The sequence below is a fragment of the Bombus bifarius genome, unplaced genomic scaffold (assembly GCF_011952205.1).
Source record: "Bombus bifarius isolate JDL3187 unplaced genomic scaffold, Bbif_JDL3187 scf7180000008148, whole genome shotgun sequence".
Classification (NCBI taxonomy): domain Eukaryota; kingdom Metazoa; phylum Arthropoda; class Insecta; order Hymenoptera; family Apidae; genus Bombus; species Bombus bifarius.
This window is the reverse complement of record NW_022884475.1, coordinates 232615-520972: the sequence shown is the minus strand read 5'-3', so window position 1 is coordinate 520972 and position 288358 is coordinate 232615. Positions and strand designations below refer to the sequence as shown.

Genomic DNA, 288358 nt, shown 5'->3' with positions numbered 1-288358 from the left:
GAGGAATGGAGTTAATAAATCATACGAGTTTACGTTTGATAATGAACCTGGAAGGTTGGTAGTTGATTTATATTTAAACATACTGTCGGCTGTGTATACTTGGGATATTCTGTTCTTTCACCCTAGTTATATATTCACATATCATAGTACCAGGGGAGCGGTGCTTGCAATTAATGGTTCTAATGGATGCGAAACCCTTGGGTATGAGGTCTGGGCCTTTATGAAAAGCAAAACCGCAAATCGTATGTGACAAGGTGAACCGAAGCGGAGTTATGACATGGAAAGCGTCTTTAATGGAAATTTCGGTCACTGGTTTACTTCGTTTAATAATTCACTAGTTATTATACAAATTGATTTAATTATTAAAATTAGGAACTTGCTGGAAAATAACTGTTGGCAGGAAAATTGACAGCAAATTATTGCTGTGTAATTTATTAAAATATTACCTTTAATAGATGTAACGTAAAAATTCTAACATAATAAATATTATAATATTTTACCACTCAAGTTTACTTGCAATTTTCTTGCAGTTTTCATTTATAATATCGTAGAACGATTTCGAGTCGTCTAGTTATTTTATACAGTTTCTAAAAATATGGAAATAGATTGAAATAAAAGTCCTGATCTAAATGTTGAAAGAGAGAAAGAAATGAAACAGAGAAGAAAATTGAACGAAAAATAATGGGAGTAATAGAAACATAGTGCAAACAAGAAAGCTTAAAATATTATTCTCGATCATGCGTTTAAAAAACCATTGATGTAATGTTACTTAATTTTGTAAAGTATATATTTTCCATCTAGTATTCTATAAAGTATTCTATACATTTTTAAAATAATTTTAAATATGTATTTCTCTGTTTGATAAATAATTTGTGACTGTGAAATGTCACAATTCTCAATATCAAAGCGATCTTAAGAATAAACTTCCAATCCACGCTTCATACAGATCAAAGATCCATAAATAAATTACCTCAAATTATCACAGTTTATTTGCAAATTTCATTTGAAACTTATTTCGTGCGAAGGGACTAATTTTATGGAACAATAAGCACTAGTTTCAGGGTGTGTATTTATATATCGCTATGATAAGTGAAACCTTTCTCGGGTAATAATGACGTCGGAACGATTAACACAGTTCAGATTTGCAATTTACTCGTCGATATGACTGTAATTGTTGATGATGAACACATAGAGTTCAACGCCTCAAGCGACTTCCTGACCCGGGAATGTTGGCGGAGCTTGCGTCGCTTCACAGCACTTCGTCCTACAAATTCAGTCAAGAACTCCAAGAAAGTTCGTTCGCTATCGCAACGCTTCAAAAATTTGCAATTTTCTGCCACAGTGCATTCAAAACGCGACGCAAATGCTTCTGGTTCCTCGTTCCTGCATATGATCACGGTGATTCCAGAGAAAATCAACAAATAATCGAGCCTTGAACGTTCTACGCTTGAAATTCGCCATATTTATTTACTACCACGATTCTCTGGAATTTTTATTTTCAATTTAAAGATCTTTTAATGTACGTAAAAAACTTCGAGCATTCGTTTTTAAATTCCATTAGCGTTGAAACGAAAAATTCGATTAAAAACGAGTAATAGAATTTTCGTGGCAAAGGAAAGAACAAATCCAGGATATGGAGTAAGCAGTATATTTCTCTGCAGATGAATTCTTGTTTCGATTCCTGTTTTCATTAGTTTTTATACCGTTGCAGTGACCTACGAGGTTCGAAGAGCTTGAGGGGTAGAATTGTTAGCGAGAGCTAGAGGATGTAATAAAAAAAGAAATTAACCTTGCAAGATATTTTGAGAAAGTGTTTGACATACTTTATGCACAAACATTTGACGAGGTAAATTTCATGCTTTGAATAGTTTGCTGTTAGGAAACAAATTTGATCGCCGGTAAAAGTTGGTGTTAATGGAGAGCGGGCTGTTTGCACGCTTCGATACGAGGCTATCAAATTGGAATTTTATCTGTCAACATATCAAATTTAGTAGAATCAAATTTGTTGAATTTTAAAATAATTTGTTTAGCTTCCCATACGATCATTTGATAGGACTATAGATGTGTGCAATCAGTGATTCTGAATTTCACATAATATTTAACAAACGAAAGCAAACACGTGCCTGATTTGTGTAATTAGAACAGAATTCCCATGTTAATTAAAAAATTTTGCAAACGTATGACGATGGTGTACTGTACCTTTTCGTGTAATTATTCGAGAAATTAAAAACTCTTAACTCTATATATTCTTAACACTAGAATTACCGACGAGGCTAAAGTGTTGCATTAGAAATTCATATACAAGAAATCAATCAAATTAAGAAATCAAAATGGAAGGTACATGAAAAATTACATAACGCAAGAGGAAAGCAAGCAAAAAGGAAGTAAATCCTTTTAAATTTATAAAATTACTACGAGAAACTATGAATAATTGATAATTATATTCATTTTTACCATTTTAGTAGCCCTATTATTAAGTTTTTACCTAGAATATATTTTCATGTATGAAATTTACAACTTACAATGTACAATAATACTATGAAACGAAGCAAAGATCGTCTACTGTATCATTCCCCTAAGATTATATTAAATCAATTGGATATGTCAATAATAAAATATTTCAGAAAAGAAATGTTTTAAAAGTTCATCTTACAGTATAGTATACTCTATTTGTTTACTTTGTTGCTTCTCTCGCACCTTCGTAGAATGTTTTTCGGCGAATCGCTGTTCAATAAAAATCACTCACCTCCTCTTTGCAGAACAAATCACTCAGACAGCCTTCAGCGTTAAGCTGCTTTTCGAGCGACCAGCTAAATTGCTTGCCCCTAAATAGGCCGAAGCATTAAAAGTTTCGGGCAGCTCCGCGCGACATTCTCTTCCCCGTGAAGCTCAACGATCTGTGTCAAGGTTGGAGAATCTTATGGTCTCTAGGCTGAGAAGATAACCCTCGACGCAAGTTCAGACGAAACAAAGAGCAAGATCACTCGTTGCATCAAGGCAATCCCAGCTTTAAGAGGAAACATCACGAAAATGTCAGATGTCCCGAGCTTATTCCCAATTTTTCTATTTATTTTGACATTGCGTAGTACCAGCATTTCCTCTGGTATAACGATACTATTATTGAAGTAGTTTTATTTAATGATCAACGACAATGTTCGGAGAAATATAATTTTTCTGGTGGATAAGATCCTTCGTGCAGAAAATCCTTATTTAAAGAATTTAAAAATGAAACTATTATAAGATAGTTATAAAATAATTGTAAGAAATTTAAAAAAGACAAAGGTATATATTCTTCCTTTGTACGGAACAAATCATTGAAATTTGTTTGGTCCTGGATTTTACACTTTTTAACCAATAGCATTACATATTTTGTATACGTGTCTCTAAATAGATTTTCACGGACACTTTTAATTTTGTTATATGCAACCTTGTAGTTCTTTGTACGTCAGCTAACAGGTATGAGAGGTATTTATGATACAACAGTTATGAAACATGATACAAAGTATGTGCTTTTTCTATATTCAATAAGGTGATAAAAACATTCAAACACAAACGCAGGCATAAAGTGATGCTGTACGAGCCGAATTGCATGCAGCGACCTAATTTTTCTGAAAATTAAAGTAGATTAAAAAAGAAGCTGTATCAGAATATTCCGATGAAGCTTTTAATTGGAACAATTACTAACAAATTTACGTATTTATTTTTTTCAACATTTACAGGTACATAGTAGTTTAAAATAAATTCCAGTAGAGACCTTGCATGTTATTCAGCTTGTACAAAATCACTCTTTACTTCAACATTTTTATCTTCGTATCATTCTATTAGATAAAAATATTTTTTATCAAGCACGTTGAATTTGTTACAAGGTCTATTGTCTGATAGACAAAATGAACTGTAAAGTTATTAAATTGAAGGTAATCTTTAAAATTTATTTAAAATAATAAGCATAAGCTTCTTCATCTCGTAAATAATAATATTTACTGTGAATTAATTAAGCTTCTATCTTTTCTAGGACGAGCTAATTAGAACGAGTTGAAATCGCTGTACATCGAGAAATAATTTCATAATTTGGTATTCTATCTGGTTTTCTTTCCGAACAACAACGCGCAAGGAGTTCCTCCTTCTCTCTCTTTTCTCTCATTCTTCTTCTAAGAGAGAATCCAACCGAAGAGCATCGTAAATCAAATCGTAAGGATTCGCAGCCCTTCAAAGGGTGCTCGAGCTTTCTCCAAGACAGCGTTGTCATCGTGGCACAAAAGCATTTTCTCGGCGGCGAGCTAAAAATCCATTTAGCTTCATTGCAGTTTTGAGAATGGAATCAGGGAAAGAGAGAAAGATAGAAAATGGTGAAAGACTGAATTCGCGATAAACGCAGACAGAATGAAACGCGGAGAAAGAACGAACTTTCGCAGGACGAACAGTTCGATGTCGTTTTTCAGTAATATTTGTACTATTGATCGGATTCTGATTTCCAATCTATCCAATGTCGATTTTTGCAGGAAATCGAATTCGATATTGAAGCAGCGTGTCTGTTGTTTTTTTATTTACCAATGCATTAGGGATGAGTAATTTAATAAAAATATGGAAGTAGAAAATTGCGCGTCTTTGTAATTAAGGAAATAATAAGAAATCGGAGAATTTGTTTTCAGATATCAATGAGTGGAATATTAATAATAAATTATCATTGATTCAAATAACTATAAGAAATTCTTCTTTCTCTGGAGTCATTAATAATTGATCTACCATCTGTCTTTTTTGCCTTTTTTCTTTTACTTCTTTCACTTCTTGTTATTTTAGTATGATAATTCTGTTAGCACGGAATTACTACAGTAACTGGAAAGAAACAAGAAGCAGCAGTTGACTTAATGTACCTATTTAAATGTTTCAGTAGCCTCTTATGACTGCTGGGAATCCTTGGAAAAGTTCTTCCTAGGGCATCGAGGAGAAGCATGCTTTATTTCTTTCGAGGTGAAGTTCATCACACGTTCGTTCTAATCTAAAGTACACTATCTTCCACAAGTATTTGGACATTGGTGATAATTAGATTATTGATTCATTGATGATTAACTTTATCAAAGTGTGCAAATTAAAACAGTTAACAGAAAAGCTCTATATGTATATTATACTTCTTAACTTATTATATTGATGTTACTAATCTTCCTATTAACTTAGAAGAATTTTTTCCAACTGATATATAGCGCAAAAATGAAATATCCTGAAGATAAATTTTAAATTTTAAACAATAAAACATCTTCACATTTGTTTGATAATAACAATTATCAATTTTATTACTGCGCACGAAACTTTATTATTGTTGTAATATCTTATTATATACAGTTGCGATAATAGTAAAGAATAAAATTGTTACAGGTTTCCTACCTGTAATTTGGTTATCAAATTTTCATCGTAAAATCTAACTTTTTTTAGAACTGTAACCAAATTGTAATTAAATTTCTATTGCACGGCCTAATATTCTTCAAAATCATTCCAATTTTGTCATGAATAAAACCTATCAGTATATAAAGCGCACGGTTTAAAAAAATATCTCTTCGATACTATATTTGATACCTCTTCAATAGTACCATTTATAAAACCATCGCCACTCCTTTCCCCTAATCCCACTCAATATTCCAATAAATTCAAGTCACTTTAAACTTTCCACTCACCACGTTACATTATCGTACGCTTCGAGTTCAGTAGCTCCTTCTTTTCTGTCTAGTATCTTCGTCTACGATTAAACACGTCATGTTAGATTCTTGCCAACGTGAATCAGACGAGACAATTATTCGATTTTGCATCACGTCGTCGTAAATTCTCGCGAGCTGGATTCCACGATTTGAACAAGCCTAGTGCACGTTTTCGATGGCGCACAATTTCGTATTATTTCAGGATATTCGGATACGCGTATATGCAAACGGTTCAATCAACGTAAACGGGACGAGAGATGGAATGTTTTAATCGAACGCACATGGAACGACTGTGCTGCTAGTGAACGCAGCCGAGCTTCTGATGCAATTAAACGCGAATTATTATTGCTCCAATTTCAATTAATCCTGGCAAAGGACCTCTCATACGCCCCCGCAGGTCATCGAGCTCTCACTTCAGGTCAACGATATCGGCGCGTCCTGTAGCCGAGAATACGGGTCACGCTATTCGGGTCAACGGGAAACGTCCTTCGTTCCTTGATTCCCTTTATACACTTCCATGGTGTTCATGGTTATTTCTGTACACGAGGCTGCAACTGCACACGTTCAACGGCTCTCCAACGTCGAGCAGCGTCTAATTCGTCGGACGATCTTCCTCCCTCGCACCCACTTGTTCCGCATTTATTTTTAAAGGCATCCACGGACGTCATACGGGGACGTCTTGATTTGATGATCGTCTCGCGTAATGAAAAGCTCCGTTCGAGTGACTCGTCCTTGCTGTTCCTCCTGCTTCTGGCTACTACGCTCTGTATTATCTAGAAACTCTCTTCCTCCATGTCGATAATTGGCAAGGACTTCAGAATTCGTTATAGTGAATGAGAAATGAGGATTTCACGCGATTATTGCGATTGCCGGTAGTACATATCGAGTGCTTAGGATTATTTCTATTTTCGAGTCGTTCTGATGAGGGAGATGAATACGTGGTTTAATCCTCCATAGGTAAATATTCTAGAGAAATACTTTTGAATTTCTTCGAATATTTTTTTCTTCTTTTTTTTAAGTGGGGCAGGTTGTAATCATTTGATAGAGTAGATGATTGTAGAATATAGTAGAGACATCGATAAGTATTCCAGAATCTTTTCCGGTATTTTAAGACTCTCCAGTAGTAACAATATTAGGCTTGGACATGAGCCATCTAGTTTTTCTACCAACAATGAATGTAAAAAATCATATTTATTCAGGAAGAATTAAAAATAACATTTAGATTGATTATAAAAATATATTATACATTAGTTTCATAGCTAGATAGATTTTAGTTGATCTAATTTATAAATAAAGGGGAGTAATTGATCCATCCTACGTCTTCAATTACGAAATCATTCCTTCTTCTTCTTACAATATTTCATCCGAGCTGGACCATTTCAAAGTTCTTAAAATTGCTTATTAAATCAAGAATATATACAACGAGGCCGCTGAAATTTCCTGGATTCTCACAAGCAATTACCAGCGCAGGTGGGATAAAACTCCATGAAGCTGTGTCATCACTTAAAGGTCGTATATTACGTGTTTATTTTATCCGATGGGATAAAGACCGTAAGTACATTTCCTGATTCCACGGATTGAATTTCAGTTTCGCGTCATCTCCATTTTTACATTATTTCAGGTAACGAAGGGATAGCCAACAATTTATGGTTTGTATAAAATCAACCGGGCAAACGATGAAAGCATAAACGGTTGTTGATGCAAATGACGATATGACACATGGACCTGTGCAGTTTTGAAATTTACAGTGGTAACGTTGTGGGAAACGAGCTGAACGAATGCCAAGATCTACATGTCGAAATAACGACGCGGGTAAGAATATTCTTGTTAAGAGGGCGAGTTACGCGCGTGCTGGAAACCACATTTGTCGCAATCCCAATGAAAGTTAAGAGCTCGTTGAGACACTGTCGCGATCATCCACTACTTGTCCACATCAAATTGTATATGTCTTTCTTATCTTTCCTTACATTGTCATCAGACGTAAACATAATTCGATTATTTTCTATTCGTTCCCTTGTGTATAAATAACTTTGGTGTCTTTTTAATTGGCTTTCTAAGTACATTTAAATGGACGGAACATTGACTTATATATCGTTATATATACATATTTTCATGAAAGTTAAGAATATTTATTACTACGTTATGTAAATCATTTGATGAGTCAAATGTTTGAAATATCTCTTAGTCTTTATAAAACATTTACAGTGAATACAGCATATGTCCTTGTCCAATGTTCTAACTGTATGATATAACCTTAAAACATCCTCTTTGCTGCAAAGATTATATTGTTTTAAACGTACACCAATGCATTTCCGATTAGCATGTATATTTCGTTTGTTAAATTCGTAAATTTAAGCAGTTGAATATTTCCATGACCTGCAGTACGTATTTGGAATCATTAACAGTGACAATATGCAGCTAAAACAGTATCTCTCTGTTTCGTCGAGTTATCTAAAGTAAACCATTGAACACAGAAATAATTAGTGTCGCTTTCTTCATTTATATTTTTTTCTGTCTGCGCCATGTGTTCGATTTTTACATGCGCAATGGTTACATCAAAGCTATTTAATGAGAAATTGTTAGTAAACGAAAATTAAATATTCATTAGACAAGGAAAGCATATTGTTTTATATTTATGCGATTTATTTCACAATAAAATGATATTGTAGCGAGAACTCGGAAATTTCACACAGCTAGCTGTATTTTCACAAAGTATCGCGAGAGTTATCCTCTGGTTTATTCAAAAGTTATAATGGATGTCAACACACGCATTTTGACAAACACGATGTTTGACTTCGTTCCAAAGCGACGACGAAAACAAAGTTGTCACGTGATTTTTGCATATTTTTCACTTCCACAGATTTTCCGTGGGCGACGAATATTCATTTTGCAATCAATGTCCAATTATATTATATACTACGTTGGAAAATCGCTTCTAACAAATGAATGAAACGCCACTTGAAAACCATCCATTACCGTTTCGAATTCGCATAAAATTGCAAATTTTTGAAGCGTGCTTTTGCTGAATTGAAAATTCTGTTGTATTACGTATTAATTGGAAAATTGTATACCACACTATGTATTAATCGAAAGTTGTACCGCATTAAAATTTTCTTCGTGAAATATTTATTCTGACGTTCGATACGTTGATACAAAATCCATTTCATCTCCTTTATTCCTTTGTTCGGTACTAAAAGCACTTATTAATAACATATACGAGTGGAAAATCTAGAAATTTTTACAAAGATACCTTGTGTTAATTGTAAAGTGATTAAAAATAAAATGAAAGTTATGAATTTGAGCTGCTATAGAACGAACACTTTTAGTCAAACTAAAAACTTGATGTGTGTGCTGGAATTTCGCGTGTTGTATTTTAAAAAATGTAGAATGTAATTGCTTTAGCAATATCGTAAAACTGATAAAGTAAATATGCTCAAACTCTATAAACAAAATAATTCGTAATTGTTGAATAGTTTACGATCTTGAAACGGAAATTAATTATAAAACGTAAATTAATATTACTGCGATAATTTATTTATATCGTTAATTAAATCAGAATTTGCTGCAAGCGTATTCAGATTATTATATATTCAATGATCTTTAAATAAATCCCTCTATAAAAGAAAGACAAATAATGAGCTACATATTAATTTTGCTTTCAATTGTTCAAAATACAATTCTGCTAAAATATCGGCTTGCATAGTGTTTTGTGAGCGTTGCATTGTCGCATTATACATATACGTACGTATAGTAATGTACGTGTAAGGTAAAAAGCCGCGGCCTAATGCTACGGTCAGAAGGCTTGGTAATTACATAGTTAACTAGGAGATGTAGATTATCTTGAATGTTTTACGATGACACACGCCTATTGACCTTAACTAAGTACATACTCTTATTCTACCACCGAAGGAAATGCAACATTCCTCTTCGTATTCTCTCCTTTTTACCACGAACAGGATAGCTTGTAAAAAATTGTTGAGAAACCCGTATTTAATTCTCATTTGATATGGTACAAATGATAATGATAAATAATGACAAAAAAGATAATGACAAAACTTGTTACTTAATAAAAATATATTTAATAATTTATTTTATAAAAATCTATTTAACAATTTATTTAGTACATATTTATTTAATAAAATTTATTTCATGATGAGTTAATGATTTAATAAAGAGCTCGGTTAACAACTGTCCTTGCATTATAAGGATATAAAAGTTAGTGAGAAACGTAATACTCTGGTTGGAGAATTGTAAGTCGCGCGGAAGAAAACGTGAAAGCGTCGCATTTTACTGTAAATACATACAGGAATTTCGCTATTGCTCCTACTGTGGCTATTCCATGCTGGTCTCTGAGAATATTTGAATCTTGAAAGATAAAAAATTACATATATAATACACATTCCAATTTCGTACACGTTTAATATTCCAAATAGGCAGTTATCTAAAAAATATTACTTTATACGCGTTTACATAAAATAAAATGTTTCTGGAAAATACTTATAAACCCACTCGGTCAAGTCCCGATTATATTTGAACTTGAAAGTACTGTTTTCTCAATGTACATATAAAGATCTACAATTTATCTCACTTAGGAATTTATTGAAAAGTATAGCTTTTCTTCGCTGTCTCCTTTTAGAGATATTCACGAGAATTTATCTCTACCTTAAAGATCATTAAAAGGTATAGCTTTTTGTTTTTTTTTCCAAGTATTCCCGAGATGTTCGAACCTATTTACAATATACTTGATTCCATTACTAAATTAATATTGTAGTGTCCCCGTCAACGAACACGAAGGACCGTTATATTTTTTTCAAGCAACGATCACGTGATCTCGGCCGAAGATCATAATTTTCACCTCTTCCCAGTGGATATTTTACGAGCTTCATGCATCAAGGTTTAGCGTTTAACGGGATATCCGGGAGTCGTTGAAAGATTCAGATTACCTAGCTCACGGTGTGCATTATGTAGTTAAATGGAGCGACCTGTTTTAATCTGTGCCTAGAGAAATTTTTACAATTTCACACAATTTCAAATATCATGAGTCTTTGTTATCTGACGAGATATGACATTTTGAAAACTCGAAGTATCTTTAATCAGAAATCATTTCAATACTTTGTAACTCGCTTTACGTGATAGACGCTTGTTAACATTTTCCCTTTTGTTTAAGCTTTAAGATTTATTCGCTACACACTGTAAATATAAATATACATATATATCTTGTATTCTAATATTACAATCTCCGAGAGATGACAAGACACGATTGCACAGGTACATTTAGTTTGGTGATTAAAGCAATCATATTCAGGGTTAGTTGCAACTTCGGTACCAGAAGTTGTAGAACTAATTTCGTCCTTTGAGTATGGAACAAAGACCATTGTCATACGATAGTGATAGCTACATACGTGTACATGAGCATTTCGGGTCGTTAATTATGCGAACTCGTGCGAGAGAAGCAGCAAGATGCATTTGTTAAAATTGTATTTACTTACAAGTACTCTCTGCTCGTTGTTAAGTTTTAAAGTTAGAAATGCTTAATCTTTGCTTACAAAGTTAAGTATTCGAAGATCCAAGTTAGATCAATAAATGTTGAAAGGAATAAATAACACGAAAAGTAGTTACAGAAAGTTTCACAGTATAGAAAAGTTATTCGATTGGATTACCAAGTATAGGTTCGAATTTTGTTTGTCAGATATCTGCTACTAGAAATTGAATTATTCAGACCATGCGTGGATTCTTTCTTCCGAATTCAATATTTGTCGTGGTATCTAACGGCAGTTGTTATTTACCAGATCGTCTCTGTACTTTTCTTTTTCTTTTATTTGCCAATTTGCTCTTTTTTTTTCTTTTTCGTGTTCAAAAGATATTCAACTTCCTTTAAAAAGGTAGACGGTAATACCGTCTACATAGACATAAAAAATGGCCTTTCCGTTACAATAGATCTTCTTTTACATGCAGTGACTACAGAAAGTATTTGCACATGTCATCATTTTCTAATAAAGCGTTTTTTACCAGATTCTGCATTTCATTTCCATGATATTACGTTTTTATAGTCATACGAAGATACAAGTTCGTATAAATACGGTTCTATCATATTAATATTCTCAATTCATATTCTCCGCGATTGACATAAGTACTCGTGCTTATAAAAAGCTTTAATCAACTTCATCAAGCTAACAATATTTATCCATCGTAAAATATCGTGCCTTCCTAGAAGATATCTAAGTCGAGTGGAAATTACGTTTGTGTAAAAGTCATCCGATTTTTCCTGGCTTCGTTTAACGAGTTTCAGCTCTTTAAACACACGTTTTACTGTGCTATTTATTTAAGACTAAAACTCTGGAAATTACGAAATTATTCACGGATCTACTGTTTTTACAGTTTTCCTGTCGATTTGATTAAACGCACTAACTTCCACCACCCTGCTCCTTTTCATTTCATATGCGTAATAATATGGCGTTAAATCTTTAATATATATGCAAATCATTATTGCTTTTCTGCTAAGTTACAAATTTCTTCTTCAACTTATTCCATGTATCAATCTCTTTATAATAATTCAAATTAGTACTATAATTATTTTGTGACTGACGAGATAGAACGGTAAATTCCCTTATTTATTAACTAAATCCAAATGTTGTGAGATTCTTTCATGTTACAAAAGTCTATATACCGTATTATTTAAAAAACTGACAATATATTCATACGAAGGCAGGCACAATGTTTACTAAATAAATTCATCTAATTGAAATTAACGAAAGATTGGTACAGAAAACGTAAAAACTTTCGTATCGCTTAATAGTTATCTTGCGTACTATGGATGATTCGCTCAGAAAATTTATGGAACATTAATTAAATAAAATCACAGAGATTTTGTCACCCACTTCGTTTACTATTACAACTCCCTCATAGTATGATATTAAATTTCATGCAACATAATTTCCAAAGTCCTAGAACAACCTCGAACTATTCCCGTGGCATCAAGATTCGTGAAAATCTGTTGCGCGTAATATATCAACGCCTCACCCGCGTTGCCTATATCCGTTGAACAGCCAAACTCGCTCGATAGTAGTAAGGCTCCTCCTATTAGGTTTCGAATTAATCATCTTCTTCTGCGAACTTCTGCGAACGTTATCGTTTCGTATATCGATATCAACGTGTATTGTCATGGATGTTACTAAACTTGCCGTATCGAAACTCAAGGATAATGCGGTGGCAATTTTCTTGCTATCGGATTTTCCAGCTGCATCCTCTGACGCCATCGCCCTTTCTAGCTAGCTTAGTCCGGAGTTATAATCATCCAGAAGTCTATTCCATGCAAATTAGCTATATGATGCGAACACGTCGCGTCCAGATAATGTAGCAGTGTTTCTGTGGCCTAGCTTAGGATACTCCGTCCAAGACAGATGTTCCTTGATGACACTATGTATAAATTGTCCGCAATATTCTCCTGAAGTGAATTTCATATCTGTTAGAGGTGTTTTAACATTACAACTCGTTCCATTCTAACCGACCAAAGGATCAAGCGGAAGTTGCATAAATGCGATGTTATTAACGCGTTGACAGCCACACTAAATCTATACTAGTTCACAAAGGTGTTTGAACGTTTATCGTAGAGGAAAAAATAGCAAGAACGGAAGAAAAAGTTATTGAATAAATCCTTGGACTCGCTTTTCATAACCGCATTGTTAAGAAAATAGAATTCGATAATGTAAATTGATTGAAAATGCAATGTTGGTAGTGGATCTTTCTAATTATTGCTCTATGTAAACAAGCGTGAAAATCACATAGAGAAATGAATTTTGATCCTGTTTGATGCGTTATTGCCTTATCGTATTATTCGCATCAGAATGTCTATTTAATGTATAAATTATCGAGCATGTGATCTCAATCATCAGTAGCTAATGTATAATATGGATTTCTCGGCAATTAACGATATCTCAGCTGCGTGCATCCATATCTGTGAATTGCGGCCAACGTGTTGAAGTCATTGGTTTCATATACAAAGTTATAATAGCGGGAAAATTGCTTTTCCTAATTGATACAGTTATAGCCTATTCAATTTGGCTATATCTAATGGCATATCTCTGTTTAATATAAAACAGTTTTAAAACTAGTAAATGTTTATATTTATGCTGTAAACTTTTTTCACACTAATAAAAATATCATGAATAGACGTAATCTGGCTCCCCTCTCTCCCAAAAAGATACTAAAAATTTGTGAAATATGAAAATCAGATACTCTGTACCACTTAATATTTGTTAAATACTAATATTAAAAAATATATGTAATATTTATCATAAACATATATTATTGTGCTATACATTTGTATACTTCCGTGTTATTATTAACACAATTATTTTTTATTAACTACCGTAAACAGTTCACAAAAATAAATAAATGAATCCTACGCCTTTTATGAATATTTAACATACAGTTGGGTTACTCGAACATAGCGTAAGGTTTGAATTTCATCATTCTCGGTACATGTCCGCGTTTCTTATCTGATAATGAATATATACGAGAAGGCCAAAGTGAAGGAAATTCTATTCTCTTAATTTCGCTCGGTATACATTCATAAACATCAACCAGGGCAACCTTTCCTGTTACATTAGCGATAACAGAAAATGTGTCAGATAAAAGTTGAAGGTGGAAGGTTGAAGATAGCCTCACTGGGGATGGAGGATTTCCGGACGTTTCAAAGTACCAGTTATTTCCTTTAACGGGACACTATATTTCTACCTTTTTATTTCTGTTTCCCTCTTATATATAACTTGTAATTATGTTATCAATAAATCTACTCTATCCTCTATTTTATTATTTTATTAAAGAAGGAACAATGATAGTAAATATGATAGTAAATATTGTAAACTGTATGTGTAATTAATGTATAACATCTACAATATTTAGTTAAATTTAATTCATATATGAACATTAAAATTAACTGGCTGCCATAATTTAAATTTCAGCGTGCTTCGTGATAAATGTAGATGAAACAGATTGATATTTTCGACTCCCTCTCCGTTCCCCACATCTCTCTCTTTCTCTCTCACTCCCTTTCTCTCTCACTCCCTTTCTTTCTTTCTCTCTCTCTCACTCACGCCCTTTCTCTCTCTCTCTCTCTCTCTCTCTCTGTCCCTCTACTAAGAGTATTTTAAATTCATGACGTGAGGATTCGTCCAGAGAATTGCTTTCCTTTGCATTTTTATCCATTTCATTGTCATTACGGGATTCTTCGTTAAAAATTTACATTTCTGATAAACATTTTGCGACATACGACTCCAAAATGTCAAAAAAGGTAGCAAATATCTAATACGTCTTCAAATTAACAGAGATCTATAATGTCTCTAATAAAATTTCGGAAGATGACAAATTTTCAATACGGTTACAAAGTAACAGAGATTTAATTTCAATAATATCAGAAAATATCGCAAACTTTCGCTATGAATTTAAATTGACAGAGGTTCATGTTCAACAACCCAAATACTAATCAGAAGGTATCACTGGTTTCCGATTCGGTTCCAAACGAACACACAGGGAACTTCATTTTTCGAGCTATAACCACCAGAGAAATTATCCGGTCGCTTGTCCGAAACCGCACGAAACTCCAATCCTTTCCTTGGTTATCGACTCTCTTCATCCGGAATCTTCGTTCCAAAATGTCAAACGCAAACAAACCGTATCGAGCTTGCGGCGCCCCTTTGCACCCTTGGCGGTACTCATGGCTTTACCACGACGATTAAATTTATTTCTCCTGTCTGGTAAAACGGATCGAAACGGTGTTGAATTATTGAGCGGGTCAGACCGCAGCTATATCCGTGTTTGATCGGATGTACACGTAACTCTGTCGCATCCTGTCCTAAGAGTAATTAGTCAATTTTAATCGGGCATGGGCACTCGGTCGCATTTTAATTGTATTCAGTAGATCAATTTGGAGATTCGAATTGCTAAGGGAGTCCAGTTATAGAAAAAAAGTTGGGTTTGGTTGATTTGAATTTTGTTGATATAACGCGTTCTTGGATTTATTGAGAGATAATGTTGTAAAGTATTTTATTTGTTAATTGTGTATATACACTATTTTGAGTGATGTAATATAAGGTTTTTATATAAGTAAAAGTATTAATACAATTTCTTATTGTTAAATCATAAAGAAATACAAAATTTTGGTTAGATTTAAGGTATGTTACTGGCTTTCCATTTTTATTCCATGTTTTATTCAATAAATAGCAATAATAATTTTATGTTATATAATTTACAAAATTAAACTAGCTTATTAGTTTATTTAAAGATAATATTGTTGCAGAAGTGACAAATAATTACCAGAAAACATTCATTCATGAATTAAGTAATTTCACTCAAACAATTGTGGATCTCGTCCATTCTACACTTTAAGCGGCCATATCTATCTTCTAACGGGTGGACCTCTCCTTCCATAATTTAATCTCCAGTAACTTTATCCTTGCATTTCTAATACTCGAAATTCAGTGACTTATAGTTAATATAGTTCCCTATAAATATTCATGCCAAAATTCTAATTCTCACAGTAAATATATGCCTCCAGCTATTATTAGAATTTTCTGACCAAATTGTCATTTCATTGCAATTATATCCTGTATTACTAACAGTTAACTATTCTGCAATTATTTGAAAGGATCGCAAAGTATTTCATGAATGTTCGATATAATTTTTATATCTTGGTAGAAGTGGCAAAAGTACAATAAAATGAAATGCTGAATTCAATTCAGAATTCGTTGGTTGCAAATTTTGGTAGTTATATCTTTTTAGTAGTTATATTTTTTAACAAGGTAACGTCTGTGTATACGATAACAAGATAAGTCTTGTGTATCGACGAAGAGTAGGCAAAAAATGTAGAATCTTAACTAGAATATACAATTCCATTCATTAGATAAGAGTAACAGAGTCACGTTATCATTTATTCAAAAATGTTTTTAATTACAAGAAATTAGACGCTTTAAGGATTTGAAGAAACATTGTTAAACAGAATGAAAAGTTGTTTAAAGAAGAACTTGTGAGGTTACTTCAATAATCAGAAAAGATATATTATTTAACAAAATGTTAAATTTTTCTTAAATTACAATCTAATATATACATATAATACATACATACGTACATACATGTAACTGTAGAAATTGTGTAACAGGCCTTTATTTGGAAAAACCCTTTCATGTCGACACCGCAATAAAATTACAATTTGAATGTCACTATATACTTTGAGGTGAATATAGAATTAGCTGATGTAGATAACTCGATAAATATTTATATCTCGAGCGTGGCATCAGGTGTAGAATTGTAAAACAAAGTTGGGACTGTGTGAGGCTGATGTTATCTTTAAGTTTTGTAAGCTTTGTAGTGGAGAGTGAAATTGTGGTATGATTTATCCGACAGAGGGAAGATTATATTGGAGATTGTAGTTACTGGATAAAACTTTCTAGTGGAAATCCAACTTCTCTAAAATGTCTCGATAATTGACGTACTTTAAATATTTTGTCTGTGATTTCTGCAATACTTTCATATTATTATTAACTAAAATTTAATTCGTTGTAAGTTTGTAAGCAACGATAAAAATCATTAAAACTTCAGACACTCGAGAATAAAATTTTCTTATTTATGTTGAGCAAAACTGTGATAAAAAGGAATGACTTGCCATTTTTACATTATTTTTCTCCCGTCTCTTTTATTAAGATCATTAAAATTGTTTTTCGAAGTAATATAAAACTCCTTTGGAGTATATAGCAAATATAGTTGTAGGGTCGTTCCTTGTCAAGTCGAAAATATCGAAGCTTATTTTTTTCAAATTACTAAAGTCTTGATTGTAAAGAAACGTTGCTTTCATTTGAGTTCATAATATGCGTAAATAAAACATGAAATGTTTATCTTTGATATTCTTTCCTTATTTTCATTTGTTACAATTATTTGTCAGTAAAGAGATAAAATTCTTTAAACATATTTTCTAAAAATAAAGAAGTACAATTTCTTATTGTTAATCCTTGCCTTTAATACCATTTTTCTATATTAGGATGTTATAGTAGACCTTTCCTTCATTTCAACATTCTCTTTCTAAGTAATATAAATATAAGAGCATGACAGATCCCATTAAAGATCATGCGGCAGTGCTAGAAAAGGTCATTCGCACACTGTTCCCGCCACAGGACAGCCCGGGACAGCCGCGCACCACCTAGACTTGGACAGTGGAGTGGCGAGAGAAACTAGAGGTTGCAGAGGAGATGCTGGATGCGACGAAGAAGATGGCCTCCCGCAACGTGGCGCCGGGCCCGGACGGAGTCCCGGGACGGATATGGGCAGAGACGATGGCGATCATGGCCCCCAGACTACGTCACCTATTTACAAGGTGTTTGAGGGAGGGAGTATACCCTCGGATATGGCGCATGGCGAGGCTGGTCCTGCTTCGGAAGGAGGGACGACCGACAGACTCGCCGTCCGCATATCACTCGGTATGCCTATGGATGAAGTGGGCAAGCTCTTCGAAAGAGTCATTGCCGCCCGTCTGGAGGCCCACATGTCAAGGCAAGTGCCCGGTTGGCACGAAAGCCAGTACGGCTTCCGGCGAGGCCGCTCGACGATGGATGCGGTGAACCGGGTACGAGAGATGCCACGGACCATGGTTTTCCGGGGTGAGGTAACGCTGACAGTCTGTTTAGACATAGTCAATGCATTCAACACCATACCCTGGGACGGGATATTAGAGGCCCTTGAATTTTTCGAGGTGCCTCCTTACATCATTCGTGTCATGCGGGCCTACCTGAACGACAGATGGGTCGGCTACACCGGCAAGGATGGAGAAGAGTGGTGGCCCGTTGAACGCGGGCTTCCGCAGGGTTCGGTTTTGGGTCTGATTCTGTGGATCATTGGATACGACACGGTGCTTCGTTGTCCCATGCTCCCAGACTCAGGCATGGTGTTACGCAGACGACACATTGGTCTTGGCCGGAGGACGCTGGTGGCACGAGACGCTGCGCCACGGAGAGCTTGCCGCCGCTTGCGTGATACGGGCTATACGAAGGCTGGGCCTGAAGGTGTCCCCAGTCAAGTCGGAGGCCATATGGTTTTATGACTACCGACGTAGAGGGACTCCTCCGCCCGACCTGTGTCTGGACATAAGCGAAGAGGAGGTTGAGGTAGGACCACAGATGAAATACTTGGGCCTTACCATCGACAGTCAATGGACGTTCGGGCCGCACTTCAAGCTCCTGGTTCCCAAAGTAACAACGACAGCCAACGCCCTATGTGGGCTGCTGCCGAATATCGGTAGGGCAGAAGTAGGAGTGCGCCGACTGTATGAAGGAGTCATCCGTTCTCGGGTCCTGTACGGGGCTCCGGTGTGGGCAGAGGATCTGATGAAAAGTCGATGCAGTCTATTCTTGTTGACGAGGCTTCATAGAACCGGGAGGAGGCAAGGCTTGAGACTTGGGAACGGTGGCGCAGTCAGCTCGCCGCCGAGAATACGGTGGGGGCACATCGGTCCGTTGGAGCGGTCCTACCGAACTGGGAGGCCTGGAGAGATTGTGGCGGGCTTCCACTGACGTACAGAATGACGCAGGTGCTCACCGGGCACGGTGCGTTCGGGGAGTTTCTGCTAAGGATTCGGTGGGAGGTAACTAGTACGTGCCACCACTGCGAGAAAGAGGAAGACACGGCACAGCACACGCTGGAGTTCTGCCCGGCGTGGGAGGAACCGCGCCGTGTCCTACGACTCGCCATCGGCGAGAGTTTGGCCCCCGAAGCGATCGTAGAAGCCATGCTGAGGGAGCAACAGGAGTACATCGCCGTCCGCTCCTAATGCGAGCAAGTCATGCTCGCAAAGGAGCGCGCCGAGAGAGAAAGGGTGAGAGGACAACACCCATCGAGAGTGCCGTCACGCCGAAGAGGGTCTGGTCTCTCCTTCGGATTTGCACGGCGGCCCAGGCAGCTTGGCGTCAGGAGGAGTGGTCCCTCCTAATGGCTCAATCAACCAAGGATGACTCCCGATTACACCATCAGGGAGAAGACGAAGGAGTGCCCCAACGGCAATACCTCTCCTACCAATCGTCAGGACGATCACCGTGGAGGTTTTAGCCGGTACGAATCCGGCACTACCCGGCGCCTATGAAGGTTTCCTCCACGAAAAGAAAGCATCCCATTAAAGATCGCTATTAATCTATCGGGAAGGAAGAATAGAAACTATCTCCGAGTTTCTCCACAGTGTCATTATCCAGTACTTTGACATTCAACATTGCATTATCTATTGCAAACAGCTCCTTTTTGATTCAATGAAATTTGTATTTTCCTAGGATAAAAATGAATAAAATCATTATATATTTATCGCGTGCGAAATAAAAGAAATATCTCCTAAAGTTTTTGCCATTTGATATTGGATAAGTTATACAAATACTGAAGAAGATTCATCATTCATATGATTAATCTATCTTTTCTTGTATCTATTGAAAACAAGATAACCATTAAATCGATAGGATTCTGTAAATCGTCATATGATAAAAATGTTTATAACTGATTTCTTTGCAAGTATATTATTATATTATAACTGATTATAATTTCCATCTTTAATCTTTAGAAGCATAAAAATCTCTGTTAATTTATATCGCTTTTCCTTTGAATTAATTATTTATATAGAAACTTTCTTTCTTCTTCCATCTTTTTATTGGCGGAAATAAAATAAAATAACAATTTTCACATTATTAGTGTTACTGTACTGGCACCACTTGATTTTAAACAATTAATTAATTTAAGTAAAAATTAAATTTACTATCAGTATAGTGTTGTGTTATTGACATGTTTTACTTGCAAACATAACGAAAACTCATTTCTCTTGGTTCTGTTATATCATATATTTATCGATATTTCGATAAACTATTATAGACATTAATTAATTTTTTTTATAAATTATTCTTTAATGATTTCGATCCATATTTCACTACGAAGTGGGAAAAGAAAATTTATTGAAAGTATGCAAGAACGAATAGACTTCTAGATCATGTTATTGACATTTGAATGATATACAGATACGTTGGAACTCGCACAGATTCCTGGAACTCATTCGCGACATGACCAGATCGGTGAAATCGAATGATTGCGGACCTCGAGGGACTCGATCGAGTCGACCACAGACCGATTGTATACTAACAGAGGCTACTCGGAATTCATAGAGTTTGTTGCAAGTAACCATGATCCTGTTAGAACTCGATATAATAATTATAAGCATGAAGGACGCCAAGAGATTCAAAATTGACGAAATATTGTTTCGAGATATGACAAAATCGCTGAGGTTTTAAGATCTTTAGAAGATGTAAGAAGATCACTGAAAATTACTTTAATCGCGTAAAGATTATTCTAAATCTTTGATCTATTCTAAATCTAAATTTGTTAAAATCATCGAAATCTCGTATTAATTATTCTAAGTCACCTAAGATTTCCCAATATCACTGAAATCTGGAACAATTTAAAAGTTACTGTGGTCACTTAGAACCCGACGTGTGAATCGTCACGAATTCTTAAGTTCTGATATAGACTGTTTTGGATTCCTAGGATTCAATATAGACTGCTATACATATGTTAGAACTTGATATAGGTAACTCTCAATCCTACGGAATTTAGTAAAATATACTACGGATCCATTGGAATGCTGTGGATGGCATGTTGTGGATCGGTTGGAAGGTAAATAGATTCAATTCGATGGGTAGACAATTTGGAATCAGTAAGATGATATGCAGAGTTCTGTAGTAGTATCTTCCGAGTTTTAGTATTGTATTTGCAATGATTACGAACGTTACTGAACACATCTATCGGAATTTATGTAAATCTATTTGATAATTTGACCTCTAGGATCTCAAATCCTAGAGTTTATCTGGGTTTTGATATCTATCTTGGATTCAATTCTGACTTTATGACGCATCTACCTAGTGCATAGATTTTAGTTGGAATTTGAGTTTTAGATCTATATTTCTGAGAACCCATTCAACCATTCGACTATAATATTTATTGTGATAATTCAGCTTTTAATTATCTGTTACATTTGATATATTAATCTATTAAACGAATCATTAATCAAACGCTTATCGAATTTTATCAAATATAGCGGGTTCATAGATAAAGAAATTATTACAAAAAAACAGTTCTGCAGTTAACAGGACACTAATTTGGAAGTAATTTCAAATTTATAAAAACCAATAAAAGCTTTGGAACAATTAAAAAAATTTTGGAACGTAACAAGTAAAATATATCGGATTTCATGGATTACAGAACACTCGATATTTTCAATATCATTGCTATCAAATATCACGTAACTTGTGGGCTATGCTATAAATATATACGTTTATTTTTAATGCCTTATGTTTACTTTAACGATTGTTTAAAATATCCATCATAGGTACGAACTCAAGTTACCCTGATCTATATTTTTCTGCCTTCCAGCAGCAATATTAATGTTTTCGACCGAAAATTCTATACCTGCACGTTATAATGAATTTAGCCAATGTTTGGGTAATGGTTTCGCTCGAAACAAGCCTGCTTAATGAACGTATTCCCAGTCAAACCAATACGGCTATATACACGTGGTAACGGTAAAACGTAATTATCGGATTTCTGTTATCGTATCTAAATTTCTGTTTGTTCATCGCCATGCGATCACCTGCATCTGTGCATCCACGGACACGTAAAACTAAATATTTAACGATGTCAACGGAATAACGATGGCAGCGCTAAATAGTTGCACGATCTCCATCAGTGAAAAATATCGTTAAAAGAAAGGATTTTGCTTTGTAGAACGAGTGATTTATTTCTTAGTAAAAAGTCCCGACCTTTTATCTACATGTGTTTGATATAGTTCGATCGATAGGATACCACACACAGTCTCTTAATTAACTCCTAATTACCATGTAGATACTTCGTGTCCGATAATTAAACTATCTTCCTGAAAGAAGTGCTTTTCCTTGTTAAGTTACAACCGCAATTTCTTTTCGAGCATTTAACTTCGAAACTTCTAATCTTTATTTTTGGTTTATAGCGAGAGTAACTTATTTAAAAAAATTATCAATTTTGAGGTATCTGAAGGAATTCGAAGAAGAACGTAATAATTCGAATGCTGTTGTAATTTCTCGAAGAATAGATAAAAATAAGGCAGAATAAATAAATATGGATACTTATGCCAATTCATACATTCATAATCTAAACGGAAATTTGTTCCATCTACTAAGTGTATACTAGATAGTATTCTGATCAGTATCATCCATTGTATTTCAAATATATTAACCACGAATAAACGCTGTACGATTTATAGATAGTAGAAAAAAATTTCCATCGTTAAATGGATGGCTTCAAACCGATTTTTTGATAAATGTATTTTTCCCAATGCTGTCACTCTTCGATCAGAACGACTACATTATATTGGAATGTCGCGTTTCAAGTTTCATACAAAAATGAATCGATTAGCATTTATATCGTAGGTTCCCAGTAAAAATCCCTGACGACACCATATGTCATTCATCATAGTTCACAATACGCGTTCTATTTCTGCGATATTTTTGTTTCCCGTAATACAGACACACGTCGGTGTTTCGTGTTTCGTCGCTTTCGTCCGACAATGAATATATTCGCAGAATATTGAGGTCGAAGATTGGATTAGGCAATTTGTTCGTGACAGGCCAGCAGTTATTTTTGCGCCACGTAAATCATTTCGATAAAAAACTTATTTTCTTTTGTCGGCGAGCAATCGAGATAAAATCGACATCGGCGAATAAATCTTAGTACTTTGAAGCCAAGAAAGACCCTCGAGTTATCAATTATACTTTTAGCGCGACAATTAACTATTCAATTTTTATTGTCGAAAATATCGATACGGTTGTGAAAAAATACAGTCGCTCACAAGAAAATTTGAGCATTTACCATAGAAAATTTCCATATTCGTATTGTATGGATTGTATGAAACATTTTGATGTTCCATTAGTAATAAGACTCCATTATAATAATTATAATAATTATTATAATATTAATTATAATAATTATAATAATTATTATATTGATAGATTTTCGAGACGAGTTTAGTTGTAGTGCCAATGAAATTTCTAAATATTTCGTATAACGCGCACGATATATACATGAAATGTTTCTATGTACAAGTGTACAGGGTATTCACGAGCCACTGTACGTTAAATAATAGGGAACTTCGTCTATTGTGTTAGTCGGGTTATAAATAGACGTCGACTGATAAATGAAACTGATGTTTAAATGTTACACAATCTCACGAGTTTGCTCTAATTACACGTACTGGAAAGAATCAAAGCAAATCTAACGGCATTCCGATCTTTGCAAGCAGTGTGAATGCTATTCCGATTTTCCTTGTTCCGGACACATAAATACTCACGAAAAACCGTGCCAAACATCGTTTAATCAGCAACGGTCTGTACGTCACGGTGCTTATTTACTAGTCTAACAAGCGTATTGCGTATAATCGTAATATTTCGTTTCGACAAATATTTCGCGTACGCCTGTTTCAAACTCGTTGAAAGCTAAATTAATATCCGTGGAAAATATGGAACGTTGGATAATCACAAAAAAGGAAAGGATATGACGTTTCATCCTTAAACGTAAAAAAATCATCGCAGAAATTTTTACGAACGTCATTTTAATGAGATTTTAAAACGTAAAGTAAGAATTTATTCACCTCGTTTCCATTAGAGAATCCTGTCTCTTCGAATCTCCATTGAGCTCGCGATGAAACATCAGCGGATCGTTCAATTTGCTCGTCCCTATTCCAATTTTAAATCTTTCGACTATTTCAACACTTACCCTTCTCCATCTCCATAACATAATTTCCGATTATACAATTATAAGGTTATGAAATCAAACTTTTCTAAGGAATCGAATTAAACCGGCGTCCTTTTCCCACTGATCTACGTCCTTTTCTACTTATCCAGGACCCGTTTCTTTTTCCTCGAATGTCGCTTGTTTTCTATAGGGAACAAAAAGTAATAGTGGCGCAACAGGGACGGGGAGAGGGTCGACGAAGAGATGAAAAGAAAGGGAAGCCAAGAAGAAAGATGCACCCCTATTCCAACGACTGCTTGCTGCCCCATTACGTAATCGACGTGCTTTCCTTCGTTCCTGCCTTTTTCGCTTCGGGATCAGAGATTATGAAATTTTTTCCTTAACAAATCTCCCGTAACATAGTACAGTGAATCATCAAAGTATCTCGACACTCTTTGAAATTTTCTATGCGTAGGATTTTAAAACGTAGCACCGCAACGAGACACGACTTTCGTAATTATATTGAGAAATTTTGGAACGCATCTGAAAATTTATATAGAAGTCACAAGATATTTATTGAAAGCGTACACTTAACAAAGCTCACCAAGCTGTTTGAACAGTCAATTATTCGGTATGGTATTAATAAGCCATAATATTTAGTGAAATTACTTTTAGCACTAATTGTATGTTTAGGGCTACTATTCATGATGTATACTAATTTTCCGCAATAAGTGTCTTGTTACTTCTATGTACACTTTCGGATTAATTTCAAATTTTATTATTATAATTACGATAGTCATGTCTCGTGACAGTGCTGACGAAATTCGAAAAAGTTTCGTAGAATGCATATAATACATTCGTAAGAACTTGTTGTGATAAGTGTTTGAACAATCTCGTGATCCATTATAAGAACGGCAATGGCAAATCCGAGAATGACGCTCGATTTTTCCTTCCGTCGCCTCTCCCCTTTCCTTCTCTCCCTTGCCCCTATGTTCTCTCCTTTGAAATGACGAGACGTTACTGCAGACCCGATTTCCGAGAATGGTACGCGTTGCAAATAACCGGGTGTAAATAGCACGAGAGCAAGTCTATTAATTAGAGGGAGAGCCATAGAGAGACAAGTAGGGAGAAACTCGTTTATTGCTTTCGATCGGGCGGCTCTCTTTAATAATTTCGAAGTTCGAATTATTATTAGTCTGCCGATTATTTAATCACAATTTATGTGTTTCGCGTTTTGTTTCTAGATTTTGTAATTTCAAATCTCCATTCGAATCGAAATCTCCCTTCTTTGATGATTAAAAATTAACGGAAACGTGAATTCCTTAGTAACCTGATTTTTAAAATGATTAAGTTTCATCCTCGATTTATTTTGTCGTAATTAACGAGATTTCTACCTTTCGGTATTGTGTTCGGGTGAATTAGCCGATTCTGTAAGTGAAATTTTAGAAGGGTAGATAAGTTTAAATTATTTGGAAATGTTCTACAATATTCTTTTTAAATTTATTATACTATTTGTTTCGAGATATACTGTAAGATTTTTATGCATCCACAGGTAATTTGAAGGTATAAAAATGATTAAAATGATCACATAATTTATAAAAGTACAACAAATTTCTCAAATATACCTATATTTAGTACAATTAAAACAATTAAATAGTACAAAAAGAAACAATTAGTCTCATTATTGCGAGATAATGCTATTATTGCATTATTGCAATATTGCTAGACTAGCAACTGTATTATTGCTAGATGAATAAATTTTTCGATTAATGAAGGAAAGTGTCATTTATTACTTCACTGCATAATATAATTAAATTATATGTTCTCTTTTATGAGTCGACTGCGATTCTTCTAGCTGTTATCTTGAATCGAAGCAGTAAGGTAGGAATGGGGCGGAATAATGAGTCATTTTAATTAAAACAGTACGTCTGAGTTAAGTGGACAGAGCTTGTCTTTTCTAAAGTATCGAAGAACTTCACGTCGCTTTCGAATATATTCGCTGAATAATTTAATTGAGGCGCGAAAAAATTACATTATTCTTCGTTGAACTTCTTCAATCGAATTGCTTCGTCAGTCATACGTTATAATACGTTACAATCTAGTACAACTACACAAATAAAATTTTGTTTCTGACTTTCAACAGGGCATTTATACTAAATATCATCAATCCTATTATTTATATACATATGGTCATGCATAGATGTATATATATACTCTTCAAAAATGAAATAGTCGTTTATTGAAACTAATTTCCATCATGTTTATTAGACCATAATACTTTCCACATCTTTTATATTTTCTTGTTATTTTATTACAAGCTAGCTTCCCGTCCGCGCAGTATTTGAATATATATTTCTTACCTTCTGTCTGAACAGACTTTGGGAGTTGACTTTCGAAAAACGCTGAAATACGTGTTTGTTTATTTTTAATGACATGTTCATATGCCGAATAGTACATGCCCAACTTTAACAATTTGTAAGAATGCGTATCCTTTAAAAAAATGGGTATCTTTTATTTCTATTTTATTTATGTTTAGGCTGGGCGTTGATGAGTGTATCAGTTACTTTCGCATTATATATTATTATATTTATTTATCTATTCTATCCATCTATCTATCTATATATATATACAGATCTATTATTCCTTTACACTATGCGTGTCTTAAAATGTAAGATATCAAATAAAGTAAAATGTATCCCATTAAATATAACATGTAGGTGTTCTAACACCTAAATAGTTAAAGTGTTAAATAACTCTTATCTCGCGATCAAGAATCTCCATTCAGAATACATCTCTCGTTGTAACAAACTCCAATCGTCATCCTTTTCAGTCGCCGACTTTCCAGTATCAGGGAGAATAAGAAAAGGAATGAAGAAAAAAGAAAAAGGAGAAAAACGAAAGACAGAATCTACGCGAGAGAAACGAAGATCGTTACGGTCCATTAACGCTTGCAAGAACTTCAATGATCCATCGCAAATGGGACTCTGGTTGGTATTTTCAGCGTAAATATCACGTCAGAGGGAATCCAGCCTGTGATAAATTATTCGGAATAGGAGACAAAGTAAGGATGGCGCATAGGTCTGTTCATTTCGCCGATATTTTAATTATCGACTAATCGCGTTGAACGGCCATTCCTTGCGTCGATTTCGTCGCGTTACGTGACTTTTCGCGATCCGAATCGCCGGCCCGAATTTATAATTAGCAACGAACTCCCTCGGGCACGTATGGTTTCATTTACAGATCGGCCTGAATGTAGTCCAGATGAGCTGTTATGCTCCATCGCTACGCCAACACAGATTCTGCCCGGATAAACAACGAGCGACGTGATCATTTCTGTCGAAGTATCGTGACATGAATTCGCGGCCATTATCGTGGGATTTCCGTGTGTCCACAAAATGTTCTGGGACCTTGCGATTGATCCTCGTTTGGAATGTTAAGATGAAAGTCATAAAGATCGAGAGGCTGAATCGTTGATGGATTCATTTGCATTGTTAGAATTTTTTATAGTTTCATGTATTTTTATGAATACCGATGATACTTTATGACGATTCACATAAAAATTTGATCTGTAAAAGTTGAATGCTCGCATTGTGAAGTGAAGGCACCATGTTTATATTATCTACTATGTAAACAGGTAGCCTCTAGTGTTGGAATACGCAAAGGATTTCCTTCAAATTTTGATTTATTTATCATAGATGTGTAAGACAACATTCTACATCGCATTATATTATATCATTGTAATACTCACTGATAATAAATATCGTCTATTACATGCATAAGTAAGTTATGTAAGTTTTCGCAGTTCAACAGTATCTTCCACCGTATCGATTGTGTGAGATTAGCATCAGAGTAAAAGATTTTGAGTGGATTATTAGAATCGTAATACGTCTTCAATTCCTCTTGTGTGCTTTGAAAGAGTAGGCTATTGTCTGGAAATGATACGAGATATATGTTCTTAATTTTCTTTAAGGTTCTTTTTCAAATATTCGGGTTCTTTACATAAACTATCTCTGGTAACGCCATGCAACATTTTCACGTCGGTAAGGCAAGTACATTTCACCTAAAGCTGTCATTCGCACGTTTCTAGTATATCTTCTGTTTTTATACAAGTATATATCTTACAACCGGTCTAATATATTTTAATATTGTATTATAATCTAGTTTATCTTACTTTGTCTTCAGTCTTGACTTAGTAGAAATTTTTTTCTTTTGTTCGCATTTTGTATTTTGAAAACTTACCTTTTTTAGTCGTCCAGCATTTTTTTTTCTTTTTGTTACCGCAGTTTCTTTTTTTGATAGTTTTATGTTGTTTCTTACTATAAAACTCTAGTGCTTTTCTTCATTACTTTTTTCATTGTTGGAATTCCTTTTTCACTGTATTTGCGACGTTTTATCATTGCTGGAATTTTCTCTTTGACGTTTCCTTGGCTTTTAATTTCTGAAATTTCTTTTTTTGGTATTCCCATGTTATTCACTATTGCCTTTTTTGCACAATTCTTTAAAAAATCGAAGACTTCTCACTTTAGAATCCCTATAGTATAATAATAAATTTAATAGGGAATAATATCCCTATAGTAGAAGCATTGTCTTCCAAATATCCAAATTTTTCGATATTTCAATTTTTAACTATGTTATTATAGCGTACATGAAGATTACTGAAAAAATTTCCAGAATAATTTGGTAAGCGTCACAAACAATTTTTAAGAAAATCTATATGCAAGAATATATAAAATATTGATGGTATAATACAAAATAAAGCAATCTTTTACTTAAGCTCAGTTTTTCAACGTTATTTACAAAAATGTGACATTGTGCAAATATTTACAATCTAGTGATTATGTAATTCTTTATTAATTTTAATCTTCAAATCTTCATCGAGGGCTCGAATGCTTGAGAACAATAATAAAAGAAAAAATATTTCTTATTCGACGAAGGATGACGTGAATAGGATCGATAATATCTGAAAGAGATGTTTGTGCTCCATTCCCTGGTTCAATATTTTGGAAAAGGGCGAAGGTAAATGGATTCCGCGTGATCCGAATCCTCGAGTAATCGTGATCGATCGGCTGCTCGCAGCAATGTTAACAACGAATGACAATTCATGCACGTTACAAGAATTCGATTCCCTTCTGTTTCTTCATGTTTTAATTACATCATCTGATAATTTCTGCTATGAAATTAGTCAAATTAGTGAAAAAACTTGACTCCGCTTGAGAAGACAATATGGAGATAAACCATCGAAAGAAAATAACTCAAGGAACTTCTTTCTTGACGTCTCTAGCATCTCTTGTTTCCTTTGAAATCTTTCAAATTCATCTGTATAATCCAGTATATGAAGACTTTGTGCCGATTTTTAATTTCACCTTATACGAGTGTAATAATTATTTAACTACTCTACTACTAACTAGTCAACTACTCCCTTCGATCCAGATAGATTCGTTTACATCAGTCACCTCTTACCAATTTTTTCACCTTCATTTTGTCTGTCCTGAGCTAAAAAAACTGTCTACCCTTGAATAACCATGAAAACCTGTCTAAAACACGGGCGCCGATGAAATATGGATCTTTCAGCCTGTGTGCGACACTTCCCAAGAGTATCGAGTATCTCGAAATATATTTCTATTTGGATCCAAGATGAAGCGTGAAGGGCGCAATCTAAGAATGAAATATCGTATAGACTCCTTCTGGAAGATTTCATCGAATTTTTCTGTTTCGTATAACTTTTCCCATATTCCATGAAATTTTATACTTTAATAATTACATTACTCTTTAATAATTTTCGAACAAAATGATCTTATCGTAACTTAAAACAGAATTTTAATATGAGTTTCACTTGTGCTACTCCTCCGCTTATGTATTTTATCCTTTTCTCGTATATTTTAATAATTGGCTACCAGTTTCATGATATTTTGGTAAATTAGGTTAGTATTTGTAGGTTTATTTGAACGAATCAAAGCCTGCATTATGATAATAATTTATCAATAAAGTTTCCATTAAACGATTTGGACCCTTTGATGCATCGCGCATACGCGCAGAACTTTCTTCGGTGATAGATTATTTTATTTCTAGCCACACAGTACACGACGTTATGGTTTAATTGAACAGGGAAAACAAATTTGATTTCACAGTAAATATTTGTATTGTAGTTTAAAGTTTGTATTTTTATCAGAATAATGTTATGCGGAGATGTTGCTGCAACGTTTATTTAAACTTCATCATTTGCTTAGGGGTGAAGATACTCTAAACGGTTATTTTTAGCGATGATATTTTTTTTTCGCCTACGTTAGACGTAGAACACATATTTTCTTCAAGTATAAGGGTTTCAATCGCACAATCCTTAGGTACAAAAATAACCAAGACGCAAATAAACTGTACTAATTATAATGTTTACCCCCCACTATATAGACATATAGTGTGACTACAAAGAAAAAAGGAAACATATTTCTCCGTGATGTTTTATGCGTGTAAATCAATCTTTTCTTGTTTCACTTTGTTAATCTAAACTTTTTACTATATGATCTTGTTCCTTTCATGTTTCTTTTATTCGTATATATTTGTATACTAATAATTTCTCGATGAATGAATTTAAATAGTGTCTCAACATTGACACGATTTCTTCGCGCTTTATATCAATAAAGCCAAGAAAATGGAGCAGTGTTTTAAAAAGAACGACGACATGCCGCGATCGAACAGCTACCGAAAGGCTTTTATGATAATGTGGCGATGTTTAAGAATCAAAAATGGCCAGTGGGAATCATAGGATGGTAACTTAAACCGCGAATATCGTCTAAGCTTCATGCATACCAGAAATAGAATCTGGGTTTACAGTAGAGGCAATAGCCTCTTTCAGAATTGAGCGCGGACTGTCAACCCTATTGTGGCTTCGATAGTCTCTGCTTTCTTCCATTCAGATCGTCTGGTTTCCCAGGACGTTGTAATCGAAAGATAAAAAGAGAGACAGAGTCCGAAATTAAACCCTGCTCGTGAAATATATTTAGATTTCACCTTTCGTTTGAATAAATATCCATAGCGATCAAGCAAGTGATAAAAAGTTTAATGAATGCGCGATCGTCGGGCGCAGACGGCGTTACTTGAAAGTTTCACGCAAAAGTTTTCAATTTATCGAGAAAAGGAAGGGATTTTCAATGTATAATTATCAGCGATTATCCAAGGTTATCGAGTATGAAGCGATTATGAGTAATAAGTATGTAATTAGCCATGGATAGGGCAGGGTGGAATTTAAAGGGTGCAAGTTATTGCACTCAATATCACTAAGTTGTGTAAAATGATTTCCTGACAGCAAACAAAATTCAGTTTTAGTACACGTTATTCTACTTCAGGAAAACGATTATAGACAGACTTCATTGAATATCCTATTCACAAAAGTAAAATTACTTTATTTAGAGCTGTTTGAATTCCAGTAATCTGACGTTAAGTGGACAGCTAATAGAAAGTAGAAATTATTTTATTTGGCATTTGTTGTTCCTTTCATATGAAGAAATCTCAAGTTCATTAGAGAAGAAGGTTATTTTAAGACAAGTAAAGTAGTAGCTTTACACTGATACAATTTCAAGCTGCTTTAAATAATCTCGAATTCACATAGCTTGGCTAGCTTTAACCTAACGCATAATATCTACTCGTCAGATCGATAAAATTAACATATTGGGATTACTTTCTACAACAAACGAAAGACATTTTCTTTCGCGTCCACTAAACAAACACTTGGAACTCGGCCCATTTTCCAGAACAACGAGCGCGGGAGGAAAGAAAATTCATTTTTTATTTGAGTATAAAGAAATCCTCGCACACTTGTTAGGAACGGCTCGATTTTCGAGGCAAAATATTGTCCCCATGGAATCCCTTGAACAAAGTTCAAAGCGCACTGCCGCTGCAAATTAGTAAACACGGAAGTTTCGTGGCTTTGTATATTCACTCGGTGGTGGCAGTGTTCTTGTTTTCGTCGAGAGACGTTGAAAAGCGTCTAACGCGTGACTCGTTCGCAGGACGAAAACGCGGTTTCACTCCCGGCCAGTCCTAATTAACGCTGCTTTTCGAACGCCACTCTAAAGTCCACAGGGTTAATTAAATCCTGCGCGTCGATTATATTTGTCTCGCGGTTCATTCACTCGTTCGACATGTAACGGCTTGAAGAAAATGAATTTATCGCAAGATCACCCCTTACTGCGTCGACCTACGACTATAAGGTTGTCTCGAAGCCTGTTCTCGTAATTGCTAAGATAATAAACGGAAGGAATTATGGGCGACATGACTCAGGGAGCACAACGCCTTTGCTTTTCACCCATTCGTTTTCGAATATCTTTAATTTAACGAGGGTTCAACAACCAGACAGGTTGACGCCGAGGATTAAACACACCTTTAATCGCGATCAGATATACGATTCTTTCCCTCTTTGAAATCCTCTGACGCGTAACGAATGATAATCATTTTGAATGGAAAAAGAGTTATTCTAGCATGGAAAATTGTTTGTGTCCTGATTCCCTTTATGCAGCTAATAAATTTGAAATACGTATTATAACGGTTGTAGCGTATCTCTCTTTGATTGTTTTATTTTGTTAGACTTTTCTTTGGAAGTATTGTTTCGTCTATCATAAAGAGGCTAATGTTTTTACGCGCTTCGACGAGTTCCTCTTCTTTTATATTAATGTTTAATATATTGTAATTATAATTAGATAAAACGGAGAAACGATGAGAACGTGTTATGAGTTATACATTTCGCTTGTCGTACAGAAAGTGATATTTTATGGGAGCCTCCATGACGGCTGCAATTTATGAGACCGATGTACGATCGTAATGAATCGACTCGTATTTTCTGGATACGTTTCATATTTCACGCAAAATGAGGGGAATAAAGAATTCTGGTATCAGACTAGGAATATCTTGATCTGATTTTCTCATTGAAACCTGAGACTTTGTATCTATCCTTATTACTTAGCAGTAAGTCGCATGATCAATTCGTAACTTTTGGAATAGAATAGAAATTTTATTAGTTTACAATGGCGTATTTTCTTGAATTAGATATTTGTTATCTTTCTTATTGATATTTCTCACTTAGAAAATTATCGCATTACAACGGACACAAAATCTGAAATAATAATTAATTTGCAATAATACGTGAAATAATAGTTAACTTTAACAATTATGATACAATAATAACAAATAATAGTAAGGAATGGGATTGACAAAATAGAAATTTGTTCAATCACAATCGAATCATTGAGAATCGATCTACTAATCAGTTAATTCATGAGAACAAACCATCGTAATTTTTAATACCTTTTATATTAAAATTTAGCTATCGAAAAATCCTTATAGTATAGAGATATACAGGGTGGTTGGTAACTGGTGGTACAAGCGAAAAGGGGGTGATTCTACGCGAAGAAAGAAGTCGAAAATATAGAATAAAAATTTTTCGTTTGAGGCTTTGTTTTCGAGAAAATCGACTTTGAATTTTCGCTCGGTACGCGTGCGGTACGTTATAACGGATCTCGCTGTAGATCGTTGTCTCGATGGAAAAGTTAAAAAAAAAATTTTTTTTAAATTTTTTATTCTATATTTTCGACTTCTTTTTTCTCGTAGAATCACCCCCTTTCCGCTTGTACCATCAGTTACCAACCACCCTGTATATCCCTATATATGTACCCAATAGAATATATCTCTAATAAAAATTTACTGAAATATTGACACATATAAAAATAACATAAATCAAATATAATCTCCTTTCACAATCTTCAATTTTTTCGAAAAAGTTCTCCAATCACGACAAGCTCTATTAATAGTTCAAAAATGAAACATTAAAAATCCGGATTCCCTTCGATTTGCATCTTCTTTGCTTACCTCTATTTTGCACCCCACAGGTAGATTTTCTCGACCGCGTCGTTCAATAACCCAGTAGGTTGACGACCGGGCTTAAATTCCGTTTAGTTTACAATCGGGAATACGACGCTTCCCGCATGGTTGCGTTCTCATAACCTTCATTAAATGCGAGGATATATTCGCGACAGATCGTCTTACTGCGGTAAGCTCGCGACGAGGGTTAGGCGTTTCCCCTTGCCTACGTGGTTTATGCCATACCACCCCTTCATCCCTCGAGTAACTTGTTAAAAAGTATAAAAAAAGTTTGTTTTTCTCCGTCACCGCCGAAGTCAGTCGTCAAGGAAAAAGAAGATCGGCGAACTCTTCGATTGCGTTTCGTTATGAAATTACCGTAGACAATGTTGTCGCTGCTTAAAGATTAAAGTAGAAAATGATGGGAAAACTGTAAGTTTATTGAATTTATAGGCAACGTCGAAGCGAGGGAGTATCTGGTATTTTAACTATGCTTTTAATATTCAACGTTAATTTACGTAATATCGTAATTACTTAGCTCTAAGTATTTTCTTTTTATATACGTAATCGGGCATTTTGCGAATAGTTACTCTCTGACATTTTGGATTAATACGTTTTGTATATTATTTTACTACTTATAGCACTTTTGTATATCGTATTAGATATTTTACATACTTTATTATGAACATGAGGGATTTTTTTCAATAATCAAATATTTATTGATTTACTATTTTTTAAAATAATTGAGTGTTGTGCAAATAATTCTTTTTGAGGGTTTTTAAGAATTTTTAGAGAAATCGTGATATAGGTTGTTCAGAAAATTAAAATATTATTGCACGTATAACTGCAAATACTATATTGTAAGACTTCTAGAGAATCTATTAATGTGTATAAAAGTGACATTCAGATAGTTGACGAAGATTTATTTCTTAATCACTAGTTTCTTTTCGCAGCTAGCGAATTGTATATCTTGTATATCTTTAAAGCAGACATTGTCATGGAACAAGTACCTACATTTTTCTAACCGTAGAGGATCGAGTTTGAAGATTAAAAGTGTTCTCCAAAGTGTCGACTCTCATGACTTGCAAGCTATTATAGGCAGAAAAAAAAACTTTACAGACACAACCTTTTTGTTCAATATTCTCTCCAAGGATTTAGAGAGAACAAATTGATATTACGATAATATTTCGTAACATATATCCTTTAAACATTTCTCTTTTTATTAAAAGTAATTTAAGAAACAAAGAATATTTGTATTCATAAATTAATTTGCAAAATAAATAATAAGTTATAAGAACGAAATGTTCTTATTTATATGCCTGTCGATGTACTTAGGTTTACGGGCGTTTCTTATATACCTATCTCTACGAGTACCCGTCAAATTGACGCATAAACGAAAATACGCATTTTCTTTAAAAAATCGATTTATTCAAATTAAATCTGAATTGAACAATATTGGGCTTCACGTTTAAATAAATTATTAATAAGTAAAAAGTCTTTTTTTTTTAATTATCACGGAAATGATAACAATAATATTAACGGTATAGGGTAATCATATTTATTGAGCACATGTTTTACAAATATACTGAATTTTGCATATGCATTTTCCGCATACGATCTTTTTTGCAATATATACAACAATTATTACTTCTATTTTTTTTTGTAGTAGGCCACTTGGCAACTTTTTCGCACTTCTGACGTCGAAGGTGACAGAAATGAAACGTTTGATCTTTGGCAAAATATGAACTCCTTTCTAGATATTTTCGATTCGGTGCACTCTTTACATAATATCCACGCGTTTATCGCTGTCAAATCTAAAATATTGAAAAAAACTTGAAGGAGCCATCGGAAACTCCCTGCTTTCGCACTATATTTGCGTGCCATCTGGTCAACGACGTCCACACCAAACTTTGTTTTATTATAAAAAGCAATGGTTTCTGAGACACGTTTATAATTGTCTTCTACTTGTATACCCGTATGTTTGGTGCTTAGAAGGAGGACTTTTACGTTAGGTTTACTTTTATACACAGTAAGCGTGCAGTTTTCTGATTTATATAAATTTGAGTCATCTCGTCCTTTTTCCCCTTGAGCATCGAGTCTCATCTTTCCCTATGTAAGGAAAACCATTCAAAGTATATTTTGTTTGGACGTAAACTGCTAACCAAAACTTAATGCCAAATGTATGAGGCTTATTCGGTATGTATTGCGTAAACCTGGATCGAGCTTTCGTTGAAAATAATTGTTCATCTATTGAGATATTTTCATATGGCTTGTAATAAGCCTGGTTATTACTTATAAATCTGTCCCACATTTCGGATATCAACGCAAATTTATCTGTTTGTAATCTTTCGGAGACTTTAAATGATCTCATTTTATATGCGCCCCGGGCATATAAAATTCCTAGAAAACTACGCACCTCAGCAACTGTGATTGTCCAGTCTTTTTTCAAAACTCGATGCGCTTCAGTTTCAGTACAATCTTTTATGTGTTCCATTATGTGTCTGTCAATTATCAATTCGAAAGCACTAGTTACACAACCCGACATAATATTTCTCTTAGCATAGCCAGTAGGCCCTGCGATATCCTTAAATATCATACGAACGGGCGTCCTACCCCTAGATCCGCATGCTTTCAGTTTTATGCACTGTGTCCCGTCAATTGCAATTTCAATTTCACCTATTACATTTTAGGATGTGCTTGAAATGCTTGTCCTTTCATCCTCGGAGTCAGAACTAGAAAGAATACGCATCCTTTTCTTGTTATGACACACTTTCAAGAAGTGTTCCTCTTCACTATCCGAAGATCCTTCTATCTCTCCACTTTCAATGTATTCAGAACTTTCACTGTTAGCTTCGCTTTAGCCTAATTCATACTGATCTTCTTCGGAGGTATCCTCAGAACAATCTTCATTGATGTTAACAATTTTGTTCAATATCTTATTATATCTCCTGAATTTACTCATGATTGCTAGAAAATGGGGATTGGTCAAAATAAGAAAATACTGTACCCAAATTCAATTATCCTATTATAAATACTTACAATAAGCAGAGATAATAATGGGAAATGTCTACAATAACTGAAATTTTTGCACACTGTCTTTGAAAAGCGGATTGTGTATGAAATCAGCTAGCCTGTCAATTTGACGGGTTTCGTAGAGATAGGTATACTACATACAGATTTAAAAAATTAAAAAGCCTAGAAAAAAATAATTTTGTGCATAAATTCTTTAGATGAAATGATTAATTTACGATGCAAAATTCGAAGTTTAAAATCCGTCAAATTGACTAGTCCCGTAAACCTAGTGTTAAGAACATTGATCCGCTATCTTTATAAGTTTTCACTCTAACGAGATAAAATCAGCACGAAGAATTACGAAAAATATTGAAAGAAAGCACGAAAAATGAAACGATTCACGTTGAAAGATCCATGATCATCGATTGAACGACAAAATTAGAATTCCCTCCGTGTCTTGCTTCTTCTGGTCCCGCTTACCTCAACCGTTGAAAAGATCACTTTGGCAGCCTCTTTCTCGAGCAGTTCGAGCATTCGCGTTTCCGCGAGCCTTCTTATACCTTGGGAGAGGGGCTGTTTACTCGGCCGCGAAGCCTAGCAGACAAAGCTATCGATTACTAGTCGACTACGTGTCGTTAAATACGACACACCGGGTTTGGCTCGAGCTTGATAAGCTGACAACTCCTTGTCAAAGGCGGTGACGGAGTGCGATGAGGGCTCCCTTTGAGTCTAGGATGCAGATACATGTATCTGTGTCCTGTGTATATCGGAGGAAAATACGGTGTTTAAGGTGGGTGCACATTGCACATGTGCAACGTCTTCAGTGAGGTTCAGCGATTCTTTTGTGTTCATTATGTCCTGTTCTGTTCACTGTAATATCAGATTTTAGGTCACAATGCGGAATTTCAAATTACAATTGTATACCTTCTAGATATAAATTTTGTTTTCTGGTTTCTTGAATTGGATGATTTTTGTATTTGTAATGTTAGGATGCCCTTAGACGATCAATAATATTGTCAATATAATATCGTCAACAATATTCTCACCGAAAATGCGGTTTGTTAATAAATATTGACAGTCTTCTATTGACAATACATATTGATCCTTTCAGTTCAGAACCTTCAAATACTGACAAATATCATAATATATATATATATCACTTTTATATTTGTTATTATATATATATATATGTCGGGTTTACATTAGAATTAGGGTTAGGGGCGTGAAACGAATCTTCGTTTGGATTACACGTTGTCGTTATGCAATAGAGAAGACATTGACTAATGCAAATACGATTATCATAGAACCAGACAAGTAACCGTGGTAGTTAGATACTCGAGAACCTAATGACAATGATCCTAGGTTCAATAACGAATCCACGGTCGACGGGATGATAGATGAACGTGCTCACAAAATCTAAGTCGGACGCGTAATATTCACTAGTCGTAAGGGGTTAGTCTTTTCGTCGATGAGATTGCGAGAGAGAATGACTTTCCCGTCCCGATGATGCCACACAGGAAAACTATAATGGGGTGCGTCTAAGGACACGAGATCATCGGATTCGTCAAGAAAAGCCTTCGTTCAGAAAGTAAGGGAAATTGGCGTTGCTAGTGGGAGACGCCGTTCGTTGAAAAAAATAGGTCTCCCCTATCTTCCCGTAGTTGGGACAAAGACTGTTTGTCTGTTTGAAGGACTTTAGTTAGCTAAATCTTAAGATTTATAACGGGCCCTCGAGCTAGCTGAACATGTACTGCGGAGACGCATCGACATCTGGCAATCATCTTACTCGAAGAATAGGGTCTGCGTGTGGCGAGCTACGGGACAGAGACCGTTGGAATGTTTACTGTCGAGTGTTACAACTATTTCCTTTTTAAGGAGAGCTATAGAATTACTCCATGCCTTTATTAGACAAAGCGTTCATCCCGTGACCGCGGCTACGTTCGGCGACTGGCTGTCGCCTCGAGCCCAAGCTCATTATCATAACTCTCGAACAATTACAATCGGATTGAATAACTACAATTGTTTAATTACAGCTATAGTAGACTCTAGGTTACAATGTTGCGGGATTATCCAAAATTCCAAAGGCTCAGGTGTTCTTTCATCTCCGACATATATATATATAACTTAAAGATTAATAGTCTGAGCGCATTCTTAGAATTCTGATCTTGAAGTTTTACATTACTATCGTATATCGGATGTGAAGTTTATATTTAACGGTAGTTAATATTTAATACTTCTGAATTTTGCTATCTCGAGCTCTGTATTCGTTACTTATAAGTCATTCGTTATTTAGTATTTATCTTCGAAATGTGTTTCTCTGAGTTCCATGAAGTATTCCTGTATCTTCACGGAGTGATCTGTGAAGTTTATTATGCGATTACATCAAGTAATACAGTAATTAAAGATGGGCACTTTTATCGTGATTTTAATCTAGTTTGCTAGTTTTCTATCTAGTTTACTGGTTTGCTAGTTTTCTATTTAGTTTGCTGGTTTGCTATTTAGAATTAACATTATAATATGACGGGACTTTACATACCGAAGTAAAAGTATTATTTACAAATGCAAATTAATCAACGGATTATTGATCAATGTGCGAAATTCAAGATCACGTAAAATGATTCTCTCTTTTATCACACGTTGCTATTATATAAATGCGGGTTGCAATAATGTGGAGCGTATTGCACAATCTAGAATAATAAATAAATTTGCATTTAAAAGCTAATTTAATTCCAATTTCCTTTTTCAAATTTATGTTCATTTTAAATGAAATAAACCAAGCAGAAGCATACCTAGTTAACCCTCTGACAGTGTAATAAAATGAAGAAAAATTAAGAAAGAAATCTATCAAACAATCATATTTCTATCGCTATGATTTCTCATAATTCTGATATCAATTAGGATTTTTCTGGAATATGAATATTAGTAATAACCTCAGTTTCTTTTCTATTACACTGTGAGAGAACTAAAACTATTTTTCATATTTCTTATATTATTATTTATCAATTTGTCCCCATTTCTTTTACTAAGATAAATTGACAACTTTATAAAGAATAAAGTCTTTACCATTTTACAAATTTATTAATTAATAAATAAACATAAGATTAGTGATTTCAAAAGCTAACTTATATAATCACAAAGATGTATACCCCATGTCTCAAAGATTGAACAAAAAACACAATCAGTAGAAATGTCAACCCACCGAAAGTTCCCTCAACTCTGCTTCAATCAAACGCAGATTGCAATATAAGGATTGGTTAAAAATTGTGGTTTCTGAGAACCACCGCGACGGACTTTGGCTCGAGTGTTATGTACACGTGCAGCTGTGACCTGATTTATAAACTTTTTATGATCACATTTGTTTCATGCACGGAAACAGATTTTCGTTTCTTTTCATAGTTTTATTCCATTTGCTGTTACGCTTGTTGTCCAAGCGCGTAGTAGAAACATGTGCTAGATATTTTCAGCAGTGTTGAAACCAGCCTGAAACAAGCTTTGGCCCGTCTCGATATCACTAATATTCTCGTAATATAGCCGAACATAACTTTCAGATCGGAAGTTCAACAAAGTTAACGGCAGAACGACCTACCGTGAACTTTACATCGTTTCACCCGAGTTATCCGACTGTCTCAGGTTACCGTCAACCAACTTCCGTTGAATTCTCACAAACTGTGTTCTATTCTACCTTGTACTGGTTGTCCTTTGGGTGATTTTGCCACAATGATTTATTCTTCTCTTGACTAGTCGCTTTGTAATTACTGAATTTGTGTCTAACTGAGAAAGTCACATGTGTTTTTGTTCTCATGTGCCGTTCTTGCATAAAGTGTAAGAAGAAGTGTGACACAATGTGTCAGAAATAAATGCATATTTTTACAACTGAGTGGCTGAGAATCCATAATTCATTCCATAAATTAAAATGCATAGCGAGTTTTTAATTACAAACATCGTTCTTTGTAATTCTTTTTGGAATTGCTGACTATTAGTTGCTACTTTTTTATAAGAAATTTATGAAAACAAGATTTCTTCTTTGAGATGTTAAATATTAATTACGTCTCCGGATAACACAAAATTAATAATTCTATGAAGAATGAAACTGATCAATTTGGGCTTTGGCAGGATTTACAATTGTAATTTAGCTTCTGAATAGAATGTCAATCTTTTTAGTCATCAATAAAATGTATAATATAATATAGATATAAAACTTTATTTTTCGTAAATCTTCCAATTTCAAAATTTAGGTACATGATTAATAAAATTCATAATTTAGATAGATGTTCAATTTACACAGTGCAAATGATTTTTTTTCATCTTTATTTCATCTTTTGGAAACAGATGGTACAAATATTAGTAAGTTACAAAATGAAGTAAATTTGAAAAAATATATGTACTTGCTAATTACATTTTTCTTTATATTCTACGAAACCTTATATAATTTTCTGCTTTCCACGAAATCTTCTCAATTTTACATTCTACTTCGCTGATCCTCTTTATCCTTACAGAACAAAATCGTTATCGTACTCGGAACAAAATCTCTTAGTTAAATTCTCAAGAATTTTCATGCTCTAAATGTTAAGTCCAGGGAAAAACATATTCGGCGGTCTGCACATTCGTCTTATAGATTTCTCGAAAGTCAGTGGAGAATAAAGAAGGGAAACGTGTCCCTCCTGTAGGGGAAACACGAGTAGAATCCAGTTTGCGTTACAGGGCTGTGTATATAGAAGGATGCACGAGGTCTTCACGGGGCTCGCGATTGAAAATCCTCGACCACTACGGAAACGATTTTTCTCTGTTTCTTTACGACCCTATTCTTAAGGTGAACAATTTACCAGGGTTTTATCACTTCCTTTATTTTCCTTAATATCTCTTTCGTTCGGTCATTTTCTAACAATAAAGGAATATGGAAAGAATAAAAGATTTTCATTTATAGTTATACGACTTTGCAATAATTATCGTAGTTGAATTTTCTTAGTACGCTGAGAGAAGTAATTTTCCGAATCTCTGGTCTTTATTTAATACTTCTTAATCGTTCCTCTTTTAATGGTTTTTCTAAAACGAAGGAATATTAAAAAAAATTTCCTATAATCAAACATCGCTTCTTTCTCAATAAATTTATGAAATAGAGTATCTATCAAGGTTATATCTCGTAACTATACATTTTCATCGATGCTATAGAATCTGCTGGAGAGCTGAAACATTTTACGAATGACTATATAGAGATAAATTGTGGGAAGAATCAGAGTATACATAACATGAAGACGTTAGCAGATGCAATATGCAGAAAGATATACGCTCTTAATATAAATTACTGCTGCAGATATCGAGATTTTTTTTCTAATTAAATAAGTAAGCTAATTATTTAATATATAATTAGATAATTTTGGAAGGGAGAGTTCTACAGGAACTATCTTTTTTTCTCAATTTCTTTTACGAAGTTAAAGTATTACACAGCTACTTTTCCCTCGAGATGTAAGAGAGCAATGAAATAATTCTCTTTGTCTCTACATGTTTACAAAAAAAATCATGTAGAATTACAATCTCCTCATTTTTTTATTTCTGTCTAGTTACTCCTTATCGTTATTACTGTTATGGTCAAGATTTGTTTCGTAGAGATCAAGTAGCTATTGAATAACGTTATGCAGTCACAGTTGTACGACTGATAAGGAGAGTATCGGTCATTTTTAAAGACCAACCTTATTACTTCCTTCCAAAGAGTCGGTGGTTGAATGCAACTTTCTCTATTCAAAGTTTCCCGTGAGTGATGCAATATTTTATCGAATAAAGCGTGTGCACAGTTAAAACGATTGCGACCGCACGTGCAATTTCCGTGCTTTCTTCACCCTATTTTTATAGACCTCGCGGATGGTTTCGCGACACGTGTTCGCCCTCCTTACGACACGCAACCTGGAACAAACACGCGTGGAACTGCTCGAGTAACGGAGAAAAATTGACGTCGTCTCGGCGATCCCTTTGGCCATCGTCTTGGACGTAAATTACATTCATTGAAATAAGACGTTTGGTCGTGTGTATTTGGCGAGCACGTGTAATGTTACCTGCTTTTTTTTCGAACTTTAGCATGAAACGAGTTGCCATTCGTTCGTAAATTAAGTTTGATAATTACACTTCACATTTTATAAAATACTTTTTGCTGTTTAAAATTTATACTGCCGTTGATTTAAATATTAATAACACTAGTGTTTTTAGGACTTCTTATAGAATTTTGTCGTGCAAGTTTTCACTAATTTGATGGTAAATTACATTAGGCAAATTGATAAATTATACATTATAATTTATAAAAATGACTTTTGTATGTAGGAAAATTTGAAATTAAATATGGTGTTAATCAAATATTAGTGGTTTTGGGATATTTATTTTCACTGTCCTTCTAAATATTTCAAAAATATTGATTATGATAATATTACAAAGATAATATACTAGATAATATCTAGATAATACACTAGATATTATTACTATGCCTTTGGATTTATGACTTATTTTTAAGAATCTTATTTCCCTCGGACTACAGGTTGTTTTCCTTTCTTTACATTGTTGCAGTAGAGTGCTTACTTGTAGAAACTAAAAATAAATGACGCAATGATAAAGAAATTGCAGACAGACGTGTCATATTTCCGTCCCGTAATATTCATTTGGTGTTATTTGGAAATCTTTTACTAAGCACATAGTAGAATAGTTTCAGAACTTTTAATTTAAAAAGCGATAAAAATACTTTGGTTAACAAAACTAAAATGGTAAAGATAGAATTATATTTAAAAAGAATATTAAAAAATAATATAATTAATATAATTAAAACAATATAAAATAATACGTAAAAAAATACGAATTATTTTTCCAGAAAATTTCTTTTAAATTAATAATACCTATGAAAATGAGCCATACTCATATTTCTTCTCTTATATCCCTTAGAATGCTCACTCTTCATTACTACAAAACTACTTTAATTTTGTTTTAAACTTGTGTTTAATATTTCCTTATCCATAATTATTATTCTAATATTTTTCATATGTCTTGGTCAAGAAATTTATGACCATTTGCGAGTAATTCAAGTACGTGTAAGGTTTTCGACGGAATATTTTGCATAACACAGATTACTATTTATTGAGGAAACGACTCATTCAATCCTAGCTTTCGTTTATTAATGAGTTTGCTCAACTCTATTCGCTTATCGGGCGGAATTGATCATTCTTATAGTGGTACGTGTTTCGAATACGTTTTCATGGTTGAAGCTGAGTAAACACCATCGATACAGTTGGAGAATAGAACTTGCGTATACGTGCTTAGCTATGTTAGTAGATTTTAATGGAGTTATTAAAAATGGACGAATAAAACTCGAATAAAATATATATACGTACTATTGTGTAATAGTGTACGTGAAATGTGTAACATTCAAAATATGGAATTTATTGCGATAATATACGGTAACAATTTGTTGCTGTGTTAAAGCAATATACATTTCAGAAAATTTTTCATACGAAATTATACTTAAATTTATTTGAATCCTCTTACATGAGTAACTTATGGTACTTATATATTTGCACAAAAGCAACTAATTTATGGTAATAAATTTGAAAGATGAATTCCAGCTATTAATCTCGAACTTTTTCCTCAATTTCAATGTTATAGACATAAGGTGCTAGGAAAGTTAAGTCGCTGTACTTCGTGCAGCTAAAGATCCAAATATTTTTTCTACTTTACTCATTAACTGCATTTTAACAAACAGAGATTGTCTTCTATATTTTATGTACAAAATATATCCTAATTTACAAACCCTAATCCCAAAAAGAAAAATTATTTCTCTTTTATACTATTATAAATCTTACTAGTCAACGTATGATTTTTAAAACAAAGTCAAATGAATCATTCGTATATTTTTACCTCCAATCCTCTGTGTATATATATAAATGGAAACTTACTTTCGATACCGATATATAACATATTGTGAGAGGATATGGTTCGTGAAATAAAGAAGAGTCGACCGATAAACAAATTTTATTTCTGACTCAACTACCCTTTACTCAGAGATACGATGAATATTAGCATCTGAAACACATTTCCATTGCTTAAATACTATTTTTGCTCAACATGTAACAACACGTCGACGGCGTAATACCATCTAAAATGCATTTTCCCGTAAAGGTATGTAAGTGGTAGGTGGCACGCTATAAGACAGAGACGAGCGGAAGATAAAATTTAATGTTACGATAAAGAGAAGGCGGGTACAGTGGTATTGTCGTGCATGCATCTAATCGCTAGGCAACCTTCGGCCTAGATTAACAATCCATTATGCACATTTCCTCTTTCTGACAGTTTCTCCGCGGCAACTAACTCGCTTGACAAATTGCAGCGCGCGCGAACCCTCAACGAGATTCATTTCGAATAGCTTTTATCTCTTGTGATTGAACGAGAGTTCGACGATTTAACAGGGAGATTACGCGCACTACCTACTACTTCTACCAACCAGAGCAGATAAGATTCAACGAATTTGAATTCTCAATGGATTTTCTCCCTTTAACTCGAGGTAAGTTCGTTTCGCCCTGTTTTAGAGAATCCGAGCGTTTTTAAACAATAAATTATGACGAATCCTAGGAGTACTCCGTGAAAATTAAATTTAGGCGTGGAGTGAAGTTGGAGCAAGTAGGTTTACGTAGCTTTTGTACGTTCAGTAAAATTGAAGGTGTTTATTTATTAGTTGGTTTATTAGGAAGTTAAATATTCAAAAAGTTGATTCGTGAACTTTTTAGGTAATTGAATGATTATGCTAATTCTTTAGAAAATAGATTTGAAATGAAAAATTTGAAGTAGAAAATTGTTAATCTCTTGTTGTTTTCTTTTTCATGTGGGCGATCGAAGTTCTAAATTTGGAATGTCTAAAATAAAATATTGCTTGCGTGTATTGTTTATTACTAAGAAGCTGATAAAAACAGCCTTACTTGCCAAATAATATATTATTGTTCAGTAGAATTATACTGATAAATAACTCATTTTTATACTTAACTTTTTTAGATTTTTAAATATATTGCTCTTCTAACAAACCGACCGTATAATTTATATTTAGTAGGTAACCTTTTGTTTGGAGAAGTGAAGTTGAAGTTTGAACTAAACTTCGTCACAAGTACAATTTGCTTTTATTGAATCGGTACTACATATAATCCGTGCCATAGTACGAAGTTACAGCACAAAGGATTAAAATTATCGTAGGAGTAAAACGCGCAGGAAATTGTAAACACAGAGATTGCGTAGTCAATGATTCTCTTTAAATCAAAGTTCTTTGAAGAAGAAGAAAAAAGAATTAATATTAGCATAAAGTTACCAATACCAATGATATTATATTAATTCCACTGGCCCGCAAAAAAATTGCGAACATTACGGTAACATTTATATAAAACACAACGGAACACCATAAAATCAACGAAAAAGGTAATTTCGGAAAAATCTTGGCAGTGTCAAAATCGATATTCGGGGCGATTTATTTGATCCTCGATTCTAAGCTTGTCGTAGAATTGACAGATGCACATAAATATTAACGGACGTCCAAGGGGATGGGAACGACGAATTGCGTGGTGACGTAATACAGAGGGGGATTTCGAGGGTCAGACTGAAGGGAGGACTTTCATTGAATATTTTAACTGTCTTCCGTAGGATCGCTTAATTAGTAAACATGATAGACTGAGAAAAAGGGGAATAAGGTACGATCGATGTAGAGATACATCGAGTGGGTTAAAATCATATCGACTAGAATAACAAGAGAAAAGAAGTCGAAAGAAAGTGCTAGAATATACTCTGAAACTAGAGATTTTCGACAAATATCTCCTAAGTATGGATCTTCGGCTCGATACTATTCCAATATGCATTTGTCAGGAGGATGTCGATAAAACTGCATAGAAGTCACCAATTTACGGAAGAAACACCGACGGAATTATTGAATTCTATTTCACCGAACGCTACACGTTAGAAACCTCAGGAAAAAAAACGTGGCTTCAACGCCTTCTGCGCGAAATTTCTTCTATTTCGAAAAAAATTTGTCGCCAGTTTTTTTGGAAAAAGTCGAGAACCTAAGCTTGAATTTATCAGAGCGAGAAGGGAGAGAGAGAGAGAGAGAGAGAGAGAGAGAGAAATAAATTAAGAAAAAAAAGATTGAATAGGCATACAACATGGAAGAAGAAAATTGAGTGGAAAATGAGAAGTCGCGGTTGCTCGAGCTACAGCGGTGAGCAGTGTTGGATGTTGGATCACTGAAAAAGTTGAGCAACTTTCAAACAAAATCGAGAATATTTTAATAAGACTGTCTTCATTTTGATCTTCTGAGAGTTCTCAACTTGAAGCATTCATATCTTACTTAATTAATCGGTACGTCCCTTGTCTTAGATTAAATAATAGTAAAATGGCGGAAGATAGAGAGTTTGACGAGAATTTTAACAATGTGCTTCGAGACTAGTTCGTCCTACACCCTTCATTTTCTCTATGATATTCTCTTTATTTTTATTAATACTGTGTGCGACCGCGTGAACGAGAATCGATTGTGTTGCTTCCGCTAATTTAAATAGCAATTAGACGAATGCGCGAATTGATTGGAGTTTTTCTTCCCTTGAGTTTCTTCCCGTAATTGGGTGAGTTGCGATCGATACAGTTCTTTTTTCATTTGACAGCCTTGTCAATAATTACACGAACGTGTATCAGCAGGAATGATTTCCGTTGATTTCATTGTCGTATCGTTACACAAACGCATCGCGATTATTGCAAACCACGTTTGGGTAATTCCCGTACATAATTACACGAAACGCTCTGATGTAATAGAACGTCGCGATAATTGATAGCGTTAAACGTCGCATTAGATTTAAGATACCGTAAACATACAATAGGGAGATTTATCGAATTCGAGTTCATCCACGACAACAAATGTTAATACGTGTAACGATATATTGACTGACAAGGTATTTTAATATGGATCGAAATAATTGTCGTAAATGCCGTGGAATTTATAGTTAAAAATGTTGCACAAGATAATTGTACGCCGTTGTGCACTTGTCTACGGTTGTTTTAAAGTGTTATATGCACAATATTAAGATTGGCAATATATAATCTTATTAACAATCTAAGTAACGATATATTAGTTGACAAAGTGTTCTAGCGTATGTTTAAACTATTGTCGTAAATGTTACACAAAATAGTTAATTTCATATCAAACCATACTACACTTATTTCAAGATTCAGAGTCAATTACACATACAAAGAAATTAATTTTGAAATTGACGCGAGTCACTTACGGACTATTACATTTAATTGTATTGGGTAATTGCTTATTTATTCTAACCAAGATAAATTTCTAATTTTATCTTCGCGAACACGAACACTTGTAAAACTTGTACCCAGCTATTTACAAAAAAGCCCTAACATTTGTTGTCCGTCCTTTTTACTCTGTCATTACATCCACCTCACAATTACCTTCTATTATTTCCTCATAGAAATATTACCTGTTTGACACACCACTTGATCAGATCTAAAAGTAATTAATCTTTCTACTTGAAACTCCTCGTTAAATGACGAATAATATCTCTTAAAAAAAGAGAGAGAGAGAAAACACTTTTAAAACTCACCATTGGTCGAGGGCCGCAATACGGACGTTCACGGTCGCTCGTTGTTCGAAGTTCAAGGAACGTCCGCTTTAGTTTGTGGCAACGAACGCAAGAGAAAAAGTCGTTTACCAATCACTTACACAACTTTCGTAATCGCAGTTCTCACCCCGAGTGTTGTTGTTTATGTTGCGGTTACACAGTCGAGCGATGGGATTCGACACACATAAGGGACCGTTGTTTCGCGGTTGCACGAAACGCGTACGATGGAGTGCGTCGCGACGCCGCGTGCTGACTGAAGCCGTCGTTTTTCCTTCTGGGACCACAGAATCGCCAGGAGGGGGTCGGGTGCGTCTACCGGCGCTGGACGCCAACAACCCCTCCCCCCACCTCCATGTTTTCCGTCCCCTTTATCCGAGCTAGGCGCAGTCTACCCCTACTATGCTACCCCTACTGGCGCGAATTCAGATCCACGTGGTGCGCAATCGTCGCCCGGTCGACGCTCATAACTCGTCGAAACGTACTGTCTGTTTTACTTTTCTCTTTCAGCAGAGGATTCTACTTTCCTTAGTTAAGAAATAGTATCGTTGGATTATAGATAACTATAACACAGTAGAACCTCTGTTATTCGAATTGATTGGAGATCAACGGTGTTCGGATAAGAAAATTTTCGGATAATAAGAAAGGTTCCTGATGTGCATCTTCATGTATGAATTTCAGAAAAGGAACATAAATATTAATAACAATACAAGTAATGGAATTAAATATGATTCGATTAAAGATTTTTGAGTGACAACTCTCTTCAGCTGCTAAATCACACGACTTTTTCAGCAGATTCAATTCGCTACAGTTACAAAACTTTGTTCCTCTTACCATCTTAACTCTATTTTAAAAGCTTCAAATACTTCAAAATGTCGAGGAATATCATTACTACTATTATATCCATGTCTCAATTTATTATTCGAAGCACACATAACATTAGTATCATGGTCAATTGAAGGAGATTTATTACATTGAAACCATTCTACCACGTCGGTATTATCACAGTCATCGAATCCTGGTATTGTATTCAATGCAGAAAGAGCCTCTTCTACATGCTAATATTAACTTCTATTTCCTCCTGTATGGTGTCTTCAATGTATTTCGCTAGCTTTTTTCACGCTCTTTTTAGTGTTACACATTTAAAGTCCACTCAAGCATATACCACCACATAATAAGAATTATTTTTTAATCTAATCGGTGATGAAGTTATTTCCTCTTTTTGCTAGTAGTATCGTTGATTGTTAATGCGAAACGTATTCGGATAATAGGGACTTCGAATAATAAGTATTCGTATAATCAAAGTTTTACTGTGTTATGTCAGATTATTAAAATTTAGGGTATTTATTTTGATTTTGTATTTTGTATCTTGCGTTCTTCGTGATAGGGATCAGTAGTAAAATTAAATTACTAATTCCAAAATTATTCATTGAAATTAAGTGTTAAAATGTCTGATTTAGCATTTTTATCATTTTTCAAAGGTTTATATTGAAATATCTGAAATTCTCCGTATTTTTTACTTATCGTTCAGAGGTCATGCTAATCAATAAAATAATATAAATCTAAATTCATAGAGAACTAACAATTACAGAATTATTTTTTAAAATTTATCTCGGAATTTACAAAAATTTATACTGTTTCCTTGCAACATATAAAATGGAAATAAGACTTTTGTTTAAGATGTTGAGATATTGTTTCTCTTTTTGATTATGTTGTATTAAAATGAATCCTTTTAAAATGTGTCGTAAAATATATCTATTGAATAATGCCAAAACCAGAAAATCAATAAAATTGTATGTATCAGATTTTTCCCTTTAGATTTCATATATAATATTTCAAACATTTCAAACTGAATGTAGAGAAACAAGACAAAGGTAAAAGAAAATAATAAAACTTTTAGTATTTTGTGATGTTGCAAACATTTTGTTACATGAATGTTTATACAGAGGATATTGACTCTGGGTGGGATTTATGTTTGTTATATATGAATATGTGATAGAAATGAAAAAGAATGAAGTTTCTGGAGGAATGTAGGTATGAATGTTAATGTGCAAGGATGAGACATCTTAGGGGTAAATAGAGACTTCAGGGTGAAAGTTTAATGAAATAGTCTTCGAAGAACTATCTATTGTGAGGCAAAGGCAAAAGAAAAATACTGTAATTATTATGTTCATATATTATTACATATCGTTAGGATATACATATTATGTTTCGGAGGAGCATAAATTGTTTCATAGATGAGGGCAGTGGTGACGACGTATCTCTCCTTTTACGTTAATTCTTTAGGATGTCATTACTTCGTTTTACTAGTCAGAACCTTGTTTAACATCAAACATTGCAAGAATGAACTAAATTAAAACATACAAGTCACCCTTCAATGATGTCAAAAAATCCATTCATAAGCAACCCTTTAATTCTATGCCTTTAATCCACAAATTCGAAACCCCGCAATAACATAACACCAATCAACAAACAATTATACAAATATACAAGCCGCCTCTCAATGATGTCAAGTGTGTCATCCAAAAAGCAACCCTGTAATTTTACGAATTTTCTTGATCAAACAAATTCTAAACCGCGCATGATATAATATGAGTTAACAAACAAACAAAAGAGAAGAAAGATCCAAACCGAGATTAAAAAACCAGACCGAGAGGCATAAGCCACCCTCAAACCTCCGAAACCACCCGAAAACCATGAAAAGGAAAAGAAGAAAGAAACCTAACCTAAAGGAACTAAATTAAGACACACAAGCCACATCAGCTGCTTTTTGCGAAACCGCGGAACACCGTTTCAGACTTTCGTTACGGGGATAGGTTGAAAAGCTGTGGCTCTTGTCGCATTGTGCGCCGTCGAAGCGGGAAACGTTGCGCCCTTCGTCGACCATGCAGCCGACGACGATCGATCGGTGCACCGTAGTATATGTGCAACGAGGATAACGCTTTGCCATGACATCGTCGAACGAACAAGGATGGTAGAATACGCGCCTCGAAGAGGGCGAGGAAACCAGCGAGCGGAATACCGCTCGTAAATATCGGTGCTGAGTTCACGGGCTGTGACGGAGGTCAAGTGCTTGGCCATGGTTGCAGTCATTGGATAGTTTGAGGGCCACTGGATCACCGTACTCCGTTGTTCACCAGGAAATCGCACACGCTTTTCCTGCAATTTCGTGAGTGTGTCGTTCCGCCCAACTGGGTTATTTGTATGTACTATATACGCGCTAATAAATTAGCGGAAAATTTTTGACCGGAGACATCGCGCGATCAACTTGCTGCGGTTGATTGTCGAGACTGGAATTGAGAGTCATAGGGAGAAGAATGCGATCGCTTTTCAGGGTTTATTCCGCAGCGGTTGTAAACGCCGTGCATTGAACTTCGGCTAATGTATAGTTGGATTGGGGCTTCGGGTTTACTTTGATTTCGCTATTTGTGTTCCGCGGATTTTACGAAATGGGAACTTTTATGCTGTTTTTGTGGTCCTTTCGGATGTGTTGATAAATATTAATACTGTTTTGTTTTATTTTATTTGGTATCGTCTGCGGAAATGATTGTATTGTACTTTGTGTTGTATTTTAATAGTAAAACTATCAGAGTGGTTAAAATGAACGATTTCTATGCTTTTGTAAAAATTTCATACATTTATAGCAACACACTTTTGCGAACTTGGATAACTTTTTTGTAAAGTACTGAAGTTACCAGAATGGTTACGATGATCAATTCGTACTTTTTTTTTAGTAGAAATTTTGTAGATTTGCAACACGGTTCATGTTTAAAGACTTTAATAAGTTTTTGCAAAGTATATAAATAAATACTTGCCTTTTTCCTTTCATTGATTCCTTTGATACGAATTCTAGACTATAGTGAATTATAGTGCTGTCACTTTTTTTTGGCGTACATTGTTGCCTTTATCTTATTCCAAGAAAATTAATTGGTTTTTATAATGATACAGTTGCTTCTATATCATTATTCATCCACAAGATGTATTAATAGCTTTTGTTGTTAGACCTGTGAAAATCTATGTTCGCCGTACAAATGTGTTGATTGAACTAAGTGCAGCAGATCTTTAGAAAAAGTGTTAGATTTACGAACGTATCGTGCAGTCAGGAATTAAATAAAACGTGGAAAGAAAATTAGATTGGATCGAATGTACATCAGTACACCTTTCCGATAATTAATTAAGCTTCGTATTCTCTTGGTAGATAAAAACAAAATGTTTGATACTCGAATATAATCAAAATTAACATGGGTATGTTTAAAATATGCATGTAGTCGAAATCTGAGAATATTTATTTTAATATGTCCATAATTATAATATGTATATCATTAGAACCTTGACAGGATTAACAAACATTTTTCCTCAAAGAAATTGGTGATGATGGAATAAAGTAACCATTACAAAATTTTCAATTACATAGAAATATCATTTCATTGAATCATACCTCAAGTTACATACATACGATTGACGAGCTTCTATTTCGATTCTGAAGCGTTGCTTTAGAATATTCAACTAAAATCTTTAATCAAACATGAGATATTATTGCATAATAATACAACCCCTATTACAACTCCTACAACCCTTTGTAGTTGGTTGATACAGAAATTCTACATTTATGTACCTATTCTTCCGAAACCTTATTTTATTTTCTTATCACTGCGGTAATATAATTTATCTATATATTGCATATATATATATATATATATATATATATATATATATATATATATATATATTGCATCTATATATTGCAATTATTGCTGTTTAGTTTTTAAATCAAAGTAAAAATTATAATCAATTACAATTCTCCCAAAAATTGTTCTAAATACAAAATAAATATTTACCGTACACAAATGAAACGGAATTACTCTCAAGAAACTTCCCGGTTAGAAAAATTCAAGTAAACTCAGCGGTCAAATTCCACACTCTATATGCATCCTGTATTCTATTCTCTTGCGTACACAATAGCCAAATAACGAGTCGGGATAACGGAGGAAAGCTTGTAAAAGCCCACCGAAACAAAACGCGGAACCTTTTTGCCTTCGTTCTTCAAGGGATATGTTTTCGCTCCCTGTTGGAAGCGTATTTTCTATCCAATTATGGTTTACGAGATAGCTCTTTCGAAGTAGCTTTTGGGATACTATTTCTACATATGAAACGAAACTCACGAGCAATTCTTGATTTAACCTGGATCATGGAGCCAAAAATTCTTCCGTAATTTTGCAAGAAATATTGAAGAAGACAGAGACAACTGTGGTGGAAGTGTCCTGGGTTCTTCTGCATAATAATTTATTTAATAATAATACTAATGAAATCGACAAATAACGAGTGCAGGTTATAGATTTTTGTTGTACAATTTTATTATTTTACATAGAATAAAATAATCAGCTAGCTTGGAATTTGATTAAAATTGACTCATAGAATATCATTTCTAATTACTTTCTTGCCAAATTTAATACTATTATGTAAGGAAATTTATTAGCACTGGTAGTCTGGTATCTGTGATTTGTAAAATCATGCTAATGAGTTTAATTGTACAAGAAAACCTACGCCTAGGCCGACTAATGGTCAATTTCCTTTGGGCTATGACTCGCTGTCGTTTGTTACTACTACCAATGAAGTACTTAAGCGACGGGATTATAGGCGGTCCCTCTGTGTTTGCCCTTTCTTCCCTTCAGTGGGGGCTTTTAATAATTCTATCAGAGGTCGTTTACTTGTTTGGAACGAAGGTGAACGCTCCTATAGGAAAGGGACGCGTGGTTCGCAAGAGGTTTGGAGATTTGCAATAGTAGAAGTACAGTCGATTAGTTGGCAGAAGAGGAAAATTAGGCTGCCGCTTTATGATGGACTGAATTTATGTGGTTGTATTAGAGGTACTTAGTGGGAATGTTTTATAGCTATACTCTTTGACGTAAATGTCGTTCAGATTAATAAAGTTGCTTGTATTTAAGTGACTCAAGCTTGAGTTTGAAATTAGTTGAATTCAAGTTTCTATTCATATAAGTTAAATTATTAAAATAAATAGCTTGAATTTCAATCAAATTTCAAATAATATCAAACCCTATCTTTTTAAAGAAAATGGGTAAAATTAATTTACACTATAGCGATATGTAGTGGAATAAATCTAATAATATATATCACGATATTATTGTTTTATTGTCATAAAATGTAAACGTGAACCTATTACTCATGACTACACTTGTATGAATCACCACGACCATAAATAAGTATTCTACATAATTGTCAATTGCAAGAAGAATTCCAATAAAAAAATGTTACCACGGGACATTTCATCTTTTTTATATGAATAAACAGTCAGTTTCATTTGACGTCATAATCTCAAGGCATGAGTTTGACACAACACGATCAATTTGTCGATGTATCCACGTTTACGATTTTGTCGTATCTTCTCTCTTTTTTCCTTCCTCGTCGTCACTTTCGTCCTCGTCGATGGACAGATCCGAACCATCGTCCTCTGCCTTCTCTGCTTTTTTTTCACCATCGGACTGATTTAGACGTTCGTTTTTCTCGCTTCCGTTCGCGTTATCCGGACTCTTCCTTTTCTCTCCCTGTTTCTCGAAGTCGTAATCATCATCGTTCTCGACCTCTACCACTTCTTCCTCGGCACCAGATCTAAAACGAATTCGTTCGGTTTAATTACTTAGAACGGCGGCCCTGGCAACGACATCAAGATCAAGTTAATAGTACTAATTCTATTATGATTGTCCTTCGGGATGGTTCTATGAAGTTAAATTTCTAAGAAGAAGAATGTTCTGGGAAGCTACGCTTCATATTCCTAATATAAAACTTTGATGTGAAATTAATAATCAGATTATTAGACTGTAAATGAATTATTACATTGGAAATATTGGAATGCTATTATCGATAAATTATGGATTTTTCTATGTTTGCAGAAAATTTGAAGCAAAAATATACGGGACATATGCTGTTAGCAATAGATATAGTAACATACACTAATTACGTTTATTGGGAAATTCTACCTCTTGCTTTATTTACTGTATTACGATATGAAACGCATATGATGCGAATCAAGCAATAGATTAACCCAAGATAATTGGAATAAACAGATCTTCTTTAAAAATACAACAATCGAAATCCTTTCATTCAATTGTTGACCGTGGCATTTCCTCTCTTAAGAAGGATGACATTTCCAAAAGGCTACTCTATAAAGTATTCTATAGAGTATTTTGTTTTATTGAGCTTAGATCATTATACGTTGAACATTCAATTTGAGCTTCAAACTTTCACAATACGCGTAATTGAAAGAGTTTCTATGGGTATTTCTCTTACATACAAACTTTATTTCGGGAAGGTAAAAGAAAAAAGAACTTAGTAGAATTACTCGTCACGCCTCCTGCCGTGTCTTCTTCGTGATCTCCTTCGCGATCTCCTTCGCCTTCTTCTGGATCCACTCCTGGATCTCCTTCGCCTTGAACTTCTCCTCCTCCTGCTCCTACGTCGTCGCCCCCTGGCGTCCTGTACCTCGTAGTCTTCGAATCTAATCGGCGTTCGACGAGGCTTTCTGTCCTCAACTTGTGAAACCGTGCTGTCCGACTTTCTATCCTTACTTTCGTAATTGCCTTCGTTCATGAGATCCGAGGATACACGGAGAACTTTGTACGCCGCGTCTTTCGGGATCAGATAACCGGATTCTACGCCGAAATCGATTGCCTTCTGGATGTATCTTTTCATTTTTCTTATTCCTATAGAGAAATAGGATTTTATAATATATTTGATAAATATAATATATGCTCTAAATATAGAATTTTTAAGAATATGTACAATTTTGAGAAATGTTTCGCGTGTATTTGGTATTCAAAAATTATTTTCAAAATTATTGTGCTGCATTGAATAATGGATAGAAAAAATAATGCGTTGAAAAAACTCGGTTTTGTTGAAAACAAAACTAAATGGTTTGTATACAAGACTTGTTGTATTAATCAAATGATGCTGAATCAATGATATTGGTTTATCGAAAGAAAACGTGACTTGGAACGTGAAAGTTATTAATTTCGGCTAAATGGTAAGTTGTATGTTGAAAAAAGGGAACGTTTTATTTCTATTAAGCAATAAGTTACATATGAGGTGCAGTATGTCGGATTATCATTTAACTGCCTTCGATAATAATAATGCACTGCTGTGTTAATTAATCATTTTATTGCCTTTATATAACGGTGCAATAAAAGGTAACAATACCCATTGCTCGACTTTCGCCCTCATTAAGCAATTGCCATTATCCTCAGATCATAATAAATATTACTCGACCTACGATTATAGTTAAGTTAATTAGTAAGTAACAAATAATGGTATTTAGACAGGTGTGACTCATTATATAATTTCAGTACGTCATTAAATTAACCTAGATACTATGCCGATATCACAAATGTGACTGTCTTAAGTATAGCTATAGAAAGTGTAAAATATAATTATTGAATAATACAAGAAAAATCTCGAACATAATAATGATAGTTTATTTTTTCTGCCTCTTAACTATGAAAAGGCACAGGGTTTACAATTGTTATCTTTATTCGCCTTGAACTCTCGACCATACATCCTTCTAATACATATATCTCACACTCTTTTTACCAGACTATTTAACTATTAACCTAGCTATCGATATAGAGTATTCTACGCAAAAAGCGTAAAAAGAGATCTCTACTATAAAGGAATATAAAAAGGTTTAAAAGTTATACATAGAAAGTATTTATAAAAACAATTCTCATTAAACACCAGTCTAATGTAAACAAAGTATCAAAGTATATCCATCATCCATAAGATGAGAAACTCATAATAGCTTGTAAAAAGAAAATATATAATAAAACTTGAAAAACCTATAGTATCGATTTAAAAAGTTTATACAACAGTAGATTAAACGTAAATAATCTGCTAATCTGTTTCGAACAGTGCATCGTCTAGAATGTAGGAACAATTTCCATGACTTTCATTGCACTAACCTTCTCCTCCATTGCCCCTATACATGCATGACGAGAGGGTGTGGTCCTTGGAGGTTTGGCGTCGTTTCACCCGGTGAGTGTTGGAATTCCTTGCCGAACCTTTCCGTTTGTTGGCCATGTTACCGCCAGGTCGAGAATCTAGGCAATCCAAAACTTCCTCACGGCGTTTCGGCCGCTTGCAGTACCGACACCTCGTACTGTAATTTCGCAACGCTTCACAAGCTTCCTCTTTGCTTCCGCCAAGACGTAGGAATTTGTACACCAGCTCCGAGATATTTGGTTTACGACGTAACTCTGAAACGCGATAAACTAGTCGCCGCGCTAGATTCCAGCTATACTTAGACAAGGATTTTCTTTTTCAAAGCTTCCAAGCTTTACGTGTAATTCTTTCGCAAGTTCAGGTAGAAACGCGCAGGAGATGCAAGAGAATTTGAGACGACTGCTAAGTGAAAATTCTGACGCATTGCAGGTTGTTTGATATTGAATGTAACTTTTTTTTAAGAATTTTGTAAGATTTAGAGATTTATTGGTATTCTTAAAGAGCTGTGGTAGGATATGAGAATTCTATGAAATTCGACCGAAAGCTTCTGTTCTTGAAAGTCCAAGGATGGAAACTGGAATGTGTCTATTCTAAACTTTGGAAAAAAGGTATTTCAACTTTAAATATTTCACTATTTGTGGATCGTCAAGCAATTTCAATATTACAGAGAAGTTCTAATCCAGAAAAGTTACAGAAAGTTAATCCGAGTGATCTTAAGCTTAAATGTAAAATTTCTAATCTTTTAAATCGAATACATACTTTAGAAATCCTCGTAAAACGTAGAGTCGATTATTTTTAGGCTGAGAATACAATGTAAGAATATACTGAATTTTTCTCCAAATCAAAAATATCTATATCGGAAGTCGCGAAATTTCCAGTATAGAATAGGATCTCTAGGCTAAGTAAAAGAAATTGGCAGTTGTTTCAATTGGTCAATTCGATTTGAATAATGAAAACGCTTGGAAGGTACCTTGGAATTTGCGGGAGAAATTTTTAATGATGTTCCACGATGCTTGTTGCAAATATCAAACGAAGCTTGGCGTTTCAGTTCAAAGAAATCAATTGAAAAACGACGGAAGAATTACAAAGTACCAGACGTGGGTGTCGTTACGAAATGTAATAAACAAAATAGAATATATTTTCAAGCGATGAATGGCTTCTTTTGTGGCCATTGCTGACAATCAAAGAAATAGGTCAATAAAATCTGCTAGGCGATAACGTATCTTTATTTTGAAAAAAATATGTATTTTAGTCTCGATAATTCCCCAAATTAATATTCTAATGCAATTTCATTTCACCTCTTTCATCGGGAAAAACAAAAAAGTGTCGAAGAATATAAAAAGTCGTCACTTCTAAAATATATAGAGAATACGCTACGTCATCATTCCAATGAATTTCTCGTGGAAATAAAACAAGGATTTTGTCATCTCAAATCTTTTCCAAGATCATCACTCACTCATTTTGTGATGGCTTCGCGCATGAGGACGTCTCTTTATGTGGGCCATTTTTTGCTTACTGATGGATGTGAAACTCCTCTGGACGTCCGTACTTGTTCCTCAGCCGCCGTTGTTTCCGAAGGATTTCGATAGTGCAGCCGAATTTTTTCTAGGATTTTGATCGGTCGTGGCGCCGAATTTTGTCTAGGAATTTTCAGGACATTGATGAAAAGAAGAGAGGCACGACCGACGGTGCCAATCCATCGGTTCCTTTCGCCTATTCTTTTTTTTCACGGAACAACGAAATCTCGTCTCGTCGACTACATTCACACGTTTGCTGTTCTCTTTACGCGTTTCATAAAGCAGGCGTTGTCTTCTGCCTACTTTCTCATTCATTTATTTTCTATTTATCACTCGAAGTTGCCGAAGAATCATTTTCTTTGTCATTTTTTGAAACTTGATCGTATTAAATACTCTACTTTCGATTTCTATTTAATTTCGATTAAAGAAAGATCATGAAATATATTAAGAAAGATAATAAAAAATGATTAATTAAATTGCTATTACACAATATTATGTACCAATTACTGTACCGATTGTAGTAAAGCTCATAATTAAATTAAACTTGTAATTACAGAAAATGAAACTTTTTTTTTATTAACGTGAAGGAAATCCGCACGGACACCAGACCGCTTCTGGGGAAAAGCGGTGTGATAGTGCCGGACTCCAACAGACTAAAACCTCCACGATGACCGTCCCGGCTGCGATCGAGAGGGGCCCGGGAACCGATGTGAGCGACACACCGCACCCCCCCCCCCCCCTACGCACAATACATCCCCTAATGGAGCGGTGTGCGGCCATGTCACACCGCGCTTCGTCGTCGGAGCCGCCGTGCCAGGCAGTCCAGTTCCCCTAACGGACTGCTTTGCGGCCCCGAGACGCTGAGCTGCCAGCGCCTAAGTTTGAACCCTACCCGGGCCTCTGCCGCACCCTCGCCGGCCGATCCTCTCGGGGTGGGAGTCCCGCACCCTCGCCCTCTCCGCAGCCTCTTTCCGAAGCATAACCTGCTCACAGAAGAAGGTCACGGCCCTCCTCCCTCTCTTGTTTACCAACAATGCCTCGAGGATCGCCGGAGGCGAGAGGTCCCATCCGATTTCCACGATCGCGCGGTCGCCTCTTTCCTGATTCGGTGCAGGTACTCACCGAAGCAACCGTGTCCGGTGAGCACCTGCGTCATCCTGTAGGTTAGGGGAGGCCCGCCGCCGTCCAACTAAACGTCCCAGTTTGGAAGGACGGCCTCGAGTACCCTTAGCCCAGGCGCACCCGCTCTCATGTCAAGGCTCACGCACCATTTGTCGAGCAAGGCCCGCCGTGCCCGAACCCTAACGTCGGCGTCCACCGGGCCGACCCCGCCCGACAGATGCCGAGTGTGGAGATAAATCTCGCGACACCTCAGGGCCTGCAATTCGAACGGGGGAAACCCGGCGAGCACCGCCGCTGCTGCCGCCGAAATGGTGCGGAAGCCCCTCACTACCCTGATGGCCACCGTTCTGTGTAGCCTCCTAACCGCTAAGAGACTGCGACGATTGGTCATCAGGTCGTCCGCCCAGATCGGAGCTCCGTAGAGGAGCCTCGATCGCACCACGCTGGCGTACAGCCGGCGCACTCCGACGCCGGGCACGCCCAGCCGAGGCAGCAAACGTCCTAAGGCGTTCGCCGTCGCCTCGACAGACGGTGCCAGGCGCTCGAAGTAAGCGCCCAATGTCCAATGGCTGTCGAGGGTCAGGCCCAGATACTTTATGCTGGTTCCGACCTCGATCTCAGCTCCCTCCAACCTCAGGCGATAACCCGCTGGAGGCGTCCCGTGATCGGCCCTGCGGCAAAACCACATTGCCTCGGACTTCTCAGGGGGCACTCTCAGTCCCAATCCCTTGATCTCGGCGACCACGCAGGCCACCGCCAGCTCCGCCAGATGAACGATTCTACTCCACGCCGTGCCCCAGACCAGCACCAACGTGTCGTCGGCGTAGCACGTCAGTGCCGAGTTCGAAGGCATCGGCGTCCGAACTACCGCGTCGTACGCGATGTTCCACAGCAAAGGACCCAACACCGAATCCTGCGGGACCCGGCGGTGTACAGCCCTCCCAGTCATCCATCCGTCCCGGACGGTGTGGACGATACTCCGGTCCCGGAGGAACGCCCGGACCACACCCCGCAGGTACGCCGGTACCCGATGAAACTCGGAGGCCCGGCATATCCTGTTCCAGGGGATACTGTTGAAGGCGTTGAGCACGTCCAGCGATACGGCCAACGCCACGTAACCACGCAGCTCGGCCCCATCGACAAGGGAGCGGACACGGGCGACAGCGTCGGCCGTAGACCATCCTCTCCGGAAGCCGAACTGGCCGTTGTGCAGTTCGGGAACACTCCGGGACAAATGCGACTCGAGGCGTGCAGCCACCAGTCTCTCCAGCAGCTTTCCAGCCTCGTCCAAAAGGCATACCGGCCGAAAGGCGGAAGGCGAGTCCGGAGAGCGCCCCTCCTCCCACGAAACGGGAAATTCGCCCCGAAACAGGCATCCCTCGAACAGACGCATTAGTCTCGGGGCCAAGACCCCGGCGACGTCCTTCCGCAGGCGGGCCGGGACTCCGTCGAGGCATACACGAATCGCAGTATCGCGTGCATGTCGCGCCTCAGCCGGATCGCTCCCGCCTTCGCGTCTTCGTCGGTCGGGGATCCTTCCAACCAGGCGACGGCTATAGCAGCCGCCGCCATGAAGTCTTCGTCGCGGTGACCCACCGCCCACCGCGGAAATCTTCTCCTTCCCAGTGGGCCGATGGGCCTGCCCGCACCTAACGAACGGTCGCCCATCGCGCCGCCAACCGTCACCTTCATCAAGATGTAGAGGTAGTCCGAGAGGGTCTCCTCCGAGGACACGCCCCAACCGGAAACACGGCGGGATGCGGCAGGGTTTGCCCACGTGAGGTCCATTATGGGCTCGACCCGCCACGCCACGCACGTGCTGGACGACCCCTGGTTCATAAGCCGGAGATCGAGTGCGGCTGCCCAATCCTGCACGTCGCGCCCCCTTTCGTTGGTCCTGCAGGAGCCCCATGCCGTTGAGTGGGCGTTGAAGTCCCCGAGGACCAGTGACGGACAGCATTCCGTCCGGCTGATCTTGAGCGACACGTCAACGGCCACCACAGCCAGGTCGCCCCATTTCACGGCCACAAAGCCCCGTCCCCGCTCGATCGATGGCGACCGAACTGATCAGACCCCAGCGCCCCGTGACGCGTCGGGAATGTTGTACGGCTCGGCCACCGCTGCCAAACCGATCCGTCTCTCCGCCAGGCTCTGGAACATTAAGTCCTGAGCCCGGCGGGAGCGGTTAAGATTGCACTGCAGGAGCAGTTGTCCTTCTCCTCTTCTTCCGTTCACGTCGGGGAAGGCTCCGTCTCCATAACCTCCTCCGGGCCGTTTCCCTTGCAGTCGGTGCGTCCGACTTCTCTGTCTTCTCTTCTGGCCTTCGTGACGACAGTTGGCGGCGTCGTTTCCTTCCTCGTTGCCGCGTCCCCTCCGTCGCCTGGAACGGTCCTTGTCTCCTGTGCGGCCCTCTTCTTACAGGCCGGCGGTTTGCATGCCGGTGACCCCATACGGTGCGACGCGGGCAGCCCCAGGTCCGCGCATACCGGACACTTAGGTACTCGCGCCGAGCAGTCCCTGGCGCGATTGTCCTTCCTCCCCGCACCGGTAGCAGCGCTCCGACCGGTCGGCCATCGATGTGCAGTCCAGGCGCACGTGACCCGACTCCATGCACCTGAAGCATTGGAGTGGGCGCTCCGGCAGAGGGGAAACCCTCGCCGCTGACCAACCAATGTTAATCCTACCGCCTGGTCGGGCCTCTCCTCTTCTACTGATTTTCCTGGCCGCTGTTAGCGGGCAGCGTAGCCACACCGACCCGAGGCCCCGAGGAGCGAAGCATATGACTCCCACGTTGATCTCGTCGGCGCGACAGCCCCCGACCTCGGAAACGGCGGCTACCACCTCCTCCGGGGTGGCCGAGTTCTCCAGTCCGGTCACTCTTAGCTCGGTCGTCCTTCGCGTTACGGTTACCTTGGCGGGCAAGTCCTTCAGCGTGGCCGCCATCCGCTCGGCCAGACGTCGCATCCCTATACGTGAAGCCCGAGCCGTCCCTCACGGTGAGCGATACCGCGGCACACCGTGGGGGTCGGGGAAGGCCTGGCACTTTCTTACCGCGCGCGTCCCGCCACTGCCGGCCGCCCTCTCGGGCGCCAAGGCCCCTGTTCGCAACATCAACGACAGCAAAGACGACGACACCCGTCCCTTGGTTCTCGCGTTCTCGGTCGGCGCATGGACCGTTCGAAGAGGTTGCGCCGCTGGTTTCCTGTTCTTTCGCCTCGCTCTCCCTCTTCCTCGTCCTATGATGGTGGTGAATCCTACCTCGTCAGCCGACGACTCCACGATCGACCGCGAGGTGTCTCTCGCCGACCGCAACTGTGCTTGCACGGTTCTTGCGGCGGCGGCAGCGTTCGTAGCCGAGGGGATCGCTCCCCCTGGCATTGTTTCTCGCCAGCACTCCTCCAACTTACGGAGGAACTGGATCTTGAGATCCTCTAGTAGATCTCGAGGTCCTAGACCACCGAATCTATCCGTTTTCTTAACTTTTGTATTACTCCCCAACCCGTCGGGATAGCGGAAACGGCGCGACGCTGACCAGGGGTGGGGGGGGGAGGACCCATAATCGCTCCCGTTGAGGCCCCGGGAGTATTTTCTTTCGTCCCCCTCGTTTAGGTGATCCCCACCTCCTGTCCTTCACTACCTGTCGTTGTTACCACCTTTGGCTGCCCTCTCCGTGCCTTTCTTGGTCAGCCGTTCCACCGTCTCTTGGAGACGACTGACTTCTCTCTCCAGAAGGCGCACCCTCCTCCGTAGGTATGCGACGTCCTCCTCTTCCTGACCGTGGGTCGGTTCCGCGTCTTTCACGTCACTTGCTTGCTCATTTCGTCACTCCGCGTGTCGTCACCGCCGTCGGCACCGCCGCGGATGGTAGAGGCGGCGGCGGCCACAGTGGCAGCCTCGGCGTCGGTGTCGGTGTCCGGTCCGCACCTTGCTCCCCTTTTCTTCCTTTTATCGGGAGCCGGCAGTAACGCGGAGTCCGGATCCCTCACGGACGCGTCGCCCCGCCGCGAGCGTCGTCCCGCGCCTCCGCCGCGACAGTTGGCGGCGAGACCCCCCGGTTCGCGTGTCTCCTTTGCCAGACGCATGAACGTGTCCGGGGGTCTGGCGGCCAACCCTCGGACAGCCACGGGTACTCGATGACGACGCAGCGGGGCCCGCTTTACAACCCGCGGCTGCGCCGGTACTGGAGTATCCCTCCCCTACACCGTAAACGAGTTTTTGGTTCGTTTTACTGTCCATAATAATTCATAAAGAGTCGCCGAGGTCGTCAACAAGGGTTTCCATCCTGGTGCCACTCACTCGTTCGCACCCTACCCCGGTCAAGGCTGGTGCAGGGTGACGGGGAGCCCCACAAGGAGGTGAGGTGAGTGGTCTTGGCAGATACGCCAACCGGGCTCACCAACTTCTTCGAAGTTCTCCGCACCGGATCGGCAAACTGGCGGGTGCCAAAGGTGCTGACCAGCCACCACCCGGCTATAGGAGAATATCAGATTTCCCAGGGCGTGGTCCTACGCCCTGAGAACCCGTACCCGCCTCGTGCTCCCCACAGAAAATGAAACTAAATTAGATCTATGCACAGAAGAATTTCAGCTTCATTATCATTTATATCTATCAGGACAAGCAAATACTCCACAGTTTCTCATTTAGTTTCCTATTTATGCAATTTTCAATGTTATTATACTATTACTTACACTAATATTATTACTCCTCCTATTTCGCATTAAGTTCTTGGCCTGTCCCATTATAAGCCAGTTCTTTGACATTGCAATATCCAAACTGTTTTCCATCTGTTGACTTTTCTGTCTATTTTTTTGTGTGCACATACACATTGACGGAATCATGGCGACAACTTCCGATTCGTGGAACCCGATCAACCAACCACGATCACGGTATTGTATAGCTGGCAAAGGGTGATGAGGGTCAAACTCCACGACCCGAGATCGTCGACGTCGTCATAAATTCTCGAAAAAATGCCGACTTGCATGGTAGAGAAAATCTCGTTATTGATTTTGAGAGTTCAGTCAATCAATACAAAGAGTTTCAAATATAAAATCTGTTATTTATAATTAGTATAAATCTAGAATCGTATTTCACGCGTTTTGTGATGAAAAGCTTGTCGTTGCTTGCACTGTAGTACAAATTTTAAGACATATATATATTTTATTCTAAATTCATGGTGAACGTTGTTGAAATTTTCAATGAACGTAAAATTATACTAGATGGTAGAATTGGTTCTTACACGATCACGCCGATGTCCTGCGGTAAATTTATACAATTCCAAACATATACTAAACTGCTATAGTTCTAAGAAATACATACTAGAGATGGTCTTGTTTCGCTAGAATTACCAGAAAATCGCCAGAGTAGCTGATATTACATATACGATTCAAAATTAATTTTATTTGAAATTTATATAATTACAAAAGGAATTAAAATTGTATACATACTAATAATACACTCCTAGTTAAAAGATATCCAATAAATCTCTATAAAAAGCTTCTTCTTTTAAATTTAATATTTCAAAATTGTGTAGAAATCTTTTACAACATTTTCTTCACTTTTTTCTAAATAAATTCTACAATAAATAGTTAATCCAAATTCTCAATTGTATCGTTCTCGTTATTTTCTTCATAGGAGGCATCCAACTTTTCTTCGACGATTTTCCCTGGATTTCCGGATGATCCGCTGCTATTTCGCAAAGCATCCTCTCGACTAGTCGTCGATTTCTGTCGTACTATCGCCATTCTTTCGTTGATTTCTTCGTTTTCGCTCAATTCCGCGTTGTATGCATCCTCGTTGCTCGAGTCTGGTTTATTCTCTTTCGAATTCTCATTATCTCCTTTTTTTGAACGGGAAGACTTAGCCCTGCGATTTCTGTGATCCTCTTTTCCCTTGTCCACATCGTATTTGTACGAGTTTCGCGTATTTCTTATTTTCTTCTGAGTCTCATCGATTTTGTTGCTCGGGCTCTTGGACAGCGTTGATATTATTAACTTATCTCTGAAACAGAACATCAAATTATTTTTCAAGCATTTCGTCGTTTTGTTCGTGAGTACCCATTGCATCATTTTGCTCATAGTAGGTGAAGTTTATAGATATTTTGCTGTTTTGTTCGTAAACACCCACTTGTTTGTTTTGCTATCCATAGACCATAATATTAGATCACTTTGTCGTTTTGTTTGTGAATGTCCGTAGTTTTCTTGTTATGTAATGAACTATTTTATCGACGAATAAGACTATAATAAATATTTTAAATAAAATGAATCGCTTTTCAGTAATTATAATATTAGAAGGATAATTTAGAAATTACGATTACATGGAAATATTAACATTGTTAGAGTTTACAAATCTCTATGTTCGAATCTCGATTTTGTTTCAACAAACCGGAAGATATTAGCTATTTTAAGAAAAACTTTAGTACAAAACTGAAATAAGACAACATTTCCCAAAATCAAGATATTTTTTAACGATATAAAAATATAATTAGTACGATAGTGATCTGAAAAACATAGTAAGATTTAAAGATGCATTACTACATTGCGGGTGTTTATACAATTAGAATTATGTAGATTTACAATATAATTATGAAGTTACAAATATTATAATTGTATAAAATTCATATATAATATGCAAAAATATAGAAAATAACAAAAATATGAGAATGTATAAAAATCAGCAATCTAACCATTAAAACAGAATTCTAACGATTTTAATATTGGAAAAAGATTTTAGTTAGTATTCGATTAATTAAACCCTCATCAATTATTCAAACTTGACAAAACATCATTAATAGTAGAAAAAATTAACCAGCAATGAGCAAAAAAGACCTCATAAAAATTAACTAATGATCCGTCACAAAAAGTGCATACCCAAAGATATTTGCCCCTAATTTCCAAAGCTCTTGTAAATCCACAAAAAGCAAAGAATAACATAAGAAGCACATAACAGCGTTTAGATCACTAACTTTTTTCCTTTCCTAGTTCTCCTTTTTCTGCTCTCCCGTGGAGTACGTTCCATGGTTTTCTTCCTGGGACTCTTCTTCACCTGAATCGAATTTTTCGAGGTCTTCCTCCTTTTTCGAGGCGGAGTTTCCGGATTTGGTGTATTTTCACGGCGTGTGATGTTCTTCGTGTCCCAAGGAGGGGTCAATCGACGCCGTTTCTGGGCATCGGCTATCGGGTCTTCTTCACCTCTTCTGGCCCTCCTTCGTCTTTTCCGTGATTCTATGTCACTCTTCTTCGATTCTATCAACGTTGGAGATACTCGTATCACTTGTCCTTGTGGACCAGCAGGAATTAGGTAACCGGATTTCACGCCGAAGGAAAGTGCCTTGCGGATGTACTTCTTCGCTTGCCGTTTTCCTAAGGATTAGGTAAAAAGTTTGTCGCGCTATAGAAACTTTATAAAGGTTAATAGAATCTGAAATGAATGATGAAATTCTGTAGATTTAAAAAACTAACTATAATCGAGTTACATTGATATAATAGACGTGTAAATTGATTCGGTGCCTTTAGATTTATCCGTCGCTAATCTAAATACACGTATTTCCCCGCTTTATGGAAATTTTGAAACGCGTCATCTTTGTTTATGTTTTATACGTTATATTTTGATGACTAAATTTATATTACGTGATCGTCAGGTTGATAAAATTTCTTCTTACGATATTAGATACAATTAAAAGAATAAACTGAGTTAAAAAATATAAAGAATATTAAAAAGTTCCATTTTTAGAGATGTAGTTAATTTTTTATGACTATCAAAACTAAAGAAAACTTAAAAGAAAACTTGTACAAAATTTGTGTATAGTAGTCTTTCTATTTCCTCGAAAGTATCCCTGACAAAAAATTGATACCAACGAACAAGGCCTCGAGCTTCTAGCAAATACCGGGATTAGAGAGCATCCAAGCGATACCTTCCTCTATTCCGGCCTTGATGTAATTGTTGATGACCTGAACGAAAGATTTTTTCTTCAGCAAGGCTCTAGTGTTATCGATCGTCTTCGCGAGAGCAATCGGTTCCATGGAAACATTCGAAACGCTGCTGTTGTCAGAGCTGCTGGCTACTGAGCTATTAGTGGCCTCCATCTCTCTCGACAAGTTCTCCACGGACGTTGCCACGGATTTTGTGTACTCTGAGTCCTGAATGGACGGCGAGCTATCGCGATGGGGCGAACTATCGTATGAGGACTCTCGTGTATTTTGGTATTTCCGCATGCTTCCGTGAAACCTGCCGCCTCCAGGGATTTTTTGCTTTTTTCCTGAAAGAGATTCATAATTGTTATTAATGTTCTACGTGTTCGAAAGCTGTAATATCGTGTGAAATATTCCTTTTTCCCACAAGAACAAGCAGTCTAGAAGACTAGTGAATGCTCTATCGAATGGAAATAACTACATTTTTTGCGTTTCAAGTTTTGCTCTATTAAATAAATTTCTTTATCTTTTTACTGTGCGGAAATTATCTTAGATCTATTCTATTATTCAAAGATTAATTTGTATTATCGCAAAATTTACTACTAGACATCGATAAAAAGAAACTTCTGAGGAAAAAAGAAATTAAATCTTTTTTTTTACACGCAGCTCTTTTATTTTCATTTCTAATAATATTCATTTCAATTGTTTCAATTGAAATGTATTGTATCTTCTTGGAGACTATAAGAAAAATAATATTATCGACGAGACTCGTTATGACAATTCATTATGCATAATATAGCACCTTGGTTATGTTTGCTGTTGAGCAGCCTGTACACCATTTCTCGTACAGTCGTGGGTTGATAAAGAGTCTGTACTCGGCGTGGAATGTTTTGTCGCTTAGGACGTTGTTGATAGCTATAACGTGGCCCTATTATTTGTTTCTTCCAGAGTCGGCCTTTTGATTTCCCCTTTGGCGGTGCCATTATTCAGTAATGACACTTTTTTTTTCGTCCCGTGGATTGCTTCTCGCTGAAACAGCGGAGTTGTTGTCGCCGTTGAAAAACACTCGTTTCCTTCGGTTCATCGATTAGCAGCTACGTCATGTTGTATAAAAAGATGTCACATGTTTGCGTTTTTGTTCAGTGCCAAACTTTTGTCGAGTTTACTAATTCATTCTTAAAATATTATTGTTTTTCGAAGATATTATTCGATATTATTCGATTATTTCGAAGATAACAATAAAATATTGGAAATTTAATATTTCTATGCAAAACAAATTGTAAACATTGTACTATATATATAGTACAATATTTAGTATATTACTATTGTACTACTTTTATTACTACTAGTATTATGCTATATATATATAGTACTATATATATATACAGTACTATATATATATAGTACAATAGTACAATGTGTGCGTGTGCGCGCGTGCGTGCGTGTGTGTGTGTATGAATATATGTGTATGAAAGTACTGAAATTTGTTTGATGTTATTTGGACATTGACATTTTAAGCTATTTCAATTTTGGAGGGCCTTTGTGCAATGGTCTTTGATACTTAGGGTCATTTGAATATCATGAAAGGTCATATAAATCGCATGGGTACTTAGGGTGATTTGAAGATCACAAGGTTCATCGAGATCGTGTCGTTGCCAGTTAGATCAGAGTTAGTACGTAACATTGAAAATTTGGTGCTGAAGATTATTTAAAGGTCATGAAGGTTCACCGAGTATTAATCATCAGCATTTCATGCAATTAGGAAGTGCCATATACATCATGGTGAGAATTTTCTGGATACAGGCTACTTGGAAAATATATTTAGGCAATAACTTGCTTGCTGTATGAGTTCTCCAAGTAATACACAGGAAGATCTGTCACGGTCCACCATCCACAAATCCTAATCATCCTTATTCAATTCCAATTCGAAATAGCTCTCACAAGTCCAGTATATATATCACAGATTTATTACTCTTACTGCGGCCAAATTTCACAATCGTGAAGACGTCAACCTTGGCTTGCTCAACTTAGCACCCGATGGATCTAAGTGTAGCGAGTCTCGAATCGTCTCGATAAGGTTTCCTTATTGCGGAATTAAGGATGTCCTGTTTTGTAATTTCGTGACTCTAACTGTCGTATTTTGCAACGTGCACGTCTTTTTTAATTTTAATGTATCCAATTTTCGTCATCATCATCTGAGGATTTCGCAATTATAAAATGAATCAAGCAACACTATATTGCCATCGGCGGTATTAGCAATAGCGCACTATCGTTCTTGTCAAATATCCAAGCTATTCCAGAGTTTCATCAAATTTTACAAATCCAAAATTCACCCCACTTATCCTTGACATAAACGTTGTCGAATCCCGCAACAAGAGATTCTGCCAACCTCGCTATCGCCTCGAGCTCGTCGTCATCACCGTAGAGGCTATCTTCATTCTACCTTCGTGCATTATAACACTCATCTCATAATGTTTCCTCCGTTGTACATAGTATTGAAAGTTAATTCGACAACAATTTCCCTATCAGACTTTCTCAAAGAATCTCCCCTTGCAGATGATCGTCGAATTTTAAATTTTATACAAGTTATCTAAAATTTTGATATATAAGATCTGTGATCTATACATCTGGTTGTAACAATCTGATCACTAGAATGCGGATATTTATGCAGTCATATTTTGGTAAATGCAAGTAAAAGAATGGAACTTAGGTAGAAAATAGTTTTATTCTATTTTGGATATTTTTCATGTTTTTTGCGTATTATCTGTATTTTCTACATTTTTATTTTTAACATTATTTAAAACAATTTTTTGATCTTTATTTGAAACTACCTTTAAGTTTCCCATAAATGCATAAAATTGACAATATTCCTAATCACTTAAAGATTATTACATGTATTATACATGAGAGCGTCTTTCTTGCAGAATCACTGCTCGATTTATTGTACTTTAATCGTTGTTCGAGCAGTTAGCTCGTTTGCTACTTTTGGCCAGTCTGTGTATCGATCAACTGTCACGTGGACGAAAAACTTTCAAGCTTTGTCCTTGACTATGCAAAGCCACCCAGCGCCCCTAGCGAATTTAACGTTCTTCGCGCTCGACTGGCCACAAGGGAGAGTGTCACGGCTCTGTGAATGCCTCGCCGTTGGGATTGTCGCGGATTTCTGTCTCGTTCGAGTTGGAACACCAGTCAAGAACGCTTGATGAAACTCGTCCGTGTTAAAAAACGATGCATTTGCTTTAATTCGCCCTTCGCGGAAACGTCGCTCGATTGAACAATGAATTATAGTTGAAAAGCTTCTTGATAGGTCGATGATCGGTACGGTGTTAGGATGAAAACATTCTAGTTCAATGATGTCAGATAAAACAGATGGGGAAGTAATGGATCGAACGTGCAGAATTCAAAGAGAATGGAGGTTTATTATAGTGTTAGGAAGTCGAAGATTTATTGCAAAATAAAAATTCTATTGCTAGGTTAAGTATTGGTGTATAAGGGCAACTGACTTTAAGGGATGGTTAAAGGGAATCTTTAAGAAATGGTTAAAGGGATTCTTTAAGAAATGAGCCAACTTTTTACGATTTGAATCGTTCTCCCAAAACGAAAAGTATATTTTTTACATATTATTAGTTTTTTCTATAGTCTCAGGAAATTTAAAAATTGTCGTAGAACGTATCAGAGAGAGAGAGAGAGAGAGAGAGATTATTCCCTTCTTTTTCTATCACATGTTAGATACTATGAAATCTGTGAATAAATAAATATAAATATATGTTGGTAAGCAATTAAATCATAAGATGTGTCAAATTAATTATACTATGTTATGTCAAATATTATATCATTTTAGTCGTGCACTATAAAATTTCTTTTACGAAGAAACGCATCGTTATTTTCATTTCTTCTGCGAGCTCGTAGAATATCGAAATATGTCTCTCAGGAGCAGTTCTTTTTGTACCTTTCCTGAGAAACTAGTATGTATTCCATTTCTATATCGTGGAAGGCCAATAACGCTCGAAGGGTTAAGAAACATTACCAAATATAGAGAAACGTCTCCAGTTACGTTCTTACATACGTATATTGCAATAACTATTCCAAAAGGAAAGAAGGAAATGCTAAATAAAATCGAGGCGTTCAAATGAGGGCCAAATTTAAGAACAGCAGATTTCCTTTGATGTATCGGCATTATCTTAAATGTACATAAATATTAGCAATCCTTAGTTATTGTTCGTCATTCGTGTCTCCGTCAAAGAAAATTCACATTAGCGAACATTAGCGAATATTAGGCAACATTTTGAACAGCGAGTATGTACTCCAGTATACAATTAAAAAGGATAGCGAGCGTTTGAAGTAGTGTTGATACATTAAAGACAATGGCAGTTCATTTTTGTTTTTGCACGTTCGGTGGAGATAAATGGCTATTCATCATTTCTACAGATCGATGGTAAATGCTCAGGTACACGTTTTCATTCACAATCATTTATCTGACACGGATATTCAACAATGATGAAAATTTTCATAAACGTTTACGAATGTTTATGAACGTTTGTTAAAAGCACGCGTTTGATGGTTATCCGACATTTAATATACGAAATTATTTTAAACAATTGCAAATACAATTATTCGTAAATATTCGCAAATGTTTGTTAAAATGGATATTCAACTTTTAATACATCCACATAATATATCTCACTTCAAACACTCGCAAATGCAATTATTTACGAATGTCTGCAAATATTTGTCAGAAGCTCTTGTCACTTATAAATACTACAATGATACACAATTATTTAATATAGTTCGCACACACTTCGTGTTCCCATTGATACAAATACATACTCGCGAACATAAGCAAACATTCTCAAACATTTTACACGAATATCCAGCTCTACATCCTCCGTTCTAGAAGCCGAGTGATTCTATGTACGCTTTCTTTTCGACATAAAATACGTTTTGAAGGACGTGTAGCAACACACGAACGAAAGAAGTTCGCCGTGATAGCGAAAGCAATGTCCCGTGGAAATGTCTTACTTTCCTCTTAGAAGGACATCGTAAACTAGCGGTTGCAGGTGAACAACGAAGAAAGGAGGGAAAGACACGACGTAAGAATCCTCCAGGGAGGCTTTTCTTCTCCCTAAGCCGAGACATTAAAGGGAGTCTCGCGTTGCTTCTCACCCTTACGGTCGAGTTAACGTTTGCCGGTTTGCAGCTTGTGAAAATAGGTCAAGCATCGAACGATTGTCCGATCCGACGTCTCGCGTCGTTAATGGCTTGATGCAAACGTCGTCATGCCTCGTTTGAGAATGGAGTGTATATATGGTTGGATTCGGATGATTATGGCAGTGAAAATGAATTCGTGAGTCGAGGATGGATAAGAGGTTTCGAAGCTTACAAATATAAGACGTGTTAATTTGTTGGAAATGTTAAGTGCGAAATTTAAGGAAAATTTAATTTAGAAAATTACATAGGTGATGTAACAAACACGATGACATTTGACAAACATTTCTAAACATTGTTTCCATACGAATAATCCATCATTGACCATTTACGATCTCTTGAAAAATTTTTTGTTCATTCGCAATCCACAAGATTGGAAAATTTTAACATTGCAAACGTAGCAAACTTCGTTATCAGGCCGATGTTCATAGTAAATAATCTTTCTCCAATTCCGTTAAATACAGCCGAAAATACATCATCTATCATAAAACAAACTTTCTGAGCAAACTAATATGTGAGAAGAGATTTCTTGTGATTATGAAAAAGAAAGTGATATCTATCTCCATGCTTTCTGTAAAGACAGGATCGATAGAATATAATTATAGTGATTCTTATGGAGGGAAGTTTAGCAACTTTGGTGGGAATTGGGTTTGTGTAGTCTTCTGTGTGTGAAGATACTAAGGCGAACATTTAGGATCTTCGACAGGAATCGAATTTGGGTAGTCTTCTGTGTATGACGGTACTAAGGCGAACGTCTAGGATCTTTGATAGAAATTGAGTTTCAGTAGTCTCCTTTGTGTGTGAAAATATTTAAATGAAGATTAATGGTAATTGCTAAATTGATTGGACTTTTTTTTGTATTAGAGAAGGGCGAACAATTCTTTAAATTAAAGAGCGTATAACAGGCGTGTAACATTCAAATTAAAACATTACATTTTTTAAGAAAATTATATACGCAGGAACACATTTCAATATCTGATTCATAAAGTAAATAAAAATGTCTCACATTCAGTGGGGACTATGGTTTGTATTTTCTTAAATCTTCTAATAGATCAACTTTTTTAGTGTTAAACAAAAAACAATTTCTGGTATACATAATTTAAGGTGTTTTATTGTTGAAGTTCCCATCTTATTTCGTCTCGGTGACTGGTTGTTCGGGTTTCTCGAGATCGGGTTGAATTGGCAGTGGAACAAACCTTTTGACGGCCCGATCCAAAACGCTCTTTGCCGTCTGAACTGTAGCTGTCCGGATGACACCATCGGCGCCTGGATGAACCTTGATAACTCAGCCCAGAGACCAATGCATGGAGGGCATGTTGTCCTCTCTGAGGATGACGATTGTGCCCTCTTGGATGCTGTGTCCACCCTTGCTCCATTTATTGCGGTTGGTTAGCTCGTTCAAATACTCCTTATGCCAACGGTTCCAAAAATGCTGTTTAAACTGTTGGATATGCTGCTATCTGGAGAGTCGGTTCGATGGAATGTCTCTGAAATCTCGATCACGTAAGCACATTAATGAATCGCCAATGAGGAAATGTCCGGGAGTGAGGACTAGGAGATCATTTGGATCGGTGGAGATGGGAGTTAGCGGGCGTGAATTGAGGACTGCTTTTATTTCTATGATGAGAGTATTCAATTGTTCAGAGGTGAGTAACTCGTTGCCGACTACACGCCTAAGGTGGCGTTTGAATGACTTCACCGCTGCTTCCCATAGCCCACCGAAATGCGGGGAATGAGGGGGAATGAAGCGCCATTCGATTTGTTTGTCGGCTAAAAATGCGGTTACTTTTTCTTTGTGGTCGTCCGATTGTAATAAATCATGAAGCTCTCGTAATTCGTTGTTTGCTTCTATGAAGTTGGTGCCGTTATCAGAATGGATGGTGGAGCAATACCCTCGTCGAGCGATAAATCTACGAAGAGCGGCGATGAAGGCTTCGCTAGTGAGATCGTCAACGAGTTCGATGTGTACCGCTTTAATTGCTAGGCATACGAAGATGGCTACGTATACCTTTATCTGACGACGGTTACGATCTCGTTTTTCCTTGATATGGAACGGGTTGAGTTGCGTGAGCTTACCCTTTATCGCCGCGTTCCGATCTTTTTGGAGTGTACGAATTTCCTCGGAGAAATGGATGTTTTGCAACAATTTTATTAGCTAATCGTGTGTTATGCGTAATTCGGTAACGGTTAGGGGTGCCGCCTAGGGGTGTCGAGCAACGCTCGACAACGGATTGGTTGCTGTTTATCATTCAAAACGTTAATCTGCGCTGTGATGACTAGATCATTGGATAATGATTCGGATGGTGCTGGTCTGGTATGTTCGGTCGTCAACGGAGTCGTCGATCATCGGAGTCATTGGTTATGTTTTCGTCTGTCACTGGGAGGTGGACTTGGAGACGCGGCTGTTCGTGGTGTTTCCGATCTGTGGTCTGTTGTGTGCCTTTTGCGACGAGTGGGTGATGAGTAGGATGGCAAGGAGGGTGTTGTGGATCGGCTATTTGATGGGGAAGATTTCGGGCTGGGCGTGCTGGAACGAGACCCTGAATGGTGTTTTGCTCTATACAGCAACGTATGATGTCGTTCACCGCAGACGCGGCATGACCCCGCGAAACAATGCTTTTTTGTGTGCCCTTTCCCGAGGCAGTTGAGGCATAGTGATGCTCCTTTGACCTCCCGAATGCGTTCGCGAAGGGATTTGGTTTTGAAGGTGTCACACCTCCAAATGGGGTGTGGTCCTTGACAGGTGGGGCATGTCGGAGTCACCTGTGTCGCCGTAAATGCATGCCCTCGTAGTGCGCGTTGACGGACCGGAGTGGTTTGTTCCGGTGATTCTCTTGTTTGTTTGACCGTGGTGATCGGTCTGGAGCTTCGTGCTAATCTCTCTAGGAAGTTCAATAGTTGAATGTACGGAGGCAGCTCCTTATTAGGCAGCGTCATTTCCCATTGTTTTTGGATGCTTGATGGGATTTTCGATAGAATGAGGCTGTTAAGTACGGCGCTGGTATCGGGGTAAGAGTCTCCTAATTTGTTTAACGCGTATATGTGCTGTTTGAATGTATGGACTAAGCGCCTTAATTCCGTTGGAGATTCTTTGGTTAACTTTGGATAATCAATGATTGCCATGCCGTAACTGACAGCTGTGTATCGTGGACATTCGAAACTCTCCTTAAGAACCGTTATAGCCTGGCTGTAGTTTATATTACTAAGGGGTAACGCGTTTAAACAATCTGCTGCTTCTCTTTGCAAGGCGGACTGCAGGTAATGAAATTTCTGTACTTCCATGAGATTAGGATTTTTATCGATGGTGGAAGAAAAAGTGTCATAAAACGTGTTCCATTTCTCTAAGCTTCCGTCAAAAGTAGGCAGCTGAAGATCTGGTAATTTACCAACTATCGGATTTAAACTAGCGAATGATGCACAGGTTGGAAGGTTTATGGATGTCGACGGCGATGCTGCTTGCGCGTTCCTCAGAAGATTTTGTAGCTTTATGTCTACGGCGACGTACTGATCCCTTATTTCGAAGCCGCGCGCTTGTTCCTCCTCGTCTAATACTTCTAACTCGAGTTGGATCGCTTCGAATTGACTCGCAGCTTCGGTCAGTTGTTTCTCGTAGTTCGTTAACAAGGAGTTTTGCTGACGCCCGGATTGTTCGTACTCGTCCAGTCGGTTCGATACGTATGTGAATCGGCCGCTACAATAGCCTCGTCTCCGACGCAGGGAGATGAGTTGGTCTTCGCTTGCCATCGTTGCCGAGGATAGGAGATGGTCGATATAAGGAACGAGCTTACCTTACTGTCGTGCGGCGTGAGGTCGCGTGTATGCTTGGCGAGGAACGCCTCGTTCCTTCCCGACGGCCACTCCTTTGGTTGTGTTGTTAAGTTGTGGAATTCGTTGGTTTGATGTTCGTCCAGCTGTGGCGGGAGGCTGCGTAGTTGAGTTCCTTTGCCAATGGGTTGTGCTCCTTCGAATGTGACACACCTGACGTCACTGGCTTCGATGTGGTGGTAACACTCCCGCTGCTGGTTTAATGTATTCACGTGGCACTGTGTGCTCACTGGCAAGTACACCTTTCACTGACACGTGATCCGGCTCGAAGGACCAAAAATGTTTCGACCATTCGCACGTCAACGGGAGTCGTAAATTCCCGTTACGATTGGATAATCGACGCCACGAAATGATCGATCCCCTGATTTCTGTTGCGATAATAGGGGTGGTTGAATTGACTTTACACTGAATTAACGGATATAATTAATGTTTATTCCAACAACTTCTTGACTAGAAATATACAATTAAATTCGATTGATAACTAGAGTAACAAGGTGTTGTACGCGACGCACGCTTAGATGTTGAAAGTTCAAAAAATGTATAAAGACTGACTTGATTTGTTAAGACCAAGTTCTTGTTGGGAGAGTGAGGGAAGGACTTCTTTGATAATTGGTTAATTTTCTGGATTGGTGTGGAAAGGTGGAGGAAGGGTGTTAACCGCCCCGAGAGAAAATTGCTAGTGTGAAACATCGTACATGAGAAAAACGAACTTCTCCTATCTTTCCGTAATAAACAATAACCTTTGGACAGTGACTTAGTGCAGATGTTTGGTTCGGTCTGAAGGACCTTAGAAATTCCTAAGATTTATGATCGGCTCTTAAGACTATTGAAGGTACGCAGTGAAGGCGTGCGGACATCTGGTTGCCATCCTGTCAGCGGTGTGTGGCCTGGTCTAGGTAGAATGTCGCCCGACGTAACAAAGTTTGTAATGATCTAATTTGATTTTTGGCCTGATTTCCTCAGTTCCTTTTAGTCATAGGTCTCATGCATCTGGTATGTGAAACACGCAACGATATTGAATTATTCTCAACGAATCTCAGCCAGCTCGATACACCACTTACTCTTTCGTCTAACCAATAAAGCTATCAGTTCGTGCACGTTTCCTTGACTATGGTCGTTCAGATGGATTGAAGAGTAATTGAACTTGACTCTTCATCTATGTGTCGAGGTCTGTCCTTGAATCTTACAGCAAGTTCATGGCACAGGCGTGCAATAAATCACCATGACTTGATAGACTATAGCCACATCGTGAATTAACCGCGAGAGCCTCAGTTCCCCTTGTATTTTACAGCGAAAGAGCTTTTGCCTATCGAACGAGCGTCGCCTGCCAGCAGAATCTGATCGATCGATAAAAATTCAAAGTCGATCGTCGCAGTGATTGCATAATCTTCGTGGACGTGTGACAAATTCACTGGGGATGGTTTCTGAATTGTATCAGAATCGTTCGTTAACATTAAAACTATTTACAAATTTAATACCTACAAAGTATAATAGTTGTACCAAAAAATTTAAATGATATATGGGAAAATATATAATTTTTAGAGAAAGAGCAAGTTTTTATTCGTATACTTTACATAAAATAATTTGAACCGCCTAAAATGCATCACTGTCGACAATGATTCAAAACGTGGAATATATTTTCTTATCATTTATATTATTTTATCTAGAAAGAGAAGATATTTCTATATATGTGTTTAAATCAAATGATTAATTCGACAAATTTGAAGAATCAATCTACATAAACTATCAATTAATAGGGAATCCTGATATGATAATAAATTTGCATTTCTGCCATTTACCGAATTTAAATTGCAGTAGAATACCAAAACGATATGTACAATACTCGAATACTCGAAATACGTAACATAATATCATTATCTCAAAATAATCATAATTTCAAGTATAATAACATCCTAAAATTACGTTACAACCATTGAAATTCAAATCATAATAGCGTATCGAAAACTAACGAATTTGTTCTCTGGCTTCACATACACCTGCCTTCGTTCAATAAAGCCCCATTAACAAACTAAACAGTCTACAAACGCAAAATAATTTGTTAAATGACATAAAGTACAATCTATTAAATAATGATTTATTAAATTGTAATCTATTACATTATTTCGTTCAATACGAGTAGAGTATTACGTGTGATATTACGTTGGAGCGTTTCTAAATGAAACTAAATAATCGCCCACGAAACAATGGTCACGAACGTAACACGAAACGAAGAAACAAGCACGATATTTTCGACGTGATGTAATAAAACTCGGCGAAGTTTGAACGTGCTAGATCGTGGAAAAGTGAGCGTAATGACAGGAACGCGATGCGGGAATGTCGTTAACCGCCGATTGCAATTACAGTTTCCCATTTAATTACATGGAGGATGTCTGCAAGTGTTGCGAACCCGCGGCATTTTGTCTCATTACGGTCCACCCAGGAACAGGACCGTAAACTGATGCCCAAATTACATACCCAGCTACGACTACTGTACCTTGCTATTTCTTCATTATCCAATTTTATTTGGACAAATAATTTAACTATAATACAATGGATATATCTGTTGAGTCGCGGGGATAGATTTTTCACTTATGAAGTGTTAAATAAAATAGAATAGAATAATGATAAAGTGAATACAACTACAAGAAATATTTACGCACTGTTTATTTACTTATTTATTTATTTATTATAACATTTACATACTATTTAAGTAATTCACCGTACTTTCTATTTCTCTAGAGATAACAGGATAAAAATTCCTACGGAAATATATTTAATAATACATTATTAATAACAACAACAATTTTCGATGTACTCAATGATGCTCACTCAAAATTCTTACTCTCGATTCCCTTATTTCTCGATTAAAAACTCTCGTCTCATTCAAAAACAATATGCCTGTCGTATTCATACACTATGATATTAAACATTCTAACATCAAATCTCATATGTCAATTATTATCCCTAAACCTACTTTTCAAAATTATTGTTGTGCTTTCCCAATCTTTACGCCAATTACCATTTCAAAATCCATCTTCCAAAATTATTATTCCTTATTTCTAAGGATCCAAATCTAAGGATCTCCTCGATCCAAATAGCCTTCACTCGTATCTATTTTCTATAACAATAATGATTGATATTCTATAACAATAACGATGCGATATTTTGGAGCCAGGCCACATGATACAGGAAATATCAATGGACAGAATTTATTTGAATAATTTTTCAATAACACACAGGAAGATCAGTGGGCGTTTAAGCTCGACGTACATATATTGCGTGCAAGGATCGGTGAAACGTAAAATCTCGTTTACCCGGTTCAGTTGGGCATGAGAAGCGCCGAATTTTCGATAATAAACGCGTAACTTTTTTCGTTCAGGATTCCACAATTCTGGAAATTCCATCGGTTTATAAATTTTTTAAATTTTCATCGTCGACATTTTATTTAATATCTTGGTCAAAGGAGATGGAAATTTCATTGTGAAAATTAATCTCCGGATTAGTTGTACATTGTTCCAAATTTATTTTTAAGAAGATCCTCCTTTAACCATAATACGATTCTCGAATTTATATAGTAGATTACTCGTTACAATTTTTAGTAGATAAAACAAATCTCTGACTATATTCCACTGATTTAGTCGTATTCATAAAAATATGAATTTGCATTAAAACCTACAATCTATCGGTAGGTAACTGTTACGTCGCGTGGAACATCTGCACTCCAGCCGACGCTACCTGGCAGCCAGCGGCCCACCTCCAGTCATCCTGACCCTCAATAAACTCAAGGACCCACCATAAAACGTTAACTTTTAGCTTCATTGTTTCCACATGTTTGCCAGTCAAACTGCTTGTCCGGAAGGAATTTACCATTCTAGAAGTATTTTCGGTTTATGTCCGGGTTTCGGAAACGTCCTTGAGTTTATTAGGCGCTCCTGAAGAGGCACTACCCGCTAGACCTAAACGTTAGATTCATTTAGTTATCTAAATTAAGCATATGCACTTACTTATAATACTTATAAATTATACCTATCTATAATAAGTATTAACTTATTGTAAATAAACAGCCATGTCACTGCGCCACACCAGAAAAATTACTGAAAATTCTCAACGCGAGAATTGATTGTAATTTCAACAAATAAATAAATAAAAAAAAAATTAGGCGCTCTTAAAAATTACGGAGAAAGCGGGTAGTCACCGAATGGGAAAAACGAACATATGTCTATCGAAAAAGGCTGATTTTCCCCAAGAACGAAGTCACCCCCCGATCCGCGTTGGTGGGAGACTTCCTCATATCCTTTTTCATTAGCATGGGTCATAACCAATCGGCATCGTGGATCGTTACCCTCACTTCCTTGACGAAAAGTGTGAACAACGAATCCGCGTTTTTCGTTCAAAGGGCACACCCATACCAAGCTTTCTTTCGGAAAAAGATAAGAGCGAATCGGTCAGTCTATCAACTCAAGTCAATCAGTCTCGATCAAGCATCTTATCAAGCAGTCAACAAGTCGAATACAGTCAGTCGACAAAATACATTATCATACGCGACAACACGAATAGAGTCTCAGGTCGTACTCATTCATAGTCATCTTATATTAAACATTCATTTTGTATTACATCGAAGTTGTTGGATCGTGCAAATATATATAATAACCTGTTAATAGCAGCGTTATCTTCAATTTAACTATCCTTATTATCTCACAAGAAATAAGGGATCGAACGATTCGTGGCGTCGATTAGTTAATCGTAACGGGAATTTACGACTCCCGTTGGCGCGCTTCTTCGAGATTGCGTCTCCCCGCGAACGTGCGAAAACAGTAACAAAAACTTGATATAATTGAAACCAAAAAATGGATAATTTTCCGTTTCGAAAATGACATAAGATACGTAGTACACACAAGATAAATAGATCCCAGACATCATTTTAACGTGCCAAATAGCCGACGCACGGAAGTCGCCGAGTCTAGTTCATTTCTCATTGCCGCGGATATATCAAGGCATCAATGTCAAGCTTTTATATGGTGCAAAAAAAGGGTGGTTGATTCCGGTAAATGCACTCTTAGTTCCCTCTTTTTCCGATGAAGGAAAAAACGAAGATACACGACGGAAAATTTATGCGGGCGACAAGAGACCCAAGCACGTCACCGACATGCAAATGAGCTTTTTCGCTTAGGCCCGTTCCATATACTTATTTTTTCAGACACGTCAATTTGTCACCTCGCATTTTCGCTTCCAATTATTTTTGTGTCACATTGTCTCTTTTGAACCGCGAACGTCGATTTACAATTGGAGAACTGCTGTACGATACGCTATCAATAAAATATCATGAAGTGAAGAAAGAGAATTATATTTTTCTATACTGTCTAGTATCTGTTATATGACAGTGGCAAAATTTTGCCATGAATGGACCCATATGTCAGAACCATATCGTGGTATCCTTTATTAAAAAGATGTTTATATAACTATGAAATCTCCCCTCTAGGTTTGCTATAGTTATTATGTAAATATATCAATATTTTTCTTATATATATATATATATATATATATATATATATATATATATATATATATATATTGACTTCAATAATATAATAATTCAATCATAATTGACTAAGTAACGACTTCAAAGTTATTTACAAAAGTTTTGAATACTCCATAGCAAGGAAGATATATCGTAGCTATCAGTTTGATATTGCGATACCAATTGTTCGCTATACTAGAAGGTCATGCCAGGAGAAAATTGCTACGAATGATGACTCGCCCTATACTTTGATCCTATCCCTACATTGTTATATATTTTATCCCTCAATTTTCCACGAGATGAACGAATATTGAGACTACAAAATAGTTTAGAGAGGGATCTATGTTCCAATAAAGAAGAACGGGTCGTTGACAATGGCTATGTTAATAAAAGAAGGGTCTCCAAGGGATGTATTCTGTATAAGATCATAATCACATACCCTGTTGATATATTTAAAGTTGTGATTGCTTCTGTAGTAAGTAAGAAACATAATCGTTGACAATAACTTGATCAAATTCATTTACAATATTATCTAATAGAATTCTGACACTCCTTACTACTTACTACTATGATAAATACATTCGGCCGAAGCCTGAAGTAAATAGATGTAGTTCACTTAGTCAGCTAGTGAGCTAAAACTAGCTTTTTATATTATTATATATTATTCTTCTAAATTATTTTTAGGCACATCCGATAAGCACATCTATCAGATCGTCATGTTTATAATCTCCAAAGCTTAAAATCGAAATAATTTAAATATGAAAATATGAAAATCTTTTAATTCAACTATCTAAACTACTTGGAAGCATAAAAATGAATAATTTGAATTCTAAAATATTGAAACATTCGAATTCATCCATTACTAGGTCACTATCTCTAAGTCAGTTTCAATTACAATTTGAGTTTCCAAAGCGTTCGAGTATCGCGATGCTCGAATACAACGCCACAGTTTAAAATTGAACTGTTATATCAACGTTTATCGAATTCGATGCAAACAAAGCAATGGCAGATATTATTAGTTCTCAAGTTTTACCAGAAGCAATTTCAGTTATTGTCGCGTCGTATCGTCACGTTTCTCGTCGTCGTTTCAGTCTATTTGTTGCAATGATAAAAAGCGAAGCTAGCATGTTCTTCAAGTCGTGCCACTCGTCAGTCCTTACTCGAACTCTTCGCCTCCCTTTTCGTGATCCTTTACGGAAGAGACATCTCTTTGCAATCATTTATTTGCCACTTTTCTTATATCGTCTCCCAGTAGAATGTTTCTTTTCCTTCGATAGCAACTGCATTATTCGTTGCAGATCTTATTAAATTTTTGACAACAGTATGTTGAATGGCAACGATGTCTCGACTCTCTTTCACATTGAACCCTTACGATTCGTTCCTTCAAGCTTCACCTTTTCTGATCGAAAAGCACGTTGTCCTTGTCGATGGACGATATGATATTCGCGAACGTGAATTTTTAAATTGGACGTGAAATGTCTAGCATAATGTACGACTATGAAGAACTGTGAATATGCAGCAAATATTGATACAATTGAAATAAATTGTTTTGATCATTGAATTGTATCTTTTGGTTCAATTACTCGCAGATTAGTTACTTCATAACTGGCATGATCACTCATTTAAAAAATTATTTCACTTATAAAATACCAATATATGTATAATGTATCTCTGTTGTATAGCGTACTACGTTAGTTTTATGGTGTAAATACTATTATTTATAACCATACAAAAAAACCACTTTATGCAAAAATCATCTCATGCTATCGTTTATATATATAGTTGAACATATATTTGTAGTAAAAATCGATAAAATTTACCAAAAGTTTCTGTATTTCTATCAATTAATCGGTTATCGATTTCCCTAAAGTTAGACTTCTCCGTTAACCAGCCAATATTGAACTTTAATCAGCACTTTATACGAATCACCAAGACCAGTATATAAAATTATTTTTTACCTCTCACGTAAAAGGAATAAAAAAGAAGAAAATGAAAAAATGTATCGTATAACTTTTTCTATTAACAAGAAAAATAGAGAAAAATAAGGAAAGGAGAATTCACGTAACCCTTTCATTCTCCGTTCCATGAAGTATTCGGAGCTATCGCATTCAAGGCGAATTTCTACGCACGATCGAAGAAGAGTGCAATTTTCTTGACAAACGCGATACCTTTAACGATCGACGAAACGTACGGTAATTTTCTTGCTATTTCATCTTGTAGCAGCCCCGTGTGGCGTTCATTATTAGCGATATAGCGAGAACGTTCGTTATCCGCCCGTTCCTGCAAACAAGATCACTCGTCTGGGGTGGTATCTGCATGCAAATAGTCTAACAATCGAGCTCAAAGCATTGTTTTGTACGAATGTCTTCGATTAACATGCTCCCTGTGGAGATCAGCGGGCAATTTTCCTGAAAAAGTGTCCGTAGAGGACAAGACGAGTCAGCGTTGTTTTCTGAGAGCAACAGTTACAACTTTTGACCCATGAATTAGGGTCACATACAAATATTTCATCTTTCTAAATATAATACTGTATTACAAATTGCATATTAAACTTGACTATCCACATTTCTAGTAGATCAGGCACTTGTCTATCTATATTTATAACAATTCTGAATTATAATAAAGTCAAATTAACATTTCGAACTTTCCGATTTTTTAACTTATTACATATTTTTTTAATGGAATTTAAATCAGACTATCACGGGAGATAGGTAGTTTATGATTGATAGTTTATTTTCATCTTGTAAATAACTTCTATACATTTTATTGCGTGTTTCGTATCGTTATTTTGAATAAATAAAAAATTCTGATTTAATTATTTTTCTAATAATCTATGCTAATGTAGTAACTGATGGATTCTTAAAGTAAGGACAAGTGATGATGGTAGAGTTTAAAGTTTAATGTATTTTAATAAGTGATATTCAAATACAAGAGGAATATAAATAGAGTTTAGTATAGTTTAAATCAGCGATATTCAAGAACAAAAGGACCGATTATAATATCGTCGCACGTCGATGCACACTGTGTCCGCTCAACTCACGCTCTGCTTCTCGACTGCCTCTCTGGCCGTTGCAGCATTCTTGTGTCTTTTGCTAGGCCCACCGCACACGTGTTCCGCAGACGCTCGTAGCCAGGGTCACGTAGGTCTTTTCGGCGAAGCTATTTATTTGAAGGACCCGATAACGCATTGATGGAGCCGACAGCGCCTCGGCTCTCGCGACATTGTCTATAGTTGGCTCGACGTTTCTTAGGCCCTTCTCCCCGATACTACACTAATCTGTCTAATATGATGTAACTTTACATAATTTTTGCTATCACGTAGAAATCGCTTGTTCCCCACAATTCTACTGGAAAAGTGAAAAACGTCGGAAGTTTTGTGTGGTTTTAAGTTCAATGGGCAAAGGCTGTGGAATTTTTTAAGATGTGGAATGCCATTAACTAAAATGTAATTAATAAGTTCGCCGATTTGAGAAACTTTGATGGTTATTGTTTTCTTCTATGAGATACGATTTGTAATTTGAAAAGGAAATAATTATACACCATGGATTCCGGAAAACGTAGTTTTAACTGGAACAATGGGAGAATGAAGGTTAAAACTGGTAGAAAATTCATTACGTAGGATGCGTGGGATGAAAGAAAATGACTGCAACATCAAGTGTGAAACTCGAACGAAAACCCTATTCAGTATAAACATTTACACCATCGTTTGTGTTCTACACACATTTCTGAAGTTGAAATCGCATTTTGCATACCATTCTGCATCTGTTTTTTATTTTTTCAATGTTCTGTTTGAATTTTTGCTTTCAAAATAATTGCATGAATTTAATACTCAGTGGCTCATGAAAGTACATATTTGAACTTGTAGAGATCTTTCATAAGATTGATATGTTATGTGTGTTATAAGAAACATATTGAAATTTCATTAGTTTTGAAATGAGGCACAGTTATCATAACTATATTGATACAATTTGAAACTAATCTGAAAATGTATATGCTCAAAGATAATGAAACAAACTTAAAAAATCATTCAGAAATTAAATTTATAATTCACGTCTTTATTATTTTATATGTATGTATGATATATGCGTGGTGCATGAAAACTCTATTTATTCTATATTGTAACAAAAATCTTATAAATAATACAATTATTTTAGCATTTGTGTTATTAAATTTCCTATTATATTCGTTATTCTTTGATTTTATGCATTTCATAAATGAGATTCATATTTTTACAAACTTGACTGAATTTCCTAACTAATTCTATTAAGTCTTTTTAATACTGATCAATTAATTTTTCCTTTGACAATATAGATTAATTATGATTTATATGAGACCAATGGTTCTGTAAGTCACTGTATATGCAATCCAAAGGCTAAAAAGCGGAATTCGAAATTTTATTAATCTTCTTTTAACGTTTTATTTAATTCCCGGTTGAAAACAAGAATAGGGCTGTTTCGAGAAAAATTTACACAAATCACTACCAGGAAAAAGTTGTTGTTCTATTTTATCGAATTTTCAGTAGAAGTGAATTTCTCGTCCTTTGTTTTTCCAGAAATTTCTGACAGCATACGTTTTCGAATACAGAAGCGACAAGTGTAAATTTCACTTGTACAGTATTCACTTGGCAAGTATCCTGATTTCAAGTTCTCTTTGTTTTTCGATAATATAAATTTCTCGTATATAGAATAATTATCGCTATACACAGGGTCCTTCTGTTTTCGCCAGGTCATAACTTTGGCTCGTAAACATCTTTCTGTAAGACGTGTAACCGCAATAAAACTACGGAACGTGCGAACGTAAAATCATTGCGCGACTTATCCAGTTACCGTGGATGTCCTTGAGAACCTCGATTTTAATTGTTCAATTTAATTTTAATTTTATTTAAATTGCTACAGAAAGTGTCTATATACAATCATAAATATACTTCATAAATATAAATAAATATATAAATATTTATATATATACACAAATAAATAAAAATATGATAAATAACAATTTATCGGGAAATAAGGACTGTGCGAATACTTCTTTAGCCTCTGTAAAAACTTCCGCGTTGTAATATTGTTCCAATATTATCAAAAAGGAGAAAATTTTTGAAAAGGGTTAGTATTATTTTAATATCGTTAAACAAGGAAATATTGCATTGGCACGTGCTTGACGCTCGATAAAATGTGCGCTTTCACGGTTTTTTCACCTTTAACCTAGATCTGAAGTCACTCCTATATATTTTTTCTTCATTCCTGCGCGTCTTGAATAGCACACTAGCACACGACATTCTATTTGACGATCCAGTAAACATTTAACTCTTCAGATAGATACTAAGGAAATGCAACTTAAAATAATATAAAAATTCACAGAAATATCAGTAATTTCTGTGACGTGATTTTGATTTCAAGATCTAAGTAAGAAACGCAGAAAATAAGAAATTTTCGAGAGAAATAATAGACGTCTATACGCAACAAATAATTGCATGAACAATGACGAGGGTCATAACTTGCTCATAAAATTAGACCGTAGTAGCATTAATAACTCGATTATACGTGTACTAGTCCAGGAAACTCTATGCCAAGTAGCAAATTCCTTTTAATCGACATATTCTCTTGAAGGGTGTAAAGGGTGTCCTTATCATCCCTTCCGGTCGGTAAAGAATCTCCTGAATTATCCATAGTAGCTGAAAGAGTTGCTTTTCCAACACCAATCCAATGGTGAAATCGTGTCTGATCAGTGACCGACTCATACTATTGAAAAATTAAATCTTTATCAATAAACAGTATCTTTTAATTAATAATTTTTAGTTTTCATTAAAGTAACTTTTTAGTAAGTTTTTGTAATGATTATCTGTAAGATATTAGCATTATTAATTAATACGAACAAGCTGTATTTGATTATATACGGATTAAATATGGATATTAATAAGGAATTTTTAAGTGATTTCTTTCTAAAGATTTGGAAAATCTGCGTTATCATTAGATTACGGATGTATAAGAAAAATGCTTTTAGAAATACAATTAAAAAAATAGAATTTAAGCAGGAATATGTTTCACTCACTCAATATTAGACTAAAATTACTATAGTAAAGTTCAGCCCTTTCAATTTCTTTTCATAAAACATTTCTAAAACATAGTTTAACTGATAATTTGTAATGCAACCTCATAAGTAATTGACTTTTAACAGGAAACTTACACACAATCGAAAAATTTAATTTTGATATAAACTACAACTATACTTAATCGGTAATGTTACATATGATACGAAAAATAAGAGTTCCAGATGACGCCTAACTCGCCAGACACGAAAAAGTATTGCGTATCATGTTTATTCTGTACCTCCTCTGTTCTGATATCAACTCTGCTTTATCAATCTCCACACCAAACCTCTTTGCCTGACTTCTGATCGATTCGTTCTACTGCAACACCGCTCTTACCGATAGCCAAACTTGTTGTAGCAGCACTGGTTACGTTTCCATGGAGCTTACCGTCGCTCATAGATTTGATCAATACTTCCCTTAATCGTGTGCCGAGCATCGTCCAAGTCGTGCTGGCCTTCGTGTATCGTGTACGCGTCCCGACGTTTTCCTCTTCGAATCTTTCAGTCCGTGACATGTCGTCGAAGGATCGATAGCGTTGCATGTATAAAAAAAGAATATGTTGTTACTTATTCTCCTGAACCTGCAAAAAGCATGAACGACGCGCGATCTGTGTTCGTGCAATCGAACGTGTAGAAAGAAACGTGACGACAAATCGTTGGGAGGTGTGCCGGATTTCGCGGTTCTTCTTGACAGACTGTGAAGATGAAGAGGCAGAATGTGAGGACTTTGTCGTTGGTAGTGTGTACGTTTACTTATTTGCTGATTGGCGCGGCGGTTTTCGATGCGTTGGAGTCGAACACGGAGAGGAAGCGCTGGGAGTTTTTATCGGGTGAGACTTGTCTCGTTGTCTTCAAGTGTAAATATGCGAATTTGTTGTTGGTAGAACATTGATATGAAAATAAATGCTATATGGAAAGTTGATGATGAAAGTTAAGGGTGAAAATGTATATAGAGGAAGGATGGAGGCAGAATATATAGAATTTGAAAATTCTATTGGATAAACTTTGCTTATTTTCACGTGTAAATATTTGAGTACGCGATTGGTAGATATATCTGTGAAAGACAGAATGTGTGTTATATATGGATCGTTCGTGATGTGAATTGATAGTGAAAGTATGGAGAAAGAGGTAGAATATATAAAATTAAAAGTTTCTATTGGACGAGTTTTGTTTCGCTGTTCACGTATGTGAATGTGAGAAATGCTTAGAGTAAGAGATTGGTAGGAAATGAATAGGCAAATGAACAATATATAGAACACTGATGGCGAGCGATAAGGCCGGTAGTATATATAGAGGGGTAGTATAAATACACACGCACATATCAGCTGCGTCGGGGTTGATATTTTCACGTGTCGATGTTTAAGCGTGGGATTAAGGTAAACGTATAACGTTGAGGGTTGAAAATAGAGAGATAGGATGCACAGTATAATATTCAGCGCTGATATTTTCATAGATGAATATTTATATAATAATTAGTAGCATTTTCCGCTTGTGAATATTTAAGTATGTGATTAAATATAATGTTAAGAGTTAGGGATGAAAAATAGCAAGGAAGGGTAAATTTGGGGTAGCTATTCTCATACCTGCAAATTTTAATTCTCAATTAACAGAAAAATATGTAGTCAAGAATAGTAGAATATATACATTAATAATAATAATAATACTATCGAAAATTGTGGTTATGTTAATGATTTTAGAGGTTCGTCGAAACATGATCAAGAAGTACAACATCACGCAGGAAGATTACATAATGTTGGAAATTGTTATAATAGAAAATAAGCCACACAAAGCAGGCCCTCAATGGAAATTCGCTGGTGCCTTTTATTTCGCGACTCTTGTGCTTGCTATGATAGGTGAGTGATACCCTCAAGCGTGTTTGCTACGTGTTTAGAATGTTTATTTTGTGCAATAGAAGTTAAATATGTATCGTAGATAATCGATATCAAGTTACAACCTTGGAATCTTTAATGTGTATGTATTTATAAAATACATAATAAATTCCTATATTCTATATGACACATAATAATCCTAAGTTTTTAGTTGATAGAGCATTATTCTATTCTATATTTATTATTATTCTATATTTGTATTACTCTAGATAAATTAATTTGACATATTCTGCATTATTTATATCAGAAACTTTCATATTAAGAGTTTTTATATTTGTCGAAGATGAAAGGACATCGAAGCCTCCCCTTTGGAACTTCGGGATAACCCCCCCCCCCCTAACACTGTAATCTAGAGTCCACTATAGCTGTAATTAAACAATCGTAGTTATTCAATCCGATTGTAATTATTCGAGATTAGTGACAGTGAGCTTTGGCTCGAGGCGGCAGTCTGTCGCCCAACGTAGCCGCGGTTGTCACGTAAACTTAGGAGTTAGTTGACGAAAATAAAAAAATAGCTGAGTCGTAACACAACTATCGTCTTTAGTTCACAGCACAGGTTTACACAGATCGGAGAGATGTTCACTGTTCGGTAGTTTTGTCTATTTCTCCTCAGGTGTTCTCGTCTCATTACGGAGGAAAGCTCGGTGTGGGTGCGCCCTTTTTAATTAACAACGCGGATTCGCTGTCCACACCTTCCGTTAGGAAAAGTGAGGGTAACGATTCACGATGCCAATTGGTTATGGGTCATGTTAATAAATGAAGATAGGAGGAGAAAGCCTCCTACCAACGCGGCTAGTAGGTAATATTGTTTATGGCAAAAACCAGCTTTTTCGTTAGTCGAGTATTGGGTTTTTCCCATTAAGTAACTACCTGCTTTCCCCGTAATTAGTAAGGACGTGTAACAACCTAAGGGCTATTTCAAGGACCATCCATAAACAGATAATAGAAATAATAAACTTAAAAAATTTAGGTTTATGGTGGGTCCCTGGGGTAATTGAGGGTTCGGAAAATTTCTTTTTTAAAACCAATAGTACATTAAAGTATGACATTCGAAGAATATTGTATAAAATTTTCACGGAGAAATATTAAAAAATACGGCAATGGCAGCAATTATTCGGACGTGTCTCGGAAAACAGTATAATTGCGGTGCCCCTCAGAACTTGGTGGTGTATCATCAGAAATCAAAAAGTTAAAGTTCGTTCGTTAAGTAACAGTTTTCCCCAGGTAACGCTGCGAAGATTTTTTCAAAATTTCAATTTCTCACTTTTTTGGAACACTTTGAAGGGAAAAACGCGATTTTGTGCGAAAATTTGCGGCTAATTTGTTATTTTAAAATAAAAATAATTAACAAATTTGAAAAAACTCTACAGTGTTACCTCGCAAATTATATACAGAAATAGTTTTTAAAATTTCAAAAGGATCCGTGCAGTAGTTCTGAAGTAATTGGGGGCACCGACTTTGAAAACGTGAGTTGTGGGGAAAACGCTTTAAAGTTTCGAACACTAAAAAATCTGGTATAAAACGTTCATAAGTGAATTTTATCGATTTACCTCGTTTGTACTTAAGTCGTTAAGTACTATAAATAGATCTGGGGGTAAGATTAGGTATTATATAGAGAAAAAAACATCTGCGAAGTAACAATAGCACGCTCGGGTCGGGTAGGTAATATCATCCGACATGTATAAAAATACTCCTAACTTCGTCAATTTTGCTCCAATCAACTTGAAATTTTGACACAATATTCTTAAGATGTTATGCATTCAATTAAAAAATAAAAAAAAATGCAAGAAGAAAATTTTAAAACCTTACACCCCCCCCCCCCTCCTTAAAAGAAATATTTGTGGCGGCACGCGACAATAAACATCCCAACGGTTTCTGTCCCGTGGCTCGCCACACGCAGACCCTATTCTTCGAGTAAGATGATTGCCAGATGTCGATGCGTCTCCGCAGTACATGTTCAGCTAGCCTGAGGGCCCGTTATAAATCTTAAGATTTAGTTGACTAAAGTTCTTCAAACAGACAAACAGTCTTTGTCCCAACTACGGGAAAATAGGGGGGACCTATCTTTTTCAACGAACGGCGTCTCCCACTAGCAACTTTCCCTCGAGGGCGGCTAGCATCTTTTTCTAACCACCGATATGGAGATTGACCAATTAGCAGCAACGCCAATTTCCCTTTCTCTCTGAACGAAGACGAATCGGATGGTCTCGTGTCCTTAGACACACCCCATCATAGTTTTCCTCTGTGGCATCATCGGGACGGAAACTCACTCTCTCGCTTGCGACCTCATCGACGAAAAGGTTAACACCTTACGGTCAGTGAGTATCACCAAAGAATCCGACTTAGAGTACGTACTCTAAGTGTACGTACACCTACCATTCCATTGACCGCGTATTCGTTAGCGAACCTAAGACCATTGTCACTAGTGTCGCGAGTGTGTGACCGCCGCGAGTTTGCGTCAACTTTGTAACCTCTTTGTTTGTGTCAATAAAAGTCACTTCCGTGGTGTAAGAAGATGGATAGCTTCAGTGAAGAATCATTACCTATCCCAAGCCCTCACCGTGATAGCGACTCGAGCCCGGACTCGGATCGTGACTCGACATCAGAAGTGGGATCCGAACATATGTTGTCGATGCGGGATCATAAGAGCATCGTGCGTGAACTAATCCGGTCGCTAACAAAGAAGAACAAGGGACACAGGGTAACAAGGATATCGTTACCGCGTTTTAACCCCGAAGCCGCGGACGCAGATCCAGCCGCCTGGTGCTCAGTCGTTAGTCTGCTTATGAAAGACAACCCTCTGAAAAACAGCGCGCTATATTCTGCTTTGAACCGTGCCCTAGAAGGCCCGGCAGCGTATTGGCTTATGCAAATAATGGATAGCGAAGAGGTCACATGACCAGCTTTTAAGGAACAATTCATCGCGCACTTCGCTGGCCAAGAAACAGCAGCCTCGTCGCTAATCAAAGTATCCAAGGAACTACAGCGGGAGAACGAAACATCAGGGGCATACGGAAACCGTCTTGTTTCCCTCCTGTATTCGAAGTGACGAAATTCAACAATGGAGGAAGTAGTCACCGCCACCGTTCTCTATCTAATGGGCTCGCGCGATCGACGCTTTGAACGACTAGCACTCACGCGTGATATTAAGTCGGTGAAACAATTTCGAAGAGAGATGCAGCCTTTCCTCTACGAGGAGAGGCGGACGTCTACGTCACGGAGGCCATCATCGGGCTCCGGAAATAAACGAAGCAGGTCATCCGCCCCCCGGAACAAGTGCCGCCACTGCAATAGTTACGGACATACGATATCTGAGTGCCGCAAGAGGATGTAACATCAATTCATATTAGAGGCAGGATGTGTGCAGGTTTTCACCGCGTACCCTCAATTACCCCAGGAACCCACCATAAACCTAAACTTTTTAAGTTTATTTCTGTTATCTGTTTATGGATGGTCCTTGAAACAGCCCTTAGGTTGTTACACGTCTTTACTAATTACGGGGAAAGCAGGTAGTTACTTAATGGGAAAAACCCAATACTCGACTAACGAAAAAGCTGGTTTTTGCCATAAACAATATTACCTACTAGCCGCGTTGGTAGGAGGCTTTCTCCTCCTATCTTCATTTATTAACATAACCAATTGGCATCGTGGATCGTTATCCTCACTTTTCCTAACGGAAGGTGCGAACAGCGAATCCGCGTTGTTAATTAAAAAGGGCGCACCCACACCGAGCTTTCCTCCGTAATGAGACGAGAACACCTGAGGAGAAATAGACAAAACTACCGAACAGTGAACATCTCTCCGATCTGTGTAAACCTGTGCTGTGAACTAAAGACGATAGTTGTGTTACGACTCAGCTATTTTATTTTCATCAACCCACCCCTAAGTTTACGTGACAAGGATGAAGTTGGAACCGAGGAAGGACTCCCGACGCCCGGAGGAAAGCCGACCGGCCGCATGGCCAAAAGCATCGTGCTTTAAATGCCATAAGAAGGGACACCGCGCCTCATTGCCCGTTGCAGCTATTTCCTTTTTTTAAAGAGACTTATAGAATTACTCCATGCCTTTGTTAGACAAAGCGTTCATCCCTTGACCGCGGCTACGTTGGGCGACAGACTGTCGCCTCGAGCCAAAGCTCACTGTCACTAATCTCGAACAATTACAATCGAATTGAATAACTACGATTATTTAATTACAGCTATAGTGGACTCTAGATTACAGTGTTGGGGGGGGGTTATCCCGAAGTTCCAAAGGGGAGGCTTCGATGTCCTTTCATCTCCGACATATTTATATTCTTAATCATCATAAGATTTTATTTTAATTTATTCTATAAAATTTCAAGGGTACGGACACTCAACGCCAGTTACCATAGGAGGAAAAGCATTCTGCATGGCATACGCCATGGTAGGCATTCCTCTCGGTCTGATAATGTTCCAGAGTATCGGTGAACGTCTGAACAAGTTCGCCTCTGTAGTCATCAAACGAGCAAAGACGTATTTAAGATGCCAGAAAACAGAAGCAACTGAGATTAATCTAATGCTCGCGACTGGTTTACTTTCGAGCATAATTATCACGACTGGAGCTGCTGTGTTCTCGCGTTACGAGGGATGGAGCTACTTCGACAGCTTCTACTACTGTTTTGTCACGCTGACTACCATCGGTTTTGGTGATTACGTCGCCTTACAGGTAAATTCGTCTAACAATAAATTCAATATTTCATCGAAATCTTATCAAACCTTTGTCAATTCGTATTAATAACCCTGATATTTTATCGAAGTTTCATAAGAAGTTAGAATTTGTTAATTTTTAGCAAGAACTTTTTTGTTGCTTGAATTTTATTGCTTCGTTATTATTAGTTTCTCAATTCATTTTTGTTGATAGGAGAGTATTTCTCCTTCAATTCGCTTTATCTTAATATTTAAATTTAGCAAAAGACTTTTGTAATATTTGTTTGTGATGAAAACGTTGCAGAATGATCACGCACTTTCCAATAAACCTGGATACGTGGCCTTAAGCTTAGTCTTTATACTATTCGGCCTGGCCGTCGTCGCTGCCAGCATAAACTTACTCGTCCTCCGCTTTATGACGATGTAAGTACATATTCCCTCACCCCAAAGCGTGCACATATATCTCACTTGTCCCCTTTTACTTATCGCCATTCTGTCTTCTCAGGCCACGCAGTAAATGTAGGTCACGTCCAAGATATTACTCTTCAAAAATTTATGTGATATCTTTGAGCACATTTCCACTTATTTCACTTCTTCAATGATCAAAAAGTAAAGAGGGTTTCTTTTAACAAAATTTCAATTATTCACAGCCAAATTTTTTTTATTAAAAACTTCCAAAGATTGAAAAGAATTCTCCAGTTATATTTATAACATTACACTTAATAAGAGAGTTCTATCCCTAGATATCAAAGAAATATCAAAGTATTGCTACCGATTGTATGTTCTCAAGTCGTATGACTTGAAATTTTGAATCTTGAATTTTGAAGCCCTGAAAAATTCTGAAATTTCTAATCTTTCTTAATTGTTAAATAGGAACACGGGTGACGCTCGCCGCGACGAAGAGCTTCAACCAGCTTCTCATCACGTGTTAACACTAGACGGTGAGGTGGTCGCTGTAAATGGAAAATTATTAGCTGGCCACGTGCCCATAGTTCACGACACGGATGACTGCGTGAGCGTGTGCTCGTGCACGTGTCTAGGACCACCGAATTCTGAGCTTCTGGACCAAGGTTACCAAGGCTACAGGCCTCCTTCAATCTCGAGCCTTCGCGTGAAACGTGCATCCGTCTGATGGAAGGAGTTCCGTCGTCGCAGTTTACGTCGTCGATTATCGAGAGCTGACAGCAGAGAACTACTTGGTATCGACGTGTAAAAGATCGACTCGAAAATTAATATAACCAAATGGATTTAAAAATCCGTGAAGGAAACAATGACATTGGAAATAATTTCATTGGTATAGTTCACAATGGAGATTTTCAAGTTGATTCAAATTGGACCGATGTTCGAAATTGTGTTCTTATAAGATCTACCTTATAACGTTATAACGTTCAAGGACTCGTTATCGATTTTTGAAGACGTATTTTGAAGACAGCCAGTGGAGTTTGTTCTGTGGAGGTGACTTTAGAATTGAACTATTGAATTGTACTTGGCTCATGTTGTAACATTACGAATAGTCGTAAGAAGAAGGACGTTCAGAGAATGTTTGATCGTTTGTAGACGATTTTGTAACGGTTTGTAACGGTTTGTAACGGTTTCGTACGTTTCATATCGTACCACGGACCATTTTCTCCCGGTGAATTCCGAGAGAGTTTCAAATTCTCTAGAAAATTTAAGAATTCGAATTCGTATTCGGTGTTTATGCTGTGTCATATGTATTGAACGATTATTGAAATTATTGAAGATTGTAGATTAGTCATGAAGGTTGCATTGGTATTAGAAATTGTTGCTTAGAGGATTGCTTTGTTCCGAAGATAAGTTGGGTTTCTTCGAATAAATTTTCAAATTAAAATTTTTTATGATTTTCACTACCTATGTTGCATGTTAATAAAATCTTTTACATTTTACAAAAATCTGTTCTCAAAGTGTACGTATATGATTTACATAAATTATGACAGAAGTATTTGCCTAGATTTTGATATCCTTCAAAAATGTTATACGGACAAAACGATCCTCGTAAAAGAGAAAATAATTTGTTTGATGAAAGTTGAAGAAGTAGAGATCGCCGTTTCGATCTCGGTTATTTGTATGTATACTGAATATATAAAACGTAAACAGAACAATATCCAGGCCTCGTTAGCATGATTGTTAAATACATATATACGACTCGATGTTTGTACTAATAAACGTAAAAGCTGGAAAATGTGAAAATTTCACGTAAATCGTCAATCGACGAAAAGAAAAAGTCGATCCTAGGAAGTAGCTTAATTTTGTAGCTACGAAAATTGTGATTGTACAATTTTCGAGAATTGTAACTTGAACTTGAATAACAATTTTATCGTACTTGCGATGCGAAAGAAACATACATATATCTCAGCGTCGTATTTTTTAAACCTAAGATTAGAGAATATATCAACCGACAAACAGGAATAACCGGGAAGACTGATAGTTGAATTAACTGACTAGTTGTTATCTTTTTAACACAAATTTCTCTAGGCGCCTGTTTTAACCCTCCAAAAGTTAAAAAGTTAAGAATTGTAAAATATTCATGTAATTTTAGTATTTTTATAATTCATTTATTATAGTATCTACGTTTGTCTGTTTAATTTTGTAATTATGTAGTATTTGTGTAAGCGATCGTGAATTTTGTAAAAGTATACGATAAATAGTCGCTTATTTGTTGTTGATTAAAAGCATTCATGTTTAGTTTAGTTTAAACGTGAAACGAAATTTTTGAAGACTAAAAAATGATATATTGTGAATATTTCAAGTAACTGCAGGGTGGTTCCTAAGTATCTTGTATTTTAGATGTTTAAGATATTACTAAAGATACTGAGATTTTAGAGGGAATTTTTAAACATTAATTTCGATCAGTCTCTATGGCCAACAGGAAAAATTTAGATTTTCGAAGATTTGAATATTTCGATAATCTAGATATCTGTTTAGATGGTTTAAGTATCTAGAGATATAAAACATAAGACAAAAAATTTTTCATTTTAAATATTACAAATATTTCATTGAAGCATGTTCTAACATTTTACAAGTGAAGCTAGATTATTCAACGCTACTTCGTAAATATTTAGTTTCAGAATATAGGGTCATAAATTTATCAAAATTTTCACAGCATGCACAAAGAATAGAAACATGGATAAAAGGACAACAGTTTACTTTTAATAATCATAATTATAATAATTAAATATATATACAATATAATTAATATATATACAATAAATTTGAAAATAGCATATTTTTCGTTTCAAACTAAAGTAAGCCAGAAACCAAATAAAACTTATTTCGATGAATTTGATTATTCTGGCTTCAGAGTAACTCACATACGTATAAAAATATTTGCCAGAAAAAATGATGCTCAAAAATGAAAGTGCATTAAACATAGCAAGCAAACTGACTGGAGGGTTAAAACGAATTCCAAAATATTTTATGTTTTATTGTTTCTTACATTCGAACTTACAGTTGCCGGTACCATACCATATCAATGCTTCTTTTCTTCCCAACGACGCGTTCTGTTTTCGTCAATTATCGATGATTGATCTGAGTGATCAACACACGCACAAAAGCAGTTACGTATCGTTTAATAAAAATAGCGACAAAACCACGATCGATCCTCATAGGAACATCGCTGCACAGAGTAAACGATAATGTGCACTCATTTGTATACATGTACCTTAGTTCATAGGCGCTCGTCGTATTCTAAGACGGTATATGATTGGGTATATTTTTTATCGTCGAGAGTTTTTTAATAAACGACAGTTCATTATTTTCTTTCTCACGTTCATTTCTTCCCTGCCTGTTTTCACTTACATCGATTCAAAATTTGCAAACTTCGGATCGGGATTTGAAAATCGTGAAAACCCTTCAGGTTATGAATTTTGATCCACAATCGAGGAAAAGCTGGGTTATGATAGAAATAAGTCAATATGGAAATTATTTTACGCTAAATTATATTCGCGGTGTACTCGAACTGTGTGAAAATAATCAAAATTAAAGTTTAAAGTTTACAGTTCATACTTCAGAGTTCGAAGTTTAAAGTTTGGGGTTAAAAGCTCAAGATTCAAGGGCGAAGTTCCAAATTTAGCGTTCAAAACTTCCGACTAGAAGTTCAAGATTTAATGTTACAATTCCAGATTTCAAATATCACATTTTAAGTTTCAAGTTTCAAATTGCTATATTACAACTAATTAGACAATTTGTAGCAAGAGAAAAGCATGGATTCCGGCGTGAAGCCCCATATCTGTGCCTTAAAAAATAGTGACAAATACTACATGTTCGGTTCAGATGAGGACATCACGTGTAAAAATATATGGATAAACATGTTCCAAATCAATGGGAAAACACCGAGGGCGAAAATATTTTTCGACAGTATGGCGCACGTGTGTGCCGAGAGAAGAAGGCATGCTTTGATACATTGGTGGATTATTCATCCTTGCAGTAGTTGGAGGTACCTATGAAATTAAGGTTATAAACGAAAAAATAAAAAATATTTTTAAAAAACGGTTAAACAGATACAGCTTGCACTAAAGAAATTTTTTAGGTTTCTATGGGACTTGGTAATGACAGTGGTATATATGGTTGGCTTTCTGACGATCCCATTTTCCGTCAGTTTTATTGTTATGGGTCACGATAGAATTCGAATGGATAAATTCAATTTTTTAATCTACGCTTTCTGCTGGATGGATATAGTATGCAATTGCTTCACTGGATATTACGACAAGAAACTCATGCAGGTGGAATTGGCTCCCTTCAAGATATTCATGTACTTTCTTTATATATATCTTTTTAGAATGCAGAATTTGCATATAGAATATTTTGTATTCATTTAAATTTTAATTGATTTAAATATCATGTGATATTAAGAAATATCTAGTATGAAAGTTGATTGATTTAAGAGTACAAATAACATGATTTATTCTCATAGGAACTATTTAAAAACCTTTCTTATAATGGATATCCTTTCTTCATTGCCATGGGATCACATAACTTTGCCATGGCGAAGTCTTCCTGGAAGAGAATCTAATCATTTAGTTTCTCTACTCAATCTCTTACCTTGTTTGAAGCTGTCGCGTTATGGCTACGTTAATATGCGAATCTCCGAGCTTTTTAGCGTAATCTCCCTTTTTTAAATTTAAAGGAAATTTTAAAAATTTATAAATAATTTTAACTGCGCGCGTACATCATTGTTACGGATATCTTTATTCGGCATTTTAGCATTTCGAAGTGATGCACTTTTATTACGAACTATTTTCCACCTTCATGCTGGGATTTTACATAATGTACTGGTCTTCGTGTCTGTATTACTTGATACCAGTGTTAGTTTTGCACTTCAGTAACTCTTTACCAGAAGTAAGGGATGAAAAATATATACTAGTACCTATTCTTAGATTTCAAAATCTAATTAATAAATAATGTTTAATAATATATTATGTTCATGAGTGAAAGTTCATAGCATTGCATCTTTTTTTAAATTAAAAAGATTAATGAAGTTAAACAAGAGGAATTAAATATTTCACTTTTATTCAATATGAAGAGTAGAGAAATAATTGTTTCTAGTGATTGCAAATAATAAAATTGCAACAAATAAATATTATTACAAAACGATAATATTAAAACACAATTCGCGTGAGATGAAATTTCACTAATGATAGCCTCTAAGAATTGCAGAAATGTAGATAGAAAATTTATAGTAATATAATTTTATAAACGTTATACAGGAATGTCCTGAATGTTGGATGACAGGGTTAGACAGCAGCAGCATACCTTCCAGGTTTCAATATACACTCTTTATCGTCGTGGAGAAATTAGCAGCAAGTGGTTACGGTGGTTTCGTGCCAAGAACAAGCGGTCACATTGTACTGAGCTTTGTTCTTATACTCATTGGTAGAGTGCTCGAATGTTACATTGCAGGCAAGATATTTTCTAAAGAATCACGTAGACGCATATATCTTCAATCTCTAAATAGTATATGAATCTCATTTTAGTGATGCTGATTCAAATAAAAGCAGGAAAACAAGCATCGGAATCGAAATTTCAAGAAATAATAAATCAGTTATGCGCTTACACGAGTCAAAAACAATTACCAAAGCACATGAAGATTCGTCTTCTGGCTTATTACTATTATCGTTTTAGGAATAGTTACTTTCGCGAAAAGTCTATCTTATCTAATTTATCAGGTAACCAAATATAATTTACTATTTCATTCGTTTCTTGATTAAGATTTATAATTAATTAATAAATCGTTGTAATCTAGAACAATTACGTCAAGAGATTGCGCTTCAATCGAGCCATCGTTTAGTCCAAAATGTAGCAATATTCAAAGACTTACCCAAATACGTTTTACGATCCATCATAAAGAATTTGAAATTCGAGCTTTATCTACCGAACGACGTGATCATCAAAGCAGGAGCTTATGGCGATTGTATGTTCTTTTTATCTGCTGGAACTGTCGCTGTACTAACACCCACTGGCAAAGAGGTATGTGTATCCTTAACATTTCTAACCAAAGAAAAATTTAAAATTTCCATTAAATCTAACTTAAACTTTTAAATTACAGTATTGATTTAACGTGTCATATATTAATTTGCCTCTCTATTTATATCTCTAATCCCTAAACGTGTTTATACATGCTAATATGATTATACACAAATTAATAAGAACATATTAAAAAACATTTATTTACAATTTTATTATCGAACTGATACCATTAGATTCCATTTCTCCCGAAATACTTTATTCCGTTCATGAATGTCCTTCCTCTTCGTACCTACAATTTTCTCCTACCCTATAAATGTAATTATACACATATCAACAAGAAAATATCAAACAAAATCATTTTCTTTCAATTTTGTTGTACCATTCATTGTTCAAGTACCATTAAATTCCATTTTGTATACGTTACATTTCATTTTTCATAAAGGTACTTGCCCGATCCAGATTTTACTTAAATTTAACACACCAGAAAGATCGAACCCTTCCCTTTAAAATGCTTTATGATTTAAGGTCCTACGACTTTTCATCTTTAGAATACGTCAGTTTAAAATGAATGATAACTTGCAGCATTTCGCTATCGCTGTCCTTCTCGCACTCTCGGATCTCTCTGTCGCACGCGGCTTTCCTAACCTACTGCACACATGCTCATGCGCGCTAATTAGGAACGTGCACCGTACTACGCGCGTAAGCACGTGCAATAACTAGGTCACGTTGTTTCCGGGAATTTCGGTCATTTATCTTTTCGCACAAATTCGTACGCATCGCTTTAAATCGCTGTATCTCCGGAACCACTTGAGATATCGACTTAAAACAAAAAGCATTCTGAAGTGTATGTTTCCTGCTATCTTTCAAGCTACTTTGCATTCAACTGAAGTGATTATTGCGGTAATTTGTTGTTGATTTCTGTGACTACCTTTTTATAAGATGAATAAATTGTATGGCAATTAACGAATGAATGTAATGATCAATATTATGGAGCATAGTTAAAATTATATGATGTCTTTATAAAGACACTGATTGTGAGCTAATAGGCGTGTTATAGTTTTCTCACATATTAATTGAGATTAGGATAAAATGCTTGTTACTGATATATTTTTGTAATTACTTTTGATTATTTGAAGGAATTTCGCAGTAATTATAAAATGAGTACAAAAATCGATATAGAGAGATTTTTTTTGCAAAAAAGGTATTCGATGTGAGACACAATTCTCTTTCAACTCCTTTCTCACTTTCGTTTCTTAAGATTCAATTTTCTCAAGGCAGTAATGAGTATTCGTTATTTTCATCATTCACGAAGCTAATTTCTTTCCTTTTTCTTTTCTTTTTTTTTTGTAGATCTGTCACCTGGACGACGGAGCCCATTTTGGAGAAGTAGCGCTTCTAGTTGGTGAACAAAGAAGAGTCGCAAGCGTGATCGCGATTGAAGTGTGCGAGGTGTACCGTTTGGATCGCAAAGATTTTCGAAAGTGCATCTCCGTGCACACGGAGTTATTCGCGAAGATCGAGAGACTCGCGACCGAGAGGATCGAGAGAGCTATGATCATTGAAGAACACCATAAACGTCATCTTAAGCGAAGTTCTGTTCAAGCTGATAGAAAAACTGTAGGACGTTACTAAAAAGAGAATAGTTCGAATAATACGTAATATTATACTCAATAATAATAAATGTTAATATAGTAATTATGTTAATAATTCTTGTAATTATTAAATAAACAATGTGATATAAAGATTTAGATGCAACAAAATATTGTTAGAAAAATTCACATACCTATTAATTACGAGAAAGAATAATCCTCGTCAAGAAGTCGCTGATAGCAACAAAGTTCCTCGATAAGAAAAATAATCATGCTAATCGTTTAATCATATATTTAAGGATCTTATATATTATTATTGTCCATACAATGTTTGTATAGTGGCATTCCTTCATTTCTACCTTTATTTTATATATATAATTATATATATTTATATTATATTAATCGTTACCTACGGTATAACTTACAAGTACTAAAATCACTAAAATCTTTAGCACTGTCGCGATGTGTGTGATGATACATTAGAAACACGAATTTGTATGATTAATCTAATCTTTCTTTCACGTCTTTCATTTTTCTCTTTTTTGGCGAATTTTCTCGTTTCCTCGTATTTTTCTCATGTAACTTACGCTTAAATCCTTCGTCGGTGTATTCGTAGCAACAATCGTAAATCGTAGCTGACTCGTTAAGAGTTTTCTTCACTCTCTTTAGTTTATATAAGAATATTAAAACAAAATTTTTTGAAAAGACTTCTGTTGATTCTACGCGAGGTACGTTCCATTGCATATTTTTGTTTAACTTTATTCTACAGAAATTAAATGAAATGCGTTTCTCAAAACTGTAAAACACGTAGAAAAAGAAGTGAAATGAATTTCAAAATTACTCGTATAGAAAGATCCTATTTTCACTTATATTTTCCAAAACGATTAAATTCACAAAATTCAAGTTCTAAATAACTGACTGAAATTATTCATTACACGAATCAATAGTTCTATTATATTATCTTAAATCCTTAATTATTTGCGTATACAATTATAATATATCATTGTAACTATCATAGCCATTCTAAACATCACTATATGTTAATTATCATTATCACACTACCTTTGTGTTACAAAAAGAAAACGCATTGATATTTGGAAAATTGATTGGAAATCGACGAATCAACCGGTCACGATCGTTTCTACGAATTTTACAAAGTTTCCATAAGGAATTGTCCAACGGTCTGTAAGATAGGTTGATTAAACGAGTACAGTACGTAATACAGGGATAATTATATACATGTCCAGTGTATAACGTGTAAGTGAATATGTTGCCATTGTATAGACTTTAAAATCACACGGTACAAATATAAATTATTTACTATAGAATAGAGAAAATCTACCGAAACAACTTGCTTGACGTTATGTACCTTTTGTTCTTTCCTTGCGTTATCACTTCTTGTAATAAACACGATACATTCTTTTCTACGCTACATTTTCTTTAGTCTTCTTTTTTTTTGTATTTTTTGCTTGTTACCGATATGCAATCAGTAGGATATATCTATGTAAACTAGGAGAATTTATGTTATTTATACATTTACTAAATAATGTCGTGTTGCTACGTTACTACAATCGTGTCATGTCTAGTTTGGTCATATCTAAAGGATTACGGAGGAGAAGAGTACTCAATATCTTTCCATTATTCCTTGTTTCTTTCCTTTCTTGCTACGATTCCTCCGGGTAAATGAAGAAAACGATAATAAAGGTTTACATGCTTCATTTCTTTTAAAGCAATACTGTGATTGTCACAATTTCCAAATTTTATCTAGATCCTACTGTACATAAAGACCACACATGAGAAAAACATGACAAGTTCATTTTTGTTGATTTTCTCATTATTTTGTTACACGTATTTTAATATAAAATTTTAATATGTTTGTTATACATTTTTTACGTCTATTTTAATATGAAATAGTTCAAAAAGGGCATCTTGTGATAAATGATAAATCTATAATATTTTGTACGAAACGAACAATTATGTTGCTCTAACTTCATTAATATAATATCGAATATACAATAACATCGAATTTTGAAATTGCTCTTCTATAGAAGACTTGCTAAAAAAAATGTGACTTGAGTCATATTTCCACTTGTGGTCTTCATACGTTTGATACGTAATTAGGAAATAATATACGAATATATATTTTATTCGATAAGGAAACGTAAAAAATTGGAGGAATAGCTTTTTCACACTTTGGTACGATCGTCTAATATCTTTTTCTTTTTAATGACTATCAGTAAATTTCTGCGATTGAAAATCTTCAGACAATTCGTTCTGCTTCGCGTATACTACTATTTTTGTATTTACACTAACGGTAATCTGTATGTAAAGTTCTATTTAGCACTCCTTCCTCGACACTTTCGAAGGGCTTCTAATAAGGCACTGTCATTTACTGTGACTGAAACGATCAGACGAAAGAAGAATATCCTTTTTTTCCTACAGTTCCGTGGATTCTTTCCATTATCGAGTAAAACTTACGCTTACAATATATCTATAATATTTATATATAATTATAAATGCTTTTGGTACCTTCCTTCAGAATTTTGATACGCTACAAGCTACTGATATTTTTGCGACACTTCAAGATTAAAAGCATAAATTATCTTTTACCGATGTTGGAACGAATTACGCATACAATTTTCCAATGATATGTAACCTTCTCCCACTCTATATTGAAATTAACCCTTTGTTGATTGAACCTTCCTGAACTTCTTTTTTGTCAATCAGTAATAGAAATACATTTTTTCCTATATTTTTGTGAAGAAGAGACAGTATATCAAAATTGGTATCAGCTTTACCAAGAAGAAATATGTCGTTTCTAACTTGTTAGAATATAAAATCGTGTAAGAAAAGGAAATAATTTTATATAAGAGTTTCACGCTACTTTTTGATAAGTTCGGAATTGACAAACTTATGCTCTTATTCTCAAACATCGAGGCTTCACGATAGATGATACGCTATACATAGTAACAGTGTGTAGTTAACATTACGATTAAAATGTTCAGGAACAAATATATAAATGTAGCACGTTAATATGGTGAAAGAAGGTGCGTATCGTGATTGAATTACTGATAAATGCTTGTAAATTGTTATTAACCTCTAACGACTTAACTGTTCGATCTTCTTTTTAACGAGCTTTGCAAATAAAATTTTAACCACCAAAACCTTTCTAATTTTATCGATATGTTTATTAATCTATTATACAATTTTCAGAACGAAACTACGTAAAAGCGCAAAACTTAAAGTAATTGAAACGAAAACATTAGCAAAGAGTCAATTTTCCTTTCCTTTTTTACCAATTCTTCCCATTCTTACTCATTTTACGAGCCAGCATATTGTCGTCACGATGTTGCACCTTCGCCATCCTTAATCGTCGCTATGATAATCGTAAAATGTTGTTCATTGACAGAGGATTGTTTTGTGTTATGGCAATATATTGGAATATCGATAAGGGATATAAGTAGTAACAGTATCATAGAGTATATAAATGGTGTACTGCGTAATAAACTATTTATATTTTACAACGTAACGTGCGTATATTTGTATGCTTCATACAAATAGGTACAAGTTCCCCCTCCCCCGAATTCCCTATTTCTTCTTTTCTTTTCATTTTATGCGATCGCTTAATGCGATCTATCCCCTTAAAAAAAGAAAAAAAGATATAGCGATCTTAACTCGTTCTTTCGCGACATTTTCTTTGTTCCCCTGACATGTCTATTTTACGAAGCTCTTTCACTTACAGAATCAGATTGATCGATACATCGCGTTGTCGTATGGATTCATCGTGACGACTTCCTTGGAACCTTGCGAATATCTTTTATTCTATCCTCAAGAGCTTAAATTTTTGTTAAAATTTAACAGAATACGTTATTATCGCAAACGTATGATTTTTGTTTTAAATCTAGAATTAAGATATGTAATGGAGTTTTTTTAGAATTTTGAATCCTTTTATTTCTTAACTTAGAATACATTAAATGATAAAACAAAGAGAGAATTTTAGAATATTTGATAAATTGTCGAATTGTTTACGTTAGAGAAAAATAATTTTGCAAGAGTTGGATATTCAAAAAAAAAAATCGTTTAGAACCTAGGTTTACTCATAAATTGCTAAATTATTTTTCCTCGACTATATCTTCACTAGCTATTTCGGCTTTCAATTTCTGTATTTCATCGCATGATTCCAGATTATATTCTGAGATGGCCAACGACTGGAACGCGAATTAAACGGAAAGTAAAATGAAAAGAAGAGCAAATGTTATCGATCGATTAATCGATCGAGATGCGCTTTCTCTCGTTCCCCGGAGGACAGCGATCATTCCTATCTTGATATGGCTTCGACCGACTAGGATTCCAGCGTCAGATCGTATATACATACATAAAACGAACAACGACGAACGACGACGTTGAAACAGAATTAAAGGAAAAAAAGAAACAGCAACGATAAAATCATTTTATGTCTCGTTGTGCAACTCTTTCGTTCTCGCGCTCTTCCGTCTCGCTGTTGCTTAATTATATATTAAAAGTATCTATGTATAGACGTTCTAAGGCTTTGGCAGTGAATTAACGTCACGTTTATGCGGCACGTGTTCGAGACAGAGGAGTTTTGTGTCCTCGAATCGGATCGAATGACCACGCGGCCTCGTCGTCGTCCTCCTTCGTTTCTTTAGTAACGATACATTTGAGAGCCGAGTCTTCTTTTTTTCAGACGTCTCTTTTGCATGATAATAGTGAATTTGACAAGCTACAATTTGTAGATTGTAAACTTTTCTTTCGAAGTTTTACGATCCTACATCCTAGAATTTTTAATAATTTTACTATCCTGTGCCGTCGAATCTTTAGTAATTTTATAATCCTATGTCGTAGAATTTTTAATAATTTCACTACATCATGTCCTGGAATTCTTAATAATTTTTCTATTCCATATTCCATCCAAGTAGGATAATTAATAGTCTCATAATTTGAGAAATTTATTTTTTTTTTCTTCTCAAAATTCATCAGTGCTGAAAACTTGTGACTTGTCAAATTTTATTAACAATACTAATTGAACTATGCAAGAGAGACCTTATCGTAATTGCTCTGCTTTGTTCATCGGGCTCGCAGGAAGCAAACGAAACTTTCTTAGACGAGATTCTTCAGAATGTACCTTCGCCTCCTTCTCGATGTGTTCAGGTGAGGCCCTCTGGAAGGAAGCTGGCCGGCTTCGGTACAGGATCGGCAGCAGAACTTCGCATAGTATTTGTGCGTACAGTATCTTGCTTTCACGATCAGGTCACACTTCGCGAAGAACGAGTTGTCCTGGCAATTAGGGTGAATGAAGATTCCTAGGAACAGAAAAATTATTTCTTGAACTCTAATCAATTTCGTTTCTTTCATGACATAATAACGTCATTTATCAAAATGTTGAAATTGTTGAGAATTTGTATATTTTGAATTGGTTGAAGATAGTTGCACTTTCTTGCACAGTTGAACTTTTTTTACTGTTGAAATAAGCTTTTATTTTTTAAGAGAGTTTTTATCTGTCTAATTATATGTATATGTCGGGTTTACATTAGAATTAGGGTTAGGGGCGTGAAACGCATCTTCATTTGGATTACACATTGTCGTTATGCAATAGAGAAGACATTGACTAGTGCAAATACGATTATTATAGAATTGGACAAGTAACCGTGGTAATTAGATATTCGAGAAACTAATGACAATGATCCTAGGTTCAATAACGAATCCGCGGTCAACGGGATGATAGATGAACGTTCTCACAAAATCTAAGTCTGAATCTTTATTGATAAAACGTGAAATAATCACAAACGTAAAGACGTTACTCTGTAGTTGATGAGATCGCGAGAGAGAATGAATTTCCGTCCCGATGATGCCACAGAGGAAAACTATAATGGGGTGTGTCTAGGGACACGAGATTGTAACGTCAATTCACATCAGAGACCAGGCCACACACCACGGACAGGATGGCACCCAGATGTCTGCATATCCTTGGCGCGCACCCTCAATAGTCTTAAGTGCCCACCAGGGGCCTTGGCATTTTCATAGTTAAGGTCCTTCGGACCAAGCGAGTATTTCCTGTCTTAGATTTCCCTTTATGTTTATTGTCTACCACGTGTTAGCTTAGAAAGTTAGTTTTCTCCACATCTGGTATGTTCCGTTGGCAACTTTCTCGCGAGGGCGGCTAAAACCTTTCCTGGTCCACCAACCGTCTTATTATCCAATCGGAAACGGTGTCTACTGCCCTCACTTCCTTAACCAAAATTGTCATCAACAAATCCGATAGTCCCGTGTCCTTAGACACACCCACCCCTAGCTTTCCTCAGACACAGTATCGTCAGTAAAACTTCACTTATTCTGTATCCTTAGAATAGTCAACATATCTATATCGGTCTCTACCCTTATAAGTCGCGTACTTAATGTATTGTTGTAACTAAGTCTTACATAACGTGGTTGGAGTGAATTGTGATTTATGCTAATTCAGTGCGTGTTACATTGTGATTGGTGAATTCACAATAAAGGTTGATTAAAACAAAGTTAATTGTTGTGTTACGACTGAACTATATTTTATTTTCACCAACCAACCCTAAAAATTACGTGACAAGATCATCGAATTCGTCGAGGATAGCCTTCGTTCAGAAAATAAGGAAAATTGGCGTTGCTAGTGGGAGACGCCGTTCGTTGAAAAAAATAGGTCTCCCCTATCTTCCCGTAGTTGGGACAAAGACTGTTTGTCTGTTTGAAGAACTTTAGTCAACTAAATCCTAAGATTTATAACGGGCCCTCGGGCTAGCTGAACATGTACTGCCGTGACGCATCGACATCTGGCAATCATCTTACTCGAAGAATAGGGTCTGCGTGTGGCGAGCCACGGGACAGAAACCGTTGGGATGTTTACTGTCGCGTGCCGCCACAAATATTTCTTTTAAGGAGAGCTATAGAATTACTCCATACTTTTGTTAGACAAAGCATTCATCCCGTGACCGCGGCTACGTTCGGCGACTGGCTGTCGCCTCGAACCCAAGCTCATTATCACAAATCTCGAACAAATACAATCGGATCGAATGACGACAATTGTTTAATTACGCCTATGATAGAATCTAGATTACGGTGTTAAGGGATTATCCAAAATTCCAAAGGCTCCGGTGTTCTTTCATCTCCGACATATATATATTATTATTGACAAGTTGAATACTTGAAATTCAAAAATTTCTGTTTCTAGAAGTTATAGTTGTTTCAAAATTTACGTAAATAAAATAATGGTAAATAAAATATTATTTTAAAAAATATACTGGTCAGTAAAAATTAATTTTGATTTCAGCTTTCGGATACTTTCGTCTGTACAGTATATAGAAAACACAAAAGTTTACCAGCAACTTGTATATCCACCATCGCAAAAGCAGACGAATAATCGTTGTTCGCTTCGCAACGGTATTGACCAGAGTCTTCTCGATTTGCGTCGCTGATCACAAGTCTGTTCAAATCTGGAAATAAAATTTCACACATTTTTTGAACAATTTCTCTGCTGAAAAAATGAATTATTCAATAATGCTAGATAAATAGAAGTACCTACCAGTAATTTGAATTCGATTGTTTTGGTGAATCAGCTCGTTATCTTTGTACCACAATACTCGAGGAATCGGATATCCATCGACGTTACAAGCGATAGTAACGTCACTACCTTCTGGGAATTGGTTTTGTCCTATCGATATGTTGGCCGTGACAGGCACTGCGAAATAATTGATTTCACATTAAGAAATATTTGTAAATGAAATTGTCAAGAGAAAAAAAGAAAGAAAGAAAAAATACAGAAAGTAATTTGAGTATATTATAGATCGTGTGCTTACCTCTTTTTATCGACGTTTATTATTAACATAAACATTGTACATAAATTGAACATAATCATTACTAGTAAGAACATGCATGCAAGCAAATTAAGCATGGTCAATATAACATATAATGAAACCGAAGCATTCGCAGTCGTTACAAAAGAAGAGAGAAAAACCAAATTGCACTGTGCTCTCGAAAGATATGCGTGTCACTTCTGTTTAACATTATTTCAATAAAAGTCAGCATTAATTTTATCTATAGGATTCACAAATTTTTACTAATTGCAGGAATAACGAATTAAAAAATTCTAGTATTAAACAACACCTTTCTTCCATTTCATTTTATTATTATAAATAATTCTATGATATGAATTTGGAAAACATCAAAATCCTAATTGATAATATATTTAATATTTTGACAATATCTTTCAGTACGGTGCAATGGGAAAACGGGAAAAGACTACAGTAGAGTACCCTCTCACCTCTGAACCTTGAAGCAAAGTCCAAAGTAGTATATCCAATAGGATTGACCGTAGAAATATGTGTTTGTCTGGTCGTGTACACAAATCCATAGTCAGTAGTTTGAGTTCTGTTAGGTCTATAGGGATACAGAATATTCTCATCTTTTTTAGGAGGATCGACCAGATACTTGAGATATTGTTCGTATTCGGGATTGATGTTGTACACTGGACCGACAGCTTGTAATATTACCGACCAAGAGGCAGCCCTGCCAATCGCGTTAAACGCTTGACATGTGTAAACGCCCAACGTGGGCAGCGTGACGGTTCGGATCAAAAGCGTGTAGTCGGAATCCTGTTCGTAAATTTCCGAAGACAGCGGTAACATGCGATCGCCTTGCCACCAAGTGACAAAAGGTCTAGGCCAACCCCACGCGTAGCAGTGCAGAGATATGGGGGAGTTCATGGTTACCGTCACGCTAGCGTTAGGCTCTCCAATGATAGCCGCAGCCAGTTCTCTCGGCTCTGTATAGTGTGTAAGAGAAAACAGCATGCAGAAGAGAAGAACGTTGAATACCATCACCAATTATTGCAAAGAAAGGTAGTTTAAAAGTAAAGCTAACTCTGCCGCGGTTTATGGATATATTTGTGTTTCCATTTTCTTCTTGTTCTAATTAATTGCAATTCTTTTTAAGTGAATAGTTAAAACGTGCTATTACTAGTAAACACATGGCAGAACATTTCTACATAAAATTGGTTAGATCAGCTACTAAAAGATCAAGTAAAGAGATCAATCATTAAGTCTACGATGCACGATACATTCATCATTACAAGACGTCAAGACAGTCTTTATAGTACTTAACGTATAGTACGTACCTGTGACCACCAATTGGTATTCCACTCTTACCGGTGGTCCTAAACCATTGTCAGCTGTGCAGACATAAGTTCCTCCGTCGTATCGGTCTAAATTAATGATTTGAAGAGAACCATCGAGCAATATGCGACGCCTGCTCTCTGAAGCTGCAATCTGGAGTCATTAATCTTTGTTATTATTACAATTCCATCTAATATTTAAATTTTTCAATACTCTAATCCTTATCTAACGTCATTTATTTCTAGTCTTTTATTCTTACAAAGGCAGGATCCGATAAAATTTAAAACAATACAAATCCTTTTTTATAATACTTGTGGCGGCACGCATCACGGAACTTTCCAACGGCTTCGTGATACAAAGCGCTACGCCGTCAAAGCGCAACACCGACGTGCCCAATGTGCCATCGATATCTTCACGCTCTTTCCGCCGAATTTCTCGGAAGAGCATACACGTGCCAGCCGCGGCGGCACATCTAATGAACGCACGCTAGTGGGGATATCGATAGGCAACGAAGGGAAGAATCAGTTCGATCTGAAAAAAGGACATTCTACCCCGAGCCGCGAAGCGCGAATGGTAAAGAGAAACGAGTCGGCTATTTTCGAGAGATCAGTCAATCGTCGCTGTTGTTAATCGTCGTCAAGCGTCAACTGTTGTTAATTGTTAATTGTTATTCATTGTTATCGAGTGATAGAGTTTAATAAACGTTATTGGTTGAACATACTTGGGTGTACCTTCAGTACCTATTACACCATACACCTCAAACTGGTGACCTCGACGTGAGTTAAAGCTAAAGAAGTGACTGTGATAGTGATACTGAGACTCTAAACGTCGCGAATTAAAACAGCTGTGCGATGGCAAATACCGACGGGATCGTGAACGGCACACAACGAGCCTGCCAAATAATTAACATGCCCCCGCTGCAGCCTTCGGAAGTCACGGCGTGGTTTACGCTTCTGGAGATGCAATTCGAGGACATGGATCTTACGGACGACAAGCGAAAGTTCGCGACCCTCGTCAGGTGCCTCGGCGACCGGTATCTGTCGCATATCGAAGACGTGAAGAGGATACCAGAGACGGAACAATACGATAAGTTAAAAAACGAGATCATTCGAGAGTTGGCTAATAAAGCCGGCACGATGTCACGCAGGCTGCTGTCTGATTGGGCGACCGAAAGCCGTCCCAATTCTACCAACACCTGAGAAGACTAGTCAGTCCCTCCATGCCGGACGATTTCCTCCTCACACGCTGGAGGGAGCGACTTCCGGAATATCTAGACATCGCCCTGGCCGCGGTGGATGAAACGGACGTAGAAAAGTTAACGCGGGCGGCCGACCGGATCTGCTAGACACATTCGTTGAGAAGACAGAAGGTCGCTGTTACCGAGACCGAAAGAGCGGGAAGCGAACGGCGAGATCGCCCCCCAGAATCGTCGGACAAGCTCTCCAGAATAGAGGCACAAATCGAGGCACTGCGCCTCGACTGGCGCCGCTACCAACGTCCAAACACGAGACGGTACGGACCGCGCCCGAGAGAAGAGTCACAGGACTCCGGTCTTTGTTACTATCATGCGACGTTCCGAGCATGCGCGAAGAAGTGCCGTTCACCATGTACATGGAACCAGGGAAACGAGGCCGGCCATCCGTAAACGCGGCAAGCGACGACGGCCTAACATCCCGTCGCATATTTGTGAGGGACAGGAGCTCAAAAATCTCCTTCCTAGTGGACACCGGCGCCAACGTATGTGTATTTTCACGCAACAAAATACACGGGCCCGCGAACGAAGATACGTACGAATTGTTCGCGGCTAACGGGTCACGCATCGCGACCTACGGCACCATCCTAGTGTCCCTCGACTTGGCATTGCGTCGAGCGATGAAATGGCGTTTCATTACAGCGGACGTCGACACACCCATCATCGGTGTGGATTTCCTCAGTCATTACGAATTGCGGGTGGACGCGAGGAATAAACGCCTTATATATTCTACTTCGAACCGGTCGACGAGAGGATACGGCCATGACTCAGACAGCGTCGATCAAGACAATTATCGGAGAATCGACGTATCACCGACTCCTCGCCGAATTTCCGGATCTAACCCGCCCACCAGCTTTCGGACGAGAGAAAACTCGGTACGGTGTGGTACATCACATCGAAACCACACCAGGCCCGCCTGTCTACAGCAAACCCCGCCGACTCACACCTGACCGACATAAACAGGTTAAGACGGAGTTCGAAGTCATGAGTGAGCAAGGCGTGATGCAGCCATCGAGAAGTCCATGGGCATGGACTTACACGTCGTTCCAAAAAAGGACGGAGGGATTCGACCGTGTGGCGACTACCGGCCGTTGAACGCCCGCACCATTCCGCACATAGAGGATTTCGCACAGACTTACATGGTAAGCGCATTTTTTCTAAAATCGACCTCGTTCGCACTTACCATCAAATTCCGATTGCACCGGAAGATGTCGAGAAAACAGCCATAACAACACCGTTCGGTCTGTTCGAAGCGACCAAGATGATGTTTGGGCTTCGGAACGCCGCGCAAACATGTCAGAGATTCGTGGACGAAATCATACGAGGTCTTGATTTCGTCTACGCATATATAGACGATTTCCTCGTAGCTTAGAATGACGAGCAACACCGCGAACACTTGCGGGTCCTGTTTAAACGCCTCAACGACTACGGGGTCGTTATTAATAGCGCGAAGTGCGAATTCGGCGTCCGCGAAATTCAATTCCTCGGTTATACTGTAACCGCCGAAGGGATAAAGCCGCTGGTTGGTTAAAGATCTTCGAAGATACCTCGGTATGATTAACTTTTACAGATGTTTCATACCGAGAGCCGCGCATACTTTCCGACCACTCAACGACTTATTGAAAGGCACAACGAAGCGCAACGCGTCTATTGAGTGGTCCGAGCATGCCGAAAAAAGCTTCCGCGAGTCGAAACGCGTTTTGACCGACGCGACAATGTTAGCGCACCCGATCCCCGGCGCGCCCGTTAGCCTCGCGGTTGACGCATCCGACTACGCTATTGGTGCGGTATTTCAGCAGCGCGTCAACGATTCTTGGCAACCACTAGGCTTTATGACGAAAATTCCATCCCCCGCGCAACGAAAATACAGCGCGTAGGATCGGGAATTGCTGGTGATGTACTACGCGGTTAAACGCTTTCGACATGCCGTCGAAGGTAGAGAATTCGCGATTTATACAGATCACAAACCCCTAATTTACGCGTTCAACCAGAACCTCGACAAGTGTTCGCCAAGATAGTTTCGACATCTGGACTACGTCGGACAGTTTACGATCGATATCCGACATATAAAAGGGGTAGAGAAACATATTGCGATATTACAGCCGAGACCGTGCGACCGTACGTACCGGAACCGTTACGGCGCATCGTATTCCAATCGCTATATGGACTTTCCCATCCGGGGATGCGTGCTACGCAAAAATTGGTAAGTACGCGCTTCGTCTGGCCGTCCGTAAATAAAGATTGCCGAACGTGGACGCGTGTCAGAGCAATAAAGTCACCAGGCACGTATTCTCGCCTGTTGGAACGTTTGGAAAGTTATATTCGCAATGATACCAGTATTGTCTAACATGTATCGATCGTTTTTCGCGTTTCGCGAAGCCATTCCTATCGCCGATATGGAAGCGCCAACCGTGGCTTCGGCCCTCCTTTCTACCTGGATATCTCGTTTCGGCGTACCTTTGAAAATTACGACCGATCAAGGACGTCAATTCGAATCGAGGAATTATGCCGGTTGCTCGGCGTCAAACATCTGCGTACAACGGCCTATCATCCAGCGTCTAACGGGATAGTAGAACGCCTACACAGACAACTAAAGGCGGCGATTAAATGCCACGACACGAGCAACTGGGTCGGAATTCTGTCGATCGTCTTATTAGGAATGAGAGCCGCGATAAAGGACCTAAACGCAACGGCGGCCGAAATGATTTACGGCAGCGGCATACGTTTGCCGGCGGAATTCTTCTTATCAACTAGTCAACGGGCCAACTCGGAATACGCGAATCGGCTGAGAGAACGTATGGAGAGGATCAGACCACACCCGGTTACGGCGTAAAATTTTCGTTTTCAAAGAATTAGAGACGTCGCCATACGTGTTCGTGTGCCATGACGCGCGATTGGAGGACCATTACAGCCACCGTACGATGGGCCGTATAAAGTTATACAGAGAGGCGATAAGACATATACGGTAAAAAATAAATAATCGCGACATAATGGTTTCCGTAGGTCGGTTGAAGCCCGCGTTCGTCATTCCCGAAGATTTCGAGCAAAGAACCGCTGAGACTCGCAACGTGCTAATTCCGGTAGACCAAACGAATGTTTGTGACAATAACCGACAATAACCAAACGACGAACGAAGAAAATACCCGGAATAGATACATTACGCGGTCTGGGCGAAGAGTCCGATTTCTAGATCGGCTTCAGGCAGGTTTCGGATAGGCGTTAGGAACCGGCGAACGTGCACTGCTTTGTAATATTTATATGTTTTTTATTTACGTAGCGTTATCACTGGTAAGGGGGTACTGTGGCGGATACAAAGCGCAATGCCGACGTGCCCAATGTGCCATCGATATCTTCACGCTCCTTCCGCCGAATTTCTCGGAAGAGCATACACGTGCCAGCTGCGGTGGCACATGTAATGAACGCACGCTAGTGGGGGTAACGAAGGGAACAATCAGATAGATCTGAAAAAAGGACATTCTACCCCGAGCCGCGAAGCGCGAATGGCGAAGAGTCGGGTATTTTCGAGAGATCGGTTAATCGTCGCTGTTGTTAATTGTTAATTGTTATTCATTGTTATCGAGTGATAGAGTTTAATAAACGTTATTGGTTGAACATACTTGAGTGTACCTTCCGTACCTATTACACCATACATCTCATACTTTAATAATATCCCTAACTTTAAGTTTTATCCAATTTCATCAATTTGCAATCGTTTTTCCGATAAATTCAGGATCCGATAAAATTGAAGATTATAGACATGAAGACAGAACGCGTGTTTTCCTAGAACTAAGATTATATTTTATAATTTATAAAAAATCTCACCAGCATTGTGCCCTTCCTCCACGTAATGGTTGGTTTTGGATGCCCGAAAGCAACACACTTCAATGTCACATAGCCACCCTCCTGAGCGCTAACGTTTGGTTCTTCCGGTGGCTTGATCGAAGCTGGTTCCGAACCAACCGGCCGTGCAGTGATTACCGGTCGTGGAGTAGTCGATAGAACTTCATCGACAGCCGGTTCAAGACAGGAAGCGCCGCAGCCATTGTTACAACATTTCATTTCTCCGGCGCAATCAGCGTCTGTGAGACATTCCTGTTCGCATCTTGTGCTGTTCGATACGCTCGGACAGCGGCCTGGTTTCGTAACTAAATTAAAAACAAATTATTATATTATATACAGTTAAATTATGCAAGTAATAGTAATTGGGAAACTATTAGTTGACGTCATTCGTATAACAATTTTTCGTCATATATTTAATAGGTTTATCGTGAATGTGAGCGGTAAATTGCAAAGTTAAATCATGGCAGGAGAAATTCATTTAGTCTACGAGATAAAAAGAGGAGCACCAATTCTAGATGTTAATGTCGGTTTGTTTCTTATTAAAAGGAAAAAAATGTTTAATTACTTTACTATGTAACTTGTCGTCAGTCGAAATCGGCAGACTTTCGTTAGAAGAGGGAAAAATTAACAAAGTTAGGATGGATATGGTATTTGGATTCTTGTAAGTGGATTTGGTTATGACTGGATCTGAAATCGATAAATGAAAAGAAGATTAAAAAAGAAGAGAAGGTTCGAATGTTTCCAGTTACCTGATCTACAAACTCCTCTGTATTCGGTGCCATCCTCGGTACCAACCAGAGTAATAGCACATTTGGTGTCATCGGGACAAACCTGTGTCCTGCAAGGATCCACGCAACGACATCGTCCGCAATCCTGAGAATCTACGAACTCCTCTTTGCCGTAAGGACAACGAATCATATTGCATTCCTCGCGAGCTTCCGCACAAGGATCCTTTTTATTCTCTTCGGAGTCGATCTCGTTAGTAGCTATGAAAACACCCATTACAGTCACAGCAAAGAAAAATACAAACATTCTTACAATAGAAAGAAAAAAATATAAAAATGTATACAAAAAGTAATAATAAAAGAATAATAAAAAACATATTGCGGTGAAAGCAATATTACACAAATTTTGAAGCTTATAACTAGGAACAATAATAGCTGATAGGATAAACGGTTGAGAAATAAAAACTGTGGAAAAATAAGAAGCAGAGTTTTTCAGACAAACAGACAATGTCGCTTTATGACTCGGAAGGAATATTTTAAAGTAAAATGATTAAAATTAAACAGTTAAATTAAAATCCATTGCTTTGTAAAAGAGAAATAGAAAATGTGATTTATCGTGCTCTTCCCCTCCAGATAGAAAAAGGATGTTAGGGAAAGGTAACAACAAAGGATTTGTAACAACATTGATATAAAACATTAAGGCTACAATGTACAGTGATATACAATAATGAAAATGTGTTCACCATGTTCGAAGCTCAAAATATTAAACGTGTAACAAAAATATCGTTTAGATCGTTGGGGAACACCGTTCCTCGACTTACTCGACTTACTGGTAAGACAAGTGTTAATGCAAGACTCGAAAGTCTTGAATCTGTTACGATTTCCACCACATCCAGTATAAATGAACCCTCGACATGTTTGTTGTTCGTCGTCGAAATAGAATCGCTTGGTATAATCATGTCGACCCGAAGCACAAGATCCTGTGTCGACCGGTTCTTTGCAAATCGCTGGATCATCATTGTTCAAAATTATTGTTGTCGCGAGCTAATTTTATTCTCTCGAAAAGAAATTCCCGATTTCTTTTCAAAGATTTATTGATAGAAAATTATGAGAAATTCTTTTCGAGTAATATTCTTTCGAATTTCTTTCGCGTTTCGTTTAAAGATTTCGGAGATCGTTTACGTTGTTAGTAAGTTTGGGTGGAATTTTGCGTATCAAACGAGTGGAAGTACTTACACAAGCTTGAGAGGCTGGTACCGTTTCCAGGTGGCACGGGTTCTTCGTGATGAATGCAAATCGATTCACACTCTGCCATCGTGCTGAATCTATTCGCGTTGCCTTCACATCCGCCGTACAGAAATTCGCGACAAACGCGACTGACATAATCATAGTAGTATTTGGCGAAAGAGCCTCTACAAACGCCAGAATCCACTGGTAGATTACACATATCTGTAAAAAGAATTTTTTAATAAAGATTTAATAAAGTTGCACAACAGAGGAATCTTTCAAATTATTACTCAATTTCTTTGGAATACATATGATAATCTGTTGATTAGACAATAGAAAAATTAGACAATAATTCATGAATATATTTTAAATAGAATCAATATTTATTAATCTGTTTTATATAATCATTATATATCTATATAATATCACTGAATTTTATCTTACTAAATATCCTAAGAATAGTAAAAAGAATTATAAAACGATAATAAAACCGCTTAAAATGTCTAAAATCTCTAAAAATACAATTTTACCCCGAATCTTGTTTAGAATTTGGCTATAGTTATATCATAACTAATAACGTTGATAAATTGCTGTTAAATTAAGTTTCATTACGAAAGATTCAAATGTAGCTATATCTATAAATCCATTAAAATTTTGTCATCATCTTGATGTCTAGAATCGATTCTATGCATATATCTGTAGATATTTTTCCGATAAATTTTGTAATATCCTGTATATAGAGCTATAGTCCTACAAACCATGCTGCCTGAATAGTAATAAAAGTAATAAAATCACTACACATACCTTGACCATGGAATTTTCCGCAAAGACGTTCACACTGTTCTTCCGTCTGGAACCTATTCGCGTTTCCTTCACAGCCGCCATAGATAAACGCCTGACACAACTGATTGTGTGAATCATAGTAATAAGCGGTGATATCACCATTGCAAGAACCAGGATCGACAGTCTTGTAACAAATCGGATTCTTCGAGACAGTTTCAACTGATACAATAGGTACGACAGTAACATTTGCAGGTGTTTCTGTTTGAACATGTTTCTGACACTTCCTTTCACAGGATTCTTTATCCTGGAAACGATTCTTATTACCCTGGCAACCGCTATATTCGAATTCGTAGCAAGAATCTGATTGATGGTCGTAGTAGTGCTGTTTAACGACACCATTGCAGGGACCAATGACTTTGGGTAGAGTGCATGGATCTGAAGAAAGAAGTAAAAAGAAAAAAGTATGAGAAAGATACATAGTGTAACCATTAGAGCAATTAGTAGTAAGTATTATATTTAAAGTAATTATTTCTCCATTTTTCTCAAATTATAATTAAACGACTTGCAATTTGTAAAGTTTATTTTCAGAATTTCGTGTCTTTTGTTGTCAAACTTGTTACTATAGTGCAAGAGAATTTATTATAGTGATTATGGTAAATTTAATATTTATGGTAAATTTATTTACAGTGATTGAAACAAGAAAACGATGATTACTTAATTAGAGCTTAATGTAGTAATGTAATATAACTAAAACAACTAAAAGGATAATTCATAACTAATAACTCACAACAACTCGACAACTAATGGCTAACAACTCTCTCGCAACTAACTCGCAACTCGCCCCCAACTCGCTCGCAACTAACTCTCAACTAACGAACAATTAGACTAACTGACTTTCTCCACCAAGACATCCCTTTATCATCATAGTTTTCGTATTCCCACAACACGCACGCGTTCCGCAGTCGTCCATGACCGACGATGGTCACGTACGCCTTTCCAAGTAACTATTTTTCTAAAGAACATATTGATGAGCCACTTGGCCCGTTGGAATTTTCCCTCCCTTCTGGCCTATGAGTACTTCCACCTTCTATCTGCACTGTATTTCATCGGGTCTTTCTTGATTAATCTTTCCACGATACTGCATTATTAATTCTAATTTCATTTTCTATTTCAAAGTTTCACTAGTTAATAATATTGGTTGAATTGCGCAAGAGAAAGCGCAGTCACATATGTGTAATGTGTAATGATACAAACCTTGAACATCTCCACATCGATATTCGCACTCTTCGTGACTGTCGAAATTATTTCCATTGCTCTGGCAGCCGCTATACACAAATTGCTTGCAGACACCATCGCCGCTGTCGTAGAACCATTTGACGTGTTCTTCGGAGCATTGACCAGTATACTTCGAAAGGAAGCAGAAATCTGGAAAATTTTACGTATTAAACTTTAAATTCGCATTTTTATGTTTAATTCATGTAATCCCAATGTTCCATTTTATCTGCAAATATTGGGGTTGTATTAGACAAAATATCCGATATTTTAGCTACAAAAAATATTACCTGGTCTAAATCCGTCCTCTTCCGATGGTGTGATGGTGCTAGTGGTAGTTTGGCACCTGTTAAAGCAATCTTGTTCGGTAACAAAATTATTCTCGTTCCCGCCGCAACCACCATAGTAAAATTGTCTACATTGTTGTTCGTACGAATCGTAGTACCATCGTTGAGTATAATTGTGGCATTCTCCCAAAAGCGCGGGCAGGAGACAGGTGTCTTGTTCTGTGTTTGGACAAAGATAGCATAAGAAATCTGCCTTGTTTCAGCATATGATACCGAGAAGTAAAAAGCTCAATAAAATCCTTGGAAAATCACTAAAATATTATCCTGAATCTCGAATAATCGTCGGGAACAATTTCTTGAAAAATTCTGTAATAAATCTCTTTCGTTTTCCTTTCATTCGTTTTAAAGATTTATTGAACTTCTTTCCTCACATTTTGTAACAAATAAAGCAACATACAACGTATATAACTTAATTTATTGCAAATATATTTATGCGATGGACGTATATTAAGAATATATTTGTTTTTGCAAAAAACGCACATTCGAGTGTAATCCGTAAAACAATTTACGTGCATGCGGTACGGTTGACATCGAGAACAATTACACAAGAAAGGAACAATAACGGTAATACAGCGAAACTGACACGGAAAGCGTTAATTAAGTTGTAAGCGTTAGATTATTTTTTGTTAATTTATACTAAAAGGAATATGTTGAAAGATACTTTATAATTTAAAAGAACCTAAAGTTTAGACAAAACAGAGAAGAGATAGTTGTATGTTTAAGAAATATGATGAAAATAAGATGAATGTGATTAGACGAAGTCTTACCAATTTTAGTCGGGCAATCAGACTCGCATGCGTCCCTAGATTCGAAATTATTTTTATTCCCACCGCAACCGGTATAATAGAATGGCATGCACCGATTCTCCGACTGATCAAAGTACCATCGAGATTGCTTCTCGCCACAGTTACCTTCGGCTCGTGGCAGCAAGCAACTATCTGTTAATCGCATTAATTATTATATCATGCAATATTAGATTGTAGTATATTGTCGTTAACGATCTGCGGTCTTTTTTTCTAAATTAATGCACGATACAGAGTGCTAAAAAATATTAAAACAATGAAAAAAATGTACGTACACTTCAAGTAATAAGTAGTTCAAACTAGTAAATCAAAACTGAAGATAGAAATTAGTTAATTTTAATCACGTTTTAATGATTAAAGTTTTAATCAAGTAAAATTCAATTTTTACGAAACATTTAAACGCTTAAAATTTACAAAATACACATAATATGCAGCAATCTCCAAAATAAAATACGCATTATATTACTTAAAAAGTGGCATAAATCTTTAAATTCTTTAATATAATTCTTAAAGCATATTTAGTATCGTGTACAATTATTTCTACCATTATATATTTAATTTTATGTTTCACTATTTTGACAGATTAAATAAAGGTCATAATTATATAATTTATTGTAAGTCGTAAATTGTTGTGTTATTGCAACTATCTTACGACCTTTGAAATATAAGCATTATTTCGTGCAGCTACCAGTTCTATTTCTACATTTCACCATAAAAAATATCCCGTTTAAAATTTTTCCGTTAAATTCTCTTATCACAATCGACCAATTAAGAAATAAGACAAATAAAATCAGTGCGTTCATGAAAGAATAAGAAAAGCTCGATTATTTGAATTTTAAAGTCATACGAATTAACCAAATTAAATGACTTTCCTTCTTTCTTGTAATACCATCAATAAAAAATCACCGACGCGATCACTCATAAAATATTAATGAAAGGAAATCGCACTACTCCATTGAGAGAGCTCGTTCGAAGCCAGACAAAAGCTATCGAACGATCGATCTCGAGACGAGAACCGCTTTGCGGAGGACATAATACGACAAAATCAAGTTCCATTGATTGGATTGACTCGTAGAACGCTACGACAGCTTGATATCGCGTGCAACTTAAATGGAAAGGGTGCTTTTAAGTGCATACTGTGCTTTGATAAAAGGCAATGCTTCATATAATCGATTACGATCAATAGTTAGGCAGAAGAAATAGAAATTTGTAAAACCAAGATATTCAAATTACAATCAACACTTTTCTCGTTAACCCCTTGACATCAGTCACTTTGAAGAAAATACTTTACATGGAATGAAACCTGGCGAGAGATAATAATTTTCACGACTATTTCTCGGAAGCTGTCATGGATGAAATTTCATCCCATGCGAATTTTAGCGTTAGTTAAAACCCTGTTATATCTTTTAGGCATATTCGATACAATCGAATTTTTCTAACGTTAAAATGAAAATATTCTTATTGATACACGTTATCCCGCGATTTAATTTCGTTTTAAATATCTTCTTGAAATAATACAAATCCTTTTCGTTGCTGAAATAAACATTCGATGATCACAGCAGAGTTAACATTAGTTGTCAAAGGGTTAATCGTGTTTTGTGCCAACAAATAGAGACAACGACAAACGAACCATCACCAACGACAACATCGAGAGTAATTTCTCAATTATCCAATATTAAACCATTCCTCAAATATCAATGAACGAGAAACGACTCTCTTTCTGAATATTGCTAGCGATACTGTTATACAAGAAGCAGATAAGCTTGTTCCTTTGATCTCCCCGTTTTCTCTTTTCTCTGCTATCCTTTTTATTTGATCACTTTCTTTTTCTTGGATTCTTTTCCCTTTTTTTTCTTTTTTTCTTTATGATTGTTTCTTTTTTGCTTTTTCTGATACCTTTTACGGGGCAGCGCTGCTCACAGGCAGCACGTGTAAGGAATCTATTGGCATTGCCTTTACAACCGCCGTAAACAAATTGGCTACACATCTGACGCACGGTGTCATAATACCAGCGTAACACAGAGCCCGGACAAGGGCCCGGATCTTTCTTCAGGCGGCACACGTCCGTCAGTTTTACTGGAAATATGTATTTTTACGGATTACTCATAGAGCTTTGATATATTTGACGATGGTCGGTGCCAATTTGGTGCTTTTATGTGACATGTGGTGCCTGAATGTTTGCTGAGATCGTGTTTGATGTTTGGTTGAAAATGTAGATTCGGATTGTTGGCGTGATATTTTCAGACGAATACTAAGTCGCCAGAATTGTAGTACAATAGAAAATCGTAGTTCATATCCATTTAATATATCCGAATGTATTTCGTTGTATTGTATTGTGGAATTTGAACGAACTATCTGGCGATTTAGTTTCAATTATTCTTCTCAATTTCTCCGATTGACCGCAGCTTGAAAATTGACTACCAATCAAAAAATTCTGTTCACAGTATGTAATAAAAAATAATCTCGCGTGAATTATCTCGTCTAAATAAATTACTATTAAATAAATTAATAATAAATCTTTCCACTCCCATTGCTAGCTGTACTTCTGTTCCCTTCACGTTCGTCAGAAAACAACTGTAAAAAAGATCGCTCAAAAAATGAAAATCAAAAACAATTGTCAAAAAGGTTGCCATACGAAATATACGTTCTTCGATTCGTTCTACAAGCAAAACAATAGATAAAAATCTGAAACACTTTCAAACGAATCTGGTAGGAAAGAATATCTAATATGAAAAATGGGTTCAGGCAGTAGAACGAGCATGATACGTGCGAATGTCGAATCAAGAGAATTGTGCTGGAGAACGTACCTCGTGTCCTCCCTGGTTGCAAGCATTGTTGGTGGCATGCGATTTCCGTCGCGAAGTTGTTATCATTTCCTTTGCATCCACCGTAGCGGAATTGCTCGCAGGCTTGCGATTCTGCGTTGAAATACCATTTAGTGAAGTTGCCTTCGCAGGGACCTGGCTCTTTCGACTGTTCGCACGGATCTTCATAAGTAACAAAATGCAAGAGAGCATATTAGCAATGAAGTAGCAGTATATAAAACATAAACTTAACTTTTACTTTTTGGAATTACAGAAATTGTAAATTGAAAATATTTATTATCATATTAAAATAATGATTTGTCGTAAATGTTGTCAAACATTGGTAAAAACGAGAAAGGAATTTTAATAAGAATTGGTGAAGTTACCCAAATCATCGGGAGTGACACAAAGCTCTTCACATTCTTCTTTCGTTTTAAATTTATTCGCGTTTCCGAGACAACCGCCATAGACAAATTGACCACACTGTTTCCTTCCAGAGTCGTAATACCAAGTAGGGAAGTAACCCTCGCAGGGCCCAGAGATTTTTGGCAGGTTACATGAATCTGCGAAATGTTTTGACTTCTAATATCTCGGATATAATTAAAATATGCAATGTTTAAAACTATAAGAAAAATTTAACTTGTACGCATAAACGTTGCAAATATTGCGCAAATATTATAATGTCACAATTATTACAGAGAAGGTGCATATGTTTTCTAATAAAAAACTAATTCCCTAAAAATATATCATTTTTAAATTTTTCTTAAATATCCAATTGTATTTCAACGTTTTAAATGAATTTGAATTTTTTTTTGTTTTATGTACTTTACCTTTTCCTTTGGGCTGCACACACACTTGCTTACATTCTTCTTGCGTCTTGAATCGATTCTCGTTGCCCTCGCAACCTCCATACCAGAACCGCGAGCAACCACCATACTCCGTGTCGAAGTACCATTTGACGGTGAAGTCCCGACATGGTCCTCTATCTTTCTCCAAAGCACACGCTGCCCCAGGAGTAGATGGAACAGACAGACAGCCCTCGAAGTTTTCTCCTTGAGCTTCTTCCACCCCATCGGGACAACATCCATACTTCGAGGTGTCACAAGTGCATCCAGCGAAGTTTGGACCCTTTGCTGGAGTTCTTCCATCCGAGCAGCACTTGAATTCTGTATTCTCACAACCGCAGCCTGCAAGAAACGATGCGGTACTGAGTACATTTTGAAGTTATGTTTCTCCACAATATGAAGTGAATTAGAATTAATTTGTATAAGGAAGAAAGATAAAGATTATAGATTTGTCTATTTCTGGTTCCATTTACATCTGTATTTCTATTTCTATGTATTTTTATGCTTTGATTATTAATAAGGATCTTTTCGCAAGGAAAATTCTAATATTAATAATTAATAGTAATAATTAAGTTAAGGCAGATATGAGTAAATAAGAATTTTAAACTTCCCTTTACCACGCTACTATATGTATATCAGAATTAACATGATTTCAGTTTTTGGCCTAATTACCTTGTCCATGAGGTCCTTTAGCGATGGTGACACCATCAGGGCAGCAACCAAATTGATACGTATAACACGGACAGCCCTCGTAATTTGGTCCTGTGGCCGGGGTGAAGCGGTTAGGACAGCAACCATTAGCTGTATACTTGCAACCGCAGCCCTCGTTGTTTGGACCACGAGCAGCGGTGCTGTTATCTGGACAGCATCCGAATCTCGAGTATTGACAGCCACAACCGTAGAAATCTGGACCGCGAGCTGGAAGTATGTTGTCTGGACAGCACTTGAACGGTGTCGACAGACAACAACCCTCTCTGTTTGGACCATGAGCAGGAGTGCTACCGTCATCGCAACAGCCATAAGTACTGTTTTCGCAGGGCATGTGACAGCCATAGTTGTTGGGACCCAGGGCTACATGTGATGTGTATTAGCTGGTAATTATCTTAGAAAATTGGAAGACTGGAATTCTTTTTATATTTAATTTACTCTGATATATCACCAGCCTATTTTTAGAAAATTAGCGTGGTAGGATTCTTGTTTCTTGTTTTCTTTTTAGTTTATTTGAATACAATATTAGATGTTTTAGAAAATTGACATAACGGAACTTTTAGAAGAATTTATCTTGGAATAGAAATATTGAAGATGGCGTAATATGTGGGAATTGGAATTAAGTACTTTTACAGATAATAGAGCAAACCTAATAGAATCATTTGAATTTGTAAAAGTTTGACTAGAGAACTACAGAAATTTTCGAAAATGTATATTTTGAGATTTTTATATAATTATGCAACATACCTGGTGAGACGCCATCAGGACAACATCCAAAGTACGATATAGTGCAGTTCTCTGCATTTATAACACCGCATCCTGCGAAGTTTGTGCCAGTAGCAGTCGAAATACCATTCGGACAACATCCGTAGGTGGTATTTGCGCAATCTTCCTGTACTGTAGTTGTTTCATACTCTTCTGTGAGAGGTGTGACAGAAGTAATTTCCTCTTCGCAACCTGTAGTCATTATATTAACCAAACATCTCAGTATGATTAATAACATTTAAGGATTTTTAAATATACGCAGTAAAAATTACAATGTACCTTCTTCATTTGGTCCAGAAGCGGGCTTAATTCCATCAGGACAGCAACCAAATTCAGTGACATTGCAGCATCCGATATTATTCTTTCCGCTAGCTGGAGTCTCGTTATCCGGACAACATCCAAATCTGAAATATTTATTTAATATCATTAACAAATATCTAAAAATTAAATAAATATAATATATATTAAATATCGTACTAATTATTGCAACAGAATTTCTCATATCAGTATATTAAACATTAAATATTATTCTTATGGCGCTTAAAACATTATGTAGATTCTACTTACTGTTTCTCTTATCAATGTGTTTAAAATATTAATAAAACCTATTTTCTGGAATATTGTAAAACATAATAACTATCGCGATATTTAAAATATTATGCTAACTCTGTTTCGCTGCAAGGTTTCTTGCATCCTTCGAAGTCGTTGCCCTCAGCAGCGATAATTCCATCAGGGCAACAACCGAACAACGTTTCCTCGCAGTGTGATTCGGGGCAACCTTGGTTCTCCGGACCAGTGGCTGCAGACACTCCATCCGAACAACAACCGTATTTAGTGTCGTTGCAAGTCTGTACCGTGGGACATCCTTGGCCAAACGGTCCTTCAGCCTTAGTAATTCCATCGTAACAGCAACCGAAGGGCGAGGCCTTACAGGTCTTCTTCCTCAGCACTTTGCACACGCGATGCTTGCGCGTGGTTTCTTCTGGGCCAATGGTCGTCCAGAATCCGAATACTGAAAGAGAAAATTCATCCTCGTGTATTATTTAACGTTATTTTGTTAACCGTTTATTATTTAGATAATAAAATTAATATTCTAAAATAAAATTGGTCAATGTTTTTATAATTTTTATTGTATGTACTTTTATTAATACATTTTCATTTTATGAAAGTTTCTTTTATCTACCTAATCCATCTCATCGAATCTTTTAATTTACACTAATTAATACAAAACATATCAATGAACTAAATGTACTTACGTCTGTCTATCTTCTCAGTTACTTCCGATTTTGCTTCCTCAGTGATCGGTGTCAATCCAGAAACAGTAGTATCAGTTACGCCAGACACAGTGGTTTCACCGCTCTCAGTGGTTGCACCAGACTCTGTAGTTTCTCCTGATTCGGTCGTGGCGCCAGATTCGGTGGTTTCGCCGGAAACTGTCGTTTGTTCTGTCATTGTTTTGCCAGGTTCTGTAGTCATACCAGATTCTGTTGTCATGCCAGATTCGGTAGTTTCTGTCGGACCAGATTCCGTGATTTCGGTAGTTGCTCCAGATTCTGTTGATTCTGTCGTGGCTCCAGATTCTGTCGTGGCTCCAGATTCTATGGTGGTTCCAGACTCTGTTGTAGCTCCAGATTCTGTCGTGGCTCCAGATTCTGTCGTGGCTCCAGATTCTGTCGTAGCTCCAGATTCTATCGTGGTTCCAGATTCTGTCGTGGCTCCAGATTCTATCGTGGTTCCAGATTCTGTTGTGGCTCCGGATTCTGTTGTAGCTCCAGATTCTGTCGTGGCTCCAGATTCTGTTGATTCAGTGACTTCCGTAGCTCCAGATTCTGTTGATTCGGTGATTTCCGTTGCTGCAGATTCTGTCGTAGCTCCAGGTTCTGTCGTAGCTCCAGGTTCTGTCGTAGCTGCAGATTCTGCCGTAGCTCCAGATTCTGTCGTAGCTCCAGGCTCTGTCGTAGCTCCATATTCTGTTGACTCAGTGATTTCTATTGGCGTACTTTCTGTCATTACACCAGATTCTGTAGTTTCTTCTGTAGCTCCTGATTCCGTAGACATCGTTGGTTCTGTTGATCCTGATTCGGTACTTTCTTCGGTGGCACCTGATTCTGTTGTTTCTCCAGTCACACCCGTTTCTTCTACTTCTGATGTTGTTTCAAACGTAACTGCTGATATATAAAATTAATAATTAACAGCAACAATACTTAGTTAGTTCGGAGTTCAGAATGAGAGGCAAAACTTTTAGAAAGAAAAAAGTAGAAGCCTTTATGTGAAGAATTTGTAGTGTACTTTATCATGTAGATCAAAAGTCATCGTATAATTAAATTGCACTTGTACCATTAACATATAATTAATTGTTAATATAATTGCGTTGTTATTTAGTATTTCAAAATATTTAATTGATGGTGTTTCTAACGTAACATTTCTGTTTATACAATAATGGAATTACGATTTACCAGATTCCTCGGTAGGGGTCATTTCTGTTGAAATGGTCTGCTCAGTAACCGTGCTTTCGGTTTCCGACGAAGACGTGGTTGGGCCCGATTCAGTGGATTCCGTGGCCTCGGTTGGTCCACTCTCAGTGCCCTCCAGCATTTCGGTAGTCTCGTCGCTCGATCCAGTTGTTGTTTCTTCAGTTTCGCCAGACTCAGTTGTCATATCTGTTTCTGAATTATTTTGTGATATTTTTCAAACAATGTAATTATTCAATAAGATAATTTCACAATACAATTTGTTGTCAATACATTAAATTTATACCCCAATTAAGGCCAAAAGACTAGAACTTACTATATTATCGGGTTAAAAAGGAAATGTCTTCAAATATTATTTTTTCGGAATACAGATAGACATTTCAATTAAGCAATTTCTTTACCACGCTACAATTCTTAAGAATGAAATCACATCAACTCACCATCAGACTCAGTCATCGATTCAACTGTCGATTCGTCAGTAGAATCCATGGTGGATTCGATCTCTTCGGTCACGCCGATTTCCGTTATTCCAAATTCCGTTGCAAACAGTTCACCATCTTCGGTAACCTCGTTGGTTCCACTGCCTTCGAACGTCGATTCAAACCCTGATGTGTATGTGTATATATCCGTGAAATCTGTCCCACTTCCTTCACCCATTTCCATTTCTCCAGGAGATATGTCGCCCCTGGTATATCCGGCATCCCCTTGCATTTTATCATATATGTCGCTTCCGGTAGTATCACTCGTATCTGGCGAGCTCAGAGGAGTTGCTTCCGTAAGATCTAACATTTTACTAGATTTATCCTAAATCAATAGGTAAAATTACATTTTTATGTAAATCGGGAAAATCATAAAAGTAAATTGAGAAAATAAATTTTAATAACACCTGTACTAATAGAAAAATGATAAATTAACATCACATTCATAGGAAAATGAGATATAAATGTAACGATGGATGAAGAAGCTGTGAAACTAAGTATTTGATTAACTACGACCAAATTTCACTTACGCTAGGTATCAAGTTTGAAGAGACAGTCACGAAGTTTTCATCCTCGTACACTTCGCACTCTTCGTCCTCTTCAGTGAGATCTGGGATTTTCTCTGGTTGCATTGGTATCACCTCGTCTGAAAACAAGATTTTGATTAACTAAATTATCCTTGATTATTGTTTATTTCTGGAGAGAAACGACACTTACATTAAGAACACTGAATACATAAATTAATATAATTAAATTAGTTTAGGTGACTTATTAAAACACTAGAAAACCTGATTTTTTAATTGCAGCATGAATCAATTTTCAACTTTTCTAGACTTCTCCCAGATTTAGGACGTACCTTCCTCGCAAGCTTGGTTGTTGCAATTTTCCATGGAGAATATGATCGTATTAGAGTCGCAGTTGTTCATTATGACCGTCATGTTGGCTTTCATGCAAATCACCTTGCGATTCATCGTGCCACCACCACACGGTTTCGAGCACTGGAACACGGTAAGGTGATTAATGGAAGAAATTTGAGGCGGACGCTTCTTGTTAGGTTCGCTACAAAGCCGTCGAAGATATTGAATTTCTTCGGCGACCGAGGGAATAGGACACGATGTATTTCTCGCGGATATTTCACGTCGCTAACGAGATTTTCGAAAAAAAAAATCAGCCTCTACACTTGTTGTCAACGATTCCGTTTGTTCAAGGAGAAATTGAAGAAGACTAGATGGCTAGATGAAGCATTATGAAATTATTTGAAAGAAACTTCGTTTCTCGAGTTATCCGTGTCAATGGTATTTACTTAACATTAGAACACCATTTTTTGGTTATACTTGCATTTGTCTCTATCGTTATTTTGTTATACATCTGTTCTCTTATATTTATTATTCATCTTAATAATAATCCTTTTATTCGTTACTTTTTTTTTTAAATAAATTTTCTCATCTTTGATATACGAAATTATTCTTGAAACTACATACTTAAAATGAATGGTCTTCGTCAGAATCGTTGAGAAAAGTTGAAGAGGAGAAAACCTAGGGAATAGTCAAGATTATTTCAAATATATACATTACCTTGCTCCACGGACCAGCGAACCATTCACCTTTGCACTCTTCCTTGGCGGTGCAGCTCTTCGTCTCGTTGAATTTCTTGTCTGCGTCGCACTTCTCGTCTGGCACTTTCTTCACCGTTTCATCATCAAACGTGCCACAGAACACCTTGCGTGTCTGTACACCTGACCCACATTTCGCTGAACACTATAGGATCAAAATAATTGTGTGTCAAGTGTGACTTGAATAATGAATTTTGTTGATTTTGTGCCATTATATACATCCTTTATGTTAAACTAACATCAAAGGGTGTATTAACCCTCTCGAGGCGGACTTTTATTTTAATAACGAACGCAATAATATGTATAACAGTACAAACTATAATCCTTTTAAATTTGAAAAAAGTATCGGATTAAACGTTATTTTTAAAGTTCATTTTGTTTCATTTTCGTAATAGGACGTTCTAGACTTGTAGAAGTTGTAAATGTCTAGAAAATGAAGAATAATTGCAGTTCCAATTCTTCAAGAAATAAATTTAATGTCGCTATATAATTTGAAAAGCTTTCCAAGAAGAAATGTAATTGACTTACATCGCTCCATTGAGAGGCGAACCAGAGGAATTCGCAATCCTTTTCAGCTTCGCAATCTCGCGTCAATTCCGGCTTCTTTTCAGCGTCGCATTTTTCGTCCGGATAAACGGTCCCATCTTGAGTAGCGCAGTACGTGGTCCTAGTCTCTTCAGTCAGACCACATTTGTCGTCGCACTAAACGAAAAGTGACCAGAGTCAGGTGATAATCGCAAAGAACGTCCGTGACACGAAAAGAAATGGGACACATTTCATTTGTACGTGGCTTTTGTAATATTGCTTGCCAAAAATATTTCTATGAGAAGCTTCTACTTTTTCGCGGGGAATATTTTTAATGGAACGCGGTGATCTTCGGGTGGGTATCGCGTGAAAAATTACGAGCTTACTCCACTCCAATCCGACGTGACCCAGTCGAGGCCGGCGCAAGGTCTCAATTCGCAAGGTTTCTCAGATTTGGGAACCTCTCCCTCGCAGGCCTGATCCTTCAGCAGTTGAATCTTTCCGTTCACCTTCATGTAACACGTCACTTTTCTCGTTTGCTTCCCCGGACCGCATAAATGATCACACTGTCCAAAAGATAACAAAGATTTTTATAGAATTCTAATTAATAGTTTCATTGTTTAATAAGTTGCCTAAAAATATATTAGCAAAGTGATATAAATATATGCTAAACAACCACACTGTCTGATAACAGAGAATAAACACATTTATAGAGTTATACTATAATTGATACTTTCAGTGATTGACAAGTTACAGAAAAAATGTATTGGGTGCGGAAATTGATTTGGTGTCTGGATTTAAATAATTTCTTCTTTAATTTCATATATTTGTTCGTCTTTTGAAGAATTTTGAAGAAGTATTATAACAATGTCGCAAGATTTACAATCTTTTAATTAAAAATATAAAAGTAGAAAAGCAGGCATGATATATAAAGATATACGAAATAACATTATAAAAACGCTATGAAGTTAACTAGGTGAAACAAATCTCTGATTAGGCTCCATTCTTTTCATTGCATTCATAAAAACACGACTTTCTTTCAATTTCGCCATTTAGTGAACATTGAAAAGATCAAGTTGGAAAAATAAGACGTAAGTTATTCGTACCGGTTTCCAGGGTCCAACGTGAAATTGTGGGCACGTCACGTTCTTGTTACACTCCTGTTTGGTCGGTCCTTTTGGTCCCACCTTCTCCAGACACTGACTATCGTCCACCACCGTAGGGATTCCACCAGAGATGACCTGTTCGCATTTGATCCCTCTGCTCTGCTCACCTCCTTCGCCGCAATGCTTGCTACAAGGACCCCACTCGCCCTCCACCCACACAGGTGGACATGGATCCACGTTACAGGCGTCGGTTGTATCTGGTTCCATCTGTGGATCGCAAAGGCTCTCATCCACCGGTTGCCTGTCCCTTCTTCGTACGCAGGCCACTCGTCTCGATTGATAACCTTCGAAAGAGAATTATTCAACATGAATATTTATAAAGCAGTCATTGACCTATAGAGATTTGTAAACATTTTTTACTAAATTTTTAAAATATGTTATTATTTGGGAAATTATTTTATTAATACTATGTTCCTTATTGCAATTGTACGCTGTATTCTTTTAATGAATATTGATTTTTCAATAACTGAAACCTAATAATTACCGTATTATTGATTTTATGAATAAAATATGAAGGTATTAACGTTGTCAATATGCGTATAATAAGTGAGACGATACAATATAAAAGTAATCTAACAATTTAAGAAAATAATGTATCTGTAATTCATAATTTGCCTTCTAAGTAAATAAATTACGATAAATGATACTTCGAAACTAGAAAGCAAGAACTGCTTTTATAGTTAGCGAAAATACAACAACTTTCACCTTTGGCGATCTACTGATTCGATAATTCAATATGCGATGAACACAGAATGATCTGTTTCAGGTAGGTTAAATGAAAAGCATATTAATTAATAAACGTTCATCAAACGCTGAGTATCCGTCCGTTCGTAAATTACTCTATCAAATTTAGAACCGATGGAAACGCGTTCGGTACGCTAGCCGGACGGGCTATCCGGTTATTGATTACATTCACCGTGTATTTAGGTAACGGTATTAATTTTGGAAATATTACCTCCGCCACAAGTCGCACTGCAGCTGGAAAATTCATCGGTTATCCATGTGTAGCTATCCGCATCATTTTGCTGCGAGATTCTCTTCGGTACGCTATACTCGTAATGCACGCCGACATTGTGGTCTTGATACAAAAGCTGTCGAAATCAATTCGGCAAATTATTCTTTCTCTTATCCGATATAATGTAGTATACCCATCTACTTATTCGATTGATCATTTCTTAACAGTATTTTACATCGATTATTATATTATTATATTACATCTACTATTATTATATTGCATCGATTATTTTTAGTACAAAAGAAATTATGCTCGATGAAACATTGTAGTCGTATTTCATCAAATTAGCTTCATAAACCAAAAGTGGAAAGAGAAATAAAAAAAATTATGGACAAGGCTCCATTTCACTATTTAGCGATTTCACTTATTTTATTGGGAAGAATTTGCACTTTTTTTTAACTGGATGACGTTGTAATTTGCTATTTAAGAGCGATGCAGCCACTCACCACCACGTAAATTGGTTCACTCGTCGGCCCTAAGGCGGTAATGGTATCGGGTGCCGAGAAACCTTGCGGATCTCTCGAATAATGGAATATGGTCCCGGCAAATTTTAAGCTTCGTGGAAAATCTATCCTCCAGTTTCCATTTAGATAATAATTGCCTGAAGTGTTTCTAATAGCTGCCGGTATAAAATGTATTAAAACATCAACAACGACAGGAGTTTCATCAACGCCTTATTGGATAATCATAAATGGTAATCACTTATACTTAAGATATTTCACTTACCTAGATAATTGTTCGACGGTTTGATTTCTTTTATTATCACGTTTGTTGCAGCCTGCGGGATTAGTATAATATCGATGTATCCTAAAGAAAATTTAATAAAATTGGTAATCTTACGATAAAGTTTGTTTCAGTATGATGAATCGTGTTTCATTTACCAATCGTATCGTACAATAATATTAAAAATATAAAATTTCTCAGCTTACCCACTTGAAGATCGTCGGTATCGAATAAACCGGAAACGGTGTTACAGTTGGACCCATCACCACCGCATTCCCTGCATGCATCCTCCTTCACGTCGCTTCCAAGCATCATGTCACATCCGACGTGCTGACAATCAAACAGAAATTACGTGCCGGTACAGTAATGTTCCTCGCTAAAATTCCAATGGAGTTGTTTTGCCTAAATTCAAATGCTCCCCAACAACAAACCCATTCTACAATATTCAGTATTTAGAACTCAGCGTAACCTGAACCTGACAGAAATAGTACTTAAATAGATACAGCGAGAGTAAACGAGAAATATTATTTCCCTTTCTTGTTCTCGCTAAATCTACTCTTTTTCATGAGCTTTCGTCGTTCATTCGATTGTCTCCCACAGACAAAACAACTCGACGTGCACGAACGGAAACGAATTCGCGTTGGTCCCGCTGCAGTGAATCGAGGATCGTTAACTCACCATGCATTTGCCTCCGACACAGACGTCGTTCTTCTCGATCTCGCATGGCGTCCCGTCGATCACCATCTGTTTGTGCCTGTAGAAGAAACGCTCGCCGCGCGGCATGCAATTCAATTCGCACTTGTTCGGCCCGCCGGTGTACGGAATCCAACTGCGAACGATTTTGCGCGATTAGTCTCGCCGTGGGCCGTTTTATGGCGCGGAAATCTGGCGATCGTCATCGATCTTCTCGATAACTAGCTGTTCTCCTTTCTGAAGGTGCTAGCAGTTTTTTGAGTCACGATTAGGTACTGAGTTTTTACTTCTTTTGTTTTATTTTTATTTTATTTCATTTTTTAAAGATCTTCGTCTATCGACCAAAAATGTGTGTGTAGAATCTTAAAATTAAAAGATAATAGAGAATCAATTTTAAGTTATGATTCTCTTGCTCGATCACCTTTTATCGTGTTTGGAATAAATATAAACACATGACATCAGCGATCAATCTCGTTTCAAAGTATTATTGTTTAAGAAGATCGGTCACCTTCAACTGTTTAAATGGATCTATATACATATTTATTGCGTCTGCTTTCTTGGCCGCTATAAAATTAATATGAGTCGTATAACTCGTAACAAAAAACGTGCACCGGCTCTGTAATGAATACTGACGTTAAGTGCAAAACAAGGCTATATAGTTCTACTAGGTCAATTCTAAATTCGTATTCTAAATTGAGCACTATAATGGAGGTTCGAATTTATTACTATTTTCGTACTCGATGAGAGATCTGAAACTTTTGATAAAATAAATGAAGGTTTCACAGGAGAAGAACATGATAAGTATATTTTCGTTGAGTTTCGAATTTTAAGACTTCTTTATAACTAAACTTGTTATTAAGATAGGCAATATTCCAATATTATAACGACATTTAGCTTTAAAACTAAATAAAAGAACAATTTTAAGAACATAGAATTCACTCGTAAAGTATTGAACTTTAAAAGTACTTCCTTGTGTAAGGCAGAAAATTGATTTATCGTGTTCTCTTTCCCCGTAGCCTTGAAATATAATAGGATTATGGATTGTAGAAACCAAAAATTGAAACCCACAAAAAACAGAAAAAAATGAAAACATGTTACAATAAAAATATTTCAATAGATACTGTCAAAATATTTCTCTATCAAGAAAAAGTGCTTTTTTACAAACAGTTCGGGGTTTGAGCATGTATGTAGCGTGACGTGAAATTCGAGCGTGAAACCTCGCATTGAACGCGAATTTAAACGAGCATGGATTTCAACTTCGGACGACCATTAGATTTTGTCGGAGATTCGCAAAAAGTCCGCGACCTTTTCTTGTCGAAAATGACGTCGACAATAAATCACTTTCGCCGTGTATCCAGAAACTTTATCGGGATTCCACGACTATTTTGAGCGAATGTACTGACAAAATGGATCACAGGCAACTCGCGGTTTGCGATACTCACTCATAGTGAATTCCTTCGAACGGAACGTTGTTGAATTCGGCGCACTGCTCTGCTCGGAAGTCCTTCGGTTCACCGGGACATTCCTGAATAAAGAAACAAAGAACACTGCATTAATAAGTTGCGCGAAATTCCTTCCTAAACGTGCGAATTATTTTGATTTATTCAGAAACTTTAAACGAATAATTTATAAGTAGACAAGGAATTAAATGCACATTCGTATTATTATTGTTGAGAATGGAGGAAAGATATACTAGTATATAATTTTGTTGGTCTTATGATTTTAATGTTATTTAGTGATTAGAAAACTTAGGTGTATTTAAGTATGACATAGTTGAAAAAAGAAATAATGCATTCGATCTAGAAATATAAGCATTTCAGCGATAGATGACAGATCCATGAAGTTTTGTGAAAAGATTAATCAAAAACCTTTTTCGTATACGAAGTGGAATAATCAATATTTTTGATGTAAACATTTTTCGAGAGAACTCCACATTCAAATTAAATAAAAAAGTTTTGGTAATATGTGAATGGTTGACAAGGTAATGGATTCTAAAATTGCTCTCATATGAAAAACAACATTTTACGCTCTTCAATTGCATCTATTAAAAAGAAAGATGAAAAAAAACCCGTGCCAAAAATGATTCATCGAATGGTCATTCATTGCTGCATCATTCACAAATATAATTTGCTAAATCCCCACATCTGAAACCTGTACTCTAGATTTAGTCACCCTCTTGTTTTCGTCATATACCGTGACCAGGCACGTTTTCTAATCTTCGTCGTTGCTATACGCACACGCACATTTCTTCGCGAAGGGTCCGCCCCCGTTGGGTTACAATATTTATTTCCATGTTTCACAAGATCGTGTGGGGCAAACTGCAATTTTATTATTTCGTAGGCAACAAAGCAGAAAAAGAAAAGCACATGAACGCACGTTACTCGTAATCGTAACTGTGAGCTTTTCGTGTGTTTTCACATCAAGATTTTTTCTTATTCGCCTCAGATTCTCTCGCGATCCAATATTTTATCGTCAATTTCCATGTTCCAGTTTTAAGTTCGGATTTATGTTTCTCACAGACATCGTTATTTCGTGCGAAAGAAGCAGCAACAAGAAGTAAATAATAACCTGTTAATGATAAATATCAAGGCTAATAAGTTTTGGAATGATGTATATGTATTTCAAAGCAAGAGGTACATATACAGGGTGGTTGGTAACTGGTGGTACAAGCGGAAAGTGGGTGATTCTACGCGAAAAAAGAAGTCGAAAACAGAATAAAAATTCTTTTTTTAATTTTTTTTTTTTAATTTTTCTATCGAGACAACGATCTACAGTGAGATCCGTTATAACGTACCGCACGCGTACCGAGCGAAAATTCAAAGTCGATTTTCTCGAAAACAAAGCCTCAAACGAAAAATTTTTATTCTATATTTTCGACTTCTTTTTTCGCGTAGAATCATCCCCTTTCCGCTTGTACCACCAGTTACCAACCACCCTGTATAATCTAACATTGCAACTTTCTTAATTTAGTCACGTTTCTACCATTAATATCGCATACAGAGTAAAACACATTAAGTTAGTAAATATCCACATTGAGTTTTCATATCCAATAAATAAATATCATTTCATCTATCCATTTAACAAGTTCAACAAAGAACCCTTATAAAACCACAAAAAATCCTTGAAAAACCTCTATTTCTGGTCTTCAAACTGCGCAAAATCCAATCTCAAGCAAATCTCAAATCGACCTGCAAAACATCCACACGTGTCCCCTATAGAATCTCCCGTATCAATCAAATGCAACCACCAAATCAATAATATCGCACACCCCAAAATTCCCCTTAGAACGATCCAACCATGATACTCCGCTACATTATTTTCCACCAACAACTGGTCACAAAAATTAGATGGTCCCAATCACACATGGGGAAACATTGTGAGTCAACAGAAGAGCTACAGAAAAGTTGGCCTGTTCAGGTAATGTCGATAAATCGAGCGAGGTGAAACGGGCAAAAAGATATCCCGGAGGGACTGGTACAGCACGCACGAGGATACGTCGGCTAGGATTTATGACGGGAGATTTCTTGCGGAGACACGGGACCCCGTGGAAAGGGGTGGGGCCATTGGGTGAAATCGGGCCTCTTGGTGACCGCAAAAGAAAAAGGATCCTGATCGCGAAACCCGCGATCCCGAAACAATGTCAAAGGTTCTGTGACCCTGGTGATTTATGGCGAACCGCTTTGCCGTGGCGGTCCTGCGATTGACCTTGAACGCTTGGTAGGGAATCGATTCACGGGGCACCGTTTAAGAGTCGGAGGAACCTGCACGAATCTCGTGGAAAGTCTGCAAGATGCATGACTCGTGATCAGAGACTTCGCCTCTTTTCAGGATTGCAATTATTGTTTCAAAATTGTGGTTAACTTCTGTAGTGTGGTATCAAAAAGAACTGATCGCAGATGTTGGTTTATTTATTATTGGGTTTGAAAGTTACGAGTTAAGTTTGATTTGATCTTATTTAAAAATAAGCATATGTACATTCTTCATACAGAAAAAGAATTCATCACCCAAGTTTTATGATTATGGAAATGAAACAATAATTTTATAGTAAAATGAAACGAAGTTATTCCAATTGCTGAGGTAAATGGAGTGGTTTTTTAAATAAATGGGATGATCTGTAGGTATTATTAGAATGGACAGAAATGGAATAAAATTCTTCAGTTGTGAAACCAATGAAATTATTAATGAATAATGATATGAGAGATAAAATATGAACAATGAACATAATGTAACGAAACGTAATGAATTAGCAATAAAGGCCGTGAAAGAGAATTTAGAAGTACGTCTTTGGTACAGTCCTACTACTGAATGATTCAATTTTATGTTCTCTTTTCCGTGTGATTTATGGACATAGGGGTATTAAAGCATACGATTGCTCTATCATTTTGCCAGCACCGTGGTCGTAATTCTCAAAAGAATCGCAATATCTCACGTTTGGGATACGAGTATGCGGAACGTCTGTTTGTTTCGATCTTTTATATGCCACTTGCCTTTAGCAGGTGTCGTCCATCCCGTCAAACGTCAAACATGCTTCAGCATAAAAGAAAGAGGAAAAATATGCAATGCATGTTTACTGAGTTTCAAAGAATGTTTTCCTCAAAGAATATAGAATAAACATCCAATATTAATGTAGAATGCTTATAAATCGACTATACTCACGAATGTATAATTAGATCTAGAGTTGCCAGACAAGAAATATATAGTTCTAAAGAAAGATCTGTTACATTTTCCATGTCGTCATTTCGAAGTGTCAGACGTAAAGAAGAGGAATTTATTCGATCTCATGTTCAAATAGCTCAAGTGGCGAAGCAATCGACTGACGAGTGGGAGACCTCCATCAAAATCCAAGTGTAGTTCGATTCATCGACTTTCATACATACTTTATCTACTTTCACACGTCTCTTGAAAATTTTTAAATCAAATAAAATATTAGGTATCGTAGGAAGTTCCGTTATTTTCTTTAAGCCATTTAATTGATAATAGTAATATCTCCCATAAAATTATCAAACTATCACCTTTCTACGATTCACAATCTACAAACTCAAAAAATAATTATTACATGTAAAAAGTCCTACCTAAGTCCTAAATCTTTTAAAAAATGGAGGAAAAAGCTAGTAATTTCCATTGCTGTATTAATCTTAATAATTTTATATCTTACCCTACAATTATTCTCCTATCTAATTCCAGCAGTAAACTAGAGAAGTTGGCGAGAATTCAGTGGAAACAGTTTCATAAATACAGGATCGAATATTCCCGCAATTACGAGGACTCGCAATTAAAGGTTTGCCTCGTTAAAGGAATCCATCTTCTTCAGCCTCTTTTCCGTTCCTTCGTTTATTTCTCGTTCTGGTCTGGCTTTCATCCACCGAAGTCTCCCGGGAGTTTCCGCCGTTCAATAATCTCTGTTTAGCCGGCAGGCATTGTTACTAATTACGAAATGTTTCGCGGTGCCGGGACAAAGGGGCGAGAACAATGAGCGGTGTTCTGGGAGGGAATTTTTGCAACGGCGAGCAATTCGCGGCGAGAAATGGATTGCCCCTGATATCGTAAGTGGCCTGGCGTTCGTTCAATTCCCTTGGAATGTATCGCAGCCGTGGGACGTCTCTTTGCCGGGGAACTAGATTACCCGCCGAATGATTTTAGCAGAATGCACAATGGGACGTTAGGTAAGTATTAAAATTTAACGAGATTAATTAGTGTTCAGGGGATTTTTTTTTGTTCTGAATGTGAGGAAAATAAAGTAAAATTGAAATAGAATCGAAGGCAAAAATAGAAAATTTTTCATTCCGTTACTATCTTTTAACTGTTCGATTCAACTTTCTTGTCTTTTCTGAAAAAGATAATAATTTTGAAAGAATAGAGCGAAATACGATGAATCAAGGGACTTTTATATACTTTTTTAAAAATTAGAAAATCTTTTGCAGTGAGAACACAATTGAAGAATGCAAAATTTCAAATCTTTATAATGAAATTTAATTTATAATTTACTTATGAAAATTACTCTCGAAAAAAATTCTTGTAACACACCAAAGATAAGAGATAAAGATAAAAGCGACACTTCTCGCGTCAATTTTCAACAGCTTTCTCGCACGGAATAAACGTAATTAAATGATGCTTGAATGTTAATTATCATTAATCCACTTATTGTTATGTTATATCTAAAATGTGACGACAATAGAAAAAGTAAAACGATATTTGTCATAGAATATCATTAAAAAAATGTGTAATCATATTTAATGTGGATGAACATTTATAAAGATTTGAAGTTGATTATCGTGGGGCAAGCTGAATCAGCGATCAATATCCATAGGCCGAGGACGCATAACAGCGACGCAGCTTGCGGCTCGTTTCATTTAGCACGTCACTTTAACGAAGTTAATACTTCGCGAGTCCATGCTGTATAATGCCCAGCCGTTCATAAATTTTAGCATCTCCGACAGCGCACTGCTGCGTTATCGGGTGGTTGGGTCATATTGTTGCTCTCGAGGATCATTAAAAAGCCTTTAAGCCACGCAAGATTTTCGACGATCCTCCTTCTGTCAACTAACGTGATTTTACGTCCACAGTTTGATCTATCGTATTATAATATGTATCCTTTCATATTGTTGAATTATCATGTTTTGGAACTCATATCCTAATTAAACAAATACTTTTATATTGGTATTCTTCTTGTTCTCATTCTTGCAATGTTTTATTTTCTGCATCTATTATCTAAATAGTTCAAAAGTTAATCTTCAAACTTGATTTGTATTCAATCAATCGCGAAAGTCTTCTAGAAAATTTCACCGTGAAGTTAGTACGTTCTATATGAAGAAGACAAATTAAAAGCTATTTTAAATACAAAATATTATGCAAAAACATTAGTTCAAAATAATAAGGGTAAACAAATACAAAAAAAAGAGTTTCCCTTTTTGTTTCTGCTTAAATATCTTTGTGAAATAACACATCTTGCTATAAAATATTCATTTCCATATGCTGTTGTATTATAAAATACAGAAATATGTTATAGATATGTATTATGATATGCATGTATGATATATAATATCATACACGTAACATCTATTGAAACATATCTACGTATAATATTTTAATTGCGGAAACATCAAAAAGATATCCCAGAAACTACTCCATTGAAAAAAAGAAATTTATGAATCTTTGAATTTTTAAGATTTTAAAGAAATTCTCTGTACTTCTACGGAGACCATTATATTCCCGGAAGAAGCGCGATTATGAGGACGTGCTTAATGCTGCATAGAAGTTCGAGTTAAATCCATCTAGCAGAAAAGTAATTCGAAGCATCATAAGTTTGGCGATGTGGTGGAAATAATTTTTATAGCGGGTACGTGACTTTCAGAAATACATTTTCACTAGTGATCTTCTCCATCTAGAAAGAAACGGTCGAGGGTTGGAGCAAGTGGTTCTGTTTCCGAAGTAGTTTCTTGTGTCTTGGTAGGCCGTGATCGAGGGTTCGTGATTCGGGAAAATGAAATTAAAGCTGTGGGATCGGTGGCTCGATTGGCGTGGCGGGCGCTCGTGAAAATTGATGCGACGACGTAGCTTCAATTACCGGCAGGAACAGCGAGGGAAAATCCCGTGGACCGTGTGTGACGGGGAAATTAATTTTTAACACGAAAGGGAAACCTCGTACGAGACTCTCGTACAATTTCTCAAAAGTTTGTTTCAACTCGATTCGATACGAACAAAAATTGGCTTCGTTGCTTCTATCGTACGGCCACTTGAAGTATTAACAATACGTTTCGACACTTAAAAGTTTTTGTTGTTTCTGTTTCATGGTTTGAGTAAGAAGTAGGTAGTGTTCGCTACGGAATCGAATAAAAAATTAAATAACACACAAGTCTAAGAAAAAGTTTGCTTGTACTTTGCTATTTCTCTAAAGAAATGGAACTCTAATAAATAAACAATTACTAAAAAATCCACTTTTAGGATTACTTCTCCTGAATAAATCTGCTCTTTTCAAAGGAGAAATCAATAAAATTATTAAAAATCTACCTCTCAAATTCTTCCTCCCCAAAAATACTATCTCTGAACAGAAAAGTACTCTGCCCGCTGAATTACTAAAAATTCACCTTTAACATTCTACCTCCCCAACAAATCCCTTTTAAAGAAAAAGGAGAACTCCAAAAGAAGTTTACCAAACTCCGAGCCTCTCTACCACTCCGTTTTCCTCGAAGACGACTATGTACGGTCTCCATGTGTGTTTACGATTGCCACGAGCGAGATCGTACGGTTTTAACCTGGCCAACCTTCCTGAATACACCCCCGAGTGCCCTCGACTCAAGATTTAGTGTTGGCTCGTGGGAGGGCGATCTTAACCGTGGCTATAAACTTTTAATCCCTGCTCGCGGCTTCGAAACGGGTCAACGCGTCCATCAACCAACGGATGTACTGCGAAACGATCGTCGTGGCTGCTGCAAACGCTACCTGGGCCAGAGATTTTACGGCGTCCCGGTGACCTCGTGAGCTTACAATCATCGGCTGGAATACAGCGGCATGCAACGTTTCAGGGACCGGCTCTGCTTGTCGCCGATTATTAACCCTTCGTTTCGCCTAGTTATTGATCGATAATTCTCTCTCGTTCATTTTCGTCGTGGGTTGATTGGAATCGACCGTGTCTTTGGCAGAACGTGATCGTTTAAGTGTTTAGAATCGTGCGTTATTTTATATCGTTTGAAGTATTTATTTCGCAACGAATGACTGTGCTTTTAAATTTTGGGATACAGTTTCTGACGTAATTGAGTGATAGAAAAGTAGAAGGTAGTTTCAATCGCCGGACGAAAATTGTCAAACTAAACCAACGAATTTTATTTTTCAAGTAAATTTAGTTACCAGATAGAGGTAAAAAGTTTTTCAACCGACTCTTTGCTTTATCAATATAAAATCAAATATCAAATCAAATTGAAATTCGGGTCCTGCTGAGCGAGGATTGAGAAAGTAATTGTTTTAACCCTTTCAGTACCAATTGTTTTTCAAACTGACGAAGTTCTCAATTTTGTAATATCACACTATAAAATAGTGAATATTCTGCTTATAAAACTGAGTAAAAAGTAGAATTTGGATAATTAAACAACATAATTTTACGTACCACTCCAAACAAGTTTTCTCATGTTAGTGGTTCAAACTGTTCGTTTTTCCATGTCAAGAAGTTAGTAAGAAGAATAAATAACAAAGAGCTATCTCTTAGAAGTAGCTAAAACATACGAGTGGAGAATGCAATATCCTATTGTAATACTCCAGGATTAAAGTCGTAAAGCGCGTTCGTGACCTGAATACATATTTGCTCTCTTTGCAAAAATTCTGAACAAATAATACAGAAATTATTTTCGAAAAGAAAGCTTCGGATTTATTTGATCATTTCTATCACTTTTCACCTCCAAATACATATTCATAGATCGCAATAATACAATTTTTCTTGACCCATAAATATGTTTGTACAATAAGGACACATCTAAATTTATAAAGTCAAACAAGTTAAAATTACGCTTAGTAAACGAAAACAACGTTTCTCTTCTTTGAAAAATAGCATTCATAGATAGATTTTCAAGCAGAACCCGCGGCTCCATCCCTCGAATCGCGACTGTTGGTGCGGATTAATGGATCGCCAGACCAATTTGTCAAAATGGGGCGAATCGGACAGAAAGAAATGGTGATTAACAGTATCGCTTTGATTAAGTGGTTTTAAATGAAAGTTGAACGGGCAATGCCACGTGTACGGAGAGTCAAAGCGACGAGAATGATAGCCGGATCGATCCAGGTTAAACGGTGGAACGAGACGCGTGATAAAGGGACAAAAGTTCTTTCGAACAAGCCACACGTGAAACGTCGATCGTCGATGGGAGATCTGTCGTCGGGTTCAAAGTTCAGCCAGTCTGCGGCTGACATTTAACGAACTGAATTAAATAATGGTATAAATCATTTTATTAAAGACCGTCGAACCGATCCGCGAGAAATTGACCGACATATCTAAAGGTTAGGGACATGCACCAGGCAACGTATATTTACTCATAGCAAAGCCGTTCGTTTGATGAGAGATCTGCTTTAAACGCGAATAGCTGAGAGAAATTTAGCTGACGAATTTCTACTTCACAATACATTACGAAATTTTAGGAGGGAAGAGTAAGGGTGAAAAATGATTTGTTTGAATTGAAAAGTTCTTCTTTAATAAAATGATGTAAGGTGAATGAGATAAAATATTATTGTGTGATCAATTTTTATATTATTTCTTATATTATTTAGAAAATCTTTAACTATAGCAAGTTTATTATGCAAATTTATTTTTGTAATATTTGTACGATATAATATGCACACAGATTTATATGCACACATATCGAATATGAACTGTGCTGTATTTTACACGAATTAGTTTTCTGGTTCATAATTGTCAATTATGTAAACAAATTATTAATGTAAATTTATATAATACTGAAGTCGACTTCGCACGAAAATTGTTTATTAGTTTTATTCCACATAGCATGCATAATGAAAATGCAATCAGTTGTGGATATGTTAAATCATATATCTATGTATAGTTGCATAAAAAACTTGTTATTATCATCATTACTATAGAACTATCATTATATAATCTTCTTGTTAAACTCATGTGTAGGAGAAGCATAATTTCTTACGTGCCGGTAGAGATTCAATAATAACAGAGTAGAATGTATTAAGAAACTGTTTAGCCAAAGTGAAAATATCGGGCAATTCTAGATAATGGAGAACGATACTCATTGGTCATGCAGATGCAAGTAATTGAAGCATGTGACACGCGTCGCGGCCTCGTTACTGTTTGATAGATTGTCCAGAGAACTGACCTATTACAATAATAGATCACATAGATTTTCTCTAACTACATGACTATTAATGATGTATAACTACGCGTTTGATTTGTTTATCTTATGCTATTCTTTATGTCTGATATAAAAATAAAGAGAAAATTGTTCCAATCAAATTAACGTGGATGTTATCGAATAATGTTTATTATTAAATGATTGCTAAATGATTACCAAATAATACTTGAAATGCTTAAAAAATTGATTTGATTTACGCAACTATATTTGGATTTTTTATTATATTATTGTGCTGAAACTTTATTGATATTTTACATATCGATATTTTGAGTAGAATAAATGTAATAACATCGCGTTTTATAGATCACACTCACCTGGATATTGCAAGAGAAAAATCGCCTCGACGCACCACTGCACCTGTTGTAGCCATTGTCGCTGCAACGATAAGACATCTTTATAGCGTTCAATAAGCCTTTTCACAACAGAATATAGGATCAAATAATCAATAAGATTGATACTCCCGATATTTATCTTAGATTTAACTTTAAAATGATTCCACATTTATTGTTCTTAACAAGACGCAAAAGAAAATTTAAAAAAATCCAAAATCACAATTAATTTCATAGTTATCACAAATTTATTGCGATCAAATTAAATTTTAAAAAATTCGCGATTTCACAAAATTGCGATTTCATCCGCAAAGCTTGATTAATTCCATAATTTGATAATTTTATGATTAATTCTGGTCGTACCAAAATTTAATAGATAACACAAACAGGCGAATATTTGTAGCGTGTTACACTGATCCTTTCGATTCCAAAGCGTAGATCCAACGATCCCGAAAAAATGGCGGCTCGTATCTCTAATCGGAAATTCACAGTCCGTTAAATCTTGCGTCGGTCGTACCTCCTCGTTAATGAGCTTCTTTCGAGGAAACTCGAAGGAAAAGTGGAGCGACGAATTTTTTTCGCACCGTAAACCGCCAACGTTCTCCACCTCGACACGCTGGGAAAAAAATGCGATTCGCTGGCTCGGTTTCTAAATAATTCGCGCGCAATCCTTTCGGGGAAATTGCTCTCCCTCGCCTTACACGGCTTCCATTCGAATGAAATTTTCATGCGGAAATCAGGCGGAAGGAATCTAACGTATGAGTTTAATGCACTTGTAAAGCGGTGCTGAATTACCGCCCTGGATTAGTTGAACTACTCGCTAGAATTTTTTAAGTAAATATATACTTAGTACGAAGTTTTGAAGTTTGTTTCAGATACTTATTCCTGACTACTTTTTACTTTTAGATCATAAAGCAAATCTTTATAGTACAAATGAGATGTCAATTTATATTGAGCCTATATCTGTTTACCTTTGTTCGTCTGAACAAATAGATGGGTGAAGTGCAACAGATAGTAGTAATTCCCTACTTGTTTTGAGTAGTATATTATTAGATAGGTGTTTTGTTTGGAAAATTACGCTTGTTTTTCTATGTTTTTCAAATTTGAGTGTATTATGGTTCATACAATTATTTTATTACATCCACTAATTAAATTTAAAATACCTATCTTGAAAGATTTAATCTAAATATTTTATTAATTCCAACATCGTATTAAACCAGTGATTATAAGCCAATCAAAATGTTAAAATTAACTTCTATCGGAAACAATTAAAAATAGCACCTAGAAAGTTTCTATTTCACATCGTGAACACTTTCTTCAGCAATTTCGGATCACGATATTACGATGCAATATAATCGTAACATGAAATTAATCTAGCATCGGGTTCTTTGAAATTATATACGCTAGACGCAGAATGTTCGAAATTCTAGTCGCGGAAGTCGTGAAACGAAGTTCGTAAATTGAAAAGAACTGCAAAGCAACGCGATTAAGATTGACCTACGACATGATCCATCCATGAGATCATTCTACAAGCCGAATGCTTTCACAAGATACGATTAGCCCGCTTTCTCGTTTCATCGAACGTGTTATTAGCGATTGGCTCTCGATTTCTTCGACCGATACCCATCGTTCTCTCATTCGATTTTCCTCTTTTCCTCGTTTCATTTACGTAACGAACTTACGGTTTCCGCTACCTTCCTTTCAGTGCGAAATTCTTTGAAACGATTGGAACGATATCAGAAGAATGCATTAGTGGTCACGATTAGTCTTATTTCTTTATTATTAAATATATTATTATTATTAATAATTTGTTATTTATTATTATTAGACAGACTTTAGATATATTTTAAATAAAACAAATTTCTTAATAATTTACATAAATTAAACATGTAAAGTTTTATAATATAAGAAATATGGTTTTCTATACGAAAATTGCGAAATTCTTGGAAACGAAGTTTTGAGACGACATTACGTTGAAATATTTCTTTAATGTTTCGTGATCTTTTCTTTGGCTACCACGCAGATAATATAAAAACAAGTATTGATCAAAATTCATAATATGAAAACCTGCATGATGAAAATTATAGCTAGAACATTTTACTCCTTTTAAAACTTTTATATATGATCTAAAAATATGTATTATAAAAAAGTGCTTCATAATTCATATAAAGCACAACATAAAATCTTACGATGTAGAAACAAATTCTGTACGAAAAAAATTGTGAGATCGTTTGAGACGAAGCTTCAGAAGGACACCGGAAGCGCGCGCTGGTGGTCGCGATTAATCTTAGCCGTGCATCCTCCTTCAGATAAGAAGGATTTACCGTGATTCTCCGCAAGAAGTTGACCCGTCAAAAACTCTCACCAGAAAAGTCTTCGAAGCGTGGAAACGGCGACGAGACCGAATTGAATTTGAATAAACCCATCTTTTGCGAAAAGACGAGATAAAAAATTAATTTTCCATTACCAAGTCCGACTGGGGACATTTCGCGGGTCGTTGGAATTTCAAGCTCAGTTTCGTTAACGTTTGCCTGCAGTTATGTCTTGTAATGAAATATTAACGCGGTATAAGAAATTCTAAACGTAGGAAAAACATCTCGTGAATATTTATAGGAACGAAAACCGTATCTGAGAATTGTCGTGAAAGTCTTCAGGTGCTTCCTGTTTGGATATGTAATAGTGACTTAATTAGAACGTTCTCTTCGTCACATGAAACTGTATATATACGTGTAATTAATGTAAAGTATATATAATTGGAAGAGTTTCTATGGTAAACGTGGTCATTAGAATGCTGAATGTTCTCGTAAAATTAACATTATTAGCAACTAATGTAATAACAATTATAGTAAAAAAAATATAATAGAGCAATATTAACAAGATTTTATAAATTACCAGTGATAATAAATTCTCTTATAATAGTTATTTTAATAACAAATTTTCTGTTAAAGCGAGTGAGGTTCTATAAATGAATTCTATAATACAAAGTACGGTTTTACATAAAACCGTAGAGTTGTAAATATTTGTCAATTTATCACAAAGTCATCAACCAAACTTATCAAATCTTCCCCAAAAGGAATAAGTCGAATCACTTACTCTATATCAAGACACTGTCTAGTCTGATGCGCGACACCACCACCACAGGATCTGGAACACGAGCTAGGCGTGGACCATGGTCCCCACGTTCCTTGTTCAGGTTCATCCGTATCCAACACGAAGCTACTAGGCAAATAGCTTTCTCCATGTTGACGACGATGTCTTTCGTGCCTCAATTTTATGTGATGCTGAAACATAGAATCACGAAAATACACTTAGCACACTGTTCCTGTAGCACAAAATCCTCCAAAGAGGTTAAACAAAGGGCAAGGTTCGACTATCGAGTATCAGTATCAGAGGTCGCGCAGAAGACGTGGGAACACAGGGCGAAGGTTTCACGTTAAGTGCCTCCTTATTCACCTGTGTGTTGGGTTTTGCGTTGCAATAGGAGCATGACTGACCTTCGTGGGGAGCAACATAGGCGTGATCCCCTTATCGGTTGGCTTCGATAAGGTATAGGCTTTTAGCAGTGATAAACGGCCAGCTAGTGACAGGGGTGAAACGTGAACTGCGTTATCGTTGCCTGCAAGTGTATATTCGATGGCTTTATGGGTTAGATTCATGTTAAACAGCAGGCACAGGTGTGTAGTTTTTCTTTGGTTCAGCTGGGTTTAAGTTGGAGGTGAGGTGATCGAGTTACTATGGTATAGCTATATTTTAGATTCATGACGTAAGTTGGTGGCTATAAGTATTAAGATACCTACGCATTTGTTGGAAAATTGTAATAAATTTTTCTGTTGTAGTTCTCTTGGTATTTTAGTATTATGGGATACGTGTGAAGTAACAGATTTCTAATGTGAAGAAAATAAAAGCAACAGAACGCACTCAGTTTGTACCAAATACAGTATTTTATCGAAACGCAACAGGTGTTTTCGCAAAGTCTAGTTCCTTTTTATGGAATAAGAGATTTCTAATAAAAGAAAATAAAATAGGTAATAAAAGCTTAAACATCGAGCAACGTTTTCTTCAGCAGTTGATTAAGGGTATTAGAATGGTTTCATTTATATTTCTTTATTTTTCTGTTTCTGCCGCTTTCGTCTGTATAATTCGGCATCGTTCTACTTGGTCCTACCATAAATAAAACAACCAATATTAGCAAAGTTCTGTTTCGCACTACCATCAAAGAAGTTCCTGTCTACGCTTATATTCTAATATTCCTCTCTTTCTACTGTTTTCGTCCGTATAATTCTGTATCATTCTACTTGACCCTCCCACAAACAAAACAACCAACGTTAGCAAAATTCAGTTTAACTTCATTCAACTAACAACGCTGTATAATAGAAACTCCTGGTTTTGTTTATATTCTTCTACTTCCCTATTTCTTTTAATTTCGTCCGCATAATCCTGTATTATTCTACTAGATTCTCCTACCGCGAAAGGAAGCAACGGAACACTCCAAGAGACGAACGTTCCCCTAGTCATTCCCCACTTTCATACTTGCAAATTAGAAACCTGGAAGAAATATCGCAGTGGGTGAGCGTACCCCTTGCTCAGTTGACCCAGAAAGAAAAGCTGGAGATTAATATCCAAGCAAATGGGGCGACAATCGTGCGATCTTGAAAGGACTCCTGGGTTCTCCTTCGTGCCTCTTTTCTCTTTTATAGCTCTTCTTTCACCTTTAGAACGGCAGTCACATAACGTTTCCGCCGGTCGACCATTTCTGGCATGGCTCCAAGCCAGTTTGCATTGGTTGGTTGTAAAGTGCATGCCCTCCCGTTTCCAAATAGAATTATCGCTCCACACTTTTTGCCCTTCGGCTCTTCTCTCCTTCTCAGATAGATAAGATTGCCTTTCATTTAACGATCTCTACCGTTTCCTTCCAGTTTCTATATCTTAATATCTGGGAAGTAAAAGTTCTAGATTCCAGGTTCTAGATATTAGAGTATAGCAGGGTTGCTTTATTAGAGTCGGCTTCAACATCTTAAAATTCAACTTTGCACAGAATAATCAAAGTTGTTGTATCTTATGTGATATCGTTACTCCTTAAGATAATAACGAAAGGGTGAGAAAATATCGTATCCTATGCAATGTATTTTATCCAAATATTTCGTTATGTTAACGAGATCAGTAACAACGAGTTACACAATCCATTTTCCATTTTAAGTTACTTAAAAATTATTCATAACCAAATTTGGCGAATTGTAAGGTAACTCGCTTAGTTCAAACATCCTTTTAATTCAAATGATCCTATTCTAGTTGGAGCTCATGGATCGAAGATACTCGTTGGTTAGAATCGAAAGGAAAGGAGAAGTTGCATGTTCAACTGGCGTCAGTGTACATTTCCTCGAGATTATTGGTCCGCGAAGGAAGTTTCCAGAGTTTCTGGTAACCAGTTGAAACTTGTCCCACGAGCTGAGTTAACCTCGCGGCACAATTTCGAAAGTTTCCTTGATCGAAGTGTATCTCCGACCGATAAATAGCGGTGATAAATGAACCGGCCCGAACAGCCGCTCATTTTTCACCGACTTTATTAAATTTCTTGCCGCTCTCGGCTCGAACCCAGTAACGCATTTACGAAGCTGGGTCGCGAGTAATCGCTCGATGATAGTTCGAGGCGAGATACTATTTCAGAGGAGCAACATGACCTGGGAAAAGTAATATAAATCGACACTTTTGGACAAATAAGGTATAAACCTCGATATGATACTACTTCGATATAACATGAAATAATTGGTCGGCAAGATTTATGTTTGACGAAATTTAGAAATTTTATATTTTCTTACAGTTCAATTCGATCGAAAATGGTAATTTTAGTTTCGAATATTCGACTGGACGGATGCTCTGTACCATAATGGAGGCATTCATAACCATTTCAACATTTTTTCAGATTTTTTAAAGGACTAGAACAGTAACAAAGAAAGAACTTGGACATGGGCGATTCACGACCGGTTTGACTACGGATTGTGCACAAATATATTTATGTATGAAAAGTTAAATGGCTCGAAATAATAATTTGTATAACATACAGTTACTATATATTCTCTTTAAATGATTTTGAAATTCTCTAATTGTCATAAATATTTTAGTTTGGTAAAATTCATATCCCTGTTCTCTTCTTTCAGACTGATTGCTTTTCTCGTTCCTTAATTTACATAAATATACAGAGAATTTTCACTGTTTTAATATTTTAATTGACTCACATACAAAGAATTGTACAGTACAAGCAGCGGTAATTCAGAACCGAGCTTATAAATCTTCGAATCTTCACCGACCCGGCGTACCATGTTGGATAACACGCAACGAGATTTATTCAAACATCGGCTAATACATTAAGTAACTCTCAGGGAATCTCGTTTCATGATCTCATCAAAGTTGGAACACAAGCTGGGCATAATTTAACGCGTGGCTCGTGACTCTGTGCCGTAACTTGCTAATCGGATGAATTCCACGCGGCATAATCAATACGAACGCAATAAATCTATCTTCCATTAAACATCCGTGCAATTACGCATTGTAAACCCATCCATTCCTTCTCCGATCCCTCTGCGTTTGTCTTGGTCAATTATTCGTACACAAAATAGTAGTTAACCCACGGGTGAACCTTAAATTGGTTTTCACGATACCTCCAACGAAACAATTTCGAAGCAATTATCCACTGACACGCCAATGTTCGATTTCAGATTAGCCGGTAAACACTACACGAATATTTCTTCCTTCTTTCCTTTTTCCTCAAATATACTAATTGTATTTTCAATATATATTGAATATATATTGATATATATTTTGTATATTCGTTGTTATTTATGTACTTCTTGTGGAAGAAATCGAAAGTTAGGAAATTTTTTGAATTTTTGAAATATTACAAAACTGAATTTTTGAAAAATTACAAAAACTAGAATTTTGGAAAAGATTGAAGAATTTGGAAAAAATCTTTGCGAAGTTGCAAAATTAGAAAATGCTAAAATTTCTGTAATCTTTAGAAAAATTTATAGCAAAAGTTCCAAGTTTACAAAATTTTTAGGATCGGCTAATGGAATTTCCTAAGAATTGTACGAACTTTAGATTATCCCAAAAGTTTCAAAGATCTGTTAAATTTACACGGAACGTTTTACTTTTTATTATACACGCCACAGAGAATCATCGCTTCAAATTTCGACGAAGCCTTCAAGCGAACCATCTTCGATCGTCCATATTCTAAAACACTCTCCAACCGCAACCGGTTAACATGAAAGAAAAAAGAAAGCAAAAGAAAAATCACACAACTTAAGACGAATTTAATTCTACGGAAGTCTCTTCGCTCCCTTTGCAGTCTCTCCAGTCGCAATTAAAGATGTGTCGCGAAGTCTCTACGTCGGCCGTATCAAGCTTCAAAGGGTTCCATATTCCTGTTCCTTGTGGCGCTTTTTTCCGGCCGTTCCTCCGCGATACAGCGAAAAAAAATAAGAGATTACAGACTGGCAGGCTGTAAATAAGTTTCGTACAGCTGTACGTGGATTTTTGTGGAGCGTGGGAGAACACATGGGCTAGAAGTGTCGTCAGCGTTTCCGCATGAGTCGACTCAGAGGCTTTTCTTTCCAGTGAGCATCTGCGCCGTGTGTCGTGTGGAACCGTAACGTGAGAATATACGACGATAATAATGGCACGACTGCAACGTGGGTGACTATAAAACCCCGTAGACGCGATTCCGTTTTGCAAAACACCTCTCTAAGACGTCCACCGACATAGGGAAAACCGTGCAGATTAAAACGCCGGGTTTCTTCTTCGACGGCGAACACCCGGTGGCTGGTGTAATTTATGCGTCGTCGCTCGGAGAATCGTAATTTTTCGACGTTCTTTCTTCTGACTGGCAAGGACTTCCGGTCTCGCTCGCCTGAGTTACTCGCGGTTCAAGTGAAAGGTTAACCAATGGTAGGGATTGATTTACAATGAAGGAAAGCGAGAGGTGAATGTGGGGTGCGTAATTTTGTATTTGAGATATTGGATATTTTGGAATTTCGTTAGGTCAGTAGACTTTTAGGTTATGTTCTAAATTATCAAGGATATTAAGGATATCTTCGAATCTTTAAGCATAGTTTATTGATGATACATAATAAAATACAACCTCGGAGTAGAAATATGAATAGTTGATATGTTTGTTTAATATCGAAAGATTTATCGTACGACTGGTGTGTACGAGTTAATTCGCCAAAATTTCTTGAAGTGAAAATTGTCTATCTTCGTGAAACTTACATCCGAGTCAGTTAAGGTAAATATGAACCAATTGACAACTCATAAAAATTCCTTCAAATGAAGATCATCTGTTATTTATTTAGAAGGATACAACATTTAAATATACAGAATACAGAACAATATTTAGAATTATACAGAATTACATTTATTAAAAATTGTTAAGTGCTTCTATGCAATAATATCCTACATCCTCTTCTTCGTACATCGTACAAAATTCCTAGTAGAACAATCAACCAAATATTCCTAATCTAAAGTCACTCTGTCAAACAAACAAAAAAAGCTCTCAGCTAAGAAATTTAAATGAAAGATTCTCGAGAAGAAGTGATCTCAATTCAAGCGATGACACAGTTCCTAAGATTGATCCAGCAGCTGTGCAGATTCCAAGATCTCGAATATTATCAATGACTCACTTCATTCCCTTTGATACCGCAGCTATAAAGGGATCTTTTGAAAAATAAAAGGGGAAAATTGGGTCTCCAGCAATTCTCACAGCAATATAGCCGCGATCACGACTAGCTCGCGATAAATCATGTAATTAAACCGGCTTCTTAAACGGTGACTAACCATTCCGTGTACGTGAAGCCAGCTGCTACTGTTGTATGGTTTACGTTTACATCATCGGGCGACACGCGCGTGAAATGATCGGCTATTTCTGCGCCAGACTAGCAGACGCGGCTCGGCTAAATTGCAAGACGGCGTTCACTTCTGGCAGCCTAGTTGCTTCTGTTGGCTACACACAATTAAAACAACTGCCGGGTTTTCTAGCCGCTTTTTCTCGTTAATCATGGAATAAGAATTCTTGGATTAACCCAGTTCCCGCGAGTCGAGTCGATGTCTGTCATTGGTGACTGTGCGTTTATTCGTGGTACGCTGTCTCATGACTCGTAAAGCTTCGTTAGAATGGTTCATTGTTATATATAGTTCTCCTGTATCGTATCATATTCTCGTATTGGCAATGACCATCTTATGGCGGGCCGAATTTTAGATTGAAATTGGAATGTGTTCTATTTGCATCTTCTTTCTTTTTTGTATTATTCGATATCTTCATTTGATATTGTTCCATTGTTTTTCATTGCGTTGTTATTATTAATAGGTAATAACGTAATTAATAATTAATAAATTTGTAAGTACAAAAAGTTGAAACTTCAATCAAGATTGAAGATCACAGACAAAACACATGATAAGCAATTTTATAGTTCAATAATAATCAACTCCATGTTATCAAAACTGTTCTTTTATTTGGTCGTAGAATTGAACGTATATTTTTGCACTCTATTGAACATTTCGAAAATGACTTTTCAACTGTTTAAAGGTTTGAACCTCGAATTTTATACAATTTCTTTCCTTTTAAAATTCTACTTTTTCTGTGAACGGAACTGAAAATTTGATAAGAATGACTACAGAGAAAAGGTAGAATTATCAAAATTAGATGGCGATTAAGTTCCATCCTTATTCGACAGTTTCCAAAAGTCCGCAGACGAATATAATTTGGTTAGAAATTGCTATAGAATGTGGGCGGAGGATGAATTATTCACCGTTCATTTGGTTGCTTGCGCTCGTTCCTGTATGAGCATTTAGAAACGCGCGAAAGCCGTGCCACAATTACACAAATTATGTCAAAGAATGCGTTTAACCCGGTGCAATGTTTCACCGTGTGCGCGTCACTATATTAAAGCGGACGATCGTTCAGCCGTTTCTGACATCAAAGCGGGGACCTTACAATTGTTAAGGTTTACGACGCTCCATGGACGACCGGCTAATTTATGCTAATATGAGGTGGTTACGCATCGAGGAAGTGCAACGTCCGCACCTTTGCGGCTTGACGCGTCGGCATTCCAAAACGATGCTATCCAAATGACCATGGAATGCACCAAGAAATTGTTTCTGCTCTGTAACGGTCTTTCATTTCATTCAACTTCTATCTCGCGAGATATGTGCAATCCATACAAAACTGTATATTTCAGATTCTATAAGTTTTCAATTTACGAAAAAAATCGTATAATAAATATTGCATTTATTAAATTACCTTTATAGTCAATATAAAATAATACAGATGGAATTCAAAAGTTCAGTATTCGAATTAACAATTAAACAAAATCTTTTCTTCGTTGGATTAATTTTTCATTGATTGCGAGTTCACGAAAACTTTCTATGAAACTTTTCTATTAACAATATTCTCGAAACTTCCTCTAGATCATTTAAAATAGGAAATCCGTCCCGGAGGATCCTAAAATTAATATACCTCAATTACTAGCTTCATACCATATAATATCAACTTTCAATTCTAGCATCTATTCTTTCACAAATTCGTATGAAGCTCCTAAACCTCACGGAATCTTTTCGCTGGAATCGTTCTTCAAATTTCCTGTACAAATCAACCGAATACGAAATGCATGGAAAATGCAAACAAAAGCTGCGAATCCTAAAATTATCATGCTAAATACCAAGGCAAAATATCACACTATATTAACTTTCAATCACGGTGTCGATTCTTTCAGTAGGTTTCATCAGCTGTCGAATCGTTGATCAAACAAGGGACGATCGACACGGATCGAGGCTCGGTAATCTTGACAGTGTCGATCACGCTCGTTTCCATGATCGATCCTGTAGTCGATTAGCCGTGGCATTGGCTCCGGCGCGTCGCACGTCTGCCGTGACGAGATACGAAACGTAACCTGTTAACAGTGAAACATAATCCAATATCCCGAGGGCAACGATCCGCAGGAGAGGCTTTCTGCGACCACCGATCGAATAACTCAGCCGAGCCACCGCTTCTCCGCATCGAGATTAACATAATCTCGATGACAGTGAATTAAGCTGCTCGATCGTATACGCTTACCTGTCGGGCTCGTTCTCGTTCGCACCTCGATAAAACACATCAATCGTTCTATTCTATTGGAAATCATATTCACTCGAAAACGATTTCATACGTTTATAGAGAATTTTTTTTCGTCGAATCGAAATCCAAGCGAATTTGATAGATCTCTGACGTGAATGAAGCTGATGGAAGATTGAATATTCTCGACTAGAATGTGGAAGCTCGAAAGTCGTTTCAATTTTTCATCTAAATTTGAATAAGTATGCTATGTGTCGAGATAAAGTTTCTTATAGATCTATGTATGAAAATTTTTAATTTATTATCCTACCTGGAAATTTCCAAAAATATATTTAAATCATGTTAGTTTTCATATATTTATTTTAGTTTTGAAATACTATGTGGAGCAATTCATTTCTCACTCATTTTTGTTTTGGTTATTTCTAAAAAATGATAGCTTCTTATACCTTAATCTTCCATATAATCTTTTATTTTTGTCAAAGAAAAGAATTCGTAATGTTTTAAGATGTTTAACGTAAAATTGAAATGAGAAATCATGTATCACATTAATTTTTCATATTTTGTGTGTGCAGTAGTATGCAGCCATCTTTTAATAGAAGAAATTTATAATTGGGTCGAAAGTGATCGAATGAACATAACAGGTTTAAAACAAAGACACAATATTCATAACTATATGACAAAATTCCAGTTTGAGATGACTGAATGACTATAATAAAATTATAACTTTCATCCATTTAAACTTCTCTTTGACTAATTTTCCCAGTTGGGATGTATAGTTCTCTATTATGGTATTAAGTGAACTTTGCATGGATGTAGTATTGAAAGGTTAAGAAGCAATCAAAATTTTCTAAAGGACGAAAAGTTCTATCGGCCGCATAATTTCCCATGAGAACGTCGTTATAACATGTACACGCCTAAAACACATTTTCGTGGAGCATGGACCAATAATCGCGACATTAGTGGTTAGATAAGCACGAATGCTTTTTAGTAGCAACGTCTCAGCAATAGAACGATAACTTCTCCTAGCAAGAAGGAGATCATTAATCATGCACACCATGAATTCGCGTTATGAAAGGTGGAGCAGAACTGGCAACAAAAACGAGGATTTAAATGCATCGACTTACTGCATCTCTGGTACTTGCGTTCGTGAAACTCCGGAATAGCTGGAATCGTTGGAAAGACTCACATACAGCATTATCTCCAGCCCTTTGGCCTTAAATTTCTAGATAATCGCGCCTTAATTAACCAACGATACAACCAAACTTCATGCTTAATGCCGTATTAGATAAACTTTAATTAACCTTTTTATAAAATCTAATCTCTATTACAAGTAATAAATGTATTTGTTCTAATTTTTGTACATTATATATGTTTTATAAAATCATCCGAAAAAAATGTTTCTATAATAATTTGAGAATAATTAATGAAAAAATAGCCTTTCTAACTGACAAAAATAAATTTGTTCCTGAAAGAGTTAATGGGCAATTTCAAATTTCGTTTAACTTCTGACCCACATTTCATTACACGTTCGTAGAAGTTATGCACACGGTTTGGAGGCCGTGAAATATTACAATCACGTTTCGTATACTGACCACTGTTCCATGTTTTTGAGTATACATTTTCATTGTTGAACCTCATTCTAATTGGTCAAACAATCTGAATTCATGCAACATGCATCACCCCTTTATCAGTGTTATCCTGTCATTTACTTGAAATATTCTTTCACATTTCTATTTGAAGTATTCACACGAAGTTATTCAAACAGCTTCAAATCGAGGAGCACGACTTGTACCAAGACAGACTTCTCATTCCACTTATTTTACGATACTTTCTATAGCCACTGTACTTAAAACAATAAAACAGTAAACTAAAAATTCATTTTACTCTTCCAATCCCCATTAAACAATTTTCTACATAATTACCCGCAAACTCATTCAAACCACGCCGGGCATGCATTAACCGCAATTACTCAAGAATTATCTACAATAATTACTCGAGAATTTCATTAACAGAGAATTTCACTAAGACATGATATACCTCCTGTACCAACCAGTGTACCTACATATCAACATTTACCTACAATGTGTCTGCAAAACAAATCTCATGCCGCAAACGTTTGTTCGAAGATCAGTCATGAAATGCGTTAGGATCTCCGGTGGCCACTGGTCCTTGAAATTCGACGGTCATACGAGATTGCGGTTAGGAAAGAGTTAATTAAATGGTTCGGAGAAGTTGATGTCGCTTGGGTCAGTCGATGAACCATGAACGAAAGCAACCGTACACACCACCACGCCTTTCCCTTAATAATCACTGCGTATACATTCCGCTCGTCTGACTGCTCGCAGAGACGAACCGTGCTCGAATCGTGCAAATTGCCACGACGATTTCGTCTGCTCGAGATCCGGCCCGATAACACAGGCGAAATGGGAATGTCTGTGACACGACGGTGAATTTATCGCGCCGCTTCGTTCGTTGACGAGCCGTCGTTTCGAGCCTTCGCGCGATGCAACCGCGCGCCGCGTTAACGAACGCGTTTTTTTCCTGTAGACTTCCCTCTTTTTTCCTTCTTCCTTTCTTCTCGCTCGCGTAAATCACGGACGACACCGAATCGCGGGATTTCTGGCAGACGGACGAGTTAACAGGATTTGGTAATGATGATGTACGATGCGTTGCTCGGGGTAATAGGTAGGCTTAAACGCGACATTGAGGGTGCAATTTAGAGACGAGTTGAGGATAAACGAGTTCGTTTAAAACGACGTTACGATTATGTGATTGTGTCTGCGATTTATTTGGGGAAGTATTTTCTGTGTGGATGGATCTGTCCCAAGTATTGTCGCTGGACTGTGTTAATGCAAATTATGCTTTTACGAATACGGCTCGAGAAATGAGATCTAAATGGACAATCTTCTCGCATCTTTTTAATTTGGATATCTTCTATACCTTTGTATATCTGTGTACATTTAAAGTTATGTAATATCTTGGCGTGCAATCATCTTGGATAATTGTGAGTGGTAGAAGTTTGGTGTGGTTTCTATGGTGAAGCTGGTGGGTGATCTATGTAGAAAATTGTTTATTGTGGGATCATGGCCGTAGTAACAAAAGTATTTTTGTTTTATTCTCTCTTTCTGTCCTTCAGTATGGATATATTGTAAATGTTTGTTGAAATCCATAAAAATTTGTAATCTAGCAAGTATCACTATTTAGAGAATTATTATAAAAACAACGTGCTTAAGGAATTGGCTAATATATTTCATGAGAACTCTATTGAAAGTAAGTTTAGTGATTTACAGATTCATTAAAACTCAAAAGTAAATAAAGTGACCTTATTCAGAGAAGTATTTTACAAATTGATTTTTAGATATAGCGGCGCATAAACGCGAACCTTTATCGGATTACTTTAAAGTTACTTGTGTAATTAACGTTTACAAATATTCTGGTCACAACGAGGGTAATCACAGATAAGTTATCGTGTTTCTTAACTATTGCGGAGCCTGTAAGCTACGACTTGGCGCGTTTCCTTTTGCCGCTGAAATTTCTGTTGCATTCGGTGCTTATTCCATGGAGATACAATTAAAAGTTGCTTCTAACCTGTTTCCCGGCTTACATCTGCGCCACAGCGAAACAGCCAAATATAAAGCGAGAACCGTACGAAAATTAACGTTTACAGAAAGTAAAGAGAAAGAAAGCATTGCAAGAAAGAAAAGGCGTAATTCCAAGAAGTACCTGAGCAGCAACTTTTCGAACTGCCGCTTTATTTCCATTTTTTGCTACGTTTTAAGAACACGTGGCTTAAAAACACCGAGGGAAGAATGTTGCCGAAATAACCAAATGACTTTAAACTGCATTTAAGAGCATTGAGGGAATTAACCACGTTTTATCACGATTCGTTAGAAAATTACTTTCCGTGTTAATTCGAAAATTGGATTTGACGATCTGTTCTCTTTTTACAAAATAAGCTGTTCTGTGTGCAATGACAAAAAATATATCTACTCTATTAAATGGCCCATAAAATCTCTTCACGTTCGTTTTACGAGCTGGATGCTGTGAAAACGAGCACAAAGAGATGGAGACTCGCAAAAGGAGTTTAATTACTTCATTCCTAATCCATCGCGGCTGATAGATACGGATTCGAGCTCCTCGTAAATTCTGCCACCACCACATTTCCTCATTGGAAGACAGGGACTGTACAATCGTCCTTTATCTTTTCCTCGTATGGTACCGTTATGATATCCTCGTTTTGTAACTATTTTTACGGGCACTCAGATTGATGTAGGAAGTGTTGTACAAATGGAAAAGAGGAAATTTTTTATGGAAAGATACTGTTAATTAATATGTTCGATTTTAATGTCAAGTGAAGAATGACATTATTGCAAAAAATGTCATAAAAGAGGAATTCAGGAATGCCTAGGTAAAGTTCGAGAAGACATAAAATGTAAATTTTATCAAAAATATTTTATATATCTTTTGTTTCTGACGGATTTGTTTCTAATGGATTTGTTTCTAAGAAAAATATAACGCACTAAAATTTGGACCAGTTTCATTGAAAATAAATACATTCATGGTTTAACACAACATGTAACGCGAAAAGATTAATAACTGTGGAAAATTCGAATAATTTGAAAAATTTCATTCATTACCAAGGTACACGAGTTATGTTTATGCTCCATATATTCTTATATTCCAATATTCTCTCAGAGTTTAAAGTTAATAAGAGAACGAAGGGCATTAGTCGCGGGAGATTTCTTCTTTCGTTCATTGCAAACGTAGTTACGTGACAACCCCGATCGTACCGCTATTCACGGTGCTTTATTGCTCTTATTATATAGCATAGTTTCAAAGTACCACATTTGATACCTTCCTCTCCTTTCTTTCGTTTATGATCCTTTGAACCTCCTGATCCTTCGTATATACACCTAAATGTACACATAAACAGGGAAAAGTACCGTACCGATAATTACAAATCTAAAAGAGACAGGTTTTCTCCGAACCACGAGGCAACTTCCGACTATCAACGTTCACGTTCCAAGAATACTGTGCTCGATTCCCAATAGATTCTCAAGATCATTTGCATTCGTTCGACGTACGAAGATCGACGAGACTGACCTAAAGAGTTGCGGCCAGATTGGCGCGACTCTCTTCAAGATTTTCTCGTCCTTTTAACTGCTATTTAACAGAGAAGATCGTGGATCACGGATCTAGAAATTTGAGCACAGAGCGTAAAATTAGTTAGCTAATATTTAATTAATTTATAAGCGAGGGAAATGAGAAATCTATTTCAACTGTAAATTAGATAAATTTGGTTGGTTGCATTTGTAATTATGAAAATTATTGGATTATTTCGTGAGTGGTTTAGTTCCATTATTAATTACGAGAATTATTATTTGGACAGCTTACATCATCACAGTATTGTTTTTTACAATCCACTCCTTTTATTATAGATTTGATAGGATAGATGGAGAACTATATTATTAAGAATAACGAAATAATGAATTCGAACAAATGATAATTGACTTTAACAATAATTTGTACTCTCGCCCTCGTAAACTCTGTACATCGCGCCTGCAAAATTAGTCAGGAGAACCCTTAATTCAAATTAACCACATACACCGCCAAAGGCGTCCACGTTTGCGATTGCAAAAGGTTACTGCAGAATCTAATTGTTATAACAGCACAAGCACACTAAATAGTACAAAATATGTAATAGAAAAACACAGCGTAAATTACTACAAATGAAATAAACTTTATGTGCAAGCGAGAAAACGAGAAAGTAGAAGAGATAGCGTGGGTCGAAATGACGCGCGATGCTCAATGGGAACACTCGGACTGCTTTTCTTCCTGCTTTTCTTGCGCGTTTCCATTGTGCCCGGTGAAAATGTCGTAAAAATGCGAGTCAAAGGTTTACCAACGTTTTCTCTGCGCTTTTTATTCCTTTAACACCTTTCCCCAACGACATACCATTGTATTCTAACTAAAATTTATGAAAATACTAATTAATAGCTACAAAAAGACGGTGTCGACTCTCTTAACCTCTGATCCAATAATCCCATCAGTAAAGTCACTGTGGATGTTTATGCATTTGTGAGAAATTCAATGGTGTCAAAATACACAGAATGTACAAAATATGCAAAAATATATAAAATATCTAAAGTATAATACTAGTTAAAATATCTAGTAAATGAAAGAAATATGTGATTAGGTTCTATTTTTTTAGAGTGTGTTCATAAAAATACCAGTTTGGATAATCTGTAGTCAGTGTTAAAGACATCACGGTTTTGTACAGAAAGAAGCATTGTAAGCTTGGATTTTAAACGTAATTTCCAGATGTCGGTTAAAATATTGGCGCGTATGACAAGTTGCTGACAACCACGAAATCGATACGATTTCGAAATGGGAAAATGGACGTAGCCAGTATTTTATATGTTGTTGGATACCCTGTCACGCGTATTACCGAATTGTACGATGTTCTTTCCAAATGAGCGTAATAGAATCGTCGAGGAAATGAAAAAATTGCTGTCTTGGAATGTTAATAATCAGCAAATGATAATATTGATATTTTCACAGTTAGTTTTGTTAGTTTAGTATAATGTTATTTACATGCGCAGCGTAATGAATTGACTGAGGAGCTTTGTGCAAATTTATATTTCTGAGAATATAATTAGGAAAATAGAACCTTGGCAGAAAATTGTCCCTACTAAGTATTATAGAAATAATTAGTACCATATTAAATAATACCACAAAGTTTAGTAAAGAAAAAAAAAAGGATACAATTAGCTTTTAACGAGATGAGAAACACACATGTTTAGTAATATAAGATTATTCGGCAGCGTATTGAATTAAAAAAAAGTAAAAAATCTAAATTATCATATTTGTCCTCAATAGCCTTCTTACTTAGTTAAATGTTCGATTGTCTAGAAGCTTTATCGTTTTAGAAATTAAATTAAGTCAAATTCATGCTTGATCAGCAGAAAATATGTACGTTCCACGTAATACTGAAGTACCCGTCGTAGAATATATAACTAAGAGGATCGTATTTCTGAATATTCAAAGAAAACCAAGATAACCTAAACTGAATCACACTTCGCAAGTCAAACCACAAACACGCCATAAAACCAACTTCTAAGTAACACAAAATCTCCAACGAGTTTTCCTATTTCTTAATCCACAATTCATCCTCTATAATCGCGATTACAAAACCGCTTCCTCGACGATTAATCAATTGAAATTTCTTCGAACAAAGCTTCGAACGAACACCCGCAGAGTTGATCCCGAGGCAAGAATACGGGAAAGGGGGACACGTTCATGGAGCAAAGTGTCGCGTAAAAGGGCCAGAGGGGGTAACACGATCCTGAGTTATTCCTACGGTGAGTTATTTCTCATGAAAGACGGATGCAAGGTGTAGGTACGTGTATGGAACAGCAAAAGGAACGGCAGCAACAGCGACCGAGCAACGAGATTATCGTTTCTCGTCTTCCACATTTCTACTTCCCCCTTGACTCCTCTACCCTCATCCTGAAATTCTTCTTTAGCAAAACAAAGCTGGGCTTCCATTTCACACGCGAATATTCGCGTCATAACGATGAGATCTTCCAAACGCGCGTTTTTATTCCTTTTACCTTCTCGTGGTGCCTTTCGTGCCTCGAGATTGTTTCTTTCGAAATTAGGGACCGCGTGGATGATATCTTCAGGATATTTCGGCTTTATTTACCCTGAATAGCATTTCGTGGTCTCTCGAGCGTCTTTATACGAGGAAAAATGGTTTTAGCCAAGTAGTTTCCGTTTTACCACTAGAAAGCGAATTGGGAAAATATTGCTGTTAAAGTTTCTGATTCAATTCGTGAGTAATATTGAGTTCAGGTAGAAATTTGAGAAAATCTTGTTGTTCTAACAGAAAACGATACGAGATGTTAACGATTTTTTAAAAATACGCTTACAGTCCCAGTATGTAAAAGAATTGTGCGTATAATAAGATGACATAGTCATATGCTACTTAAACTTTCCATTCCGGAAACACGTGTTACGATCCTTGTAGTACTTGGTTTGAATACGTTTCATATTCCATGTTAAAGGACTGTTTATTAAGCATTAAGATTCATTTTAACGATGCTGTAATCTCCGAATTTTATTACTATCGATTCTTTTCAAATATGGCGTTTTACATCGAACGCGACGGGTCACCCGTGGTTTTTAATTCGAAATTAGCAGAGCTAATGAGCGAGACTCATTTGACATAAATTTTACATTCTACGTTTCCATATTTTGTACAAATTACGTTGATTAAGATAATTCGATCGATAACGTTCCTCATTCAACCCGCGGCAGTGATTTCAAAAACAGTAAAATTGAAAAGAATGTATCGAGTGGGTGTTCTGTCGAAAACGTTTTGTAATTATCGTTAAAGTTGAATAAAATAATGAGCAAAATAAAATAACAAGCTTATATACTCACGTGTTTTGCGAAGACGTCGTGCAAGCATAATCCTATAATAAATATAAGAAGCACCGACGACCTGAAACAAAATAATATTCTTCTTTACAATCTCGTTTTATCATCAAAATTAACACTTTAATTAGTATCCTACCAATAACTAATTTGCTGCGATCGTGATAAAAATGATAAACGAATATATCGTATAATACGTCATAAATCCTTAATGAATACTTCGTTGTCTAAACTATACTTTATTTCATTTACCTCGTAACATCCTTATTATATAAATCAAAGATAGAAAAAAAAGTAAAACCTAACTTAAATTTAGAACAAATATAATATTCTCTTTTACAATCTCGTTTTATCACCTAAATTAGCGTTTCAATTAACATTAGGATATTATCTAATTTTCTATGATCATGATAAAAATGATCATATGATAGAGAAATGCAACTATACCGTATAAATTTCTAATCGGCATCTTCTAAGATTTATCTGTACAAAATTTACTTCGTAACATTCAGTTTAGTACTGAAATCAAAGATTGAAGGAATCTTGACTCGAACCTAATCCGAACCTGAAACGAACACAATATCTTTACAATCGCATCTTATTGTCTAAATTAACATTTTAAGTAATACCACAGCGATATTTAATTTGTCATAGTCATGATAAAAATGATCAACGATACAATCATATTCTGTCAAATAAATACCCAATCAGTACCTTAAATTGTACTTTACAACATTCACTTTATAACATCCCCTTTATTACTTGAATCAAAGATAGAAAAAAGACAAGACAGGTAATAATAAACCATGGCTGAAATAATCACGCGTGTCTGCGTCACGATCTATTCACATCTGTCCTTTTCACGATTCACACATTCACCCATACGAATCAATCACTCGGCCATCCAACAAGTAATACCGCCAATTAAACCACCCAAGAAACCGCAAGCTAATTACAAGCCGCGCCGTCGTTTTCCACGATAAATCAAACGCAACGGGACCAATGCACGCGAGGCAAACTGGCGAGGAAACTGGTCGCCGGCAACATTGACCCAGACTTTGATTCTTGCGTGAACGCTGCGACGAGTTTCACCGCGAACTTGTCCTGCAAGTAGTTACGTCAGCCTTGGATACGCAGTTACGTGTGTCATTAGGTGAAACGAGTTCTGGCCGTCATCGATATTACTGACCGTAGTTACTGGAGAAAGGAAAAATGATTCTTAATTCGAAGATTTCTGAAATGAGAATTTGCGATCAGTATACCATGGATTTTTATACATTTTTACGAAATTTGAAGATACAGAAATACACACAATGTATATAATATGGAAGAATATAATATGTTTGGTAAAAAATTTCTATTTAAATTGGATTTATATATGTCCATAGACATATAAAAATTTATAAAAAGTCTGATAATGAGGTTTTCGTGTCAAGACACGCTTTCGTAACTGAGGAGTTGAGATGGTAAATGGTGTAAGTGCTAAAAAAAAAAGAAAAAATAAGAAATGACCTTTTTTAGTGAATAAGGATGAAAATTCTATGAGAAATACAGAGAAAAAAGATTAGAATAATTTATTGTAGCTTTTTACCCTCTTATCCTCACGACGCAACGTTGCGTTACTAAACTAAATAAGCGTATTTAATGTTGATAAAACAGATCGTAATTTTAATGCATTATATTTTCTATTATTCTATAATAAAAATATATGTATATATTTTGTGAAAAATTTAATACGGTGAGTTTATAAATTCTATTTAAAAGTTTAAAAAATTCATACAAATACACTGTTCTAAATCTATAAAATCTCTATGAAAAATTACAAATTGGACATTTGGACTACTGTAATAATTGTACAACTGAAAATATAAATATATCTTCTCCCAATTGATTCTCAAAGGAAATCTGTCAATTGTACAGAATTGCAAATACTCCTATCGAGGTATTTTCGCAGAATCTTCGTGGGAGCTCTATCGAATGTGGAGAAATACGTGCGGCGCCTTAGTTTCAAGAAGTTCTGAGTTAGTATGCGAGTCTCACATCTGCAATTCATTCTAGATTTCACTGGAATCCCAATGGAATTTTGGAAAATGTAGACTGGATTCCGGATGTTAGTTTTAAGCAGTCTGCTATCCATCCTAAATTCTGTGTATAACAATCCATTTCGGCCACCGAGCGTCTAACATAGATTGTAGATTAATATTAAGACTAGTATCAAGGTCTGGCATTGAGGTTTACGCTAACATTAAGTTCTGGATTAACTACAATTATAATATCGTAAATTTCATATCCCAGATTATGTTACATATATACAATATAATTATTAGAATCTATCATTCTATTCAATCAATCTATCAATCTATCAATGTCAAGTCATGTTTTTAACATCAACTGTTCTTTTGCAATTCGTTGTAACTTTATCACACAATGAAACGTTAAACAAAATTTTAGTATGACCCAATTTCACTCTACATGTACGAATACATACATATACATAAACAATTGGAAAAATAATATCAAAACGTCTGAATACGTAACGAAAACGACGTGAGATATATGATGGAAGCCACGAATTCTAACTCTCAGAATTTATCTAATTAAGCTGATAAGATAGCATCTCAAGAATGTCGTCGACGTCTTCACCTGACAAACTGGAAATTCAAGATATTCTCCGTGCGTTACAAAACTGGAACGAGCCACTGGGTAATCGAGCCGATGCTCTCCCTTGTGGACGAAAGGATTTATAGAGAGAACAGGCGAACCATCACGCGCTCGTTGTTCCCCGCCGTCGCGGCCGACGCGATAAATTATTTTGCAGCAGCCGCGAGGCTCCGCTCTCTTGCTATTTACATGCGAGCACGCGCCGAGGCTGCCGATAAATCTACCAACTGTCTGAAATTGTATGAATTAGTCGCGACGCTCGCTACTTTCTCGCCTGATTTATCGGCGAGTATCATCCGCCTGCGAATCAGGAGTTCTCACGTGGTACGAGTGCTGTTAGGCCGCAATTTCGTCGTGCTACCATGTAAAAGCGTGTTAAAGTAGTGGTTCCTGGGTGTTGTTTTAAGGAAACTGGAAAATTTATGGTGAAAAAGATTTATCTGTTCGTATTGATTTCTGATGAAAGTTAGTGGGAGGGAAAAAATGGAACTTGTAAGAGTGGTATTCTAGGACTAAAGTATTATATTATCACACAACAATGATACAAAATATCCTTTGTACTCATTAAAATCGTCATCTTTAGTGAATTATAAAATACTAAGACACATATGCAGATTCTTTATTCTTATGCTAGTTATACTCTGTATTTTTAGTAAATTTATAAAAAACCAGCAATGCGTATTATATTACAGTATAATTTGTACCTTGTAAGGGTGCAATAAAGAAATTGAAACGGTATTACCAACAGATTAACAGTACATTAAAGACAAATTCTGGTAACTGAAAAAAATGTATATCCTTTCCTATCGCAGCTATCTCTATATGCATATCATAATTTACCTACTGTAATCTCATCTAATCTGTTTAAATTATCTCCTATTCTAATTTATCCTGAGATCACTCAACATAGTCTTCGAAGAAGTCACACATTCTTAAAGGAAGTTATAAACCCATTAAACAAAGTGGAAGTAGGTGTTACAAGTCTATAAACAAAAACCAATCACCAACAGACAAAATCGATCAGACCCTTTCATCCTCCGTCTCGAAAAATATTCGAGTAATGTTTCGAAGTAACAACGATTCGAATACACGTGTTGGAAGTTGAAACGTGCGAGTGCGCATCGATGTAAGTAGGAATGAAAAAAAACGGCGATATCTTGAATCGACCGGTGCAACGACTGCTTGTCCATCGTCAAAACGTGAATGAACGTGTTTTTCTGCTGCATCGGCGCGCGTCGTTACGTAAGTTCTTTGAGTGGGCGTCATTCACTGGTTTGGAACGTTGCCCGGGAACTGGCGTGAGCCATTCGCTGTTCGAATCGTTGAATCGGATCGTGGCAACGAGAGATAGAAAGAGAAAGAAAGGGAGTCCGTGTTCTGCTATCGGTCGGAAGATATAATATTCTCGTGAAAAATGGCTCACCGGTGCTATTGGCCCAGAACAATGCGAGATGTCGTGCCGTTTTAATGGCCGGTGAACAACAATCTTGCCCCGGTCGGATATAAATTGCTAAAAAGCTCGCCGCCCGTAAATTTCGCCACGCAGCTTCCTTCGCGAATTATTTCCGGCATTTCCACCCCCCCTCTCTCTCTCTCTCTCTCGCTGGTTGAAAAGGGATTTATCGCGCGGTGAATTATGTCAGAAAGGGAAAAAGAAAGAATGTTTGTTTCGGTTAACGGCATACTTTCCTTCGACGGGAAAATTTGAATTTTTATTGGAACATATCTTTTACACGATAGAACGAAATCGATCATAGTTGCATCTACATTTATGTTCTTGTACTTTGCAAGGTACTCTTGTATTATAATTTGTCAATGATATAATTAATTAAAATTTAGAATAATAGCAGCAGCAGTAAGTAGAAGTAAATACTACTTCTAAAGGGTTGTTTACTTTTTGATGTTTCCCTTTCTCCCCCTTATCCTTCTTTCTTTTCATTCTCTTCCTTCCCCACAAATTACCTAAATTTTCTCAAAACATATAAATAGAACAATAGATAGAAATCAATAACATATTCAAAAATAGAGTTATTACTTTTATATCTCATTTTGCTACTAAAACTTCTTCCGATGATCCATCTAAACTCCATATATTCGCGTTCGAGTTGCATCATAATTCTACATGTACGTAGTATGTACGTGTAACGATAAATTTGATCGAATGAAACAGGCGAACGCACGAATACCTCTTTCGATCTACAATTACTTTGTAACCGGTCGCAGGTGTAAGATACTTGCCCGAGGCGGTTGCATGAAACATGACAGCGAGCCACAGGGATCTACGGGGGCGTTAATTGGAACGCAGTTTTCAGAGATCTAATTGCGTCCGCGAAATCCTCGTGTGATGTTTCTGTTCGCGCGTGAAACACCATGAAGCAACCGGTTTCACTGAAACACGAGACTGGTTTATCGTACCTCGGCCTTGACGTCTGGATGCTTCGTGGGTGCGGTAATTGATCCTCGGTGAATAATTTTAATTGGGTGGCGAACGTGAAATTGATGTTAAGTGGAATTAAATGGCTCCGCTAAGAGACGACACGATTCTAACGCGTACAATTACAAAATCTAACCATGTTACGATGCGACACGCGTATGGTGTCCACGAAGATACACACTCGGTTGAAATTTCAACTCTTGGTTCCGTATAACTTGATGTTACTCGAGTTTTTATAGTTAATTAAAAATTAATTAACAATAGGATCGTTTAAGTAGAAGTGAAGACTGTAGGATCAGACAAATCAGTTACTTAAGTTCATTCTTAAAACTATTCTTCAAATCTGTACTGTTCTATTATGGTGGTTATAATTCAGTGTATATGTGAATTTTGCATCACATTCTTGTAAACCTTTCCCCATTTTTATAAGAATTTGAGTAATTCTGTTGCTTGAGAGTAAATACATGTATACATCATTTTCATGAAATAAGCATTACTAACATATATCTACAATTCCAATTTACAAGGGTGATTTTTAAGTTAAAGTAACGAATCAATTTCACAAAACGATGCCATACCTGCCGAATTGATCCATTTTGTCAAGTATAATGTAATATTTGGTATTCTTGAAATATTTAGATATGAGATCTTTAAACTCCCCTCTCAAAATTACCTTAAATAAAATCATAACAATGCTCTAAGTGTCCTGTCAAACAGAACAACTAGTAAAGAAAATTTCTGTAATCTTCAAAATAACCACGAGACATAATCTTCTGCCAGCGTGGCTATTAACTCGATCCTATCGAATATTCTATTACGTTGTAAGCTTTTAAAGGACGGTAGTTTGACCCTCGCGGCAATACGCAGCATCTTTTACGATTCCAAGAACGAGCTAAGCTTATAAAGCAACGAGCAGTTGGCAACTGTGAAATTCACGGTTCGCATCGAACGAGATTCGGAACGGCATGAATATGTAAAGCGAAGCGACCGACCGAACCTGCATCCTGAAGGCTTCTAACGAGGACCTCCTACGGTCGGGTTCGTTACAGATGACAAGTTCTTCGGCTTACACCCAAGTCCTACCCTGTTGCTGAGGTCAGAACAATTACGACGATCCTGCTTTCCATGCGGACCTCGAAGTTTAAACAAGGTTTTATGTCTAATTTTCGAAGGTCTATTTCAGGGAACCAGCACCAAGCTGTTTACATGGTGATACTACCTGTTCGTGATTATTTACGGAGAACGCGAGGAACTTTCTTAATCCTTTGCACTTCAAAAATATTTATGTATACTTTAATACTTCATGGAAAATATTAAACATGTGTCTTGTTTCAAAAAAGGAAGATTATAAATATACCGTAGATATTAATACAATTTCATGCTTTCATGAACATAGCTAAAGAGATGGATTTTAAACAACGATTTGTTTTCTCCATTAAATATCATAACAAATACTTTATTTTGGGTACATTACATATTTCTGCATATTAATTTCACACTTTCAAACTTCCCACAAATTATAAAAATTCACATTCTAGTTATAAACACTTGTAAATTAATTAACACTTGTAAATTGTATGTAGACAAATAAGATCATACATTACTTAAAGAATTCTTTCTCAAATATTTTATACTAACATCTAGTCAAATAAAATCATCTACTGCTTGAATATTGATTTCTCAAATATCATATTTGAATGACGCTCGAGTTTTTAAAAAAGAATTCAACTAACCCCAGTTCAATTTTCAACACAGCCTTTCTACGTACCCCTAAAGATTCTTAGCATCCACCTCTCTTAGCTTCTATTCTCCTAAATATCCTTCTCCTTAATCTGCAAAGCAGCTTTTTCGTCACACGTTTCAACCATTACCTTATCAAATCGCAACAGGGACACGATGGAACCTTAACGAACCAGGGCCACACGTTTTCTCGTTATCCAACCCCGGTTCTCGTCAACATCCGCGCGAGCCGTGGCACGTTTTCAGCGACCACGCGAAAGTCGGCTGCCTAAACCGCAAATTGCCCGCGCTCCGGACGGAATAGGATCGTGATAAACGACGAGAGAGAGAGAGAGAGAGAGAGAGAGAATTGGAGAGGCGGATACGATGGAATCGCAGTGAATCCCAGCGCGCGGACAACGGGCTCATTAGTAGCGAACCGATATGCAGAATACCAAAAGTTGCAAAAACGCGGCGGTATGCGCACGCGAAAGTGCAATGTGGTATCTGATCGCGACCACGGAGCCACGCGTGCCTTCGTTGCATGCCACTGCAATGGATAACGTTTCCGACTGCGCTTTAACCGACCTATCGGTTATTCATAATTGGACATACGTGGTATCGAATACGTCGCGTGTTTTCGAGTAGACGCACGGAAATTATATTATGCACGTATTGTATTATGGGTTAAGTAAATTGTTCCCTGAACTGTCTTCGCTTTTTGATCGCTTAACCAATACGTTTATAATGTGCTTATGTTGTCGTTTGGCAGTTTCTTTTTATCGTGATCATTGATTTGTACGGATTCAAGTTATGATATCTAGTGTCAAATCTGTTGCGATCCTCGATATTTATATTTTTTAATCTCGTTTTCATTTTGGCGAACTACAAAGGTTTTCATTCCTTTTTTCTTTTTAGAAATTTTTTGATATTATTTCATACGATTAATAATTTTTCGTTGGTGGTAAAAGACTTATGCTATATCAAAACTCGAAGCTTGATATAAAAATGCTAACAGATACTACATCTTTGAAATTTATATCGTTGAGAATAGAAAAATGTTCAAAATGGTGTAAATAAAACAAAAATACAAGATACAAAAAAAAAGAAAAAAAGTAGAATTGAAGTTACAAGTTATTCGTAACTGCAACATGTACATATACGTGTGTTAGAGTGCAATATCATCACACAGGATGAACATTTGTTTGGTAGACCAAAACGTTAACCACTTAACGAAGCGGTAAATGGAGTGGTAATCAAGCGACGTGTTGAACCAAGAAACCGTAAGTCCGCTTTAAAAGTGTAATTCCACACAGGCGACTCTCAAGCATCGGATTAAGCGATCAGCAACGCTGCTAATTCGTTAATCATAAATATTCAAGAGTCAATTAACACGGTGCGAGGGGTCGTGCACTCTCGCCGGATCAATTAATTATCGATTTCCATTACGCTTGCGTAATGACCTATTAACAACGCACGCTCGAGATCCTCCAGGCCGAAACTTCAATTTTAATGCCATGATTCGTGAACGTACGACTTATCCCGAAATTATGTTTTATCGATTCTGTTTAATATTGGATTAACGCCAGAACGCGAAAATCTGATTTATGCATCGATTAATTTATGGTGAGAATAATACGATGTTTTGGGATAAATAAATTCGAACGTTTTGGAGCTAAAAATTTCAAACTATGTCGGATTGATTTATTTTTTTCGATTTTAGAGTTCAAATTACTCGCTCACTGTCAGATGCACGACTTTGAAAATCCAGGATAGTTTCTATCGAATTAGTAAGATATTATGTAATACAGTTTATTATAGTATGCTAATATAATTTTATGGTATAAGAAACGTTTTTAACTACAAACAACATAACAGTGTTAAATTACGACTAAACAACTAAATGAACAAATATGAATTAACTTCAATTAACAAGTGGTTGCAAGAAATCTCTAAATAAGGAACAAATTCACATATAAGACAAATTCTAAATACTACTCGATACTTTATTCTAATGATTAAATTTCATTACGTTAACAACGATATCCTCTTACGTTTAAAATATTTTCATATTTCTGTTACAATGTATACCTCCTTTTCCCTTAACGAATCAGTTGTGGTCCAACATCCCAGAATAAACGAAACATTTTAATTCTAAAAAATATTCATATCATGTCGCGAATCTCATTAAAATCGACAGATGGTTTACACGCTAGCCCATATATCGCGCATCCTTAGTACATTGATTTTTGATCAATAACAGAAACACGGATATCATTGACCACCCAGTCGTTTGAAACCACGCGAAATATTGAATCCGATCTTGGTTCAGTGCATGCACCACCTTTCCAATGTAACCACGTCTTGTACAATGGATAGGCGCACCCCGTCAACGGCTCCGGTCAATTACTATCGTCTGAAAAACAAATGGCCCGGCTTCGATAATTAACGACACGGTAATCGGTTTCTCGAAGCGTCGACCCGTTTCACGCACACGATTCGCGATGAAATATTTCGTGGTGATTATCGCGTTTCGTAACGGTATATCCCTTTCACGATGATAACCCATATTACTCGAACAATTTCGCCATATTACATTTTTTAATTTTATAGAATCCCCATTGCTTTACATTTGTTCGTACATTATATTTCCTCGAACTAAATCGACAATATGATCGTTTCGATCGACTATGTAATTTTTTTTCTAAGCGTAAAACGAACGTTTTGAAGGATAAAGAATCCGCTTTATGAAGTTTGACGAAGCTTGAATATGTTTGTCGGTTGGCACCGATGATTAAGAGTAGCAGTTTCTACCGTAGCGATTTTCGATCTTCTCGATGCGAACTCGCAAATGGAACGAGATTCGGAGGTGTATGATTTTCGAGGTTCGGTGAACACGTGCACTAACGTAATTCGACCGCCCGACTGAGACGTGTAATTTTCACGATTGCACCGGGGAAACTGATCCCTTTTTATCGAACGCGAGCTCGCTCCTCCCTGTACTTGATCAAGTGTGATTACTGTGGACAATACGGCTGGGTGCTAACAGCACCAAATAAGAGTTATGAATGTTGTTCGATATTGTGTAATTTGGCGAGAATTTGCTGGAAATTTTTATACACCAACTTTCGACTTTACGATACGACGTTAATATCATTCCAAATTTTTCCATATCCATATCATTCTTTCATAACTTGTAGTTTTTAATTGTCTGTTAGATGTTGTTTCGTAAATAAAATTCACCTCCAGATTTTCATATAAACAATTTATATAATTCATCAATTTCATCTAATTTCGATTTGATAATCTCATCTGTGGATTTTATTTTTTCGAATACTGTTTCATAACAATAAGTTGGGATAGTCTATAGCAGTATTAATAAAATATATTTACTCCAGACACTTGAATTACTTTATACATCTGATATTGGCATAAGAATATGCAAAATTCGATACAAACAATTTTTCTATGAATTATTGAAATAGATATTCTCACGAAAAAAGCTCAATCTTTTTCAGATATTCCATTTTTTATAAGCTCATTTCTCTCAAACAATATTTCACGGGGTATTTAGCGCATTAATCGCGATCGAGCGAAGCAATGCGAGCTCCAGCAATTACTATCGATCATTTTCCCCATAATTTACGATTTCCCCTCCTCCCAACGGTGTTCCGGGACAAATTGGCCTTAAACATTTTTATGAATTCGGATTCGGCTCAGCCGTCGTCATTTAGGTCGTCACGATTAATTTAGGCGATACTACGCGTTTCCATCATCTTTCACATCCATCGTTCCTTCCTTTTTTCTTTCATTTTTAAACGCATAGAAATTCTCGAAGAATATAAACGAGAACGACCGCGTCAACCATTCATAGAAAATTGGTTAAGACGCGGCGTTAACTTGGAACTCTTTAACCAGACAGACGGGACCTCAGAAACCTGGCAAGTTTAATATTTTATCGTGCACTTTCTGCCTCGCCTCCGTCGCTATGGTTATTAATTGCGTGCGTGCAGCTCGTCTAGTTTTTCTCAAGTGAACATTTATGAGATGCGATAGGTATTACTTAGTCGCTAATAGACAACGTGGTATTACAGCAATCGTGAAGACACTTGTCTGAAATCAGCCAATACATGTGAGAGAGAAACCACTGAAGTCCAATCGAATTATTCTATCAATATAAAGACCGCAGGGAAAGAACATGGTAAGCAATTCCATGTTACCAAAACAGTCCTTTTATCTGATTGGAAAATTAAATATGTACTTTGCACTCTATTGGAGTTTCAAAAGTTTCGGTTGTTATAATATTAAATATGATTGCCTAGAAAAATTCTTTGCAACTTATCTATCAAGAGACATAAAAATAAACAAATCAATTGAATAGCGCTCTTCCCATGTTTTCTTCATATATCACGAATTTATTTTTCACTTATAACGATTTCATAAAAAGATATAAGAACTATCATAAAAAGTACTTTACACCTTCATAATATCGAACAGTAAACGCTCTGCCATTTACGTCCTTCTTTACTCAATAATGCCGCCCAAGTTGCTTACTTTCATTACGATAATTCTTCAAAATACGTAGTGACTTTATACGCTGTAACTAATCCCTTCTTTTAACCCGACAAAGTTCCATCCACCATCACCGTGGAAAATCCGTCATCTGAAAATCAGATTCATCTTTCAAGATCCTCTACGATAAAAATTTCACGGGTCCAATCGCCAATTTATTCTTATAAAATTCACCCTTTTATCGCAATAATTTTCACCGTGAAAAATGTAGCTTGAACGTGTTATCAAATCAATTTCACGGTGCGAGTTTCGACGTAAAATGGAACCGGCGATCGCTCGAAGAAACCTCGATCCTCGAAAATTTGAAACGCGATTTCGCGGTCCTTATCTTTTGCAGCGCGAATAATCTCTTCATTATATAGCCCGACTTTGGTATCCAATTACTCGACTCCAGGGCCCGCCGCGGAGATCACTACCCTATTCGTGGACGAAAAAGAGCGTAAACCTCGGCATTAGCCGGTTATCCGAGTGAGCATCTAGCCGCCGGCCGGTTCTTGGCAACGTGCCAACATTGATGGTCGAAATTATGATGCCTCGTAAAATGGCGGTTAGAACTCCGTTGGTTAGCACCTGCACGCGAATCTCAAATATCTTATTCCCGTTTCATATACTATTGACAGTAACCTGTACCTCTGGCACCTTCTGCACTTCTTTTACGTAAATCTGGAAATGCAACTTCGGCTTTATCGTTCAATACAATATTTGTATTTGTGGATTTATTCTCCCCAGAATAGCAGTTCTTGTTTACTGTACGAGATCGCCAATAACTCGTATTTTTGGCACCTTTCATGTCTATTGTTGCGTGAATATGAATTACGATCTGGAATCCAATTATTTGCGGAGTTAATCTTTTCGGAATATGTCTATAAATCTCTTCCATCAATTCCATTTTTTTTTTTTTTGCAAATTTCTCAAGTTTATTATTCAAATGCATGATTAGTATTCAGCATATCAAAAAACAAACGACTTACTTCCATAAATTCGTTTATCAGGACGAAGTAGGATAAATACATAATTGCAAGTACCAAAGTCTTTTTTACTTAAGTATTCTAAAATGTAACGTTCACAAGATCGTCATTTTTCTCTACGTCTCATGTAACATTCTTAGAATTGATCACAATAAAGCGTACAAACAATTTTGAAGAAACACTGGAGCTCTGTTCCATAATAACTTATTGACTACGGTAATAAGATGATTTGTAAACTTTGATTGTAAAATTTCATTTGATTTAGCACCGAACTCATTGTGCGAGAAAATGTATTACTGTTGTGTAGTAATTGATGACTCTTGTCTTGTAAAATTTCATTATTAATATTACTCGAATTGTGCAGGAGGAGCCGTTGAAAAAACGGTCGATGGAAAACATCGAAGAGGTGGGTCCGAGCGATCACTCTAACCGCGTACATCGCGTCGTTTCGAACGTAGAAAAGTCTGCGGCTGACGCCCGCGGCCGCGTATTTCAGCTTTCAATTAAGCCGATTCGCCGTAACGAAGCCCGTTTATTAGCCTGCTCTCGAGGATTCGAGGATCGTCCGGAGAGAGTACAAACCCACTTTTGTTCCTCTCTGACACCGGCCGTTGCGTGGCCAGGTATATTGTTGCAATCCTAATGCGATTGTATCATGAGAGCAGGATTAAGTCGTATTCAGCCGGCCAATACTCCATTGTTCTCGAAAGAATACCGGTTACCGATGCTCAGAATCGATAGTAATTGCGGAATTCGATCGGCTCGAAACAGGCATGTTAGGCATATACGTACACGCGATTAGTATACTTCATGGCACTCATCTTCGTAATAAGATGTTATGAGTAGATGTAGATTGCTGCCGATATTTGACAAAGATGAGAGACTGAGAGCATATTGGCGACATTGTGTTTGCGTGCGACCCTACGTTAAATCAGACTACGTCATTCTACGTTGTTCAATAGGATTGCGTAAAATATGTATGGAGTTCAGATTTTATAGAGTTTAACGCAGTGAATAGGACTCGTTGTGTATGAGATTAGAAAGCTTTAACCTTAATTAAACCTTCAACTCTGTCTAAAATTAAAGCTTTAACTGGTGAAGAATGAACTAGAGATGGATAGATGTAGAATTTTGACGATATATCAGAATGTTCGCTGATTTGCTACCGATATTGATTGTTAATAATTAAAGGATTTAGTGGAAAATAGTACAAGCCCATCTTTCTCCGAAAAGAAAATGAGTATTTATGTGTGAAGAATCTTTTTCTGAATTTCCTAATCTTTGTAGTACGTACGTACGTGAGTACGTATGATGTACATATATGCGTCCATGTCTGACAGCCAACAAATTTTCCTGTCAAGATATCGGGTAACTTATAAAATTTCATTTATTCTATTGCCAAATTTGTCGCTGTCATATGCAATAGAATTTATCAATTTGGGTAACTTATGACACGTAACATTTCTTCTTACAACTTGTGGCTTGTAAAATTTTACTTATACACGGCACACATACAAGTATAGTAATACAGACGTCACTCCCTTATACTAATAAAAAATCCCTAAGAATTAGAAGAACCAGGAATTTCTTTTCAATCCATCTCTCAACCCACCGATATCGATCAATATGAAATTCTTTCATCTTGCCCTAGACCCAGTCCCTCGAATCACATTATAAGACATTTGATTCCTTTGTCCTACCTGCAGAAAGAAGATAAAACGAACTGCTGGTTGAGAGAAACGAGCCGTCGAGGAAAGAAAACCGCGGGCGACGCAGCGTCGCTAATTGGCCCGCGTCCGTGGTCAAGCTGACGAGTCTCACTTCCGTCGAACTGCCAATAAATCCCGCGCTTTACGTTCCTTTCCGCTCCGTGTCTATATATATAGATATGTACGAACACTAGTTGTTGAAGTCGCGCGAGGAAATCAGCGATCAGGTTTTGCATGGCGGAAACGGGTCGTCGTTCGTCGTTATTCGTTGTCGTCATTAGAGAATTAGATACGCATTCTTCGCGAGATGATTAATCGCAACAACTGGTCGACTCTTGGTCCGGCCTTAAGTCACCGGCGATTTTCTCATTGCGATAAACTCTCGCGACTAAAAAGTTTCGTTTGTGTTCCTTTCTCTCTTTCTTGAATATGCAGTATGTTTCAAAAAGTATCAAATTTCGGGAGCATATAGCACTCGTCAAAATAAGCAGAAAGAACTTAATAAATCTCGCTAAAATAGATAGCATTATTTTCGAAGTTATAAGATAGTAGTTACGAGGAACAAGATATTTTTGCTTGTTTCGTTGAATATTACTTTTGGTGCTCCTGGAGTTTGACCCTAACTTCTTGAAACACTCTGTATAGCTCGTACCAAGATTATTATGGATGCAATATAATTCGATTCGTTTGCGGTGCAGCGCTCAAAGGAGGGTCTTAATGGGGAATATATTTAGTTATGCGGCCGGAGGAGGATTATTACGAGGCAGTGTTCTTGGCGAAAAATCGGAATTCTTTTCTGAGAAGCAAGTATCTAGGGCCTGATTGGTTCGATGAATGGAGTCTGTCCCGAAGGCTACGAGCCACCCACCGAGCACCCAACTCTCAGCCTAGTCGTTTTTATCCAGTGCTTTTTGCGCTTTGATCTTCCGCTGATAAATAGACCTCGCGTGCCTTCGACGGTGATGTTAAGTTTTTGATCCACTTGCTGGATAAAGTTCAATTTTTACTTCGACTATGTTACCGCAACTTCCTTTTGTGAAAGCGTTAAGTGACAGAGTTCGCGATAATATACTACACTCTTGTGATAGAAACGTAGCGAAGATGATATTTTTTGGAGGTTATAGGATTCCAGTAGGAAATTTTCTTATATTCTTTTCTTTTTTTTTTATTGATCACTATTTCGGATAAACTGTATCACAGTTGACAATCACTGAATTAAAATTAAAACCGAGGTTGTGATATTTTCGCTAGAGTTTTACTCGATATTTATAATAAATATCGAAAGGATCGCGGTGATCGCATCGCGACACAAATTTTTGAACATTCGAAGATTGCACGCGGGTGATAAATCTTAACTCAGTGCACGACACAATGGAAACTTATCACAGAACGAGGAAACGATTTAGACGGAACACTGCGCCAATAGCAGCGAACAATTTATCAAATCCGCAGCGAAGAATTCACGGCTACCAGAGCCAGCTGTTCTTAAACCCATCAAAACTCCGCCTGATGAATTTCTGATTACGACCGGTGGCCCAAAGACTCTTCGAAATTAACTTTATTCCTGATATTCTTTTTTCAATAGAATCCACCTTGACTCGAGAAACTTCCATATGTGTTTTCTCACTAATGCCTCGATCCATTGAATCTTTCTAACAAAACATCTTTCACACAAAAAATATTGTTCGAAAAGTAAAAAGAATTTGAAGATTGTGTATCTTTATAGAAAAAAAGCAAAAAGATATTAAATTATTTGAAAAGTTGAAAGAATTTTTTACACAGTTTCATATTTTTATTAACATAGTCAAAAAATAGGAACTACATAATTTGTTTCTCCCATTAAATCCTATAACAAGCACTTCATTTTGAATACTTTTTATATTTTTGCATATTATATTTTGCACATTTTGCCTATCATATTTTGCACGTTTTTGCTTATTATATTTTACACACTTTGGCAGCTTTAAATTTTCCATAAATGTATAAAAATCCACAGTTTACTCATCAAACATACAATAAAAGCGCAAAATATGAAAAAAGTTAATCCACTGTCAAAAACGTTACGAATTTTTCAATATAACAAATCGATCTTCGAAACCAAGCTATTCACCAGAGAAAATAACAGATGTCGTATCAAGACTATGCGCAATATTTTCGCGGCGACGAAAGAAAAAAAGTAGCGAGGAGCCAGTGTTGCTACATTGTTGTCTGCTGGCCGAGACAAAGAAACCGATTTCAAGGGTTTCTTTGCCAATGGGGAGGATGAACGTCATGTACCTGTCCCTATCCACTGTAACACTTATCTGTCTCCTCGTTTTCTGCTCATGGTCGCTGCAATCTTACTTCCACTGATGAAACTTTCCATTTCCATCCGTCCAACCTTATTCCTGGCGTTCTTTGAAGCGACGCGTTTTGTCTCGTCCCAATGAGTATCTTTGCCGAATCATCGAACACTATGGCGCTTTGGGTTTGCCAAAGACTATTCTATAGCGGGAATAATGGAGGTCCGGACTGGTTCCCGGGAATAATCGTGGATATTGCGGTAGACCAAACAAGTATCGTGATTGTTTGAAGGGTGTTGGGTATTTCAGTTCGTGATAATGATGTGGGTGTCCGATATTGTACTTGTGACTTGTTAGTTCTGCTTTAGGTGAATCGTACGTGTATACACTACAGTTTATAATTATTCGAACGACGTCGATAACTGGTGGATGTTGTTTGAATAATTGAAATGTGGCACACGTATAATTTTTAAATAAAGAATATGAGCAGTGTTCATCATCCGAATAAATTACTTGGTTTTATAGAAAGTTTAAATAAAGTATTTACATAGTGTGTATAGTAATACCATTCTCTAGTCCTGATTTATATCTTTGTGATTATTTTCAATAACTTTTTATGGCATATTACAATTTCTATATTTTCTCAATCTTATTTTGTTTATCATACAACTGAAAGATAATCTAATCTACAGTTTCCCTAAATTAAAGATTTCCATGATCCAAGATCTTTTTTTAATCTTTGTATTATACAATTTTTGCTCTGAACTACCATTTAATTTATGGGATAATATATTACTGTATCGAGATATGATGGATTACCAGATCTAGTTCTTAAAAAGTAACCAAGGCATACTCGAGGTCCATGAATCCTGCAACTTCTAAGGTTTCAGCATCGTTGGAAACCTGTTAGTGTCGAGGAGAAAAAAAGGATGTTAACGCTGAAAATTCTTTATTAATTTCAGAGAATTCTTTTGATCACGAATCTCTAACAATTTCACTCACGTAAACCTTTTCAATTTTACTTTTAAACACAATTCTACAAAAATCACTGACATTTCCAAATCTGCTATACGATTTATTGAAGAAAGGTATTTTCGATTTTCGAAAACTATTCGAGTGAGTAATCGTCGACAGAGTTATAAATAGAGGATAAAGTAAATGTAATAAAATTAGTCTGGTATGTTCATTAAAGGGTTACGAGCGTTCTTATTGTATTGTATTATATACGAAGACCGCGGTTGTACGGTCTCTTTTGTAATGTAGTAAAAGAGGACACGCGGAATTGCGGCTAACATTACTCACTGGCTTCGAAAGCACGTCCAGTTTCACGCTCGGATGCCGTAAAAACAAGTGTCCCGGCCACGGCCACGTGAAAGAGAAGGGAAAACAAAGGGATGTCCTCGCAAATTCTAGTCTGGCCGCCGTGAATAGATTCACCAAGATATCGACGAACGGTTTTATTTTCTGTAGCTCGCGTTGTTTCTGAATGAATTACGGAACGGGCTAAGCGGATTCGTTGTATATGCTCATGTACATTCTAAAGTATTGATCAGTTTCGTGCTCGTTCTACTTAGAATATTGTTTCCAATGTTACATGCATCGAAAGATGATTACATTGAATATTAATTAAATTAATAAATGTTAGAAATTAATTAACGGAAATGTGACACATTGTGTATCCTCAAAATACTTTACAGGACACATACAATTTGCTATTTATTACTTTCTGAAAAATATATAACTTCAGATATACGATAAAAAACATCATTATAATCAATGTTATTATCGTTACTGTGTTAAAATTTCTTTTATTATTTGTTTAGTACATATATAATTATCTCTTGAGTTAAAATTAGATTCTTTCAGTTTGAATACTAATAATAACGAGATCATATGAAATAATTCCAACTTAGAGGACATTTTCAATCAACATTTCAATCTCAGTGCAAGATAGGAGGCTTTGTAAAATAAGTCAATGGATTCATTGTAGATTCCCGTGACGCAATTTTATTCGCTGCTGCGAAAGCTAGTTGAATCCTGAACTCTTCTACGGAAACCGGCCGCGTCAGCAGAAATGTAATTTCCAGCTGTTTCCAGCAAACGTATTCCGAAATATTCTTTCTTTGATGTGGGCATCCTTTGAAAGCAAAAACATACGTGGTACACAACCACCGCCGCCGGTTTTAAACGGAAACTTCGTTAATTTCATTCATAAATCGCATCAAATCCCGCGCATTGCATTAACTGCAGGCGGACGATTCCATTTTCTCCTAGTATCCTCCGGTGGTTCGCGTAGTTCTCGGAACAATAAACGATGAGAGCTTTATGGCTCGCGGTTAATGAGCAATTTTTTGCCAGAGAGACTCGCCACCAGTTGAGACTAACGAAATCAAAAAAGAGAAAGCCACCGAGACAACCTTAACATACGCTATGACAATTAAAAAATGGAAAACTGAAATAGACAAAAATGGAAGAGAAAGAAAAAAGTGGAAAAAGAAATTCCAGTGGAAGGATATTTTTATCCACGGCCCACAGCGCTATGATCCACGATTTCAAGCACCAGCATAATATATCAGATTCCCTTTTTTTTCAACCCTCCCCTCGTCAACTGCCTCGTGTATGTATTACGTTAAGCTCGCAAAAAAATTACGGGTCGCGTAAACGGCACCCCCTATCAAGATCGTTGTCCCTAAGAGAGACGATGGAGTAACGAAGCAAAATAAAAAAAAATGAGAGATACATAGGGTGGAGGATGAAGAGAGGACACGGAGAGGAGAAGGAGAGAAAAGAGATTCGTCGTCGACTGCCAAAACCGTCGGTAGCCCCTTTGTCTCTACTACGAGCTAATTGAGCGGAACCATAGCCATGGCCATAGGTAGAACAGGCTTCGAAGCTTCGATCGACTCTCCGCTTCTCTCGTCCTGGCCGGTTTTCTCTTCAAAGTGTATAGCCGGCCAACTTTGGCCAACCTCTCTCTCTTCTCCCTGCCGTTTTTACGCTAGCCCTTTTGGAATTCCTTCCACTGGTCGAGAAAAGGACCCTCTTCCTAGGATCATCGTGAGTAGGAGCTCTATGAACGCTCAGAGAATTCGCTACTCATCTCGATGCCGAGTGGCTACGGAGACGGCGAAATAATTTCAAGGAATGGAACATATACAGTTTCCAAAGGCACCGCGGTGCAGTCGTGGGCGTTTGTAAAGAGCTTGTAAAGAAGCTTCACCGAATACATGAAACGGTACACGAGATGTGTAATATACTTTATGCGTGAACGTATCAAGCATCGCAGAGAAGTTGAATAATTTAACAGTCGGCGTATGCTCATGTTTTCAAGTCTCTTGTTCTGAATCGAGGTTTGGTTAAGATGAAAAATTGAATGTAAGATGAGGCTTTGATATGTGTGTATTTGCGGAGGTTGGAATTCTGTTTCGTTTGAAAATAAATATGGGATTTTGTATATAGAACTTTGTAGTACTTTTAGAACCTATCTTGCTTTTTTTCAATGTATGTATGCTTTGTTTAATATATGATGCACAGAATCAGGATCGAATCTCGCGTTAATTTTTCAGCAACAAGTTGGATACTCTGGTATAGTCGGAAGATTGAAATATTTTTTCTCGCTGATGTTTTCATCAATCTCCGTACCTCAATATTCTGTTAATGTAAGCAAATCTACACGATTAAAACTGTCGTTGATAGCGCGCTGGCAATTCGACTATTTCAAATAACTTTAGTTACCTGCTGACCTATTTGTTGTTTGCATTTGAACGTGCAACAGTTCAAGACAGTTGTGTTCATAAGATGAAAACAGTTGAAAAATTTTATTGCAGTTTTTAGCTGCAGAAAGAAAGATTGAAGTTAATAGTTGTTTTTAAATAATATTAGTAAAAGACAGATAATTTTTTTGAGGATATTATAATATTAAGAATGAGTGAGTATGTTTATGTAGTATAGTTTAATACAGTTAATGTCATTTTGGGAAGACAATTATTTACTGAGTTGAGTGGTTTGCTAAAAATGATGACAGCTAATTTACGGGAGGTTATGATGTAAACATTAAAATGAACCTTCTTGAGTGATGACGAATGGAAGGAGGAGACAAAAGGGTTTTGTTGGCGTCTTAGAGGCATTCCCAACCAAACTGTCGAAGAGCTTACGACTCACTGTATTAGGAGTCTTGATATATTGATCTTTAATCTATCGATAATTGACATTGCATTGCAAGTGCTTTTAAATTACATTCCTACAATCTCATAAATAATTCTTTTTCAATTAAATACAGTATATAATTCTTAACATTAAACAAAAATGTCTGCCAACAATTGATGTACTTCTCCTTATATTTTATAATTTTTTCTAATATTTCTACTAATTGCAAATTTTCCATTGCTGTTTTATACATAAAATTTCTTTCTTAGAAAATTTGATCTAAGTTCAATTCTAAACAAAACCGCATTATTTACGAGATGATCTAAAGAAAAAACTTATTTAATATTTTATTTGATAGAACATGGTAACTTTCAAAGTATTGATTGCTTTCTTCGATCAAAACCAACTTCGCGTTTCCCTGAGATATTACAGTCCTCTGCTCATCTGTAACACGAAACAAATATCGACAAAAACGAAGCTAACAAATAACATAAAAGACTTTTCTTTCATCGAGCCACCTATCCAACCGACGACGGGAACCATCTTTCCATGTCCTCGCTTACAAACCCTCCATTTATCGGAGCAAAACTCTTTTTCCAGTCTGTTACACAAAAACATCCCCCGTTTGTTTCCTTCTATATTTTTGCCCACATCAAAGTTGAGCCAACATCATGAGAAACGAAGCAAATCATTCGTAATATTGTCCACTACAGGAAAAATCATTTTTTAACCTCGGTTTGGTCAACTTCAATTTCCAAACATCGCTCTACGTATATATAGAATTATCGTAAGTATTCTCAATTAAAAATGTTTTATCGCAGTCATCTTTTTTCTTCAATATATGTGAAAAAAATTAATTACAAACAAATTTTTTAAAAAATATTAGAAGTAATATCGCAAATATTTTGGAAATATTCTGTGGTAGAAATATCTCAAATATTTGGACAATATCAAGTAATATTTCAAATACTCCCGAACTACCGAGTAATATTTCAAGTATTTCGAAAATATCAAGCAATATTTCAAGTATTTCGAAAATATCGAGCAATATTTCAAACATTTGCATTTCATTCTGGATCGCTTGCAATCCTATAATATTTAAAAAATCTCAACAAATTCAACACTATCGTTTTAGAGTTAAATCGAACGGTTCGCAGCAGCCGTGTTTTATAAAAAGCGTATGAGGATCGGAGGATCATCGCGTGAAACACACGATCCGTCGCGAAGGACGCGAAACTCCGTCATTTTCGGAGGATGATGCGTATTGAGCGCGAGGAAATGCGGGGGAAGAGGCACTATCGTTCGAGCATCCGGGATGTTGTTGCTATCTAAACGGGCAGAGGCTGGTATCGTCGCCTACACAATACGCCTGGCGAATAACTGCTCAATGAATCGACGCTTTCGTTACGTTATTAAGCTTTTTGCGCACGAAATTCTCGTTGGAATTGAGTTCATCGTTGGCTAACTTGGTGGTACAAATTTTGACAGATAAAAAGGATTTTAGACAGATTTTATAGTGAGCCTGGTCCACACGAGAATTTGATAAGGAGAATTTTCCTAAAGTATTATGATCATTTGATTTGCTTTCAGTTTTGGAAATTGAAACTTATCTTTCTGACAGTTCTTAATATTAAAAAAAAAAACAATAAAAATCTAAACTTTTTCTATTTGTATAATTGTTATAAACGAACGTAAATGATACTACTAACAATTAATCTATTCCTAAGAAGATCAATAAAATATTTTAAAATCTTCGATCTTTGTTCGATAAGCTTTAATTTCTTTAATAAAATAATAATTAAACCATTGAACAGCATCTAAAAACTGCTTTATGGTTGATTTAAGAAATCCTCCATCCCATAAAATTTACTATTGTTTCTCCTGAAATTACGTTAAACCGGAACTTCGAACCATGTCAGTTAACAAAATTCAAACCCCATCCAGCCTGAACACGGTCGAACGGTGGACCTCAACATCAGGCCAAACAACCATGAAACTAGATCTCGCGAGTGTGGATAGGACGGAAGGTTGCGTCGTTGCGACGAAAACAGTGTGAGTCGTAATTAAATCGTTAAACAATTTCATTTGCATCCGGACACGATCGCAAATATCGAAATCGCCGCGCACTACGTAATTCGTTGTTTACCAGGAACAACGGTGTACAACACGGGGCTGAAAGTTGTTTAAATGGTGGCCACGAGCCGCGTACCAATATCATTGTTATTATGTTAATGCCAGAACGAAACAAACCCCAGCTTTAATTATAATTGCATGGCCCCTGATCACGTGAGCGAAATACTAATCAAATTTCTTGGAAACTTTTCAATTGCCTCCTTTGAGATTCATACACTGTCCAAAAGTGATTCTTTCAAAACGAATTGTTGAAATTAGAACATTAAGAAAATTAAGTAGCGAAGGTGATTGTTATATTTTCACTGATGATTTTAATTTCTTGGAGCTGTTTCCGATCCTTTTATTATTATATGGTGATTAGTTATATCTATTATGAGGAAGCTATTTTACATTGATTAAATTTTTGTACTCAGGCTTTCGAATTATAAAAATATAAAATGATGAAGTATGAAATAGAGTTTAAGGAGATTAAGATGTTTAAGGAGATTTGTAAAATTTAAGAATAGCTGTTCATATCAATTATATGTCCAGTTGTAAATTTAGAAAATACAAATAGAATGTGCCAATGCCTGCATATTCCGATAACGATTTACATAACGACTTGCTAATATTCATATTAACATACATCGATCTTATCACTAAAAGTATGCAAATTTACCTAAGTAGAGAAATCAATTTCGTGCATGTAAGTACATTCACCTGGACTATTTAAAATGTTGACTAACCAAATAAAAGCTCTCCTTTATTCCTTGTCCAATATCCAATATCTGAATATCACTAAATTTAATTATAAACAATTTCTCGATTTACAGGATTTTGATTTATAGACATTTTATAGATCAATAACGACATATTCTTGGGGATTCAAGTGATTTTTGATAAAATATATTGGTGGATACTTGTCTTTGATTTCTCTGAAACAAGTTCCACATTTTACTCATAATACAGACAATATAATTTTTAATAATATCCACAACACTAATCACCACAATTCAATAGTTACCACTTAAAAGAATTATTCATATCTTATCACCATCAATACCATCTCCAATCTACTACCAACTTCCGCCAACAATCACGTACGGAAGTGCTCTTATGAAATCCGCTTACATAAGCTTGCAAAGAATCAGATCCTCTTGCGCCCCTTACATAAGATTCTCAAATAACAGCTGCAACATAAAACGTTGCATTTCAAAAGGATCCTTCGATCGATCGATTTATGAAAAATTGCTCGATATTTTGCCCAATTATAGCGATTTACGAGGAACACCGATGCGCCTCAAGGACGCGGAGGACCACCCGCGCTAACGCGAACGCCAGACATGGAGACGGGAACACGTGGGACCTCCGGAATTTTTGATACTGCCCGCGTAACACAGCAACGAGATCTGCTGACGCAATCGTGCAAGACTTTCCTGGTTATTTTTACACGAAGCAGCACGTGGCGTGGATGGCGAAATTCAATGGAGGATTTCCCTTCTGTTTCCATCTTTCCATCTTCTCCCCCCCGCCCCCTCCTCTTTCTTTTCTGCTTTTTTGTCAGTATACGTTGGCGTTATGAAGTGATGAAAAAGGTTTCTGCAACCTCGTATGTGATTCCACGAAACCTGGTAAATTATGACCGGGCGGGATCGCTTTGACGCTTTTTTCAGAGCTCTTCTTTATGCATCATGGTGGTTTGTCGGCGTGACTTGTGACTGTTTCTTTTTGGTGAGGGTTTCGTTCTTGCTGCGTCCAGTGGATGTTGGGATTCTTGAGGATCTCCAGGAATTAGATTCATGATTTATCATGAATTCTGAATGCAATTTGTGTGAATGTTTATTTAGTTGTAAAGACATCGCCGTGATATATCTCGAAGATTTAGGTTTATGATTTGTGGTGAATGGCGTGTTGTGAAGTGCAATTTGTAATGATTATTTATGTAACTTTATAAATGTATTACTGTACTATGATATGTATTTTCAGGCCTCCGATTTGTGATTTATGACGAAAGAAGTGTTATGAGTACAATGTAAAACGATTACTTATTTAAGTGTATATATATATTACTATGATATATCTCAGTTCCTTGGATTTGCAACTTATACAGAGTAAAGAGTTATGAATATAAATTGGAGTAAATACGTATTTACGAATCGAAAAATTATGGAGATAACATGTGAAATGATTATTCAACTGGAAATATCATCAATCGTTTGGTTTCTCAAAAAGTCTAGGAATAGAACTAATTAACTTATTACTACTGCTGATTGCGATGACAATATATAAAAAGTTATAAATGCAACTGAAATATATTCATTTAATTTTCATAATATAACGTTACTACAGATTAACATGAGAAATATTATAAAAATTTCGAACTATATGTATCTTTACATTTTTAACAATCTTCCATCTATTCGTACGATTCTTCTGGAGCAATCGTCGGACGAATGAAAACATTTTTTACAATTTACTAAATGCGATTTTATGGTGAAAGAGATTTTCAGGTGAATTTATCCAGTAATTCGTACGTGGAACGCGTATTCTTCGGAACGCATACACGATTGAGCGAACATTCTGACACGTTTATATTTGGTGTTTTAAGTTTTGATGCGTCTCTATGGCGAGTTGAATGAATTATTAATGACGTTGCGCTGGATGTGATTACCATGTATCGCATACTGGTCGTGTGCGTTATGTCACGTCTTTTTAATGTATGCAGATGACTTGAGCGATGTCATCGTTGTGGTTTAACTGCGGCCGAGATTCGTTTTAGTTTGACACCAGTGTCGTTCCGCAAAAAATTATGTATGTCGATAAGGGAAAACATAGAAATGCTTCCACGTTCAAACACTTACATGTTTAGAGGTTTCTTTTCATAATGTTCTATTCTATTTCGCCTCCTTTTTTTCTCAAAGTAAAAATATCCTACAAAAATGACACAAATCTTCTTAAACATTAAATTCAATGTAATTCTGATATTACTAAAATTTCATGCTATAAATGTCTCAATTCGTACTTTTCTTGGAGTAAGAATATTTTATAGAACTAGCAGGAAGTTTCTTAAATATACGACATAATGCAATTTTGATATTGCAAAATAGGTAAAAGATCGTGCTTCAAAAATTAACGTACGTCGTATTATAATATTTCAATACGTCCTGTTTTTAGAGTAAGAGACAGGAAAAAGGTTTTTAAATATAAAACTAGAACTACTATGAGATTTTAATGAAAGGATAGCTAAAAAGCAGTGTTTGAAAAACAAATGAAAAATTTTGTAAACACTGAACGATTCTTTTTTTCTCAATTCATATAATACTGAAAAACAAGGTATCATAGATATATGGAATCTATCATGTACGAGGAGGCTCCGAAATTCAATAAGCTGAATGGAAATGCCATACAACTTTTACGATATTGCTGCCAAAAAATATTGAAAGCGGTAACATAAACCTACATGACAGTCGTCTGCTGCAATGCTATTTTTATCATTTTTGTTTTTTTTTAGATAATATAAAAATCAACCGAAAAGTAACGGATATATTTTACTATCCATGTCCGCAATGTCTATACAAAGTCCCGTAATGCAGAAGTTGTTTCACAATTTACTTCGAATCGCTTTTTGGATTTTAGTAGCTCGACCACCGATGTTCTAGCGATGGTTCAATATTTGCGAACGACGTAATTATTTGCTTACGAAAATTCTCATCAATCACCGCGGATCCTACATTTTCAACGAGTTCTCGATTCGAAATAAAAATAATGTGTATCTCTACTCTTATGGATCTCGGAGAAATTGAAAATCTTCTATTAAATTATCTCAAAGAAACAAAACTTTCTGATGAAAACCAACTTTTTAAAGAATTTACACAAATTTCTAACGTTTTAATGAATAAGAGAATGATGAAATATTTATGTCGCAGGATTGATGGATTACTTATAGAAACTAGAAGTGTAATAAAAAGATCATATTTGCGACTAGCCGACATACTCATGAATAATGAAGTGTGTCTGAGCGAGTAAAATTGATTAGAAACGGGTCGATCGAATTTTCCATCAACCAAACACCGCGCTATCTCTGTTTCGATTCAATTCTCGATTAACTCAGTAGCCTCGAGGACAAGGCAACGCGCGCGTACATTTGGAATTAGTTACAGGCTAGATTAGGTATGGTGGGCGTTTCAATCAGTCATCAGGCATTTCAATGACGACATTAGTGAAGGTAAGTAGCCGAGACGCAGGGTTTCCGTTATGGGCCTAATATCGCTTGTCTCTTGTGCAATCATATAATATCGATAGAATGTCCATTGACTTCGCAGACTTCTCGTAATTATATAGATAAAAATCATAGAAGATCGAGAAAACAAAACCGAAATTCATTGTACTCGAAATTCGAGAACTTATGTATAGAAAATTAGTGCTATAGAATATAGAGTCAACAAAGTACAATCCAGTAGCTGTCAAAAGCTTCCAGCCAAACTGTAGCTACGTTTCAGGTCAAATTATATGTATAAAATATTTAATAACAATGTATTCAACAAACTACGGCGTACAATAAGCCTTTGTTTTAAAATTTGATTACCTCAAAAATGTGTATAGTAGAATTACGTCCTGGCTGAATATTTTTAATATAATTGTTCGAAGATAGACAGTTTAAACACACAACTGAAATTCATATATAAGTAGAAGTTCATTAATTCTTCCAAGTAATCCATAATTTTTCGTACAAACGATATGAGTTCACTTTCAAATAAATATCTCTTATTAACTCAATCAGATGCATTTAATCCTGATTAAAATTTCGTTCCAATAAATGTATTACCATCGAATGTATTATTTTTGAAATAATAAATCGAAGTAAAAATTCGAAATATTTCTCTATTTACAATTTTCGGAGCTTGAAATATAAATATTATTCCCATAAATATTATTAATAATATAAAATTTATTAAATGTAAAATATTACTTACAATAATATTATGTAAATATTAAATAACATATAATATTGAAAGTTATATCACCGGCAATGATGTAACAACGGGTTCCATATTCCTCTGCCGATACCGATATCGCTTAAAATTTCCCGAACTATGACTAATAGAAATACCCAGTCTAAATCGAGCAAACGCTAATGCGCGGAACACGTTGACGAGGAAAACAAGAAATCACGTTACGGACGAGGAAGAGCCGATAAATAGCTACGCGTATGCGCGCAATCAGCGACTGGCTGCCGCTTCCGGTTTCCCGTGTCTCCGTGGCTGGTACTTTTAGAACATCCGATAAACAATCCCTATAATAGAGACGACGAGACGACGGCGTCGCGCCAGATAGACACGATAGGCTTTTGATCCTCTAATGGTATGCTGATGGAGTGACGCGCTCTGCTAACTCCGACCGATTGCATCTCGTTCATCGAATCTCTTTCCCCTTGTGCACGCGCGCACATTCGTTTGACCTGGCTAATGGCACGTGGCACACGCCAACCTCGGAACATAACTTTTCATGCAACGAATCGCCAAGAGTTTGTTGGAATTTTCAGATGTTTACGACGTTGTAGAGCCTAATGTCTTCGTTTTACGAGGAGACAGAGAGCACTGAATGTTTGGATGACCCGGGCGAAAAACGCGATCTGGTTTTTGTAAAATCGCGCTGCACGCCAGATTTTATAGACGCTGCGAGCCGATGCGCGAAAAAGTTAGGGGGATTATTCTGTCTGTAGCGATGAATATTAAAACAGAGACGGTGTTAATAGGCTCCTGGAGAAGAATCTAAATTGTAAGAATATTCTTCAAATAAAATAAGAAGTGAAAAAAACGTGACAAAATAAAGAGAATTTTGCACATCAACTAATTGACCACTATTTGTAATGGAGGAAATTCTACCTATTTTTTACATGTAGCATATGTATGTACTCAAGTAAACTCGTTGTTGAAGGTGTTAAAATGTTCTCGAAGAAGAAATAAATTACAGGAACACACATTTGGTGAATAAAAACGTTATAAAAAGAAATAAAAGATTATTGGTAGAAGAAAAATTGGCTTCCACTAATTATAAATTTTTATTCATTCTTATTTCTACCGTTTAACTTTCTCCTTTTTCGATATTTAAAAATCCATATGTCATATTTCGACCAGCTAAACGTCAGTTCGTTTACATATTGCCCAACGCTGTTTCATTCCTCACCCACCACGAACCATTCAAAACGTGCTCGAATGCTATTCATCGTGACAGCTTCACAATCGTATGAATTTATGAAGTTCCGAAACTTTCAACTCGTAAAACAAACGTCACCCACAAAGTCCTCGTTGTTAGTCGTTTGGTTAAATAATTCAAAAACAAGTAAACTCGTACGAGACTACTTTGAATTTAGTTATGCGGTCACGACACTTTGTGACGCTTGCGTCATCTCTGTATTTAAACAGTTTCTCTCTCTAAAGGAAAAAGAAGCGGTTTGCATCGACGAAGAGAAATTTAACAATGCGATAATCAAAATGTCCGCGGCCGCTTCCGGGCTTTTACCGTTCGCGGTTGAACCGCGTTATTTTTGGATACGACAGATAAAACTCTTCTTAAACGCATTTATACCGAGAGACGATGGAAGTAAAAAAGACAAGCCAAGGGTGCCGTTAAAAGTTCCCCCAGGAGAGAAGAGATCCGAAAGGTCGTCGCTTTGATGGCTTGGGGAACGAGTTATATCTTTGGAGGCGAAAGAGAACGTTCTCGGAGAAGACGGGGATGGAATTCTTGGAAGTTCATTGAATTCTACTTCGGTACTCCTAATTGACGATCGAGTTTCTGCTTGGATTTCTTCCTCTTTGATGGACGTTTACTAGATTTTCGAAACTTTTGTAGTATAAACCATCTTCTTTCAGAAAAATATTACATAATCTGATGCAGAAAGGGTTATTTAACTTCAATGTGAAATTATCTTTCTGCTTGGATTTATTCCTCTTTGGTGGATTGAACTTAAATTTAACTTATTTTACTTATAATTAACTTGAATTTACTGGATTTTCGAAGCTTTTATAGTATACATTATTTTGATTTATAAATTTATTATTATTATTATATTATATAATTTATTATTATTATTTATAAATTATTAATGTGACGTAGAAATATTGTTATTTAACACAAATGTATAATGATCTCTCGTGTTGGGATTTCCTGTTTGTTGAAGCATTGAGCGTTCACCCGATTTATAACTTGCAAAAGTTTTTGTACTCGAAAATTATCTCGTTTCGGAAAAATATTGTTATTTAATACGACGTAGAAATTATGTTGCGAAAAATATTATTTGATTTGATGCACAGATATGTATCTTTATTTAGCCTGATGTAAAATAATTTAACGTTTAGAAGATAATAGGAAACCCGAGAAGCTTCCTTTCATGCTATAAAATCAATTGTATAAATTTGAATCAGCAGTAAACACATTAGTAGCTATAAGTTTCACGAGTTCATTTACTTTTAACATGACTCAATTGGATGAATTAAGTGTAAACCATTTTCATTAATTCCTTTAATTGCTTGTTAATTCAATTTAATTAATTCAATTTCCACTACGTTATTCCACTACTGTTGATCATCAAATCACCCCAACCATCCTTTCTACACCTCTTCGGATATTTCTCCATCGTCATATATTTATTGTAGTATTTTCTTTATTTTTCTTGTCATTTATTCCAATATCAATTAGTTCCATCTGCGAGAATTTTTAGTAAATTTGATAATACTATGTCGTATTACGAAAAGTAACTTGTATTACTGATTCTTTATTGGATCGAAAAAGATGTGAACCTCCATAAAATACAAAGTGAGATATAAAACAGAACAGTAAAGAAAATAGAAACATTTGCGACGAGAGGAACTATCAATTTCAAATAAAATACTCGCAACGTTCGCAAATGTTTTAAAGAATTTAGAGCACTAAATTTTATTTACAGTGCAACTCGACGAAGCACTTATTGTTTCATAGAATTCTTCCGTTCAAAGAGCTCTCGCTGAAAGGTATAAAAGTCGAAACTGGCGCAAAATGAAAGCTTTTTGGACGCCATCAAAAAGCTACGAGATACTGGAACGTGTGCACGAAGCACGCGTGAAAAGTAAACGCCGCGAATATTGGAGAAGCAAGTGTAATTCGCCTGGTGCGAGTTTAAAAAAAGCAGGCATTCGCTTTCGCCTGGTAGCAATTGAGGAAACTGAAAGTCTCGGTCGCGAGTCGAGTGGAGAGTGTTTGGAAAAAAAAGAAAAAGCCAGACACGTTGGAGACGAGGATTCGTTGACGGGTTACCGAGCTATGATAAGTGAAAGAGCTAGTGTAGGATGATTAAAGGGAACGCACGGGCTGTTCGTGGAAGAAGGTACTTTGTACTCAATTTTTCTCTGACTTAATGACAACACTTCTTCAGTGCTCTTTCCAAAGTCTCGAGTTTTTTTGATAAACGAACAAGTCAGAAATCTGAAAAAATTGAAGGCGAGTTAAGATAGAGGTAATTAACTATTGCAGGTTAAAATAAGACTGTTGAGAACCTATTTTAATATTTTATCCAAACTGGCTCAAACTTGATAAATCATATATATGCATCTATTAAATAAGATTTGAATACGAAAGAATGTATACTTTGTATCCCGTTCGAACTTCATTCAAGCAAAGGATTTATACTTACATGTTACCTTAAATCCTAGAAATTAATCCTTTGCAATTTTATATCGAGTTGGATCTCAATTTATTGTAATTCATTTCGTTCCTCTATATTTAATACATGATTTTCAATAATTTATAATAATTAGATTTGTTAAAAGTCAGAAAAATAAAATTAAGTTTAGGGCGGCTAATTATTAGGATTTAAAGTGGGACCAAAATATAGATCAAACACAGATTGTTTTATCCAAGTTCGAATGAAGTACAAATTTATTTAAAATGAACAAGATTTCATAATTGTACACACAATATAATCATTCGCTGTTGCAAATAGAAAATCTAGCCACGTTATCTCATCGTTATCCATTTGAATCAACGCTGTCGAGAAGTCGATGGCCCGTGGGCCGTGGGTCGTGTCATTTCCAAGAAGGCATTCAGGACTACGAAAGTGGGTTTGAAGGATCCATCGGCGTACATCGTAAGGGGGATCTTCAAGAACGTTACTGCGCGTGAGTGCACGTAAAGTGGCCTTTAAGAACAACGCTCAAAAGCCTAATATCAGTATACTCGTTAGCCATAAATACGATACGAACGAATACATGTTCTCGGTTCTTTAAACGCCCACATTAACCTCCTTCTACGAAACCAAAAAAAGAAACAAGTGCTTTTACATATGTATTTTAGCAATCTGTATGAATTATCGACTAGCTAATTCATTTCGAATTTTGTTTGAAATTTTGATAAATTTATTTAACTCTTTATGCTCTGACAGGATTTTCAAGTATCATTACCATTAAAACGTCGTTACGAACTAAAGTCGTTCTTATCGAAGGAAGTTCAATAGCAAAGACTATTTCAGATAGCAAGCGTACTTATGAATTAGAATTCAGACGTTTGACGATGAAATATTGATAATGATTCCGTAGTAACACGTTCCTGAGCCCTGAATGCGTTCTGTTCGTGTCAATTAACGCTTGAAGTTCTATATCGTACTCCTGAGCTATGCAGCTCGTACATTGTTAGACTATTGTATGCTGTAGGTTATTGACAAGTAATAGATCATCTAATACGACGTCTTGACAGGTATCTGTGAACGACAGATTACACCGTATTACCGTAGGCGCGCAGTATATCAATTAATTGCCTCGAGTTTCGTCAAATTATGTTTCAAGGATTATGAATTAGACCTACAAGCTACAAGTATAATCCAAACCTAATACGCGATAAATAATATTCAACGTAATATCCCACTTAATCTCGATATCACTCGTGTATCGCTTTATACGTTTAACGGCTAGAAATCTAAGAATCCAGAATTCGCTTGCTTCAACAATTTTGAAATTTCGAAGAACGAAACCACTAACGAAATTCTCCGTTCGAATCCAGTTCGTATTCGAACAACACAGTTCTGGCAAAAATGAAATTAACCCTTCTCCACGCGAGAGCACGGGTGGAAACAAACGGAAGTAGCAGCGATTGAATCTTGGAAATTTCATAATAGACTCGCAGAAACTCGCTCGGGCGTCGTGAATTCGCAACACTGCAGCATTTGCAACTCCTATTTCGAATGTGCGTCTTTCCACCCCGTTAGTAGCACGCGGTCCAAAGTGGCGCTCGAAATTTCAGTGTTATCAAGCCCGCGAATGCCCGTACAAGTAAAACGTAAGAGTTCTTCTCTTGCGAAGTAACGTCAACAACACTCTAAGAGTATCCACTCTTTTCTCTCTTACGTAATCTAAGCGAGTCTTTCTGTCTGTGTCCTCGCGAGGGTGACTTTCTTCCTTTCGCTCTCTCGTTCTCCCTGTTGGAATTTGAGTGCACTCCACACCACGGAGTTATCCTCCGTCTCACGCAAGGATTTATATGTATTACATGTGCTATACCTGAAGTCGAGAAACGTGTGTGCGAGATGTTTGTTTAGCTTTTTATCTCGGGGTGAAGGAAGCCAACGTGGGAGATTTTGTTATTTTCGTTGATAGATAGAGAGATAGAAGTTGGAGATAGGAAGATAAGAAAGTAGGTGGCCGAAATTTTTAAAAACTACTTACATAATAAAGTGAAACAAAACGAGGGTAGGTGAAATTTAAAGACTATTTTCGGAGTTTGTCTATTGAATTGTGTAATTTATAAATTGACGTGGAATGTTGAAATAGAAAGGCAGTTCCGCTTTCTATTAATTTAGTAAACCGATAAAAAACGACTCAAAATCAATAAAAATCAAATTAGTTTTTCAAGCGTGCTCTAAATACCTTGTTAATTAATATTCGTAGTAATAAATATTTGCACTTTCGAATATTAAACTTATGTCTTTCTTCTGCTTCCAATAAGTATTAGATATTTATTGCTGCAAACTCTTCAATTTTTAATAGAAATATGTACTTCTAACTCTTCTAATTAATACGTAAGCGAGTTCAGAGTTAAGATCGTGAAATGTGTAACAGTGATAAAAAGACTTTTAGAAAAATTTTTTATTTTATCGTTCCATCATTATAAAAAAATAAAAACCCGTGCAATTTATGAAAATTACTGTTTTTAACAAAAATATTTTAATTGTCTACAAATCCACGTTTGAGTAGAATGGAATAGGATACAAATATATGCACACATATATAAAGATTTATTTTACACTTTAAATATACTATGACAAGTACATAGTGTACCTTAAATATTTTTTATATATTTTAAGTTTACCATAAATGCATACATATCCGCAATCTAATGATATCGAACGTGTCAATAAAAAAAAAATGAAAAAAACCAGAAAACAAATTCACGCACATACATATACCCGTGAAAGCGTTAAGAATCAAAGTTTATAGCTAATATTATCACAATGTTTTACATTATGTTCCATTCCTAATTCCGTGCTTACAGTAAAGTACAACGTTGTATGTACATAAAACTGAGCGAGAAAGGATTAAGAACCTAAGTTTGCAGCTAATATCGCCACGATGCTTTGCATTATATTTCATTGTTAATTCCCTGCTTACAAATATCGGAAAACTATTCAGTATTAAGACCCAACGACAAATATTTCATTCCCTTTGGACGTTATTTTCCAGCCCGTATGTTAATAGGAAAACACCCGTGTCCCGTTTCTCACGCGAACGATTCCCTTGTAATTTTTCCGGGCTTAAAAAGCTTCCGGGAGATCTGCTCCTTCTCCAGTTTTTCAAGGAACGCCATTCTTCCAGGAACGTCCTTTGGAATCTTCCTCTTGGAAGGTCCCCGCGGCTCTTTATCGTACGAAGAAGAAAATATAAGAGAGTAGATGTATCGTCTGATCCTGTTACAATAGAACTACTGCCATGTTTTTTTTCGAGCTTTCTGTCTCCACGTTGTCGTAGTTGTAACGCGGTTCGTCCTTCTTTAACGAATAAAATTTTGCAACTGCAGCACAGCGTTGGAGTTTGTTCAGACGCAGGAGTTTAAGCTCCGTGGGTTTTGCCGAAGGGATTATGGCCGGCAGGTTGTTGAAATAATTTTAGCTGCAGTAGATAACGCCTGTTTCCTTGTTGGAGTATTGTAATTGTTTTGCTAGCGTTGCGTGTTTTATGTGGATAGAAATCTGGTGCTACGTTGTGTTGTAAAGTGAATATGGGTTAGAAAGATTAGAAATATCTCCGTTGAAAAGGCACAAATTACACAGTACCTTTCTGTGATTTTTACAACGTACGATGAAGTGAAACTACGTTTTCATGTAATAAATAGATTAGATACGTTTATGCATTTATGGAAACGTTTAATGTAAAGGAGTGAAAAGCCTGTATAATATTCAAAAATATATAGAAAGTATTTAGTACAAGCAAAGTTAAATAACTTTAAAATGAACATGATGAATAGCGCAAAAACTAATTCGAGTCCCATTAAATAATGTCATTACATTCGTGCATGTTTTCAACACATGTTATCAATATATACCATATATCGGTCAAATCTATCGTATATCAGAGACGTAGTCACGATCGCATATCAATAAACGAAAACGCGAAACAAGAACGCAACAAAGGCTCTTTCGAAGTTACTTTTCACTCGAATGTCATATCCCCTTCTAAAAAATTAAAAAATAAAAAAACCAGGAACTTCACGCCTCGGTCGATGATTTTCCAGCAGCATTGAGCGTGGTATCGTCGCCAGCTCGTCAATTCGAACGAGTAAAATTTTCATTTGCATCGGTGCACTTCCACCCACCTATCCATTTCCTCCTCCCACATTCCAGCTTTTCCTTTTTCCCCCCTTTTTTTCCTGTTTTATTATTTTTTTTGTTGGTCCGTTCCTGTTTCGAGCGAAACGGACGCAACTCGTTTACGGGCGTCATACGAGTCGCTAGTTCCCATTGCAATTGAAGGGCGGTCAAAGCCACGCACACCGCTATTATTCCATCGCGGCGGAAATTCAATTCGAGATCGTTCTTGACCACTATCGCTCGCCTGGCGAGGAATTACGTAAAACTCAATGAACGCAATTCCGCGTGGTTGCGCGTGTACCCCGTAATATCATGCGAATTTATGCAAGAATCTTCGCGCGCGGAAGAGAGAGAGAAAGGGAGGAGGAGGAGGAGGAGAGAAGATTGACCCCGACTACGACGACTTATCGGTCCGTCGAAATCACGGGATTCTACGAGCCAGGATTTCTCTAGTGAATACTATAGTTCAATGGTAGGTTAGCATCTAAATTCACTCGTTGGGAATTTTATTCAACGATCATCGTCGATCAGGGAAATTGTGAAATTTCCGAAGATGCGATTAGAAGATTCTTACTGTACGATAGAGGGTTGTCTCTGAGAATGAAAATTCCTAGGGGACCTGTGATTTTGGATATGTAATGTACTGGTACACGAGAGTGTTTGAACGCTTATTATAGAAAATTTTTATGTATATGTTGCATATATTATACAAAATATTTTTAAATTGGCAGTTTTTGATAAATAGAAAGAATCGTTATCGTGATTTCAAAAACGGTGAATGTATTACGTGATCTACCAAAGTTTGTGGCCTACAACATGTCGAAAGTAGCCAGAACTTATATTCTTGATATCGAGTGAGGTTAGATACTATTGGCGGAAATTCCAGCGAGGAAGAAACGAACGAAAAAAGTTATTGATTCATTGTAGAGGTAGTTGTAGTACACGCATTACATTGGAAATAGATGAAAGGTTATTGAACTTATAGTCGATATGTGTTCCAATACAAGATTCGTTTCCACGTAGATGGACGTAAGAAAAATTCGATTTAGGAGAATTTCAGGCAAATCTGCTTGGAATAAATATTCCGTGAAAAATAAATTTATCGGTTCTGCGGCAGCTGGAAAGCCTGGCAGCTGGTGCTGAATATCCAAAACGTAGTGAGAGATATTAATTTCAGCTTTTCATTCTCACACCGATGTAACTGTAGATGTCTCCGAGAAAAATAAGGATGACTATAAGATCTCGTGGAACCTGTTAAGAATGGATTTATACGGGGCCACCCCATAGACCATCTTACAGCCGATGAAACGTTTGACAATAATCGTCACGCAGCATCTTCTGGCGATAATATCTACCGCCCTTCATCATTCTTACCTGTTCCTCAGGTTCAGCTGAGCGGACGTTCCTGATTAAAGCCAACGATACCGTAACTGTTAATTCTCCGCGAGGACCTCTGCCTCTCGTCGCTCGTCGGAAATAAACGGCGAAACCTTGCTTGACGTCTTTATGCGTCCACGATACGGAATTCCAACGTGTAGGCCGAGAAAATGTGGTGAAAAATTCCAAAATTTTTCAACAGGGTAACGTAGAAGAGCTATAAACTGGATTTTTAATAGAATTAAAGCAGCAAGAATGTTTTAACGCTAGATCAATATTTTTGAACTGTTCACAAGAATGGTAAAGATACATAATAACTCACAAACCAAATAGAAATATGATCCTAATTATATCTCAATTATATATATGATATTATATGGATATGTAATGAATTTTAATATCGAATCTTAAAAATCAAATTTTGACTTACTATCGAAACTCCTATCTAAAATTCAACACTTGGAAATTTCTATTCTATTATATCCGAATTATGTGTATGTACGGTAACATAACAAATTTTAATATCAATTCATGAAAACCAAATTTAGAATTACCATCAAATCAATCACTTATTTATAATCGAACAAGAAATTTTCAACAAGAGTAATCAAACAGCGATCTGACAGGAATGAAGATCCTCTAAACGAACAAGAAACTGCCAATTTCTCATTCCATTTAACACAGAATAGACAATCGATCGAATTCCATAACAAGGATCGTAATTCTCCATGAACCACGCGAAGTTGTAGGAAGTTGCGGGAGGGAGGAGGTGTGGAATAGCTCGTTCGCGTTTCTCAATCGAGCTAAACACGTGGCAATCAGTGTTAATTACATTCACGTGTCAGCAGTGCGACCTCGCGTTGTCAGGCTAATATCGTACGTTCCGGATTACGGCGACATTGTAAGTTACAGGACACGTTTCTGTGGTTACATTTGTGTTCAGCGAGGATCCCTTGATGCCGTGAAGAGCGAGCTAAAGTTGCTAAAAGAACAACGATAGAGAGAGGAGGGACGACGATAGAGAGAAAAGGGACAACGATGGCATCTCGAGCGTTCCTGAGGATTATCTCCTCGACGAAGATACCCTCTCGCGTCATGGTTTCTACTCTTGATCTTCAGCTGATTGCCGGACCTCGGAAAAATTAGTCGGATCGCTTGAAACGGTAGCTCTCATCCTCTTACGGAGGATTTGTTCCACTTATTTCGTTCTTAAACCGAGTTTGCTTGTAACGATATACGCCTATTTATGAATCCGACCGGGCAATCTCGTCTTCTTTCGTTTTCCTATTCTATGTTCTCCTTTCTTCAAGGATTATTCAACACCGTTATAGTTTTCCAGCTTCAAAGTCCCAATCTTGCTTATTTGCTTATTTTCAGAAGAATTTTGATATTTTTTATTAAATTTAAGAGATCTTTCAGATAGTGAGTTGGAAACACAATTGGGTTGAAAATGCCCATAAGGACGCTGCAGAGTTAACAACAAGATCTAACGTTATCCTACATCTTATGATTTTATTGTGATCTTCGAATTTTTATGTGTCAACCTTGATCTCGTTACGACATACAAAGAGAACTTTCAATATCTTGGGGATTTATCTTCGATAAAGAAACTATATGAGATTGTTTTGAAAGCTTATTTGTTTGCGAATTTCGATGAATGATCAATGGAGGAACAAGTTTCACGATAGATCAAATTCATGAAAATGTTTGATATCAGATCTGTCAAATATGTTTCCTCGGTAGAAGCTGTAGTTTGAGGAATCTGCTGAAGTTCTTTCTCATATTTTCTCATATCTGTTACAGATAAATGTAACTTTGACATAAATTCAATGCTCAGAAATATTAGAAGAAACATAAAAGGATACAGATACTATGTTACACAGACTAACAACATTATTTTGGTAACACATTGCATGAGGGATGAAGATGACTCTCTTTAATCTAAATATACTTGAACTTTTTAAACATAATCAAATATATTAATGAAATTTCTGTGTTTTCCACTGGTAAATACTTTTATACAAAACAAAGTTGCCTTGCAATCATTCTCTTGCAAGAACAATAAAGAACGTATTTCGATTAATTTAATATTCAGTCAGGTCATTGTGGATTATAATATTTGTTTAAGTTTCATCGCAATATATAAAAGGTAAAAAGACAAATAAATGCATAGAACATAATTTGTATTAAAATATAGATATAAACATCCGAAACATGAAATTAAAACTGAAAATTATTGAGTATACAATACGATAATAAATAGGTAACGTACGATATTCAGGTTATCCAAAATTCCAGCCTGCAGAAAAGCTCATATTCGCTTATTAAAACGCGGAGACAAGCTCAGTATACGCGAAACCAGTTGCTGAATAAATCTCATAATTAGAATTTTATTACATAATTTGGTTGTTCTAGGAATTCGTTTTTACGTTCATGATCCTTATTATCTTCTTGACCTGCATTATGGCTGGGAAATTAACCGGATTGTTTCTAATGACATCGTATATATCCTCTTAAAGGATTTTTGTTTCGTTCCTTTCCCCTTCTCGATTCACGGCGTCTGAAGACACGGTGGTGTACGCATGCACGAAGATTACGTTGCATATTCGCGGCGAGGCGAGGGTCAACCTGACTATTTCCTGATTACAGCTTTGTTGAATTTATTATGCGCTCGAATAATGCATCCTATTTGAAGGATCAAGCGTTTATATATCGGATGCGATTGCGACTGCAATGATTCGACGACGAGCAATTAAAGATTTCACGGATCGATTGTGATTTGATAGGACACTCATGAAAATAAAGCAAAATAAGAACATTCGAAACATTCACAATAAAATATTTCTGTTCCAGCCTAGCGAAACAATTTAACTTTGTCATCTATCCCCATCGTAGCGAAGATTCTCAACAGCGTTCACAAAGCAACGCGAGCTGTATTCAGACTAACAGCTCGATTCCGTTACAAACATTGGAGAGATCCTGTCAAAGAGTCTTCGGACTTTTTGATTATCCCGCCTCGTATCTCTGACGATCGCAGTACAATCCTTTGAGCCCACATTTATCGCGAATAAGAGCTCCATCGAGTGCCGCGATCGAACAAAATTTATACGAAACACGGTTTCTCGTCGGTGTACGGCAATTTGCTGTAATCGCCGTTGCTGTTACACGCTGGGAATCTTACGGCGAACGACAAATGGTAAACATCGTGTTCGCTTTGTATAATCGCACAAAAGGAAGATTAGAAGTAAATGGAGAAACATTGTGAGACGATGGCAATTAGCTACGAGGAAATTCGTGGAAATTTATCCCGTGGAATATTCATCGGATGGAAAATTTAATACTTCGTTTGTCGGATTTATTGGTGAATTTATTGGATTGCTTTAATTTATTCTCTAATAATTAAATTAAATTAGAGTCTAATTTATTTAACCCTGTTATTCTTGTGTTTACCTTTGTATCCTTACAGACATTTTCTTTCCCAATTTTAAGATACTTTATTCACAAAAAGTAGTAAAACTTAAATCTGTATAAATATTCCAAAGCTATCTATTCAAAGAATAGTAAAATATTCGGTTTAGATCACAAAGAGAAGTTAAGGGATTAAAAGCTAGAGGTATACACACATATGTAGAAGTAAATGCTAGAATTAAAGTTTTGTAATTTCAAGGAAAAAGAGATTAGATTGGGCAAAAATGAAAGGAAAGGAGAAAGGATTAAATGATTAACCTTGCTATCAAAGAACTACTTTAGTATCCCGTATCACTTTACTGAAGGATTTAGGAAAATCCCGTGATAGAATTGTAACCATAAACCGAATAGGAAGAATTTTTCTTAGACAAGTTTGACAAGTTTATAAGAATATACAAAAGTACTAATAAAAAGAAGTATTTATAATAGTCCAAAAACGTACGTGTAGTCCAGGAATTCGCTAACCAGAAGTTCATCCACTTATTTGATCGAGTAGTAAATTACTCGAACGAAATTCCCATACGCCAAACACTCCTTTCCGAAAATTCGTAACTGGCTCGTTAAAAATGACAAAAAAACGAAATCTCAAGCAGACGAATGGAATTACCTTCAGCCAAAGTCGCTACGTAAACGGCACGAAAAACGGAGCGCCAAAGGGACAAAAGAGATTCGAGGTACGAGGGAAACAGATACCAAAAGAAGGCCAGAAATCCGGGTTAAAAAAGAGACCAAAATAAACGAGAGCAAGACAAAGAAAGGGGAGAGGAGGCAAAAAGGGCTAGGAAAGACCGGAGAACACAATAGAAAGAGGAAAGAGAAGGACCTCTTTAAAAACCGAGCAGAAATCCGGAGGAGGAAGAGGAAACGCGTTGGACCGCGCGCAAGTTGAAGCGAAGAGGAGAGAGAACGAGAGAGGCCGGTCGTTCGCGCGGAGGATGGGAGATGCAGAGAGCATCAGGAGGAGACAGAAAAATCGAGCAACAAAGAGTAACGCCGGCAGCGCTGAATATTGTATTCGCATTCGCCGGCTGCGTCGTTTTCGTCGTCGCGTCGCCGCCACGTATGAATGCTGCAGTCTCCTCTCTCGTCCGTGAAGTCGGCTAGCGAGTGTGCTCGCAGTCTTATTTGTGCAGCTACACAATATGCAAGTGTGCACACGCGCCTGCAAATACCTATACATTTTTATGGGGGAACGCGGAGATCGGCTTTCGGCGGTGCTATTCGCGTCAGGATTTCGTTGAAACCTTCCATGCAGCTTCTCGCGAAACGATCGCGCTGCTTTCCTATACGATGATCTGGCAACGGTTGGGCTTATTTGTCAAAGTAGGATTTGCAAACTACGAGGATCTTACTTTGGATAAGGGGTCTTTGGATCGTGAATTGACGAGGATATAGCATCTTTTTGGTGGATGTATCATTTTAGTAAGAGAGATTGAAGAAGATGGAGCTTTGGGAATTGAAACGTTCTTCTCTGACAATAAATGAGAGAGATTTGATAGTTGGTCTTTCGGTGCCAATTTGTCGTAGAGTATAAAAATCTTTTTTGGAATGGAAGTAAAGATGCTTTGAAAATTTGATAACGATTGATAAATACAATATGGTCGTTGGACTATTCGCTAAAAAATACGACACCTTTCTTCTCAATTGAAGCAATTTTAAGCGAGGAGATTTTAATTTTGAAAGAAGGAATTTGGCAGATCGAAACGTTCCTCCTCGGTAATGATTGATAAAAGATTTAGGATTTTCGTCTCTGGCGATCGTGAAGAAGCGAGCTCCTCACAGAATTCTGTCATAACAAGTTTTCCAAGAGATTTTCCGCTCTGTATGGAGGGCGAGGTGATAAAGGGAAAGTGCCCCCGAAGAGACGGAAAGTGTCGGAAATTGAATGAAACGGGACTCGAAGCGACACGGTAACCCTCATCGACGAAGTCTCTTCAGACGCAATTAGTTCAATTGCGCGTCTCTTCGTAGTTCTATCGATTTTCTCTTTGAGGTTCGGAGTGGCAAAAAGTCGGGAAAATGCCGGGGAAAGGTCAATCGTCGGTCCTCGAAGCTGTAATCTTCCTCTTAGAAAAAAGGAGGCATACGCTTGCCGACAGAGAAGCGACGTTTCACCTTTGCGTCGAGGAGCGATTCGAATTAAACGAAAGGAATAAGACGGCATGGCGAACGAACCGAAAGGGGAGCGGAATGGAAGCGAAAAAAGAAGAAAAGACGCGTGGAAGGTCCGAAATGGGGTGGCACAAGGGGATCCCCGGATCAGTAATTAATTGCACCGTTGGTATCAAGATAATAGTTACTAATTAACTCTACCGAGGCCATCGTTGGCTCGATCGATTCGAGCTCTTACCTCGCATCTTCCACCGTAGAAAGGAAAGAGCAGAGCCGTGGTCGCGAAACCGAGATGCTTTTCTGTACGAATCACCATCACTATAGAAATTATGCAGCTGTATGCGCAATCGATAGTAATTTTTCTCCAGGCATTGCCAGATGTCGATACAGATACCCCGGAAGAAATGAATAACTTAGCGTCCTCTCCGGAAACCGAATTTCTCAAACTGCAGCTTCCCTCCTATTTCCATTGTAATTCACTTCTCGAGGCTAAATACCCGAGGATGAATTTAATCAAGACGAATCTTCCTCGTTCTGTCGTAATTGAATCAACGGACACCGCTGAATGAGAAACTTTAGGAATTTATCCTCGACGGTTTAATAAATCAGAACGAACGTTATCTTTATCACTAAGTTCTCCTCGCAGGATAATTTACTAGCTAATAGTATATTAGCAAACCGACGTGTAACTTCCGTCGCAGAGATCGTTTACGATTCTATTATTTCCAGATTTGCTCTGTAATTTGCAAAATTTATTTGTAGAAGTTTATGTATTTCCTCGTATCTACGATAAAACCATGCAACCCCATTGTCAAAGACTCTGAGTTTAAAAGAAGTTTTCTTATATTTATTTCAATCAATAATATGTAGCGTAAAATGCGATAAACACATACGTACTTCAAACTCTTATTTCTCTCTCATTTTCAAAACCTCATAACTTTTTACTTCGAAAGTTCGACAAGCATATTAATCTATAACTAGCTTGCGACTTATCAAGTTTCAAATCTCATTAACAGAATTACTTCAATCCTACAAAAAAGAGATCCGAGCGATTCTATGCGTTAAACACTTGCCAACCAATCTAATGGTCAATCATGATTAATTATTCCCACTGCCGGCAACATCTGTTATCCAAAACGCGAGCGCCAACGAAATAATTATCATGGCCAATTAATCTACGCTGAGTTCCATCGGGAATTCCACGCGGTAAAACGCACTCACGCGGTTCGTCCGAGCTTCCTCGAAGCAAGTTCTCTCTCACTACGAAGACGTTGAAATTCCACTGGGAGGCATCACGGTTCTCTTCCTTTAAAATCGACGATAACGGCCACGGGGGGGACGTTTGTTCCCCAGACCTTCTCCCTCACCCCCCCTTTTAAGAGTGGCGCGCCTTTAAAGCTTGGAATCGCAGGAAAACGACAGGAACGGGGACTTACCTGAAACAGATAAAAAGGTATACGTTAGAGGGCGACGGTTTTTAATTGGGACGACGTCATTTATTGCGAGCCAGCCGCCGCTGCCGTCACCGACGACGACGACGACGACGACTACGACGACTACGACGACGACCGGCTCCAGAGATTCCATGGTGGCTCTTTTGTGGACCATTAAAAGGGCTGAGAGAGAGCCTTTTAGAAAGGCCTGGCCGCAATAAATGACGGATGCCCCGATCTCGCACAATGCACCAACCGCACGAATTCAGACGGCACCGCGACACGCCGGAAGTGGACACTTTTTCCCTGCTTCCGACCGCCCCGTTTTGTTCGAACGAGATGGTGGTTTTACTCTAGCTCGTGGATTTTTCAACGCGGAAATTGGAGATTGAGGTTATTAACCCGTTCATAATGAAACGAGGAGAAATTAAAAACGGGTGATATAGAGAGTAATTGTTTATTTGGATTACCGACGCGTTCAGTGTAATAAAGTGGCGGAAGATTTGAAACTCGTTATATTAAAAACAAATACATTTAACGTTTAGTTAATTAATAGCTTATAGAATGTACCACGTCAAGCGTGCGAACAGTTAATACTTACTATATATATAATTATTACGCGTATGTATTACGTAAATGTTACATTAGCAATTACGTATAATGACATCGGAAGAATAAAATTTCGAATATTATAATATCTCCGACAGTATACTGAAGTCTCTTTGAGGACATTATAGAGGGATTAGTTCAATCGTAGTGTTGATTCAATATTAAATGTTTGCAAATTTGATGATCAATCACAGTAGCTATATAAAAATAATAACAAACCAAGAGAGCTTGAATAGTTTATTCTGCTAATTATTTCTTTGCATAAATAAACTAAGAAGCTTCAAATAAAAATTATTGTGTTTTGCTGGGTAAATGTTAAAAGAGTTAATAAAAATACACTGTGCTCACGAAGGCGGGTTTCTACTAATAAAACAGGCTCCCTAATCCGCTTGATCGGTTGTACCGATTTAAGCCGACTCTTCGAACCATGGAACGTGATTGAAACAATATTTTTTCGGTGTGCGATTCGCGACGGCCAGACTGTCATGATACGGTTTTAAAGTCAGTCGGGAAAGAAAATATTGATCATCGTTCCACAAATTAAAGAGGATACAGAGTGTGGAGAAATAATCGGCAGAACGGCAAAAAAATGATCAAGCGAAACGTGCCTCAAAAAGAGTAGCATGATGGTGCGGTTTTTCGAACGGATTTAAATTAATCGAACAAAAAAGAAAGAAGAGAAGGGGAAAGCTCTTTCGAGCATGTAGCGTGTGTTCGTCCAAATTGCCACATAACAGCGCATGGGGAGAGAAAGAATGATAAATCTTGATTGTACAAGCAGTGAAAGAAATTGAGCTACTGTCGTTAATTCAAGCAAAACGGTGAGCGCGTGCCTCACGTTTTCATGAGCGTTTCGTAAGCGAAGAGACCGGTCCTATCGATCGCAGTGATCTACGAGAGTATCTCGATCGTAGTTATAAAATCGTGGTGTTGACAGCGAATTACGTAATTGAGAATGAATGATGAAGATAATGATGGTTCATAAAATAAGATAAAAGACGGTTCAAAAAATTTGGGACGGATCGATGAATCGTTTATTTGATTCTTAAAAAAAATTGGACGAAATTTTATTTTAGTTAGTGGAATGCTTATTTTTATATTGTGATATGCATTATATGTCGCTGATACTCATTTTCGCAGACAATTTAGCTGATGGCTATTGATAGCAGAGACTGGAAGAATATGTTCTGTGTTCTCCACGTGAAAAACAGAAAGTACGTAAGTTCAACAAAGATTCAAAAAATATAGTGTCTCTTCAAGTCCATTTGTGTATTTTCGCCGAGCATTAGATTCGTGGCGATTCGATGGACAAAAAAAGAGATTCGTACGAATGACAGAAAACGAGTGAAGGCAAATGGTCAGAAACATGTCCGGGGCTAAAACGTAGGATAAAGTCGTACGTGGAGGGTAAACGTCGACGGCGATGCGCTAAAAGCGGCTGTAAGTGCTCCACGGAAATTCATCGTTCCAGCATAAGGGACCGGTAACTCGATGGTCGTGTCGCTGTGAATGATGTAATGGCGATGATAAAATTCGTTTTCACTCTTCACCGGCGACACTGGTGAGTCGATGGAACCAATGGTCACGAGTCCTGTTTACTTAGTGCTCTCTTGTCACGTTGCCGACGCAAATTTCCAAGAGATAAGGAAACAAATTTCACTGTAATCCTACTTTTAGCATCTCCTAACTTCTCTCATATATTTTCCTTTCTACAGAAATAAATCTATTTTCCGAGAAAATTGGAATGAAATAAGGAATGGGAAGATTAACCTTCTATACTGTTCCCATTAAAAACATTTTCCAAAAACGTTTTTATATTTCCACAGGGGAAAACTTCAATTTCTTAAGGATACAAATAATAATTGTTCTTTAATTTTTGTTATACTTTTCTCTACAAAAATTTATATTTATTATCCGGGAAAATCAATGAAATATCTACGAGATTAAAGATGAAACATCGCTATCTGAATGAAAAATATTTTACGAATATCCTTAAAATTCTGTTTCCATAAATATTTCCAGATTTTCAGTTTGCAGAAAAAAATTCCATTTCTCTAAAAATCAAGCAGGTTATTTCTTTTCGTGACATCTGAAAACCCATCCGTTAATTTCCTTCATAAATTTTTCGCGTGGAAATAAATTCTACCTTTTGATAAAATTGCTAAAATAAGGAATCGAGAGATCAAGCTTACACTCTATTTTCAAGGAAAACATCCTAGGAATATTCTTACCGTTTTATTTCTTCACATTCAGAAAGAAAAATTCTCACTTCTAAAAATTATACAACTGACCAATTCTAGTTATAACACCTGCATAAAACAGATCTTCTAACTTTTCACATATTTTTCCACAGAAATAACTTTCCTCTGCCGAAACGTAAGACATTCGAATCTCGATTTTAACAATTAAATATTTTCATTATCAATTCATAAAACACTACCCTAAGAACTTTATTTCCAAATAACTTCAAAGAAAACTTCCAATTAGTCAAATACATGCAACCAACTATATTATAACACCTAATTATCTATCAATAACATCTATGTCTCTACAAAAATAACCGTATTACCTTCTTCCAAATAAAACAAAAACTAAATCTCATAGTCCCAAAATTAAATACTTCCATTAGGAACATTCTACGGACGTTTTCCTCACAAACAAAGATCCCGTTCCTCAAAAGCATAAAATCATCCATTCCTCTTTACAAAACTCGCTTAATCCGTATCGAAACGCATTGTACCTTTGAAAAGTCAAATAAAACTGTTCGAATTCACCCTGTCAACGTCTCTCCGCTAATTACTACTGCGTTTCCGGCGTCGTGCAACATTATTCTCTCGTGCAACGGGATGTTCGTCGTGATTCATCTCGCGAAATATCTGTGGAACCGGTGATCCCAGCCGTCGACAGGGAACGGCGATCTCTCTGGCTTGGTTGCCAAAGGGCAGACTCTCCCGACGTAATTCCGCGTTGCGTAACACACGATCGGGGGCACGGCCGTGCGAGAGCGCGCCGCGCTGTCTGCACCGACGAGACTGCAAGGCGGCACCGCGATGCACTTGTTGCAACAATATGCCGAGGCTTATCCACCGCCGGCTAAGTGCATCCAGTGATTCATACTGGCCGCCTGTGCAATACCAGCCGTGTGTACGCGCCTATCCATGCGACTGCGTGTGTGTATTGTTTGCATGTACATACAGTTACGCGCGTTCGCTTTTTTATGCGTACGAGTTACGCGCGCGAATCAGCATCTGGTTGAGCCGGCGGCAGATCGTGAGGATGTTTTAATGTTTCTTCGAACGGTATACGAGGAATGAGAATAAAAGGCTGTGGATGGAAGACGCAAGAAGAGCTAGGGACAACGAAGTGTGTGCGAAGAGGGTGGTTTATAGGTAGAAGATTGATGGAATCGTGAGACGGTTGTATGACTATTTTGAGGATTGTATGAAGCTTCTTTGGTAATTGGGAAGATCGGTTTGTGGTGTGGTTGGGGAGCTTGAAATAGATTTTGCCTGGAGCGGATGAGAGATCGTTGAAATATATTTGTGGGAATTAACCCGTGTGTGACCAGTCTCTGGTTGTCATGGGGTGACATAATGCACATACTGTACACACATACATTGCACGGTTAACATGATTCACTGGTGTCTAATTTACATCGTAAAATGACAAATGGCAAAAGAATTAGCAAATATGAGATTATAACATTGGATTACGTGTTCATTGTTCGAATGTATATTACAAATGTATAAAATGTGTTTCTGGAGTTACAGTTAATTTCCCTCGAACTATTTTCTACGATAATTCGCATTATTGTTTGTTCATAGTACAATCACTCATCCAATTGATTTATAAAAGAAAGAAATTAGTATTTGCAAAACGATTTTCAAAGTTTTGTTGATTATGTAAACGGTTAAAAATAGAATGAGATATAAAATGCTCAAATGATTCCTTCCAATTAATTTGTTTTCCTCAAGCAAGAAAGTATACTACAGAATATTTTCCGCTTAAAGACCTACGAATTCTATCATAAATTATATAAATCAATAATATATTCCCATTTGAAAGCAATTCTCGCTAGTTATATACGTTTACAACACGCTATGTAATCTTCTAGACCGGAATTATCGTAATTAACTAGAACTAAAATCCTCTTTTCGTTAACGTTGCTTAGTAGATACATAGTAAATACACACGAAATGCGTGTAACGATTTGCAGACAAACTCGTCGTAAAATCAGATTCCGTAACGACGGCGTCAACGTCGTCTGTCTTACGCACGATCTTCATCTATCATTCATCTTCCCTTCGTTGACGAGATTCCAAATGCAACTCGAAATGTGCGCAAACAGTTGCGACGACGTTGCAGGTTGCCAACGCAGGCTACCGTTGTATCAGCGAATGCAGCGATTATGTGCACTGAGGTGTTTATGGGAGCAGTGAACTCCTCGGGAAATCCCGGTAATCCTTTTCTCTATTCCTTGTCGTCATTCAACGACTACTTACTTACGTTTCCGTTCTTGCTCGCTGTCAGAGACACGCGCGACTATATACGTGAATTGATCTGCCTCTGCATTGTCAACCTGAGCGTAACCTTACGATAGCGCTCTTCCTTGTTCCACGAATTTTTCCATGTTTTTCCTGACGCAGACTGTTTGTCTTTTTCCTCAGAAACTTACTTTTTTCTATATTTTCACGGTATAGTTTCGTTTATTGTTTAATTTCATCGATTATGCTTTTGTACTGTAGAAAGTTGTTCTTGTTATATGGTGTTATTTAGTATTAATAATACTATATATATTATATAGTATTATTGATATAATATTATTATTTATATTACTATAGATTTATAGTGAGAGTGAAATAATTTTATCATTGAAAAATTACTGGATAAATGTTTAAATTACCAAATTATTCAAACTTTTAAACATCCGAACTTAATATTCAAATATGCAAGTTTTCGGAAACTTAAATATTTCCAAACATTTAAACATATTTCCAGATATTGAGATGTTTAAGTACTCAGATTTTTAAATGTTTAAATCCTTATTTTTCGAATTTTCAAATTGCGAAATGTTTGAATCTATGAGTTTCAGAATATTGATTTTCCAATTTTTTTTTATTTGTGTCATCGCCACACTAGCAGTGGAAACACCAATTTAAAATTCTAAAATTTCTAAAATCTTAGAAATAAAATTAATTCTCTGAATTAACAATGATTCATAAACACAGTAAATTCTCTTATCAAACTGAAAAGAATTCAACGTACCATTCGCCATTCACAACGAAGGACCTGTCTATTGATTTCACATTTGACCCTTTTATCCACATTTGCCATAGCTCAAATTTTATCTACATGTGTCTACAGTCCATTCTTTCCACCGATTGATCATTTTACCCAGGCACTTGCATTTCGTGGTTACTTCTTCCCTGGTTCTAGCTGGACTGGTTTCCTTGTTGAATTCTCAGTTCTGATCCGGTAAGTTCTTGCTTCCTACGCGCGACCACATGAAGACGTTCTATTCAGGGAACTCCTGTCGCAGCAAAACTTCCCCTCGTGAATCTAGGTTTATGGGTACAACGCTGCCGCCAGATATTTCCGAAAGAGAATATATCGACCGATGGGAAAAACCGTGTTTTGTACCTCTACGGCCGTGCCACGTTATAAATATTCCCAGCTATCAGCGATTCGGATTCGGTTGACTTTTGTTAACTGTCAGCCTGTTTCACTTCGAATAATGTATTTTGATAAGTTTCTCGACAACTTCGTGGAAAGGTAATAAAGTAGTTTGGTCGAAAGATCGATCATTTTTTATTTAAGATAAAATTGCATTGAAGTTTCTGCAGTTTGTCCGCTTTAAAGTCGATAGATACACATTGATAACCATTGTTTTACTAAAATTATGAACGATGCACCACGCTGTAGGTTTTGTTTCATGCATATGCCAAAGTATTTGATGACACGATATTGATAGAGTGGTACGTGGCTAATTAATTCAGCACATCTAGACAAATTAATTGTTCGGGTAAAGTTGTATAATTAAAATATCTCAATTTGCATGCTCAATTGGTATTTGCACCGGTTCGTAAAATTTTAGGAGAATTTGAACAAATTAAAAGATTTTTAATATCTTTAGAAAATCATCAGACACAAAATTGAAACAATAAATTCACGTGTCTGAATAACAATCTTATCATATTTTTCTCAAATCTATGACATTATTTAACGATAAAGAAGTAAAAGCGTACAACTGTGTCAAAAATAATAAAAGATGCGATATAGTTAACCAGAAATACTATGTACATATATAGAATGTAGATCCATAGAGTAATTTGGGCAAACGTACCAACCCTTTTCCTGTCTACTTATTTTACTTATATATATACATACGCATACACGAATTGTATCTCTTCATCTACGTTATGCTTCCTCTATTCTCTCAACCGTACCTCTTCGTCAACTCACGGGCCAATTTTTTATCATTCTTCTGACAAAGTGTATTTCTTTAGTCCACGATTTTCGCGAATCCGCTCGTGCACGATTATGCTCTTCTATCAGACGATTTCCTTGGTGGGAAAGATGTCAGGCACGCAGGTACGCCAAGGAATTCCATCGAAAGGTATCCTTCGCATTGCAAAATTCCTGCGTGCATCGAAATCTAGACGCGTGCAGCGAAATGTCGATTTATAAGAGGAAAACCCACGGCGGTAAATTTTTCGTAGGAGAAAGAGAGTAAGTTGTTTCTACAACTTTTTTCTTTTTTTTTTTTTTCTTCTTCACCAGGGAATAAGATATTCGACCGACGTGAAGTCTATTACGAGAGAAACACGTAAGCAAGCACGGCTATATTTTCACGTAGGCTCTGAGACCGAAATACCATCGAGGGATATAAATTATATCTGTTAGAGATACACGCGTTACGCGGTTAAGGAATAGTTGAAATGTGCCGGCGCGGTTTCTTAAGTCGTCGACGTTAATTTACGCGTGCAAGTCGTTGGAACGTGGAAATGTTTCGGTGGAACTTTCACCGACAGTTTAATGTTGTGAAAGAGATATTTACTTTATCTCGTGTATTTGCTTAATTCATAGGCGTACATTTATGAGAACTGAGAAGTGAGCTTCAATTAGGTTGCTTTGGCTCTACCATCGTCCTATTGACTTGCCAGTATTTAATCGTTTAATCTAAAACCAAAAGATACATAGACGGAAGTTTGACGAGACTATGGTTCATTCCGATTATTCAATGTTTACGAAGCCTTATTAAATTATATGTAGAATGATTCATATGGCCCATCATATTTCACATTCTAATTTTCGACTTTTCATTTTTCATCGCGGAATATATATACGTCGGAGATGAGGGGACATCGGGGCCTTTCTTTTGGAATTTTTGGGAAGATCCCCAATACTTTAGTCTAGAATATTTATTATAGCTGTACTTAAATGATAAAACTTAGAAATAGTTGTTATGATTCAATCCTATTATGTTTGCCCGAGATTTGTGACGGTGGGCTCGGGCTCGAGGTGACACAACTGGTCGCCGAACGTAGCCACGGTCATGGGATGAACGATTTTACCTAACAGAGAAGTGCCAATATTGTGGAACACACGTTCTATTAACAATCAAACCCTGGGCAGGAGCAATGTCAGCTCTACGCGGGTCTGCATAGCGAAGGCGGCTGGAATTTTGTTGATATCCCCGGCCAATATGCAACGAACAAACACGATCGTAAGGAGAGGAAAATTTCCATCGGTCTTTTATTCTTGCGATCACCTTGGAGAGTTTGCACATCGTCTTTACGTGTATTATTATACCGAGCGTCACAGCAAACGTTACTTTGTGCTTTAAAATACATTCTACGTTTAACAAAGAGTTACCCCGTTGACCGTGATTTCGTTATTGAACCTAAGAACATTATCACTAATATCTCGAGTGTTTCATCACCACGGTTATTTGTGGTGATTAAACAACCCATTTCTTAAAGTGTCGCTAAACAACAAAATAATCATATCGCCTATCATATTCACCACTGTTTCTTTTCTAAAATATACAACGAGATGGGAAGCTTATAGAACGATGGCTTGCTGGGATGATTATATAGCACATAAATCTTGTGAAATCATAGAACAACCAAATAATGCATCATATCTTCACTTTCACTTTACCAAAATAAACAAAATGCTTCTGAAAATTATAATTCGCTTAGTTTTTCAAAAATCATATAATATTATACACTATTATACATTCATCTTTTCCAAACCTACCTCAACTGCATAAAAATTTATCTTTATTTTGTTAAATCCCTCGCAAAGATTAAAAACTTTCCCGATATTATGATTGGTTTCGAGTTTCCAATTTCTAAACTGTAGCTCATCATATCCACACCTACTTTCCTCCAAAACAAACGAAACGTTAAAAGAACTTACGAAATACTGGACCAAAATGATCAAATTAGCTGGCGCGTGAATTTCTCGAAAGTTTCACTAATCGGGACCCCGTACGATCGGTGACGCGGCGGGACAGTTTCTCCTGCGGAGAACACGAGGAACTTTCGAACGAAGTCTGGGCACGTCGAAAAGTTGGGTCGATCGACGTATGGCTGGTTGACGATTCGACGTTTAATTGATTGTAATTACCGCATACCGAGATAAATAGTTAGTGTTCACCTTGTGCGCGGCTGGCACGGTGAACGTGGCCGGAGGTCGCCGATATCGATTCGTGGCAATCGGAAAACATAATTCGTCGACTAATGAGGCCGACTTGGCTCGTGTTCCATCGAAGGACGATCAGTGAATAGGAAGAGAAGGGCGCAACCGAGTCGTCGTTGCGGTGGTCCGACACAGATTCAATAAAATCGTAAAAATACGGTACAGCCAGCTGTTCAATAAAGGACAATCGATCGATGGCAACGTCCAGGATGATTATTTCGATGACTATTAGTAGAATCGACTCGGGATCAGTATTCGGGAAAGCGACTACCTTTGCGATTCGTTTTCATGCCAACAGTGAAATTGCGCCGCCTTTTAAGGACAAAAACGGACAGAAGCTTCGAATCTTAATACTCGATCTTGCTATTTGTTGCGTGAAATTGAATGCGAAGGTTGTCTTTGGCCGCTGCTTTTATCGTGGAGACAGATACGTACAGGATGTTCCTAAAATGGTAATCTTTGAAGGTTTAAAACTGCGTCACTGAAAGTTGTAATGCGTCGAACAAGATTTAATGAACGGGCTCGTAAACTTCTTTCTCTTGCAAGTATAATGGTTTCTGATATTAATACAAGGACATAATTCGTGGTTTAATAAGAAAATTATATCTTGTATCCATAAAGGTATATAGAATAGGTCGTATTTTATTATGGATAATTGCTAATTACAAGAAACATTAAATATAATTGAAAAGGCATTTTAAGTAACCTTCGTTACTCTACCCGTACACAGAGGAATCATCGCTGAATTAAAATTTCAAATAAAGCAGCGAAGTCCACAAATCTAAATTTTAAATCCGCACGTTTCCATCGATCGCAAATTCTGCATGACATTGTTGAATTTTCGGATATCATTTTGAAATCAACCTATATAACACAGTTTTCCAATTATTTTCTAAAGTTATGAATCAGATGTCGATCACGGTTTCCCTATCAGAGTGCCATATATAACGCCAAGATAAATATCCCAAGGGGTAGATTTTTGCCGTGCGTTTTACCTCCGATCATACCTATACGTCTCTAAATCATACCACATCGTTGCCCAGTTCTAAATCATCGTCGATTCGAGCAAACTGAGCAACGCTGTCAGCCAGTTTAATCTGATCTGGTGGCCACCGCGATTTATATTTTAATCAGCGAACTTCGGCCCCGCCCCACACCACACGCCGATTAAATCGCCTGTGCAAATTATTGTCCGACGTATTACCACCTGCTACGTCAACTGACTCCTGGTAAATATTCGATCTGTGCTGCCCATTTGGAGCTCCCTGTTCAGATTCGACGATTTTCATAGACAAATTCGATAGCGACACTTTGGCTGATCTAACGATATAATATGAGATGCGAATGTTTGTTGAATTAACAGTCATGAACATGGAATCCAAATTCATAATGTTACTAGAAACTCAGTGTCTTTCTTTTTTTCGTTTCTACTTTCTCATTATCTATTTTTTTAAGGAAAACTTCTGGGAGCTTAACTATAGGTACGTGAGTTATAATTGGCAAGCTTGCTTTCTTAGGATAACATCTAGGACCTTAAATAATAAAATACACAAAACGTCTTACGAAATTACGTATATATAAAACGAGTTTATAGCAAGAACTATCAAAGATCAGAATATAATTCATGGATATAAAATAGAAAGAAGAAGAAGGTTAGTATAAGTGTATAAATAAAAATCCATACATCACACATGGTTTTTCTTTACTGAAAAATAATTCTCGTACTGGAAAGATTTATTATCCTTGGAATTATTAGAGATATTAAATGTTATAACAATACTTCAGGTATAAACTGGGAAGCATTTTATGACCCAATTAAAACAGGTTACCTCTTATTTAATATTTCGAATTTAATTTCTGTTATTGGAATAACTTTAATAACCATCCAAATATTTCCAATAATTTACACAAGGAGGACGAAATTGTGGCAATAGCAGTAGAAATTGCAACGAAACTTTCTGTCGTAATGTTTTATCGCTGAATGAGAGTGTTTGAATGAAATAGCGAGCGATTATTTAAAAGAATGACGCGATCATCCAGTGCAATGTGATCACAAACGTTAATTGGGCTCTTTTTTCGTGGCTATGAATAAGTATCATGGATTACGTCAAGCGCCATGATATAAATAGTTTCACGGACAAATATAGAATTCTGCATGCCTCGAACGATTCGTACTGAGGTGTGACATCCGTGAAAGCAACGTGAACAGCATCGATGTGAGACTTCGCTTCCTACTGACTTCGTGGTACATCGATAACCAGTAATGAGTTACAGTTAAGTTAACGTAGTTAACTATTTCTCTCTTAGCGCTTAATCGCGATCACTTTCATTTGGATCGCTTGTTACGCTTATATCCTCTCGACACACACGCTGCTTCTCACCAGCTTCGCGAGTGAAACTAGACTCACAAGCAGTTATTAAGAAATGGCCTAATATTTAAGGCTGCACCAAGTAACCAATTCAAAATAATCACCCTATATCGTTCACGATTATCGTTTTACTGAATATTTTATTATTAATTCCAGAAATTTCTCGTTTTTTCAACACAATCGAACCTCAATTCTTCTATCGACGACTCTCGCAATGTACACTTCATATTATCAACAAATTAGAATCCTGCAATTTCTCTCACTATCCCTACACAATCATACCAAGCGATCAACTCAAAATAAACTTACATCATACACAACTACTGTTTCCCCGAATCATGAAATTATTGGTTTAATCAACAAATTATCCAGAAATTCTCAATGTGATCTCGATCTTTCACTCGATCGTCTGCTTTTCCAACCTGCAATACGCATTATCAACAAACTAAAACTTACTGATCGTACATTGTTCTTCAAAATAATCACTTCGTATCATTCGAGAATACCGTTTCATCGAATCCTCGAATCATTAATTCCAAAACTCGATTCTTCTATCATCTACGATCCATTTGAAGCTATATACACATTTACACTTTTCGATAGCGCAGAGAGTATTATAAGCTTGATAACGAGCCATACCTACTGATCGCAATTGAGCGTGAAGTCGTGCGGCGGACGGTTTCTCGTCTTATCTCGCGGTTTGCACGGTGTCTCTACGAGCGAAAACGGCACGGCGAGAAAAGAACGGAAAATAATAAGAGGAAGTTTTGCAATAAATCGAACAACGGTTCCGCCTGGACCGGAAGCGGATCGCGCTCGAAGGAACTCGTGAAAATAAATTTCTAGTCCGGCGGCGATCGAGGTGAACATCGAACGGGCAACCGGTGAATTTCAGCGGGAGGCGACGTGTCCGGGCCTAGATTTACTGCTTGCCTTCCAGGAAAATAATCGACATTATCGATGCGCATTGCCCCGGTTCGGCGTGGCTGGCAACGTGTTTCGTGTCATCGTTGGCCCGATGGTGAAAATCCGCGGCTCCCAGTTCCGATGGAGAAATAAACGATTCGTTACTAGATAGCAGAGAACGCGAAGATGCTAAATTTGTCCACGATCTATAAATTCCTCTCTCCGTTCTTGGAGCTGCGAGATACCATCGTCTAGAAGCGATATGTACGATCGTTTTGACCAGCTTAGTTATGTTAGTTGAATACGTATGAAGAGATTTTTGGTGGTGTAAAATCCTAGTAAAGAAATGATACTTTATAATTTAAATATTTTTCTGGTTGAAAGTTTCTATGTGTTCAGTTATATGTATCATACAACCTGGAGTGAGATATTTTTGGTGCTTTAGAATTTCAGTTAGAAGAAGATACTTGATATTTGTATTGTATTGTGAAGGAAAATTGAAATATTTTGTTGGGTGACAAGAATGTATCATATCACCGTATTCTATTACATTTAGTATTTACATTAAGGAAGATTAAAATCATCATTTGTCTTTTTATCTTAAATCTGATAATTAAGTCGTACCGTGATTATAAAATCGTGACATCACATTATATCAAATATAATCCTTGTGTATGGCGATTTATATGCGAAACTGAAGATTCGGGGAAAGACGAACAGTTGGAAGTGCAGGATAAGGTTCTTACGCAGACTCAAGTTATACAATGCAACGAGTAAATTTCAATTACGCTAAAACCATCCATTAATCATCTAACTTCCGTTCTACCGCACGAGTGAGTGGTCGTCATGAAATTCGGAGATAGTAATTAAGTCATCCAAAGGGCGCACAGACCAAGAACACCGACGGGCCGGTGTTCGTGGCTTTGTACTTCCGGCCGGCTTCTCCTGGCCAGGTCAGTGATAAATGGATCGTGGGCACATCCTCTTCCTTATGGTATTCGGTGAACAAGGAGCGTCAGCAACAGCGGCTGAGCCAAGATATAAGATCCAGCCAACTAGATATGCTCGATTGGTTCTGGCCACGATTGGCCCTCGCGCCTCGTCCCGAAAACGTCCTGTCGAAGACGTCGATTTCAACCAGCGAAGATTTTTAATAAAACATCCCGTGCGTCATCTCCCGCTACTTCGAAACTTTCTTTTCAGTGATATCTTGCCAAGGAAATCGTTCACCTAGGTCGAAACGTGACCATCTCCATTTTTGGAGAAGTTGGAGAAACTTTGTTCGAGGAATTGATTTATGGGAAATTTCTTTAACAAAGAAATGAATTCTAGGAGTTAATATTAGTACCAAATTATGGATGTTTGATGAACTGAAATCTAAATAAAAATTTATTTTGTGTTCTAAACATTATGAATACGTTACTTCGAATATCTTAGACACATTCACGCATTATGTGCACGGAATGTGCACAAAGGAATAAATACCTATAAGTTATTACAAACAGAGTGGATATTATTGATAAATCTGGATCTATTTGGAGTAATTTCAAAAGACCTAACAAATTCCTGAAGAAGAAGAAACTATACAAATCACCAATACTTTTCACCTAAAAGTCAACATCCAATCGATCGCTGCGCGTTAACTCAATGTAACTCTTAAACACCGAAGTTTAATAGAGTTTTAGGAAAACAATGGAAGACACAAAACCCCGACACCCTACCAGAAACTCGAATCTCGTTTCATCAACCTCCCGTCTCGGTCCATGCACTTCGCCTGCTTTCCCTGCGAAACTGGTCCGCGGTGTTCGCGGAACATCCTCTCACTGGAACAGTTGGAACACTTTAGCGCCGATTTCCCGCTAGGTGAAAGGTGTCACCTCTTTTCGCGACTGTTTGACTTTTCCATTAACGTCAGAACAACGAGAGGACTTTGATGTTTCGCGGTGGTTAATTAGCGTAACTCGCGTTAATCCTACTTGTGTGCTTTATGCCCGAAGAATGCGTGCGCCGTGCGAAAATCCAACGGCGGCGTTTCTGCTAATTAACCGGCGCTCGTGTGCTCGATCTGCGTCGTTCCCGCGCTGATTGAAAAATTCGTATCGCGTTACGCGACGCGCGGAATTTCTGCGAAAGTCGTTAACGTAACGAGCCAGCACGAAATAAAATAGGCGAAAAATCTGCTCCTAGTTGTTTGGTATGCGCTTCCAAAGAGTGGATGGAATTTTTCCGAGATTGAGGGAGTGAGCGAAATCCGCGATGGCTATGGAGCGTAAGCAGGATTTTTTGTTTTTGAGAAATTGAAATGGACGGAGGAATTTTTAACGCTTCGTCTACGACTCGCGAAGTATTTCGTATTTTTAGTTTCAGCATTTCTCTGTAAATGTGGTGATTTCTGTTCGCGAGTTATGTCGAAATTATATGAAAAGAAAGTGTAGAAATTAATTAATTTATTAAGAAATAAATGTATAAATTAATGATTCTGAAGGCAGATTTTAAGAAATTAATAACTAATTTCACAAAAGGAACTTTTTCTGAGAATTACTCGTTTTTAAAGATATCAATTTTGACTATATTCTTTAAAAGGCATATAAGAAATTTAATATTTTCTAAATATTTCTGCTAACACTAACAACTAATTTAGGGCTCAAATACATTCGTACTTTGAATAACAGGAATTATTTCAATGAAATAAGACTTGAATTTTGTTCTAACAAATACCTAGCATCTTACTCCTTTCTTTTTCCGCAACCAAAAATCCACCAGCAGCGATCCAATGTTTCACTCACCCAAAAGAACCGATAATTTATTAAAAATGACACCGAAAATCGTAGGCCTTGAGGCGTTCGTGGCATCCAACCGCTCGTAAAAGGAAGCAGAAGAGAATGGCGGAGGCAGAGGTATTCCGAATATCGACATTTTCGCGGAATCAAGGAGGCGTTCGAAAACCCGAAGCGGATATCATGGCGTTGGGCCAAGATGGAAATTATGGCCTACCTAATCTTTGGGATTTTCAAACCGGGCTGATGAGAGAGCACCCTTTCAGGAACCGTGGAACGATGCCGCGAGCGACGAGCCACGCTCGAGGTGCCGACTTGTTATTAACGCTAACATAATCGCACGATCGTACCACGCGAAATCATCACGGCACACACCATGCGGTCGATAAGTCATGCGCCGGATCGCGTCTCCCTGTGAATATTGTAATTATCGGCTTCGCGGCCGTCAAGAGACTGGCCCATGTAATGAATTTAATCCGCTTGCGATTTTCCACCGAGTTCTCGTTACGCGTCCATCACCGGTAATGCTCTCCTCAAATGGACTGCCTTCGATCGTGTCTTGCTTCGCTGCTCGATTTTATTAGCTTCTTTCCTACCTTTCGACGAGATACTTCTTTATGAGTTTTGGATACAAGTGTGGTGGATAAAGTGAGTATAGAATAGGTGCGATACAATCTTCAAGAAGCGTTTTTTGTTTTTCGAGTTACACATTTTCATAATAGCCAAATGACTTCTATACGTTTGTACCAATACTATGTTTACGGCTGTAGTATAACCATTGCGCTACTATCATTATGTAGAAAGGCAGGTTTAACAGAGTAAAGTAGATACATGAAAATGGACTTCTCAGACTATAATTTTAATATAATTATATAATTTTATTTAATTAAGAAATTAAATATAATTTCTCTATTACAATTTCTCTATTACAATTTACAAGGAGTATAAGCAGCTTCTACTTAATGAAAAACAGTAGAGGTACATTCATCGTTAAAATTATATAAACATATCTTGACTTGTACCAAAGCATAAACATTGAAATACATAAGTTGTCATAGAAGAAAAGACATAAATTAATTATATTTGATAAGCAAATAATTCTATAAAAACAATTCTAGTTAAAAATGACCACGACCCTTCAGAATAAATTTTACGATCCCCTTAAGATTCGGCCCCCCAAATTTCACCCCTTAAAGTTTAAGGTAATCCAGGGACTGCTTCTCAAATCTATAGAAATTCATCCTTCTATTTCATATAATACATTCGAGTAATCTTTACCTGTCGAAAGTCTCATCGAAATTCCCATCGGAATTCACCGCTGTCGAACCAGCCATCCATAGACATACTTTATCACCGATACGTAAGTAAAGCCGTCACAGAGCGAGTAACAGGCTATCAACTACATTTTCTACGTAGAAAGTTGAACCAGCCCGCTCGATAATTACAGTTGACAGGTAAATAGAGAGGGCGAGTTTTCTTTTTTGGCGCGATTAATTAAGATTAATTAAACGAAACGCAACCGGTGCCCCACGGTATTTGAATCGGTCGTTGGTGGTCGTTAGTCGTCGACGTCGACGTCGACGCCGACGCCGACCTTTCCAGGCAAGAGAGCGTTTGAAAAGGCTTTCGCGGCTCTCTGGCGGTCGCGCGCAACTCCTTTCACCGTAGTCGGTTTAATAAACGTGTAGAAAGTGCCGCGGAAAGGCTGTCATGCACCATCGGCGCGCCAAGTAACACGTTTGGGTTCACGGAAAACGATACGAGCGTAGAGATACAGAGGTGCAACGTTTCGGAACGAGGGGCCTCCATATACATACGCGTCCTTTCTTCCATATTGAATAAATTTCCGACGCGAGGATAATCGAACAAGTCCATCGGGGCAAACCCGATTTCTCACCGCGTGAGAATGAAGTAGTTGCGCGTCCGGATGGTACCGGGATGATCGTGATAAATGGCAATCTCCGTACAAGGTACATATTTCGTTAAATGGCTCTTAGGACCAAGAGCTTACGTATACATATATGTATCGTGGCGAGCCACGATCGAGATAACCGGGCGCAACACGCTTCGAAAGTAGACGATGGGTCAAAGATGGAATATCGATCGTGAGAAATGGAAATTTTGAAAGATCGACGACTTGTGCATGTCGATGAATTTCTGAGATTGGTAGGAGAAAATAAAATTATTACGGCTATATTTCGTATCGAAAGATACGTTTAGTGTCTGATTACTCTATTATACTTATTAATTAAAAATTAATGAATGTCGCAGATAAAAATGGAAGAGAGAAATACATTGATCTATTTCTATTGTGACATTTAGTAGATACTCGTATTTAAGCCGTTAGCAAATAACATTAATTAACTCTATATATATTGTTAACTATGTTAGTACTACTATGTTAATCAATAGTATTACATGCAATTGAATAAAATACAATTTTTACAACTATTTACTATTTTATTGCATTCAACGGTGTATTGAACCGTAAACGCGCGAGTCTAATTATTCGCTCGCCCTCTATACGCGTGTCCCTATTCTATTGGCCTACTCCGAACATCGAATACCTTCGGTTCCCGGAATACACGGAATACCTGTTATTCGTCGATGATTATCCCGCTCTATGCATCAATGTCATCGCGAGGCCCATTGTCTTGGCGAAGCTGGAATTGCGTTTCTGTAGATATTCATCTTGACCGATCGCAACTCACAATTGCGACGTTATAAACTAATGTCGACTAGGACGTTGGCTACCGGGTTTCAAACGATGTCTGATTGCAAGAAGGATCGAACAGAAAATGAGAATTCATTGCCTGTCGCATCGTCAGAAGAAGAATTCAATTGGAAAGTGGAAGAGTCATTTGTAACAGAGAAAAGGTAATAAACTCTAAGAGAGAATATAATTGAAAGATGTTTGGAAGAAAATCAATTTGTTCGCGTTTAAAGGATTGCATTATATGTAATAAAAAAAAATATGTTTATTAAAAAAGATTTAAGTATATTAATCCTCGTTATTTTATATTTATGATAAGAATTTATGAATGTTGCGATCTTACCTTATGAATTAAAAAAGGAAAGGAAGATGACACGATTACGAAAAGTAAATGGAAAGGTAAATGACCTAGATCGAATCTCGAAAAGAGTTTAATGCGTTTTAAGAGAAAAGAGTTTAAACTTGGAACGCTGGAATCGCCAGATATCTTCGTGATTCCACGCGAAGCTGTGGATACTATTATCATTGCCTTGTCGGAGTTGCGCCCGCCCTACTCTCATAATATTTAGTTAGACATCGGAGCAGGTTACCCTTTATCGTGTAACCCGCAAACTACCGTCTATGATAACGACGGCGAGATAACAGAAGCCGGATTTTCATGAAACGGTCCATTCAAGAGACAAAAATGTTATTCATGGGCATTTATCTCGCATGGAATGAAGTGGCATGATCTTTGAAGCACGTACCGACGGATAAAGCTGTCGACAACCGCAAATTTTACTTAAAAAATATCGTTGTTCAACATTAGTTTAAAATTTGTAAAGATATTTTTTTAAGAACGTCCACGTTTCGCTAATTAGGATCAATTTTTTTCTACTTTTTATACTCTACTTTTTACAGGTTTCTTTACTCAACAATACTTCAACAGTACTTTCAACAGTACTTTAATATAGCCGTGAGACACCGAGGTGGCGTTTACATTTCATTCTGTTCTCTCACGGTGCAACAGAGCTGTTCGACAAAGAAAAGTCATCAGGCAGTCATCTTATTCACCGAATCTCGCCTCACGCGACTTCCGGTTGTTCTCGACACCAAAGAGCTGGCTTAGAAGGGTCAACGTTTCGCGTCGGTGGAACGAGTCCAAATAAACGAGACGTGTTTTGGGAACGAGCCCACAGAAGGCTTGTTCGACTTTCTACCTACGCTACTATTGTAGACTTTTTGATCTTGTCGCTCGTAGTTCTCGACATTCAAATTTTCTCCAACGTATATATAATCGAGGCTTTGGAGAACTCGGTCTTTCGATATTTGAAAGTTTAATTTTTTTCAAAATTTCTCTCGCCATGCCTACATTTCCCCGGAAACCTTTACACTTTTCTTCGAAAAAGTAAACCTTAGAAAAATGTCAAAACAATAATATTTCTAACGCTTTGATCAATCGATCAGAATTGATTAATTATAATTACAAAGTAAACCTCTAATGAATAAAATGTAACAGTTTATTGCCCATCTATTTATTAACAATATAAAGAACATTTTTAAAAAATAGAAGCAATGTCTTGTTACGAACATATGGAAAAATGGAAAAAGTGCTGGATTACACAAAAGTTGCCAATTTTTGTGAAATTGTACGAAACGAACTATCTGCGTGCAAAATTTGCTCGAAAATCACCCAGAAACATCATTGTGTTCGTCTACTGTTTTACGACTTTTCTATCCCCGTATACTGCAACAAAAGAAACGAATCCAGCTCTACGACACGCCCAATCAAAAATAAAAAAAGCAATTAATGAACAAACTGATACACCCTGCCATCTCATTTACAGGGGAGCTCTAATTAATATCATCTCGGAACACTTGAAACTTCTCAAGGATGGCTGTGGGGAGGAGCAAGCTTTACGAAACGGATCCCCGTCTTAGGACTGCTAATTGACTTATTCCTGACGAAAATCCAGACAGCGTCTGACAGTCGCTTGATTCTACCTCTTCATTGCGAAACGCGCCTCTCTTCCTCGACACAGGCAAAGAGAAAGAGCAAATTTCGTGCGAGAATCGCGGTAAGAAAGAGAGAACGAAGGGGTGACGTTGGACTCCGCAAAAATCGCTCATTAGCGAACGGACTCGAAATTAACCGCGACCTTTTTACCCTCGTGCATCCACTAGCTGTTACCATAGCGGATTTTTACGCTACGTCGAATCCCGTTTTCTTTTCTTCAACAGCATCCTCTTAGACCGCCATTACGGTGTTTATTAACCTCTATCTCGGAAGCAAAATTGTCGGTTCGAGTACGGTTCCGAGGAAAAAAGACTCTATGGGGGTAACACGGTGTTCGTGAACTTGTGAATAGGACATTATGCGTCTTAATTTCTGATATCGAGCCTAGTTTCTTCAATTTTCATAAGGTTTCGGATATCTATCGAATTTCTAAGAATCTACACCGAATGTTTCGATTTGAGTATACTTTTTTTTTTATAAAATTAGTGTTGTACATTGTTCGTCATTAGACTATGGATTTTTATTTAGGAGATGCAAGGACACAGAATACAGAGCATATACAATAATGTATAAAATATCCAAAATAGAGTGCTCGTTATAATTTTTAATAGCTAAAACAGATCCCAATTTTAAGATCTATTTACCTGTGTTCACAAACATATAAATTTACACAAACCGCAGTCGATTTGTCACTGTAAATACGAATAGATTTTATATTCCACAAAATAACATATTTTATTTTATTCAAAGCTTCAATTACAACAAGCTAAAGGTACAAACGTTATCAGCCTTTACTGTATCTCTATCATCCCATCGAACTGTGACAAGATTCGAAAGCTACGTCGAGCGAAATGGTGGTCACCCACATGGTTAGCAATGGTCAGCAATGAACGCATGTCGGAGACACCGATCAGAATATCGAAAACGGCCATCGAACGCCCGTCTGTTCGGCACATTAGACCGTGGCAAAACACTAATTAATGAAGACAGTGCGGCGACAACTCATGCACGAATGTCGAGTGCAGCTGCGCACGCGTGTTTCGCGTATGCCGGCGTGCGGGACAAGAGATGTCACATCAATTAGATTAATCACGTGTGCCATAGCCATTTGGATTCTCCGCTGGCCGAAATGCGGGCTGACGTTTGTCCCAGCCACCGTGTACGTACTTAAACGGCCAATTAATCATACGTGAGCATCGTCGCGCTCATATTTTCTTCAGCCACTGGACCTTGTTGGACGCTGTGATTTGCTGATCGCAAGGGCTGGTTGCTTATGAAAGTTCCTTTTCTTTATGAGATCTTGTATTACGTACGTATAGTAGAAAACATCGAGTAAGAAACAGATTTATTTTTCACTGCAAACCCGAAATTCATTTTCTGAGTTAGTTTCAGCTCAGAAGTGAAAGCACGTTCTTTTAATCCTTTGACCTTAACTGACATAATATGAAAATTCTTCTCTGTACTAGTTTTACGGATATTAATAATTTGAGAATTGTTCTTTGTATTTCATGCATAAAAAATGAAAAAGAAAGAACATTTCATTGTAAAAATGAAATTATTAAAATTTATTACGAAAATATTAAAGTTAGATTATTAAAATTTATTGAAAGTATCTTTGTATCTGTACAAGGATGTATTTTTTGAATGTGACGTCAGGAGAGCAAGAAATTTTGCGGAAAAAGGTATCATTATTTTCGAAATTGTTCCTTTTGAATTCTTCTTCGTTTTATCACACTGTGAACCGGTTAATAATAATAAGTACATCACTAGAAAATAATTTTATAGATTTTATAATCTAGTTGCAGAACATTCGCGTAGGAGTGAAACTGAATGAGCCATTTAGCTTTGATATTCTTGGAGCAGAGTACAAGGTTCCCCATCAAGGTAAAATCAATGAATAAGAGCGTTTATATTCGCGTGTAAAAATCTATAAGTGTATGGTTTCTTTACGATCTCGAAATCACTGAAAGCTTTCAACAATTAAAAAAAGTATCGCGAAAGGTATTGTGTCTTAATCGACATCGCACCAGTCTCCGAAACGACTAAAGAAAGGGAAGAGAGAAGATGTGCACGTTGCGAAATGCAAAACACTAAATATACAGACGTTCATCCTAAGTCAATAGTCATCAGCGGAAGATTTGTTTGCCCACTACTCACTGGTGGAGATCTTTTTCCGCGGTTATTCCAAGGATCGAAAGCGAATAATCATCGAACTATTCGTCTATTGTTCGTGGAATGACATTTGAATTTTAAACCGGGCGATTCATTATTCATGGGACAATGCAAACTTCTCGTGGCGTTAGAATTATTATTATGCTTCTAATTTTATAAGTAGATTGTGGGTGTTTATGGAGAATTGATATTTTTCTGGGAAAATAATTGAAGAAATGGAATATAAACAGAAAATTATTTCATTCATTGAATGTCATAAGAGTAGCTACTCTGCGTATATTTTATGTACTTTTGATTATTTATCATCTTTAGATTTTTCAGAAATACATAAACATCCGCAATCTACTTATACTAAAGTATATCGTTGATCAATGAAATATTTAAAATAAAAGTATTAAGTAGTATCGAATAATACTTATTTTGAAAATGATTACTTAATTCATAAACTTTTAGATTTACATATTTATAAACCAAGAATGATTAATTCATTCGAATATTTCTTTAATTCAGCAATTCAAGTAATCTATGTAAAAACAAATTACATCGACAAATTTAAGTAATTAGTCCACTGTTTCGGATACGAAAATAGAGAATGAGATAACCTATGGCCTATACAGCTTTCTGACTAGATAATCTCTTGCGCAAAGCTCACTATTCATTCACAAGATCCCTAGAGACTATGGAAACTTTATTTTCAAGCGTATCTAAAGCAAATAATTTCCAGAAAATTATGTTTTCGTTCATCTCTGACGACGTAAAGATTTGTTGTGGCCAGAGGTAACCAAGAGGCCAATTTGTAGACGAGATCTTTCGATGGAGATCGAAGCGGCCGCTGAAAGGAAAAGGGCTCTCGTCTACCTGACGCGACCGCAAAAATGCTCGTTTGAGACGGGAGAAGGATCATCAAGGACACCGCGACAAAATAATCGTGGAACGTGCCGGACGAAATGGACCTCGAAAGAATGCACCTGCTGCCGTGGCGACAGATTGAAAGAACTTCAGGAAACTCGGTCAGCATTGTTCCCTGAGCGGACCAGAAAGACCTCAAAGAAAATTTCCACCGTAAATCTTTTCCCACTGCATGGCGAATAATTAACGACCATCGTGAAATTAATTAAAGACGAATTAATCGCGAATCTTTGAAAAAGAAATGCGGTCTAGAATAATTTTTATTCTGCATCTGACATTGAATTTACTTTGACGAAAGACAAACGGGGCTGTAAGGTACAACTGCAAATGACTACAATTATACTTTAATTATACATTAAAATATAATGTATAAAAGTTAAACAGGCTTACATACGGTGTACTTGAGAGACTTTCAACGAAACAATTTTCAACTATATTTTTTAATTATTTCCGAATTTGGTATAACTTTCTGTGCCGTTTTACACAATTTTCTTACGTAGAATCACATCATACTCACTAGTACTACGATACATTCTGGAGTACAGTGCATACGATCATTATCGTATCATTATTATTTATCATTATAAAGAGAGAGTCTGCAATTGTAGAACCAGAGACGAAGCGTAATTCACAATTTGTCCTCTCATCGTCTTCTGAACAGCGACAGAGCCGACGTAATGGAAGTGAAATGAATAAAAAAGCACGGCCGGCCGTCAACAGCCAAATTAGCCAAAAGTTCGGTTCTTTTACGGCCCGTCCAAACAGAAAAGCGATTGGTTGGTGAATGAGCAAAAGGAAAGACGCCTGTACGTCGATACACTATCATGGTCTGGAAAAAAACGTGGAAGGGAGGCAGGCATAAATCTCGCGCAAATATTGGCAGAAAAACCAATAATGTCATCGAGACCCGACGAATTGCGCCATTCACGAAGAAGCCGTCTATTGTCTCTGTCGCATAGGGGTGCAACGACCCCACGAGAGTGCCTTGCGCGTTTACGATACAACGCAGGGCGAAGATTTTCATTCACATGGGAAGAGGGATAGGCTCGGCCAAACCCCTAGTGTACGCAAGAGCTTTTGTTTGTTCCAGCCTCGGTATAGATGAAACCCTCGCGAGGCAAATATTTTCTGCCAGTGCATTGTGGAAAGCTTTCTGCCTACAAGGGTGCTTCATTCATACGAACTACATCGTGTCTCGGTATCGAAAAGGAAAGATGAATCGTCGACAATGCGACACGTGCCGCTCGACACTGCGCCGCGACAATCTCGCGCGACTGACGATCTGCAAACGAACAGGTACAACGTGACCGTTCCCTGCAAACAGGGCTCGATTGTATTTTTAATAATAGTTCTCTGCTTGGTAGTCCCAGCCTCCGGCGGATCTAGTACTCTTCCACCGGTCTCGAGGGCTGTTTAGATGAGAGCGTCGTACGGGCGAGAAGATGAAAAAGTAAGTCAGAGATGCAAAGGGCAATTCTCGGTGCTTGCGCTTTTCGGTATTCTTTCACTGCCGTTCTGGGTGAATAAAGAGCACGGAAATGGTTGCATATTCTGGTTGAATGACATTGTTTTCGGTTTAAGAATTTACTCAAATGATAAAACGTGTTTTATACGTGATACATGTTGTAAAAGTAGAATTGAAGGTAGAATTATGTATTAACGTGATCGTTTCACAGTGAAGAATCATTTCTTGGACAAGAAGATTTATGAAGATGGATTGATTTAGTCTAATTTTTGCGAATCTTCAGACGATTTTATTATGCTATTGATAAACTTTTAAACAAATAATATAATCCTCCTATGATTACACGAGAAGAATTATAATGTTCGCAACCATAATAAAATGCCTGCACCACGTTACTATAGATCGAACACAAAATACTCATGAGCTGTGTATAAAGCTAAAGCTAAGTAAAATATAAAAGACACTTGTAAAGAAGAGCCATCATCCTCCCCGAGCAAAGAATCTCTAAACTTCTGTAATTATTATTCAAATTAGTATAACTCGCGCCTACACGTAACAGGATAATCCGCAGCTCCGCCGCGGTACCTGAAAACTTTCTAGGATTTTAGAACTGAGAGGATTAATTCCAGCTACCGACATTGGTAACAGCAACTCTGTCAGAAATTTCACTTGACAATGCTTGAATACCACGTAGAAACCACTGCGAATGTTTCACGAGAAAAGAAAAGAAAAAAGAGAAAAAGGTTTTCGGAAAGAAGAAGACACCAAACAGTCCACAGCCTGAAAGATGCAAACGATGATGCTTATGATTCAAAGAAGAGATCGTGTTGACTTTTGCGTTGCAGGTGCAATGGCGTCGCGGGGAAATAAGCTATCGCTTTGTCCAACGAGATTATGGCGGAAGTGTGCTTCGACGCGTCCTTGCTAATGCACTATGCATACAAGAAACTTGTCTTCAGGCACGGTAGTCGCGGGAAGAAGTAACGAGAGCTCACGCGGCCTTTGCACGAACGTTGCTTAATGTCATGACACACACGACGGAGGCTTATTCATAGGGAATATGGGTCGACGTTGCTCCCACAGGACAATTAAAGATAGGGATAGTATAATTGGCAGTGATGGGATCAATATGAACTTATTGCAATCAAATCCATTATACAGGGTGGTTAGTAAGTGGTGATACACGCGGAAAGGGGTTGATTCTACGCGAAAAAAGAAGACGAAAATATAGAATAAAAATTTAAAAATTTTAAAAATTAAAAAATTAAAAAAATAACGTCAATCGAGACAACGATCTACAGTGAGATCCGTTATAACGAGACGTGATAAAGTGCACACGTACCGAGCGAAAATTCAAAGTCGATTTTCTCGAAAACAAAGCCTCAAACGACAAATTTTTATTCTATATTTTCGATTTCTTTTTTCGCGTAGAATCACCCCCTTTCCGCTTGTACCACCAGTTACCAACCACCCTGTATATTCGAACTTTACTCAAAACATAGAATCTAAGGAGCTAAACTAATCAATTCTATTTTTTTACTTCCATAAGTTCGTTCGTAGCAAAAAGATGACATAAATAACATCAAGTTATAGTAATGGTAAATCATCACTTTTCTTCACTTTTCGATTTATGGAGTTGATGAACGTTACTTCTGAACAACTTACGTAATTGTAAATATTCGTGTCAAATATTCAACCTTCACAAGTTAACTTCGAAGCTCAATAACTTTTACTTGGGTATTCACACTTGTAACTTTATAAATGTCCAAAAATTTCGATCACACGAATCAAAAAATGATTTCAAGTGAATTTTTGGCTATAAAGTTTCGAAATTATTCATCCAATCGCGTGTCTTTTAATCTACAATATCTTTTCTATGTTTCAAAACACTCATAGAAAGTTTGAGTCTGTCCTCGAACTTATCTACAATTTCGAACTTACTTGGAAGTATTTCTTCTTTGTACAAGATAGATACTTATAGAATGTTGAAATCTAATCTGTCAATGTTTTTACCTAGTTACGGCGAATTTGAACCCAAGACTAAATAAAGGGGTGAACTTGCGGTGAAAGGGCGGCGGGACTCTTGGGGTCGTAAAGAAAGACTTTAGGGTGAAAGACTTTGTCGAAACGAAATGAATCGTAAACGTGTCGATAGGGAATGTTTACGAAGTGTGCCTTGCAATTTCGTAATTGATATTGTGGTTGGTACTGGTGATGATGGAGTTCGGGAGGCGTTTGTGCGAAGTGGTAATGAGTTTTCGAGAGTTTAACATTGATGGTATGGCATTGAGTAAGAGTGACAGTTTTATTATGAACCGGAAAGTGCTGTAAGGCAAACTATTGAAATATCCATGGTGCGCCACAAAATTCCTAAAGACGCAGTTACGTAAAATATCGTCGTTCCAAAATTAATGCATAATTGCTGTTTTGATCTATATATATTTTATTAGTTATGTTTAATCGGGCTTAATGGTTTGTGGAGCCTAGATATAACGCTATTTCTCTTTTATTTACAGTGCTTGGTCAAATTATTATTGTCACTTTGAAATGTGATATGTGAAACTTGTTTGAAGTTTAACATAAAGTAACGTTATGTCTTTTTAAATAAGGATCTTTAATCTTGTTCAAACTGTTTGAAATTTCTAACTTTTTCGATTAATAGTCGTATAATCTATATGGTTTATTTATAATTTACTTTCCATACCATAATTTACTTTCTCTACATAATTCTTCATTTCTCATCGACCGCTATGTCAAAAAGCTATAATTTAAACACGCGATCAAATAATTGTTCGTTCGTGCCGACAGCGTTCCAATTGTTGGACAATAAAAAAAAAGATACGCGACGTTTTCCACGAGATCAACGCACTTGTACGAACTATTGAATCGATTGCAACGGGCCAATAACGAGCCGACCGTGATTTCCGGATAGCTCGAGTGAACGCTGGCATGTCAACGATCTCATAAAATTCGGGAATTCGAATTGACGTCACGGTGAAAACCGCGAGCGTTGGTTCTGCCGGATATCGTGCCAATAAACGCTCGATTTCGTGATATTCTCACACCTCGACTGATCCTGTTCCGTTCGATTCTGCTCTATCTATAGCCGCGGCCAAAGATTTTCAATGTTCAAGGACAAAATTACTTCCGTCGTTAGATACAATTAATTATCTCATAAATTTTCCACGAAAGAAAAGTAAAAAATTGCACGTTATTTCAACGAAACACAAAAAATTATCTTGCTAATCGTCATATGGATTTTCTATTTCTAAATGTATTATTTTTTATGTTTCTTTTTAAATACATTATGTCAGTTGTAAAATTGAAATAGATCTTTCTTCGTTTTACCTTTAACCCTACGGTTATAGAAGTTTCTAATTGAGAGATAACTTGCCTAATAGGTTAAAGAGCAACATTTTGAAACAATTTTTAATTACTGGCCTTGAATAAATAGAATCTTTGATTCGAACTACAAGTGGGAGATTGTGTCTCTGGTGTCGTCTTGACTAGTCTCGTTTATATTTGATTCCCGCGCGAATCCCGGCAGATTCTATTACAGATTAGACTGCAATCCGGGCTAGGATCTACGCGCAATCAGTGGGATTCGAGGATCGTTACTCGAAGTTGAATCCCTGGCGCGTACATTCGTTGAATGGCTCGATCAGCTCGATCAGTTACGCGATAGTGAAACTCTCTCGTAACTCTAGCTCCACGTAATCGGTCTCCTTTCTTCTTTTATCTCCTAATGCGTTCTTTTCTTTTATGAAATTTCACTTCAAAAAATTCTAACCACAAATTCTAATTCTTCCCTCCTAAAAAACGAACATACGCTTTTACTTAAAGTTAAAATTACCAAACAAAATTTCTTAAAAATTTAGAATTAATACTAAATTAGAATCTATACTAACAGTGTTGATACTAAAAATATTATCAAATAAAATTATTCAAATTGGCTTATATCTTGATATTGTTATTTTCTATTTGTTTAACGTAACGATGAAACGCAAAGCTGTGTGACAATGAATACATTTGCCGGACGATGAGAGCTCCAGATAGAACCACTTCGAAACGAGTATTCACCGATAAAATCTTCGAATAATCGTGGTACCGTTTGATATTGTTCGCCGCTCCTATGCGTTTCCATTTCCAACTGATTCAACCCCCTGAAAACGTATCGATCTCCCGCGAGAACGCTATAATCCTTCAGTAGATCCAAACTATATCAACGTGGCACAAACGCGCGTCTACATACCAAAAGGGCTGGTTTCGAGAAACACGACGCGGCGACGTATTATGCTATGTCATATCGTGGAATATCGTGAGTTAAGAGTCAAGATGACGAAAATGTACGGTGGTCAATGGTCGTTTTCTTTTCTACACACTCTCCTTTCTATACTCGTTGGAAGGCATTGACGATTGATGTTCCGTTTTTGGTACGAGGTTCCAAAATCCTTTTATGGTTTAAACGATCTTCTCAACAGCGATCATTGTGTGTTCGATGGCAAGTCATTTTTCAGGATTACAGCGGATAAATGGTTGTTAGAGATATTAATCTGTAAGATTATGGGTATTAATTTATAATAAATATCATTACGTAATTAGTGGAATTATGAGATAGAAATCTTTGATATACCATAATCGTCTGCGATTTTATTTTTCAGGGTTAAAGTAGGTAAATGGCGTGCTGTTAGAAGCATTAATCTGCGAGGTTCCAGGTATTAATTTGTGGTAAATATTATTGCATAATCGGTAAATTTATGAGCTGGAATTACACACATAGGTGGGAATCGTTGATATACTCGTTTAGAATTCTAGCTAATTCTTGTCTGGGTTTACCATTTGCAAACAAACTGTATAGAGGATATAATTTCACTTTTTAATCGTCTTCTATTCGTTTTATATTCGAACATGGATAGCCAACGAAAAGTTATTAAACCAACAGTCTCGTGAACGTAAATATACGGCTCGAACCGAGACCTGACTCGTCGGTTTTCACTAAAAACTGTATCGTTCTAAATCTCGAAAACTGAACTAGCGCGAAATTTTATTTCGCTCTGCTATAACCATTTTCCATGTCGAATGACCAATCATTTACATCGAAATTTTTATTTGGATAAGATAACGAACAATAGGAAAGCAGTAGAATTTAAAAGTCAGCATTATTTGCAAAAGTCTCGTATTATGCAAAAGCATTATTTGCAAGAGACGAAAACTAGTTAACAAAATGCAAATACTAGTAATCACTGAAATTATAGCACTGGTCAGGGCATAACTCAAGCTGTATACGTATTAATGAAATGTTAAAAATCTTCAACCAAAAATAACCGCAACGGTCACCAAAATATACTGCGTCAAAAAATCTCCTTTGCGTTAAAAATTTCTTGATACAATCTTAACTAAAATCTCAACTTCTCGTTCGCTATCCGCAGTTCTCTCAACTTCGTTATTTTAACGTCTAGAACACGCTTATTCCAATTATCACCCAATTTTACGACCTCCCTATCTATACCATAACGTGTACCACGCTTAAACATAGGAAACTTAATCTATCCGCGAACTTCATCCAACTTGAGTCAGTCGGTAAACCACACTCCGTGTTGTCCATAAAGGAGGTTTACTAACAAACAAAGTAAAGTTTAACGAAACTATAACAGTAACGAACAATCCCTCCAATAAACTCTAATAAATTTTCGACAAACGACCCACGAAATTCGACGTTGTTCGAGTGCCAGGTACTTGGAGTGCACGTGAGACGTGTATCGAGTGACCATGGCAGGAAAGGGGGGCCGGTTGCTGGTAAGATATTCGTGGAATGTCGAAAGGATCTCGGGCTTTGTTCGAAAGGATATAGCCGTGCGAGTGCGTCGCGTTACAGCGCGGGGGTGGTTTAAAGAAGTCGTTGCTCGAGTACTTTGTTGGCATTGATTCATTGTGCGGTTACTCGAATCGTAATTCACAATGAAGGACGTTTTGTACAGAAGATACGCTCGCCTTGGACACGTGCGGGATCATTATAATGGCATGTTTGGGATACCGCGACCTACTGAGATCCAGTTCGTGTTTCGTCGATGGGAACCGGGAAGATGGTCAAGGACGGTTTATGTAAAAACGAACAGCGAACTAGGAGCGAAGGTAGATTTTTATTCCGTTAATGGTAGAATTACGAAATTCTATTACTTTACTAGTTTTGTAATTAATAGACTGCGGATTTTTATGAAAATTCGTATTTTTGAGAATATAATGAAAAAGTAGGATCTCGGTAGAAAGTTATTTTACCTGCCAAATATTATAGAAAGCATTATACTTTGGATATTTTATATATTTTTTCGTATTATGTGCATTCTGTGCAATTTTGCGCTTTTAAATTTCCTATAAATGCATAAAAATCCGCAGTCTAGTAATTATAAAAACGTGCTTTTAGTAGAATTAATACTGACTATCAAAAAATTGCGAATAACTATACTTATTGAAGAAAGTAATAGCTTTTATCGACTCCTTGACTAAAATAATAAAAAATTAATCGTTCTAATATTAATCTCATATAATACTCCCATAAACAAACAGAGAATTATATTTTTACACTAAAAGTATTGATTTTAGAATTCATATGGATTAAACGTTTTTTATGAATGTAACATTTCTTAGTGAATGCTGTATAACACTTTCACTATAATGGTACATGCATTACAGATCTTAACACTAAGTTCTTCGAAGAACTCGCAATATAAGGTAAAGTTTACCTACTATACCTAAATATTACGTAAATGTTACGTGTAGAAAGTAAGAAGGTGAGTAACAAAATTGTCTCGTTCGACGTGCAAGAAATATACATGTATCTCTGTGTCAATATTGCTTTAGAAATATTAAATATTTATGCAAATAAGGTTGTAAAGGCAATAGTTCGTTATCGTGATATTTATGTAATACTCCAGGTTAGAAAGTACGAGGACGAAACAGATTGTGTCTGTCCGTAAGGGAATCACGAATTAATTTGTCAGCTCAAGAAATCCGCGATGTTTACGACCTAACAAATCGATGTCTCCGATAAACGTTCAACACAACTGCACTCCAGCCGTCTAAAATTAGACGTCGCGTAACTCTCTCCTTATTTAAATATAACCGCGCAATTCTATCGGATTATATCATCCGTCTTCAGAAAAAATAGATCATTAACTAATCTAATGAAATATATTTTATGAATATTTTTAAAACGTTTGGAATTTCTTGCACATTTTCCTAACGGCGCCAGTAATCATATTTTAGTGCTATAGTACAATTTAATTTTTATACTATACATATAATTAATTGTTTCAACAGTTTTTGGGATATTACAGTTTTAAAAGAAAACAAAATTCTTTAACTCGTAACCTTTTTTGTATCCTTTATGTTACTAGAACGCATACGTATAATATGTATGTATGTGGTTGTAGATCTTCACAACCAGTAAAAGAGAATAAATTTTGACGTCATGCGAATAAATATCGATTAAAGCCAAACGCCGACCGTAGAATAATTATCGTTTCCCTTATGTAATCGTATCTTTCTGTCAAATAAAAAATAAAACAAAAAAAAAAATAAATACAACTATATAATGTTATGACAATAAAAATGAAAATTTCCTTAAATTTTCTTTCATACATGATATTGCAAAGTTGTGGTTCTTATTACTATGTTGAACGGTGGTATAGTGATAGCTAAAGAAACTATTATAAAAGTACTACAATTCTTATATGATTATTCAGTAGTCCGAGTAGTAGTTTTGAAAAGGATCAGCAGGCATGAAAGCAACCAGCAGACGATGAAGCGAGCCTCTTGAAGGGGATGTACGAGCACGTGAGGGATTATTGTAATGGGGTCCCAGCTTTAGAATTCTTTCGACAAACAGGTCCTACTGTCCTACATTCAACCGGGTGCCGGAGATACGAAATCGAGGCGTTCTCGAGAGGATCGCCACACCTCGAAAAGACCACCGGCACTCGGAACGGCGCGGCACACGGGCCTCGAGCAGTCTAAATGTTTCCGGGATGGTGATCGGAAACCTATAACTAAGCATGTTAGGAATTTAACTCGGGATCGAGGCCGCAAATCGAACAATCGCGCGGAATATATGAGAATTGTTTGACCTTTTTTCGATTGGTTGAAATGAAATTTGTATTCGTGTGAAAATAAATGAAAAGTTCGGTAGGTATTTGGTAGAAAAATGGAATTTTTAGCTGAGGCAAAATATGGGCGGATCACGGATTGTCATTGAATCTTTTAATAAAAATTAGACTCTGAATTGTTTTGGATCGCGTTTAAATTTTCACGATTGAGAATTGATCTTGATACGAGTTGTGGATCATCTTTGATTCAATCACGTTTTACTATCGATAAAAAAATTTTTGAATTTGTGGAATCTGAACAAAGCATTTTCGTTATGTATGCGTGATTTCTTGTTTCAATGTCATGTTAATCGTTCTTATATTAAAAGTCTTTCGGTTTTTATTATATTGGAGAAATATATACTTGTAGATTATTATATCTGAAGGAAAATTCGCTTAGAAAATGTACAACATAATGTCATCTGTTACGTGATATTTGGTACAATTGAAATTTTGTTGAAATATATAAAATTCCGCGTTTAATAAAAGAACATCGTTACGTCAATGTCACGATACAACGCCATGGACGACGAATTATGGAGGTGTTTTCTTGGTAACATTGTGTTTGGCCAAGCGGAAAAGGAACAATAAATACATATTGCTATTTCAAACACTGGTATCAGGTTAATTGAATTTGAGCAAATGAACTGAAATGCTTGTGCTTACGAGAGATTCTAATCGATCGTTTGCTAGCTTCCTCTTTCATTCATAATGAATACCAATTATAAAGACTAATTAACCGAGTAGAATGAAATATATACTGCTCGTAAATTTTTCTTCTTTTGTCGTGTACAATATTTTAAGAAATAAAATATTAATTTTAATACACTCCATATACAATAATTTGATAATATCTATGTATAACTATTTATTATTAAGAAGAATATTAAAGAAAAAAACAAGGAATAAAAATTACAGATTACAGAAAGACTCATACATGTTCCATGCATAGTATCGTTTCGTTTAAAGAAAGGACGAACTTTTATTTAATAAAATAGAGACCAAAGCAAAGAAAAGGATAATTGAACGATGTCCGGCTAAATCGGCACATTGCCCGAGACTCGTCAAGCGAGAACAATTTGATTCGAAGCTCGAGAAGCTGCCGCGCCGTGCACGCGGATGGAAGTTCCAGTCTGCTGCGTTCTCATCTTACAACGTTAGACTGCGCCGCGGCTGCAATTGCGATCTATGCACCGGAAGTTTCGCGTAATGAGCGCTGGCTTTGAGGGAACGACGCGTACCATTAATACAACGTGAACCAAAAGCGTCGTCCATCTTTTTAACTGTCTGGCAAGATGTCTTTACATATGTGCGAGTATTATACTTCGACCTTCTTCACGGCTGGAAGAAAGAATTTTACAGCTGTCTGAATGTAGCTTGTTTATTAATGTATTCAACTAACATTGAATTTAATTTTAAATGTATACTTTTATTTAATTACTTCGTCTTCAATTGCAAAACGATAATCAAAGGTTGTATTACATTTCTTTTATATTAAATTTTATTTTATAATTCTGAATGAATTCTATATTTAAAAATTAAGACAAAGAAAAAGTTGTTACTAACAATTGCTTGTAACTTCGATGAAAATATCGATAAATAGAGTTAAAAATATCTTAATGTGGATATATCGTTAATTTCATATTATATAAGTTTCATTAACTTCTGCTGCGGATACGAAAAGTAATTATCAAAGGCGGCCTTATAAAGGCGAAATTTGTTCGAGGATGAACGAATCCACAGCCATTCAGCGGCTTGGGACTCGTCCAGACTTTGGGTGTTCTGCGGTTTTTTGACCGCAGAACGAGAGGTGAAGCGCCGCACCGCAAATCGTCCCAAACTGTCTGCTCTGTTATTAGTCGCCCTCGAAAGCCACCGTGGTCTCGTTTGCAGTGATAAGAAAAAAAAAGCGAGGAAAAATGAAAAAAGAACAAGGGTCTGGACGAAGAAAGGCGTACCTCGACACAGACGCCCCTTGATGCTCGAAAACCTTGGCTTCTCTTCTCGTGCAGAGACGATAATAATTTTTAGAAGACAGTTATGACTGACGAACCACATCGTACGTAGAACAAACTATTGGATACAATGGCACCCCATGGTATTTGCAAATATTTATGATGAGACGTCATTCAACTTCACCATTCTTTTTCTGTCTTTTTTATATACACGCATTCTTTTATTGTTTCTAGTTCTTTATTTTTTAACATGTTTTTAAGTTCGTAATAAATTTGTAAGATTTATACAGTGGTCCAATGCTACTTTTCAAGAAATAGTGTTCTGTGTCTATCGCTATAAAAAAATGCATTGTATTGTTTCGATTCACGAAAAAGTTCCGCTTTAAACATAGTTTTAATAAAACTATAAGTTAATTAATCGTAAAACTAGAGAAGTGATACTCTAAAGAGTTGAAATACACAACTAAAACCAAATTTTCAAGATGTTAATTTACACCTCTATCTGCTATGTATCTTGAATCGAAATAAGCTTTCAGAAATATTTTTCAAACCATATATTAATGTGATTTTATTTTCTTATCGCGTGCGAACGGAGTGTGGATGAAATTATATTTTGTCAAACGTTTCTCGGGTAATAATCATTAAATAACATATCGTAATAACGTTATTTAGCAGAACAAGTTTTTATCAAAAGGTGTTGCAACTTGAACCGAGAAAACTGGCCCCGTATGATGTCGTAATGGGTTGCTTGCTTCGACCAATTTATGTGAATCGATTAACTTCCTTCCTCGATAAAAATTCATGAGCTGACACCTCTTATAAATCGTTAGCACAAAGATGTCCGCGTGCTACAACAATTTGTTCGCGTATCTCCTCCTGACGCATGACAATATCCATAAAGATAAAGCTAAACGATATAACTAAACGTTTCGTGTGCTCGTGTTACCTTTCAAGAACCAATTACTTCCATCCTCTCACATTATCAGAACGACTGCAAATCTGTCATACCTATTAACACCATTCCGTGGCAATTGAGCCATTGATGGTCGACGGAAATCGGCACAAATGTAACTTGCATTAGGAACAATCTTCGTATTCATAAAGTTCTTATGATATCTTCAACGCGAATCCCATTTTTATGGAAAACTTAAAACTTTATGCACCTATCTGAAATATTTAGGGAGCAGATCTTGTGGCCATTTAATAATAATTTAAAATAATTAAAACTTTACTGTGTGGATATGTGAACAACCATCCTTCCGTAAGACATTTATTTATTTAGTATTTAGTAGACAATAACCGCATTTAATTAATTAATTACTTAAGTTGTAATATAGAATTAATTTATAATTAAGTTGTGGCAAAGCATTGCATCACCCGTGTCTATCAACCTAGAGTTCAGATTTCATTTTTAAGAACTGAAACTTTCTCCAAAGCTTTTCGTTACCGAAAGAAAACGCGACAGGGCAACTGATAACATGCCAAAACAGTTCGTCTCAAATTATTGTACAAATTAACGATCAAAACCCTAAGGAGAATGCTTTGAACGATCTAGAGCACCATTACTCCACGTAAATATGTATTATACATATCATTAATTTTTTAATGCCAAATCACTGTATATCTCTTAGGCAGACTTCGCACGTATACCAGTACCGAAGTAGTTAGAAAAAAGATAGGATGCAATGTCGAACGAGACCGCGCTCTTCTACATCGAGAAACATCGGATCAAGGCATCAGTAGTCGGTAGAGGAGGCAGCCGGCGCGAATTCGACCCGGCTAGAAAGCAGCGTGTACCACCGCCGCGACGCTGGAACGTCGTGTACGGCACACGCGATCGCAAGAAGAACGAGGAAAGCGAAGAAGGAAGAGCCGGGACGAGAAAAGCCTAGGCGCGTGACAGCTGGGATGTCGGGGGACGAGCGGCGGCAGTGTGAGTCGACGAGAAAGCGGCATAGGCGTCGGCGACGGTGCGACGAGGACGAGGCGACCAGAACGGAGCAACAGAGTGCGACGCGTCCGGCCTCCGCGATACCAGGAGAACATAAACGCGGACGAGTCGCAGACGAAGGGCGTTCTATCGTTCCTGGAAAGAGGGAAAAAGACGAGAGGCAGCGGCGGAGAGCGAAAGAAAGAACCCCGACTACCAGCCAGAAAGAGAACGCACAGGCGTCGACGAGGAACGAGCCGGTGCAAGAGCAAGACGCGACAACTCTGCCGGTCGATCCCGAAAGAGGAACCGAGAAGAACGCCACGACTGGAAGCAACAAGTTGCTGCTGGGGTCGCAGAATGCCACCCCGGCCGGGGATGTGCGACCCCGGAGAAATTCCACGCTGATAGCCGCGATACACGCGTCACGACACGTCCAACGAAATTAGCAAACACACCAGAGGACCCGGGGACGCCACTACGAATGATCGAACGACGCGTGGTCGCTTCTGCGCGATTACCGCGCCACGTGCTCGCACTACGTATGGGCTTCGTTCCACGGATAGTTGGACGTATGGGGAGTACGATGAGGGTGAAAGGAAACATTTTTGGCAAGGGGGTGTGGGTATCTGCGTAAATGTATTTTACGAATACAGTCAAAGGACGAAAACTAAATGGAAATTCGTTCCATCCTTTGTACATGCTTTGAACGTTCTGGATAATTCTGCATGTTATATATTTTTATACAAATTTGCACATTTAAAGTTTCCATAGATATTTAGTATAGTTATAATGTTTATCATAATTGTGTAATGACGATGTAGCTATGTGATGTATGTATAATGTTTTTTACAATGTTAGAGAAGTATCAAAGAAAAATACCACTCTAATCTAAAAACGATTAGAATGTACGATATTTTTAAAAATAAATTGTATATCGAAAATATTATTACGATCATAAATGTGTCTGAAATTAATATGGTGTATAAAAAACGATTTAAATACGTCAATAAATTCCCAAAGAATTTCACTTAAATTTAAAAATGCTATTTAAATTTACCGAGCCAAGTTAAACCGAAAAGTTCAAAGATTTTCATTTCAACCTCCCCCTATATCAAAAGTAAATTTTTCCCCATATAATTTAATGAGAAATATCTCCCTAATTCAATATCTACTCCAATATCTTGAATAATTTAGTTACTCCCTGACTGCGATCAGAATTTCAACAACGCAAATAGCCCGAACCCGACAGACAGAATGTCTGGCTCACCAGCACGGATCGTGGCACGTCGCCATGTGAATCATATTTAATGCAACAACGGCGGTGAGCATCAGAAGCGATCGTAAAACATGCTGCACCGCGGTGGCCAGCAACGAATCGCGGACTTTTTGCCTGCCTCCAGTAGAACACGTAGCGAGAGCAATTCTCTATGGGCATCTGGTCGTTCGTTTCTGATCGGTGATCCCTCGATAAACGTCCAACGAAACAGTAAAATTTCGCTCTTAACAACATTCTTCGCGTAGCTTCATCTTCGCCTTAATCTTCCTTTAATCGAAAAAGGATCGTGTTGTGGTCAAGGTCAAACAAGATTACACAGAACTTTGTCTTTTTTTTTTTTATAAAATTCTGATTCTATATTTTTTCGTTGCTATATTGAACTCTTGACTATTGACACGTAATTAAACAGACTTTAATGTTCAGTAAGTAGTTGAAACAAGTCCCATCTTTTTCAGTTTTTATCTCTTATCAAAATTTAGAATACGATCAATACATTCACTGTTTCATTTTCGTATAAAGATTACGATACAATGTATAATTTCATAAATATATAATTTATAAGGATTTGATACTTGGAAGACAGTTATCAGTACAGGATTAATCTTAATCGCATTTGATTCTCTCTCCTATAAAATTCCAAAAACCAAGGTTTTCTCTTCACTTGCCCCTTCGAATAATAAATTCCCAAGCTACTCAATTTGCAATCCCATCAAGAGATTTATTCCGGACTAATCCCCTAAGGTTTCCCAAGCGAAAATCTGATCCAAACAAAACCAGCCACTCACTTCCAGGGCGTTCATCGCAGTCTACATTTCCCTTTTCATTCCCATCCTCAATTTCGCATCCACGATTCTCAGTTTCCTCCTCCTGATCCCCTCAAACCACGAAGCTAGAGGGTCGCATCCCTATCACGCCGTATCATCGAAAGATGAACCATGCACTGTGCCTGTTGTTCTTTTTCCGCGAAGCATTATCATCCTGACCAGGAAAGAATCACGACGCGTGCACACACAGGTGAAGCTTGCCGAGGAACCAGCGACCATTTTCTCATCGCTTTCATGCTCGATCCTTTTGCTTCCTTTGCCAGGCATCTCGCGGCTCTCGTAATTACCATCATCAAACAATGCAACGGAGAATAGTTACGTTGCAACAGGGAATACTCGACGGCGTCGATTCCCTTCGTAGCTTCGCTGGTCCCTTCGTAGTGCTGCTGACATCATGAGCTCTCAGCAATGCGGGATCTAAGGAGACATTCCACGATAGACCACCGCAGAGGCCGTGGATTGATTGTGGTTATACAAGATGCTCTTTGATCGGTGCATATGATAATTCTCAAACGAATCTGAAGAGCTATAGTCAAAGAATATCTTATGTAGTCTCATTTGCTCATGACGTTTACACGTAGAAAATTATTATCAAGTGTGATAGGTAAAGCTGTGGAATAAGAGGATTCTGTGTCCTCCATTTCTAAGATAATTTCGTATGAATTTCTTGGGGATCGGATGTCTTCCCGTTTTGATTATTTTGTGAGAAAGACTAATTTTTATTTCTTAGACTTCTTAGGATAAAAGCTTCATGGAACAGTTGAATATCTTTTCAACATGGAAAATTATTATCAACTGTAACTAATGAAGCTCCGTATATACGAAGATCCTATGTATACCGTTTCTAAGAGAATTTCATGTAAATTTGTCGAACGGTGGAGAACAGTTCTATTTGATGAAAGTATCATGGAACCATTAAATATGTTTTCGATACGGAAGATCACTATTAACTGTGATGGAGATACCAAGATTCTACGTAACCCATTTCTAAGAAAATTTTATATGGATCTCCTAAAAGTAAAAGTCGTTGGGTAAGAAAGATTAACTTCAATTTCTTAGACTTCTTAAAACGAATATGTATTACGAAATCGTGTTTTTGACGTGAAATATGGAACTGCGATAAAAAATTCGATTACATCGATAGATTAAAGCTTTCTAGAAGATTTAAAAGCTCGAAGTTTACTGCATATCAACCATTCGACTATTTATCTCATCGGGAATCGCGTTAAAATTCCAGAAAAAGACTGTAGGCTGCTCGCCGGGCTAGTATATCCTAATCAGGATATAGAAGTTGAAGGAGGAAGAGCAAACGAGAGAGATGGAATAGCGTAAAGTGTTCTCCAGTCGGGTGGTGAAATATCCTTATCGTATAAACAAGGATGGAAGGTTATGGTGGCGCATGAATCACTTCAACCACGGGAATAATTCATGGAACGGTTAATACTGTTGCGAAACGTCTCGGCGAAAAGTTTGCGCATCTTTCAAAAATATAAAACCGAGAGGCTCGAGGTCTGGTCGAGAACTTGTAACTTCGCGCTACGAGATCGCACAAAGTTTAACCAGCCACGAATCTGGCCAACTCTTTGTAAATATGTATATATTTTGCAAGACTGTGAGTTTCATTCCATGCTATTTATGGTTCAAGAATAATACTCTTTAATGAATGAGTTGAAAATAATATAACTTATCTCCTGACTGAATATTTGTAAAGAAATCGTAGACGACTATTTTGAATGTCCTCTTTTAATCCTTTATGACAATTCTAAATGTGATAAAATTGTTTAAAATTGTCAATTTATGTATCACACTCTTATAGGAAAATAACTTTAAAAATCGACCTCACCTTTTTGTATCTTTTAATTTAAGAAAAGAAAAGAAGAATATTTTGTGCTTATCTAGAGGAAGAATCGATAGAAGAATTCGTACTTAACTAAAGCGTAACTCGTAAAAATTATACAATCCGCAAGAACTGAGACAATCCAACAAAAACAAAAAAAAATTGTTAATGGGAAGTAGTCCTTAAAAATCAATTTTATTGCATAATTAAGCTGTATCGCGTTTTTTGAACGATACCGTAGGTATATACATAATATTGCCAAATAATTGCGCTATGCATTAAAGGGCCAAAGATATTCGATCGGCATAACACTGCAAGCAAAGTGCATTGCAGCTATCGCAAGTACATTGACTTCGTAACCCGTAAGAGCACGATTCAATTAGTTTCAACGATCATCCGGTCAAATCTTCCGAGAATTAATTATCGTTCCTATCGAGTTTGACATTGAAAAAATACTCGTTTAGAAACTCACCGTCATAAAGTAAATCTTCGTAATTAGATCTTAAAAAAAGCACTGTGAATAATTTCTAATTCCAACATAAATATTTTCACGCAAACTACGTCCGATGAAATTTCTAATTTTCCAAGAAGCAAAGCGTTCAACGTTCAAAGCGATTCTCCTGGGAGACTGATATCGATCGCGGGCGTAAATTTCGGATTATCTGAGAACAGCAGCTCGCGAGTGGAGAACTAACGAGACAGAAAGAAGGTTCCACGACACCATCGTATCGCATCAGCACGGTCTTATCGGCTTCACGTCAGCTTGTATACAGCGGGCAAAATATTTAAGCCGCGAAGTCAGCCTCGAACTTTTCCAGACGACATCCCTCGAAAGACACGGACCAGTTGCGCCAGTTTTACCACCTATTTTCGAGACGTGGAACGCACGAAATCGAACGGAAGGGTCTTCGCAGGGATTGAAAAAAAGAAGAGGAGAGAAAGGTAAAAAGAGAGGAGCACGCAACCCTCTCGAACCGAGAGGGCAAGAACCAGACGAGCGCAATCGAAAGGGCCATTGTTACCAGGAATCGGGGACAGGATATTACTCGTTAGTTGTGATTCGAACTTTTTATTACGACATTGTTTAACCCCTGCACCGCCCTTCCTCGCGTGTCTTCCTGTTATTCAAGCCTGCAATGGAATATTAAAATGCATCGTGCATTAATAAGTTGCTTCGAAATTCTGTAATTGCGCTCGTTACGATTGTACACTAGCGAAGCTTCATTGGGAAGTAATTAACCAAATTGCTGGAACGTTAGGTAGAATTATGAAACTCTTGTGACGTATGCGAAAACGTAGTTATGTGTATAATATCGTGTAATCCGTATAATATTTGTCATGTAATTAAGTAGACGCTTGATGAGATATGTACGTATATTGTCGGTCGATGTACAATATTGTCTTTCAGTCCAACACGTTTTATGTAAATTTGAGCCCATTTGACTAACACATTCGCAATTGACAAGTTCATCGAGATATTACGGCAAGATATTATAAGATTATTCGATTAAGACACAAATAAGAATTTGGAGTTTGGTTGCAAATATGTATCACGTTTTGTATCACGTATGGGACTTGCCGATTTTTTATACATTTTGTAAATACAGGCAAAAAAGCTAATTTCAGTATTCATGACGAATACTTTGGATATTTTGTATATTTTTACATATTATATATAGCATACTTTTGTACATTTAAATTTCTCATAAATATATATACATAAATATCTACAGTCCACTCATTGTATCAATTGAAATCCATATAAGAAAATTTTCTCAGTGTCAACGATAATAATTGTCCCATATTGCTCTAATCATGAAAAAACAAAGTAGTAGCTTGTGGTCGTTAATGGAACGTTAATATTCCGTCGGTCTATCGGGATTCCAGCAATCCAGCTCTCCGTTATTCTGCTAACATCTCGAAAGTAGAAAATTGTGACAGAAAGAGTCGATATTCCTAGCAAATGAATGTTACAAACGTGCATATAGACGTTCAAGGCCACACGAAAATATCAAGTACAATCCCGTTTTTCACAGTCATCGATATCAATCCAATTCTATAAATAATGGAGCTCCGTCCATTGAGTTCATAAATAATGGAATTCTTACTCTCCGGCTATTCTTACGCTGACAAGAATTGACTGGCCGCTACTACGGTTCGTGAATTCGAGGATACAACGTGCCGCTATTATTTCACGTAGAAGAGCAGCACGTGGAGCATATCCCGATGGATCTTCGTCCACCGTATGTATTTTTAATGGCAAAGGGAAGAACAAGGGGCTCTAATTTATTTACGTTAAACCGGAGACGTAAATCTAATTCGTCTTGAAAGAAAAATTGCGCCACGTTTTGGAATTCGAAAAAGGTATCTTTTACCTACGTTAGTACGTTGGTTCTTTTCAATAATTCCCACGCGAATTTCACTAAGAATATACATATACGAAACCATTCGGAGATATCGGCGTTTCGCGGTTCAACAAAGCGTTCCAACTTTGTTCCGCGCGTGATGGTTTAGCAAACAATTTTACCCGACTGAAAAAACATTGAGTATTACGTCTAAAGGTACGTCGATCCTCTGTACCGGAAATTGCGGGCGCAAACGATTATCGAGTCGGCCAACGCTACCCATCGACAATGTATATATAGGATCCAGAGTAACCAGACTAACATTCGAAAGACAAAAATATCTGTTGCAATGGAAATAGAAATCGAACCACTCACTGGAATTTCCTTTCGTACACTTGTATTCATTTGAAAATCTATATTCGATGAATATCAAATCTTTTCTATTTTTAACTAGAAAAAACTAGCTATTTCAAACCGTTTACGTCATTTATATGACTCATTGAAGCAACAAAATACTTAATTAGTTATAAAGAAAATACATATAAATCATAAAAAATTTTAATTTTTACAGAACAAACCCTTATGCTCACGATCGTTAAAATATTAAAGATATCATGCTTATCACAAGAAAATATTTGTACCATTTTTCTTCTAGATAAGTACAGATTCTACGTATCATTTTCTATATTTATCTTACAATTAGTTATAGAAAAAAAGTACATTCCTGCTACTTTTCCGCTCAGCTCCTCGATTATTATGTTCCATTTAAATCGAATTATATCGAAAGATACAAAAAAGACTTATTTCGTTTAATATTTTACAAAAGAGAAATATATTAGATTGTATGAAAAACGTTTTTCTATAAAAAAAGTTTACTTCAAATAAACACTATCACTAACGGAATACTATAAAAAAAAACACTAAATATTATATAAATACTATTTGCTGCCATAAAACAGTGATCTAAAGTGTGAATACACGTTTAGTATAAACGGCCTAATATATATTATACTAACAAAAAACCCATAATATCCTTAATATCATTAAAAAATGTTTTTTTCTCAATAAAAATGTATTAAAAACTTCACACCAAAAATATTTTAACAAAACGAGTGCCTTAAGGCTTTTAAAAGCCTCCTTCGCTATCATATCTATTTAACAGCTAAAACGTTCCTCCGTGGCTCTTCATAGGCGTCACGGTATTCCCAGGCCGGCGTAAATTTAAAGTCGTATGGCGTGGCCGGAAAGGTCGTGGCGGAAAGTCTAGAAGTTAACGCGCGCGTCCTTTTCGGCCGACCTTTCTCCTTCCGCGAAAAAGCCTCGTGTCGGGACATGGATGGGCAACCGGGGAAGAACACATGTGCGCCACGGCGAAAGTTTAGCGTCGACCATTGACCTGGCTTTTCGAATTATTCAGCAAGATCCCGCCGACCCTTTGGCTGAAAACCGACCACCAGAGATATTGGAGTTGTTCCGTGAATGGTGGAAGTTGAGGACCCAGTCTCGAAACGCGTGATACTTAATTCACGAAACTGTGCTTTGTCACTTACACCCCCAGGTTCGGTTACATTCAACTACCGTTCTGTCTGTATCTCGTAGCTTGGTTAGGTTGGGGTTAGGGTGTTGCCAACTACGTAGTTTTTACGAATGTTTAATAAAAATTTACAGTGGAAATTTATTTGCTTACAGGATATTTGTATTAAGAAAGATAGGTGACTTGCATGTAAATTCTTACACTTCTATCATTCTTATGACTCAATGACTATTTGCATGTGTATTACTGAAATTAGTAACTCTCATTTACAGAGTTTTCTTCATATGCGTTAGATTTGTAAGGGAAACAGAAAATTTTGCCGCTTATAAGGAAGATGATCGAAACTAATAATATAATATGAAGAGCCTATTATGTTCTATTATATGAAATTCTAATTAGTGTTCGATTATCTAAATTCTCGCTTCTTTCATTCACTAATTGCAGGAATCGTATGTAATGAAGTAAAATCAGTAAACGCCTACACGTATTACGTATGAAATGTATCTTTATTAACTAACTGTTTATCCCTTGACAGGTTCAGATAAATAGAGTTCTACATATTGTATTTGTATTACGTAACCGTATTATTGTATCTGTATACCGAAAAATGTACAGTTTGTAATAATGGGATATGGCCGTAAAAAATATTCGTTATAATGTTATATAAGTTTCTTAGTATATATAGTGGTCAGTATAGTAATTGTTAAAGTTTCCGCCAAAGTTTGATGAAAACATAGAGGAGGTGTATATCTTGCGCATAAAATTTGCTATGAAAATGTTGCAGTTAATATTCATAATATTCATATTGTAGCATAATAGGGTAGAGTATTACGATGGCTCTGTAATTCATATATTAGAAAATTCATGTATTGAGAAACCTGTACAAGTACAATAATATATCGTTGCATTGTAACATATACTTAATTTTTAGTGGTAGAGAGAAGGAGCGTTACAGATAGTAGTTGAGTGATTTTATATATTATTCAACACAAAGGGCCAATTGATAGGGTATTTTTGTGTATTTCGACGTGTTCCTTAAAACCACCCCGTCATTTCAATCACACTTTACTAGGAAAGATGAATTACCTTAATGAGCACTCGACGTTCATTTCGTTTACTGTGCAAGAATATAGGTGGCAATTACAGACAACGTGCACACATGTGTGACTACTAAAGGGACGTTTGGTCGGCTGCATCAAAGAAACGTGCAGTCCCTCTTATTAATTCATGCTAATCGCCTACCCTCTAAAAGCGGTTCTCAATCATTCAAGGAACTCGGTTGTTCCAAGTATACGCATTAAGCATGGGGACGTTTATCATGAGAACGGAACGAAAAAATTTTATGCTGCATAAGATTAGACACAGAAAAAATTCCATTTATCTAAATAAAAATTACAGCTTCGAGATCATTATCGGGATAAAAGGTTCCAATAAGTAATCACTGGTGTTAAAATGGAAATTTCGAATGAACGTAAGAGACCATTTTAAACGATGCATTTTTATGCAGATTGTGGGACGAATTAGTTGTTTTAGAGATAGGGCTTGGATAAATGTAATATTCATAAAGAAAAATGGTTCTCCGCTAGTTCCCTTCAAAAAAAAAAAAAAAAACATTATCGCTTTAAACGAATGATGAAACCAGTGAAATATATAATAGAATTATAGACTAAAACCTTTTGAATAAAACAATATACCAGCGGAAACAATACGAAATAAAAAGAAACCTTTTGAAAAAAACAAACATCAACTATTTCATAACTTTAAACTAATTGAAATGAGTCCGTAAAAGCCAAACATTTATAATGAAACAATAGAACACCACTCATCTAAGCTTAATTTGTAACCACCACATCCTCATTTTGTAAACCGTCATATTCATCATTTACGTCCCTATCGTTTCTTCACGACACAAAGCCAAGACCTTCGGAAACAACCGAAATATCATCTTCCATCCACATTCAAAATAATCGAAGCTACTCTGTTCCGAAACGATGCAATGTATTCACTTAGTCTAGCAGAGGTAAACGTACTCTTCTCGACTCGAGAGATCAAAGCTACTATTTCGACAGCACTGTTCCGTGGGTAAAGTGTTCAACGCACGGAAAACAGTAATTTCACTTCGGCAAACAACAAGTTGCCTCGGCTACAATAAATAAACGGCAATACTTTCGAGTTGATCTCGCGAGCGACCGCGAATAAGGAGGCAGAGGAGGTGCATGCGTGTGCAGAACGAGAATCCGGTACCGAGGTTGCCGCCGTGCGTATTAACTTATGGAACAGAAATAACAGCTTTCCCCACGGGAGCCAAAATAACCCGGCGGAACACAGAATTGTCCGTGACTTACAAGTCTTTTTACTCGAGAGACCGCTTCCCAACTTGGGAATTCCGGGTCGATGCATATTCGAGGGCGCCTCCATTCGTTCCTCGTCGTCGTTGCCTGGTTATTTATTTCGACAACCCTTTACGGACACCCTGTCGCGAAGAGACAAAAGTTCGAAAGGCATAAGAGCCACCGATGAGAAAAGAGACCATGACTGGGACAGACACTTGTCCGTCGTTGGAGGCATTAAGATTAACCTTGACAGACATCGTTTTCTACGGGCGGAGGGACACAGTGGAAACGCGGCCTCGGCTAATCGTTTTAAATGGCTCCGAATCGGTTCTCACAGACGCGTTTAGCTTGTTCAATTTGTCGCGTGATTCTCGAGGGCGTGGAAGGACTGAGGCGCGAGTACGTAGTAGTTACGTATACGGTTTTAGAAAATTTTAGGACAATCGTTTGTTTGCGGGAGTATGTTCGCGTGGCTATCGATTAGGATCGAAACCATAGGAAGGGAAAATACGTATAATTCGAATCGTTTCATTCCTGAATTTTCAATATTTCGATTATTTAAACTTTCAAACTTTTCATTTCCAAATGTAAACCAGAATTTTTTAAATTTTAAACTTTACTTCCTTCTTTATAGACACCGCTGTATCACAGAGATGCAATTAAACCGGATGTTACTTCTTTTCTGATGTTGCAACCAAAATCGAGATAAGGTAAGAACGAAGGTAAAAGATCCAAGTATAGGTATAATAGCTTGTTGAAAGTTTTTACGAGTTCTAGGCCGAGTGTTAATTACAGTTCCTATCGAGATCTAAAGCTTCCAGAGGGTTTCTTCTCGGAACACCAATCTGGATTTTATTTTCTTTCGTTATGACGGTGGTCTTGTACAGTTGTGCGCGGAGAACGAGCATCAACCAAACACGGCTCACTCGAATATTACGGAACAAAATGATTTCTCAACGTTGCTAGCGATATATATTCGTGTCATAAAGGGTACAAATGGAACGTGTGCAGGGAGACAGACCGATGATCCGAGTCAGGGCAGACATTTCTTCCGCGGATTCCCGAATGGGCTGATTGATGACGCCGTTAACGTGTATTAACGATATGGTCTATTCGCAAGAAAAATCCTACGTCGAAATTCCAATTCGCGATTAAATAAACGCCGATTCCGATATGGATGAATAATCTGCTTAAATGAAGTGCGGAAATATTTTCACATGACTGCAATACTAGCTCTAATAAAACAGAAAATAAACTGTCGTGGAAATTCGTAAGTTCAACACGTTTGCCACTATTTACAGATTTATCTGTAATCGACGTTAACAATTGTAATAAATTGCAGAAACCAAAAGCCAATAAACATATTCGTTTTAATATAGCAATTTATGTGTGAAATCTACTTATCTCGCAAATAAATTATTCTTAGTCCCATCGAGCGTTAAACGAATACATATATTCGGTAACATGTATAACACGCATTCACGAAATTCACTCTAGATTCAAGTTAAATTTACATTTACAGTCTGCCTCTGTCAGAAAATTCGCCGATATTAATAAATATCTAATAAAAACAAGTTTACAAGTAAATTTTGCAAAATTAAAATTCTAAAGTCATAAAAGCTGATTGGACGGTTTTAAAGGTCAATAATTAAGAATTCACTTGTCAATTCACTAATATAATCAACTAATAAATTGCGAGAGGATCTTGCTAGTCAATTATTGCAACTTAACAAAATCACCAGAGAGTATCCCAAAAAAATCAAACGCGAACTGTAGCCAGAGGAAGTCCCACGAATTCACTTTCGAAACCACTCGCGGGATAAGACACGTGGAATTAATCGCATCTCCTGTCGCACTTTCTTCCCTCCGTATTTTCTTTTTTTTCTCCTCCTCTTTCCTCATATTTCTTTTTTTCTTCTGTATCTTCTTTTCGTTTCGCGTCCGCAAGCTCCGATGGTTAATCTTGTGCTCGCCGCGAGCGTGACCCGAGCTGAATTTTAAATCTGACGTATTACACGCGTAGCTGGTGTACAGGAGTCGGAAGGACATCTACATAGAGGCAGGGAATTAGCATAAGCCATTGTCCTGCCAACGGCTCGACCAAGAGAATGGTACCTGAAAGCTCTACCAGCTACAATAACCCTTTATACAGTGCAGGTGGAGTACTGTTATAACCGTAAATCGTATGAAAACGTATCGTGAGCGCTTTTGCGATTCTATTCGGTTGGCCAGAGGAATTACACTTGCCAATTAACCGATTAGATTATCGCCAGGGCCAGATATTGTCAACTCTCAATTACATGTGCGAAGGGATGTCTTGATAATACAGGCCAAGTGCGATAATCGTTCCTCCTATTATATGGGACCGAAATTGATTTAAACAATCGCGTAATCGAATGTAAAATATCGATCGTGGTTATTCCCATGTTGTTGAAATAGAAACTTTGCTGATTCTTGAAGAATATTACGAACAAATAAGTAAAGATTTCTAAAAGTTAAAAGAGAGAAGACACTCTCCTAGAAAAACTTATTTTGTATTAGTTATTTGATTCGTGGAATATTTATTTGATAATAAGTTATTGAAAAAATGTTTGGTTTAGAGAATGAACAAAGAAGGAAGACTGTAATTTTGTATCGATTAGTTATTTGATTCGCAGAACTCTTTAAGGGTAACGGAAATGAGTGGTCGAAGAAATCTTTGACTTAGAGAACGAAGCGAAAATAAAAATTGATATTGCGAGTGTTGATCATTTGATTCGTAGAAGAATTCTTGCAGTTTGATGTGAATGGGTGGTTTAAAAAATCCTGAACTAAAAGTATGACCATACAATAAACAATGATTTTATATTAATTAATTATTTGATCAATAAATAAATTTAAAAAAAACAGAGAGAATGGATGGTTAAACAAATACTTGGCTTAAGGAGTGAAGAGAAGATAGAAATTCGTTTTACCTTTCTTAATTATTGAATTCGTAAAAGAATGCTTGAAAATGAGGAGAATGGATGGTTCACGAAGTACTTGACTTAAAGAATGAAACAAGAAGAAAATTGATTTTATATAGGTTAGTTGGTTTATATGCTGGTTTATAGGTTGATCTATGGATTGGAAGTAGACTGTAGTCTACTTCGTTATTAATATCGCGTGCAAGAGTACGTGGGAAGCTTCCTGTGATCTTAATTACTCTTTCGATTAAGTAAATACTGTTATATCAATCGTCATTGATTGCATAGACGCGTTCTACTAACATCCGCAGAACCTTCCAGTAAGTTTCAATCGTTCTTTTCGAAATATTAGGTGAAGTAAAAAGTTCTGAGCGCTTTTTCGCTTTATTTCGACGATGAAATTAACATAGTCAAGATTATTCGATTTAGATTAAATATGCGCCGTTTTGTTCGATTACTTTTGTCCATTTTGAAGGCAATTTCATAATTCCGCGGTTGAAGAAGTCCTCGTCCCTATTGGTAAAAAACTTGACCAGCTCATTTTCACAAGCCTCTCTTGAGGCCAGTTTTGTACCATCAAGAAAATTTTGCAAAAACTTAAAAAGGTGATAATCGCTTGGTGCCAGGTCTGGACTGTACGGCGGATGCGATAGAACCTCCCAGCCAAGCTCTCGGAGCTTCTGACGCGTCGTTAAAGATGTGTGCGGCCTGGCGTTGTCTTGATGGAACACAACACCTTTCCTATTGGCCAATTCTGGCCGCTTCTGGTCGATCGCCTGCTTCAGTCTGGTCAGTTGTTGACAATAGAGGTCCGAATTAAGTGTTTGCCCCGATGGGAGCAGCTCATAATGGATGATTCCCTTCCAATCCCACCAAACACACAATAAAACCTTCTTGGCCGTTAATCCACGCTTGGCGATCGTTTGGGCCGGCCCACCGCGATTGGACCACGATCTTTTTCGGCTGTTGTTCTCGTATGTGACCCATTTTTCATCGCCAGTCACCATCCGCTTCAAAAATGGGTCGATTTCGTTACGTCTCAACAAAGAATCGCAGGCATCAATTCGGTCCAAAAGGTTCTTTTGCGTCAATTCATGTGGCACCCATACGTCGAGCTTCTTCTTGAGACCAGCCTTATGCAAATGGTTCCAAACGGTTTTCTGGCTAATCTTCAGTTCCTGGGCAATGGAATAAGTGCTCACATGCCGGTCCGACTCGACGATTTCCATGATTTTATCCACATTTTCGACGATTGGCCTACCAGAGCGTGCCTCATCTTCGACGTCCATATTACCAGAACGGAATCGTTGGAACCACCGCTTTGCTGTTGCATTCGATACTGTACTGGGTCCATAAACAGCACAAATTTTTTTGGCCGCCTGCTCCGCCTTTTCACCTTGGTCGTAGTGGTACTGAAGAATGTATCGAATTTTCTCTTTTTTTATCTCCATTTTCGAACGCTGTAACACACAACTGGCTTCACCGAACACAAAACTGACAAAGAACCTTTTTGATGCGTAATATCACCTTGAAATCGGTGTATACTATGACTCGATGCGATGTGCACATCGTGAGATATGGCTCACTAAAGACATCTAGCGAAAAACGCTCAGAACTTTTTACTTAACCTAATATTAACGCGAATTATCAAGTATACGCAAAACTTGCGGTCTTCAAAGATTCATTGTCAGATAAATCCTGTACACTCCGTTTTAATTGGGAGACCACGTTAGACGTCAGGAATTTGCAATTGACGTAAGATATATTTTCTGTCTATATCGAAAAGAGGAAGCAAACAGTGGTGTACTAAGAAACGTGATTCATTCTATCTCATCCGGGATTTCAACTTTCCCGAACTTTGCTTCCAAGAAAAAGAGAAGAAGAAGCAAACGAAATATACAAAATTTCCTTATATAATGTTAGACCAACTTACTACGACAAAATAGCTTATAGCGACACACGAATGCTCGTAAAAATGCGACGGATGCATTTCCCTTGCTAACACGTGTCTGGACGAGAATAAAACTTTTATTAACGAAACAAAAATATTTTACTGAAATAAAGTAGAAGCAAGGGAAGGAATTTAGTATTTTTTGTTTTCTAATTAACACTAGCACTACGTGAAAAAGAATTACGCAAACAGCCATTGCAGACTCCTTTCTATATCTACGCCTTGTAATTGCGATATTTATGTAATTACGCTTGTGTAGTACGATCATCCTGAATATTCATTTTTATATATGTACTTCTTAATCCTTTAGTACTACGATCGATCAGTCACGCGATAAAATGTTTAATACATTGACATGGCAATTAAGTAGTAGTAATAACACATAGTACTTTACTGTATCTAGGTTAAGTAGATTAAATTACTATGTAAGTAGTGGGTAAGTGTCGTATGCAATTATGTGACTACAGTGTTGCAACGAAGATGACACACAGACAACAACGAGTGATTTTAAACCAATTTTAAATAGCTGCTCATAGAATCTTAAAGCTAGAACTACCAGAATGGTGATTTGACAAAGTGATCAGTTCGTTATTTTTCATAGAAATTTTATAAATTTACAACAATGCGTTTTCTAGAATTTTCGTAAAAGTATATGAGTAAAAATCTGTTTTTCTTCTTGGATTATATATTTTTTCGTACATCTTTCATCTTAATTTCTTTGTTCGTTTAAAAATTTAGTCTAATCAAAGATTTAATTGAAATTTGTAACCGCACATAAAACTAACATTACCAGAAATCGAAGAGAAATTAATTCTTAAGTGTGAAATTTGTCCAACTAACAATACAAGAAAATTCTAATAAGGTTTTCTCATGAGACATGTAATAGGACGCGACAAGCCTCTTTATCTCCCTTGAAGGAAGAGAACTGCTTACAAAGAAACTATGAGGGAAAAAAGAGGAACCGTACGGCACATGACGCAACACACAAGCTTTGCTGGAGTGTTTTGACAAATGACGAACAGAGTTCTCGGGGAGAAGAGTGCACATGTCTTCGGTTCGCATCTCGAGGAACTCGCCAGAGGGTCTACCCTCTCATGGCATATGCGAATTGTGTGTCAGGAGGATCGTAAAAATCCGAGAACAGCCGGGGACCGAGGATTTTTCAATGAATTTTCACACGAGAAGGACCCAGCTATCGACTCGTCCCCCCGTTCAATTAAGTTTCAACGCCGGAAACATGTGAACCTACTTTACGCTTTTAAAGTCATGCCTTATTCGGCTGAAAACCGGCGAGAAAAACCGCTTTGCAGCTTTCGATCGGCGATCCTCGATTAGCTGAAACTCCATCGAGCCGCGTTCTTTCCCCACTTTCGAAAATTGTCCGGTGTATTTTGTTCGAAGCGATTAGAGGATTAAATTTTTTGGGCGAATAGAGCAATCGAGGAAATACTTGAAAATTTCAAACATTTATTTTATGATCATAAAGGACAATTTTCTTGTAGAGCTTTTAGAATATCGATACAATAAGTTTTACTAATAATACATATTTGTAAAAGTAATCTTTTAAAGTAATTTTATTTGGATAATTTAGAGTAATCTGATGGTTAAGAGAAAGAAATTGAGGTTCGTGGAATAAGAGAACTCTATTCAATAGAATAATACCTATACTAAATATTTAACTTGTGGATTGTAATATAGTCTTTAGAGAAATAATTTCTTTCAAGAAAAATACAATTATAATATCTGATTGGAGAATTTCGAATAAAAGAGACTTTCCATACTTTCAAACATCAATTATAGAAACATTTCTAATATCTCCTATGAATCATCAAATGTCTATCTAGTTTGATACTTGAACTATTTCCTAATTTATTCTGATTAGTATGGCGCCGAACAGACAGCTTCTGACGACAATAAATTAACGAGAAATTTATATCGTTCAATCCGGCACAGGCAAATATGCATTGATGCATTATCTTCTTACTTGATGGACCATAACATCACTTACGAAAGCAGAAGCAACTGGGCTCGAAGGAAATGCGAAGGCAAGGTCGAAAAACCTGCGAAAAAAGTGGACAAATGCGACGTGCGGCCTCGTAATTATGTCACAATTGTACGCGGCGCGCGTATGTGGCGTAACACTCGAATAAGCGGAGTAATGAGACCGATAAAAATGTGTAGTCCTTGTATTTTCAAAGTTTCTACGAGTTTCGTCGCTAATACAATACATCGTCAAATAATTGCCTGATGAGAGGATCTACGTCTCGAAGTTATCCTCAAATTCAAAATCGAAATATAAAGTTAATTCGCTTACTCACTTACTTCAAGAATGATAATTCATTTGAACCACACTACATAATATTAATTAATATTCGACCAGCATAAACTCTAATGTGTCCTAACTATGAACATTCCATGAAATATTCCAAGGCAAAACGAAGAATATCAATACAATAATATTTACCCACCAACTACGTGCATCTGGTGGACATCATTTCCTATATAATAATATTTAATCATTGTAAACTCTAATCTGTCTTACGTCCTAACAATAAATTTCAAAGTCCTCCGTTTATACTCCAAGGAGAAACGAGGAAATTAAATATAACAATATTTATCCACCAACTATATGCACCTGATGGCCGTCATTTCCAACGATAATAATTAATATCCGATCACTAGAAACTCTAGTGTATCCTAACTATGGATAATAAATTTCAAAGTTCTTCATCTATGCTCCAAAGAAAAATGAAGAAAATAAATATAATAATATTTGTCCACTAACCACGTGCTCCTGATGGCCGTCATTCCCGCTGAAGATCGGCCGGACCCACGGCTTGGATACCGGAAAACCCCTCTCGACACTGGTATGAGAGCCGAAGGAACGACAACGCGCACCACCTCCGCGGACGGGAGTCGGCCACTGACTGAACGTGACTCTGATTCTCTGGAACCGGGAGGAGGCTGCGTCGACCGGTCAGGGACCACGAGCCTGCGGCCTTCTGACACTCAAGTCACCGTCAATTTCTCCCCCTTCGTTCTTTCTCTCGTTCCCTCACTCCTCTTTCTTTTTCTCTTTCACCGAGCTGTTGCGTTTCGTTTACACTTTTCTTTTTTCCTCGATAAACAGACGATCCCCTTTACACTGATCAACGGAATTTGATTCTTTAGAAAACCGTCTGTGTGCTTGGTTACTTTCTTGCATGCTTTCTATTTGTCTCTGGTATCGAGATTCAAAGGTGTAATTCGAAGTAATGGTAGTTTCATTGGTGAAGTTTGGGATCGGCATCTTTTTGGAGATTACGGCGCAATAGATGATCCCAGACGTAATTGAATATACTTTGCACCGGTGTTTCTGTTTGAGGATTTTGTTAGTCCGTTTTTGCTAATCGTTCGCTAAATATGCTCACGAAATGGAGGAGATACGAGAGGTTCTAACAGATGGTTTGAACGCTATTTCATTTGCACGTTGCACTTTGGAAAGTTTCTGTTTCGTATAGACGAAAATTTTACTATTTTTAAATATGCTAACAAGCCAGTCATAGTGTTTAAATCAATCGGAAGGCTCAACAAAAAAGCGTGCAAGCGTATTTTTTCGTTTTTCTCCTAAAAGCATGTTAAGTACGAAACGGTATACAATACATAGGTAACACTTATAATAATGTACAGGATTTATTCAGAAGTTTTTATAAGAACGTATAACGATATGTTTTATATATAACGATATCAACTTTATTTATAATTTTTTCAAATTAAAGATTTTATCGCTTGTACAACATTTGCTTTTGACCTCTGCAATATTAATAGAAAATTTCGATGAACATCAGTCTATTTAGTTAATATATTTCATGCAATTTCTAAGAACCTAGTCCCAACCAACTAGCACGTTCTTCACACGAAACACCATTAATATTCATTCCTCATAGCAAACTATTAGATTGACCACGACAAAATTCGCATACTACGTCGATAGCTATCAACAATACCAATGATCTATGTTCATATAATATTTTTTGTTTGGTTATATTCATAAAATATACTGATAAAATATAGCTATTACACTTTTGGACACTTTATATATACCATAAATTTTCGATATTTTGCGTCAATACTTTCAAATCGAAAAACAAGAATATCGCCAATTTCTATACTGAAAATTCTCGATAATAACCGATAATACCATTGATATCTCTCTATTTCTCCCACATACGTGTTAAATATGACAAGCTGTAGAAAAATGAAGCAACACGGTTGTGACCCAGTGTGGAATGGTTCAAGGGCAAGTGGACAGGAAGAGCAATGGATTCTGGAAATTCATTCAGCCGCTCATTCACTCTACTTGCGGACGTCTTAATGAAAAGTGAACCGGCGATTTACGAGCGATCGTTCGATGCGAATGTAGAAACGACCGATGAATAATGGAACGCGTGCTTCTTGGATAGCCCCCTTAGTAGTAACCAGCGACACGATTCCATCATGATGGGATACTCGAGCGACAGAAGAACAGAGATAGGCAAAGTCGATGACGGGGAGTAGCGAGACAGTTAATTAAATTTAACGGGGAGGTTATCACGTCACCAACGATCGTTTCTATGTAGGTATCATGGACCAGCTTTTCGCGATTCTAGCTGGATTCTATTCTCGATCGTCGAACGAGAGAAGCGTACGACGTGTCTCACGCTTGAAAGAAGCTCGAAACGACAAGAAAGTTTTAACGACAAGATTTAATAGCTATGGGACAGGCGGTAAATCGTTTTAACAACCTATGTGCACAGAACCAATTGTTCTTCCGCCGTTCCTTTCCCAGTTTCTGCCCCGTTTTCTTTTTCCAACCCGGTTATTTCCAGTTTTCCTCGTTGCCCGAGATGTTCTACTACTGTGAACGATTCGATTTTGATGCTTGAGAAACAACTACCTTAATCGCGCTGCATTTTATTCCCTCATCATGAAATTTATCCGGTATTTGAAAAGAAATCATGGATCTTTCGTAATGATTTTTCGATTTTTAATAATTCCGGAAATTAGGTTAATGCAATTTTTTTTTTTTTTTTTTAGTCAATTTATAGTATCGAATCCTATTCTCTCAGACTGTTCCTATGGTTATGAAAGACAATTCCGAGGATTTCTTTTTCGATGCTGCTTTTTCTTTCGAATCTAAATATTTAGGTCCTACGATTTTATGAAATTTGTACTAATTAATGTATTTATAACATTGTAATAATCTATTTTTTCAAACCTGTATGGTATACTCCTGTAAACTACCTATTATTCTAATATATTTTTCAATGTGTATTACCATATCCACGTTTTCCAATAATCTTATATATATGTAGTTTTTTGTCGCGCTCAATACATAATACCTTAACCATAACATTTACTGGGAACACTAGCGAACGAAACGTCGGATGTAAAACCCTTCTTCACTAAAATAGTCCCAAAATTACCAAATCGTTCAAATTCAAGTTTCCACTGTAACACAAATACATACACTCTCTCACCACCGATCGATCAATCATGCAAAACACGAAGCAAGATACAAGCCCCTCGACCATCGAACGTTCCGTTCGCCAGAATCTCGAGACGAATATTCACGGAAGAGAAAAACGACGTAAGTCGATCCATTAGGACTAACCGTGTGCTTCGACGGCGCATCGTGGCGGATGACAGTTCCCCGTCCAGCGGGAATCCTTCGACAAGAAGCCTCCTCCTCTCTTATCCGGTTAATTCACGTTAAGACCGGCACCAAGTGAAATCCTTGCGAAAGGACGCGCGCGTGGAACTCACGAGAGAAAACTGACCGAAAGAAGCGCGGTACACGAACAGAGTACCGACCCCCGATACCGAGCTGCTCTCTCGGCTCAAGTCGAGAAGGAAAGAGAAAGAGCAGAACGTACGAAGAGAAAGAGAGAAAGACTTACGAGAGACGCATGGAGAGAGGAAGGCAGATAGAAGGTTGGCGGCAGAAATGGTCGTAGAAGGGGCGGGAGGGACGAGAAACAGCGACAGGGTGGAGGACCAAAAGAGAAGAGAATAGTTGGAGGGTGGGAGAGAGGGTCTGGTGGGGACTTCTTACTCATTCATACTCAAACGCCCCCGCAAAATTGCAAGTACCGTAAAGACGGTGCTTCTTCTCCACGCTCGAACTGCCAGCTATACGCTGCTTGATTAACGAATTCGATGCACTCGGTTTGATCTTGCTCGAAAGATTGGATGGCGAAAGTTTCGGACGAATGCGGTGATTCATGAATAGAAGATTTTTGTTCGGGTTTCTTGGATGTTTTTCTATGAATTGGATTTTCAACCGGTTTGAAAATGAAAGCCTTGATAAGTAAGGGTGACCGATGTTTGAGAGATTTTTGTTTGTGGTGTGTTTGGGTATGATTTTAATTTCTGGTTGGAACACTTCTGGAGATTTATGAGTATTCTGTATGAATGAGTACATGAATGAACTGATCGGTATAAATGCAACCGAGTTACACGTCGTGTTATAATAACATTGTAATAAAGAGGTTAAATAAACGATATAGAGTTCAGCGATAAGATAGAGCGATTTGTCTTTAGATCGTGCTATCAGTTGCGTTATAGATTAAATATAAACATTAAATGAAAATATCGAATAATGTACATAAATAATGTATTGTTCTAGAATTACGTATATTTCGATCTTTGTGTATCTTATTTAATATTTACTTGTTTTGGAAAATCAATAACATAGTGACTTAAAATATTCGATTGTCGCTTCAAGATTTTAATCTTCAATTAATCAAATTACAAACGTTGTCACGAAGCTGACATAATCTGACAACCAGAGAAGATGAATCAACTCTTGGATAATATAATTTTTCTTGTATAAGTGACATATTTGATACCATAACTCCATCTGGAAGAAATAAAATGGATTTATCTAAAATTTATAATTATCGAAATTTCTCGTTAAAATGTGACCTGGATAGAATAAAATTTTGCCTGATTCAATATAGATGCAATCAGAAAGTGATCCTAAGTTTTTCACCTGTACGTTATCCTAACGATATATGGCAATATTACTCTTACCCCAATCGCCATCCTACGGGCCTCCTGTATATTTTCTGTGGTAACGGGCAACGAGGTCACCCTTAAGCCGCAAATAGTTCACGCAAAGTAATCAAACAAGTTGTTACGATGTTGCAAAAAAAGGAAAACGTTAGCGTAACGTAATTAGAAGCGTGCCTCTTGTCGGTGCTATCGGGCGTGAATCTCATTTCGACTCGGACGCGACGTCGCGCGAAATTCGACGGACGCGATTAGCGGACGAACGTTAACGTCCGTTTGTTAATTAATGCGCGTGGTATGGTCGCACGAACAATACGCTCGTCGAACCCGCCAATTCAATTTCGACAAGCCGGATTAACGCGTCAGGATGAATCGGCGCCGGCGCTCGATCACGGCGTCAACACGTGCCTTTTATTAATCACCCTCCGATTTTGTTAATTATCCCCTATTACCGAATCGCCGCGATCGAAATAATCGAGCCAACATCGATCACACCTACCACTCTGCGTGGGCTTAAGACGAAATGGGCTAACGATTGATATCAATTTTTTTATATTTATGACATAAATTTATAATTAATTCCTCTTTGGAAATTACAAGAAAATTTATTGATATTTTATTCTAGTTTACCACGTGTGTAACCAAGATCACATTATTTCCAAAACCAAAAGCACATTATTTCTGCTGTGTATATCTGATTGTGTATCAGGTTCAAGGATATACATGTCCTTTAAGCCTAAACGTGTATAAGTTTTGAGCTAATGATATCGATATGAACGAGAGTGATTGAAGCGCGAAGTTTAGATTACAGCGCTAATATAATGAGTGAAATTATGTATTTGTTTTTAGTGATAATATCTGTGAATGATTAACATTTATTGACAGTTATCCATATCTCGATGTCGATATTTGTAATAATCATCGATACAGTTTAATCGTCACTGCGAAAGATTTATATTTCGAAACTGTGAAAGAAGGCATGGAGTTATGCGAATGTTGTTGACAATTATATGATAATATTTGCCGTTGGTTATCGACATTAATGAAATTGATTTGGCGTGTATTTTACTTTTTGTATTATTATATTTTTGTCGATATTCCACTCTTTAATTTTGTTTTGTTCTGTACTGTGAATACGTATTATACACGTGTGATATTAAATATATTGTAAATATTGTTACAGATTAGTACTTATTTAAATATTATGCATTTTTACAATCGCATTCTGTACCTCCTCGTTCATTTAAGAGATTAATTCTAACATAAAAAACAAAAGAAATATAAACTTGAAAAGCAAATCTCGTTACTTCTCGGAAGCTATCGCCGCTTATCAATATTTGCCGACAATTATTGACTTTGTTCAATGTCTGTCGACGATTTCAAGATGAATTCAATCTAATATAATTTAAAGTTCCAATATTAAAACACAAAAACATATAAAACATCAATGATACTTTATACATGGAAACACTGATAATTTCCAATAAAAATATGTAATAAAGAAAATACAATAGAAAGCTAATTATTTTTCTACAAGTCCATTCTTCGAACATTCATTAGCTTTGCACATCCATCGAATGATGCTATCCGATCACTGATCGAAGATCGATAACGTTTACATTTCCGCCGTTGTAAACGCGAATCCCTTTGCCAGACGCCACCTGTTATACCATTCGCGAAATTACGAGATTGAGATTATTAGCGATTCAGCCGTCGAAAATTCGCTATGTGCCGCGGTTTGACCCCTCCCTAACCGATCCCTCATTGACGAATTGACCCCGATGACAAATCGCGTCGCACGTGTGACTAACTGATAGCGGCGCGAGTTTCTGTAATCCCCGCGATCCTAAAGCCACTGGTGGCCGATTAGCGAACGCGATTGCGTTCAGTTAATTAGTGCGTACAGATTGTCAGCCTGCAGTCAGGATTTCCTCTCTCTATTCCAAATCTCCTGGTTCTATTGATTTTCCTGCAACTCTACATATTCGTATTTTTATCAACGACGATGGAAACGACAATTAAGATTAACGGTTCCGGCTTCAAATCTCTAATTAGCTAGTCGTGATTTTTGATGGAACAACAATGTTTTTTGAATAGCTATTTTCAATTACTGTTTGTATAGAAAATTTGATCACGGAAATATTTAAGCAAAATAATTATCTAGTTCAATGTGATAAAAATCGTATTATAATGGTTTGTCGCCATACGCAAACATTCCATATTATGCTTTTAAATATATTATTTGTTATATTGCTTCAGTTTAATTACTTTTCCAATAGTAGTCCACAGTTGAATATATATTAAATTAAAATTGTATTTTGATAAATCGAATTTAGATGCGTTCCCTATTGAAAACACGTTTTAGCCAGTTCTGCGGGTCATTCTATTATAGGAAGGAATCGCGACTTCAAGAAGATTGAGAAATATAGACGAATTTAACCTGACTTGAAAAAAAAGATCGGCTGAAAGTATTGTTAAAATTAGACTGCGATGATGGAAAATTTGTTAATAATATATCGTTGTAACTTTATTGGCATTAGTTATTCATAGTGAAATTATGTATTTTGAAGAAACTAAAAACATTTCCAGTAGAGCAGAATTGTTTTTTCAATAAATAATCTTTTTGTGCAACATGAAACTGTAAACATACAGACTCTTACGCTCTTTGATGAAAAATATGTAGAACAAGAAACATATACTTAATCGGTTTTAAATACGAATTAAATACGAATTTTAAATTCTATTCAATTTATTAAACATATTTCCAGTGATCTTTTCGAAAAATTTCTTGGAAACAGGGTAATGCGTCAAACGTTGCGTCACATTTCATAAATAACATTTGGCAGGCGAAGAGTTACAAGACCAATTGCGTTTCGTGTATGTAACGTAATCATGTTTAAAAGTCAAGGTGCTTGGTAAACTATTAACACTACGTTGGATGATCATTTCTCTGCGGCATATCTCCGTCGTGGTTCGAGTAGCGCGTGTTTAGAAACGGCTTGTCGTACGGTATAAATTGTATATACATATCGTAAGAGAAATTGGTCGTGTTCAAATAAATAAACATCCGTCTGAAAATGGGAGCGCTAAACAAACGATGATCTTGATCGTAAAATTCGCGGGGGCGGTGGCAGCATCGCTATTTATTTAAATAGTGGATATTTTTGTAAAAGTTCTCTCCGCGCTACAATTCTCAACTTGCTTGTAATTTCAATTTCTTTTTCTTTCTACTCTGCGGACTAATTTTTCTAACCCTTTCACGAAATTGTATAACTTTTGTTATTTCCACATCCGCAATGTTATATAATTCTATAATTCGTTGTACGTAAATATGGTAGGTTAATAAATTCTAAAATTTACGTAATTTACGAACGAAATCAATTATTCCTTGCGAAGTTTATCTCTCTATTGGTGTAATCTTAGTTTCAATCCGGATCATAACGATCGGATAATTGGAATATCGGTAAATTCAAATTGTACGGTTACGTATTACCTAAAATATCACGGCGATGATTCCTTCGTTTTCGTTATTTTTATTATTTCCAAAAGGTATTTATCCGAAGATATTCTAAATCGAGCTGTTTCGTCGGTTATCGCTCTGTTAAGTCACTTTTTCCGATGGCAGGACACGTGTCCTGTTACACAGCACTAGGGATGGGCGTCAAAGGAAGCAGCTAGTGACCTCGAGAAGCAACGTTTCTATTTAGGGCAGACGATAGACGATAAACCGTGCTCCAGGATGCAGCCTGATAGAAAGCGGCGCGTGCGATTTAATTTCATTAAGATAGATGGTCATTCATATGCGCGACATAATTCATTCTCGCGTCTCTCACTGTACTGCGCCATTAGCTTGTTCATTGTTGATTGGATTTTGATTATCTCCGATATTATATACTCGCTATTAAATCATTATCGTATAAAATTTATATCGATATAGTAAAACTTCTAATTTGTGATTTACCTGAATTATTACAAAAGTTTTTGTTTTAATTTCATAACGTATATTTAATTTATTACTCGCATTCAGATCGACATCGTATACATAAATCATAAAAAATGCATTGCATTCTACGTCAGAAATATAAAACCATATCTTCTGCGTGTAATTTAAACCGAGTCTATCATCTATTTTCTATCTAAATATATTTCTATCTAAATACATCTATTTTCCACTACTCAGCCATCAGAAATCAGATTGTTTAAATCCCAGCTTAATTTCAGGTTAAGTAACTTCAGTCGTATAAACACAAAGTTCAATAATTTAAATCTGACAATACGTATTTCTAGCCAAAACGTAACTCATTTTGATACAAATGAATATGTTCACGATGAATCTCCATTGTGAATAACCTCATTATTTCCAGAAACAGGTATCAGCGAAAAATCAGCGGAGTAACATTTATCTGCAGGTTTAATTAATTTCATTCTGATTAACAACGTTTTCGGTTCGTTAATATAATTGGGTCATTAGATAACGCTTTCGAAACTGTAGCCGCGAGTAACCTAAAGCGTCCGTGGAGCGGATGAACGACACTGATTATACGCTGAAAATAAACGAAGGCGACAGAAAAAAAGAGAGAATCGCCATTGTCTGACACCGCGATATACGCGTGTTACAAAACGATGACATCAAATGTATAAAACGGTTACGTTTTAGTGTACGATAAAAATTAGAAACATTTCGCGTAGTTTGCATCGAAAACAAGAGTAGAATCGTACAGAAATGCGTTGGCGGAGAAAATAAATCGACGTTTAAGATGGCGTACAGCTATAACATCGAAGAAGTACCGCCCGACGATGTTCCCTGCGTGGAACATGATATACGGCGTGCTAAAAAGTTTCTTCAAAAACACAGTCCAGAGTCAGGTGATAGCTTGTGAGTTCATGAATTTGAAACGCGACTTGCTCCGCCGAATTTAATCGGTGGATCGGTGAATCGTTGAACGTAGAAAATTTGAAAAAGAAAGAGGAATTAACTTCTTGTGGGATCAATTGATTAAACTTAAAAGAAAATTGGGATGTGTTTCTAGATATAGAATGACTATGGAATATCGAAATTTCTGAGAAAGAAAAGTTTGAAGCTTGTTAGGAATTGTAATTGATTATATTTCAAAGTGACAGTTATGATCACGATGTTCTTATTTCTCGATAGAATGTATGAAAAAGTTAGTTTGATGTAAAAGGCTGACAGCGTACCAAACGCTTTTGAACGTATGTATATCATTGGTCACTATATCATTGTATATTTGGAATTATACTCGTTGTAAACAGAAACGAAATGTACAGACATCTCTTAGCATCCCTTATGAAGTTAGAATTTAATAATAATTACATATCAGCTTCTTAGGAATAGCGAGACGCTTCGAGGAAATCTTATCGAGGTTATCAAATCAAAAATATTATCTTTGACTACTACTCGCTTTTGAATATAATCAACTATTTTAGTGGTCGATTTATTATTAATAAGTTTGCTTTACGATCTCCTGGAAACTACTTAAGGCAACTTCAACTAGTCATTGTTACCATATCATGTTACGATAGTATATGAAAAGATTACACACAGACAATTTTTAATTAGTAATTCCCAATCTGCAAAAATTGCTAATAAGGTTGGAATTTAAATTAACCTTTGTTAGACATATAATCTTCCTTTATTGAATCGATACCAAATCTGTAACATGAGTGTGACTCGATATTATAATATAAAAGAAGTGTTTAATAAAATAAAGACTCGACTGTTTCATTGCTCAACCTATAATTAATTAATAGTGACGATCGGAGTCGATCACATTATCTCTACAAATACAAAGTATTGTAATAGTAAAAATTTCCTTAGATATTATTCTCGATTCTGAACGATTCTTAGGTACGATCACTTGACGGAAGTTTTAGCGAAGATACTCGCCGAGAGGCCAAAGAACGCGGTGGATATTTTCGAGGAATTCAGCAGAAAAGTCAAAGAGGAGAGATTTAAGACTCAGTCCAATCATCTACGAGACGTATACGTTGCACCGGCGCAGTATGAGGATGCGAAAGAGATCATCAAGCTGTTCAAGGTACGGACAGTAGGCAATTAACGATTAAACCGGGATCTTTGATTTAACTGTCGTATAAAATAGTAACGTGAATCGCGAGGAAAAGTTGGTCGTTATTTAGACGGATACTTTGAGCGTCTTACTGCAATTCCAGAATGTTCAGAGTATCTACGAAGACAAGGGAGAAAAACTCGAGACAGAAGAGGAAGAGGAAGAAGGGGATATAAAGAATAAAATACCCAACATGTTGGATCTTCTATTTTATTTCGAACAGACTGGCGTGGGGTTGCCACGGGGACAAATGGTATTGCTTAATTTGTCTATACGAAAACTCATGGCCGAGTCTCCTATAGAAAACGTCAGGTAAATACCGAGAAATTTTATTATCGTAAAAGAAATGTTCGAAAATTAATAAATTCGCGCGATAGATTTCGGATAAAAATCCTTAATAATTTAATTTCATGCGATATATTTTGGACAAAGATTCTGAAGAAATTTTTAAACAATATTCTTAAATTAATAATTTCGCATGATAGATTTTGGGGAAAGGTACTTGGGAGTCCAAAAAATTATTACGTGGTAGAAGCAGACTTGCAAACAGAGGAATTGAACAGAAGATTAGAGGTAAAAGAATGACTTGGAAACGAAACTTTCATTTTTCACAATGAAATAAATCCAAGTACTGTCTATCTTGATATTATTTGCTTGAATCACGAAACATTGTAAGCCAACACGATAGAGTAAATTCATTTTAGAAAGAGAGAGAGCAAAGCACTTTCTGAATATCGTCCACGCGTCTGCAGAGAATGGCGGAGGAGGAGAAACAGAGGCGTGAAGAGGAGCGAACCAGAGCGGAAGAAATGGCTATAGCAGAGAGAGAAGCTGCTGAAAACATGGAAAGAGAAGCGACGGAGGAAACTGAGGGAGTAGCTGAAGCAACGGAAGAAAAAGAACCGGAAGGTTTGAAGCTCGTCTTTCCGCCTCTACCTACTCATTCGTGGGTACCACCAACGGAAGTACCGTCGGAGAGAATCGGAACTGGTGCGAATACCAAGGTATACTTCCCGAATATCTTTAATGTAGGAACAATAAAGACAGCAAAATTTTTTTACCGAAAAAAGAGATAGAAGTTAATTGTTACACGCGAATTAGATTGAGCTTTATGAAACTTGTGGAAATTGTAGTTCGTGTATTATTTTTTAAAAATAAAACGCTTTTCATGTATTCGTACAATTTTTACGCAAAATTACGACGTATCGTAAAAAGTTAGGAGCACAACTTCCACAGAATTAAAAATGAAATTATCTAATATGAGTCATGGTTTCTGACTAACGATTAAACGTAACGATATCATTACGTAACATTCCATTAATCGAAGTGGAATCACATTGTACGAGTGGAAAACATCAGCAGCATTCAAAGCGCAATGTTCGATCGAATTAATATGCGACGCAAAACACGGGGCGTGTTTTCCTGAGCGTGATCCCGGTGGTCGACTTTGTTCCAGGTGTATTTTGTATGCAACGAGCCCGGTTTGGACAAGTGGATCGAACTGCCACCGGTTACACCGCAGCAGATAGTAATTGCACGACAGATTGTTCGCTACTGTACAGGAAATTTGGAAACGCCGGTACGTGTTCATTTTCCACAGAGACAAAAAAATAAAATGAAAAAGAAAGAGAAAGGTGAAAAATATCAAAAATCAAAGAACCACGATTATATTTCCGATTTATAGTTTCACACTTTCCCACCATTCCCTGGCACCGAAAAGAATTATCTCCGTGCACAAATAGCCAGGATTAGTGCGACCACCCAAGTTTCTCCGATTGGATTTTTCACTTTTGGCGCCGGAGACGAGGAGGAAGAGTTGATGGAGGAAGTAGAGGAAGGTATATAACGTTTCGTGTTTATCTGGAAGAAAATTCGAAGAAGAAAGATCAGTACTATAAATTATTCGCAACGCTCGTTACTGTTTTATATAAGACTCGTTTTATTAATCATAAAAGAGGAATTTTTCTACTTTATATAAATATAATATTCTTTAAATACCATTCATTGCATGTATAGGCGGAGAATTGTCAGAGAACGTACATTACGATCCTTTGCCTATTAAGGATTTAATAGACCCTTCCATGTCGAATTGGTGTCATCATGCACCGTATCTTTTGAAACAAGGCCGCGTCGTATGGTGGAATCCAAAGGCAGCACAAGAAGAAGTTAGTCATTCTTATAATAATAAGAACAGAAACACAAGTTTGTAAAGAATAAACGAAACTTCTAAAACGATCAAATATACTTCGTTATGGTCGAAACAAAAGAATCTTACCGAAAAAGTTTAGATAAAATTAATCGAGAACAAAATTTTATTTTTAAAATGAATATTGCACCGATCTAACATTGGAAGCTAAAAGATTAACTTGAAAAAAGGACAATATGTATATAGAGTACTACAGAATGTAATCTACTTAGCATATATCTATGTAGAAAACATCTACATAGAAAATATCTATTATGGACTACTTATCATGAAATTAGGAAATTGGAGAGGAAGAAGAAGTGGGTGAAGAAGAGGAGGAGGAGACAAGAGCTGGACCCGAGGCAGAGGTTGGTCCACCACTTTTAACACCGCTATCGGAAGACGCTATCGTGGATTCGATAATACCGTGGAGAGTCTTGCAATCTTCTCACGTCCAACTTGACCAGGCAGTTGCGTTAATTAGATCAAATATTTGGCCTGGCGCATTCGCGTTCGCCTGTGGAAGGTGCGTGCACTCTAGCCCCTACTCAATAATGATTTTCCATTAAGCAGACGTATCTTTGATATTTATGTCGCCGACGAATATAAATTCCCCTTGGGATATCGAAGAAACAGCACGCCTAGCTTGGCCACGAGGGGTACGGTTTTATCATGGGGCGAATCAACCGGGAAAAGAGGAATTATGGCGCGTTAAAGGAAAATTAATGCGCGAGAAATTACGCTAATGTTACTTTAATGGTATCTCTCCACAGGCGTTTCGCTAACGTGTACATCGGCTGGGGTCACAAATACATCACGTACAATTACAGTCCACCGTCCATGCCACCTGTGCAAGATCAGTACATAATCGGTCCCGAGATTATGGAAATACAAGATCCCACCTTCGAACAAGAAGAAGCTTACAGAATTTCTCAGATGCCACCTCCGCCAGTTATACCGATGGGTAAAATCAATGAAATTAATAGTATGATTGGGTTGAGAAGATTTTATTTTTCTCGCGTTATGCAAAAAAGTAATTGTTCTTGCAGGAGAGGAAGAGGAAGAAGGAGTTGAAGAAGAAGAGGAAGAAGAAGAAGAGGAAGATTAAGAAGATGAGCAATCTGGATAACTACGTTATCAGTAAGGTTTGGATCTAAAGGGATCTAGATTTACTGGTAAAACAGACGAAATCGACTGTTGGTACCCTTATAATTGACTTATCTTGAGAGAGAGAATAAGATTTCTTACTATTCAAATCAGTCTATGTAAGAAAATAATATTCTAATGTTGAACACTTCATGTGAATACTGCATATGAAAAACTATGTTACTATATATTATATATATTATAATTAAGTTTAGTATTTAAAAATTAATTGAAAAGATACATGATCTTTAAAAGTTTATATCTATCGAAAAATGTTTGGAAAATGTTTCAATATAAGTATTAAAAATTATAATTATGGTAATTTGTATATTTTAGTGGTGTACAGCATTTTTTAAGAATTAAAGTAAAAAACATTTCTTATAGATCAGTTTTCAATCGGTAAAATAGAAATTCCTTCCTAGGGAATTTTGTTTCCTAAACGTTTAATTCGAATTACTGTAACACGTGCTATATGTATATATATATTGTTCTATATCGTATCACAACCTCTAAACCACGAATTTCCCGCCAAGTATAATTAAACAACATATGCTTTTTAATTGTAAGAAGCGGACATGTCTGAAGAAACGCCGGAAGGTGAATTTAGATTACGACCAATGAATTGTGAATTAAACCAACTTTCAATGCCTGATGGATCGGCAATGCTAATGCAAGGTAGGTTAACCTTAATTATCACTATCATTATTTATTAATAACATTTTATGTATTTTAGGAAATACTGCTGTAGTTGCTGGTATATATGGGCCGATAGAAGCAAAACCACAAAAAATGATTTATGATAAAGCATCAGTCGAAGTATCATACAGTCCTATCAAAGGTCCAGCAAGTAAGTGAAACAAAATTTTTAATTATTGAATTAAAGCTGATTCAATTGCTCAACAACATAATGATATTAATACATTATTAATTTTTCAAGAGGTGGATGACAGAATGACAGAAATGTATATCAAAGAAACTTGTGAAGCTGCAATAATTGCTACTTTCCATCCAGCAACTGCTATATGCATTAATATACAAGAATTAGAAGATTCTGGTGGGGTATGATCTTTACATTCCTAGTATAAAATCACTTATACTATATATTAATAAATATGAATAAATTTTAGATATTAGCCTGTACAATAAATGCAGCATGCTTGGCACTTATTAATGCTGGTATTCCAATGAAATTTACTATTGCAGCAGTGAATTGTATGATACAGGAAGGCACTGAAAATATTGTATTAGATCCTGATACTACTCAATTACAGGTATTTAAAGGAATATTTATATACTTTAAGGGAAAAATTGAGATATTTAACGAATTATCTATCCATTTTAGGAAGCTAGAGCAGAATTTACATTTGCATTTGATAGTATGAATAAAGATGTTATATGTTGTAATACTGTTGGTAGTTTTACGGAGACAGAATTTTTGGAAGCAATGGAAAAATGTAAACAAGTTAGTCAATATGTATTTGATTTCTATAGAAATCTTGTAAAAAAGTATGCAAAAGTGATATAATATATATATATTAGGTTAAGTAAAAAGTTCTGAGCGTTTTTCGCTAGATGTCTTTAGTGAGCCATATCTCACGATGTGCACATCGCATCGAGTCATAGTATACACCGATTTCAAGGTGATATTACGCATCAAAAAGGTTCTTTGTCAGTTTTGTGTTCGGTGAAGCCAGTTGTGTGTTACAGCGTTCGAAAATGGAGATAAAAAAAGAGAAAATTCGATACATTCTTCAGTACCACTACGACCAAGGTGAAAAGGCGGAGCAGGCGGCCAAAAAAATTTGTGCTGTTTATGGACCCAGTACAGTATCGAATGCAACAGCAAAGCGGTGGTTCCAACGATTCCGTTCTGGTAATATGGACGTCGAAGATGAGGCACGCTCTGGTAGGCCAATCGTCGAAAATGTGGATAAAATCATGGAAATCGTCGAGTCGGACCGGCATGTGAGCACTTATTCCATTGCCCAGGAACTGAAGATTAGCCAGAAAACCGTTTGGAACCATTTGCATAAGGCTGGTCTCAAGAAGAAGCTCGACGTATGGGTGCCACATGAATTGACGCAAAAGAACCTTTTGGACCGAATTGATGCCTGCGATTCTTTGTTGAGACGTAACGAAATCGACCCATTTTTGAAGCGGATGGTGACTGGCGATGAAAAATGGGTCACATACGAGAACAACAGCCGAAAAAGATCGTGGTCCAATCGCGGTGGGCCGGCCCAAACGATCGCCAAGCGTGGATTAACGGCCAAGAAGGTTTTATTGTGTGTTTGGTGGGATTGGAAGGGAATCATCCATTATGAGCTGCTCCCATCGGGGCAAACACTTAATTCGGACCTCTATTGTCAACAACTGACCAGACTGAAGCAGGCGATCGACCAGAAGCGGCCAGAATTGGCCAATAGGAAAGGTGTTGTGTTCCATCAAGACAACGCCAGGCCGCACACATCTTTAACGACGCGTCAGAAGCTCCGAGAGCTTGGCTGGGAGGTTCTATCGCATCCGCCGTACAGTCCAGACCTGGCACCAAGCGATTATCACCTTTTTAAGTTTTTGCAAAATTTTCTTGATGGTACAAAACTGGCCTCAAGAGAGGCTTGTGAAAATGAGCTGGTCAAGTTTTTTACCAATAGGGACGAGGACTTCTTCAACCGCGGAATTATGAAATTGCCTTCAAAATGGACAAAAGTAATCGAACAAAACGGCGCATATTTAATCTAAATCGAATAATCTTGACTATGTTAATTTCATCGTCGAAATAAAGCGAAAAAGCGCTCAGAACTTTTTACTTCACCTAATATTATTTGCAAAACATGTTTTAAATACTTCTGTCAAGATCAAGCAATTTGCCATTACCATCTTTTTAGCACATGCGAAGAAATTGATTTAATGATCTATTAAGTCAATTAAAAATGAGTATTTTGATTGTATCTCAATCTTAATCAAAATGATATAAATTTTGTCAAATATCAACTTTAAATATAAGAAAACAGAAAAATTACTTATTTATTTATTATTTATTTAGGGAAAAATTATAAGGAAATAAATTCTGGCAACTAATAATCAAAAAGTTCTAAAAACAATCGCGATATCTCGTTATTCGTAACACTAAAACAAACACAACTATCATTTCATTGCATTAAATTTGTCGGGTCTCTTCTAAATTTAGTCCCGAAAATCTCTAATTACAAAAAAAAAATAAGAAAAAAGGAACCATGGTTAACCATTATCTTACATACGTACGTGCAAACAATTATAATGCCCATACATAATTATAAAATCACAAGTTCGTTTTGAAAGCCATCTTGTGACCACGACCGTAATAATGAATTTAATTAATCGATAAGTGAAACTAGAGACAAGTTGTATTTTCTACTCGTGCCAGTTTTACGGTCGGTTTCTTAAATTTGAATTCCAAAGACAGGTTGGACACGCTATAACACGCCTACCCGATCGGAGACTGTCTGATTTGTCCTGATCCTACCCATTTATAATTAACACTCACACCAGAAGGTATGCTACCTGTCTACCTAACACTAGATTTGGAAAAATGGCAAGAATCAAGTAAACCAACACAATCATCCTTCAGTTCTCAGACATACCTTCCGGATGCGAAAAGCTTACACTAGGGAGAGGTTCCGAAACGTCTCCAACATTCGAGTCTGACATACAACTTTTACATTCTAATTAACGTAACATTTTCCTGAAATCAACCGACGGTGGCTAGCGACCATTGTTTTACTAGCGATTAACTCTATCCTGAATTGATAAATGAAGCATAAAATATTATTACTCGCAGGTAGAAAATTTACGTTATCTAACCAATCACCCGTGTCGATTCGGACTATTCGCCCTACGACATGATTGGGTGACTGGAAGAATAAAAGTTACATGCAACTCATCATTAGACGCGAAAGATATCGTCATTAATGTTATCTCTGTTCAGAAAAGATCGTCCCTCAAATATCGTATCCTATGGTGGAAGTGAAGGTTATGCAAAATCCATAATAAAAAGTAATCGTACTCCATTAAATGCTCAAATTTGCTTGGATGTTATAAATTAATGACTTAACTGTTATAAATTAATACCAAACCTCTGTAAATCGTTGAATACGAGAAAGTACTTTATGTTATATCCACTTCTTTAGTACCTTGACTTTGTTTCAAATTTTACCAATTTTCACGTTCGAATTGAGTATACAGTAGAATTACATTTATTTGAATTTATCGTGGGATAAATACGTAATTCATATAATTGAAGTTCATATGATAAAAGCGTACTTATTCTCCTTGCTATTTATAATTTCTTCTTCATATGATAATAGTTCACGTCCAGAGAAGTAAATTTAATCACCAAATGTTTATTTCATTAAAATTTTGTATAAGTAAACGAAGCGCGTCAAACGAACTAACTACATTCGACATAACGTTATAAACTGTAGAGGGCGTAATAAAACCTCTAAATGGTCGGTGTTACAGAACATGTGGCGGAATTTCTCTGTGGATATAATATCACAGAATAAGAACTTTATTCTGACTAATTTTTAATGCTATATTTTTATAATACTTTTTATAATATTTTTTATAACATTTTTATAATATTAATTATTAGTGTACATAAAATATTACAAAACTTTAACACCCTATTCCTACAAACTTTTGTTTGAAATTAGCGTTTAGTTAAATACAGTAACTGCAGATGGCTCCAATAATTTCTCTGTAAAGTGCTGCACTCTAGTTGTAGCTTTAGTGAAGAATTCTTATTCGCGGTTTGTGGTTTGTCACGTTTAAAGAAAATTTCGTTTTCGTCTTGTTGTCGTGTCATAAATCATAATTCAGTTTTTACTATACAACGAGCACAGTAAACAATCTAGTTAATCACTTTTCTGTTATCATTTTTTGCAATACAATTCCTTATTACGATGTACTTATTTCTATTTTCAGATCAGCGCTAGAATCAATTGGGAAGTAGTTCTAACCGTCATACTTCAAATTCAATCAATTTCTGAGGAGATAGGTTCGTCTAATCAGTTTATTATTTAATTACATATAATTACATACCCGCATGATCTTTCTTATATCTCAAACGCATGCAATTGCGTTAATATGTTCAGAGTTATGTTATCGCCTCACCAGACATTCTCGTGCAATATTTCCCTGTAATGCATAAATATCAAGAAGCAAATTCAAATTAACAGGTAGCTTCTCAACTTCCTCCGTGGCCCTAGCAATACAACTTTAAGTTTCGCGGTCATTTATCATCGCAGCCCATTAACTTACGCCATAACAATTGGCGTTTCTTAGATTGCAATTATAGTAAATTTTCGTGCAGCTTTAACGAACCGTGTATATGCTTCTCTAATAACAGCTACGACTTTTCGTTGCCATCTTGTCTACTGGATACAATGAATTATTATACAAGTGTTTCGTTACTTCCCTCTTCCATCGTGATAGCTTGAGTGTCGTGACGAATCGCTGACTCAGCTGTGTCAATCATTTCGGTTGCGTTAATTTCTCTGGTTGCTTTCAGGGGAACCGTGCAGTAGACGATTTAAGAATATAGTATGCATAACCATATAGATACCTATAACCTATGCATATGTATATATACCTACCTGTAAAAAATAATGTATATATGTACCTATTTGTAAAATACCACGTTTGTGGAAATAATTCAAATGTAATATTATCATATTATCGCAGGAGTTTGACTTTTACATAATATTTCAAGTAATCGATCATATTCGCGCGATTTCGAAACAATGTAACAATGCATACAAATAGACTTCTCCGATAATCTTTGCATTACCATGCAAGAGTAGATATGCATCGGTTATGCATGTTGCTTCGTTAAAGCCAGTGTGGCGTGTAGCGAACGTGACATTGTGGAATAAATAAAGTTATATAATATGGTAGAATAAATGTGCATATCGATATCGTGTCCGGCGAATTTGCATCCGCGCACGTGGTACTATATTTCGACCTATCGCCGTAGCGCGGCGCTATTAAAAACGAATGGCAACCAATTACGCGGGAATGCAATTGCGACCATCTCCGTACGAAAATGATCGTTCTCTGCGATATTTCCCAGATCCGTTCTCCGACTTTGATAATTGCCAGTTGGCCAATTATCATTTGTAATTCCGTCAGGGGTCGAAGCAAACCTGCTCGAAAGTAACTATGTTACCGTGAGTGAAATTCAGCCGTGCTTGTACGTTCGTTCTCCGTTTCTAAACTGGCAACAAACGGTTCCCTTAACGTACAGGATAATGAGGTCTATCCGCGATTCTGGTTATCGTTGCCGAGTATCTTAGACCTTTTCCAGAGAGGCAAAGAGCAACTAACTGACACGTAAAAAATCCTTACCAACGTCCTTGCTTGACGGTTTTCAACCTTGTCGGGAGTATTCCTACGCGATTATCCGTGTCATCGACGAGCGATTGACTGTGCATGCTAGTCGCGTATGAGTGTATCGTATGTGTACTATGTAGCGTATCGTGCAACGTGGGTGACAGTGGAGAGAGTAATGCCTACGAAGGAGATCTCGAAGAGGAAAGAGACAGCTAGCCTCGACGAAACGAGTAGAGTGAGAAGGGTAACGATGTGAAAGACGAAAGGAGAGGAATAAGGGGAGGAAAAGGGAGAGGAAGGGGGACGCAGAAACGCGTAGCATGAAATAAAAGGGGAGGGAGTGAACAGCTAAGGGGGGAGAGCAAAGTAGGGTGGGCGGCGACCGTTTCAAGCGGAGGAGTGCCGTAGGGGCCGATAGGAACGAAGACCGTTGAGTTTGAGGCGAGGTGAGTGAAGCGCGGGCGTCACGACGACGTCGGTATCGTGGCTGGCCTCCGCCAATCCGTCCCTCAGCGGCCATGTTGCTCGTATACCTGGGGCGGAGCGCCATGGTCTCTGTCTTTTTACGTTCTCCAAGCTTCTCTTCCGCTCTCTCGCTTGCTCTCCTCCTTCTTCGCAACCAACGTCGCGTCCTCGTCTTCTTGTCGTTTCTATTCTTCTCCTTCTTTCTTTCGTTCTTTCTTCATTCGTTTTGTTTCATTTTTCTTCCTTCGCCTCGCTCCCTCTATCTGATACGCGTACCTTGTTCTTCTCGTTCGCGCTCGCGTTACACTTCTCGCAGTCGCGCTTCTTTGTAGCTCCTCTTTCTGCTCGGCCACCTTCTTCTTCTTCAGGGGTAGCCGATCGCGCACCTGTGTGACCGGTGACGTAATACAGCTGGTATCTTGACCGCCAGCCGACCCTTTTCGCTTCGGTACAAGAACCGATCGTGTCACGGTAGCGTTGATCTTCGTGGTTTATGAACACTCCTTAGTTCATCAAGTCTTGGCGTTCTTTGGTTCATTTAGTTAGATATTCTATACAAACCGTTTAAAAATTGTACGTAGAATTATTATATACAGAATATTCTTAATCCTACGGAAATCTGATGCAATATTGCGGTATGATAGGTTATATAGTATTTCCGGGACAATTATTTATCTCATATTCTTGCCAGAATCGTTCATTTTCTATCATCATTTTTAAATGCTTCTCCTGCGTTCATTTTGTAACAGAATGATTTGGGACGTAATTGGAACGTAACAGGACCATAGAAAAGATCTTATAGGAGAAGATACAAAATGGAGATATATGTATAAACTTAAGATTGTTTCAATTATTTCTGAATACGAAACGAATAATAATTGCTATTGTGCTATTAGTGTCATTTTCATGTAGATATCATCCCTTTCAATGCGATTTTAGGTATCCATCATCTAGTACATAAGTATGTCCTACTTAAAGTGGGGTGACTTGAATTCAGACAAATTTTAAATCAATTAACGTGTATAAACACAAGCTGGATATCAAGTTGTAAGAATTCATCTAACTCGACTAATCGAAACGAGGCTTAATTGAAGAACTGTATCCCTGAACAAGTGATCGGTTCGCGTGGAATCTTCCACGCGGTGGTTACTTAAACGCATCGACTCAATAGAATCTGTAAGATATACGAGACGGAGAAACGGGATCTGTGAAGTCGAAGTGAATTATTTCCAGCGTGGACACGAGCAATTATTAGGATGCACACGGCCACTCGAGTTTCCCTCCGCGTCGTTCCGTCTAGGCGGCGGCGTAGCGGTTGATTTACGCCGCGTTACTCGGCAACGTTTTCGCCTCGCAACTGGGAAATAACAGTTCCGTACTTAACATTTCGTTTTACGATTACGCGAATCGTATGTAATTGCTGGCTGCGAGCTCTGGCCGCCAGCGCGATTGTATTTCGCCTTCGAGACCGCGTCAACTGTCCTATAGATCTTCGCGCGGCGAAAGAGAGCCGGGATAATTGTACGAACGCGGGTCCCGCCGGGAAACTCTGCAATTATTGGTATAGTATAGCGTTGCTCTCGCGCGGATGGAATTCCTTGGCTCGTTACGATCTTTCTTACAAATCAATTAGCCGAACATGAAGATATCACCGAGGAAATCGAGAACGATCACGTTTCGTTGCACGCTTTTCTTTGAGAATTCATCTTTTTAAGTTGTTTGCTCTGCCGGATATGTGTAGGACAGAAGGTAGCATACCAATTTCTAAATACTTTATATATGTAATACGTAGATATATTAAATGGTTTATTTATTGTTAGTATATTAATTTAGACAGATTACTAAAATGGTTTTATTT

The 288358-nt window shown here is 36.9% G+C and overlaps 8 protein-coding genes and 1 pseudogene across 18 annotated transcripts; 5 read left to right on the top strand and 4 right to left on the bottom strand.

Moving 5' to 3' along the window:
• Positions 1-36369: 36369 nt before the first annotated feature.
• LOC117208637 lies at positions 36370-37310 on the bottom strand (annotated as a pseudogene).
• A 17758-nt stretch (positions 37311-55068) lies between these two features.
• On the bottom strand, positions 55069-59649 carry LOC117208641 (uncharacterized protein DDB_G0283697-like). The gene is made up of 4 exons (XM_033449905.1): positions 59403-59649; positions 57907-58200; positions 56295-56655; positions 55069-55564 (listed from the first exon to the last, which is right to left on the bottom strand). Exons 1-4 carry the CDS (start codon positions 59449-59451, stop codon positions 55321-55323), a joined length of 948 nt encoding a protein of 315 aa, XP_033305796.1. The 5' UTR covers positions 59452-59649; the 3' UTR covers positions 55069-55320.
• Positions 59650-66045: 6396 nt separating this feature from the next.
• LOC117208635 (cyclin-dependent kinase 11A-like) lies at positions 66046-68809 on the bottom strand. Its single transcript, XM_033449899.1, has 3 exons — positions 68495-68809; positions 67547-67943; positions 66046-66582 (listed from the first exon to the last, which is right to left on the bottom strand). Exons 1-3 carry the CDS (start codon positions 68793-68795, stop codon positions 66171-66173), a joined length of 1110 nt encoding a protein of 369 aa, XP_033305790.1. The 5' UTR covers positions 68796-68809; the 3' UTR covers positions 66046-66170.
• A 20741-nt stretch (positions 68810-89550) lies between these two features.
• On the top strand, positions 89551-98045 carry LOC117208636 (two pore potassium channel protein sup-9). Its single transcript, XM_033449900.1, has 5 exons — positions 89551-89957; positions 90825-90980; positions 95359-95702; positions 95988-96106; positions 96557-98045. The coding sequence occupies exons 1-5, from the start codon at positions 89831-89833 to the stop codon at positions 96813-96815; spliced, it is 1005 nt and encodes a 334-aa protein (XP_033305791.1). The 5' UTR covers positions 89551-89830; the 3' UTR covers positions 96816-98045.
• A 1585-nt stretch (positions 98046-99630) lies between these two features.
• LOC117208625 (potassium/sodium hyperpolarization-activated cyclic nucleotide-gated channel 3-like) lies at positions 99631-101057 on the top strand. Its single transcript, XM_033449872.1, has 3 exons — positions 99631-100136; positions 100230-100506; positions 100585-101057. Exons 1-3 carry the CDS (start codon positions 99904-99906, stop codon positions 100816-100818), a joined length of 744 nt encoding a protein of 247 aa, XP_033305763.1. The 5' UTR covers positions 99631-99903; the 3' UTR covers positions 100819-101057.
• Positions 101058-101148: 91 nt separating this feature from the next.
• On the top strand, positions 101149-103985 carry LOC117208628 (potassium/sodium hyperpolarization-activated cyclic nucleotide-gated channel 3-like). The gene is made up of 4 exons (XM_033449885.1): positions 101149-101599; positions 101674-101865; positions 101943-102166; positions 103517-103985. Exons 1-4 carry the CDS (start codon positions 101425-101427, stop codon positions 103796-103798), a joined length of 873 nt encoding a protein of 290 aa, XP_033305776.1. The 5' UTR covers positions 101149-101424; the 3' UTR covers positions 103799-103985.
• Positions 103986-104030: 45 nt separating this feature from the next.
• Positions 104031-269021, bottom strand: LOC117208626 (papilin). Of its 11 annotated transcripts, none has more exons than XM_033449874.1 (40): positions 268847-269021; positions 167700-167760; positions 151250-151437; positions 148142-148202; positions 138408-138490; positions 136951-137101; positions 136479-136602; positions 136276-136356; positions 135996-136168; positions 135490-135625; positions 134475-134818; positions 133755-133934; positions 133372-133545; positions 132806-132988; positions 132088-132229; positions 131762-131877; positions 131193-131556; positions 130738-130947; positions 129538-130449; positions 128948-129293; positions 128561-128685; positions 128264-128473; positions 127481-127879; positions 126794-127150; positions 126350-126526; positions 125967-126146; positions 125056-125235; positions 123124-123294; positions 122300-122515; positions 121992-122162; positions 120759-121172; positions 119964-120176; positions 119549-119734; positions 118752-118988; positions 117985-118307; positions 112913-113063; positions 112061-112561; positions 111323-111478; positions 111120-111233; positions 104031-109076 (listed from the first exon to the last, which is right to left on the bottom strand). In XM_033449874.1, the coding sequence occupies exons 1-40, from the start codon at positions 268864-268866 to the stop codon at positions 108874-108876; spliced, it is 8733 nt and encodes a 2910-aa protein (XP_033305765.1). In that variant the 5' UTR covers positions 268867-269021; the 3' UTR covers positions 104031-108873. The 11 variants fall into 11 exon arrangements, with proteins under 11 accessions (XP_033305765.1, XP_033305764.1, XP_033305767.1 ...); XM_033449873.1 differs by lacking the exon at positions 268847-269021 and adding an exon at positions 266000-266153; XM_033449876.1 differs by lacking the exon at positions 268847-269021 and adding an exon at positions 266000-266153 and having other exon boundaries at positions 119558-119734.
• A 5982-nt stretch (positions 269022-275003) lies between these two features.
• On the top strand, positions 275004-279692 carry LOC117208640 (radial spoke head protein 6 homolog A). Its single transcript, XM_033449904.1, has 11 exons — positions 275004-275122; positions 276113-276302; positions 276436-276644; positions 276818-276905; positions 277085-277336; positions 277789-277911; positions 278017-278170; positions 278349-278497; positions 278817-279043; positions 279291-279481; positions 279567-279692. The coding sequence occupies exons 1-11, from the start codon at positions 275004-275006 to the stop codon at positions 279623-279625; spliced, it is 1761 nt and encodes a 586-aa protein (XP_033305795.1). The 3' UTR covers positions 279626-279692.
• Positions 279693-280132: 440 nt separating this feature from the next.
• Positions 280133-281199, top strand: LOC117208639 (exosome complex component RRP46). The gene is made up of 5 exons (XM_033449902.1): positions 280133-280338; positions 280397-280510; positions 280601-280722; positions 280791-280934; positions 281006-281199. The coding sequence occupies exons 1-5, from the start codon at positions 280239-280241 to the stop codon at positions 281186-281188; spliced, it is 663 nt and encodes a 220-aa protein (XP_033305793.1). The 5' UTR covers positions 280133-280238; the 3' UTR covers positions 281189-281199.
• Positions 281200-288358: the final 7159 nt, after the last annotated feature.

Excerpts from the sequence above, each read along its gene's own strand:
- LOC117208641 (XM_033449905.1), bottom strand. The coding sequence starts at position 59,451 with ATGGCCCACATAAAGAGACGTCCTCATGCGCGAAGCCATCACAAAATG. Across the intron at positions 58,201-59,402 it reads GCGAAGCCATCACAAAATGA|AGTTACGTCGTAAACCAAAT; the intron begins GTGAGTGATGAT and ends ATCGCGTTTCAG. Across the intron at positions 56,656-57,906 it reads TAGGGGCAATGGAGGAGAAG|GAATAAGAAAAATGAAAAGA; the intron begins GTTAGTGCAATG and ends ATTTCTCTATAG.
- LOC117208635 (XM_033449899.1), bottom strand. The coding sequence starts at position 68,795 with ATGCGGAAATACCAAAATACACGAGAGTCCTCATACGATAGTTCGCCC. Across the intron at positions 67,944-68,494 it reads CAAGGCCGGAATAGAGGAAG|GAAAACGGCAAGCGAAGAAG; the intron begins GTATCGCTTGGA and ends CCTAATCCTTAG. Across the intron at positions 66,583-67,546 it reads AGAACTAGGAAAGGAAAAAA|AGATAAGTTAATAATATCAA; the intron begins GTTAGTGATCTA and ends GTTCTGTTTCAG.
- LOC117208636 (XM_033449900.1), top strand. The coding sequence starts at position 89,831 with ATGAAGAGGCAGAATGTGAGGACTTTGTCGTTGGTAGTGTGTACGTTT. Across the intron at positions 90,981-95,358 it reads TCTTGTGCTTGCTATGATAG|GGTACGGACACTCAACGCCA; the intron begins GTGAGTGATACC and ends TAAAATTTCAAG. Across the intron at positions 96,107-96,556 it reads GTCCTCCGCTTTATGACGAT|GAACACGGGTGACGCTCGCC; the intron begins GTAAGTACATAT and ends ATTGTTAAATAG.
- LOC117208625 (XM_033449872.1), top strand. The coding sequence starts at position 99,904 with ATGGATTCCGGCGTGAAGCCCCATATCTGTGCCTTAAAAAATAGTGAC. Across the intron at positions 100,137-100,229 it reads CATCCTTGCAGTAGTTGGAG|GTTTCTATGGGACTTGGTAA; the intron begins GTACCTATGAAA and ends GAAATTTTTTAG. Across the intron at positions 100,507-100,584 it reads ATTTGCATATAGAATATTTT|AGTACAAATAACATGATTTA; the intron begins GTATTCATTTAA and ends GATTGATTTAAG.
- LOC117208628 (XM_033449885.1), top strand. The coding sequence starts at position 101,425 with ATGACAGGGTTAGACAGCAGCAGCATACCTTCCAGGTTTCAATATACA. Across the intron at positions 101,600-101,673 it reads GCTCGAATGTTACATTGCAG|TGATGCTGATTCAAATAAAA; the intron begins GCAAGATATTTT and ends ATCTCATTTTAG. Across the intron at positions 101,866-101,942 it reads TATCTTATCTAATTTATCAG|AACAATTACGTCAAGAGATT; the intron begins GTAACCAAATAT and ends GTTGTAATCTAG.
- LOC117208626 (XM_033449873.1), bottom strand. The coding sequence starts at position 266,022 with ATGACGGCCATCAGGAGCACGTG. Across the intron at positions 122,516-123,123 it reads TGATTGCCCGACTAAAATTG|AACAAGACACCTGTCTCCTG; the intron begins GTAAGACTTCGT and ends GTCCAAACACAG. Across the intron at positions 111,479-112,060 it reads CTTTGCTTCAAGGTTCAGAG|TGCCTGTCACGGCCAACATA; the intron begins GTGAGAGGGTAC and ends ATTATTTCGCAG.
- LOC117208640 (XM_033449904.1), top strand. The coding sequence starts at position 275,004 with ATGGCGTACAGCTATAACATCGAAGAAGTACCGCCCGACGATGTTCCC. Across the intron at positions 276,906-277,084 it reads AATTGAACAGAAGATTAGAG|AGAATGGCGGAGGAGGAGAA; the intron begins GTAAAAGAATGA and ends ACGCGTCTGCAG. Across the intron at positions 277,337-277,788 it reads GAACTGGTGCGAATACCAAG|GTGTATTTTGTATGCAACGA; the intron begins GTATACTTCCCG and ends ACTTTGTTCCAG.
- LOC117208639 (XM_033449902.1), top strand. The coding sequence starts at position 280,239 with ATGTCTGAAGAAACGCCGGAAGGTGAATTTAGATTACGACCAATGAAT. Across the intron at positions 280,339-280,396 it reads ATCGGCAATGCTAATGCAAG|GAAATACTGCTGTAGTTGCT; the intron begins GTAGGTTAACCT and ends TATGTATTTTAG. Across the intron at positions 280,511-280,600 it reads TCCTATCAAAGGTCCAGCAA|AGGTGGATGACAGAATGACA; the intron begins GTAAGTGAAACA and ends TAATTTTTCAAG.